Here is a 288,358-nt window from a genome sequence, read left to right as displayed (position 1 = left end):
AGAGACACGCTTGATAGAATATATGAATATATATATTAGCAATCATTGAACATGGAAGGAATCATCGAACAGGTATTTATCAAGAGTTCTATTTCCAGTATAGGCAAGTATAAAGGCAAGGAAGGTTGAAGATCCAAGATCAAATATATATTTCAAGCAATCGAACCTCAAAAATAACTCTAGCAAGGGGCAAAGATCATATTGTCAGAATTGAAACTATTGACTACATCATTGTTGAAAGTGGTGTAGACACCGGTAAGGATGGACCTCAAAGAGATCAATCCATACTGGTCAACAAGAGTAAACACAACAAAAACACAAAGATATGATGGAGGTGATGCAAAATAGATTGAATTATATCATGAAAATTGATTATAATTAACCGGTAACAACTAGGTTACAGAAATTGGCTCACATGCCTGCTAAAAATGCTCAAAATACAAAATAGATCACAACCGAGACCTAAAAACTATAGATCTATATTCTATGTTTTGTCTAACTTCCTTAATATATTTTAATTCTCAATTTCAATGATTTATACGATCTAGGGGATCCGGTTGGCCCAAAAAGGGATCAAAATCCAAAGGACAAGACCTAACATGTAAAACCAACAAGGTTGGCCTTCACCAAATAAATCCTTCCAGAAAATCCAAAGGATGAAGTGAGAATCAAAGGGAAGGTCGACAACATGCCAAGGAACATTGAAATTAACGCTCAAGAATCCACAAGCTACGGAAGGGATCCGGTAGATCAAATAGGTCTAAGCAACCGGTAACAAAAAACTGTCATGGAAACCGGTAGCGATAACTTGTCCGAAAATTATCTAAATTCTCCATGGTTTGGGAATAAGGAAGATGATCAAGTCTTCAACCAAAATCCAACTATATAGGTTCCAGTGAGCCAAATCTGGGAACTATAGAAATAAATGTTGAAACTGCAAAACAGAAAATAAAAACATAAAGAAATATTTTTGGTTGATGCAAGATTGCCAAGAACTGAGGATGCTCCTGCATCAGACATCCGAGGTTGTTGAAAAAGTGAGTCTCTCACTTTGCTGGGGTCAGAGGAAAACCAAGGCGATCTACCTCTGTCGGAGAAATCCAAGATGAATCTTCAACTGGTTTGTCCTTCCACTTCACAAGATATTCCTTATATTGACTTCCTTGTCCTTGTTCTTATCTGTATAGGTTCCTCTTCCTCTGGTATATCTTCTTCCTCCTTGAAATCTTCCTTTGGTAAATCTTCCACCTCTACCTCTTTGTCTCTTCTCATGTCTTTTGTTCAGCTTCTCTTATGCTTTCAGGGCATACTGGTAAGCTTCTTCAACACTCTGCAACTTGATCACACTGAGTTCATCTTGTATAGACATCCACAATCCATTCAAATATCTAGAAACTTGTTCAACTTCATCATCAACATGTCTGGATCTGATATTCAACTTGTAAAATGCTTCGGTGTACTCCTTCACACTAGATTCCTTCTGCTTCAAATTCTACAACTTTCGGAACAGATTCACTTGATAATCAACTGGAATAAACTTTGATTTTAACTTAGCAACCATCTGATCCCATGTCTTAATCTTCTCTTTACCTCTTCTCTGTCTATCAACCTGCAAATATTCCCACCAAAGAGATGCATGACCTTTTAACCAGGTACAAGTGTACTTCACCTTTCTATCCTCTGTAGTGTTCTTAAAATCAAAATACTTCTCCATCTCAGAAATCCAATCTATCTCGTCTGAATCCAACTTCCCATCATATTCTGGTGGAGTCAAAATCCTCAAAAACCTCTCTTCATCTGGATCAACCGCCGGTGGGTTTCCTTGTTATACTAGGGCTTCTTCTGCTTCATCTTCACTCACATCTTCAATATGTGGGCCTCTTCTCTAGGTTGTCTCAACGGCTTCCAACTGGGTTGAAATTCCTCGCAACAGCTCCACCACACCTGGGTCTACATTCTCACGCGCTCCACCATTCCTATATCCTCCTCGTGCCATCTTTATGCCAATCTTCTGCAGTTGTAGGTCGGATCCTTAGTCTGCCATCCCACAACAAAATTCTCAGGACAACACAATCTCTGGAATGAAACTCGCTATGATACCACTTGGTGCAGACACCAGTAAGGAGGGACCTCAAAGAGATCAGTCCAAACTGGTCAACAAAAGTAAACACAATGGAAACACAAAGATATGATGGAGGCGATGCAAATAAATTGAATTATATCATGAAAAATAATTACAATCAACTTGTAACAACCGGGTTACAGAAACCGGCTCACAAGCCTACTAAACATGCTCAAAATACAAAACAAGTCACAACCGGGACCTCAAAACTATAAATCTATCTTCTATTTTCTATCTAACTTCATTAATACATTCTAATTCTCAATTATAATGATTTATACGATCCAGGGGATCCGGTCGGACCAAAAAGGGATCAAAACTTGAAGAACAAGACTTAACGTGTAAAACCAACAAGGTCGGCCTTCGCCAAAGAAATCCTTTCAAAAAATCCAAAGGATGAAGTGAGAATCAAAGGGAAGGTCGACCACATTCCAAGGAACATCAAAATAAACGTTTAGGAAACCGCAAGCTACGGAAGGGATCCAGTAGATCAAATAGGTCCAAGCAACTAGTAACAAAACAAGCAACCGGTAACAGAAAATTGTCATGGAAATCGGTAGCGATAACTTGTCGGAAAATGATCCAAATGCTCCACAATTTGGGAATAAGGAAGATGATCAAGTCTTCAAGCAAAATCTAACTCCATAGGTTTCGGTGAGCCAAATCTGGGAATTACAGAAAGAAATGCTGAAACTGCAAAATAGAAAAGAAAAACATAAAGAAATATTTTTGGTTGATGCAAGATTGCCAAGAACTGGGGATGCTCCTGCATAAAAAAGTTAATATATCTAAATCATAATACTGTGGTCAGATCATCTCAGTAGTAATATAAATTAGGCATTGCAGGGTTTAAGCCATTGTAAGGAGACACAAGTTTGGATTGTCAATAGCGAGATCAATTCAATATATATTTACTTGTTAATATTAATTTAATATCCCTATTCTCAATTGCACAAGTTTATTGTAAAAGTCAGATCTTGTATAATTCTGAAAACTACCCCAAAGACATATTAATAAAAAAGGGGACATCACAGTGGTATCAAATCAGACTATCATGTCAACCTATGGAAATTTAGTGAATGCAAACATATCAACGAAGGATGGGTCAAGAAGCCATGGCAGAGCAGTTGGCAAAGGAAATGAAGTCATTCATGGAGAAAACAAATGACAAGTTTGACAAGACAAACCAATTAATCCTCTGAGCCATTCAAAACATGAGCAATAACATTACTAGGGTCAATCCCAACTCGGGAAGAGACACGCACTCCAACCAATCTGAAAATGAACATTCATCCCAAGGATCCTTAGACCCACTATGCCCTCATTCTTATCAAGAGAAGAGCCCATGATAGAAGTGGAGGAATCAATAACTAAAAACATTGATGAGATAGAAGCAATGTATGCAAGACTAGACCCCGCAGTACAAGAACACATTCCTTTTAAAGAATATTACGAGGTTAAGGCTCAAGCTAACCTGAATAGGAGGAAGAAGCATGTTGAAAAAGATCTCAAATCTAGGTTGAGTAAAATGACACTACCATACTTTGATGGGACCAAAAAAACTTTAGCACAATCATGTGTTCAAAAATTAGATACATATTTATCACTCAGTCCAATGATGAAGGAAAATGCCATCAATTTTTCTACCCTCCATTTAATAGGGATAGCACACAATTGGTGACATCATGGTCTTATCACTCAAGATCACCGAAACATTACTACATATGGAAAATTCACTCAAAGGCTTATCTCAAGATTCAATCAAAGACATCCAGAGTGGTACTTCAAAGAACTAATGTTACTTACACAACAAGGAATAGTGGGAGAAGATGCAAATAAATTTCAGAATTTGGTAGTCATGGTCCCCAATATCTCTCAAGGAAGGCTCACCTACTTGTTTGTAGAAGGACTCAAAGAATCCATCAAGAAGATTGTCAACCCATTGGAAGCTCAAAGTTTAAGTGAGGCAATAGAAAGGGCCATCAAGGTTGAAGATAATGTTTCAAATAAATGACCAAGATACATGACCTCCAAGACGTATTCTAGAAGTGATCGTAGGGATGAACCTCATAAGGAGAAGGGAGCACCATTCCATTTCCACAAAGAGACATGGAAACCAGGACATAGGTGTCAAAGTAAGGAAGGAATTGGGAAAAGGGAAGAATTTAGAAGAAAGAACCTATGTTTTAGATGCAAAGAACCATGGAGACCTGATCATCAATGTAAAAGGGGATAATTACATCAAGTGGAAGAGTTAAAAGATGAAGAGGAAGGGAACTAATATACAAGACCAAGATTGGAAGAGGAAGGACATGGAACATTAGTTGCAATCTCAAACGAATGTGAAGATAGACCATTCAAACTCAAAGGAACCCTCAAGGGACAAAAGGTAATCTCCTTGGTTGATAGTGGGGCTTCCCACAACTTCATTAGCATAAATTTGGTAGTAAGAAGGAAGCTAAAGGCTGAAGAGTTTGAGGGGTTTAAGGTGGCCTTAGTGGATGGAGCCATCAATCATTGCACCAAGGTTATGACTCAACTAGAAATCAAGGTGGGAGAACATATTATTAAAGGAGACTTCTATTCGATTTCCTTAGAGAATGATATAATATTATGGAGACCTTGGATCCACTCATTAGGTTGCTTCACTATGGACCTTCCAAATCTTGAGATTTGTTTCCAACAAGATGGACAAGAAGTAATATTAAAAGGCTCGCCTAATGGAGATCCAAAATTAGTTTCTTGCAAAAATATAGAAAGGATCATCTGACATGGGCAAGGAGAATGGATTTCTCAATGCTTGGTCTTAGACAAATCTAGTCAAATTCACCTTTGGTTCATATAGACATGCAACCCATCTTGAATAGACCTAAGGGAGTTTTCAAAGATATACCACCTGGGATTTCATCAAGAAGAGGATTTGAACACTCCATTGAACTTGAAGAAGGGGCCAAACCAGTAATTACAACTCCATATATACATCCATGAAGATTCAAAGAGGAGTTTGAAAAAACCATCAACGATATCCTTAAAATGGGACACATTCAACCGAGTTGCAACCCCTTTGCATCTTTCATTGTCTTAGCCAATAAAAAAGATGGAACCATGAGAATGTGCATAGACTACCACGCCCTCAATAAAAGAACCATCAAGAACAGGTACCCTATATGAAAAATTGATGAATTGATCAATGAGCTTCATGGAGCAAAATATTTCTCCAAAATTGATCTACGAACAGGTTATCACCAAATAATAATGAGGAAGGAAGATGTACCCAAGACAACCTTCTGATGCCACTATGGGCACTTTGATTTTTTTGTCATGCCCTTTGGCCTTACGAATGCACCGGCTACTTTACAATCATGTATGAACCATGTTTTCCATCAACAACTAAGGAAATTATTACTTGTATTCTTTGACGACGTCCTCATTTAAAACAAAACTTGGGAAGAGCACCTTCAACATGTGGAGTAAGTCCTAAGTATCCTAGAAAAATAATCCTTGTGCGCCAAAATGTCAAAATGCAAATTTGGTATGAAAGAGATACTCTACTTGGGTCATAAGATCAATGAAGAAGGGGTGAGTGTAAATGAGGAGAAGATCAAAGCTATTAAGGAGTGGCCTACGCCCAAAACATTGACCCAACTCAGGGGGTTTATTGGTTTATGTAGCTATTATAGAAATTTTGTCAAAGGATTTTCCAAAATGGCTGCACCTCTCGTGGACTTAACCAAGAAAGGAGCCTTCTCATGGAATGTTACAATGCAACAATAATTTGATCAATTGAAGGAAGCTATGAGTTCATGTTCGGTTCTAGCTATTTCGGATTTCACACTCCCATTTGAATTACAATGTGATGCATTGGGAGAAGGGATTGGAGTAGTCCTCATGCAAAGAAGACACCCAATAGCTTTTGAAAGTAGAAAGTTGACTGAACTAGAAAGGCACTATTCAATTTATGACAAAGAGATGTTAGCTATTATGAATGCCTTAGCTAAATTATGACAATATCTTGTATGTGGAAGATTTCATGTTAAAACTAACTACAATAGTCTACGCTACTTTATGAATCAAAGGGATTTAAATGACCGAGAACAAACATAGATAAGTAGGATACAAGCCTATGACTTTGACATTGAATATATCAAAGGCACCCAAAATGTAGAAGCAGATGCATTATCAAGACAACCATGTTTGAATACCATTACAAGTATCATGAAAGAGTGGAAGAATGACATCCTCATAGAATATGCCAAAGGCCCCCTTGCCAATGAAATCCTAGAGAGAAAAATGTCAAATGATGGATACAAGGTAAATCAAGACATTGACCTATATAAGAATAGGGTATACCTACCAACTAATTGATGGATGAAGGAGAAGATTTTGAGGGAGTACCATGATAACCCCCTAGTAGGACATCAAGGTTACTACAAAATGTATAAGCAGATTAGTGAAAGATACTCATGGAAAGGACTTAAAAGGGATTTCCTCAAATATGTGCAAGAATTTATAACTTGCCAACAAAACAAGGTAGAGCAAGGATACCCAGCCGACCTCCTACAACCACTACCCATTCCCAACCAAAAGTGGAAAAGTATCTCCATGGATTTTATAACCGAACTAACAAAGGTGCAAGGAAAGGATTGTATTTATGTTATAGTAGACAGACTTACAAAATATGATCACTTATTTTCCATCTCTACCAGCTACAGTAAAGTTCAAACAACATAAGTGTTCTTTAAAGAAGTTTTTAGACTTCATGGTTTGCAAAGGAATATAGTGAGTGATAGGGACAACTGATTTCTTAGCCAATTTTGGCATGAAATTTTTAGAGTGGCAAGCATAGAACTTACACCTAGTACCAACTATCACCCACAAACGGATGGTCAAACTGATATCGTCAATAAATGGATAGAAGGGTATCTAAGGAACTACATCACATGACAACAAAAAGCATGGCCTAAGTGGCTGGATCTTGGGGAATATTGCTATAACTATACACATCACATGTCCACGGAAATGAGTCCCTTCAAAGAATTGTACGGATATGAAGCCACATCATTTGGTGACCTTGTCCAAGATAGTAGAGTACCCGGAGCTAAATACTTTGAGCAACAGAATATTGACATCATCAAGACCCTGAAGGAGAACATCTAGCAAGCACAAAATTAGCAAAAACTATACGCTGATAAGAGTCGCGTGGAAAGAAAATTCAAAGTAGGGGACATGGTGTTTTTGAGGTTACAACCATACAAACAATCACCAATTAAGCCAAGTGGAGCGGAAAAATTCAAACCAAGATTCTATGGTCCTTACAAAGTCTTGAGAAGGATAGGGGAAGTAGCTTATGAAGTAGAACTCCCCAAAGGTAGCAAGATCCATAATATATTTCATGTATCCCATTTGAAGAAGGTCCCGAGGAAACAAGTTGTCCCATGTACACAACTACCACTATTGGATGATGAAGGAAAACTCATGCTAGAACCAAAGAATATCTTGGATACCAGAGAGAGAAGGCTATGAAATAGAACCATCACTGAATTCCTAATTCATTGGAAGGGCCTACCGATGGAAGATGCCACATGGGAAAGGAAAGAATATGTTGAGGCCCTCCAGAAGGAGAGCCACACTCATATGTAAAATTTATACCATTGTATTTCAAGTGTAAATATTAGAAAGATGTATAAATCAATTTTTTTGCAATCAAATTATTAGAATAGGTATGGAAAAGGGTATGGCTCAAGGAAGCCATCATTCTAGAAGAGTAGGATGACACAAAAAGGTAAATCCTCTCTAAGTGTAATGGCTCAAGGAAGCCAATGAGGATAGCTAGGGTCAAGGAAGTCAGCACCTCTTTAGATACAAGGACTCAAGGAAGTCAACACCCTAAGAAGAATAAGGGCTCAAGGAAGCCAAAGATGGGCAGCTTGACTCAATGAAGTCAACACCCTAAGTAAGAGTAAGGGCTCAAGGAAGCCAAAGATGGGTTGAATCAAGGAAGTCAACACCCTAAGTAAGAATAAGGGCTCAAGGAAGCCAAATGTGGGCAACTTGGCTCAAGGAAGTCAACACCCTTAGTAAAAAGGATCACTCAAAGGAAGTTAGTCCATTTCAGTTAGACAAAGATGGCTCAAGGAAGCCATCCCTCTTAAGTTGGGTAATGGCTCAAGGAAGCTAACCCCTCTAAGTTGCAATATATGCAATATAAACTAAGTAGTAATTTTTCTAACATTATCATTACTTTGATCTATATGATTAATATTATATGTTTAACACTACTAATCTAAGTGCAGGTTCGTCAAAAGACAAGAAAGAATTGCTTGAGGACAAGAAAATTCAAGAGGGGGAGACTATCATGTCCCCATTCAGACCTTCAAGAATATGGGTAAGACATTGTCAATCCATACAATGACGATAAAGGAAATCTCATTTAAGGAATGAAATTATGATAAGGTAAATTGACTTCTTATGCGAAAGGAATATAGAGGTTGATATTCCCTACTATGATGGAGAAATAGATACGCAAAGGGATTGTCATGAATAGTTAAATAAATGGAAACTATGGTACTGTGGGTACGAAGAACTATAAAGTAGTGATTTAACTAATCACGTAATTACTAAGGGGCACGATTATACAAATAGATATGTCTCTGTCCTCCAAGGGACACACCTGATGGAATATATGAATATATATGTAGACATATAAAAATGACCATATTCCTAAAGGAATATTTTATGTTCATTCCTCTATTTTAGTTAAAATCTAATTTAACTAAATCACCCACATTCTTCTATTTAATTAAGTAAATTATTCAATTTATTTAATTAAATTCACTAGAGCCTTTTGCATCATTTAGTTAATTAAATCATTTTATTTAATTAAACCCCATCTTCTTACCTTTTAATTAATTTTACATTTAATTAATAGTTTACCCCAAAATGAATAAATCTAATTTATTCAATTTCCCAAATTGCAACCAATTGAAATAAATAAATTTTATTTTAATTAGTTCTATTTTCTCTCATCCACTTGTATTTTCCTACATCTCCCACTTTCCTTCTAAACCCCATTCGTAAATTCTTCTAGATTCTTCTAATCACTTCTAAATTAGCCTAACCCATCTCCTAAATATTGTCACATCCCTAAGCAAAGGGAAGTCACTTCTCAAACCCTCAAAGTCTTCAAAAGGCATTAAATCCTTTATCCATTCAACAAGCTAACTTGTTGAAGGCCCCCAAATTTGGAAGGACTCTTACAAATTTTTCCCCAAAGTCTTCAAACCATTAATGGTTAACTAACCCTTAGTGGCATGGTTAGAGACTTTTTGCCTAACTTAACCTCCATCTAACCCAAGGGTCTCACCAAACATTTATTGCTTTGACCATGGTTATTCCTTTAACCTTTGCACAAGAGTTTACCCCTTGGGTAAAAGCTTTATCCATTGGATAACCCTAACCTAACCTTAACCCTTACCTCCTAAGGTAACCATGAGGTCTTCTCAAGCATTTAATGCTTCTTACCTCTCCTCTCAACCAACCTTATGTTGACAATTATCACCAATTCATTGGTGAAAATTAAAAACAAGGATTGACAACTTTCAAATCTTGACCCTTGATTAACTCTTTCAATCCTGACCATCCATTGCCCTCTTTTCACTATAAATAGAGCTCCCATTCGTCCATTTCAAGGATCCCATCCATGCAAGCTTTTAGTATCTCATTTATGCTCAATTTTATCAATAAATTTAGTCTCTCTTTGCAATAGGAATTATTCTAATAAGCATTTTAGACTATTTCCTTTATCATTAGCTTAAATCATTAACTAGTATATCATGTTAGGATAGTATTTATACTAACCTTGTCATCTTATAATCTAGTTTAACTCATTTGTAGAATCATGCATAGATAGGATGCATTCATGTTAAAATCAATCAAAAGCATCCCTCGTTCTTGCATTAGTCATCCCTAAGTCACTTTGCTCAATGATCTGAGAGCAAAGGCATTGGCTTGAGGGACCTTGTGAGATAGAGAACCATGGAACCAACCTTGGGAAGTTGAGTCATTCTTCATGACTCCATAACTTGCACCAAGAATTCCTATGGGTGTGTGAGCAAGCCTCTTTGAGCTTCATTTTTTACATTTCGAGTTTCATTGACCTGCTTTCCCCACATACAATATATATTAGCAATCATTGAACATGGAAGGGATCATCGAAAAAGTTTTTATCAAGAATTCCATTTCTAGTCTAGGCAAGTGTAAATGCAAGGAAGGTCGAAGATCCAAGATCAAATATATATTTCAAGCAATTGAACCTCAAAAATAACTCTAGCAAGGGGCAAAGATCATATTGTCAGAACTGAAACCCTTGACTACACCATTGTTGAAAGTTAATATATCTAAATCATAATATGGTGGTCAGATCATCTCAGTAGTAATATAAATTAGACGTTGCAGGGTTTAAGCCATTGTAAGGAGATACAAGTTTAGACTGTCAATAGCGAGAACAATTCAGTATATATTTACTTGTTATTATTAATTTAATATCCCTATTCTCAATTGTACAAGTTTATTGTAAAATTCAGATCTCGTATAATTTTGAAAATTGCCCCAAAGACATATTAATAAAAAAGGGGACATCACATTTAGTCTTTGAATGTTGCACCAAATTCTTTGACATGTTAATGGCACTGGAATTATCACAATATATGATAGTAGGATCATCATAGATAACTCTGATATCCTTCAACATTTGCTTCATCCAAACTACTTGAGTGCAATTACTAGCAACAATAATGTACTCAACTTCAGCAGTAGATAAAGATACTTAATCTTGTTTCTTACTAGCCCATGAAACCAACTTCTTACCTAAAAACAATGCTCCACCGGTAGTGCTCTTCCGGTCATCTGTATCACTAGACTGATCAACATCAATGTAAGCACATATCATGAAATCATCATTCCCCGGATACCACAAACCATAGTCCACAATTCCCTTCAAGTATTTGAATATCCTCTTAACAACAGTGACATGACTCTCTTTCGGATCAACTTGATATCTAGCAGCCATGCACACAACATACATAACGTCATGTCTAGTCTAAGTAAGATATAACAGCCCACCAACCATAGATCTGCACAAACTTTGATTAGCTTTCAGAGATTAATCATTCTTAGACAATTTACAACTACTCACCATAGGATTTCCAATAGGTTTGGAGTCATCTAACCCAAACTTCTTTAACAATTCCTTCATATATTTAGTTTGAGATATAAATATACCTTTTTAGTCTGTGAAATTTGCAAACCTAAGAAAAAATTCATTTTTCCAATCATAGACATCGTAAATTCTTTTTGCATATCACCGACAAACTCCATGCTCAAGTTATCATCTCCTCCAAAGATAATGTCATCAATAAAGACTTCAACAATCAAGATGTTATCATTCTTAATCTTAAAGTACAAATTACTATCAATAACACCTTTATTGAATCCCAATTTCAACAAATATTTATCTAATCTAGCATACCAGGCTCTAGGGGCTTGTTTCAATCCATAAAGAGCTTTCTTCAGCTTACATACCATGTCTCCATCGTCTGATAGTGAAAATACATCAAGTTGCTCAATGTAGACTTCTTCCTCAAGATCACCATTCAAAAAGGCAAGTTTGACATCCATATGATATACCTTGAAGTATTTATAAGCATCATATGCAAGCAACAATCTAATAGCTTCAAGTCTAGTCATCGGTCTAGTCATCGGAGCAAAAGTCTCCTCATAATCAATTCCTTCTTTCTATGAATATCCTTTGCAAACAAGTCTAGCTTTATTTCTGACAACTTCACTGACTTCATTCAATTTTCTCCTGAATACCCATTTAGTACCAATAACTTTCTTATCCTTAGGTCTAGGCACAATCTCCCATGTGTTGTTCTTTTCAATATGATCTAATTCTTCTTCCATAGCTCTCATCCAATTTTCATCTTTGCAAGATTCAACAACATCTTTAGGTTCAACTTTAGAAATCAAACATACTTCTTCTTCAGTAGCTAACCTTCTTCTAGTCATCACACCTTTATTTTTATAACTAATAATTTGATTTTTATAATGATTAAATATTATGTACCTTAGAGTCTTCTGATTTTTTTAACTTTTCAAGTTCCTACACCTCTTCACTAGCAACAACAACATCCGGATTAATAGTCTCTATCGGATCATTCTGCTTTGACTCTTCAATCTGAATAGGGTTTAAAATAATATACTGACCATCATCATATCTGCATGCCCTAATCTCTTTCCCAAGGTTCTCATCCACCTTCACATTTGCACTTTCTACTATCTTTCTCAGTCTCTTATTGTAGCACCAATAGGCTTTACTCTTTGTTGAATATCCCAAGAAAATTACTTCATCACTTCTAGCATCAAACTTTCCTATATCCTCATCTCTCTTGATATAACATTTGCTGCCAAATACTCTAAAATATCTCACAGTAGGAACATGACCAAACCATAACTCATAAGAAGTCTTATCAGTATCACCTTTAATATGAACTCTGTTGAATGTGTAAACATTAGTGCTAATAGCTTCTCTCCAATAGATCTTTGAAACATTCCCTTCAATTAGCATAGTCCTTGCAACATCCAAGACAATTTTGTTCTTCCTTTCAACAACTCCATTTTCCTGAGGGGTTCTGGGGGTAGATAGTTGTCTTCTAATCCTATGCTTCTCACATAATGAATTAAATTCACTAGAACAAAATTGTCCACCTCTATTAGATCTAAGACATTTCACCTTCAATCCAAACTCAGTCTCAAGCTTTGCTTTGAATATTTTGAATTTGTTCAATGCTTCTGATTTTTCCTTAAAAAAGACAACCCACATCATCCTAGAATAATCATCAATTAGCAACATAAAATATCTGTCACCCTACACACTTCTAACATTTGTAGGTCCACACGGGTCAGTATGCACAATATCTAGCAATCCATCAGATGTATACTACTTGCTCTTGAAAGAAATTCTTGTTTGCTTACCCAACTGACATTCTTTACATATCGAATTAGCAGGCTTAATAATCTTAGGCAGATCTCTACTAGCTTTTGTAGAACTGATCTTAATCATTGAATCAAAATTTACATGACACATTTTGTAGAACTGATCTTAATCATTGATCTTTAGTCTTAGTTCTAGCTACAATCTCTATACCAAAGGCAATTTAGGATTTTGCATTTTCCATTCTTGAATTGTAGATCATAACCTTTATCAATCATCTATCCAACACTCAAAATATTATGCTTCAAACCTTCAACATACAAGACATCTTCAATATTATGCTTACCATCAAAGGATATAGAACCTCTCCCATGGATCAGACATGCTTCAAAATCTCCAAATATTACTATTCCACAGTCATACCTTTCCATTCTCACAAATTTTCCTTTATCACCAGTCATATGATGTGAACAACCGCTGTTAATCACCCATTCATCTCTTTCTTCAACTTTAGCAGCTAAAGCTTTCTCCTCAACAACACAGCTAGTGGAATCAACAAGTACCAATCCATCTTCTTTAATGGTAATAAATACAACTTCATTTCCTTCTGATTCTTCATCTGTAACACCTTCATCAGTAGCATAATAATAATTCTCCTGATTCCTATACTTCTGGTTAGACTTGTAAGGCTTATCATACTTCTCATGCTTCTCATATCTATCATTCCTATCATGCTTATCAAACTTATCATGCTTGTCATATTTAGCCATTCTCTCCAGGCATCTAGAAGAAAAATGTCCTATCTTATTACAAGAGAAACATTTAAAAGGCAATTTTCCATCATGCTTACCGACTCCCTTAGGCAATCTCTGAGAAATCAATGCTTCAAGCTCATCCATCTCTTTTCCTTGCTCTTCCATCTCTCTTCTCTCTCTTTCATATCTAGATATTCTACACTCATCAGGATCATACTTCTTCTTTCTAGATACAGATGTTGATGCTCTAAATGTTGTCTCAGACTTTCCATGTGATTCTCCAAACCTACTCAGCTCAAAAGAAGCAATCTTTCCAACCAACATATCTCTTGTCACTATAGTCACACTTTGGATCTCATCGACAACAACTACCTTGTGTTTGTAAGAAGGAGGCAATGATCTCAATACCTTAGCAACAATTTCATCTTCTTCAAGGGTTCCATCGACACATTTGATACCTAGGACAAGGTCATTCACCTTAGCCATGAAAGAGTGTATGTTCTCATCTTCTCCCATCTTCAGCATCTCATACTTTCCTTTCAAACTTTGCAACTTAGCAAATTTAACCTATTTGTCTCCTTCATATAGGGTCTCAAGCTTCTCCTAGATCTCATGTGTGGTCTAAAGTCCCATTAATTTTTTCATCTCATAATCAGTCAAGGCACTAAGCAATATTTCCTTCACTTTGATGTTACATTCAACATCCTTGATTTCAATAGTAGTAACCAGTCTATTCTGAGGAACATAATAGACATCCTTTGTAATCTTCCAATGATCTTCTCCAAGACATCTCAAGTGCACCTCCATCTAGTTCTTCCATATAGCATAGTTACTTCCATCAAATCTCAGACTGTCCTTCTTAAAAATAGTTTCCATCCCAAATCTCGTCAAATGATTAAGCTTCTTCAGGAGGATAAAGCTTTGATACCAATTGTTGGCAACAACAATGAAGGAAGACTGAGAAGGAGGGGGGGTGAATCAGTCTTCACCAGATCAACAACCTTAATCACAAATACAAATTTGATAAACTACAATAAATAACAAAGATAAGCAAATTGAAAGCACAACACACAACACCAAGATTTTTGACGTGGAAAACCCAGTTAAGGGAAAAACCACGGTGGGAACCTACCAATAGTAAGATGATACTCTAAAACAATATGTGAAAATATTACAATGGGGAATGCACGTGCATTCAGGTACATTGCCTAGAGTTCACTGCTCAAAAGATAATGACCCGAAAGGCTACAACCCTCAAGGAAGTCTCATTGACTTACCAAAAGATTCGAGCTACAATCTAGAAGGAATGAACTGAAAGAATATCATCTCCAAATGCCTAATGATAGTTCTGGTTAAGCACAAATGTCTTCTCTGCCACACCAATATCTACTCAATCATAATTTCGAAGGATGAATCACTTGCTCACACATACACCACTCTCTGATAATGCAGACACAACCTCAATCACTAAACTACATAAATATATCACCTATATATACAAATCATCAACCTTGACAACAAGGTCGACTAAACCCTCAACTCACAATTACAAAATTACATCACACAATACAAAGATTGACCACCAAACCAATATAATGATTTACATGACATAACATGGACCTAATTGAAATATCCAAATTCTCAACTCCATCAAAAATCACGCCAAGCTCAACCGCACCACGCTACACCACTAGAAATACTGCATAACACAAAAAACATCACCGGTTCATGAAAACCACCAATAACTCGCACAATGATCAATGCAGCTCATCAAAATAAATAGGACACAATTAGGAAACACCAACAAGCATGTTAGAATCGTCAGTAACAACTACACCAACACCACTTATCAAATCTTCATCAATCAACATTTGAAACTCAAGAACATAACCATCAACAATTGTCATGAAGAACGATAATATGTGAGCACCGAATCACAATCCATCTGAAATGAAGATACACAAGACCATCCCAAACAATATCCCAAAAAACTCAACTCAAGATCTGATCACACCGGAATATACTAGAGGAAATACTGAACTTTGCAAAGCACCAATACAACAAAACAAAACTATAAACGGGATCATAAGATCTTCCCAATCTGCAAACACCGGAGCAAATCACAGGAATATGTTGACATTAATGACAACAACATATCCTAGCAACAACAATGTCCAACAATCTCCAACAAATCCATCCTACTCTTTCAAATCTTATTTGTGGGAGATAATCAACAATGATGAATTCTTGAAATTCCTCATCTCTCAAGACAAGCCTTTAAAGGTGCTTATGATAGCGCCTTATCTAAAAATTAATATTTTTTTGTAGGTGGTAAAGAGTTGTAGAAGACAAGTCTATAGTTGTACAAACATTATTATATTTGAATTATAAATGTCAACGTAATTCAAGAAGATCAATAGAATGATACAAACACTCTTATACCAAAAAGAACAAAATCATATTTGATCATGCCCCAATGTTATACAAGGAATAAACAAAATTACAAAAACAAAAAAAACCAAATCCCTAAACTTAACACAAAAACCCAAAATAATTTTTAAACAAATCAAATAACAAATTGATTTTAACCATCAAATCAAATGAATTTTCTCATTCTGTCATTCCCTTATCTTATTTCTTAAGAGACCTTGCTTTATATAAAACCTAATTTAATAGCTTTACAATCAAATATCTACCACTCATTCTCATTTTAATATTTTAAAATAATTAAACCAATGCTCATATATATAAAGAATAAAAGGCACTTAAACCCTTCCAAAAAGTATTTCATTGGCTACTTTAAAGGGTAGGAAGAGAGCATATTAATATAAAATAAATGCACCAAAACAAAAGTGCAACTTTTTCAAGTACATGATTTGTTCTTGGTATGATTTTTATAGCCCTGAATTCTATGTCATTATGTTGTCCTCCACCAAGAAATGCATGTTTGCAACTAAATTCCAAACCCTTTTTGTCCATATCGACAATGCCTTAAATTTATCCATTATTTTTATTACAAAGTTTTGAAAATGACTTATAAAAGTATTATAGAGATGATGATGTTTCAAAGACTTTCAAGCCCATGTTTCTCTTTTGAAGACATTTTGAGATACAATCTCATCCAAATGATATCTACATTATTAAATAATTGAAAGTTGTCTTCTAGAAACCCATTTTAATAAAAAAAAAAAAAATTGATAATATGCTAGACATATAAATCAAAATAATCACCTTTTGAATTATGAGCTATGGAGTGACTATTATTAATATAATATAAATATAAAAAAAATCATTAGATTGATGACTTTAGTAAAGAAGTGAATCGAAGATTTTAATTGCATTCAGTAAAGCTTGGAGTGCACGCATACATTAAACTATAATAATAAACATATATTAAGGGATGGCTATGTTTATTAAGGAGGAATTTCCTTTTACTTCAAGATCAAGGTGCTCATGTCATATCAAGATGATTTTGTGATTTGGATTTTATGTAATGTTTAGTGTATAAGTTATTGAATTTTTGTGAAAGTTGGTAAATAATATTATCTTATTGTTATCTCATCGTCGTTTTTTTTAAGAAATTGATTCTCATCTTTAACTTTTCAATTTGTTATCCTACTTTAGATTTGCAAATTCAAAGCTCATCTAAATAATTCATGTCCCTACATATCAAAATCAAAATCTTATGCTCAAGATGCTCATGTCATTGGTACTTACCTCAACACCTGTAGTACATGGCTATACATGACATCCCTCATCTTAGCGTAATAATTTATATTATTTTAATAATAAAATAGTATTTCATGTTATTGCATGACAAGGATGGTATATTTATGTCTTTTTTTATGTTTTGGATTTTATGATTTGTTTGTTTTTAATGTATCATCTAGTGTATTTTTTGTGAGTTGGCAAATGATATTATCGTACCCTTATCCTATCGTCACTTTTCTCAAGAAATTGATTTGCATCCATAATTTTCTCATTTGTTATCCTACTTTAGATTTGAAAGTACAAAATTCATTTAGGTCATTTACCTATCTACATATCAAAATCAAAATCAAAATCTTCTAGATTTTTTCATTAGTCATTATGAATCAACTAAATGTAAATTATTCTAAATTATGTAACAATACATTGTATTTAAAGACTATCCCTCATTCAAAAATAATTATCTAATAGTTCAAAAAAATATTAAACACATATATAATTTAATTATTGCAAAGAAATTCTCTTCAGACATGTAGTGTCGCAGTTAAAACACTTCGTTGGTGAAGCGACCACCAAGGTTCAAACTCCTGCTAGGCCATTGTGCTCACCGGCCTTGTTTCTTTGTTGGGTCGTTGTGCTCACGGGTTTGAACAAGTGAAGTGTGGGGATGAGGTCCCCCGGTTGTGGCCTCACCGGTTCATAGCTCTGGATAAAAAACACCCACATGGAGTCGGAGGGCGTGTCATGCCAGCTTCGTCGGTCACATTAAAAAGTTTACCAGGTATTATTTTATATAAAAAAATTATTGCAAAGGAATTAAAAGGTTTACATCAACATTATATCATCATCCTAAAATCATACTATAAAAGGTTTACATCAACATGATATCATCATCGTAAAAGCATACTACACACTTGCCTAATTGACAACATAAAGGTGTCTCGTCTTTTTATGCAAGTGAACCACATAAATTGTCGAATCAAAAAAAATCTTTTTTTAAAAAATTATTTAAAAAACATACAAAATTTGAAGATAATATAAACTATATGATATATATTTTCTCTCATATTTTAAATATGTATCAACCAAGTGTTTTGTACACTTATGAGTATTTTTCTAGTAAGCAATTTTATCTTTAAAACATAATTGGAGTTAAAAATAAAATATTTCTATTATTTAAAAAAAAAAATTATTAGTATTAATATTTATGACATGCATTTTAAAAAAAAAATTGGTTTTAAGTTTTACTTATTATTAATTTTCAAATGGGAACAACTAATAATTTAGGCACTTATTTTTTCAGTGTAAAATTCTTTATTTTTTATTTTTTATTTTAGTAAATTAATTATTTTTTCTTTATTGAAATAAAACTCTTAATATGAAGGACAATCTTATTTTTTTTAAAATCGGTTTTGTTACTTTTTTCATATGCATCAAACAAAATCTTTATTTTTCAATACTTATTTGATGAAAAAATAAAAAATTAAAACTAAAATATCAAAATCTATATATTTCGCAAATCTCAATATGAAAGCAACATTCTTACAAAAATTTATGTCATGATGACTTATTTTGACCTTGAAGAAAGTGGTCTAAATTAAATTTGTTTGTCTAATTTAATCCTTCCATGTCATGATGACTTATGATTCTTTATTTCAAGACATAAGTTAAGGGTGACGTGACCATAAGACTAGAACCTATATGAAATTAGGTAAACAAGCAAGGGGCTCTCATGAACTTTTTAACTTTATGAGCTTCCCAATGTGGGTAGAAACCACAAAGAAATTGCCTAGGACAATTATCCTAGAAAGGGTTGCATGCCTACTATACAATTTACATCAAACCTAGTTAGAAAATTAAATTAAATTTGGAAGCGGTGTATGTAGGCAATTTAGGGATGGAATGTGTCCCTAGTACGTAGGCAATTGAGAATGGAGTTTTAGGAAGGTGATGTGCTAATAAAGATTAATAAACCAAGATAATTAATTTAGGATTTCATATGACTTGTTAATAAACACATCACGAAACAAGTCTCCTTTTTTTAAATTTTTTTTTTTTTTGTTATGCTAGGGGTATCCCCACGACCCAGTCCAGTGGCCCAACCTTCCTTACCTTCAGCTTACTTTTATTGAGGATTTATATGGTAGTGAAACAAGATTGTTCATTTGTAGTCTTGGGAGTTCACTTGAAGATAATTGGTTTTGGTGGCCATGCTAGGGTTAAGACAATCACTCCTTGGTGTAAGATTATGATGATTTGAATTTTGTGGAAAATTCAATTAAGAATACTAAGTATACAAAAACTAGCAAGTATTGTTGAGAAAATGGACAACATAATTTGTAAGAGAGTCGTTGCATTAAAAAGTTCTTTTTCTTATCCAAAATGAGTCTTATAAAATTGTCTAGAATTCAAATAGTCTCACAATTCTTATGAATTCAAAATGAAGAGTTTTTTCTAAATAAAACAAAAAACAAAATTACAATTTTAAAAAAAACTAGGAATTTAGATACCCCAACTTGGTGGGGTCATAACTTTCAGCTTGGTGCATGAAATCTAAAATCACTTTCACCATTGGAAAGGTCTCCAAGAGCTCTAACAATCCTTAAAACAAATGCCTTTGGCTATTCAATTTAATGGATCGGTGATAGTTTCAACCCCAAATTCTGCTTTGAAGGTCTCTGAAAATGCAAATTACTAGAACATAAAAAATACCAAAAAGTTGGTTTTTTGTTTTTTCTCACCACTCATTTTGTCACCTTTGGATGACTTTTGAACATCCTAGACTGCTCCAGACCACTCTTGACATGCTCTCGATCACAAGATATTGAGTAACTAATGGTAGAAACAAAAGGTCAATATATAAAGCTCAAATGTTGAGTTCTGGATTGGAAATTATATATATATATAGCTTGAAAATGAAACCCTTATGTAGTTGTCAAGGGTGGGTGAAAAAGATGTTACAATAAAGCTCAAAAAAGTCAGGAGAAAAATGTTTAACAAAAATAAATAGAAAATGACATAGATATGTAAATTTCATCATTACAACTATGTTTATTAATTTTTTTATTTTTTTAAAAATAAAAGTGGAATATCCACTAAACATATATATTAATGATAAAGAGTTTACATCGGGTTTAGACAAGGCATACCGACAGGAAAGAACCCGCAAGAAAACCTCTGGTTGTAGCCTTTTAAAACTGATACAAGTATATAATACCCTTACAACATATATGCCGACCAACCCCCCACCCTCCTATATCTACATTTTTACAAGAGTCCCATAGGACTATTCAAAAGCCAGAGTTACCCCATCAGGAAAATAGATGTACATGAAGAACGACGAAGCGGATAATTGAGAAAAACTTCTCTGTTAGGACCATGGCTAACCAACCAAATAAAAATGAAGCCATGTAGCCTTCAAGCCTGCAAAAAAACCATACCATCAGCTACAAAAAAGAACTTTGTTAGATATCCAAAAACCAAGAGCTAGAACTCTCTTCCGAAGGTTCATGAGATGAGGACGAAGGCGGAATCACCCTCAGAGGGAATGAACTATGTTTATTAAATTACTTACGTATAATCAATACCTTATCATTTAATTAGACATTTACTAAAAAAATCAAATAATCAAATAATATAAAGTATCATGTGTATAAAATGTAAAATACAATACATTTTAAAAGAGCTTGGAATTCATACACATAATCCCATACAATAATTTACAATAATTATTTATTCTATTTAATTTTTTTTAATTGAATAAAACATAATTTTTCAATATGAAATGCAAACAAAGAAAAATATAGATAGAATCATTTAAGTTCATAGTACTAAATAATTGAAGTTGTACTTAATTACATGTATGGTTAGTGACATGTAAAATCATGTGCAATGAATTATACTTATAAGTTATGGTAATGCTAAAAGTCAAATATCAACAAATGATGAATTTTACATAATGATTTGTGTGTAATTTGTGATTGATTATTTTTTCAACTTGTGATAATTTATGACTATCAAATTAAATTAATTTCAACATTTTGTTTTTTATATTGAATAATTTCAACTTTCCTTTTATAAAGGATGACATTATTAAAGTCATACTCGTGGAACAAAGCATAACACTTCTTATTAGAAATGTCAAAGTCTATTAAGTCCCTTACGTGCCATTCATAAGTCCCATTTTTAACATAAATGCATTCAAGTAATAAAAAAATGGGTTCAAAGAACATACTAACAAGTAAAGGAAATGTAAACACACATAAAGAGGAAATGATGAAGAAATAAACATGTGTATTTTTAAGTGAGAGAATAACCGTGAAATTTGATATAGAAGAAGGAATGAGCATAATGAATAAGGTGTCATTGGCATGCTTCTATCAATATTTATCTATCTTCTTCTTCTTCTTCTTCTTCTTTTTTTTTGTTGTCATTGTAGGCTTTTCAACCTGAGTTTCTTTACGTTTTAGAAGAATCTTCCCACAATTCTATTTTTTTAATTTTTTCTTGTTGTTTGAAAAAGTTTGATTAAAGTACATCATGAAGATCTCCTTCACTTTCATATGGAAGTTCCTTAAGAGTAAAAATGTAAGTGTCTAAAAGTAAACTAACTAAATTTTTGAAAAGATCGGTATGAATTTCTATTAATCTTAACTACTTTGAGTTTGAGGATGTCAAGGACCCACAAAGAGTCCGGTTGGCACATACCAAGTTGAAAGGGCATGTTGCCTTGTGGTGGAAAGAGTTGCAGAAAGACAAAGTGGAGAATGGTGAATTGAAGATCACCCGGTGGAGACAGATGGTTGCAAGGTTGAAGGCCAAGTTCATACCGGGAGACTATGAATTGGAGTTGTTTAAGAAATTGCAGAACCTGAAATAGAGAAACATGACTGTGAAGGAGTATATTGAGGAATTCTACAAGGTAGTAATTAGATTTGGACATAGAGAGATGGACAGAGAAAAGGTGGTGAGGCACATCAATGGACTTGGTTTTAACATTCATGAGTATGTTGAAGGTTTCAACAGTTGAAGAAGCTTACCAATATGCTTTGAAGGCTGAGGAGAAGGTGAGAAGAAGACAACCGAATAAGGGAAAGGATAAATTCAAGATGAATGATAGTATGAAGAAACCGGTTGAAGAAGAGGAGTCAAAACCTAAGTGGAGTAAAGAACCGGAACCAAAGACACCAAGGAAGGGTAGCAACAGTATTGGTAGAGAATTTCTTGGCAAATGTTTCAAGTGTGGAGAAACCAGACATAGATCTTATGAATGTAAGCAAGGAATGACAATGTAAGCAAGGAATGACAAGAAGTTGTGTGGCAAGTGAAGAACCAAATGGTATCGGATTTGAATGTGCACTGGAGCAAGGGGAATCCCTTATGTTCAGAAGAAAGGATACCAGATCTACTTAGAGGAAGAGTTTTTTCCAGACAGTATGCAAATCAGGTGGTAAGTGTTGCAAGGTGATTGTAGATAGTGGAAGTACTGATAATTGAGTATCTGAGGAGATGGTTGAGAAGCTTGGGCTGAAGAGGCTTGAGCATCCTTGTCCTTATGAGGTAAGTTGGTTACAAGATGATCAAAAGATAGAGATAAAGGAGTAGTGTTGGGTGAGTTTCAATATTGGGCCTTTCAGAGATGAAGTTTTATGTGATATTGTGTCAATGAATGTTTGTCATGTCTTATTGGGAAAACCTTGGTAGTATGATAGAGGAGCTATTTATGACTATAGAAGAAACCTAGTTACCATTGAAAATGATGGGCGGAAGTTCACCTTGACTTATTTGAAGGAGAAAGAGAAGGAGGTGAAGAATCTGAATCATGAGAAAAGTTGCAGGAAATCGGTGGTAGAGGTTTTACCGGAAGGTTTGATAGAGCCGGTTGCAGAGATTATACTGGAGGAATTAAAGAAAGATCTCATAGAACTAGTTGCAGAAGTTATACCAGAGGAATTGAAGAAAGAACTAATAGAAACAGTTGCATAGATTATACCAAAGGGCGACATGAGTTTGCAGAAGGATCTGACAAATGAGTCTGCTGGAAAGATGGAACCGGTCGACAAAGAGCTGATGGTGATAAACCAGATGAAGTCTTGTGGCAGAACCAAATCAGAGTTGCAGAAACAGGGACAATGTGCTAATCATAAGAAAATAAAGAGAAACAAAGAGGGTCAGAGTTTAGAGAAGCCGGTTGAGGCACTAGAGGAGCTAAAACAGAGGTTGGCAGGTAAAGAAGATGTTTGGATCAGAAAGGAGCATGGGATCTTCATTCCAAATACTTTTATATTTTGATGAGTTGCCTCTCATGGAACATATTTTTATACCTGGGTTGTCTGATGCAAGAGCATCCCTGGTCAATGAGAAATCTTGCATCAACCAAAAATATTTCCTTTCAGTTTTGTTATTGTTTAGTTCCTTGTGCAGTTTTTTGTATTCTTACCGCTATGTAGCGGTAGTTGCTTGTTCTTCATGGCAGATATTGTTTGCAGTTTCCTAGTGGTTACATATGGTTGATTCCAGATTTCTAGTTCATTTGGGTTCTTCTCTGGTTAGTTATTGCTTCCGGTTGGCTGCTTCTGGGTTCCCGAGATAGTTCTTGTGCTTACTAGTTGGTTTTCCTTCATTACCGACGTGATTCTTGGCGTGTGGATCCAACTTGGATCTTGTTTGATGTTCTTTGGCGTGTGGCCGACCTTCCTACTAAACCACATCACTTGGTTGTTATTTTCTGGAAAGATTTCTTAAATCTTAGGGCCAACCTAATTACACGTTTCATTTTCCTGCATTGGTGAATGTAATCTTTTGAGGCCGACCCAGATATGTTCCTGTGGGTATAAATATGTTGTTATGTAATCATTTGTAGGGGCAAATGAAGAATAAGTATTGATATTCACATGTTGTGATCCTGTTGATTCTTAGAGTCCCTGTTGGATTGTATCTCGCTTGAAGCTTGCATGTAACCGGTTAACTACCAAATGTTCTTTGTTGATAATATGAAGATTTATGGATGATTTCCGGAAGTTCTAAGGTTGTAATCTGATCTGTTTATGTGAATTTGATATGTTTCCTCACTGCTTTCATTGTGTCTCTCTTGTTGCATAAGCTAGATGACTCTTTTGAGGGTTCTTACCGGTTATGGCCGCATCAGGTTACAACATGACATAACATAATAAATTATTTATGCCCAATTGATTTTGGTAACATGAAACAACCCAAAGTCTTTTGCTTTCCTTTTGCTATCTATTCTGAGTTTTATGTAATGATGTTTTAAGTTGTGCCCTTCCGGTGGGTTCATTTTGACTTTTTGACATGATCAAGCACTTTTTAAAGCTTTTCTGTTCTCCTGGCTTGTAAAAGGTTCGGGTACCTTTCAAATACCTATTTTTACTTAATCAAAACATAAACAACCCAAAGTATGAATCTCATTAGTCATTTTTAATGATACTCTGTAATGTGCGTATAATGTTAGTTGAAATAATTCAATACCAAAAAGTCTTTCATTCATATGTTGTGTTGATTTTGAGATCTATGGGTATGATCAATTATTACCTAGATTCTTTATCTTCCTATCTATATAAAATGGACCATAATATTTTTTTTTTGGATCTCCTCATTAAAAAATGTAATTAACAAAATAGGAGGAAAATATGTAACCTTAATTTTTATCCCTCCTGTAAAGCATTTGTCTATGATGTATCTTGATATTTGTCATAACAATCATTCATAGTGATAGTATCCTTACATATATAATCCATAACAATCATTCCAGTATTCCTTGTAAGAATTCACTTCCCACTTACACTTAGGTAAATAAGAAATGTAATAACATATTGATTTAATGTCCTTTTAAATAAATTAAACTTAATCAAAATATTAAAGTTTATATGATGTTCATTGAATACAACTGCCAATTAAAGAAATGAAATTACAATGTCTATTTTTATCTATAAGAGTTGAATGTAACGAAAATAAAATTAGAAAAAATAGGTCTGTATGAATGTTTTGTAGATTGCACAAGCTCTCTGCCTCAGATGCTAGCACCACACGCAAACTACAAGGCAGTGTGTTGTCAACCGACATGAATAGACAACACATGTCCACAAAATAATGCAACCAGATTTCAAAATAATAGTACAAAACATGACATAACACAATAACTTCTTTATGCCCAAATGAATCTGTAACATGAAACAACCCAAAGTATGAATCTCATTAGCCATTTTTAATGATACTCTGTAATGTGTGTAGAATGTTAGTTGAAATAATTTGATACCAAAAAGTCTTTCATTCATATGTTGTGTTGATTTTGGGATCTATGGGTATGATCAATTATTATCTAGATTCTTTATCTTCCTATCTATATACAATGGACTATGATGTTTGTTTTTGGATCTCCTCATTAAAAAATGTAATTAATAAAGTAGGAGGAAAATATCTAAACTTAATTTTTATCTCTCTCGTAAAGCATGTGTCTATGATGTATTTTGATATTTGTCATAACAATCATTCATAGTGATAGTATCCTTACATGTATAATCCATAATAATCATTTCACGTGTCTCAATAATATTTGTATGAGTGGGGAATAGATTGGTATATGTTTATGTAAATGTAGAAAATAGTATTCCTTGTAAGAATTCACTTCCCACTTACACTTAGGTAAATAAGAAACGTAATAACATCTTGATTTAACCTTTTAAATAAATTAAACTTAATTGAAATATTAAAGTTTATATGATGTTCACTGAATACAACTTCCAATTATAGAAATGAAATTGCAATGTCTATTTTTGTCTATAAGTGTCAAATGTAATGAAGATAAAATAAGAAAAAAATAGATCTGTATGAATGTTTGTAGATTGTACAAGCTCTCTGCCTCAAATGCTAGCACCACACACAAACTAAAAGGCAGTGTGTTGTCAACATGTATGAATAGACAACACGTGCTCACAAGATAATGCAACCTCGATTCTACACAGATTTCAAAATAATAGTACAAAACACAATGAGATATAATGATAATGAAATAACAAGTATTAAAATAATAATAATTTATAATATCAATTATAATATTATATTAATATTGTTATATTAAATTAATTATAATATATTAAAGATTATATTATAATAAATTAAAGAAAAATAAAAAATAATAACAAATATCAAATGACAAATAACAAATTAAAACTTCTTTTAAACAAATAATATTAAAATAAAAAATATATTTTTTAAAGATACTTTAGATAGATTTATTAAAGATTTCTTAAAAAATTAGCATAGTGAATTTGAGTCACAACATGGCTTTGATTGGGGACATGTGCTTCTCGTAGGTACAACGTGAATCCCAAATCTATGGGAAAACCAAAACTTTAACAAGATCACAAGAAAACACTATCTTGACTAAATTGAGATCATGACTACTTGAAGACATGGGTGAAACATAGAAGATTTATCAATCAATCTACCAATCAAAATTCCTTGAGTTGCATTGTTTGTGAGAAGTAAATCTTAAGATGTTCTCAGTGCATCGGAAAATCCATCAACTCTCCCTCAATATCATTGAGATGGTATCATGAAACTCATACCTCTCAACTATTCCTTAAGAACCAAGCCATAAGGGGTCAGATTTTTCATGCTTTCCTTTATCTTTAACCTTGGAATTTCGTAGAAGGACCAAATCACCGATTTGGAATTCCCTTGGTGATGCTTTCTTACCATGAAATGGCTTCATCATTTGCTTATGTTGGATACCTTTTTCTTGGGTATCCCTCTAATGTTCATCTAGCTCATATGATGGCATGACATGAGGAGAAATTGCACCAAACTAATTCTCATTTGCATCCTACAATAATCGATAAATAGGAAGCCATAAACTAACAAGCATTCTTTTTTTCACTCTATAAACCAACTCAAATGGGCTACATCCAAAAGCCTTCTTGATAGTAACTCTATTAGTCCAAAGGACACACTTGAGTTTGTCATCCCATCTCTTCTTAGTATGATCTAACCTAGTAGTTTTGATTATTGTAGATATAAATTGCGGTTCCAAGGTTAAGAATAATTGATAAGATTTAATAGCCAATTCAGCTTGCTCCAAATGTCAATCTGGGGTCGTAGACTAATGAAAGGTCTAGTGGTTATCTATTCAAGGGATGAAGATAGCAAGCCAAGTGGAGATGAATGCAACTAGAAAACATTGTTGGCAATTGACACTCATCTGATTGGTTTCATATGTTGTCATTAATGGCAACATGTTCCAGCTTTCATTCTTTGGTTTGGTTGTTCACCGACATACACTTCACTGGTAGGAAGGATTCTATGGGTACTGACATTGAAGGCCAACATGACTTACATTCAGGATATCGACATAGGAGGCCAACATCATTGGGAGATCCGGCAATCGACAATTGATTTTGATATTTATGTATATATGTAATTGAGTCGACATGTATATTCATTTTGTAATTATCTATGTAAGCCAACATGAGTCATGAAGGATTTTAAGGGTACATAGGTCAGTTGATTAGATCATTTTGTGGTGTGTGAAATATAGGAGAATGTGATTATGTTTTGTAATGCAAAAATCATGTAAATGAGGACATTTATGTAAGAGGTTATTCCGATAAGGGTTTAGGGTTTCAGAACCGGAGCAGTCAAAGCTTAACCAAAACTGTATTCAAGCATAGGAGATGCTATCATTCCAGTTCATTCATTCTTCCAGATTGTAGTTTGGATTTGTCTATAGTTAGTGAGACTCCTTTTGTGTTGAGCAGTGTGCTCTAGGTTGTAAGCCTTCCTGCAAGTGCAGGCCCCCATATTATGTAATATCTTTTCATATGGTCAGTGGATTGATATTGTGGGTCACAAATCCCACCATGGCTTTTCCTCTTTGAGATTTTCCATGTATAATTCTCTGTGTTATGGTATTCATTTATGTTATTGGCTTATTGATTGCTTTAATTCTTTCAATCTTATATGTACCGGTTTACGGGTTGGTGAATGCATGTTATAATAAGGTTAAATCTGAACATTCTGGTAGAACACTGATTCACCCCCCCTCTCAATGTTCTTGGATTCCAACAATTTGTATCAGAGCCTTGTGCCTCAGAGGAATTCTAACAGCTTGAGGGAGATCCTGAATCCAGAATCCATGGATATGAGTATGGAAAGACAACTTGAGGTAGCACTTGAAGATTATGATGTTGAAAGGATGAATAACTTGAAGTTACAAGATGAATTGAATTCTTCCAAGGAATTCATTCTTATCCTATAGGAGAGGCTATCATCTGTTCAAGCTAGGAGGAAGGAACTTTTGCAAAATCGAGATAATGATGAGAAAGATGCCCTTAATGAAAGATGTCAGAAGCTGAGTCAGGAGAAAATGGTCATGAGGAATGAAATGCAAGCCCTAACTATGAGGATGTCAAAGGAGATTGAATACTAGAAGATGAATGAAGAAAATATTGGGAGATCTTTGAAAGATAGATCTGAAGAATGCATCCGGTTGGCTCATGAAAATGATATGTTGAGAACAGATTTAGTGCAATCCCAAAGCAATGAACAAGAACTTGAAAGACAAATGATAATTCTAAGAGATGATCTAGCTATTGCAAGTGAGTATAAGGACAAATTCAAGGTTAGTTCAGCACAACTTGATGAATTATTGAAAAGTCAAAGATAGAATGGAGACTCCAGTGGACTTGGATTTTAACAAGGTCAATGCTCCGATATTGCAAATGAAGATCAAAACTAGAAGACACCGGTAAGGAAGCTTAATACTTACAAATTTAATGGTAGATGCTTTGTTTGTAATAAATTTGGTCACATGGTTAGGAAATGTAGAAATAGAGAAAATCATAACTATAATTCTACTCCCGGTCTGTTAATATTAACCGGTGACTGAGAGGGGGGGTGAATCAGCACTATACCAGTTTATTAAAGATTTAACCTTAATCAAAACTCTTATTCAAACTTTAACATTTATCAGCATAAGCAACATTAATAAGAAACATGCACACACAAAATTAAACACTCATGACAATCAAGATTTATCACGTGGAAACCCAAATGGGAGAAAACCACAGTGTGAGTAGAAACTCACAAAATCTGCACTATTCTTAAGAATGCCCAGTGAAGAGCCATCTCTGTTAGGAGATTACAAAGACACTATTAGGTGCCACCCGATTAAGGGATTTCCTTCAAGGCCTGTTAGAACATTTACCTTGTTAGAGGTAGCCTTGTTAAAGGACTAAGGATCATCATTTAGGATGTCACCCAGTTAAGGGATTTTACAAAGGGACCTATTAAAGTCCACCCGGTTAAGGGATTTTACTGTGCTACAATTATTAAAGAGAAGCAAGTCATTGATTTGATGATGACACTTTTATGTCGTATAGATCTGTTCTATATCTTCTTCAATCTCTGGTAGGTGATGGCTTCACCGATTCATGAGGAACCCTTCTGCACTTCGCTTATTCTGCACCTTTGCTCAAACTTACAACCTCAATCCACTCACCATTCCATCAACCAAAAAATTCAAAATGAAAAACATGTATATGGCTGTCTTCAATCTTGGCACTCACTTTCCCTTCAAAACATGAACTCAAAAAATCATACTATTCACCAATTTGTTCGTTCCTCAAATCTCGCCGATTATACCGGTGGGACTAGCTGTTCATGCCACAAATATCATCGGTTCTCTAACAAGCACTCCAAATTCAACTGGCACTTTCTAATTTGAACAGATCTACATTTCACCATTGTGATCTACTGCCAATTGTTTTCTTTATATCGGTGAACCTTCTTTACTCAACTTAATCTACTGGTTGCTTCCTATAAACCGGTCTCTGCTCACTAGTGGAAGTCTTTAGTCCCGTGTTCCTTACCAATCCACTATAACCCTTTTCCAATCGGTTATGATGACATCTAAACCGGTATTGCCATCAATGACAAATTCTCAAGTACTCCAAACTTCATGATGCCAACACGGTCAATGTTCTAAATGCAATAAGCATGGTCATAAGACAAAAGATTGCAGAATGAATGTAAAATGTTATGCATGTGGAAAATTTGGACATATGGCTAATCAATGTAGGTCAAGCAATTATACCGGTTATAGAAAAGCAATTCAAAAGAATAATGTTACATGTTATGCATGCAACAAGACTGGACACATATCTAAGTTCTATAGAAGCAAAAATCCATTAGTTAACAATGATGGATCAAATGATAAAGGGATAGAAAAGGTCAATGAAATCTGACAAGATCATATCAAGAAATGGGTCAGGAAGTCAGATGATCAATCAACAGATGGGAATGCTCTGGTTACTAAATCGACAGAGGAGGTTGCTCCTGCACTGGCAAGAAGCTCGTTTGATAACTGAGGCAAATGCCTTAGGGGTAGGAAAAAATCATGATAATACTTCTTAAGCCCCAGAAAGAGGTTTTGGAAGATGTTCCAGACATTGGAAATTTTTATCCGGCATGGAGATGTTCAACCAAGATCTGGTATGCTCCACTGAAAGTCATTCATATCAATGACGGATTAGGGTTTCTTGAAGGTTAAAAGGTTGAATCCACTTCATTTCTGATCACCTTGCATTTAGAGCGATTAAGAGCAAGTCTAAGGCGATTCGATGCGATTAGATATCTTCTTCAACGATTCCACCAGCGATCAAAAGAGTTCTTTAGGGTTTCACCAGCAACCATTTCTCAGGTACTTATTGAATTTATCTTTCATCATGGAAGCAGGATCATCCTCTGCACCTACTTTCATTTCAAATCCTACTGTTGTTGAGGTTAAGGACCGTCCCAGGCCTATTTTCAAGCAATGCCCATATATTGCCACCTTGGATGATTCGGTTGGCGCATTTTCCCATGTTCTGGAAGGAGTTGTATATGTGGAAGATATCTGAGGATACATTCACTGCCACATTGAGGATTTGGGTACCAATGACATCAAGAACATGTATATGAACTAGTTGATGGGAGACTCTGGAAAGATCAAGCCCGAGTATAAGCACATTGAGGATCTAGGGTTTACTGGCATTCTGGATATCCCAGAATTTGAAGATGAGATCATCAAAATGTATTGAGCAGAGTGCATGGAGAGTTCATTTGGCTAGACACACCTTATAAAATCACGAAGGAGGCCATTAGGGCCATCACCGATTTGTCGTAGATTGGTCAGCATCTAGAGAAAAAGATTTCAAATGATCAGGTTAACAAACTCATCGACGCAACTTCGGACCAACGATCGATAAGGGTCAACACAATTATTGATAGAGACATCATATTTGGCAGTATGATCATTGGATACAAGGATAATCAATCTAATCATCTCAATTCTGTTTCTAGCTCCTCCATTTATGCATCACATAAGATCATGAGAGAAAATGAAAAGTTAGATCTATGTGGATGGATGTTAGATAAGTTGTCAATCAACCTTGGGAAGATCAAAGTAGAGAAAAATGGGACATTTTGATATGGAAATCTTATTGTCTGTTTGATGCTATTTTTCATTAATGAAACTCCAGTTTTGGGAAGAGACAATGGGCATTTGATATTCTGGTAGGAAGACAACTGAAACAATATATTGCTAGTTTGGGTAGTCAGCAAGATGATAAGGTTTGGAGTTATTTCAAGGCATTCCAGAAGACAATGATATCTAGAGAGAGGGTTCCAAAACAAATTGTTGAGAAATACTCAATCGAGATCTGCTTTATGGTTAAAAAGGATGAAACCTTGATGGAAGCAGTTAAACCTCGAAAGATATGGATAGAGGAAATGGGATATGAGGTTGATGCTGAGATTTTGGATGCTTATGCAAAAATTTTGATAGATGCACCTATTGATGAGGCTGAAAAGTCCTTTGGTATTGCAAAGCAGAAGAAGCAAGAGGTTCAAACTGAATTTAATTGGAAGAAGAGGGAGAAATAGCAAGGCAAGGCCAACAAATTTTTTGAACAAGTATCTTAGGACATCAAAGCATTAATGGATGTTGTTTCAGAAAAAGGAAGGAAGAGGAAAGAGCCTGAAGTATTCATTGAGCCTATTCCCTCAGACTCTGGAACTGAAGATGACACACCTTTAGCATTCAAGAGGGTATTGAGGAAGAAAGATGAGGAATTTAAGGAGGAAGCAAGGAAGCAACCGGTAAGGAAGGTCACAATCAAGGTACCGGCAAAGAAAAGATCCCCAAAGGAAACACCTTTTGCTCCATCCGATATTGGAAGAAGAAAGAAGATGGATGACACAAATCTTGAAATTGTATCCGATAATGTAACTATTATTCCACCAAAGACTTGTGTAGAATTAATAGATAAAATGACCAAGGATGGTATGTTGAAAAATGTACAATTCTCTAATGAGCATTTAGATGATGATGCTCATAGAGAAATTGAGGAAGCGGTTTTGTTATATCTGGATATATATAAGAAAGCTTTGTTGGAAATTGAGAATCAAATACCGACACAACTATATGACAACCTAGATGCTAGGAGATTATCGTCTATGGAGGAGGACAAACACATAAAGACTCAAGAGTTATTGACTACTTGTGGATGTATTAATCCAAATGAGTTGGATATGACACTTGAAGTTGGAGACAGAATAATATTTCAAAGCAAGCACAAGATAGTTAGTCTTGTGTTAGGAAGGGTTAATGAGATAATCAGTGAGACCCACAAAGAATGGGTTCAATTCTTTGCTGCAAACCCTGGTTTCTACACTTTACCAAAAGCTAAAACAGATACTACTGACATCCCGATTGAATGAAAGGCAAAGGTATAGTGGGTACCTCATCTACAATTTTGAAAGATAATAAGGCATTGGATATAGAGCCCTTAGTAGAATCTAATGTACAGGACACAAAGGTGATACCGACAAATGTAGAGATACTGGCAGATTCACAGATTGAATAGGTTACAAATGTTGAGGATAAATAGTCCTCCAGATCAAAATGTACAGGTTGAGGATACAATTCATCAGGAGGAACCGGTAGTAACTGATACTGCACCAAGTGGCGAAGCCAACGGTGCAAAAGAGGAAGTTATTAAAGTTAATCAACCATCAGAGGAGAAGGAAGAGGAATCCAACAGGGAACCGGTAGCGAGCACATCATTGTTGTCAATTGACACCTCACATGTAGAGAAGAAGAGCATAATTGAGATGAGTTCTACTAAGCTCATGATGATGGCTACTCAGAAGATGATGAAGGAAGGATCAGTGGACAAAGGAATTATTGATCAATCAATCCCAATTTTGCATAGACTTGTCCCAGAGTGCCATTTTGACAAAGGAGAAAGCCCATCCGGCAAACTCAAAATAATTATTGAGCACATTTCTAAGGATTTTCAATCTTTACAAGAGGATATCAAACTGACAGGCATTGGAGAGATTCACACAAGCTAAGAGAGCTACTTTTGATCAGATGATTGAATCAGAGAAGAAATAGATTACTAATAAACTGAAGTTAATTGATAATTATTTAAGGCAATTTACTAATATTTACAGAGTATGTTGTAACACAGGTTTACTTACAACAGAGATAGATAAAGGGATTAAGGATTCTTAGGAGAAAATTGTAGGTATAGTCAATTCTTTGACTACATCTATTGATGGACAAATCTTGGTATTGGAAGCTCAAGTTTCAGCTCTTGAATGGGAAAAAGACAATCATAACGAGAGCTAAAGGTCTCAGAGGATTGGTGAGTCCCATGTTGGACTCATTGAGTGTACATACGAAGGAATGCATTGATATGGTTGGTAGGCCCGCACCGACAGAGCTTAAGGATAAAGAGTCCTACGCTCACATGCTTAATGGACTTGTATCAATATCCAACACATTCAAATCGGGTTGGGATACCTATTTAGAGCTTTTGGAGAAAGCCTAGATCCAAAATTTTTCAAGTATATTCAGCTTCGGTAAGGTGTTTTGTGACATATTCTTTGTACAAAATTTCATTCTTCGTCTCGGTTTTTTGGTATTCTTTTTTTTGGCATTGATGTCAAAGGAGGAGGTATAGGTGAAAAATATATTCTTGACATAAGGAGATATTGAGTATTTTGTACAAATCATGATCATAGATGGATATTCAGCTCAGGGGGAGTAGTCTCAGGGTGAAACCGACAGATGAAAACCATTATCATTTTTCACATGAGTGTTGTCATCAATGACAAAGGGGGAGATTGTTGGCAATTGACACTCATCTGATTGGTTTCATATGTTGTCATTGATGGCAACATGTTTTGGCTTTCATTCTTTGGTTTGGTTGTTCACTGACAGACACTTCACCGACATCGACAGGTATCTTCAATGGTAGGAAGGATTCTATGGGTACCGGCATTGAAGGCCAACATGACTTACATTCAGGATACCAACATAGGAAGCCAACATCGTTGGGAGATCCGAAAATTGACAATAGATTTTGATATTTATGTATATATGTAATTGAGCCGACATGTATATTCATTTTGTAATTATCTATGTAAGCCAACATGAGTCATGAAGGATTGTAAGGGTATATAGGTCATTTGATTAGATCATTTTTTGGTGTGTGAAATATAGGAGAATGTGATGATGTTTTATAATACAAATATCATGTATATGAGGACATTTATGTAAGAGGTTATTCTGGTAAGGGTTTAGGGTTTCAAAATCAGAACAGTCAGAGCTTAACTGGAACTGTATTCAGGCATAGGAGATGTTATCATTGCAGTTCATTCATTCTTCCGAATTGTAGACGAGATTTGTATGTAGTCAGTGAGACTCCTTTTGTGTTGAGCAATGTGCTCTAGGCTGTAAGCCTTCCTGCAAGTGCAGGCCCCCATATTATGTAATATCTTTTCATATGGCCAGTGGATTGATATTGTAGGTCACAAATCCCACTGTGTTTTTTCCTCTTTGAGGTTTTCCACATATGATTCTTTGTATTATGGTATTCATTTGTGTGATTGGATTATTGATTACTTTAATTCTTTTAATCTTATATGTATCGGTTTACCGGTTGGTGAATGCATGTTATAATAAGGTTAAATTTGAACATTCTGGTAGAACAATGATTCACCCCCCCTCTCAGCGTTCTTGGATTCCAACAAACACTTACAACAAACCAAAGTAGTTCTGGCGACAAGAACTATCACTTCCTGGCGATAGGAACAACAATAACTTCTAAGAATTATCGAATTAAATAAAAGATAAACCACACTTTGCAAATAACACAAAACAATGGCAAATAAATAACAAAAATAAACACTCATTATTGCAACTATGAAAGCTGAAAATCACCAGATATTCCAAGAAGTGGGCCCCTCCCCAATTCGCCTGATGATGAAATACAAGAAACTCCTTTACACAGGACTAATCACGCAACACTAATTTATTTATCATTAAATAATACATTTTAAGTTCAAAGAAATCTGCTCACACTATTTCATGTATAATTTGTTCACATAATAATTTGCTCTAGTGTTGTTACAGTCGACCATATATATAGAGGTCGTGAAAGTATAGCAAACAATAACAAATTAATTTGAAATAGAATATGTTTGTTTTAGTTTGTGGCAAATAAATAATTCAGAGACTCGCGTGAAGCCTCAACCATAGGTTAAAACTAACATTGTTATAACTGCAGATAGAAATAGGAAATAATAGATCTGTAGGTTTCTCAATCACCAGACATGTGCATTTTCCAAACTAACAAAGTTCATCCTCCACATATTATTCTCCACGTGAACAAAACCAATGGTAATAGCAGAAAAATGTGGAGTCTTGGTTGGCCACAAATAATATTGTTTTAACTGTAGATGTGAATGGTTTTTATTTCCTTAACATGGTAAATCTTTATAAAAAAATCCACACTTGAAAAGGTAGTGTTGAGATGGTAATACGGCCAGCATAACAGTAGAAGATAGCACCAAATTTACTGTAGAATCTTAGCCACTAGCCATGAACTAGTTTGCTATAATTAGCAGGCATAAACTTTTAAGATTTTCTATTCTTTCGTCAACCACATTATTTCTTTGAATCTCGTGCATAGTCAGTAGCAACGCCACCATGGATGATGCTATCATCTGCTGAAAAGATGATAGAAATAACTTGCTGATAAAAAAGATACACAAGAGTTCCTGACCAAAACGTAACAGGAAGGTTTTCTGCATGGAATGTGAGAGGAAGATCAACACCCTTAAATCTGCATGTTAGAAAATATATTTTCTAAGACATAAAATAACAATACTCGTTAGTAAAAATAATCAATAATTAATTTCCATATTTTACTTCAATTCTAAATTAAATATTACTTATTAATATTTAATCATACGTAGCAAAGGGTTGTAATAATGTATGAAAATGGAATACGAAAAATGGATATGTAGGTGCATGAAATAGAATGAAATGTGGCATAAATTGGGACGTAAACAACTCTCATCAATTATCTTTGCCAAGCTCTTCAACTACTAGAATCGAATTGTCCATCACTTTGTGGATGGTAAGGGGAGGAATCCATCTAGTTGAAACCAAACTCGTAACTCATATCTTATATATAATGTTGGCCCAAAATGCACAACAATACTACCAACAATTCTATTGAAAAATCTAGACTTGTTTATAATGTTGTTGGTTAGGAAATCAATTACCACCTTAGAAGTGGCATTTCAGGTTGAGATAGATTCAATCCACTGAGTGAAAAAAATTATGGCCATTAAAATCCTCTTGTATCCTAGTATAAAATGAAGCAAAACAAAATAGTTGGAGGGGTCTAGTGTAGTGCCCCTCCCTGATTCATCTTGTCTATTTTGCATTAGTAGATCATATTAATATAGCTTAGCTTGCTTTATGATGATTTGATGGTATCTAGCCATGTACTAACCCTGATTCACGATTATATTGGATATGATGATGATTATGATATTGCTTGGTTGTTTGCGAGTGTCTTCTACTGTCTTCATAATAGGGATGATGTCACATCACTCATTGCAAGCGAGATGTGTCATTGTGATTCTCTATCACTTGCTTGTACTATATATTGTATATGTTGTATCATGGATTTATGGATGTAGGAATTACAGGTACCAGACATCGACTCCACCTGGCTTCATAGGTCTGAGCATGTCTTATCCCAATGGCAAGTTGATCGGAGATGACATGAAAACTCATTCTACACTCTAGGTTTAAAATTGATTACCCTTGTCAGTCTTTGCGTGAGTTGTTGTTCAATGTTAAGTGATCTCTTGATTTGTCTCTTGTTGGTATGCTCAAAGTGTTGTATGTATTGATTGGTTTAATTTTTAATTAATTAAGTAATTTATATAGTTTAATAATGTTAAATTAAAATAAAATATTAATATAGTTTATAATAATAAATAAATAAATATATAGTTGGCAATAATAAAATAAATAAATATTTGGTTATAATATTTAATATAGTTGGGAAAGTAATGTTGGTAAATGATTTTATAATTATTGGATGTCTATGTATTATTCATGGGCTTTTAGAATTATTATTGATATTATTATTATTATTGCTTTGTAATGAAAGGCTTTGATATTTAATTAATTAATAGCCTTTGATTTATTATTATGGCTTTAATTTAATATAACCTTGGTTTATGTATTTATTTTTTATTGGGCTTTCATAATTATTTGTGCCCATGATTTTATGAGTTGTTTATATTATTACCATTATTCTCTTTTTACGCTTTTGGGTTGCTTGGTAGATTCTTTCTACCTACCCCATTATTCTATTGGTTATATTTTTGAGTAAGTAAAGTAAATAATATTTTATTATTCTTACCTTGGTTTTTGAGATGGTTGGTAAGAAATATATTATTTTGTAATATTTTGGCTGGCTAGGATTTTCTATAGTTTTAGTTTGATTTTCTATTTATTTGGCTTCCTGAGTATGTTGGATTTTCTCTTGCAAGGTTGGATTTTTTAATGCATTTTTGCTAGAGTTGGATTTTGGATCTTTGAAGGAATTTGGATTGCTTGGCTTGTGGATTTTCTTCATCAAATTCTTGTTTCTGCGTATTACCAGGTTGGAGGTTCTTACTTCAGCATTTTCAATTTGGAAAAGATTCTCTTCTTCATGTATTCTCAGGAATTTGGGGAAAATAATTTATTAATATAGTTTTGTATAGTTGGCTTATGAAATATTTCCTTACATAAAACTTAACCTATTATTTAACTTTAGAAAATGGGAAAAATAATTTGGGAATATCACTATTGTCGTGAATATACGACTCTGTATTTTTGTCTGTGATGGAGTCTTGCTCTTTTCTTTCAATTATTGGTTGAAATGTGTTTAGTTGTGGTTTTGATGGAGTATTGTCTTGTTTTGGGTTCTTTATGGGCTGTAAGAGGCTTTCTGTGACTCTATTTTTGTGAAGTTTGGGTATTTGTTGTGTAGTTTTGGAATGGATAATTCTTCCTATTTATCCTATGTTATTTTGATTTGTTTACGCCTTTCTTTTGGTACTGGCTGGGTGTCACTTTTCAGTTTGATTTCGGGACTTATATCTTTTTCCCTGATTTTTAATTTGAAGTCGTAACTTAGCCTTTTTCGACAATTTTTTTCCATTCCGTGTCATATGCGCTAAAACAGTAATCATATGCGCTACTTAATTTGTCATATGCGCTAAACTGTTTTCCATATGCACTAAACTGGAGATCACATGCGCTAAAACATATGTTGAATGCATTATAACAATTATTGTATGCATTGAAGGATCAATCATATGCACTGAAGAAATAGTTATATGCGCTATTATGCTTAACATATACACTATTCTGCTTAACATATGCATTATTTTGTGTTGTCTGGGTTATTTTTGTCTTCTGGAGGTTCAATTTGATCTTTTGGATTTTCACTCTATTAGGAGGTCTACCCAGAAGTTGTGTTGTGTTTTATGAATACTCTTGGATGTCTGGAGTAAGATTTTGATGCGTTGATTGATCATTTGTATTGTTGTAAGAGGAGTGATGCCTTGCTATGGATTCTTTTCTCTATGATGTTGTGTGGCCTATGTGACCTATGTGGTATACGATATTGATTCTTGTACATTTATGATGTTTTATCTTGGTTAGCCAGATTTGGTTTTGTGAGCTTTATTGTTTGAGTAGGGGGAGTGGGCTTCCACGAGTCTGCCGAGGTCGCGAGGAATAGACTGCTAGGATTCTTGAAATAGGAGAGTCGGGGTCTAGACTATTTGGATAGCTCATTGGAGTTTTTCCTTTAATTAATAAGTGATAACATAATAATTAATCTTAGGTAGTAGTAACTCATTTAAGAAAGATAATAAATGTGTTTTGTGGTGCCTATCTCATGGCTTGGATATTAGAGTGAGGTAGAAGATCTGGTAACCGGGTAAACAGAACTCCCTTGATTTCCTTAAAGGTTGAGATGGTTCTGCATGTTTATCATGGATGTCGGGCTGGGTTCTAGGATGTCCCTCTGATAGCATGTGATGGCACTCTTTCCCTACATGTTGATCTTAGTTCCTTATGACTTGTTGTTGAGTTGCCTCTGGGGGTTCTCTTGGTTGTTTGGTATGTTTTTCCTTGGTTGTATTAGAGTTGTTTCCTCTTTGGTAGATAGGCATCAACTTAGATCTAGAGTGTGTGTGGGATTTTGTTTCATCTCCTAGCATGGGGGGTGGTTCCTTTGGTTCCACATAGTCGGGTGGTTGGTGCCTTTCTTCCATTGGGATGTTCTTCAGTGGATGCTTTTCTTGGATGCTTGAGTGGATGTGGATCTCTTATCTCTTCTGTTAGTGGATGGATATTTGTAGCAGCTTATTGATCATTATTCATTAAACATGTATATGCAATTGTATATGAGAACTATGCTCATTGTTGTAAAAGACATTATACTCATGTAACTAGAAGATATTATTAGGAAAAGATGTATTAGATGTATCTTGAGAATGATTCATTAATTGGAAATATTGACATTGAAAAACGGATGTGTACTTGCATTTAGATGATGTAATTAGTTCATATTGCTATGGTTAAATGAAGGGGTAATTGGTATTGATATGTGTATGTGATGCTTAAGGAAATGATTGGTTGGGTTTAGGAACATTTGGTATTGGTGCTTTAAAATGAACTTAATGGGGAGGTTAGAATAAACATAGATCATTCTAGGATAAAGTAATGAATTCATGTATGGTTGTGTGAAAGGAATCAATGATAGTAGGTTAGATTGCATTTGGATTATGGAAGTAAATATGTTATTATGTTTAGAAATGTATAAGTGGTTAGTTTAAGTAATGGCGTTGAGATACCCTAGAGAAGGAAGATGATTATTGTATTTTATTTCCGCTTGCATATTATGGTTTGTATATTATGTCTATGATGTGTAATTGTATGTTGAGTTTTAATGATTGTTAAATGCATATGAGTAGTTGATTATATATGTTGCATTAGTTTATATGATGTTAAAAAAAAATTGTTATCTCTAATTTGCATGTTAGTGTATTTTCTCTAGGGTATTTTGGCGGGCATTACATCTAGAATAATCTAGTCTTACCAAAATAGGGGCCTCAAACATTTATTGGTTTATGTCTGTAAATGATCTAACTGGTTATGCACTCCATTCAATTAAGTGCCCCTTCTTGAGCATTTTAATATGGTTTTGGTCTTATTGGAAATGTGAGGAACAAATCTCCTAAAAATAGTTGGTTTACCTAATTTCTTTGATTGATTTTGGTTGAGGGATAAGATTTATTGCTTAAAATATTTCATGTTCTATCCTTAGAAATTTTCCTTCCTCAACACCAAACTATTTCAAAACCATTGAGCCACTTCCTAGAACCAAGTTTCACTCTTAAGGCTAGGGGTATTATAAATGGATGAAATCAATTCATCAACAAAACAATGGATGATTTAGAGCTAACTCAACAAGAGGAGATTTTATCTTCTATTCTTTTAGCTCATCTTAATCTTGAGAGGGTATTCCTATGGGTATACCCAAATAGGTATTGTAATCACATATGATGAACAATGATGGATCAAAATGATAACCAAACTCATCTTGTTTACGTAGACCCAAAGCCTATCATTAAACTAATTGAAACTGCTTATCCTTAAACCCCTATATAATTTATATAACACCTTGGATACATGTGCAAGGTGCGGTAAGTTCCATGATTCATGGAAAATAGTTTTCTTTACTCCCTGCAAATAGTGATATCATGAAAACATAAACTTTAAACTTGAATCGATATAAATTAATGTTATCATTTTACTTTAATGTGGATGACTAGAAGAGTTACAAGTTATTGGTCCTATCTATTGGTATTAGAGTTGAAGTTAACAAGGAGGAAATGGGAAAAAAAAGCAACAAACTAAATGTGTTCTACTTATTAAGCATCAACAAATATCACTAGCAATTTCATCTAGTTCGTAATCCATCATTGAAAATTCAAACTTAAATGCAAGAAAAAAAGAGCTATCACATGTAATAGATACCAAACCTTGTCAAAATCTCTAATATCACTTGCATTCACAACAACAAGTGTTCTAAAGAAACATTCCAATATGATATATATTTAAAGTTTGTATATATAACAATGGTGGCACAAAATCAGAATTGATTTAACAATATTCCTTCTTACAATTTGAAACATTATTTGCAATCCTACAAATACCTCTATAATTGATTCTACAACACTAAACCCTTCTAAATGTTCTCCTACTTTTTCTATACTATCCCATTGCAATGTTGTATCTTCTGATATCAAATTCATCAATTTTAATATCCCTTCTTTTGACAAGTTGGTCTACTAAATCATATGAGGTGTAGTGGTATTGATCCCTTAGGTCATCAAAAGTGTCACCTCTACTTGAGGTGCAAATATTTCTTGCATCATAATGTCTAGATGAACTGTTGAAATCATCCATTGATTTCTACCTATCATGTGACTTCTTATATTACCTTTGTTATTACTCTATGCAAGTTGATCATCTCTGTGTCTTCTTCTATCAATGGTAAAAATATTAAATTGAACTAGGTTCTTACAACAAAGTCACCACTCCCTAAGGGAGATATTATTTTCTCAAAATTGTACTTATTGATGCAACCCAAAAAAATAAATACAAAACACTTTTCAAACTTTGACTTTTGCAAATGAGATAGAATGATTTTAACAACTAAGTCATCCCAACAACGATGCCAATTTGTTAGGTATGATTTGGAGGGCAATCAAGCTCACCTTAACAAAAATTATAACCGCAAACTTATGTTGCTAAGGTGCTTAAAATATTTCTAATTTCATAAGACCTAAAAATGGCTAAATATTATCCAACATGGTGTCAATCTATTAGGTCTCAAAATCACTACTCCATTTCCTATAACCAAGTTTTACCCTCAATTTAAAGGGTGTTCACAAATGGATGAAATCAATTCATCAACAAAATAATAGAGGATTCAGATGTAACTCAACAAGAGAGGGTTTTATCCTCTATGCTTTGAGGTAAACTTCAACTCAAGAGAGTATTCCCAGGGGTATATCTAAAGAGTTATTGTAATCACATATGATGAACAATGATGGATCAAAATGATAACCAAACCCAACTTGTTTACCTAGTCCCAACGACTACCACTAGACTAAGTGAAGTTGGTTATCCTTAAACCCTTATATATATCATATAACACCTTATATGCATGACATCAAATTCAAAGTTAACAAGGATGAAATGGAGAAATAGAAGCAATAAACTAAATGTGATCTACTTATTAAGAATCAATAGATATCATTAACAACTTCATCTACTTGGTAAACCACCCTTGAAACATTCAAACATACATGAAAGAAAAAAAAAAGAGCTATTGTTGCACATGTAATAGATTTCAAACCCTATAAAAATATCGAATACAATTTGCATTCGCAATAACAAGTGTGTTAAGAAACATTACAATATTTGTAGAGTTTGCATATACAACAATAGACACGTAAAATTGAAAATGATATAACAATATTCTTTCTTACAATTTGAAAGAAACTTTGTAATCCTACAAATGCCTCTATAATTGATTTTCTACAAGGCTAAACCCTTTTGAATGTTCTCCTCCTCTACCTATACTATCTCATTTCATTATTGTTTCTTCTAATGTTAAATTCATCAACACTAGTATCTCTTTTTTGATAATTTAGTCTACTAAATCATTTATGGTGTACTAGTATCAATCTCTTAGGTAATAAAAAGTGTCACCACTATGTGATGTACCAACTTTTCTTGCATCATTATGTCTAGGTGAACTGCTTTCATCCCTTTCTTTTCACCTATCATGCCGACTTCGTACATTATCTCTCTTATTCCTCTATATAAGTTGGTCATCTCTCTGTCTTCTTTGATCCATGGTAAATGAAATTTAAATTGAACTGGGTTCTTACAATAGAAAAGCCACTGCTTGAGGGAGATATTTTTTTTTGCAAAACTATATTTGTTGATGCAACCCAAAACAATAACTACAAAACACTTTTCAAACTTTGACTTCTGCAAACGAGGCTAAATGATTTTAACAATTAACCCATTCCTAGCAACAATTCCAATCTATTAGGCATGAGTTGGAGCACTATCAAGCTCACCCAAACAAAAATAATAATTGCAAACTTATGTTGCTAAGTTGATTAAAATATCTCCAATTTCCTTAGACCCAAAAATAGTTAAATCTCATATGATGTAGGGACTTCTAGAGGTCATAACTTTGACTTGGTTGTCCATTTGGGTTGAAATTTGACGTGGAGATGTATCATGAGGAGTTTTTTGGATTCCCTTGGACCTCAACTCGATCAACTTTTCAATGCCTAATTCCTTCATCTTGGACCTCAAAACAAACTTTTTTTGCTTTTTTCCGAGTTTTTAGAAAGTTGTTTTTTTAAAGTTTTTTTCAAACTCGTAATGGTTATCAGTTTAGAAAGTTGACAATTTGTTCCGTAGTTATGTTTTCTAGATTCTCAAAAGTTTTGGTGATTTTTAGATAGATTTGGAAATAACCTAAAATGGCAAATTTCGGATTTTGTAAAATTTTGCTAAAAAGGGAATTTTTTAGTTTGTAATTAAATATTATATTTTTCCTTTGTAACAGTAGAGTGGTTGGAGAATAATGAAGAACAATGATTTCAACTTTGGTCTTTTCTAGTTTCTTCTTTCATACTGTTAATGGTGAGTGATTGGTTCTAACTCAATTACATCATCCTCTGACAACGATGCCAAACTATTAGGTCTCAATTTCACTATTCCATTTCCTATAAAAACAATTACCTTCAATTTTTAGAGGCTCCTTTGTAATAGGGGCCAGTCCATAAGCCCTTAAAAAAAATCCACTATGACCATAAAACTTATCCAACAACCATGAGATTAAGATTGTATATTGATAATTGTTGGTGTAAATAATTATTCATCTTGGATATTATTACACTTACTTAATTTTACTTAGGAAATGCATTTCATAGTAGTTTGGATATGAGACACTTGGGTGTTTGTGCCACATTGGGATAGTGTGTGTAGGAGAAATTCCACCTTTTATGGTGTTGATCTTGTTGTTACACTCCACATTCAGTGGGTAACCCACCTCATGTGGACTATTATATTATTTCTCCTACCTACCCACACCTATTTCCTACCTACCCTTGTTTCTTATTGAGCCACATGTCATGTTTGTGTGCTCACATATCCCTAGCCTTGCCTATATAAGCAGGCTCATCTACATTGTATGTAATAGATATTATTGATCATTTTCTATTGATGAGAATACAGTTTATTCTTGTCTTATATTGTGTCTCTATTTTGTACATTTCATTGAGCTCTTGATCTTGGCAAAATCTTACATGGTATCAGAGCCATTGGGGCTTCATTGATTCGTCTTGAAGAAGCATTATTGCGACGTCAAGAGGCAGATCTGAGGAGCAGCATCTTTTGGAGGCGTCCTAGACCAGATCCGACCTCGTCATTGCATTCAAGTGGTCGTTTCCATGAATTTTGGTTATAAATTCGGCCTATTTTGGTGAGAAAATTTTTTTCACCAATTTTGCTATTATTGTACGGATTTCCAAATTTTTTATTAATTTTTCGAAAAAAAAAAATTTATTCTCTAAAATTTTTTTTCAAAAAATCAATAAATAAAAAAAAAAAAAAAAAAAAATCATCAAATTTTTTTTTTAAAAAAACAAAAAGTGCTTTTTGGGGGGTCCGCAAAACCCCCCCGTGATTCCCGTACTTGCAGGTCTGCGGAGAACTGTACCTGTACCTGCGTCGCGTACCTGTCTGCCGTTCGTCGGTCATTGTCTCCGCCGGCGTCCTTGGTCCTCCGCTGTCTGGCGACCACCTCCCCAGCATCTCCCCGGCTCCTGGCGACTTCCCGACCCACCGTCCGGGCTCCGCTGTCAACGAACCCTGCCTGTGAACCCTGCTCGGCTGCCACTGCCTTTCCCCGGGCCACTCGTCAGCTCCCCTGGTGCCGTATTTTGCTCGGCCTCCGTGCCACCGCCGCAGACCGCCGAGCTCCGTGCCGCTGGTCTTCGCCCTCCGTGTCGGCCGCTACCTCTTCGCCGGCGACTGCAACCGACTCCGTCGGCAGAGACCTCTGACAACCGTCTAGTCACCTCCAACTGCCACACAGGAGCCCAGTCGGCTTCCAGGACCTCGCCACGTGGCTCTCAAATAGTCGTCAGTACGCCATGTCACCCACACCACGCAGGCCCTCCATACACACAGTCACTGCGCCACGTCATCCGTACGGTCTGCACAGTCATCTACCACATTAGCCTGTCTGTACAGTACGGATGCCCAGTTAGCAGGGAGGTGAAGTTTTCGCGATGGTCATACAGCCGTCAAATTTAACACAGTGACTTGCTGACATCAGCACCACATTAGCATTTTTCAAAAATTTTGCAGGCCCCTCTCATTTGCATTTCTGATTTTGCAGTTCAACTTCAGATGATGATATCTTGCTCATTTTTGCTCCTTTTTTCGAGCAATTTTTTTTGAAATGGGCCAGAATTTCGTGCTCTCCATAGTGGTGAAGAAATTTTTTGATTTTGATGCATGGTTTTTTCAGAAAATGCAGTTTTTGGTGACTGTACCTGAGTAATCCCAGTTTTTGCAACTTCAAAGGCTTCATTCGGGCTCATACGAACTCCTTTTCAAGTGCCATTTTTTTTGAAAGTGCGTATTTTTTAGTCTACTTTCACATGATGCTATCAAATTGATGCCATTGTAAGTAGAAATTGTACTTTCAGATTTTGGCCATTTTTGGCTCTCTTGGTACTTGTATATTTGCTTCAATCTCAGTTAGATTCATTGCACTATTGGTTGAAGTCTCTTGTATCTCATTTGATAAGTTGTAAAATTTGCATCATAAGCCCACTTTGCCTTGTTTTGCAAGTGGCTCATTGTAATCGCACTAAGTATAAAGTGCCAAAATCATCACTTTGGGGGGGGGTACTTTGATTGAGTGAATTTGGGGGGGTGTCTCTTGTGCTTTTGTGCTCTTGTGTTCCTTCCTTTTTGCTGCTATGGGTTCTTCTAAGTTTCCTCTCTTAACTCCTCATAATTATGCTACTTGGAAAATTGATGCATGGAGTAAACTTATGGAAAAAGGACTCACTCATTACATTGATGGAACTATTGTTGCTCCCACTGATCCTAAGGTTGATCCAGTTGGTCACTTGGATTGGCTTACTAAAAATATCATGGCAATTTGTACCTTAAGAAAGTATGTATCAAAGGATCTCATTTTTCATATTGAGAAGTGTACTCTAATCAAGGATGCTTGGCAAAAGTTTCAAGACTTGTATGGTCAAGCTGATGAGATTAGGGGATATCAAATTGATAGTGATCTCACCATGTTAGATCCCAAGAACTTTGATACTATACAAGATTATGTCACTAAGGCAAATGAGTTGAGGGCACAACTCAAAGATTGTGGCATTGATAAGAAGGATACTCAATTGATATTCAACTTGATAGGCAAGCTTCCACAAGAATATGCAGCATTTGTTTCTAGTTTCCAAACCCATAGGATGACAATGGGTTCAAGCTACAAAATGCCTACATTTGATGCTTTCAATGAAATGTTGATGATGGAACAAACTAAGTTGATAAGCATGGGCATTCTTAAGGCTTCTAAGTCTCAAGCATTAGTGGCAAATCAAGGGAACAAAGGAAATCAAGGAAAGGACAACTCAAACAAGAAGAAATGGCAATCAAAGCCTAAAGAAAAAGCACCATCTTCTCCACAACAAGGAGATTCATCCTCTTCCAAGAGAGATAATTCACCAAAGAGGGAGAGACCTACTTGTGCTTATCGTAAAAAGATTGGTCATGAGGAGCATCGTTGCCATTCTAAGAAGATTGATGAGCTCACACATATCATCAAAAAGCATAACATTGATTTGCCTAAAGTCTACAAGAAGGATGATTCATCAACTTCCACTTCCTCACATTCAAAAGGAAAAGGGAAAGCATTCATGGCTTCTACAAGTGGAAAGACTCACTCTTTTGGAACAAGAAAAGGAAAAGCTCTATGTGCTACTATCAATCATGATTCAGAGAGATGGCTTCTAGATTCAGGGGCTTCTCATCATATGGCATCTTCGCAGTCTATGTTCTCTACATTTGAGCCTTGCACCATGCCACAAATTTTGATGGGAAATCATACATACATGGATGTGATTGGGAAAGGATCTATTGACATTGGGGATAACTCCTTCAATGATGTGTTGTGTGTACCCCACTTGACAAACAATCTCCTTTCTATCTATCAAATCACACATGGCGCAACTAAGAGGGTTGTGGAGTTCACACCTGAGTTAGTTTTCATTAGAGACTTGGAGACTAGAGCTATCATTGCGACCGGGGTGGTTGATCGTGCATCTTGGTTATACTCCTTTTCAGATTTTGTTGATGATGATGATTTCACATTTGATGATTCTACACATGTTGATCACACTTCTTGTGATGGTTCAGATTTTGAGGAGAACTTTGGGCACTTGAACATGGGGATTCTCACATGTGACCCCATTCTTGAGCCTTGTATTTCATCTCCTCATATTGATATCACATCACTTATTGCACCTGATGATGCAGATAGTGCGACAATTTTGCCTTCATGTGATTCAGTGCAGCAGGATATTCATTGTCTTCCAGCTTCAGATTCATGGGATGATTACTTGACAGATATTATAGGTTTGTTTGTGGTATCCTACATTGCAGACTTGGGAGACATCATTGATGACATTCATCTTCTCTTTGATGAAGGTGATCCTTCTTCGATTGTTGCGAGGGAACACTCTGACCCTCTTGTTCATTCTCTACATGATCATTCTTTCGAGGTTGACATGATTGTGGATACTTATGTACAGCAGTTGGAGGAGGTCTCTTTATTTTTTGAGGAGACATGTGAGTCTTTGGGACATGTTCTACATCCATCTCCACTAGATCTTGGAGTGCCTTTTTCAGCAGTGTGGCACAGTTTACCACCTTTGGAGGGGGTATCTTTTAGCATCGACATGGGGACACTTGAGCATTTTTCAGAGATTCCTTTCATCATGAGTTTTCTTCACACATCTTCCCTTCATGATTGGGGAGACTTCATGGACACACCTTTGGTTTTGTTTCTTCCTAAGGGGAGGAATGTTGTTCGTCGTTCATGGAGCAGTTTCTTCATACATCGAGCTTCTATCATTGGTGCAGATTCCACATTGAGGGGGGCTTCCTAGCTTCTCTTCTTCTCTCATATGGGGGGGACTTTTTCCTCACATGGGGTTTTGTTCTTCACATTCTTCTATGAGAGTTCTCTTGTATGTTTTCATCTCTCTTTTGGGGGAGGGTTTTTTCCTATTTGGTTTTTCTCTCTTTCCCCACTTTGTGAGAGTTTTCATTGCATTGGTTTGCATGCATTTGCATTTGTACATGGGTACCTAACATGGCCTCATAGCCGGGACCCATCTTGCATTGCTTAGTTGCATTGTAGACTTAAGTGCATTCCCCTAAGTTGCACTTAAGGGGGGTGGTTGGTGTAAATAATTATTCATCTTGGATATTATTACACTTACTTAAGTTTACTTAGGAAATGCATTTCATAGTAGTTTGGATATGAGACACTTGGGTGTTTGTGCCACATTGGGATAGTGTGTGTAGGAGAAATTCCACCTTTTATGGTGTTGATCTTGTTGTTACACTCCACATTCAGTGGGTAATCCACCTCATGTGGACTATTATATTATTTCTCCTACCTACCCACACCTATTTCCTACCTACCCTTGTTTCTTATTGAGCCACATGTCATGTTTGTGTGCTCACATATCCCTAGCCTTGCCTATATAAGCAGGCTCATCTACATTGTATGTAATAGATATTATTGATCATTTTCTATTGATGAGAATACAGTTTATTCTTATCCTATATTGTGTCTCTATTTTGTACATTTCATTGAGCCCTTGATCTTGGCAAAATCTCACAATAATAGTTATTAACACCCATTCCATTACCAATTTTTTTTTAAAAATATTATTTTAATGATGCTCTATTGGTTCACCCATAAATATTGGAATATTAAGATTAGGCCCAAAACTTGTCCAATCATCTTGAAAATAGAGATGGAGGTTTGCTTTGAATTACCAAAAAATATTTACTAAAAAGATTCTAGATACAAGCTCTTGATCTTAAGATTTTCACTATCCTACCATCCCAAGGCCTAGAAAAAGATTTCTCTACCAAACTAAGGGTATATTTGTCTATGAAATGAGGCACAAAAATAAGTTCCAATAAATACTATATTGAAGCAACCAAGATCAACTTGCAAGATCAAATCATTCTCAATAAAAATCAAAATATATAAAATAACAATATTATCATGCAAGTCTTATAATTAAGGTAATGTACAAAAGAGCCCTACCTATAAAGATAAGGATGAGGAGCTGAGAAGGTAGGACTGAAAGTCTAACTACCCCTCTAAAAGTGAGATACGTGTGGGAAACTTGAGATAAATGTGGATACATATGTAGAGATAAAAGGTAAAAAGTTTATTTAAATGAGCACAAATTTAATTTGAAAGAAAACCAAGTAAGATAAGAACTACTTAGGTATAACGAATTTTCACACTAACACTTTTTAGGTATGGCACATTTCCTAGATACACTTATACATTTGGTGTGTGATAAAAAACTAATAGTGTTTCTTGTTGGCATATCAAACCAATGATTGAAAATAGTCTTTAAAACTCAAATCGATTTTCTTCTATATGTTAAACAATGGGAGTTGGGGGAGGGATTCATGGAAATCGGTCACCATTACAAGGTTAATTCAAATATTTCATTGATTCATAGTTGTTTTTTTTGGATCTCAATTAAGCTAAGGAAATGGTAAAGAAAATGGAAAAAGAGTTGTTTGAGAGCCAATTCTTGGCGATGTCTATCCAACAGACAAAATGGACAAGGTTGGATAGACATTAGCACTGCTAATAAGTGGGGCCTTGTCCATTTTGTCAGCTAGTTAGCCACCGACCCTATTCCTAGGGGTTTGAATGAAGTCGTTGCATATGTGGTACAAGGTGCTAGATTACCTCCCTTAAACATGATTTTCTGGTAAATAATGGACCTCTCATCAAAATTTCCACATAAGGAGGAGCGAAGGTAAAAAAAGGCAATTAAAGGTGTAAAGTTCCTAAAGCAAGCATTGTGCGTAGTAACAACTAATGGTTTTTTTTGCTTAATAAACTTATTTTTAATACTATAATGATGAAGATATTATGTAGTTTGAAATGAAAAATGTGATCACAATATAGATCGCAATTATAATACTAGAAAAAATATGAGAGGTCAAAAGATTATAGTATATAAGTTATTACAATTTTTTTGTAAAGTTGCTTTATTTTCCTTTACTATGAGGTTTTGTCAAAATCCAAAACTATTGTAAAAACTAAAGCATGTATTTTTTTTGTATATATAATAGAAAAGGAAAGGTCACAAAGACCATAATTTACTAGTAATTTGTATACAAAGAATTTGTTTTATTTAAAAATAATAAAATATAAGTAAAATTTATCACTCTTTTTCATTTAATTTATAATATAAATATAATAGATATTTGAAAATTGATATCTCTATCTTTTAACATAAATTTATCTAAGATAAATCTTTTATTAATAATAACATATACTTGTGTGCAATAATTAATGCCGATAAACATTCTATAATGGGGGGTGGAGTGCAATGGTTGAGTGTGTTAATGGTAACTTTTACCTTTAATGTTAAATTTGACAACCATTCACATGTCAAAATATTAATATTGATTATAAACATAATACTTTTAAAATAAAGACCATATAAATAAAATATACTCTTATTAATATTATAAGTTTTAAATAGATATATAAATATAAAATAAAAAAAGATATTTAAAAACAATTAACCAATTTCATAAAAATTAATTTTTAATGATTTTTTGGATTATGAGAAAAAAATCAAAATAAAAAAATTGTTTTAGAAAAAAAAAATCAATTATTTTTGTTTGTAGTAAAAAATTAAAGTAAAATAAAATAAAATACAATATTTATAATAGTTCCAATAGTTCCATTTGATATCTCTCCATATTTTTTTAGATAAATGTATTTAAAATATCTATACTAATATTTATTATAATCCAAATATAACAACTCAAAAATTAATTTAATTATTTAATACCTACCTACTTGATTTAGTTAATTGACCTAAATTCAGTCAAAACTTCTAGAGACTCAATTAAGATAAAATAATAATAAAATATGATATTATAAATGCATTTGCTAATATCCGTCAAAACACGTGAGATATTTGAGACAAGCAAAATTTATTTACGAGTAAAATACTATACCCTTTTGCTTATTTATTAATTCGGCCACAATATTTTTCAATTGTATTTAAGGATTTTGTCTCTTTGACCTGACTTTAACTTAATAATTACATTTTAAAATAAGCATTATATAACAACATAATATTTATCTTTTAAATATTAATAATAATTTATTATTTTGATTTGCGGTGTTATAATATTTGTAAAATTTCTATTGTGTTATATATTATGTCAATTAATTAGTATAAATATTTTAAGTATATATTTAAAAATAAGTAATTAAAATTTTGTTTAAAAAATATTTACTTTTAATTAAAATTGGGGCCGAAGCCGATAAGGTGTACATATCCTACCCCTTGTGATATTTGAACTTGTGACCTCTCTTTCAAGAGTACAAGTTCTTTACCACTAGGCCAACTCAAACTATACTATATTATAATAGTGTAATTAATAATTAATTATTATTAAGATACGACTATATTATTATGTTCTAATATATTCTTATTTTAGGTAGGGACACTTTCAATCTCTCATATTTAATAATATTAGATTGAAATAGTTACAAAGTTAAAATATAAGAGAACAGATTGATAGTTAAACTCAGAGTGACTGGTAGTTGAGAGGTGGAAGTGAGGATATAATTAGCATTAAATAATAATAAATAATAATAAAATATGTGAATATAATGCGCTCACCATAATTACAATTTTTTTTTCACACTTTTATATTATAAGAGAGGGACTCTTCTTATTTATTGTACCCAATTTTAAACTATTTAATTCTTCAATAAGTTATTATTATTAAATTTTTTTTTTTTAATGAATTCTTGAGTAGTTCAATTGTTTTCCACATTTATTTTATCTGATAATCAATTTTCTTTTTTGCATTATCTTTTCAATAGTGATTGTTTCCACTAAGGCAAGAATATGTTCTTGAGTGACATTTTTCACATTGTTTTGAGTTGTAGGCATAAGCATTTTCGATGCACTTTCTTTCCTAACATTTGGTGCTATACAAGCTTTGGAAAACTTTTGATGTTTTATAAAGGTTTTATTTATTGTTTTTGATTAAGGCAAAAACAAGTTTGAAGGGACCCGACACCCTTTACAACCAAATTTTGAATGGATCTGGAATCCTCGACCAAAATGTTGTCATAAAAAAAGAAACATGAAAACACTAGACAACCATGAGATTTTTTGGCTCCCATAGCCATATACATGGGTTTTACAAATATGCTCCCACAACCAAAACAAAAGTTGCTAGAAGCACAACCAACAACTAGCCTAAATCTAGAAAAAGTTTATGCGTAAGCTCCCTCAACCAAAAACCATCAAGATTTGCATATAGCACTACTCTTATAAGAGCGGAGAGTCATATCAAAAGAGGGCTTAGAAAACTTAGCTTTCTTACTCTTAACAGTAATCCAACCCTCTTCCACTTGCACAGCCTTACCATGCCAAGCTTTTTTATTTATTGTTAAGCACTATATACTTAGTATTTATGAACATAATAATGAATTCATGCACTCCTCAAATATTTTATTTGCATTGTGAAGTTGGTATGTTTGTTCATTTCTTTTTTTCACTTTGTTTTTTGTTGGATACATATGCATTTGAAATTTGTTGTAGAATTCTCATGGATTGTTTGCTTGTTGTTTTTTGATATTTGATAGAATCCAACAAATACAATTCAAACCTCTCAATGTTTTTTTTGGATAGTGATATATTTTAGTTTATGTAAAATGTGTCTTTATTTGATGTTGAGTGTTATCTTTAGGTCAAGAGTAATAAGCACAAGTATCATTACCTAATTTGGCAACATTCGAATACATTTTCTTATGCTGGTGAATTTTCTAGTTTGTTCTTTGTTTTTCAATTGGATGGTTCAAGGGAAACATTTGTAGTTTGGTATTGTAATACAAGTGTGCTTGGCTCTATGGTTTACTTCAATAAATAAAGTCAACTTGTTGGTGCTGGAAATCCTTCATCATGTGTGTTACTGATTAGTGCATCTTGGTGTTGGAAATTATTCATCATATGGTTTTGATGTGTGTTGTTGATTGATGAATATGCATTAGGGGACAATATTATATTGCTTTTACAAGTCTCGAGGATTTTTTATTATATAACAACTTGACTTTTTTGGAACATGAAACCCATTATTGTATGGTTCTATAATGTGTTGTTCATTTGTGAGGATGCATTAACAACTTGTATTCTAGTGCTTTATTGAGTTTTGAGGAATTTTTTGGTTTATCTTGTAATTTGAATGGATGGTTCTAGGTAACTACCAGACCTGCATGCAATGTGTATCCCTAGTTTTAAGATATTGATAGTTGTGACGCCATGTCCTATAATGCCTATGCCTTATTGATAATTTGAAATTTGACCATTGGAATTTGACATGTCTTATCCAATATCCAAGCACAAATGTATCATTTGTTTTTTATCCTATATAGTTGGTTGGCGTTGCAAAAATTGCATATTTTCTTTTGAAGTATGTGATTTATTAAGTGAATTGTAGTTGTATCTATGGTTATGGTTGAACCATTATAGAATTAGTTATTTCATCTTATTTTGGTTTGAAACTTTAATTATTTAACTTTTAAATTAGTGTCGTTGTTGCATAAAGCGTCAGACTCTATACATTACAAGTTTTCATGGAGGTTTTCCAAGATAAATTACAAGTTTAGGAATAAGTAGAATGCTTCACGTGGAATATTAGTTCAATATTTATTATCAATGAAGTGACATTTATCATAATCTTGAAAGGAAAAAGTTTCTTAAATGCATCATTTCATGTTTTTTTATCACGAGCAGGCATTGTTTTCCTATTGCTTGCTATTTGACTACATATTACTAACATCCATAAAAGAATACAAGATTAAGTCTAATCTCAAATTTAGATAAGCCACAATCATAATGCAAGGATAAAATAAACATTGATCACATGGTTATTTCTTTTACCTTACAGATATGAATTTAGCTACTGGATTAGACTAGATTGTGGCTATGGACTCATTAAATCAGAGAGTCATTTATTTTGCATTTCTAATATGAGATTAGCTACCATATCATACTATAATTTGACTATGAGCTTGTAGTGAGATTGATTTTTGTTTCATTCTTTTTGAAAAAAACCTATTTTTGCATCCTACTTATTTTAGGGAAAAATATTCCATCCTCACCCTTCATGGTCTATATCTTTTCACCTGTTTCCACATTCACTTCAAATTAAGGTTGTTGTTGTTGAGGTTGGAACAAATCCATATTGCCCTTCCCCCCTCCACTAATCTTTTCACTATTCCAACACGGGGTTAAATGCCCTCATAATGCTAAATAACGTCACCAAGTATCTTCTCATCCACACCAAAAAATAAAATTATGAAAAAAGAATTTTTTATTGATGAAATGGGGGTTGGAAAAGAATCCATATCCTTTAAAGTGATAATTTGGTTGGATAAGCTTCACAAAAAAACATGATGCCAAACATTTCCAAGTTTAATAGGTGAGGAAAGAGAATTGTTGGTTAATTCTATCTTTAGTGAAGTACTACAAAAGATAGCCCTCTCATGAAACACATTGGATACCTTACCCATGATTGCAAGTTCTTAGTCAAATGTATATTTTTGAACAAAAGATGCTAAAACAAAATTCTACTCCATCCTAACCTCACTTTTGGCACTTAAAATCAAACCCAACAAAATTGGACCAATGAAATTCTACAAAGATTTTATTCAAGGAGCACAAACAATAAGCATTATACTAATTTCTCTTATAATTCAAGCCTCTGCTGGGGAAGGACAATTGCTAACATCTTCATTTTGAACTTTAACATATTCAAAATTGTATATTAGATAGAACATTTCCCAGATGACCATTGGGATTAGAAAGTAGGTTTGGTAATAAAAATGACACAAATATTTTCGGAGAAAAGAGGAGAAATTTTATAGTTCAAAACATCAGCCATGCATTTCTCCAAAGATTATGCTAAAGTACTCAACATCTCATTTTTTCCTTTGCTATCATGAAATCTTAAAAAAAGAATTTTTTTTAGGAATTACAAAAGTAGAACACATTAACTAAATTGTATCCTTAATGTCTATAGGCTATACATTAGTAATTGCAGTCTATCTCTAACATAATGGAGAGCATGGACCAACCTAGACTTGAACCTAGGCCCTTCCAAGTGCATCGCTAGGTGCTCTTGCATTTGAGCTACCGACCTGATATGGTTTGAGGATTCTAGAGCGTGAACTAAACTTCCATTACTAAATTTAAAATACAAATGGTTCAGTTCACTTTGTTTGGATTTGATGCCATGTCAAAAAGTACAATACCAATAAAGATTCTATCCTAAAATCTCTTTGTTGCACCTTTGGTTGCTTTGCCATTTGGACTATTAGCTCAATATAATTGGAGATTATATAGAATGTACTTTTGCCACTGAGTTCAATTTCATCAGTTCACCTTACTCTAAGTCTTTTTTAATGAAAACAAATCAAACAAAACCAGAACAATTCTTTCAGTCTTTGTCTACCCTACACTCCTTGTTTTATTTACTTATGAGTTAATTTTATTTAAGTGAATATATACTTCTTTTTTACTTTAATATAATTGTTTATGCTGAATTTGAATCCTATTTGTAAACCCCAAAGAGATCCAACCAAATCGTAATTCTACAAACTAATTCAACATAACATCAATAGAGATCTACCATGCATGTAAATAACAATGAAATAATAATGATTATACCATTCACGCACAAAGTAGGCTTTCTCCATTGTTTTCCTATACTCCATGATCTTGTATTTGATGTTGTTGCTCTTAGATTTGTGTTGCACTTGCACACAAGCTCAAGGAAGAACAAATATGGTTGTGATGATGTAAAGATATGATGAAAAGATGATGTGATGATGTATGCTAGAATGCTTTTGATAAAATATAAGTATGCTCCAAGTATGCTATATGGAAAGAGAGAGGAAGAAGCTCTTTTATAGAGAATATCCTAAAAACAAAGGGTTAGGATTAAGAGGTTAAAAGATGAAATGAAGGGCTAGGATTAAGGAGTAGGTATTAAGGGAGACATGTCATCGTGTGGATAAGAAGAAAAGGCTACATGAATTAAATAAATAAATAATTTAAACATTTAATTAGTTAATAGAAAGGTTACATACATTAAATAAATAAATAATTTGGAAAAGAGGGAATGGGATTAAATAAATATTAAATATTTATTTAAATTATAAAGAAGAGGCTTAGTGAATTAATTAAATAAAATAAAATATTTATTTAATTAATAAAAGAAATTAAGATAAAATTTATAACTAACTAAATAATAAATATTAATTTAATTAAAGGACAATTTTAGATGTCTACATTTTGCCCCTCTTTGAGACAACGTAGTTTATCATGTTGTTTCAAAGAATAAAAGTTAACTGATACATGCCCCAGTAAGGAAGGTGATATGCCCCTTGAGAGATTGGGTGAAAATTCGGCAAAATGTTTGGGCAATCTCTCAACAGAAAGAGAGGATATGGCAAACAAAGTTTAGGTGCCCAAAAATCTTTTTGGCATTTAATTTAGAACCTTGACAACGCTTGGATCCAATATAATTAAAAAAATCCTAAATAACTCTTATATGGCTATATTAATCAAAGATATTAAAATAAGTCAACATTAAGATTACTTGTGAGTTGGGATTCTCTTATATCATTTTCTTAGTGCCATTGTCCATATTACCAATATGAGCACATATTTTGTAGAAATCGCCCATATACTCATATATAGATGTATCTCTATAGCACAGGTTCTGGATATTATTGTGCAAATCCATCACAGAATTGGTCAACATGAACTTCCCCTTGAGTTTAGTCATCATGTGATCCTACTATGAGGTCTTACATTTCTCATTTTGCACATATTTTTTTAATTAATTCCCACCACAAGTAGATGTTCCCTTTCAACTTCATGATACTATTATTGATTTTAAATGGGTCCTTAATTTATTAAAATTTGAGGTGTTTATCCATCTCATCCATCCAATCAATCTTATAAATTTAAGTTCTAGATTATCTTGGGAATCAAACCTTATCTTGCACTATTCATTTAACAAGGTTATTGTTGATATTTCCTTTCCCTAATTTTCTCAGCATTTTTTGAATGCATAACACCACCTTGTGGGTCATGACCTTCTCCTTTGTCATAATTTAAACCTACGTCACAACTAGACCTCTTCTCTATGTAGTTTTATCGACCTTAATTTATGCTTGAATGGAGCTCAATGCATCAAACAAATTTGGAATGTAGGTAACTTGTTGGTTTCTTACACCTCACATTCCTACTTTATGAGTCATCCCTCTGGTGCACTCCTAGTGACAACACTTGAAACAAATGCTTGGTGAGTAAAACTCTCACAAGATTACCTATAACACTTAGTACACATAGTTGGGTGCTAGATTGGTGCAGTGACAATCCACAAGCTGAATAAAAAATCATCTCATAGGAACATAAAGTAAATAATAGAAGCTAAAACAAAGAAGAAAATAATGGAAATTAGACAATATGAAGCAAATAAAATAATAGAAAATAAAAAGAATTACATAAATACATCAATTTTTGAAACCCTAATGCCTATGCTACTCAACTACCTGCAAAAATATGCAAACTCTACATTTACAATAATCCCTAAGCTCTCCATACATCCAATCTACAATCCAAATTTGTTAAATTAATTCACCAAAAGAACTAAACCATTTGAACAACTTTGAATTCTTATATAGTAATAGGAACCTACACCACCATATAGGATTGAAAAAGGTCACTAAAACAAATGCATCATTAAAAAATACCCATTTAGCAAAGTTCCATATGACATTGTAACAAATGGCCATTCCTTAATAAATCTGAACCTAATATTTTTGTTACCTTCCACAACTAACACACAATTAGAAGATCTAATCGTTATTATCCAAAAAATTTGCTCTAGTGAAAAGACCTTCCCAACATCTAACTCCAACCGATTTCTCAAAGGCATGCACAAACAATAGATTATGCAATGAGATAAGAAAACATGAAATCAATGATATGTGACAATCTGTTATAGGGTTCAAGAGTAATGATTATGTGTTCTAAATAGAGATATACAGGGATGCACCATAACAATAAAGTGTGTAGGATATTTTCCAACAACAAAATAACACAAGTGCATGGTATGTGTGTGTGTGTGTGTGTGTGTGTGTGTGTGTGTGTGTGTGTGTGTGTGCGTGCGCGTGTGTGCGTGTGTGTGTGTGTGTGTGTGTGTGTGCGCGTGCGTGCGTGCGTGTGTGTGTGTGTGTGTGTGTGTGTGTGTGTGTGTGTGTGTGTGTGTGTGTGTGTGTGTGTGTGTGTGTGTGTGTGTGTGTGTGTGTGTGTGTGTGTGTGTGTGTGTGTGTGTGTGTGAGACAGAGAATCACATTGGCATGAGGATTCTCTTACATTAAAATGGAAGAATAGTGGGATATTTATTTTTTCAAAGAATAGTTTTACAATTTGTTCTTCATTAAAATAAATTCACAATCATACAATAATGGTATAGATTGAATGGATAATGCTTGACAAAATTTTAAAAAAATTGGATATCAAGAGTGTGAGAATGAATAAGATATTATTCAAGAATGTGAAAAATGAATTTATATAAAGATTCATAATAATTAACTTTTGAAAAAATAGAAATAATTAGGGTTCTAATGATCACCAAGATCCAAATTAAAAAATTAAACAAAGACACAAGGACTTAAGCATACTAGTGTCCATGTTGAATCAAGTTGCCAACTTAAAGGTAGGAGTATAAGATAACATTCTAATGAATTTCGTATTTCCACTATATATTTTTTATGGGTAATTTGGTTTTAAAAGTTCTAATGATACCCTAACATATCCATGAGAATTCAAACCAAAATGAGTGCATATATGTAAGATAAACATTACAAAGCATGTAAATTTTTATCTTACATTTTGTCCCCATTTTAACAAGTTAATGGAGGAAAAGTGGGTCCACATTTGGTGGAAAGATCATATGGATTTAAAAGGAAGAAATATTTGTTTTAGAAGAATTTTATTTTTTTTAAAGCCCAAACATATATATGGATATTTGTTTGGGTTCCATGACTCTTTATTAATGGACATCCATTTGTAATGAATATGATTTTTTTTAAATATAGACTTTTTTCGTATCCTTGACCCCATTTTTTTTTCAATGACAAAAAATGGCTTGATAGAGGAAAGTATAACAAGTATTCCCACTTGGAATGCTTGATAGCATCTCAATTTGACATCCTCACTCCACAAGAGCTAGGTTATAGGGTCTTGAGGTAAGCATCTATCTAGTACAAGCACTTTTATGTTTTTTTAGTTCTTCCCTATTTTATAATGTAAATGCATTTTTGGAACCCTAAAACCTTAGACTAAAATATAAACCATATAACCAAAACCCTTAGTCTAAACCTTAAGTCCTAGCTCCTTTGTACATTTAGGCCTCATTTTTCCCATCACTAATAACCAACTCAAGAGATCTTCAAGTTGGCCCCCTTTTGTCAAAATTTCCGAAGTGTTTTTATCCTCCTCTCCATGTTTCTAACATATGTTGGAAGTTGTGAAATCTTAATAAGATTCTAATTTTAGGTTATATTTGGTCATTTTCAAGTGTTTCTACAAAATTCAAGACTTTTAGCAAACTATTAAATATTTTCTACTAGTCATAGTATTCAGTTCTAGTGTCTAGTCTTGCTTAAAAGTTTCATATAACTGGTCTATCACTTCCCTCATTTCTTCCATCTCCATTCCTATTATTTATTTACTGTATTTTGAGGCGAAACAAGATATTTGTCTCATCCATTAACTTTATCCACTTTCATATCAAATGTTTGAATGTTCATAGCCTATCCTCTTGTATAGAATTTTATGTGGAACTAGGCTTCTTCCTTTTCCCTTCCACTTCATCCAATTAACATGTCTAATTTTCACTCACATTTTCTATGTTCCTTCTAGTTTGTATTTATGGAATTTATCACACATTAAGACATATGCAACTCCATCCTAATGTCCACCTCCATCATCCACTTTTGTATTGAGTTATTGCAAAGGTCTAGATAAAATCTTTTGCTACTTATTTCTTCCTATGTGGACCTTAACCTAACTTTTGGATATTGCTCCTTTAACTCAAACATACCATCCTGATATCTAGTCTGACACCTTTTTCCCGTATCTTCACTTATACATTTCATTCTCTTTTCACGAATTTTGTCGAGTTTCAATGTTCATATAGGCCTCTATTACAGCCCGATTCCAAATATTTTTTACAAGAAAGTCTCACATCTCTCTTTTCACTTGTAGTTCTTCATCAAGTTTTTGTATATTTCCCATATCACACTTATTTAGTCCAACCACCCCCAAACCATTCCAAAAGTTACCATAAATTCCTTATTTGAATTATACAACGAACAAGTTGGTCTTTATTGCCCAGAAAACCTTGCTTACCCAAGTGTGCAAATCTAAGTTTAAATTCAATTATGGATGATTAAGATTACCAATTCACTATTAATTCTATTGATTTTTTGACATGGATGATATCTATGTAAGCTCTAGGCCACCATTTCTTTTGATTTCATGAGATTTTGATTTTTCTACATGGAGTCAATGACCAAGCATAGTGCTATAAATATGAATTCATTTGATAAAACAAAGGTTGGTCATTTCATAATTTCACACAAGTACAAGTGATAAAGAGATTCTATAATTCTAGATCTTTCACATCCAATTGTTTATTCATCGACTCATTTTACAGATCATACAGATGTAGCAAATATTTTATGTAATGCCCCCCCATCCATCCTTTGTGATTGGATGTGTAAGATATTTATGAGTTGTCGTGCTCTTGATATTCCTTGTGTCTTGTTGTATTCTTCATCTTGATACTCTCTTTATCATTGGTAGATTCATTATGATTACTTTGAGGACGTTGGATTCTATGTTCTGGAATAATTATTGAAGTTAGATATATGCCATGAGTAATATTCATATGGGTTAGTGATTATGTTTCTTTATGAATTAGTTATGTTACGTGATGCATCTCATGATATGATTACTAACCCATGTACTAATGGATCTAGTTACACTATGAGATGTGATTGATTATGATGATTGCAGTGTATGAAGATTTGATTTATGCATTATCTGTTTGTTCTTGATTGTGGTGTGAGGGGATGATATCTTATCACTCTATTAGGAGAGACATGTGATGTCACGACTTCCCTTCTCTGGTGTGGGTGTATTTATTATATATGTTATATTTGTATATGCGTTCATCTATAATGCAGGGTTGTAGGTACAAGGCATTGACCCCGCTTGGTTCTACAAGTTTGAGCATGCCTAAACAATCTCGATGGTGGTTGTGGGAGATAGCATATTGGCCCAATTGACCTAACCTTTAACATTTTCTCTACACCAGGGCAATGATCAGTGTCATGTGTTTACTAAATCGGAATGCCATCAAGGCAACATTCGATAACCCTAGTTGTGTATGTGTAGTATAAGTTAAGTCGGTCGAGTGTGATCCCTGATTTGTTTTGCGTCATGGTTAAATTAAAAAATTATAATTATTATTGGTAATTAAATAAAGAGGTTTAATTAAATAAACAGTTAAAATCGACTATAAAGATAAAGTTATATTTATATTGTAGCATCGAATAAAGGAATGTATTGATATGTATATTTACAATGTTGTTATATAGAGCCTAATAAGACTCAGAGGTTAAATTTTCCCTTTTATCGGTGTAGTTTCCTCCCTGATTATTTGATGGGGGTTTAGGGGCAGTGCCCCTTGCGGGGCTCAAATGAATTTTATTATTTTAGAAAGGCATCAAGTGTTATTTTTCTATTGGCTAACATATTGTAACCCTAATTTTTGAAACCAGCATAAGTCTTGTTACAACGAATAAGGTTTAGGGTTTTTGTAGAGAATTTTGTACCATTTTTGCAACGGTATTGAGTTGCAAGGGATTGCTAGTTGTAATCAGTTTGATTTACTAGATAATAATATTGGACTCTCTGTTTGGTGGATGTAGCTCGAGTTTGGATGAACCGCGTTAAATATTGTCTCTTCATTGTTATTATTTCTATATTTTTCATTCCTCTATTTAATATATATCTGCATATAATTGGTTTTTTCTGCATGTAATTCCTAACATACAAAACCATATTAATATAGTTAATTAACTATTATAGTTAATTAATTAAGTTATTAAATTAATTCTATATTATTAAATGGTTCAAAATTAAATGTTATTAATTAATTAAGTTATTAAATAAATCCTATTTTATAAAAAACTAATAGTTTAAAGTTTAAGGTGGAATTAATATTTCAATTGCTTATTTGTTAGTAATGGTTGGTTTGGCCGGTTTTGGGAAATTTATATCTCTTGAACTCTTTCTGAGGAGGGGGGTTCTTCAGGTGGTTTGAAAAAAAAAAAAAGATTAGCAATTGGGACTTGTTTTGGTGGAGAGGATCGTATAGAGGATATTTGGGCTAATTTGGTAGATTGCAAAACATTTTTTTGATTAAGGTAAAAACAGGTTTTGAAGGGACCTGAAACCCTTTAACAATAAAGCATGGAGTAGTTTAGACTTAACAAGATATTAAGCCAAAAAGAGACCACAAAAGACCATACTGCCCCATAAGATATTCAATAAGCCTCAAAACAGAGAGGGGGAAAAAAAATGACATACCAAAATAACAGAAACTACAAAACAACAAAGAAAACTAGACAACAAAAAAGCCAACAGTAACAGACCTAGAGAAGAGGTAGTAGAGCACCAGCACTAGTCCAGTAGATTCATTGATTGTGCCATCTCTATTTCAATATTGATCATTGTATTGGTGATCTTCTTTAACTTCTGGAAATCAGGAGGAGATCCCACTACCTTTCTCTTCAAGGCGCCTCTCATTCTTTTGTTGGGGCCCGAGGAGATGTCCTGATCATTTTTGGTGTCCACATCCATAATATCTTTAATTGGAATTGTTCTTCAATAGCCCCAAACTGGAAGAGACCACAAAGGAACTCCAAGTGCACCCAAAATACGTGCGAAGAGAAGCCTCTAGAATGAAAATTAATGCATGGTGCCCATGACGTGTTCATAACACAACAAGCTCAAAAAACACTCATGGCAAATTAAATTCTCTACGGGTTAGGCTATCTAGCCTTAATAGCCCCCTCACTTCATCATCCAATGAGTCCCCTTTTCGCCATATAATTTTATCATAAGCTTAAACTCCAAAGTTGGAGAAATAGTCCACAACTTTATTACCTTCCCTATATATGTGGGAGATGTGATGACTTTTGAGAGAGTCAATTATTTTATGGGATGAGCCAATCCAGCTAGCAATATTCCATGAGGGATTGACTTCTTTTTTGAGACACTGAATAATGTTTTTAGAATCCCTTCAATCCACACCTTAGTACAATCTGTTTGTTTAGCAAGCAAGAGAGCCTGGTAGGCGCCAATGGCTTCAGCATCGTGGTTTGACTGGCTACCCAAGGGGAGAACCACTGCCCAAATACAAGTGCCATTATAAACCCTAATCACTCCCCCACACTCAGCAGGACCTAAATTTCCCTTCGCTACCCCATCAAAATTAATTTTAACCCAACTCGAAGGAGGCACATACCAAGAAGTTTCATCACGGGTTTTTTTGATAGTCTCGGAGACTCTAGCAATATCCAACTGAATTTACCAAGCCTTTGCAATCCTGTAATCATAGTCAGTGCAACTTTGACCCTCACTTCTCAACTGGAAACTTTTAAGGCAATTAAAGTTTTCCTTCATAGTTATGTAGATTTTTTGGAAAACAATTTCAGCATAAAAGGTAGAGTCTCTAAAGATCTTGTTGCTCATATCTTTCCATATACCCTGAACAAGATGAGGAAGGGTATAAAGCCAAAGTCTTTTGATTACTTGATTTTTACTAGGAGCTTTCCATTCAAGGAACAAATCGGACATAGAGGAAGGAAAAACCCAACAAAGATTCCAGAGTTGAAACATTCTCCCCAAAATTTCCTGAGCAAAGGGGCACCCAATAAAAATATGGTAAATAGACTTTGCATTATCCATACAGAGAAGACAAATGTTGGGAAGAAAAAAACCCCTTTTGCATAAATTTTCAGTGGTAAGGATCTTGTTTTGGAGAAGAATCTAGGTGAAGATATTAACTTTTGGGGTAAGATTTTTAATCCAGGCCTTAGCCCAAACAAGGCTAGAGGAATTATGATTCCAAGAGAGAATAGAAAAAGTAGAGGAGACTAAATACAAACCATTTGGATCAACTTTCCACACCATCTTGTCCTCCGACTAGTTCACACAGACCAAATTTAGAAGAATTTGAAGAGGGTGTAAATCCAAACTAATCTAGACCAGATTAACCTAGCAACCATTCCTCTAGTAATCCACGACCATGTGGCCAAAATATTCCGATGCACTTATCTCTGAAGGGATTGAAAGAAATGTTAAGACTAAGAGGCTCATTTCCAATCCAAAAGTCATCCCAAAAGTTAATACTAGAACCATTACCCAACTTCCATCCAACACCTTTCGTAGCAAGACTTCTGACCTTAATAATGTTGTTCCAAAGATAGGATCCTCGGGGCAAGCAATCTGAGGTGATGAAATGCTTGAAAGAGGTAACTTGACCGAAGTATTTACTATGCAATATCGAATTCCATTCCATTCTACTAGAAAAAATTCTCCACACCTGCTTCGCAAGCAACGCCTCATTAAAAGATCTTGTCTCGTAATCCAAGGCCTCCTAACTTCTTAGGCTTACACACCTCATTCCAGGCTATCAAATGAATTCTCTTTCTATTCTCAACACCAAACAACAAGAACCTCTTTTGAATGCCATTAATTAAATCAGCAATTTAGCTGGAATTTTGAAGAGACTCAAAGCATAGAGAGGGAGGTTCTGCAAAGTAGACTTCAATAATTGAATTTCCCCAACCTAACTGAGAAGAGAACCCTTCCAGCCAGCGATCTTCTTATTAAATTTGTCTACAAGAGACAACCAAAAATAGTCTAGCGGTGAAGTTCCCAAAAGAAGACCAAGGTAAATTGAAGGGAAATCCCGAATACAACACCTCGAGATATTAGCTATTCTTTGTTGTCTTTCAGCTGGAGTATTGAGAAAAAGAGAAAACATTTACCTTTATTAATAAACTACCCTAATGCTTCTTCATAAGTAACAATAACCGTTTTGATAGTTCTGGCCTCTCCAACCACTGAAGTTCCCAGAAGAATTATATCGTCAGCAAACTGTTGATGAGAGAAAATAGTGTCAACACCTAAAACTTGCACAATGAATTTAGTGAATTTTGTTCATTTAATTATCCCTATTTCTTCCAATTAATTAAATTAAGATTTAATTAATATCCCTATTCTTCTAATTAGCCTATTAATCAAATTAAAGATTTGATTAAATCAATTACCTCTAGCCTAACCTATTAATTGAACTAAGGTTTGATTAAGTACCCTTAGCCATTTAATTGAATAAATCTTATTTATTTAATTAAAATCCCCCCACTTGCAAAATCCTACAAATGCGAGTTGCATCCCCTTTTTGGCTAAATTAAATCAATTTTAATTTTCCAAAATTCCCAATTTCCCTCACCCACTTGCAAAATCCTACATCCCCCTAATCATTCTTCTAGAATCCTTCTAATCCCATCCTAATCATGTCCTAATCTCCTAATCATGTCCCATCCCTAAATTTGGGGGAGTCACTTCTCCAAATTTGGGGACAGTCTTCAAAATGTGTTGAAGACTCTACCTTCTTCAACAAGCTAACTTGTTGAGTTCCCCAAATTTGTAAGGCTCTTACAAATTAGCCCCCAAATTCTTCTAAGGCATTTAATGCCTCATACAAGCCCACACCCCTTAGCTACGATGGTTGTCCCTTTACCATTTTTCCATGTTGCACAAGAGTTTACCCCTTGGGTAATAGCATGCCTCCCTGGTTAATGACATTATCCAATGATATCACTCCTTGAGGTTATCCTTGATTGCTTGTTTAGCATCCTCTCAAGCCCACTCAAGGTGACATTTGTCAACTTGGGATTGGATTGAATCTCTCCCATGGATTCATAACTTCCTATCCTAGCCCTTCTTGAGATTACTTCATAACCATCCATTTCTCTATTTTGCCTATAAATAGAGCCCATTCCTTCTTCAAATGATATGCAATCCTCTTGTGCATCCAAATTATAGTCATTTTTCAGGTTAAGGGGCTCATTCAAGTCATCTTCAAGCATCCATCTCATAGCATTTAGATTCATTTTAGCTCATTTTTTTAGCTTAATTCCACATCTTTTCTAGCATTGCATAATCACGTAGCTCAATTAACGCATCTAGCATCATCTTAGCTTTCAATTTGGAACTCATCTAGCACCTTAATCATCTATTTTTACATTTCATCGTCATCATCTCATCTTAGCATTTCACTAGGATCCTAGTTGCATACATTTTGATCCTAGAATCATTCTCATAAATCTTGTTCTCGAGGTTGACATGCAACAGATCAAGTGCTCTTCCAAGTGGGGCCACCTTGAATCTTAAGGATCTTTAGAGATAGAGGAGCATGGAATGATTTTGAGAGTTTTTAGTTCACTAACAATGTTTCATTTGTGTGTTTGAGGTGTTCTCTTGCAATGCAGATTGATCCCGCATTTCCAGCACACAAATTGTAGTATCGGATGAAGGGTGGAGCCCCTTTAAACAACCATCTCTAACCATCTTTTGCAAGTACCTACCAATACTTTCAACCATTATGGTGAAGAGGACTTGAGATATGGGGTCCCCTTGTCTTATCCTCTTAGAGGATTGGAAGAAATGACAAGGCAAACCATTAACTAGAATAGCAGTATTAGTTGTAGAAATCAATTGCTAGATAAGCTCCAAGTGTTAGAATGATTGAAATGTGAATCCCACAAGCCCAGTTATCTTCTGCAAGAATACATGTCACACATAAAGAGAGAATTGAACAACAAAATAATTTAAAGATAATAACAATGAAATTGATTGAATTTCTTTGAAATTGCTTGAGTTACAATGAAGGATATGAAATCCTTATAAAAAAATCTAACTCTAAAGATAGAATCCCTAAATGGTGGAGTTTACAAGATAGACTGAGAGATTAAAACACAATGCATGAATCAATCATGTATGCACAAATAGCATAATAGACTAATTAATGCACGAAACTCTCAAAAATATAAACATAGTTTGTTTTTCCTAGTTTGCATTATGCATGGAGATAAACATTTATTAATTATTTGTAATTAATTAATTAACTAAATAATAAATTATTTAGTGAATTAATGCAATTAAGTGAATAATTAATATATAAATTATTTATTCCAACACCAAGACCTTGTTATCAAAACCAAAAGTCACCAAAACCTTGAGAAGAACATTTCAGTTCGCTCTATCGTATGCTTTGGATAAATCAAGCTTCAACAAAAAGCCATGTTTTCTAGATTCCACTAGGGAGTGAATATTTTCATGCACCATTACAATTGAATCAACGATTTGTCTCCTAGGGACAAAGCCATTTGTTGGGATGAAATGAGAAGAGGAAGAATAGTCAACAGCCTAGAAGTGATAACTTTAGAAATAATATTGTAAAAGGAGTTACAAAGGCTGATAGGACAGAATGCATCAAAAGAATCTGCTCTAGGAATTTTGGGAATAAGAATGATGAAGGTAGCATTAATCTCTTTTAAAATTCTCCTAGCTCCAAAAAACTCGTTCACATCATTACAAACATCATCAACAACAATATCCCAAAAATTTCAAAAGGAGAACATTGGGAAACCATCAGGACCGAGAGCCTTATTGCCTTAAAAAGAAAAAACAACTTTTTTAATTTCTTGGCTGGAAGGAATAGCTGAAAGTATTTTATTATGCTCTTCACTAAGAATGCAAAGAATGGCATCAATGAGGCACTTTTGAGCATCAGGATTCAATCTCAGATCAACAGATAACTGGTCACTAAAGTATTGAACCACTTCATATCTAATCTCTTCCTCGGACTCAAATTTGATGTCATTTCTCAAAATATCATTAATTCTATTGGATGCCTAATGTTTCATAGCAGAGAGGTGGAAAAACTTGGTATTCCTATCACCAAAAGATAACCAAGTAACTCTCGACCTTTGCTTCTGAAACTGCTCTTCCTTGATAATAATGTCATGGTATTTAGAAAGAACATCATTTTTTTTGGCTAGATAACCATCCTTATAACCTTCTTCCTAGATTTTGTCTTGGATCTCTTTAAACTCCATCTGGATAGCAGTCTTGTTGATGAATATGTGCCCAAAAGAATCCTTGTTCCATTTTTTGATATTCTTCTTTACCATTTTGAGCTTCTTCGCAATTCTAAACATGGCAAAACTATTGATTCCAATATTCCAACAATGTTTAACTTTATCATGAAGCGAAGGATGAGAAAGCCACATTTTCTCAAATCTAAATGGGAAGTTTCTTTTCTTTGAAAAGGAGTCAACAAAAAAACTGGTTGGATAGTGGTCAAAACCAATTCTTGAAAGCGTCGAAAGAGAACACAAATAATTACACAACCAATCATTAGAAACCATTACTCGATCAAGTTTGACCTGTATAAGATCCTTACTAACTCTTTGGTTAGTCCAGGTGAAGGATGCACCTTTGAGATCCATGTCAATCAAGCCATGTTTGTTTATAAATTCTAAGAGGTCAAATATACTATCCAACTGCAAAAGGGATCCACCAATTTTTTTTGAATCATTGATCGGGGTGTTGAAATCACCCATAACAATCCAATTTTCATTAGGGTATTTGGCTCTGAATTCAACTAAAGACTTCCAAAATTTTCTTCTTACAGATTTGCAATTTGGGGCATAGATATTTGAAAGAATCCAGCTAAAATTATCTTTGACATGATGAAATTTCATTGCAACATGATTAGAATCTTCCCAAATAGGGATACCACTAATAATATTAAGATTCCAGAATTAGGCAACTCCTCCAGAAGCCCCCTTAGAGCTGTTACCTTGAACACCATTGTAGGTGAAAAAATTTAATCTTTCCACTCTATCCTTTGGCATTTTTGACTCTTGGACTAGAACAATATCTGGTTTGTGAACTTTGATTAGATTGCACAATTTTTTTTGTTTATGAGAGCTATTTATCCCTTGCATATTCCAAGACATTATCTTCATTTCTTACCTGGAGTTAAGTTCTTACAAATCTCAAAGATAGTGCGTTGTATCCCATCTGCAATATCTTGGCTACTGTCTTTCTCTCTATGCCATCTTGAAGATTTTCTCCCAACACTTCCTCTCGGCCCCACATCAGTTCTAGTTCTATTCCTAGTGGTCATACCAGGAGCTGGCGCTTTCTTATTCCTTTTCTTCTTGATGATTGTAGTGAACCCACTATCCTCTTCGTAATTTGTTTCTTCTACACTAAAGTTCTCTTTGCTCGAATCATAATTTCTCTCTTTAGACTTTCCATATTTTTCCTTTTCTGGCATTGAACTCTGGATGTGCTCCTCAAATATAGGATGAGTAGCATTCCCCAAAAAATCTTGACCATCATGAGGGAATTTAGATTTGACATAACTGACAGTTTCATTTGAGTCGTGAGATGCATTCTCACTCTAACTATTCAAAGCTTCCTTTGAAGATGGGATGGGAAAATCGAGGATCGCCTCATGGAAAGTCTCTTTATTATATGTAATTAAAATTGAACGTAAACTGACACCTTCATCCTCCAAGTAGCATAAGACTAGCAAGTTAGCACCTATATGTGGTGTGAATAAACTGGTGCCTCCATCTAAGCCCAAACCTACAGTATCATCTAGTGGAGTGGAGAAGAGAAGAAAAGAGAAGTCTTTTAGATAGTATGCAGTTACTGAGGAAGAAACTAAATATGATGAGGAAGTTAGAGAGATTAAGAAGACTGCTACCTATTCTCAGGTAGAAAAGAAGACATTCGGTGATGCCCCTCCATCCAAGAAATCCAAGAGCCAAAGTGAGCCATCAGGAAGGACCAGAGGAAGCAAGAAGCAAAAATAAGAGATTGATGCAGCCTTGGAATCCAGTAATGTCAAGGTAGTTGCTCCTAAGTCCTTAGAAGAGGTAAATAATGGAATTATTAAAGATGGTAACTTAAAAGATCTTGCTTTATATTATGAGAATGTGGATGATGGTGAAAGAAGAGAATTGGAAGAGGCAGTTGTTCATTACATGAATAACTTCAGAAAAGCATTACTTGAGCTATCATTTGAATTACCAAAGGGCTTGTATAAAATTTTGGATGCTAGGAGATATACTACCTACCAGAAGGATGAGGAGGTGCAGGAGTATGCTCTAGTTAATTCATGTTCAATTATTTCTAGATCTAAGATCAGTAGATTGTTGAAGCTTGCTAAGGAAAGATTCTGAAGTAAGAAAAGGATAAGAAGAATTATGTTAGGTAAAATTGATGAAGTTGCTCAGAAAACTGAGTAGATAATTAGGGAATTTTTGACTAAACTAAGCTATGAGGTGAATCAACTGAGCTCCACCCATCTGAAAGAGAACTTACCTGAAGACACTTCCATTCCGGAAGTACATGCTGAGGTTTTTGGGGGTCTAAGAGATCAGTCTGAGCAGGGTGAGAAAAATATTGATGCACCTAAAGTTGATATAGCAAGAATAGTCTATGGTGAAGCTACTCAGGACCCTCCTAAAATTGAAGTGATTGAAGAGATGCTAGCTAAGGAGATGGCTGAAGGAGAAAAAGGTTGAGGGAAAAGGTAGAGAAGGAAAAGAATGAAGAACCTTCAAAGGATCCTCCAGTAACCATGACTGCAACCAATGTCATAGACAAAGGTAAGCACATTGTCATTGAAGATGATTTCTCACATGGTCCTATTTTCTCACATGGTCCGGTTGACTTGAGCATTCTTTCCCCTCTCCAAGCACTCAAACTTGCCACCCAAGCACAAATCAAGGCAAGTGAAGACCTACTGAAGTCTCAGGCCGAGGAGAAGGAAGTAATAGTTTTTTCTACTGAGGTCTTGGAGAAGATTCTTCCCAATTTTGCTCAGGATTTTGGTGCTTCTCCCTCTGGTAAACTCAAAATTTTGTTGAATGTTGTTCAAACCAATTTTGTCTCTCTAGAAAAAGTTGTCGATGAGCATGTACAAACAGAAGAAATTTAATAAAGTTAGATTGCAAAATATTTTGAAGGATGTAGAGCAAGATAGAGCTACCCTTAAGATGGTTATGAAGAGTGTAGAGGAAGCACTAGATGAAGGTGGAAAAGTTTTTAAGTCATTTTTTTTTGCCCAAATTCATTGTAGACATTGACTAGAAGATTAGAGATGATGAGGGTACGCTTGCTACTATAGGACATTCTTTTGCACCCCAATCAGTTTATCCAAGCACTTTTGAGGAATAGATTTTGGGGTTGATTGATGAAATAAAGGGTCCATATCATGACAAGGACAAGATGTTGTGTAGGGTTGGAGAGTTGAGGAGTTTAATCACTCCTCGGTTGGATACCCTGCTTGGTACATAGAATGACGCAATCAGTGTTATGAGAAAACCCATTCCATCCGATCTTGCTAGTCTTGAGATTTATGCTTTCATGTACAATGCTCTTATCAATGTTTTTTATTGCTTTTTGAAGGGTTAGACGCAGTATTTTGATTCATTCAAGGTGACTTATTTGGACATCTTCAAGTTTATGTAGACATGTGCATTCATTCATTCATTATTTTGTACATATAGATTGGTGGTTTCCCACCCTTTGCCATTGATGTCAAAGGGGGAGAGAGAGTAGTGAAAAATGGTGTTATTATCTTACGGGGAGTTTTGCAGACTAAGTCTTATCAACTCAAGGGGAGTTTTGCAGATTGAGTGTATAGATTCAGTTTTCAAATTTTTGGATTCTTATCATTTTTCACCAGTGCTGCCATCAATGTCAAAGGGGGAGATTGTTGGCATTTGATGCTTCGGTGGGTCTCCGATGAAGATTGGTGATGCTCACTGTTTGCATATTCTTAGGAGTTGTCATTGATGGAAACTTAGTCAGTTATATTGATCTGATATGAAGATTTGGCCAACCAGTGATCTGAAATTTATCAGTGTTCTCAGTAACACTTTGTTTTCAGGTCTTATGGATGATCTTATTTCTAGTGAAGTATTTTTTGTGTTCGGTGATCAAGATTGATTGGTAATATATCTGGAGATGATAATCATGCAAATTAGCCCTCTGGTCTTAATTATGGTACATGTTTGGAGATCTGATATCCGATAGTATAATAAAGAAAGATATTCTTTAGAATTGTTGGTGTAGCATGTGACCAGATTCTTTTAGTTATTTTCAGTGATTCTAAATGTGTTTAGGAGTTATTTGTGACCTATAAGAAGTGTGTGTTCTTATGTTTTGGGTCCGGTGCAATGTTTTGATAAAGATTGAAGCCAACTTGCAGCTACATGTTACATATTTTCATATCTCACGAAGCCGACTTGAAGAAGACTGATTTTTGTGAGATTTTGCCAAGATCAAGAGCTCAATAAAATGTACAAAATAGAGACACAATATAGGACAAGAATAAAATGTATTCTCATCAATAGAAAATGATCAATTGTTCAATTACATACAATGTAGATGAGTCTGCTTATATAGGCAAGGCTTATGGATATGTGAGCACACAAACATGACATGTGGCTCAATAAGAAACAAGGGTAGGTAGGAAATAGGTGTGGGTAGGTAGGAGAAACAATATAATAGTCCACATGAGGTGGATCACCCACTAAATGTGGAGTGTAACAAAAAGATCAACACCATAAAATGTGGAAATTCTCCTACACACTATCCCAATGTGGCACAAACACCCAATTGTCTCATACCCAAACTACTATGAAATGCATTTCCTAAGTAAACTTAAGTAAGTGTAATAATATCCAAGATGAATAATTATTTACACAAACACCCCCCCTTAAGTGCAACTTAGGGGAATGCACTTAATTCTACAATGCAACTAAGCAATGCAAGATGGGTCTCGGCTACTAGGCCATGTTAGGTACCCATGTACAAATGCAAATGCATGAAAACCAATGCAATGAAATCTCTCACAAAGTGGGGAAAGAGAGAAAAACCCTCCCCCAAAAGAGAGATGAAAACTAGATACAAAGAACTCTCTTAGAAGTATGTGAAGGACAAAACCCCATGTGAGGAAAAAGTCCCCCCCATATGAGAGAAGAGAAGCTAGGAAGCCCCCCTCAATGTGGAATCTGCACCAATGATAGAAGCTCGATGTATGAAGAAACTTCTCCACGGACGTTGAACAACATTCCTCCCCTTAGGAAAAAACAAAACCAAAGGTGTATCCATGAAGTATCCCCAATCATGAAGGGAAGATGTATGAAGAAAACTCATGATGAATGGAATCTTTGAAAACTCTGCAAGTGTCCCCATGTCGATGTTGAAAGATACCCCTTCCAAAGGTGGTAAACTGTGCCACACTGCTGAAAAAGGCACTACAAGATCTAGTGGAGATGGATGTAGAACATGTCCCAAAGACTCACATGTCTCCTCAAAAGATAAAGAGACCTCCTCCAACTGTTGTACATAAGTATCTACAGTCATGTCAACCTCGAAAGAATGATCATGTAGAGAATGAACAAGAGGGTCAGAGTGTTCCCTCGCAACAATCAAAGAAGGATCATCTTCAGCAAAGAGAAGATGAATGTCATAAATGATGTCTCCCAAATCTGCAATGTAGGATTCCACAAACAAACCTGCAATGTCTGTCAAGTAATCATCCCATGAATCTGAAGCTGGAAGACAATGAATATCTTGCTGCACTAAATCACATGAAGGCAAAACTGTCGCACTATCTGCATCATTAGGTGCAATAGGTGATGTGATATCAATATGAGGAGATGAAATACAAGGCTCAAGAATGGGGTCACATGTGAGAATCCCCATGTTCAAGTGCCCAAAGTTCTCCTCAAAATCTGAACCATCACAAGAAGTGTGATCAACATGTGTAGAATCATCAAATGTGAAATCATCATCATCAACAAAATTTGAAAAGGAGTATAACCGAGATGCATGATCAACCACCCCAGTTGCAATGATAGCTCTAGTCTCCAAGTCTCTAATGAAAACTGACTCAGGTGTGAACTCCACAACTCTCTTAGTTGCGCCATGTGTGATTTGATATATAGAAAGGAGATTGTTTGTCAAGTGGGGTACACACAACACATCATTGAAGGAGTTATCCCCAATGTCAATAGATCCTTTCCCCATCACATCCATGTATGTATGATTGCCCATCCAAATCTGTGGCATGGTGCAAGGCTCAAATGTAGAGAACATAGACTACGAAGATGCCATATGATGAGAAGCCCCTGAATCTAGAAGCCATCTCTCTGAATCATGACTGATAGTAGCACATAGAGCTTTTCCTTTTCCTGTCCCAAAAGAGTGAGTCTTCCCACTTGTAGAAGCCATGAATGCTTGCCCTTTTCCTTTTGAATGTGAGGAAGTGGAAGTTGATGAATCATCCTTCTTGTAGACATTAGACAAATCAATGTTATGCTTTTTGATGATATGTGTGAGCTCATCAATCTTCTTAGAATGGCAACGATGCTTCTCATGACCAAACTTTCTACAATAAGCACAAGTAGGTTTCTCCCTCTTTGGTGAATTATCCCTCTTGGAAGAGGATGTATCTCCTTTTTGTGGAGAGGATGATGCTTTGTCCTTAGGCTTTGATTGCCATTTCTTCTTGTTTGAGTTGTCCTTTCCTTGATTTCCTTTGTTCCCTTGATTTGCCAGTAATGCTTGAGATAGACTTAGAAGCCTTAAGAATGCCCATGCTTATCAACTTAGTTTGTTCCATCATCAACATTTCATTGAACGCATCAAATGTAGGCATTGTGTAGCTTGAACCCATTGTCATCCTATGGGTTTGGAAACTAGAAACAAATGTTGCATATTCTTGTGGAAGCTTTCCTATCAAGTTGAAGATCAATTGAGTATCCTTCTTATCAATGTCACAATCTTTGAGTTGTGCCCTCAACTCATTTGCCTTAGTGACATAATCCTGTACAGTATCAAAGTTCTTGGGATCTAACATGGTGAGATCACTATCAATTTGATATCCCCTAATCTCATCAACTTGACCATACAAGTCTTGAAAATTTTGCCAAGCATCCTTGATTAGAGTACACTTCTCAATATGAAAAATGAGATCCTTTGATACATACTTTCTTAAGGTACCAATTGCCATGATATTTTTAGTGAGTCAATCCAAGTGACCAACTGGATCAACCTTAGGATCAGCGGGAGAAACAATAGTTCCATCAATGTAATGATTGAGTCCTTTTTCCATAAGTTTACTCCATGCATCAATTGTCCAAGTAGCATAATTATGAGGAGTTAAGAGAGGAAACTTAGAAGAACCCATAGAAGAAAAAAGGAAGGAACACAAGAGCACAAAAGCACAAGAGACACAACCCCCCCCCCCCCCAAAAAAAAAGATGATTTTGGCACTTTATATGTAGTGCGTGTACAATAGGCCACTTGCAAACAATGGCAAGGTGGACTTCTGATTTTGTTTTACAAATTCCCCAATAGGCCGAGAACTACAAAGAAAAAGATCATAAAGATAGATCTATGCAATACAAATGCCAAATTGGCCAAATAAGACCATATGATGAAAGTACAATTTATACCCACAATTGCTGCAAACTGATAGCATATTTTGAGAGTAGACAAAAAATAATACACTTTAAAAAAAAACAACACCTAAAAAGGAGTTCGTATGAGCCCAAACGGAGTCCTGGAAGTTGCAGAAACAGGGATTGGACAGGTATAGTCACCAAAAACTGATAATTATGAAAAATATGTCCATAAAAATCAGAAAATAATTCCAGCACGTGAAAGTAAACAAAATTCCAGCCCATGTCAAAAAAAATTGCACCAAAAAAGAAGCAAAAATGAGCAAGATATGGCCATTTGAAGTTGAACTGCAAAATCACAAAGCTCAATGAGAGGGGCCCGCAAAAAAAAAATTTAAATGATGATGTCAGCGAACTACAGGGTTAAATTTGACGACCGTATGACCGTCGTGAAAACTTCACCTCCCTACTAACTGGGCGTCCGTACAGTACAAACTGCTGACGTGGTGCGATCTGACTGGCCAAAAAAAAATGATGAGATAGTAAGATCGGGCAACCAACTGGACTGCTGACTGGGCGCTCAGGCGAGCCCTGCTGGTAGTCTTTGGCGTTCCGGTGAGAGGTCACCAAAAGCGAACGGCGGGAAGCAGGGAGGTGCAGCGCGACAGCGGAGGCACTGGGGCACGACAGCAAAGGGGTTGGCGAGGGCAGGGCAGGGCAGAAGGCACGCGAGAGGCTACGACGGGCACGATAGAAGGCGCGCGACAATGAAGGGGTGGTGCGGAGGGAGCTGAGGCTGCAGCGGAGGGAGCTGAGGAACGCGAGAGGTCTGCTACGAGCGCGGGGGTGCTGTCGGTGGGTGGTGAAGCCGCCAGAGGAGCCGCCGAGGGTCGGTGTCGGAGGAGTTGTCGGAACCTGCACGGTGATGGGACCTACAGACAATTAACACATGGTACGGGGATCACAGGGGGGGGAGGGGGGCGATCTGTGGACCCCCAAAACAATTTTTATTTTTCGTAAAATATTTTTTTTAAAATTTTGAAATCCGTACAATAATAGCAAAATTGGCGAAAAAAAATTTTCTCACCAAAATAGGCCAACTTTATAACCAAAATTCATGGAAACGGCCACCTGGACGCAATGACGGGGTCAGATCTTGTCTAGGATGTCTCCAAAAGATGCTGCTCCTCAGATCTACCTCTTGATGTTGCAATAATGCCTCTTCAAGACGAATCAATGACGCTCTAATGGCTCTGATACCATGTGAGATTTTGCCAAGATCAAGAGCTCAATGAAATGTACAAAATAGAGACACAATATAGGACAAGAATAAATTGCATTCTCATCAATAGAAAATAATCAATTGTTCAATTACATACAATGTAGATGAGCCTGCTTATATAGGCAAGGCTTATGGATATGTGAGCACACAAACATGACATGTGGCTCAATAAGAAACAAGGGTAGGTAGGAAATAGGTGTGGGTAGGTAGGAGAAACAATATAATAGTCCACATGAGGTGGATCACCCATTGAATGTGGAGTGTAACAACAATATCAACACCATAAAAGGTGGAAATTCTCCTACACACACTATCCCAATGTGGCACAAACATCCAAGTGTCTCATACCCAAACTACTATGAAATACATTTCCTAAGTAAACTTAAGTAAGTGTAATAATATCCAAGATGAATAATTATTTACACCAACAATTTTGGTGTGTGCATGCATGACATAATCATCTTCAATCATCATTTGACCATAGATCAACACAACCGATTCACCAAGCTCCATCGGTTAGGGTTTGACATATCAACATTAGGGTTACTGGTTGATCTCACTGCTACAATACTAATACCGATTACCTTCACTTACTCAACTACGGGTTGCATTTCTGCATCACTACCGGTTGTAATACAACTCCATTACCGGTTACAATTGACATCAATGACAACACTATAGTTCATCAATGCAATCTTCATGCAAATGCCAACATTCTGAGCACCAACCCCTGCACCAAGCACCCACTCAATGAAATACAATGAGATATAAAATTAATACAATGATAAACACCTTGTTACATATGAGTTTTGTATCCGCTACAACCAATTCTCTCTTTCGGTTGAACTCTTTTCTATCACACTGCTTCTTCTCTACCGGATCTCAGTTCTTTATGTCTGAATCCTTTACGAGTCAACTTTTGCCTTGTTGGATCTCCTCTCACACTTTTGTTGACATTAGGTTGTCATTGGTGTCAACCGATATGGAATGGTCACTGTTGAGTAAGTAGTGGTGACTGGTATGGGTGAAGTAAGTAATGATGCCATCCAGTATGAAGGAAGGAGTCTGTAAGTTGTCAAAAAAGGTATGTTACTGGTACACATGAAGTGCAACATCTAACGGTAAAACAAGACCACCGGCAACCAAGCAAAGAAGAACATAGAGATGTGATCACCAGTAGACAAAGAGAAGTATAATGCAATCAATAAATGGACTCAGTCGATGGACTAACATGTTTGATGCAAGGGAAAGTTGATCCACCGACAAAGAAGAGGTCAGCAGGTATGAAGGTCCACCAGTGAAGTTAGGTTATACTGGTAAGGTGAGTTGTAGCGGTAGTAAGTCTTGGTTGGTGAAGGATGTCAAACCAACTTTACAGTTTGAGCATAGGTGAGTGTTGACAAGGATGAAAGGTGAACACTAGGTGGCAAGCACACAGAGGTCGGTGAAGTGTTCATCGACATGGTAGTTTGACGAGAAGGTTGGTATTAATGAAGAACTTGCTAATCATGGAACGATGGCAAGATGTTGTGGCTCGAGGAAGACAAAGAGGCAAGATGATTGATCTGATCCTACAGGACAATCCAATCCTTGTGGTCACTGGTCGAAGGAAATAATTGAAGCATTGATTGTGATGTATAGAGAAAGGCCGAAATGCATGCTGCAAACATCTAAAAATAGAAAACATGCATTGGAAGGCAAGGATATGGTGGTGCTAATTGATATGATGCAGATCATCATTCCAGAAAAGCAGATCCAATCAGACCTGATATGGATTGAGTTGGTAGAGGAAAACCCTAGCACGCCACTGTTTGAATGTTGCTTTTGGTGGGAACCCTTAAATATAAATATGTGAAATCGAAGATTGAAGATGATGATGTTGGAAGTGAGTTGTGAGAGAAAAGAGAGCTTGAGAAAGAAGAGAGACTATCTATCTGAGAGTTCCTTTCATAGAGTGTCAAAGTGTGAAGTTAGCAGGTTGAACCGATGAGAGGTTCTAATCGGCAAAGATAGAGTAACTGGTGAACTATTATAGTCTTAACAGTCAAGTATACCGGTAGAGATTGAATGGTTACAAAGGCATCCAAGCGTGGTACTGTGTAGGGTGAGGTTTTGAGAAAGAGAAGGAAGAGAGTAACCGATAAGTGATTAGAGAGAGCAATCTGATAACCGACAGTAGAAGGACCGTGAAACAAAGGAAGGTGGTAACCGACAGACATCAGCTGATCAGGTGTTATAGAACTCATTTACAACTAGGTGTTATCATTGCATTAAAATTGTATTTCATTGTATTACACTGAGTTGGTGCTTGGTGCAGGGGTTGATGCTCCTTGGGTTGGTGTCCTAAATCATTGTAATTCCCATTTTTCAATAGGACAAGGGACCTTATCTTCATTTTGAAAAGAATCGCTACTGTTCTTTTCCCGTTTTTCACAAGAGATCATATCAGAATGTTTTCCTTCAAGCTGAGCATTTTTATCTACCTCCATTGGATGCCCCCCGCCATCAAGGGTAGAGCAATTTCCAGCCAACACTTCCTTGGCACCATGAGTATCCTTAGGGGTATTTCTTTCTGTGGAGGATCACTCTTAGCTTTCCAGACTTTTTTTGCCTTGCTTTTTGGTTTCAGAGCATTATTTAGATAATTTTTTGCCTAGTGACCCGATTTATTACAGTTGAAATAAACAAAAGGAAGGGTCTCGAATTCAATCAGTTGAATGCATTTCCCTAGCTTAAAGAGAATCTCAATCAAAGAAGGGAGATCAATGGATTGAACAATACTTACACAGATCCTAGCGAAGACTAACCTCTTCCTAGCAGCAATCACTTGATCTATCGATAATAGCTCCCCAAAAGAGCTTGTGATTCCTTTAAACACGTATTCATTCCAGAATTTCATGGGGAGCCCAGGAAGCCTGACGTAGACCGCGACAACTTCATAAAAAATTTCAGAGTCAAGACCATTAGGCATCCATTTTTTTAAAGCCAGTGATGACTTGCTAATAACCCAAGGCCCTCCACAACAGACAACTGAATATCCTCTTCACATGAAAATGAGAAAAAACCTTTAGGCAAGGCAACAACCTCCACTTTCCCTTTCAAGCACCATTTCTTTCTCACAAATTCTCTAATAGCTTTGATATTTGGCCTAGGACCCATAAACTTCCCCACCACAGATAAAGCCATCAGGGAAATGTTGTGGTCAATCACCGAATCTAGGACCAAAAGTGAAACACAACCACAGCTGGGTCTGAGGAAAACTTAATAGGTGGAAATGAGGATTTACCATTTGGTTTAACTCCAAAGAGAGAAACCCAAGATTTTCTTTCCCCAACATCTTTCTCGCCCAAATTCAAATTTGAATTTTGAGATATTTTGTTGGAAACAGTCACACTGGGCCCCAAAGAAGAGCCATCTTGTGCATTGTTAACAGGGCCCTTGGCAGCACACGAATCCCCCTAGGGAAAGTTCAAACAATTGTTAGAAGTCATCTTCTTACTTGGGTCCACCTAAGGCGATGGGTCATGAGAAAAAGGAACCTCGCTCCCGTAACAGCTTTAGCAAAGGGCGGAAAACCAACTATCTTTCTGGGATCATTCATTCCATCTCCATCACCTTAAGTTCCACCATCTTTCTACAACCCGCTACCATCTCCACTACCCTCACCCGCCACCATCTCCGCTAGATTGCAAAACATGTTGTCAGACTGGATATTTACGTTTTTCAAGTTGATCAAGCCTCTTAGCATGCTTGGTTGGATCTGTTTGATGTGGTTATGTCATTATGATTATTATTTTAATTTTCAAACTAATCCTCTGAATTAAACAAAGCATCTTCTGGGCTAAATGTAATAACAATAATATTAAATCAAACTAGACTACTACTATCTTAAACATTATTTCATTTCTAAAAATAGGAATATTTAAACTTTTATTTCATCCCATAAATATGTGGCTTTTATATCTATATTTGTCCACATTGTCTTTCAATCTTTTCGTTGGACTTTAAGTTGTTCCATTCCATGCTTTTTGTGTTGGCGTTGGGGTGGTTGTGAGGTGGCATTACCATCTATGTGGGGTGTCCACGCAACGTGGCACCCACCCAGATAGCATGGGAAGCTTTCTCACCTGTGTGGGGAGGGTGTCCACACGACGTGGGCTCACCTCCCACACAACGTGGGAGCCCCCTCTTCCTCCTTGTGTACATTGGGGGTAAAGGGTGGGAGAAAGAACCCCACACCAAGTCTTAAGGCCATCACCCAAGCCTGGGTCCTAACGTCGAGGTTGTTATCATCTCGCCAACCTGTATCCTGTCGCTAGGCTATTCTGCAGTATGCTTAGGTTAGATGCAATACACCAGCCAAGCCTTCTCATTTTTAGTATAATGTATAGTTTTGGATGCTAGTAATTTGATTCTAGGTTTTCCTATGCATAGATGATACTATATGGTAAGTTTTTGGTATGCTTAATGTTATATTGGAGTTTAGTGTATTAGTCCGTAGTTGTTTTATTTTAATATTTGAATGTTGCTATGGATTTTAGGGATTATCTTGTGCAATTATCATTTCTTTATGATAAAGTTTTAGTAGGGTGTAATTAGATATTAGGATAAGTATATCTATATTGCATTTTCCCTTACTGCTCATTATCTCTTTATGCCATATAGTCTTGGAGGTTGTACTAGATTTAGGTTTATCTTGACCAGTAATCTTATAAGCTTAATGCTTTGTAGCGTGTATTAGATATTAAAAGATTAATTACAATTATTACTTTTTCTGGAGATTGATTTAGGTGGAAAATTGATGTAGTTAGTTACAATGCATATTAGGGTTCAAATTAGTCTCTTAGTTAATCCTGTTTGGTTAATGGTAAAGTAATATAATATTGCTCATTTTATAGGGGAAAGATATTATTAGTTTTAAGTTGATTAACATTGAAGAATAGAATTAAATATATTTAAGTAATTTTTAATTGGAATCTTTTATAGGTTGAAAGTGATTATTATTATTATTATCTTAATTGCTCATTATCATTTTTTGAAAATGTCAGTGTGAGTGTTGTTTAAAATTGTGTCTTTATTATTATTCAAAAATAAAACCCTTTGTCCAATAATGTTAATAGTAATCTGAACCAACAGGTGTCAGGGTTTTGTTCCTTTCAGTTGTTTTGGCTCGGGTATCTTTCGAATGCTCTAGAGATTTATTTTGGTTTTAGCCCATGTTTCTCAGTAAGATTGTGATCAAATTGTCGTATTGGCTTGTGTTATGGATGTCTATGGTGGCTCATCAGTCTCTTGGTGTTATCTCATTGCTCTCCTTCTGGGATTAAGCCATGTTGTGCTCATTGATGGAAGATATTATATTTGATGCTTTATGGGCGTAAATATGTTTTAGATCTCTGTTACGAGACTCAATGAAATCATATTATGATGTTCATTTGATGGTGATCCATGTTTCATCTTTTGCTTTGATTGGGTTTGGGTAGGCATATTGTCATAAGGGAGAGTGGCTCTCCATGGGGGTCAGGGTCTTAAGTGAATTGCCAGGACAACCCATCGGGAAAGTTGTTTTAATAAGTGATAACCTTAATTAATGAATATAGGGGGTCTGGATAGTATTTCACATTAATCAAGATAATGATGATGCCCCACTCATGTACTATAGTGCTTGGTTAAGCTTGGGATGAGTTTGGGAAGGCCTGGAATGGCAATATCAACTGCCTTGTCCTCATGAAAGGTATGTTGGTTCCACATGAGAGTTGGATGGGGGTCGGGAGTCTGGAGAGACTACCAAGACATTCGAGGATGGGGGCTGAGGTTTATGGAGACCTGTCAGGACAACCCATACTAAGCTATGTGATGACACGCTTCCCTTGTGAGCACTAGTGTCTCACCCTTGTGTTGTTGCTCATAAATCCTCTAGATTTGTCCTTGTTATAAGGTTGTTCATCTTTGTATTCCTTGCTTGTGGTTATTTCCTATGGATGTTAGTAAAGAGCTTGTTTTGTTTTATCCCTTGGTTGTGTGAATGTGGGGCATATGTCTATCTCCTAGCAAGGGGGTGGTCCTTCAAGTTCCACATGGTCGAATGGTAGTTACCTTCTTCCATCAGGTACTTTGGACCTGTTCGTCGTGTGGATTGGCTTTGCTTCTTACTCAAGATGTTTCTCTTGGATATGGTTTACTTTGAGGTTCAGAGATAGTTTCATGCATTCATTATATTGTTGTTATGTTATCAATTGTAATTGTATTATTAAACACGCCTACTAGGCGGATGGTGTATACAATGATGTAATTGTGATGTTATTCAAGTGAAATGATCTTTGTAGGATTTATGATAGAAATTTGCAATGTTGATAATATGTAGTTTGAATTAAGTTTATGTTAGTCACTTATCATTTTAAGAATTGTAGGAACATTTGGATCTGGGTCCTAAAATAAATCTAATCTTAAAGGTTAAATGAATGTAGTTAGAATCACATTTTAGTGAAAACTCAATGGGAATGAAACTTCTAGTTTATGTTAGTTTCTCATTAATATTCATATCTTAATGAATGGTTAAATTGATAATTAAGATTAGATACAGTTTCTTTCATGTTTTGTGAGTTGTTAAGTAACATCATTAAGGAACCTTAGAGGAAAGATTAGTATTATTTATTCTGCTTGTGCATATGAGTTCATAATATTATCTTTAATAGAGCTTTGTATTAAATTATGCATTAGGATGTTTTTAAAAAAAAATAAAAAATCACATCTTAGTTGAGTTAGTTTGGTTAAATCCTCTAGGGTTCCTTGGCAAGGCGTTACATTTTCATTAAATATCTCCTTGGTCAATTGCATATTTTTGGGGAATTGCAAAATGATTAAGTGTGACAAATTCTTCTCAGCTTGTGGTATTCTCTTCTCCCATTTACTGGTATCATGTTAATAGAGATTCTAGATGGATTTTGTAACATTCTAAAGAATTTTTTTCATGGTTTTATGAATATTCCATATGAATTTCTAAAATTTTGAAAAGGTATTATTAAGCAAATACAATTATTGATGTCATATATATATTTTTCATTTTTGTGTTGTGTCTTCTAGTAACTATAACTCTATAACCAATATAAGACATTAGTATAGGAAATAATGATCCATTGTACACCTAAAATCAAAAAACAAATTTAACCAATGGTTTAGGAGTAAGCTAATTTGTGTGCATTTCAATGATTCAACATTATTCCCAAAGAATCATCTCTATTGAGCCTTAATAGTTTTTATCCTTAGAGAATCACATCTTGCATATCTTTATTAATTTAATAGAGATTATATGTGTAGTAGGTTAGTCCTTGGTTTGGAGATAAATTTTGTGGTTATGCATACATTGACTACTATTACAAGTTTGTCTGTTTTTCTATCTTTAATTGTGATGAATCCTATTTCAAATACCTCTAAGAAAACCCTCTTAGGTCTAGTTGAGCCCAAAGTGAAGGAAAGATTATCCCCTCATAGTAATTAGCCTATCATCACTAACTCATTATTGTTGATCTAATCCATCAACCTTTAGGAATGATATTTCACTATCCTTGTAGTGGATTGATCCCTCTAGAAGTGAGAGAAATAATTTTGAGACCTAACATAGCCTAAAATAACTTAGCCCAAAAATATTATTTAAACTCTATTAATCACATATTTAACACAAAAATGATATCTAAACCTAATTAAAAACATGATATTACTATAGCAATATTTTGCCACTATTAAAAATTTAGCCCAAAAACATTATTTAAATTTAAGTGCTATATCCACATGATTTCTTATCCCCACCTTTCTACAATGACTATCATAGTGGCTAACCTTCTTTTGATTAGAATTTTTCTCTCACTAGAGCTAAATTTTTATACATTAATGACTATTAAAATAAATTATCTTTTACTATGAATTATCTACCTTGTGATAAGAGTGTGTTTTACTGCATGGTTAGCACATATGGTTTATTCTTCTCCTTGTTTTATATATCATCCTAAGCCTAATTTTCATGCTTTGACTACTTACACTTAATTATATGTGATATGGTTCTCACAATCACTCTTGTAATACCCCTATATCCTTTTTATGTTATTATTTACCTTCTCCCCATGATATTTATGAGCATAAACACTATATTCTTATTATATATTAAGATATTATATTCAAGTGTGCATCAGTTGACAATAGATATGGACTAAATGTGTGTAATGCACACTTTATACATGTGATTCAAGCTAGATTCTCCAATCTTTCAAAACCTAATCTAAATATTAGAAGATTTAACAATGTCATATGGTAATCCCTTAGTTATTTAAACGTTTCCTACCATATGAAGACCAATTAACTTGAAACTGATTTCCATGTCATGCATGAGAAAAAGAAAATCCACATTCTAGACTTGAGAATAAAAAGAACATCAAGCATATGATGCAATTTTCTAAAGCACACATTAGGATCTACATGCTTGTGTGTGATGTCTTTGAATCTTTACTAAGAGCAATAAAGCTACTCAATATAGAAGTTTGATAAAATCTAACTTGAACCTAGCAATGCGATAGAATTCTCTAAAGTATTTACAAGTATCATGGTGCTTACAAGATTATTAGACATTAAATATCATAGTGAGAATGTTCCATAAGCATGTTTTCAACTACTTCATATCTATATGTGAGAGTTAAAATCTATGATGATCAAGATTCAACTTGCAATGTACAAGATTGAACCTTCATTTTTTTTACAATTATTTAAAATTCAAGATATTCATTAGGTAGAGGCCATAAATTTTAAAATGGTGTTAAATCAATTGTATGTATAATCAACAACATTTCACATTATTAGTTTTTGAGCTAAGCCCTTGTATCTTTCTTTTTTTTTCTAATTTTTGCATATTACACATTTTTATCGACTTAGCTCTTATTAATCTAGGTTAATTTTTTTCTGATTGATTGCATTTTTTTAGTTAGTCTAGATCAATGTAGAAAATATTTCATTCCCTTGCAAGTATACGTGAATCTATGATAAGTTCATATATCCGCTTAATTGCTTGTGGAATTTGTATTCAACTTATTTGATGATTATTTTATAAAAACATTAGAGTAATATTCAAGCAAAAATTATGGTGAATTTGATGACTATAAGTAGTATCAATTTTACTATGTAATATGTTTGTGGCATTCCTGGATTTGTACAATAGTTTCCGTACCATCTACATTGCATCACATGCTAAAACATATTCATCAAAATATGAAATATATGACAAAAGTTGATATGACCTTGAAGACATGTAAAAATGTCACTTTCACCTTATCATTAAACCACTAGTCATTCATTTTATCTAATCTCTTGATTCATCCATCCATCCATCTTTTAGATCCTCTTATCATCCATTTAATTGTGTCATCACCTAATCATCTGTGTCTTGGTTCCATCCAATCATCATCTAATTTATTCATTTATCACCTAGTACAAACATGTCATCACCTTATCACCTAGGACTCCTAACTTATAATTTAATTCAATAATTCTTAAGTTATTTAAGTCATATTATTCATCCATTCAATAGCTATTACTTATACACATATTTATCAACTTATTTAATAAATTATCAACACATTATCTACTACTAATTAGTTTAATATTAATTTCCAACTTTTAGAAATTAGTATCTTAGGATACTAATCATTATAAATAAAATATAGAATAAATGAAATGAGAATCATACATGCATAAATATAACATTACACAAGATATACATGGGGAAAACCTTTTCGGGGTAAAAAATCTCATGAATCATCATTTTACGAGAACACTTAAAATATAGTCGATAACAAAATAGACTTGAACTTGGGGACACTCCTCCAATACTTCCACGTGATCAATAATACCTCTTGTGCATAGTGATACAACTCACTAGTCACACCTTTTTAATAACCCCCATTCACAAATAATTAATAATCTACTAGTTGTTAGATTATAATTATTTGAAATGCAATATGCTTATAAAGCATATAATATATAAGGTTTGATAACCTTATATTAGAACATTATATATAAATGTTATAAGGATGTGACCCCTAATAACATTATGTTCAAACACCACCTCATGTGCATAAATAATCCAATGCATCAATGATTAAATAATTAATTCCACCTCATAAGGTTTGAGAGATTTTAATGCTTCAATTTCTCATTGGATAATCTACAAAAACAATTAGATCAAAGATTCTATACAATTTAAAAGAGCATCCATAAAAACATAAAGGAATGAGGAATTTTGTTAAATGATTGTGTTTACAGTTGCTATGTTGGTCATGCCTACAAAATGTGAAGTATACACTTGGCATATGGAATATTTGACGAGATGCTTCAAGGAATGTATTCTCATGGAATGCAATGAAATGGTAAAATTGATATTAAACCACTAAAGCGAAGCAAATACATATAGGCAATTTACAGTACGATGTTTCTAAATGAAACAATCATCAACTGAGAACTAACTTAGAAACTATCTAAGAAATCTAAAGACGACTAAATAAACTAAATGGCCATTAAATAATTAATTAATTACTCTAATACCCTCAACAAGCTCACCAATGAAATGACAATGAAACTAAACATGTTTGGTTCACTCGTGGAAGACTAGATTCTTGGCAAGTTTCAACACCCCCTAATTGTCACAATACAAGGGTGAAGTCCATGCCTCACATGTTGCCATCCCTTGAAATCAAACTGCCTCACATGTTGCCATCTTTTGAAGCCAAACTTCCTCACATGTTGCCTTTATAGTTCCCCAATACTCTGCTTTTGTCAAGGAAAGAGCTACTACTTGCTACTTCTTATTGGTCCATGTGACTGCAACCGTGCCAAGACAAAAGACACACCCAGAAGTAGACTTCTTGTCATCAACAGATTTTGCCCAATCTGAGTCTATAAAACCAATTAGGTAAGGATATTTGCTTCTACTATAGAGAATGCCAAAGTCAAGTGTCCCTTTCATATATCTCAATATACGATTTGTTGCAACACAATGTACTTCTTTTGGGGTTGTCATGAAACGAGATATGTAGCTCACACATAACTAAGATCGGTTCTAATGGTCGTAAGGTAGATTTAAGGTTGCCAACTAGTTGCTTGAATGTTGACTCATTCACCACAAGTGAATCTGATTTGGCTAGTAGTTTCAGCCCTTTCTCGATAAGTGTAGATGAAGGTTTGCAATCTTGCATTATGAACTTCTCTAGCAAACTCCGGACATACTTCGACCGAGAGATAAAAATGTTGCCACTTGTCTGCCAAAACCTCTACACCGAGACAATAATGGAGGAGTCACAAATCTAGCATATCAAATGCTTGAACACAAGTTCTGTTTAATTTGCACAAGCACATGTGTGCCACTATGAGTAACAATGATATCATCAACATATATGACAAGAAAAATGGTGACATTACCAGCACACTTGACATACAAATTGGGATCAGAAATATTTCTCTAAAATCCCTGTTCAACCAAGTACTAATCGATCTTTATGTGTCATTCCCCTAGGGACTTGTTTTAGGCCATAGAGAACCTTTACTAATTTGCACACCTCGTACTCTTTGTCTGCAACTGTGAAACCTTGAGGCTACGCCACGTAAACCTCTTTCTCCAACTCACCATTGAGGAAGGCACTCTTCACATCCATTTGATGGACTCTCTAGTCAAATTGTGTTGCAATGGCTAGAACTAGTCGGATGGTGCTCATCTTTGTTGGGGGAGCAAAGGTTTCCTTGTAATCAACACCTTCTTGCTATAGAAACCTTTAGCTACCAATAGAGCTTTGTACTTGTCAAGTGTTACATTCTCTTTGTATTTCACTTTGTAGACCCATTTGCAGCCAATGTATTTCTTCCCAGGTGAAAGATCTAACAAAACCCAAGTGTTATTTTTCAAAAGACTATGATCTTCAGCTTCCATAGCCTTTTCCCATTCAAGTATTCCTTTTGCCTCTAAATAATTCGGGGGCTCATAAACACTCTGAATGTTAGCCATAAGAGAAAATTTAACTGTGTTCTTCTTCTTGCTCTTGGCTCTAGAAGATCTACCCTCAACAAGCTCATCATCTCGCACATCACCGATAAGCTTTTCTCAACACTTAGGATGGAGAACGAAACCATCTACTTTCAAATCATGTGTAGCAAAATGACTTGGGTTGCTTGAAATAAAATCATTTGGATGTTGATCCAGGTTTTCCTGAGGGAACTTTTGTGGAGTAATAGCATGCCTTGGTGATTCCACTACTTTAGGTTTAGACTCATCAAAATCCCTCCCTTCAAGTGAAGCTAATGGAAGCCTAAAACCTATATTTGTTTTCTACAGAGGCTAATATTCAAGACATTGGATAGAAGTGAGCTGAAAAGGCCCACTATCTCCGTTGAAAACCACATCTCTACTAAATGTGAGACCACTATCTCCATTGAAAATCACATCTCCACCAAATGTGAGATGGTCGATGTCCACATCAATCAGCCCAAAGGCCTTATGATTGTCATTGTAGCCTGTAAGCATCAACTTCTAACTCTTTGAATCTAGCTTTGTTCTCTTCACACCAAGAATCCAAGTATATGCAGTCAAACCAAAAACCCTAAGGTGGCTAATTTTTTGTTTCCTCCCAAACCATGCTTCTTCAAAAGTCGTATTCTTAACAGTTTGTGTGGGAAACAGATTTAGAAGGTATACAAGAGTGTAGACTGCTTTAACCAAAAATTTCTTAGGCACATTCTTGTTTTCAATCATACACTGAGCCATCTCTGTTATGGTTTGGTTCCTCCGCTCAACAATACCATTTTGCTGAGGGGTATAGGGTGTGGTAAATTGACACTTAATGACGTGTGTTGCACAAAAGTTTGTGAATTTAGTGGAACAAAATTCACCCCCATTATCTGACCTAAGAGTTGCAAGCTCTTGACTAGACTCTTTTTCAACTAATGCCTTAAACTTTTGAAATTCATTAAAGACACGATTTTGTTTTTAGAAAAAAATATCCACATTTTTCTAATAAAATCATCTATTAACAAAAGAAAATGCTTGGCACCAGTGATTGATGTTGTATTCATTAGTCCACAAACATCTGCATTGGGTGCTCTCCAAGCTTGTCAATCTGAGAATGGAGTTCGATGTTTCTTCCTTGCTTGGCAAGTTCCACACACACCATGTGTCTGCTATTGAATCTTAGGTAAGCCTTCTACCAAATTCTCCCGAGCCAACTAAGATAGATATGATATGTTTAGGTGCCCATACCATTAATGTCAAAGCATACTTATGGAAGAACTCTTTGTAGCCATTACAACCTCCTGAGACTAGCCAATATCAATCAGCTTGTACAATCCATGATCCTCGAGGCCAACAACAATTGTCTTTTTGGACTCCTTATCAATAATGTGGCACTTATGTGCACTAAAGATGACATCCAACTTCGGACAATGCTGCATCATCTGACTAATAGAAGAAAATAAATCGCCTCCATACCCGAAACATTGTATACGTTGAGGAATATGAGACTCCTCCCAACATATGTTATTTGAACATTGCCCTTGTCGACAACCATATACTCTTCACCTCCTCCAAAGATCACTGAATCAAAGCAAGACATGTACTCCGTGAACCAATCTCTTTTGTGCGTGAGATGACAAGAAGTTCCAAAATCAATGTACCAGGCAAATGATTTCACCTGGTATGTTGGTCTTTTGGCCATAAAAGTGTAATAAATCGCCTCCATACCCGAAACATAGTATACGTTGAGGAATATGAGACTCCTCCCAACATATGTTATTTGAACATTGCCCTTGTCGACAACCATATACTCTTCACCTCCTCCAAAGATCACTGAATCAAAGCAAGACGTGTACTCCATGAACCAATCTCTTTTGTGCGTGAGATGACAAGAAGTTCCAAAATCAATGTACCAGGCAAATGATTTCACCTGGTATGTTGGTCTTTTGGCCATAAAAGTGCAAAAATAAGACTCCTACTAGATGTGCTCTACAACATGGGCCTTTTGTTGAGACCCTCCCTAGTTGGATTTCTTGTTAGCCAACCGTTTGCGACACTACTTCATGTGGCCAAGATTTCCACAATAGTAACATGTAATAACCTTCTTGGAGTTGCTCTCAAGTTTGCTCTATCTTTTTTGCTGAAAGGACTTGTCGTTACCTTTGCCTTTGCCCTTGGCTTTGGTAGTGAAGCCTTATTCTGTCGATGACAATTCACTGCTACTCCCAAACTGTAGTTTCCACCTTTCTTCCTGTAGAGATTTGTTGCATAGTGTAGGAAATTTGAGGTCAACATTTGTGGGTGTAATGTTGAGCATCTCAATAAAATGTTCATATGAGCGTGGTAAACTCTTGAGAGTGATCATCACCATGTCTTCCTCCTCAATCTTGCAACCAATAGCTTCCAACTGATCACAGATAAGAATATTAGAGATTGTGGAAGGAATACTCCCACTGGGCACATAAGCTTTTCAAAAATGATGGCAAAGGAGATATGGATAGGAAGTTACCCACAACCCTTGTGCACATTGACTTATAGCTTGCATGGAAATGGAAGCGTCCTACTAGTGAATAACATTCATTGAAAACAAAGGGCAAATATAATATGCTTTGACCATTTTATTGAAGTTAATAACTCGTACATTTAAATTGATTAAAATTGACAACCAAGTTGTTGCACATAAGAGGAAATAATTGAGGTGATCATCCTTTTGTCCTCACCTCACAAACCCCCCGTCCACACCAAAGAAGAGTTGGCAAGCTATACCATCTTGCCAATCAAAGAAAATGAAGAAGATTTTGATAGTTAGATGTTGTTTGGAAACTCATGCAAATTGCACCAAAGAGGAGAAGAGAGGATATTATCAATGTTTGTTTTAAAGTTAATAACTCTTCTCCAACCATCGACAGGTTAAGGATTATGTATGGGATAATGATATCGGCAAATTCATACAACCTAGTAACTACCGATTGGCAATAATAAACAATTTCGTAACCATTCTTGAATCATCAATAGGGGTCATGTGTTGCATTGGAAAAGTCAGTGAAGACTCAAAGAAAATTAAAAAATATCGATTATTCTCCTTCACTTAATAATTCATTCATAACCGTCAATTAGAAGTTGGAAATCCCTCTCAAAGCACCGTTGGGAAGTTAGAGCAAGGACGTAACTGTTTTTCCTAAGTTATAAATTTTAAAATGCCAATACCTATGTGGAGAAAGATAAACACAAATAGTTATAACCAAGTAAGCTCTCATGCATATCAAATAAAGAAAACATGATTTTATTATAGAAAGTGGGATGCATAAGAGGACAGACTTTTAGGAAGAATGCCTCAAAGAAACACTATCTCATCAATGCACATTTGTCCCATATGCACATAATAGATTTGATGAACAAGCTTTGGAAACCCTCAAGGAAAGGAAAAGATTGGTGGGGTCTATATGCAAAATATGGAAACAACTACAAAGAACATTTATTGTTTGACATAATACCTCACAAATATGCCCTCTCATGGCATGCTACGATTGCAAGATATTCACAAAATAGATCTGTTGGAAAGGCTTCAAAAAATTTCAAGCAAATGTTTTGGAAGGACTTAAGGAAAAATTCCACAACGTTTCTCAACGTCCTCCTTGCTCCATGCAAAATTGGATAAACTAATGTAGCCAATGAAAGCAACACAGTATTCCTAAATTCAAGACATTCACTTATTGTTGTGGAAGCAAGGGAAAACGAATTATTTATCTATTGCCATAGTAAAAAGTTAGCAATCACATTTGGTTTGTTAGACACCACCCTTGGAGAGCCATTAGAGTTGTTAAGAAGCTTTGAGTATGTTTCCATCAAAGTTTAACAGAACAATAAGTTTTGTTGAATGTTGCAGTTGCAAATTTCCACACATGCAAAATGTGGAACCATGGACAAAGCACCTAAATTGTTTAACAAAATGCCTCAAAGTAATTGTTTCTAACCTCGACGATTGAAGAAAGATTTGCAAAATATGGAAGCACAAACAAAGTGCTGAATTGTTTGATTGAATGCCTCAGAAATGTGATCTCATGTGATGCAATGATAACAAGACTTGCACAAAATGGATCTGTTAAAAATGCTTTCCAACTTTCAAAAAAAAACAATTGGAAGATGCATAAGCTGAAATCTGCAATCTTTTCTCAGCATACGTGTTACCTGTGCCAAAATAAAGGCTCCAGATCAGGATTACGGACACTGCAAAAAGTGGAGGCATAAACTAGGCATTTGAATCGCTTGATGAAATGCTCCAAAGGGACGTATTCTTATGGAATGCAAGGATAGTTTGACATGCACAAAATGGATTTGTTGATAAGACTTTATTAACTTTCAAGCAGAAGCAATTGGCAGGTATGAAGTTGATTCAACAACCTTTTGCCAGCATTCTTCCTACCACACCAAAACTAAGACCTTTTGTACTACACTCTGCAAATAGCTTATCAATAGCCTCATATGTCTAACCCACACCCTAACATCTCCTATGTCATTGATATGGTCTCACTTTATGCAAGAATTCCATGAACTTCATTGGAAAGTTGCCAAACATGTTCTACACTATGCCAAGGGCACACTCCCACTTCAACACCTTAATTGGAGGCGAGGACTGAGGAGGTGTGTTTCTTTTTTGGTTAGAGTCATCTTTTTCGTAAGTGGTTCCTAAATAGAGAGGATGTTTAAAAGCATGAATGCTCATCTTTACTTCTTATTGTTACTCCCTTCCACCCTCGAAACAATAGTCCATGCATATTAGTTCTTGGAGATTTTACTTTTTGCACTTTACTAGATGAGAGAAACAAGTGTTGGTCTTCCTAATCAACTTCTCACGGTTATCTCTTTGCAGCTTTAATATGGATGCTTCATCTATTTTGGCATCCTCTTCAATTACAAAAGGTCAGGTTGTCCTAATCTAAGCAAGAGGTAAATCATGCATCATGCTATCAAATGAAACAAGTCCACATCGCATCAATTGAACCTTTAATTAAGTATTACATGTTGCTATTATTAATTAACTTCAATTTTGGGCTAGGTTGGAAATGCCTCACCTTAATAATCTGTAATTTTTTTATCAGTTCGGTTTTACAATGATAACTTTTTCGTTCCTTCATTGCTTAGTCCATCACTTATATCACACATTCTAATTGGATTATCAATACCAAAGAAGTGTTCGTGTAAATAAGATATTTTACCTAAACTAGTTCACTAGTGAGTCCTATTCACATGTTTAGTTAGGTCCTAGAAAATATTTCTAGAAGTCTTAGTTGTCATGTGATCTTATCTTGGCATTTACTTCTTGTCCTAGGTCTTAAAAATTGTCACTTAATTTGTCTCATAACAAAGAGTAAGACACACGTCACAATCTTGTCTAATTCTACCTATCAACCGTGTCTTTGTAAGCAAGGTATCCTATGTACATTTCATATTCAATCAATTTGATCTTGATTAGATCCATAATCAAGCAGCTATTATTGTCATTCTCTTGTGGAAGGTTATTTTTGTTTTGCTGGTAATCCTGTGGGGAGTTAGCAATCAACTCCTACAAAAGAGTCATTTCTAATATGTTAAAATTTTGTTTGCGATTTTAATGGACATTTATTGATTTGCTTTGTCATCTCAAGAAGACTCCAAATAAATGTGCACATTTCCATAAAACCAATCTGTTCTCCTCAAGTGTGAATAGGATAGCAACATTGGAATTTTGATTTGTTGCAGAAGGGTGGGGAAAAAGCACAAAAGTGAATAACTCATGTTATGAAGTTTTTATCAGTAAATACAACAAATTCTTTTGAAGACTTAAAACCAAGGTCGCCAGGAGACTGGTACTGCTACAGGAGACTTGTTATCGGTACGGGTACATCTATTTTTGAAAACTAGGAGATCAGGGTACTTGGAGATGCCTCTCTTTTAATATCATTTATTAATTTATTAATTTTCTAACAATAAAACTGAAAATATTATTATCATAAATAGAATCACATATATTATTAATTCCCAGAGATTCTAAGACATCTCCGGTTCGGGAGATGTGTCCCAGGGGATCAGAGATGTGTCTCCCTGCAACTATGCTGAAAACTAAAGAGCTGAGGGTGGAAAGTAAAAGCATTTAGTTATAGCAATGGTTAAGGAATCCATTATCCATATGAAGCAAACAAACAGAATTTTGTAAACATATATGTGAAAATTCGTGTCCAGTCCTTATTTTCAGTTGAATACTAATAAATTTCTGTTCGATGACCCAATTACATACAACTTTATTTTCATGCAGTAATAAAAAAAAATCAGAGCATTTCTGATATGAAATTATCATTGCCTCCCAACAGGCACTAAATCAGATATATAGGAGAAAAAATGAAGTTAAACATCATGAATTAGTTCACAAAGAAGAGGAAAGATGATTAACCACCACAGCACCTGACAAGACAACTTTTTGTCTTTCCTTTACTCTAGTTTGGTATATTATCCTGCCAAAAGAAACATATCAGACTCACTGCAAACCAAACAAATAAAATTTAGTTTACAAAATACATGGAAATATAATAAGAAGAAATCTGCATCAATATGACATTGTCCTACACTTATTGTATATAATTTTGTTTTTGATCTTACCTTGAATCGGTTTTCCACATCTCTGTGATTAGTGTTTCCCCAGGGTAGACATGTAATATAAATCGACCTAAAACACTTTTCACTAGGGCTGGCTTCCCGTTGCAGCAACATTTAATGATGGCCCTCACTGCATATCCAAGTGTGCATAATCCATGTAGTATTGGACGAGAAAACCTGTTAAATTAAATATAAAAAACATGACTCAAATAAGTAGTTATGATAATAATCTAGGTAACCCAATCTAAGAATCTGGATACTGAAGTCTTCCCCCTCAAGAGGCACAAAGATCTCAGCTCATTTTTAAATTTATGAAGAAACAATTATCAAGCCATAATGTGAGTAAACACAGTAGAACCCAAAGTCACCTGGTGAGCATGGGTTATGAAGACACCCTGAAAGGAGTAAAATTGTCAATGAACATGGGTACAAGTTACAACTAAATTACATGTACGTATTGTCACCATGAGATGTTGGTACAAGAATGAGGATAGAGATTACACACACATTGTTAAAAAGTGTTGTATACTATGCATGTTTTATAGGTGAGGGGTAATCTCATCTAGTGTCTCAATTGGAAAATTGCATTAGCATTTTTAGGAAATGATTTGAGTTCTCAAAAAAAATTGCATACTATTTTTGAGTTTTTCTATTTTCACCGACATTTTAAAGCACTCGAGTTTATCTTTTGCATGACTCATGCAATCTGTAAAACTACTTTTGATACGCCTATTTATATCTGCACATGCTTAAGGGTGAAGTAAGAGACTCATCACTGTATTGGAGAACAACTGAAATTTTGTAATAGAGAAGAATTTACTATGCTGGGTCTTTTTACCCAAAAGGGTTTTCTCAAGTGAAAATACTCTGTATCATCTTTGCTTTCTATTTATTCTGTAATTGTTTTAGATTGCATATGTGCTGCTCTATTGTACAGACTTATCAAGCTTTTCTCTTGACATACAAGAAAGCACCATGCACATGTGTGAATCTAAGTGCGTCCGCACGTGCATGTGTGTTTGTGTCATGTATGCATGCATGCTATGTGCATGTGCATGAGTGCACTTTTTGTGCATATACGTTCATGTGTGTGATTATCTATTTGTGTGTATTTTTTGAGTATTGATGTTTGCACACACGTCTGTGTCTATGAATGTGTGTGTATGTGCTTGCACATGTTTGTTTCTGCACAGATGATTGTGTTTCTATCGGTGTCTTGGTATGTATGTACCTATATGTATGCCTTGCCATATTTCATCTGCAGGTACATCCTGCCTTGAATGTTTCCTCCCTTCCATACTAGGGCAAATAGCTTGGAAGTTTGAACTCTGCCACAGTTTTATCTCACGAGAAAGGTATTCCTCATTCTAGAATGGAGGGTGAAGATATTTCCACTGGACTTGGTAAGATGCCAAGAGGACAACGCTGTGCTTCCAGAAATTATATTCTTTATTGGAATGGATCCTTGTAAATGGTGAAAAGCTAGTTGTTAGGAGAGTGGTAATAGACATCAGGTTTACTTGAGATGCAATTTGACTTTACTACTCCTTTGTAGGCATGTTTCTTCCTTACACAGATGGAATAACAATTTGTATGTTCTGTGTCAATTAAAACTAATTTAGGTAGTTTCAGGACTTATGAGGCTTGTGTGGCTTTTAGATTCCAAGTCACTCAATTAACTAGAATAAGTAGGAATAATAGTTGCTTGTGTCCATACACAAATGCATTTAATTTTTCTAGTTTACCTTATTTCTGAAGCACGGTTTCTCATCTTGCCAAGAAGTAACCTTCCATATGAAATACGGATGCATTTAAAGCAGGAAAATATAAACAAAGAGGTCAAGATTAGAAACTTACAAAGGGTTGGTTTTATATTATCAATTAGGGTTGGTTCAGTATGAATATTGTCGCAGTATCTATCAATGCTAAAATCACAATCACATTATATTTTGAGAAATGAATAAACATAAATTCATCATAGATTACCTCGAAGGTGAATTTCAGTCTCAGTAGAGCAGCCACAGAGTTATTATATTGAAATTAAATAGCTTAAAGTAGTAAATTTGGAATACAGAAGCTATCCAAGGCTTAATATAGATTAAGCTACTAACAAGGTCCAGCAATATGAAGTACTGATATTACTTTGAAATCGAAAACACTAACCCTGCAATATTTGCAACCATGGGATCAGAATGCAAAGGGTTGTAGTCTCCTGATAGTCGATATAGTAAAGCCTGTAAAAGAAGCAAACAAATTTAGAAAAAACTTAAAACAAAGTAATTTTTAACAAGAATATTTTTTCTTAGTAGTTTTAAAGTATCCAAGACATGGTTAGAAACTTAGAGTTGAAGGAGAGAGCAGAGTATGCGTTATGGCCCTGAACTAACTAACCATATTAAGCATAAAGATAAAAATATGACAAATAAATACTGGATAGTAAACTTCATAATATATAACTTACTGAGGATAAAAAACATTATAAAATCTATGCTAGATCACTTACAACAAAATTACCATAAATGAATATCAAACCTTCCAAGATTGATTCCAGTATGGATTACAAATAAGAAAAAGTAGTTCTGCAAGACAGGAAAGTACTGGAGGCAAATAGTAATGTAAAAACATTATAATATCTCTGCTAGCTCACTTCACAACAAAATTAGCAATGAAAATTTTACAAGTATCAAATCTTCCCGGATTGAATCCTGTATGGATCACAGATAAAAATAAAATAAAAGATAGATCTGCAAGATGGTGACAGACTGGATGAAAACTATAACATGCTATGCTAGTTTACTTAACAATAAGCTTACCAATGTAACGTAAAACTATTACTATAGATTAATACCAAACCTTAAAGAAATAGATCCTGAATGAATTAAAAATGAAGGAAAGAAAAAGATTAAAAATCTGCAAGACCGGGAGGGATTGGAGTGACATGATGAGTAAGAACTGTAATGTAGGAAGGAAATCTTCCTCACCCCACTCAAAATACTATGATAAAATACAATTATTTTTCAATTTTTGACCAACCCCTCATACCTCAGCATTAAGGTTTAGTACAAACAATATTATATGGTTTTTGGACAGATGTTCTCCTTAAAAATACTTTCATGTTCAACCCATGTTGATATCTAGTGGTCAGAGCTCCTGGATTTTTTTTTTGTGGTAATAATGTTCACATGAATCGTATCTTATATGGTCAAAGGAAGCAAAGCATCCAAATTCATATTAATTGTGGCAGTCCTATGTTCCATTGGGGCACGTACCCAGCTCTGAAACTGGTGTCCTTGTCCTCCATTTATTTTTTGAGATGGTACAATGGCAGAGATGTCCCCTAGCCATCCCATATTTTTTCCAAAACTTTAAAACATCACTGAAAAAGTACAGACTATTAGGAAATGCCAGATGTTTGGCCATCCCAGGGACAGCCAGGTATGTCTGAGAAGTCCCTCAATCACCCCAGCAATGTCGAGGCATACCAGATGGAAAAGGGACATTTTGCATGTTTTTTATATGAAAAAATACAGTTTTGTGTCCTAGGCAAGCAGCTCTAGCAGATGATAACTGTAAATATTTCAATTCTCCAAGCGATTTTTATTCTAGCATGCATGTAGTTAATCAATACACATGTTCAGTTCATTTATGCTTACTTGAAACTAGCTATATGTCAGCTGCAAATTCCTAAACTAAATTAGTATTTCCTATTCTGGTTTGCCTACAATAAAACATTATATATACACAGTTGGCCTTTTAGACCATGCCTATTTTGAGTGAAACCTGATCTAGATGTGTTTGCTTTGTGATTTTAGTTCACATGAAAATATAGGGTGAGGAAAATTTTTAGCAACATCCCTTTTTCAAGTTAGAATGAAGTCTATAAACTGGTACACACTTTCTGTTGAGGAGGCAGTTCATGCAGAAATATAGGTCTACATGATATACACTGTTGTCGCCGTCTTAATTTTCACCATCAAACCAAGGTTACAAGGAAAGCCCATGAGGCCTGTCAAGAAAAACACAGAAGAAAAGTTGGGAAGGCAGATGTTGTGCCTCACATGAGATCATTGTATAATCCCTTTCAGCAATCGTCGATGATTGCTCATACGACCCCCATTGTGATCAAGCTCCATGAGCAAATGAAGCCGAAGGATTACTCAGTACACGCCCACAGACCTGAACCTGAGCTAGGCAAGGTCACAAGATAAGGTGTAATGTCCCCACTTTTAAAATTTAATAATAAATAATAATAATAAAATTAAAATATAAAAAAATATAATTAAATATAATTTAAATTTAATCAAGTCAATGAATTGTCAAAAAACATAAAATGAAAAGTTGCAGACTCCCTCAAACATGAGATATAAAAACATGAGATATAAAAGGGAGAAGAGAACCTCATTTGACGGGGGAAAATTTGGGAATCAGAAGTGCGGATCTGATTTAAATAAGAAGTGCAGATTTGATTGTGAACGGTTGTGTCCCTTTCAAAGGGAAGAAACAATGAAGAGTTGCACTCTTTCAAAGGGTGCTAATGGTGAAAGGGTGTGTCTCTTGCCAAAGGGCCTCCATAATGAAGAGGTGTGACCTCAACCTCACATTGAGAGATATAAAGGAAAGGAATCAAAAGCATCCAATGACATGACAATCGATCAGATCAGATCAGAACTGTTATTACGTTACAGGCAGTAACATCCTTGTTCTTGATGGTAAGCATGGGATGTGCTTAATATATGCAGCCTGATAATGTTCTTATGCAGAATTTAGTAGTAATATTAATATAAACTGCACTATGAATGACAGTCATACTTAATTTTATATACATTCATAATAATTGAAAGACAAATATATTCACAGTCTAAGGACTTAATCAATTCTAATTCTATTACCCAATGGAGATGGGTGCTGTTAGGGAGAGGCAGAGTAAATCCACTCCAAGATAAAAGGGCCCCAAGGATGAAAGGACTGATGTTCCTGATGTCTTGCCTGAATTAGGGAGGTGGTGTCATAGCACCCTAGACAAGCCAATGCCCTCTTCTGGGATTAAGAATGAGAAGGGCTTAGGAATTAGGACTGGAGTAATGACAATATTAAGTTGAATTATGGACAAACTTTAATTATCTACTCTAAATTAATGTAATATACTAGGTAGTAATATGTAATGCTCTTTGGGAATTGACAGCCTCCTAATAGGGGGCATTACAAATGGTATCAGAGTTTTGATCCTGCCATCCTGCAGGGTAAACATGAATCAATGAGTCATTCTATTCAATAAGGAGGAATCCAACAATACATGTATTTGAGTGTATGCTCTGTGTTTGCATATATCCATGTGTATGCTCTGTGTTTTTTTGTGTATGCACTATGTTTGGTTCCTGCCTAATATGTTTCCAGTATGTTTATTCCATGTGTGTTTCCAAGGCCATTTCATATTGGAAGTATTTTTTAACACTCCATGATCATTGCTTATCTTGGTTGGGGCAGACTGTAATGTCCCCACTTTAAAATAGAATTTAATAATAAATAATAATAAAATTAAAATATTAAAAATTAAATTAAAATATAAAAAAATGTAATTAAATATAATTAAATTAAATTAAGTTAATGAATGGTCAAAAGACATAAAATGAAAAGTTGTGACTCCCTCAAGCATGAGATATAAAAGGGAGAAGACAACCTCATTTGAGGGGGGATAATTTGGCAATCAGAAGTGCAGATCTGATTTAAATAAGAAGTGCAGATTTGATTGTGAACGGTTGTGCCCCTTTCAAAGGGAAGAAATAATGAATAGTCGCCCCCTTTCAAAGGGTGCTAATGGTGAAAGGGTGTCTCTTGCCAAAGGGCATCCGTAATGAAGAGGTGTGACCTCTCCCTCACATTGAGAGATATAAAGGAAAGGAATCAAAAGCATCCAGTGACATGACCATCGATCAGATCAGATCACAACTGTTATTAAATTACAGGCAGTCACATCCTTGTTCTTGATGGTATGCATGGGATGTGCTTAATATGTATGCTTAATATATGCAGCGTGACAATATTCTTATGCAGAATTTAGTAGTAATATTAATAATGTTAATATAGACTGCAATATATATGACAGCCATACATAATTTCATATATATTCATAATAATTGAAAGACAAATATATTCAGTCTAAGTACTTAATCAATTCTAATTCTATTCCCCAAGGGAGACAGATTATGTTAGGGAGAGGCAGAGTAAATCCACTCCAAGATGAAAGAGCCTCAAGAATGAAAGGACTGATGTTCCTAACATCTGGGCTGAATTAGAGAGGTGGTGTCATAGTGCCCTAGACAAGCCAATGCCCTCTTCTCGGATTAAGAATGAAAAGAGATTAGAAATTAGGACTGGAGTAATGACAACATCAAGTTGAATTATGGACAACTTTAATTGTCTACTCCGAATTAATGTAATATACTAGGTTGTTTCCTTTGGGAATTGACAGCCTATAAATAGGGGACATTACATAAGGTGGAGCTTATGGAGGAGATGTAGAAGTTTGTCACCACAGACTATCTCAAAGCTAGTCATTGCCTAGACAAGAAAGAGCAAGAGCTCACAAGGGTCAAGAATACCCTGGACCGCATAACCGCAGAAAGCAAGACCAAGGATATAGAGCTTGCCAAGCTAAAGGCTGATCTGTAGAGCTGGGTCACTCAGGAGACCTTTAAGATTGAATCGGAACAAAAGGCAAAGCTCCAGACTGAGGTGGAAGAGGTAAAAGCTCAAATTGAGAGCTTGAAAAAGGAAAAAGAGGTTGTAAACCAAAAGGAGAGAGTAGCTGAGCTCACTTAGGCGCATAAAAGCCTTACAGAGGCTAAGGACCAAGGACCAGCAACAGCAATTACAATAGACTTTGCAGGCTACGAACTAGGATACCACACAGTTGAAACTAGATTTGGCACAAAGCTCTTAGGCCCCAAACTTTATTTTCATGTTGCAACAGCTTTACTCCTTTTGGGAGCATATCAAACAAGCGGTGACCAATTTAAAGCCTGCCCTCAGGTTTATCTTGGACTCTCAGCCCTTGAGTACAGAGGTCAGTGTGGCTATGGATCAGATCCTTTCTTTTGTTGAACCAAAGGTTAGTGACACCGAGTCACTTGTTCAAAGGTTATACAGTGCTTCCGAGAAAACATTGCAAGCAACCAGAATGAACGATAGACGACAAGTGACATAAAGGTCAATCCCTGAATTGAAATAAGGCGGCCTTGAAATGTAAGGCCCATTTAGATGGACTAGAACAAGTCACTAAGGCGATCAGGGGACACATTGAACAACTAGTCCAGTTGGGACCCCCTTCGCCCTTCTTGCTAGATAATAGTGTGCTCTCAAAAAGCCAGATCAGGGAGTTATTGGAAAATAAGCAGGAGGATCAGAGTACATTCAAAGCATTGAGCGAAGCACCCACCGTTCATGAGGTCAAGGCAATCCTTTAGTCGCTTGCACAGCTAGAATATGAAATGCAGGCTGCAATCCAAAGCCTAAGCTGCTTCTCCTTCAAGGAGATTATTGACTTGGATAGGGTTTTTGGAGCCCTGAAGAAGAAGGCGCGTCCTTCAGAATTGGAGTGGACATCCCTTTAGTCCCACTTGAAAGTCTCCTTGGACAGTGGTTGTGACAGCAGATTTCTCCTTCTAATAGCAAATGACTCTTAGGACACAATTTGAAGGTGACTAGGCAGACATCCTTCAATAGTATCCTCCTCTCCTGTAATGTACCGTACACGTACGGCAGCACAAAACTCCCCGTACAGTCAATAGCCTCCACCCCGTACGGTCAACACACTCCACCGTACAGTCCACCCCGCACAGACAACACACTCCACCCTCCGGTCAATTGCTCCCTCCACCGTACGGCCAACCCACCGTACAGCCAACTCAATCCCCATACACCCTGCGCCGTACAACCTCCACCATACGGCCCACACTCCGTATGCTCCTTCAGTCAGTTGATTCTCCTGTGCGGAACTAATAATCTCAGCCCCGGAAAGTGAGATGTAAAGACAAGCAATGATGTTACGAACAATCACTGGAATCCTGGAATGCTCGGATTATGGATATTATTTAGAGCACAATATCAAATATCGCTGTCTAATACAGATTTGTCTTCGAATGAAGACTTCACAAATTTGTAGCATAATATGAAATATCGGAATGATATTTCCAATGGCAGACTAGGGTGGCTGTGAACCATCGAAACTGCGATCACAGAATAGGGAGGATCTTGCACCTTCGAAACTGCACAGTGCCAAACTCCAACTGGAATTCACAGATACAAAGAAAATATAAAATTCACCATCCTACCTACAACTATGCCAAACTCGGCCTTATAAATGGGCTCCGGGAAGTTTCCCGAAGGGTTACAAGCAGGCCGACAATTATTTTATTAATTTGGGCCCTTTATTTAATAATTAAATCAATTAATTAAATCAGTCCTTATGATATTATTTAAAATTTAGGACCACTTAATCAATTAACTTAATTAGTTACTTTCTTAAAATCGGGGACATTACAGTCTCCCTTCAATCTTCTTTTCTATCAGCATACACTCTCCAAGGACTTCCTCGCTTTGGATTAGTGTACCCTTCCTAAGGCATCCTCGCTTTTATACAAAATGTCGGAAGAATAAATGTACAGAGTTTGAGAAAATTGGATGTTGTAGTCAGTAAGCAATATCAATTATTATGTTTTGATAAGATTGGTTATCCAACTATGTATTAATTTGTTTGTCATTCTCGGGTAGTTATAAGCATCGGTTGGTTGACAGTTATGTTCCTCTTGGCAACTGTTGGGATCTTTAACTAAGCTGTATATTGTTGACGGGAATAATCATTATGTTATGTTGGTATATTATGTTTATGTTGTCGTCGGTAATAATGAGTTACGGCGGTCAGTTAGTTAGCCGACGGGTAGGTAGTTGGAGTCGCGACGGTTGTGTCGCACCCCTTCGGCTGTCATATATTGTACCACCTCCGGGTGTTGGAGGACATGTAATATTGACGACAGATTATAATATGAACATCTTTTGACATTAATGGCAAGCTCATCCTGGTACTTCTTTTGTATTTGCATTGTGCATTGCTATTCGATTTCTGTATTCTTCCTGTTTACCCAGTGAGGTAAACATTTGGCGCCGTTGCCGAAATTATTTCGGGAGGGACAGGAATATACTACATGGCACAGGGATAATGGGACAACCATTGCCCGAGGGGACGAGCAGTAACCCTGATGAGGATCACCAAGAACTGTTCGAAGGAGAACGAGCACTCACAAAAGATTTCTCTTGCATCCTTCAAGCGGCCATCGAAACACACGTACGGAGGGAAGCCACCATTGAGGCTGTTCCAGAGGATGCTGTGTGGAGCGCGCTTGGTGTAAGCCCGGCGGTGAATCGGTTAATGAGCAGTTTGCCTAACCTTCTGGCTCAAGCATTTTTGGCTCTTCAAAACCGCAGAGAAGACACCTACCGTGAGAACCGACGACAGCAAATCTTACGAGAATTTCATGAGCGCCAGGATGACAGACGTAGGGAAGACCGACGAAGGACAAATAATCCTTAAATTGTGAAGGGAGAGAAATAAAGAACACTGTTAGAAGCAGAAGAATTATGTTGATTGTATACAAAAGAATGAATTAATAAAGACGTGTGGTGTTTTGGTTTATGTGTTGTGAAACATGAAATTGTACCACAATTAATGCCCAATTTATTGAATAAAGCAGAAATAAGAAATTAGAAACCGACGAGTGGGAGGCTGCACAGAAGGCTTTGATTCTGGAACAACGTGTAGAACGTAGACGGAGGCTGAGGCAACTTGGCGAAGGACGACCTGCCGAAGGGAACCAAGGAGGTGTCACGGAAGGTGCAGAAGCCGAGGGGAATTTCTACGCGTCGCCAGACTACTGTAGAGTGAGAAGCCTCGAAGAGTTTCTGGAGGAAACTAGGTTACAGAGAGAACTAGTTGAAGAGACTCGAGATCGGTTCAAAAACTTATCTCTCACGCCACAAAGGGAGGATCACCGAAGGGAGCCGGGCACGGGTGACGGCGAAGGGGGAGCTAACCGCACGATAGTCGCTCTCATGCCACAAAGGGAGGATCACCGAAGGGAGCCGGGCACCGGCAAAGGGGAAGCTAACCGCACAGTAGTCGCTCTCATGCCACAAAGGGAGGATCACCGAAGGGAGCCGGGCACGGGTGACGACGGCGAAGGGGAAGCTAACCGCACGGTAGGTACAAGGCAGAACACCGTACCTTTGGTCACCACCACTAAAGACATCAGCGGCATCGGAGGGAGCAGCGTCGGAGGGCAGACACGGCCACAACCACCTCCAAGTGGACGACTTCCATCAATGGCGACCAAACAGAAGTTGCCCAAATTCAACGGGGATAGCAAAGATGATCCCGTACGGCATTGCCGTACCTGCGAAACCATCTGGACAGCCAACGGGGTGACTGACCAGGATGAATGGATGAAGCAGTTCCCCGCCACACTGAGAGGAGTGGCTATTGACTGGTATTCAGACTTGGATAAAACCGGGGTAACTACGTGGGATGAATTGAAGAAAGCATTCGAGAAGGAATTTCGGCTTCTCCGAGATGATAATGAGATAGTCTCGGAAATCTATGGAACAAAGCAAGGAAAGAAGGAGACCGTACGGGCATATGGCCGCCGGCTGAAGGAATTAGTCGGAAAGATGGAAAGCCAACCGGCTGATGGCTTGAAGAAGCGGTGGTTTGTCGAGGGTCTGAACCCTAAGCTACGACGAAAGATGAAAATTGTGCCTCCGACATCCTACGATGATGCATACAATCGGGCCATGGACTTGGAAAGTGAAAATAAGACGGCCAAAAAGAAGAAGAATAGATCTTCGTCATCCTCTGAAGATGATACGTGGGAAGAAGAGAGTAGCAGTGATGAGAAGCCGAAGAAGAAAGTCACGGCCCTTCAGAAGGATATGGAACGAATGTTAAAAGAGTTTAAGACAATGAAGGGGACCACAGGCAAGGATGATGAATTGTGGTGCACGGATTGTAAGGAGAGCGGCCACACAAAGGGTGTCTGTCCCAAGAAGGCATTCTGTGACATCTGCCAGATCATGGGACATTCTACGAAGGAATGCCCATACAATCTGAAGGCACGTAACCAGCAAGTGCTCTTTGCCCAGGAGCAGCCCTCCACATCGGATTCAAACAATAATGCATCTTCCGGAGGCTACCGAGGAAACCGACAAGGCGGACGGGGGAATAATAATAATTCCACTAGAAACAGGGTCCAATACGATGCGAAGGGACGCCCGATTATCCAATGTAGGGCCTGTAATCAGTGGGGGCACTTCGCCCGTGATTGCACGAAGGAAGCCACCCCTCAGCGCCTCTGCCGTTGGTGTGGGCCAGGCGACCATGAGGACGCAAATTGCCCGCAGGCAGGGGTTAATCTCCTCAACATTGAGAAGGCTGAGAAGACTGGTGAGAAAGAAGTACTGGCGATCACCCGCGCCCAGACGAAAAAAGCCACTTATCCTAACCCCCGTACGGAGGAGGAGCGATTACGGGAGGCAAAGGTCAATATTGAACGTGAGATGACGACCGAACGACGAGACAACGAGGTGGCGAGTACATCATCCCGTACAGAAGCGGAAAATAACATCATTGAGCAAATCTTGCAAATAGAGGTGCCGATAAAGGTAAAAGACCTTCTAGACTCTATGCCACAATTGAGGACTGCCATCCTCACCAATGTGCAAAGCACCGCATCGTCGAGTGCACCACAGGTAGGGGTTCCCGCCACCGCTACGAAGAGTATACCACAGGTGGAGGTTTCCGTCAGCCCTTCGACTAACCCGATGTTACTAGCCGTGAGCAGTGGTAGACACCCAGCTGTGGTAGAAATGGGTATCCGTGGGACCATTCTAAAGGACACCATTGTGGACGGTGGATCTGGGGTGAATGTACTACCAGAAGAAACATGGAAGCGGCTGGGGAAGCCCACCCTATGGCCACCCACATTCAACCTGGTGGGAGCGGACCAACACGGCATTAAGCCACTCGGCCTGTTGATGGCCCAGCAAGTGACAATTGGTACGCAACCATTCTTGTTAGATTTCGTGGTCATTCCCTCGAAGAAGAAAGGCTATGACGCCATCCTGGGGAGAGTGTGGTTGATCAACGCAAGGGTAAACCACAACTGGAAGAAAAATACACTTTCCATGGAGAAGGGAGGGCGAAAATATACCATTGACCTGCACACCCAAGATGTCGGCGAAGAGCTCACCTCTTCCGACTCGAACTCAGAGGACTCTAATAAAGGGGAAGGGGGTCCCGATGAAAGCAAGGGCAAGAACGCGATGGAGCCGAACAGTGAAGGGGTGCTTGAATTGGAGGGATGTTCTGAAGATGAGAGATGCTCACTTAACGGGCTCTTCCACTGGCAGATGGAAGATTACGAAATGTTCCAAAGCTACAGGCTAGAAGTAGAGGAACCAGAGCAACCAACAAAGGTGTACCTGTCGGAATACAAAGAATATTGGAAGGGAGACGCCCCAAACCTTGGCGACGTAGATAATCCGAAGAGTGTTGGCAACAATTGGAACCTTGTGTGGAAGACCGCAGTCTTCAAAATATTTATTATTCTTCTTCTTCTTATGTACGGGAAGGAGACCATGGTCCCTGTAGAATTTGTGGTTCCAGGTCTTTCAATGACCAGTGAAAATAGATTGGCCACCAACGGGTACAAATTGAAACCTTGCCACGCGAAGCGCGCAGGGGACCCGAGAGGCCAGACAGACACTCGAGAGCCCGGAGGGGGACCCGAGAGGATGGAAGGGGACCTAAGAGGCCGGGCAAGCAACTCGAGAGGCACGGGACAAAAGCAGGAGACTTTTGGGCGAGAAAAACCGAGAAGGATGAAGGGCGATCCCAGAGACAGGGGACTCGAGCCGAAGACTCTCTAGACAACTTTAAAAAAATAAAAATAAAAATCGCACGGTCGTACGATATCCCGACCGTACGGTCAAAAAAAAAAAAGAAAAAAAGAAAAAAAAAGAAGGGGAAAATGGCCACCGTACGGTGGGGCCAAGGTGACAAGGTGACACCACCGTGCGGTGGAATCACCGTGTGGTGACACCACCGTGCGGTGGACGGTGCACCACCGTGCGGTGGAATCACCGACGGTGACACCATCGTGCGGTGGAACCACCGACGGTGGAACCATTGTGCGGTGGGACCACCGTGCGGTGGAACCATCGTGCAGTGGGAGCCACCGAAGGCCGCGCAAGGATATAAAACGCCGCACACCGCTGAGGAAAGGAAGAAGCGACCACACCGCACAGCCGACCTTGGCAATAAAACCCCGCGAAGGAAGAAGACACCGAACACGGCCGAAGGCACATCACCGCACAGCCAGGGAAAGGGACGCACCGCACGGCCGGATCAATACACACAGCCCACGAGCTACCGCAGGGAGTGAAGCGGATGGATGGGGTCGAGGGTTCTTACAGATTGATCTGCCGCTTAGGGAGAGCGGGATTTCGCACAATTCCACACAGCCACGTAAGGGCAAAACGATCGCCACAGGTAGACCAAGCAGCCACACGATTGGAGGTGGTATGGCGGGACATTACAGTGCCTAAAAAAAAAAAAACGACGACGGATTGAAAAATGATTCGATGACATCTGGAGCCTAGACACTGAAAATATTGGAGTGTAGAAGAAGGGTTTTGACATCATAAAATATCACAGAAATGATGCGCGCCATGGACTTTCGTGGGGTTCTGAAGGTTGTAAATTGGTGTTGGCGGCGGGGGCGCTGCCCCTCGACCCCACGGGGGCGCTGCCCCTCGACCCCGCTAGGGCGCTGCCCCAAACCCCGCGAGGGGCGCTGCCCCTCGACCCCGCTGGGGGCGTTGCCCCCAGACCCCCAGTTTATTTTGAGCTACAGAAGACCACGGGAAGTGTTGTGCCTACAGCTAAGCATTGGCAGGGAAGCCATAAGCCGTAGAGGGAGACGGATTTGGAGGTTGGGAACAAACAGAGTTTGACGGAAGGCATTGCAAGTCTGTGCAGTTGTATGACACCAGGGAGTTATTCAGTTCAGTTTTTAGCCTTTGGGGAGTGTGATGGAGGATTTGAGGTGGCTCCTAGCATTTGTGCCAACGGATTGTGGCCACCTCCAGGCATGACTGGTACGCTTTGAGGAACTCGGAGTATGTCTCGGCTGGACGTGAGGTTTCCTTGGTGGATGCACAGAGGGCTCGGGAGGAGCTGACCACCAGGTTGGAGGCACTAGTCGCGTGAGACTTAGTTCAGCGTACCCAGGAGTTGGATGCCGGGAGAGCAGCATGGGTGGCTATCGAGGACAAATTGGCTAGGGAGACAATATCAATTGAGTAGCAGTTGGTGGAAGCTGAGACTGAAAAACGTGTTTTGTAGACAAGTTTGGGTTAGGCACAGGAGGACTGTGATGGCAAAGGAAGCAATATTGGTGAAATCCGCACTTGAGCATCGGCTGGTAGCAGAAAAGGTTTTCAGGCGAGGACGCAGCAAGTGTATAAGATCCGGGCCCGACTGGCGTTAGTAGTTCCTGCCATTCATCTCTATTTTATATTAAGTCGTCGGAGTCGACTTCTTTTCTTGGGGGGGATGATGTTGACGGGAATAATCATTATGTTATGTTGGTATATTATGTTTATGTTGTCGTCGGTAATAATGAGTTACGGCGGTCAGTTAGTTAGCCGACGGGTAGGTAGTTGGAGTCGCGACGGTTGTGTCGCACCCCTTCGGCTGTCATATATTGTACCAGCTCCGGGTGTTGGAGGACATGTAATATTGACGACAGATTATAATATGAACATCTTTTGACATTAATGGCAAGCTCATCCTGGTACTTCTTTTGTATTTGCATTGTGCATTGCTGTTCGATTTCTGTATTCTTCCTGTTTACCCAGTGAGGTAAACATATATCACCAAGGAAAGGGAATATAATGGAGTCGGATCAACTGTAATCCTTGCCCGACCATCTTTGGTCTTCTTCTCTATGATAATCTCATTTGCAAATAAAGACATATTTTACTCCTGTATCTGGTATGCATTGTCATTTCTATTATTAATCCATGTATTTAATTAATGAGATATAGCAGTAAATAGATGGCAAACACTTCAATGACTCTGGCTTATTTTCATTATCAAATGAAGAAGTTACAAGGTGGTTGTAACTTAGTTGTAACTTACTTTTTAGACATAACTAATGTGGTGTTATTACATCATTAACATTGACAATAAATACATGCGTACAAAGTGTAGTCTGATATTATATATTGACATTATATTATATCTAGTATTAACAATGGCATCTAATCATTTCCCTTCTTGCAAAGCCACAAAAATAAATCTTACTTGGGATTGCTGTGTCTTGTCTTCATAGACAGCAAAAGGAGTACCCTTTGGAATCACCACAGGAGTGACTTTGGGCATCAAACTTGGAGATGAGTATGAATATAGATCTGAAGTCTTTGAGAAACCACCTGTTCCACGGAGATAAACTGTATTCCTGAAAATTTTTAAAAAGCACCAAAGAACAAATATTTATCATTTTCTTAACAGATGAATTAGAGAGTAACATAGTCCAGGAAATTATTACAACAATTCAGTTCTAACCTGTTCCTGCAAAGCACTTCTCCTGTTTCTTTGTTAATGCTCGTACTTTCTATTTCCAGGATGGTTGCTTTACCTGTAGAAACATGGACAAACAGCCCCATTAGGAATTATTCTTTTTACTACTAAAAAACACCACAACCACTTCTCTAACAATACTCGAACAAAAAATTGTCTATTGTTAGAGAATTTTGTCATTAATGAAAGAGGATCATTTATATTTAATCCATTTCAAAGTCATTAATTTGTCCTTCATGGCCATTTTTAGCAGCCAAAGAGTTTATTTCAAATATGCTAAGTGTAGTTTTGTGTCATATTGTAGCCATCGCAACCAAGCAATGTACTTTAGTATTGCTGCTTTGCCGTATAAAATATTCATGGATTTCTATAACAGCAGAAAAAATCTCTGAAGTTGATATCACCTACATAGAGAATGTTAACAAAAGACATACAGATTTCTGGTGTTGCACAGAGATTTTCTGCAGCTAATTATATCTTCTGATATGCAACATGAGTTCCAGACCAATGGAGTACATACCTTTATCATGCAGTCCTGCAATGTGTGCTCTATTTTGGATCTGAAACAAAAATAAAATGAAGTGTCAGTTACTATAACAAGCAATTAGCAAATGACATGTAGTTCACACATGCAACATGAACATAAATTTGTTTCTGGTCTTTTAGAATGCTGTTTATGAACACTGATGATGTGAAAAAAAAAAAATTCATGGACGAATAATTTATGATTTAAATGAGGTAATGTGCCTCCTGAATTCTAACACAACCATGCAGCTTCCTCTAATCTACTGAATACTCATTATATATCACAGCTTTTGAGTTTTCTAACTCTTCCATACATATTTTATAAGTTCGTATAAGCTCCAATTTGTTGGAGCCAAGTATTGAAACTCTACATTAACAATACAAACATTTGCGATACAAAATAAGAATAACAGATCATACAAGGAATGACTGCACGAGAATACAACAATTGACATTTCATTTTAGAGATAGTATCCAATTACACGAAACGGTACAGGGAGGACCTTGTCTAAAATTTAAATCAGTACCCCTTCCCTAACCATGGAACTACTTAAAGGACCAACAATTGTTGGTTAGACCTTGACCGTTGGGTTTAACTGTTTACAACGATTTGATAATATACTACCTTCAGCCAACCAATAAATTAACAGAAGGCAGCCTCACATGTATTAAGATAACGTAAAATCATATTATCTCAATCTGTTTATCGCCAAATAACAACACTACCTATTGCAATGTAAACAAAATATAATAGAACATACCAAGAGATTGTAGACCAATATCTTTGATTGCTTTATTCACTTAGGTAGTGCTTGTACAAAATTTAGACGAAGGAGCATCTATTGAAATCATACAACTTTCCCTAACTACAAATAGCATATAAAAAGTTCCTGACAGTTGCCAAACAGAACACAACCCTCAGCAACTACATTTAACCAAATCCTAGCAACTAACCACAAGCCAACAAGTAATTAACATAAGAAGAAATGGAGCAATTCAAAATGAAAATGGCTAGTATTACTCAAGTGCATGATTAGGTACATAAGAAACTCATGGAAGATGCTCACATGGTCAAAATCTCCAAATAGTGTGAATCGTTATAATGTCCCAATTTTTATGCCATACTGTTATGCAAGCATTAGCCAATTTTCAGGGTTTTCCGTAGGTTTCCTAATTTGCTGTGAGGGTTTCAATGTTCTTGGTGAGCTCAGTTCACAGTTTCTGTGGGTTTCAATAGCAGTTGCTATTTATAGTAAGTGCTTGCATGACACCAATCTTCTGAGTTATTCTGAGTTTGTTCTCTTTGGTCCTCGGAGAACATTGCTATTTATGGTAAGTGCTTGCATGGCACCCATCTTTTTCGGTTTTTTGGGGTGTGTTCCCTTTGGAAAACCCAACAAACTGAATTGGGAAACATGTAGAGCAAAAAGAATTCAAGGAGGATGGAAAGCGCTTTATTCCTTACAAAATAGGTGGAGGAATGCAGAGTTATAGGATTGGAAAACCAAAAGAATACTTTTTGGTTTGTTGGTCACCTAATGATCCTTTACGGGTGTACAATTTGGGGCAGAAGCATGTCAGATCAGAAATGGAGGCAAGTAGATAAGATAAGATAAATTTATTAATGTCCAACAAAAGACCATAAAGCGGTTCTAAGGGACTGCCAAAAGCCAGAAAGGGGGCCAGCCCACACTAGCGACACCAAACGGTGCCCGAAGAAGAGCAACAAAACAATAGGAACACAAAAAGAAAACAACCAAAAGAGGGGAAACAGAGAGAAGAGGGTAGGAGAGTGCCACCTGAGACAACCCCAACCCCCAACCCCAACTACAAATTCTACTCCCCAGAGGAGAACCTCAAAACAGAAGTGTAATCCATAGAGCTAGTAGGAGGCCTGGACCGCTTCTAATGCTTCCTAGAGGGGGAGGAGCACCGCTACTAAAGGAAACACCTCCTGGAGATCACCGACCAATGATGGCTAGAGGGGGAACCAAGCTGGCGCTTGGTGCCACGCACTAAGTGACTCCTAGGGAAGGAGGTGATAAGGTGACGTGACTATATAGTGTCATGGTGTTGATGCAAAAATGAGAGGTCTCGGAGCCTGATGGCCTCCTAAATATAGAGAGCAAGGCACCTCTAGTTTGTGTATCTTAAAAATGTGGAGAGGGACTAAGCTCCCCTAAAAAGGCAGTAGAATCTGCCTCTGATCTCATAGTATATAGGTCAAGGGAAGATGAAATGCTCCTCAGTCTCAACCTCTCCCATACTGCATAACCGACAAATCCTACTCTCTCTGACTAATTGATGATCAGTCTCAATGTGAAGACGATGAGAACCTACTCTGAAGGAACCAAGGGGGATCCGAAGAGAATGCGTCTAGCGGTGGGATTAGTAAGGACGCACAATAAGTCAATCCTTCAGCTCTAGAAAGTGCTCAGCATAGAAGGCCATCTTTGGACGGAGACCCCCGTGGGGGTTGACCCAAGTAGCGTGGATGAACTACCTATAAATATATGTTCTAACACACCTATTTAGCTCCTGTCTAGACGGGAGGATATGGTGAGGAGCACCCAAGGAGTACTGGGAGGGAGACAATCCATCTCGATCCCAATAGACCCAAGAAGAGTCGAGACCTCAACAAACCAACCACGGGCCCGACCCAAGGACAGAGAAGCAACAATGGACTCAGAAGAGTAGTAAGCGAGGTAAGGGTACCTATGGAGCCCCTCCCTAGTGTTAGCAAAACCCTGCAAGCGATGCAAGAACCAAATAAGGTCGAAAATGGCCCCAAGTCTGAAGGGGTGAGCCCAAAACTCACAAGAATGATATTATGAGGGATGGTTTGCTTGCATCTAATGATGTGCCGAAGAAGAACCTAAACCCACTCCACTGAAGCCCAATCAGACTCCAAGAGGGACGTCCCCCAAACCATAGAGCCATACAGAATAGTAGGCCTAATCAAAGTGCCCATGAGTGTCATCTTGGACGTGGTGTCCTAGAAGTGGTGCCAAAAGCACTCTCTCAAGAAGAGCCAAAGAATCATAACCCTTGTTGATCCGAAGCTAGAGGGAAGGTCTCAAGCTAAAACGAGGAGCAAAGAACTTGACCCCAAGTAAGTATAGGAAGAAGAGATCTCAACTTCCACCCCTCTAAAGAAAAAGTGGAGGTGAGAGGTTTTAAGGCAACTGAAGACCATGACCTTCATTTTCCCCAAATTAACTGTCAACTGTCTAAGGTCACAAAAAGCCACAAGGCAATCCAGCTATCTCTGCAACCCCTCAAGGGAGGAAGCCAAGAGAACCACATCATCGGCAAAGAGCAAAATAGAGATTAGAACCTGGTGGAGGTAGAAACCATCCATCGAAAGGGAGTGCTCCAAAAGAAATCCCTCCAACTCATCAATGTAAATACCAAACAGGGTGGGGGAAAGGGGGCAGCCCTGCTTAACACCAATGTTGCTCCTAACGAAGTCAAAGAATCCAAGGGGAGTCCCAAGACAACCCAGGACCCTCTCATAAACTCTCATAATGGTAGTCAGGAGAATCTCAGAAATACCAATGTCCCGAAGTCTCTAGAAAAGGGTCGTCCTCGACCCAGAATCAAAGGCTTTGCGAAAGTCCACAAAGCAGTAGTAAACCTTCGAGGAACGGTGGCGAGCCTCCTCAATAATAGCTCTAAGGGTCAAGATATGATCTTGTTTATGTGTGTTTTATGCACATAACATTTCAGAATAAAATACCAAAGTAATTTACCCTCTCTTGAACGAAATCGCCTCAGATGCTAAGGCTAAGATCAACTAAAATGATTCCAGGGTTTCTACATGTCAAGTCTTGACAAATGGGTAACTCAATGGTCGATGTGAATTGTTGTTTTCACTTGGGGACTTACACAAATGTTCGAATCAATTTCTCTTATCATGAAATATGGAATGGGTATGCTGACAACTTAGGATATGGCAATGTAGCTCTGGACTCAATTCTTACTAGACTTACTTAAAAAAGGGGGCAAAAGGAATAGGGTTCAGGAAATCTATTCTAAGCCTAGGAATGTTGGAAATGATGAATAAACTAAGTGGAATCAAACTAGGCAAGGTCTCACCATCAAATCAAACAAATCTTGACACGAGCTTAGTGCAATCATCTAGGGTATACCTCATAGACTTTCAAATTACTATCATCAAACATTGAGACCATCCAAGTTGATGCATATCAATGGACGTATAATAATTGAAGTTAAGCAAGAGGCTAGTGGTATGGATTTAGGATTCCACACAAATATACTCAACAAATCTTCCACTCAATCTAATAAACATGAAAACAAATTCTAATCTAACTTGGAGGAATTGAGAACCATGAATGCAAGACAACATTTGAAAGACAAAATCACCATCAAGTCGAACAATGATTTATATTCAAATAGCTGCAACATATACCAACAATTCTACAAAAACTCTCTTACAAATGAGAGACAATGAGGTATATATAGAGTCTAATACAAAATAGATGGCCAAGATTAAAACTAAATCAAGGGCCAAGATCATGCCAACAAAACCCTAGAATTGTCTTAATTAGGGTTTACATCAAAAACGGTGCCACCAACATATGGCCCAATAGAAAGATACCTAGTCATCAAATAGAGAATATTCTAGAAGATTCCTCCCTGCATCTCTCTCTCTCCTAGCATAGTCCAAGAATCTAGCCAATACAGAATCTAACTCCTCCGTGGAAATGCTAGGTAAGGTATCCTGTTGTAAATCAATCACGTCCAATGCATCCAAGCAAGCATCCAAAGTGTTCTCCCAATCTGGCATGAGCTTCTACGAACTATGAACATGAATCAACAAAGAGACCAAATCATCTATCTAACTCTTCTTCAAAGAGTTCAACTGACAAAAATACATAAGTTTCATTTTGTCTCTTAATTCTACTAAGTGTAAACCACTAGCCTCACTGACATCAACACTCAATAACTCCTCAATTGAGGCAAGGATCTTAAACTAAATATCATGAATTGATCCTTCCATCTCTGTACAACTCAGTTGGGCGCTCTCATAAGTTGATTTGTTCATGGCTAATGAACAATACGAGCCATGGAAATCGTATCTATCTCCACTGTGCACGATCTTCTCCTTGATCAATGTGGGCTTAGGAATCTTCTTCAAATCTCTAAGGCGTGGAATAGTCTTCTCCTGAATAGGTCTGAATTCTTCCCAAACTCCCTCCAAATATTGGATTATGAATATGAGCCATGTTGTCGTGTCAAATGCCTGGACAAACTGAGTAAGGAAATCATCCGCATGTTTCTTCGCACTTTCAATCCATTTCTCCACCTTCGAGAGTGTATCTCTCGCTGCCTCATAGTGTGAATGTAGTCCACGATAAACTGCAATAGGGGAAATAAGGGTGGGATTCTCACGCCTTATCCCTGCAATGTACTCTCTAAGTCTAATATTCTCTTCTTTGTACTTCTCCTTCTCTTCAATCTCTCTATCCAATCTTGTAGTAATTACCCTAACGTTATCACCAACCTCCTGAAATTCCTGCTCTCTTGTAGTACGGCCAAGGGCAACTGAAGTAATCTAGAAATCCATAGGAATAGCAATGTCTGCTGTCACACCTACAATTGGAACAGCCACCTGCGCAATCCGCATTCATGTCTCATCTCTAGCTATGTGTGACAAAATCTCAGCTTTCTTAGGTTCTGGCTCCTTATTGTTCCTAGCTAAGCAGTTATCTATGATAACCCCCTACCGTATCACCTGATGTAAATCTATAAATATCCCAATAAGGATAATAGCACATATAAAATGAAGAGGTTAATTATAAAAGAAATCAATTATTAAAATAATGTATTAAAAGAGGAAATGAATTATTAATTAATGTTAAGCAATTAAATATATGAATGATCAAATAATATTAATGTTTATTTAATATTAAAGGATGTTAAATATTAAATGGGAGTGAGAATTGCATAAAGTAAAATTAATATATTAAATATATTAAAAGGTATAACCCCCGTGGAAAGCTATACCATGGTGTGCCCCCCCCGCCGCGGGAAGTGGTGGGACGGGGGTCACAGCCTGGATAAAATAATATTAATGTTTATTTAATATTAAAGGATGTTAAATATTAAATGGGAGTGAGAATTGCATAAAGTAAAATTAATATATTAAATATATTAAAAGGTATAACCCCCGTGGAAAGCTAATACCACGGTGCGCCCCCCCCACCGTGGGAAGTGGTGGGACGGGGGTCGCAGCCTGGGCTGCAACCACCGTCCCACCACTTCCTGCGGAAGGGACCCCGTGGTGGGATGCGACCGTCCCACCACTTCCTACGGAAGGGACCCCGTGGTGGGATGCAAGCCTTACCCTCCACAGGGTATAAAGGAAGCCCTCCACAGCATTAAGGGAGCACGAAGAGAGGGAGACGTGAGGACTACAGACAGCCCCCGCGGATTACGAACTGCACTACAGGCTGCAGATCACGAACAGGTAAGAGGCGTTTAATGGTCATAGGATATATATGTGTGTGGACGTGTGTGCCACACACACATATATTAAATGAATATTTCTAAATACATATTAAATGAATATTTATGAATACATATTAATGAATATTTCTGAATACATATTATTGAATATTTCTGAACCTATATTACTGGATATTATCTTATGTGTATGTAGCAATGAATATAGGTATGTCATGCAGAATATTTATATATATCTAGGATCAACAAAGTGAATTAGGGAATATGTAAATTTAGACGTAAATTATGGAATTAAAAATGATAATGAATTGTAGAATGTAATATGAATAATGTGGCTATATGATGGAGGCTATTGGGAGGAAATTCCCTTAGCCTAATGCAAGGATTATGGTAATCCCTGGTAGGCAGTATATATTGAGTATCTATATGTATATATGTTATGGCTTGGGTGACGAAAGTCATCCAAGAAGAGACGGATCTGGCCAGTCCTCTCTGGTAGACTTGGATGATGAGATGCATCATCCAAGGCAAGGAATTGATCATATATGATGGTCTTCCTTGGTAGGCTTGGAGACAGGAATTAAGTTATCCTTCGATTTTCTGGTATGGCTTGGAACCAAGATTGGTTCCAAGAAGGCGAGCTTCACAGCCGCCTAAGGACATGTCCCAGTACTACACCCGTATCCTTTTTCTTAAATAATAATTGAGATTAGCTTTAATTAAATAATTGAAGTTTAATTGCAAAGTAGATTAGTTACATATATATATATATATATATATTTGTTGCATTCTAACAGTCAGTTTTGCAGAACAGTGATCCCTAACTAGTAGGGACATTATATTATCAATGTCATCAATAGGTTGTACCTCTATCATTTTCTTACTTTTCTCCATACTTTTCATCAGCCAATTAGGAATAGCGGCCATCTCCATACCATCATCGAGGCACATCTCTCGATCAAGCCCTCTCAATGCCGAGATAACATCATCATCATCAGGATTATTCCTGGTCAAATCATATACATCTTTTCCCAAACTAACCTCCAAAAGGAAAGTAGGGGATCCCGACTGATCATTATCCTCATTAGGTGGAGCAGATGTCGCTGTGGCATGTAAATCCTGAATATTCTCTGGTAGTATCACTGTGTTGGCACATTGCTCAGTCTCCTTATTTTGTTCTGCCATTTCAACTTCCTTGATTGATGAGACACTGAGAGGTGGTGAAGGAATGATAGGCAAACGAATGGTAGTCTTTTGTTTCTTCTTCTTGACCTCCTCAATCTTCTTCCCTCTAGCCTTGACTCCTCCTAGTGTGTTCTTCCTTCTCTTGGGGGCTTGACTCTCCTCATCCGCACGAATACTGATATCACTGATAGTTCTCTAATCATCTTCGAAAGCGGATTCCTCTTGTTTCATCTTTTCATAAGTGAAGGTGACACCCATATCAACTAACTTGTTTATCTGAATATCCACCCATGCTCGAGAGAAACTCAAGACCTCTTCCATCAATACATTCAAATCTATTTCTTCTTACTCTGACCAATTAGGCAATAGAATTGCCTTCTGCATTTCATTTTCATACTGTGGATGCGTATGATCCCTGTCATCTAACACTTGGTCAGGAATGAGGAAAAGTCCACACTTCCTCATGAAATCCACTGACGTTCTGGACCACATTCGTCTCTTCATTGCCTGCTCGTCCATTAGGTTGGCCCAATAATCTTCTATGTCTACCTTGTGGATGAACTTTTCTCCCCTGATCGTTCCAACTTTCTTATCTGGATCAAACCTTTCTCTTTTCTTATATGCTGCAAACCGATAGAATGCAAGTTCCTCACTCGCAGTGCTAGCTGCTAAGGTGGACTGGCAAACCTCCCATGTTTTCCCAACTGAAATAGGGAATGTCATGCCCATCCTGTGCTTTTCCTTCTAGATAGAATCAAACTCCAGGAGTTGTCTCACCACTTCCAACAAGATCATTATGTCAGAAGGATACCTAGGAAGCCTGTAGGGTTCGGATTGAAATCCATAAATCCTAAGGTATGTGAAAGTGGGGAACTATATATACCACGATCCATATTTCTCTATCAGCTCCCTTGTTTCCTTGGACAACCTCCTGTGGACTCCGCCTTGCAGCATATGCGTGATGTACACTATGAATACATCATTCACTCTCTTATAATCTTCAATTTGATACATGTTCAGCTGTCACTCATAACTTCTGAATTGTCCTTGTCCATTCCCGACTTCACCCCTGCATATTAGTCCCTTGTATGTAACAAATAGTGCAAGCAGGTACACCAAATAGGAAGTCATGGCAAATGACTTGGACCGCTCCACATTCCTCAGCTGAAAATCCAAATTGTCACTTATGATTGTAGACCAATTTATCAGTGTTCCTTCTACACAATCCTAGATGAAATAGAACATCCATCCATCGTATATTGCACCCTGCGGCATCCCCATCACTCGGTTAAGCAGGAATACTAAATCATAGTTGAAAATCTCGGACTCGCCTCGGACTCGGCAAACCAAAATTTTGGACTCGGACTCGAACTCGTGAAAGACTCGCGAAAGACTCGGCAAAGACTCGGCAAAAAAAAAAAACCGTAGTTTTACAAAAAAACATAAAGAAATTAATGCATTTAGAGAACATAAGTGCCATAATTGAAACATTACACATGTCATATGATCTACAAAGTACAAACACGCAATATTTGAAATTTCATCATTCATGGCAGCATATTCAAGTTTCAAGTTTCAACTCTAAAATGTATAATACTATAATGGCAGCATAAGTAATAAATGTTCACAAAATTACATATAATGATATGTCCAAGTCCAACTGCAAATGTGAAAAACAGCAATGTGAATGAACAAACCAAAGAGAAGACTACATCTTCCTCTTTGTATTTTTCCTAATATAGCTCAATTTTTCAGGCCTTGAGCTAGAAGTAGTAGCAGTGGGTGTTGTGGTATCTAAATGGTGAGATGATTCTTCTTCAAAGTCATAGTCCTCATCATCATCCTCATCTTCGTCCTCATCTTCATCCAATCTTGCTCCTTCTGCATCTTGTGCTGCTCCTCTCTCTATTTCTGCAATTTCTTCTTCGGTAAGGAGGACATCATCACCATCATTTTGTTCATTCATGGTCCAATCACCATATGGATCAATTTCATCCAAGTCAATGGCCTCATGTGAAACACCCTCCACCTGTCTAACTCGAAGGCGAAGGTTGTACCGAACAAATACTAGATCATTGAGCCGCTTTTGTGACAATCTATTTCTCTTCTTTGTGTGAATGCTTTCAAAGACACTCCAATTTCGTTCACACCCAGAAGCACTGCATGGCTGAGACAAAACACGGATAGCTATCTTTTGAAGATTAGGCGTGCCGGCACCATAATTCTCCCACCATAAATCTACAAAAAACATTTAGAAATATTAGAATTGAGAAAAAAATGTAACAATCAAGTTTGTAGATTTTTTCTTGCACTATTGAACTAAGTTACTAAATGTTTTACCTGGTTGTTGTTTTCCTCTCCTATCAATTGCTAGTTGTGATGAGAAGAGTCTCCCCTCTGCACTTTTGTAGATCTTGAACAATGGAATGAACATTTCCAAATTCAGAAATAGATACTAGATAGTCAAAGTGTCAAACTCAAATTCAATAATGAACATTTCCGAATTCATAAATAAAGATAGAGCAATTGCAAATGTCAAATCTCACCTCCAACTCATCAAGAACCTTGTCTCTCAACTCAGGATCAGGTGTCATCTTATCAATGCATGTAATAACACCTGCCATGACCTCCTCATCAGCCCTAAATGAATCAGAGAAGTAGAATTTCGGGTTCAAAAAGTAGGCGAAGGCATGTATCGGTTGGTGGAGTTGGTTTGTCCACCTACGATCAATGATGCGCCAAAAGATTTCACATTTTCTTGCATTTCCACGATAGTAATGTGAAATGGCCTCTTTGGCCCTATCCATGGCCTCATAAATGAAACCCATTGGCATGCCCTCTCCATCCACCATACGAAGAACCCTCACCAAAGGTTCTGTCACCTAAAAAAATTAAAACAAATTTTAAATTAATACAAAATCAACCCCTAAAAAATAAAATCAGCAAATAGACAAGATTGTATAAACTTTACTTTTGTGTTTGTTACTTACCGCAGTCAACTCCTCTCCACTTTTATTGAACCCATCATCAAAAACAATGGTCACAATCTTCTCTGCTTCAAGTCTTTTGGAGTATGCAGACCCCAACCAAGCATCTGACACAAACATCTGCTTAAGATGAGGAATGGCACTAAGAATGCTCTGCAAAGTGATGAAGTGGCTAGCAAATCGTGTCACTCCAGGTCGCACAAGGTCCTTGCCATTTGTGTATTTTCTCATCAAAGCAAGCACCCAAGTATGGTTGTAGATGAATTTGGTGACACTTTTTGCATCTTCAACCACCTTCTTCACCCATCCAATCTTCCCAATGTCCTCTAGCACCAAGTCCAAGCAATGTGCAGCACAAGGACTCCATGTAATCGAAGGATGCCTCTGCATAAGCATTCTACCTGCAGATACATATGCAGCTGCGTTGTCCATGATAATTTGGACAACATTCTCAACTCCAACTTCCTGAACCACACCATCCAACAGATTACACAAAGTCTCTGCATTTTTTATTTCATTTGAGGCATCAACAGACTTTATGAATACCATTGCACCATTTGAAGCCACCAAGAAGTTGAGAAGAGTCCTATTCCGTCCATCTGTCCATCCATCAGATAAAATGCTGCATCCTTTTCTCTTCCAATACCTTTTCTGATCATCAACCACACCTTCTGTATTTTTCACAGCTTTCTCTAGCAATGGCCCACTGAAGTCATGACCTGTTGGGGCCTTAAACCCCTTACCCGCCACTGTACATGCATTAACAAAACTTTCCCAATACACATTGTTTGCTGCATTGAAAGATAGATTATTGTAAAACCAAAAGTTTGAAGCTGCTATCCGTGCTTGTTCATGCTTCTCTTTATTCCATCCTGTACCTTCAAGTGAAGGTTGTGCACTTGGAACATTGCGTGGTACAAAAAAATTAGGGTCTGATCTAACAGGAGTGCCACTAGCCTCACCCTCATTGTCACCAAAAGATGAAAGTGACTGACGACCCCGACTATGACCAATGGGACCCGAAGTGGACAATGTGGGATTCATTGCAGCTGCTATGGCTTCTCTTGTTTTTTGCCTTTCTTCCTTATGCATATCATTCTCAGCAAGAATGGCCTTCATCTCTCTAATAATTTCAGGAGTTGATTTGGGGCATGCCTCCACACCATATCCAGGTATTTGTGCAAGGTGGTATTTTAATCTATTGATTCCACCAGTCATCCATCTTGTGCATTCGGTGCAAGTGACCTCCCCCTTTTTGCTTCCTGCAATCCCATATTTCCAAGCTTTATCTCTTTGTCTTCCTGACCTTGGGGTTGCCCTTGGAGTTGAACTTGCCATTGCTGATTTAACATGAAAAAAAAAAATCAGCAGGGTTTTATGGAAAATCAACAAAAAAAATGACAATGAATCATTTGGGAAAAATAGCATTCAAAAACAAGAAAAAAAAAAGAGGAAATAACTTAGGAAAGAAAATAGAAAAAAATTTGGCAGCATATCCCATTGTTTTTCAAGATTTTTTTCAGTTTCAAAACAATGAAATGATTCAAATGAAAAAAAAAAAAAAGAGAAAAATCCTTACCTAGATCTCTCTTGCTGATTTTTCCTTCTTCCCTCTACTCCTCCAAACCCTTCTAACCTGCTCCAGCCAAAAAAAACCCAAATTGAAGTCAAAAAATGAAAAAAAAAAGTGGTTTTAACCCCCACGGGCGCATTTTTTCTGGGCCCGCGAGTCCCTGTGAAAGACTCGCGCGTCCGAGCGAAAGACTCGCGAGTCTTTCGCAGGGACTCGCCTGGACTCGCCACGCGAGTCCTAGGCGAGTCGACTCGGCTCGCCAAAGGACTCGCGAGTCTGTGGCGAGTCCGAGGCGAGTCAAAGAGTTTTAAAACTATGTACTAAATCACTATATTCCTCTTTGAAGTTTGTGCACATGAGTGTCTTGGGAGCCTTGAATGATGAGTCCTAGGATCGATCATCCACTCCTTGTTTACCAAAGTCTTGCACGCATCCATCTTCTTCTTATATCGGTCTTCATAGTCATCCTTGGTTATATCTTTTATGTCTGCTCCTTTTCAAATTCCAAACACCTCAGCAATCGCATCCTCAACAAGGTAGGCAATGATGGCACCCTTAGGAGTCTTGATCATTCCGGAGAGAGGATCATAACATCGTGCACACTCCAGGATAAGCTCACTGCACTGTATGGATTGCGGAAATCCAGTGGCCTGAAAAATGCCACTCTTCATAATGTTCACATAGGCTGGGGAAGGAATCTGGCTTCCAATTCCAAACATCCGTTGTCGCATCTGGTTCATGTTCAGGAAATGCATGATCGTGTCTGTAATCTCCTTCCATTTGGATGACATCTTGGATTCCGGATAGAATCCAATCTCAATTGTCTTTTGTTGTTCTCTCATTTCCTTGAGTCCAGACTTCGACATCACACTTGTACGAAGCTAGAAGTTATAACCTAGGAAAATATTATATTCTTGATAAAATTTCTGATTTCTTAATGATTTAGATTAATTTGGGTATGGAAATCAGGAAAATAATCCACTTTTAATAGATTTCAACAATTGAATACAAAATGTGACAAGGTTAGGGCATAAAACCCTCATGAAATTCATTAAAATCAATAATTTTCAGACCAAAGTCTGTAAACACCTCCTTATACTTAGAAATTATGTTCAAATTAGAGTGCAAAGGAGTATACTGGATCAACAATGACTAAGGAAAGGTGTGAAGGGTTGTGTTTTCACACAAAACTGTCTGAAGACACCTTCCGAAGTCAACAATGGCTGCCAGCAAATTTGAAGACAACCCGCAACTTCACAAATTAATCTCTAAAAACATGTTGCAATTACCCCAAATGTGAACAAACTTGATGAAAATCAATTCTGATGATGAAAGCAATTGTTTTCAAGAATGTACATATGGCTGGTAAAAGTAAAGTTTTCTGAGGACAAGTCTGAAAATGGATTGCTTCAGACTTACCAGCATCTTGCAAAGTGGTAAAATCCCTGAAAATTATCAAGAAAATGACAACAGAATGAGCTCCAAGCAAAATTGCCAAAGTGGATAGGTGGCTGGAAATGAAGTTTTCTGAGGACAGCCACCAACCAATGAAGTTTTCAGACCTGCAACAGCCTTCAAATGGTTTGAAAATTGACTGAGAATCACTACAATCTACCATTTAGACAAAATCGCCTTAGGCACAAATGAGCTGGGAATACAATGTAGGTCTGAAAATCGATTTTCCAGCCATCTATGGAGTCACACAAGTCTGAAAATGTTGCGTTTCAGGTACGAGAACAAAACATCAGCAAGCTACATCAATGGCGGCATCACCCAAGGGAAAGAAATCGCCAAAAATGGAGACAAAACTCATCAAACATGAAATCGCCCTCCTCCCAAAATGGCGCCACCTCTCTAGGAAAATCAAAAATCTGAAAGTGCAGCTCCAATGGCAGCCAATGACAGCCCAAACAAATCGCCTTGCTGGAAATGAGGAAAAAATGATGATAAAATCAATCTTCAACCCCAATGTATCACTTGAACACTTCTCCAAAAATCGCCAACTAGAGGAAAAATCGCCCTTTCAATCACACACTTGCCAAATATAATAATAAGATAATGGTGGGATCTCTCCTTTTAAACTTGCTTTCACCATCAACTTTCACCACACAAGCAATGTGGGATTAAAAAATTTGTTCTTATACTTGCCTGGCAAAAATCAATTTGCTTCTAGAAGGTTGAAATCATTAAATGCTTATTGCAAATCATTTATTAATTGTTTTTTTATTTTTAAAATAATCTTTGCTTTTCAAAAAAAACAATTAAATAAGGCTCACTTATTAAAATATTTCAAAATTTAAATTAAAATGGCCAATTGGGGAAAATCAATTTAAGTAGGGATAAAAATCCCATTGAAAAAAAAAAAAATCATCAAAATACCCCCTTAGGGGAAAATCGATCCCAGTAGGGATAAAAATCCCTATCAAAATTCATCAACGTGCACAAAATTTGGGTCCAGGGGAAAATTGATTTGAGTTTGGAATGAAAATTCCAATTAAAACTTCGTCATTTAACACAAAAATGCCCCTAGTGGAAAATCGACCCTAGTCTGGACATTCGTCCGGACACAAAAATATCAAAATTACACTCAGTGGAAAATTGCCTAGGGTCTGGAATGAATATCCACACAAAAATCCTCAAAATCTTGTCACAAAAGGCCTAGTGGAAAATCGATCTAGGTATGGAATCATCACAAACGTCATCCGCAATCCCATCCATACTCCGAGTGGAAAAACGAGGGTAGTCGGGATAAAATCCCAACACTTAGTCAAAATTATAGCATCCTGGGGAAAATCGACCCTAGTATGGATTCTCAATGGTGGAAAAATGGGCCAAGTCTGTATTTCAAGGGAAATCCATGTCCAGTCTGGATTTTGAGTGGGGGAAAATCATGGGTAGTCGGGAATATGAGGAGAAAAGCACCTCTAGTGTGGAATTTTGACCCTTTAACCCTTACAATATGGATTTTCATCCGGAAAATGATGATTTTTCCACTCAAAATCACTAGGAAACTCAATAAAACTCATCTGGACTTGGGCAAATTTACCAAAAATTTGAGGGAATCAAAGGAAACCTATCGGGATAAAGTGCAAAATCAACTTGAATAATTTCCTAGGAGCGAGAAAACAACTCCAAAAGGTCTGAAAAACACCTTAGCACTTTAAAATCACCAACGCAGACGCTCAAAAACACGTTAACGCTCAAAAGGTCTACACTGAAACAAAATTAGGATCATTTAAAATCTCAACTTTACATGCTTGATCCTATAACTTCAAAAACCCTAAACAACAATAGGCATGATCAAAATTCCGAGACTCGGGCACAGGAAACTCAAAATTGCCCACTAAGCTGCCAAAACCCTAGACTAACCAACGCAGAAAGCAGGAAGACGGGGGGTCCCCGTTATCAATGGGGCGATGTGTGAAAAGGTCACAACAGATCTATGGTCTAATAATTGGGTTTGAAACCTGCCTATCCCCGAGCATGGATACAACGTTGATCTAACTCTCTTTAAAGAATAGCATGAAGAACTGTGGCATAGAGTTTGGAAAAAGTGTGGCCAACCATAATGGTCTTGTAATTGTTGGGAACGGAAGTCAGGCCCGCCTTGTGGATTGGGTGGATGATGTGATGCGACCAAGGAGGAAATCCAGTGCGAACCACATAATTGAATAAGTCAGCTAAATAAGAGCCCAGGACAGCACTACCATGCTTAAAGAACTCGGCCTAAAATCCCTCCTCATCAACCGCTCTGCTACTGTTCATAGTTCTAATAGCTTCCCTGATGTTCATGTAGGTGAAAAGATGGCAATGAGGGGGTAAGGTGACATGGATGAGGGGCTGGTCGGGGATATCATATAGCGCGGAAGTATGGGAAACCAAAGAGTCGTGGTTCTAATCAGTGGGAAGGGGGGAGCGACAAGGGAAAAGGGTGCACCAAAAGGATTTGGAGGAGTTAATGAGAGAGGCCCAAAGGGCTAATCTGTGCTAGGAAATGAAGAGGCGTTTCTTGCGGCGGAGGAGATGGCAGTAGGAGGTTTTAAGCCATATGAAAAGAGGATGGTGGTTGATGAATGCTTCACACGGGACATGATGGTGGGTTTTGCAGTCCTCATCATACCATTTGTTCATAGGACATGTGTTTTAACTCCTAGAAGGGGGTAACAGGGGGGGGGGGTGCTGAAATGGGGAAAGGACAAGAGGGCGGCCCTGACTCGAAAAGACGCTCAAACTTGGTGGTTGCGCACTCAAGAGGGAAAAAGAGGGAGTCTGGAGGGAGGAGTTGCCTAAGGTGATGGGTAAAAAGGTCATGGTCGCCATCGTCAAAGCAAAAGGACGTATGAGTGGGGAGGGCCAACTGGGTAGGCAGGGGGGGTGGGGTGAGGGGAGATGGTTCGAACAGAGAGGCTAAGGAGAGCATGATCGGCTAGAGGGATGGTAGTGACTAAGAAGTGGCCAATGGAAGGAATTAAGGATTAGTTGGAAAGAGCATAATCCACCACACTCACCCCACCACAGTGAAGCCTGCAAGTAAAGAAGCGTGACCTCGAGAAGCAAGGTAAGCCATTAAGGACCACAAGGTCAAAGGACTCACAGATCTGAATAAGGTGCCGAAAGTACTTCATAAAAGGTCCTTAAGCCTCATCAAAAGATCTTTGGAGCCCCAAAGTAACATGATCTGTATCCTCAATGCACACAGTGTTCGCCTCTCGGCCATGGAGGGGGGGTTGAGCAACCTGAGTCCGTGGATTAAAATCACCCAGAAAGAGAACGTCTCCGGTTGCAAAGCACTGAGAAATGCTATCATAGAGATCTATGTAAGGGTCACTATCGAGGAAATTATAAACCGCATACAGAGGAAAGGAAGGAGGGAAGTAGCAACCCCCAATAAAGATGTCTCTGAGGTGGGGGACAACCCGACAAATCCGGACCCACAAAAATCTAGCTGACTCATCTGAGAGGACAACAGAAGTTTGAAATTGAAAACGGGCCAGCCTTAAACCACACACACTAAGCAACATATTAAGCCTAGAGGATGTTAGTCAACTCTGAGTGTTTAACACTTTTAAGCCTAGAAGTGTATTCATAGTGTGACAATATACATTAAGCAACATATTAAGCCTAGAAAATGTCAATCAACTTTGAGTATTTAACACTTTTAAGCCTAAAATTATAAGCTTAGTGTGTGTGATTTAAGCCATTCCCTAAAGGCAGTTGCTAACAAGGCAAGCAACACCCCCAGATCCACGGACCCCACCAAAGCACCGAGTATCATGTCTAAAAGCAGATAACCAATGAAATCCTGTAACACCTGAAAGAGGACAAGTGGAGCTTGAGTCTCCGTGAGGAATACGAAGTCGGAAGAGCCACGAGCATCTCGCAATAAGCCTGGTAAAGACCAAAAGGTCCCATTACCATTCTAGTAATTGATTTGCAAAGTCATTCCTATAACATTTTTATCACTCGCAACAGGACAGGCCCGTAGGCCTCATTTAGTGGCTGCAATGGTATTCTTGGGTTCCCACCCCAGGGGAAAGGAATCCCTAATAACTGCTTTCAAGTTCCTAATGACAGCCCATTTACCATTTTGTCCTATTGCAGCAACAAGTTCTCTGGACTGTTTCAACTCTGTAACCTGTGATTTAGTGAGATCTTTGTCAAGAAAGATCTTCATGGGTAATAGGACAAGCTTCCTCCTAGCCTTGAGAATATGTAGCCTATCAACACCCAATACAAAACGAAGGAAAAGCGTGGAATCATACCTAATCCAAGCCCTATCGAGGTGACATCATTAATGTCGAGCTACTCGTGGAGGAAGGAGTATCCAACAGTCAACGGGTCTGGGGAAATGGAAGGGAGACCACGCACTTTAAGGTTTAGTTCGCGAGCTCTTCTTGTGCATTCTTCCATGAGCTTCGACTAAACCATTTTCTTGATTTCGGCCAAAGGAGGAGCACTATCACAAACCAAGGCCCACGTTTTGATCTGTTTTTCTATTTTAGTTATGAGAACTTCATGTTTGCTGTCTACATCAGACTACTTGGCCTTCAGCTCGGAGATTTTTGTATCTTTCCCAGTAACATTTGCAATGTTCACATTCAGCAACTTCCTGAGTTCGTCATTATCCCCCATTACTGAGGAAATTTTACCGTAAAATTTCCTCAGTAATGGGCAGCGAAACGAAAATCGCCATGACTCGCCTAAACTTGGCGAGTACGAGTCCAAGCCATGCTCGCCGAGTCTCTAGGACTCGGACGAGTCCGAGTCTGGCGGGCGAGCAAACTCGCCAGACTCGCCGAATTGGCGAGTTTGGCTTAAACTCGCCAAACTCGGCGAGTCCCGAGCCCCAAACTCGGTCGGCGTCTACCTTCAAAAAAGACCCATAAAAAATAGTTTTAAATGCTTTTTCAAATCCGTTTTTTTTTGTTAATTATCTCCTATCCCTAAAAGTGAACTTCATTTCATTCACTTGCAAAAATAGGAGTAAAGTGAGATGGGAAGAAAAACAAGGGTGCACAGAAGAAAAACCAGCAAGGAGGAAGCTCAAGTTTTCTTCAATTTGTCACATTGGAGCTGCATTGTGTTTGGATTTGGTGCATCAAGAGTTGGATAGGAAGAGTTTGCAGCTCATTTCAAGCTTGTTGTAAAAGGTAAGATTGTTTTTTTGAAGATTATTTTGTTTCTTGTATGCAAAAATTCCATTTTCTATTCATTTATTTTGAAAGTTTTACATTTTCTTCCAAAATCTTTTGTATGTTTGTATGTAGCATGTAGTATGTAGTTGTACTATGTAGGGTTTGTAAATTTCTTTTTTTTTAAAGTAGGGTTTGACAAACCCTACTTTAGTTTTTTTGAATGTATGTATTAATTTTATTTTGTATTTGTAATGTTTTATTGCAGCAAACTTCACTTTATTATTTGCCTCCACTTCAAGTTTCACAAAACTATCCTAAAATGTCTACTTCAGCTTCTAGACCCAACTAGAAAGGACCCTGCCTGGAAATATCATGAGGATTTTCCAGGGCAAGGAAAGGGGCAAACAAAATGTACATTTTGCAAAACAATATTCCATGGAGGTATATATAGACTGAAATACCATATTGCTGGTGTGCGTGGACATGATGCCGAACCATGCCTAAAAGCACTCCCTGAGGTCGTACGTGAATGTTATGTAATGGTTGGGGAAATTGAAAGGAAAAAGAAACAAATGGAGGATCGAGCGGCCATTGGGAGAGAGGCAAATTTAGGAAGAGGGACACAGTTAGGTTGTGTTGGAGGCCCTTCTTCCTTACCTTCATATCGTCCCACTCAGTTTGCTACTGCTGGTGCTTCCACTTCTACTTCTATAAGTGGCAATGCCACCGCCACTTCTCTAATCCTAGCACTAGTAGTTGTAGTGGGAGTGTTAGCATTGGACCTAGGATTCGTAAATCTACGTTGGATTCCTTCTTTGTGCCTCGCACTACTCCTGGGTCCCAACAGTCGCTTGAGGGCATGGGTTGGAACAAGGAGGTCCATGATGCTGCTAAAATGGCAGTTGGCAGGTTTTGGACCTACAGCAGTATTCCATTCTTTGCAACCAAGTGAATGTTTTATAACTTTTATATTTGATTGTTTTAATTTTTATACTTAACTTATCTCATTGAGTTTATTTGCGACAGGTCTCCTTATTGGCAATAAATGGTTGATGCCCTTACCATATGCGGGGCAGGGTCCAAAGCCCCTAGTGAGAGTGATTTGAGCGGACCCATTTTGTCTCAAATGGTGGATGATGTGAAGAAGGATTTAGATGAACGACGCCAGATATGGAGCACTAAAGGTTGCACCATCATGACTGATGGTTGGACGGATAGGAGAAATAGAACTCTCCTTAATTTTCTTGTTTCTTCCGCGGGTGATTGATTAATTTTAGTTTCATATAGTCTTTAATTTTTTATTTTTTATCTAATGGTTTATTGAATGATCATTGACCTAGCTTTATTTTTTTATTTCTGGGGGCACCGTTTTCATCAAGTCCATTGATGCCTCCGCCCATTGCAAGAATGCCACCTACCTATGTGAGCAGATAGAGGAGGTGATTGATGAGGTGGGTGAGGAGAACGTGGTACAGGTGGTGACCGACAATGCAGCAAATTATGTTGCTGCGGGTAAACTTTTGATTACAAACTAATTTTGTTTGCAAATTAATTACTATCTTGTAGTTTGTACCTCCATTAATTACAATTTACAATGCAACAAATTATGTTGCTGCAAGTAGACTATTGATGGAGAGGCACCCATCTATAGTTTGGACTCCATGTGTTGCTCATTGCATTGACCTCATGTTGAAGGATATTGGAAAAATCCCATGGGTCAAGAGATGTGTAGAAAGGGCAAAAAATGTGTGCAAATTTGTATATAATCATTCGTGGGTGTTGGCTCTTATGAGACAATACACAGAGCAGAAGGGGTTAGCTCGTCTAGGAATCACAAGATTTGCCACAAACTTCCTCACATTGCAGTCCATGCTTAGGTCTAAGTCTACCTTGAGACGTATGATTGTTGGTGAGGAGTGGTCTTCCTCATCCTATGCTACCACCCCTGCAGGGAAAGATATGGCAAACTGCATTTTTGATGAGCAAGACTTTTGGGTCCCTTGTGATGAGATAGTGAAGGTAATTTTTTTATAAATTCTACAATTTAACTTCATGTTTTATAACTTATTATATGTATTCTCTTATTTGCTCATTTTTCTAAATTACACAATATTTTCAATTTTGCAGTTTGTTAAGCCCTTGGTGGTTTTGTTGCGAGTTGCAGATGGAGAAAAGCCCGCAATGGGCTATATATATGAGGGCATGGATAGGGCGAAGGAGGGCATCAAATTCGTCTATGGAGGAGATGAGAGCAAGTATGGTCCCATTTGGGAGATCATTGATAGGAGATGGCATCATCAGCTTCATAGGCCCATCCATGCAGCAACCTATTATCTGAATCCGGCATTCCGTTTTATCCCTTCTTTCAAGGCTGATGTGGAGGTCCTTAGTGGGCTATACTCAATCATGGAGAAGATGGGACCTGCTAGTACTACTCAGATAAAGCTTATTCGAGAGCTACAGTTGTTCTCAGAAGCACAAGGGGAGACCTTCTCTCGTCCTATCGCCAAAGACGGTTGGACAACTATGATGCTAGGTAAAAATAAATTGTAAGGCTTAATTTTAGTTTTATTGTATATTGTAACTTGTTAAATGAGTTCATGAGTGAGACTGATTTTATTTATTTTTCTCATTTCAAACTCAGATCATTGGTGGAGCTTTTTTGGCCCAACGACACCAAATATTCAGAAGTTGGCCATTTGCATCTTGAGCCAACCATGCAACGCATCAGGTTGTGAGCGCAATTGGAGTATGTTTGAGCAAATACACTCCAAGAGGCGCAATAGATTATCTATAGAGAAGATGAATGATCTCGTCTTTGTTCACTACAACCTCTGCTTGAGAATGAGAAAGAATGCATTAGTTGACATCTCTCCTATCATTCTAGATGAGGTTGGTTGATCTTGAAGCAGAGTGGGCCAATGAGAGTCAGACAGATTCTGAGATTCCTGCCGCTGTCTTTAGTGATGTTGACACTGATTGGATCGACCAGGTAGATATAGAAGCTGAGGCTATAGCCATGGCAGAGGAGGAGTAGTGAGCACGAGCAAAGACAAGAAATACTGAGAGTGACACAGTTGTTCCTAATGTTGGTGAGCATGGCATGGTGTCACGAGGAGCGACTATGGTTGTTGAATCATCCAAGACCTACCATAAACGCCTTTGCAGGGGCCAGGGCGAGAGAGTGCACGCTCCTCTGAGCCATAGGCTTGTAGTTGTATTTACCTTTGGTATTTGTATGAAACATTTGATGATGATCATATGATGACATGGATTTTTTATTCCATGGGTTTTGTAATATTGTATACATTTGACAATATTTATGTATCTATGTTTGTTATTTTCTTCAGCTACAATTTGCGTTTATGCTTATGTGATTGAAATTTGATGTATACTTGTGTATGTAATCAAATGAGCCAAGTTTGATGATGTTATTGCGTCTTTAAGGTGTATTCAATAAAGGGTGCCTGAAACAAATTTTAAATCTTTAAAAATCTCTAAATTTCTTGAGTTTTTCACTTTCCCGAGTCCAGCCGAGTCTGACACCGAGTCCCGAGTCCGAGTCCGATTCGGCCTTGCCAAGTCCATCCGAGTCCGAGCCGAGTCCGAGTCCTGTTTCTTTGATTTTACCAGACATCTCGAGCAAGGATTGCTTGAGTGAATGGTTGTCCATTTCAAGTTTCCCGACCCTATCAAGCAAATCCACGAGTGTGGAGCCATTGGAGATTTTCCTCTGATAAGTGTGTAATGGCGTTGTTGGGAGAGGGGCAGGGAGGGGATCCTTTGTAAGTTCCATGTCTGAGGCCGCAGAGTAAATCAAAAGATATCAATATAGCAAACAAAGATATCATGTAGAGAGAATTCAAAAACATTCAATCATAAGCAATCTCAAAATTAAAACCACTGACCCTTATAAGATTTTATTAGCAGAAACTGGCACCTTCCCTTTAGAAGCATTATCGATGGTCTCTTTGTTAAGTTACCTAAAGAAGACTCAAAATATGGAAAAATACCGTTGACTTAAGATGGTTTCGGAGGAAAAACTAAATAGAAGGACGAACACATGGACGAAACAAAACTACAAATGGATGAAGAAATGGGACGTTAATACGCAGGAGTGCCCGGATACTAATGAAGAAATAAAAAAGTTTGTGAGGGAAAAATTAAGGAGCAGCATATGGTCAAAACAAAATGGACATAAAAGTCTAATATATCAAAGAATCAATCCCACGGATGATCGTGAGGAAAAAGCCTACATAGGAGCAAATATTAAATGGAAAGAAAAAATGCTAATAGCTCAATTGAGAACTAGTTCTCATCACCTCAAGTATAAAACAGGTAGATAGGCAATACCTAAAGAAGAATGGGAAAAGAGAATATGCCTATTTTGAAACATGGGAGTGGTAGAGATAGAACGACATTTTGTCATGGAGTGCCCAATGTATAGTGACATTTGGACCAGCTATGAGGACATTTAACAAATGGATAATTTAAGCACTTTGTTTGAGGAAACAAAGTTCGACAAAACAGCAAACTTATTGATCAAAATTCACTATCGAAGGGCAGATCTAAAGAGGAAGTTGAAAATTGTTTAAGACTTTGGTGCTTTGTTTTGGGGGTGTGTGCTATTCTTGGATCCCATAGGCTGCTTTGGCCTCATCGATGTTATTATAATCTTTCATTTCATTTGGTCCTCGGAGAACACTACTATTTATAGTAAGTGGTTACATGGCACCAACCATTTTGGGTTTTTCTAAGTTTGTTCCCTTTGGTTTTTGGAGAGAACTACTATTAATACTATGTGCTCGTGTCGGCATCAGTTACCGTCTGTCAGCTTCAGTTGGTTCTACCATGTCCAATTCTTTGCTTTCAATGCCTTGGTGATTTTCCATATGGTGATAGAAATTATTTTAAAATTTTCACTTCAGTGTTTTAAAAGTGACTTTTCATATTTAATTACAGTGAATTAATATTTTGAAAAGTGTGTCTCCAATTGGGATGCCTAGGCTATGGGAGACATAAGTTGTTTTTAAAAGTTATATTGGGGCCTTTTCTGAGGGAATATTATATTCGAATAATTTGAATTTGCCCTTATTTCTCCCTCCAAGTCTATATAATGGGAATTAAAACAAATGCAGAAGCATATGGATTTCAAAGAATTGATTGAATAACAGAATGAGCAAGATGCTCATAAATAGTACAGAAGTATTTACAAGAATAGCAAGTTTCTAATAAGAAGATCTTACTAAAAAAGAATATACACTATTGAGCATTAATACTAAAATTAACAATATTTTAATATTCTAATACCCTCCCTTAATGCTCAATCTATTAACTACACCTATAGACCCCCTGAATTTTACAAATTTATCAAGACCAAGGGGCTTGGTGAAGATGTCTGTTGGCTGCTCCGAGGTAGGAACATACAGCAACTGGATGGATCCGTCTTCAACCAGCTGTCGAATATAGTGACAATGAGTTTCCACATGCTTGGTTCTTTCATGGAAGACTGGATTCTTGGCGAGTTTGAGCACTCCCTGATTATCACAAAACAAGGGAGTAGGACCTGGCTGGGAGACATGCATATCCGCAAGCATTCGTCGAAGCCAAACCGCCTCACAAGATGCCTTAACTGCTCCCCAATACTCTGCTTCTGTCGAGGAGAGAGCCACTGCCTGCTACTTCTTACTAGTCCATGTGACAGCACCAGATCCCAAACTAAACACATACCCTGTTGTAGACTTACGGTCATCAACCGAACCTACCCAGTCAGAATCTGTGTAGCCACTGAGTATAGGATCAGAACTCCGAGTGTACAGAAGTCCATAATCAGGAGTGCCACTCACATAACGCAGCACACGCTTCGCTGCTATCCAATGATCAGCCTTGGGAGCTGTCATGAAGCGTGAAATGTAGCTTACTGCAAAACTGATGTCAGGTCTAGTGGCAGTAAGATAGATGAGACTGCCCACTAGTTGCCTGAACAAAGATTCATCCACAACTAGTGAAGATGACTGAGCTGAAAGTTTGAGCCCGGGTTCCATAGGAGTAGAGGCAGGTTTGCAATCCTACATTCTGAACCTGTCCACAAGACTTCTGGCATACTTGGACTGAGAGAGAAAGATACTGTTCTCAGTCTGCCAAACTTCAACTCCTAAGCAATAAAGTAGAAGTCCCAAATCTATCATATCAAAGGTGCGGCACAAATCCTATTTGATCCCAGTGATCAAATGTGCTGAACTGCCAGTAATGATTAAGTCATCCACATAGACAATGTAATGTCCCCTTTTTAGCGCAACATGATATGGGGTGTCGTTAGCCTATTCTGACATGGTCCCGAAGGCTAACAAGGACATTGATGGGATCCTGAGGTGTTTTGGCCTAGGTGTTTTCGATTTCAGGCCAATCGGTGCTGCTTTGACAGGGTTTCTAGACACTTACTATTTATAGTAAGTTAGTCTCCAAGCAGTGACTTGAAATTTTTAGTGTTTCCCTGGTTGGCATAACTATCAGTAAAAATATTTGAAGGCGACAATGATTTAAAGGGATTATCAACAATGTTTTAATATTTAACGATAAAGTGTAAAGTTAAATTAAATATTTAACTTTATCGTTATTTTATAAGGTTGCGAATATAAAGTAATGTTTAAAATATTAAAAGTTCCCTTTAATGGTACATTGTGGGAAATAATATTTTATTCTAATTGTATTATCCCACATTGAGGAAATGAAGTGTTTGCATCCAGGGAGAAGATATAAATGGAGGTTGAGAGCTCTCTTTTGGGGGAGGCTGGGGATGAATTAATGTTATGTTGTTGGATTTCGTAGAAATCTGATTATTGGGCTTGGAGGACGGAATCCCTCTTTGCTAGCATTCTCTTCGCTGTTGAAAGACACAGTCAGGAGGATTAATGGTGTTTTCATTCAGGAAACACATTGGGCTTCATTTGGTGCTCTCGCATGATGTTTTTACAGGGGTTTGAAAGTGCAGATTTGAAAATAGTGTTTTTGCTACAGTACCGCGTGAACAGTGATTTGCTACAGTACCGCGTGAACAGTGTTTTTGCTACAGTACCGCGTGAACAGTGTTTTGCTACAGTGCTGCGTGAATAGTAAAAATGCTACAGTGCCGTGAATAGTGCAGCTACAGTGCATGAACAGTGTTTTCAGCAGGTTCTATACTTGTGGAGTCCAGGTTTGAATTTGTTTATTATCATATGGTCTGTAATATTCTTCAAATCTGATTTGTATGCTTGGAGTTGGAATTAAATAAATACCATCAGCATTAATCCTCTTGTTTTTGGTATTTGATATGTCTGGTTATTTTTATATTGAATAAACTTTGAAAGCTTTACAATAAATATCAGTTTACCAAATTTATCCTATAGCAAATCAAGAACCAAAAAAATCTAGTAGTCAGCTTGCACGCCAACTGTTTGACAAAATTACACTAAGTAAAAAGGACATAAATTTAGTACCGAACAGGGGGTGTCCATTACAGACAACCACAAACAGAACATCATTACTAGTATGCTTGATATACAGGTTTGCATCAGATGAACTCCGCTGAAAACCATGATCTGTCAGGTACTTATCAATTTTCATGTACCAAGCCCGAGGAGCTTGTTTCAGACCATAGAGTGCTTTGACTAGTCTACAGACCTTCTGTTCTTGACCAGCAACCTTGAATCCTGGGGGTTGCCTCATGTAGACTTCTTCCTGTAAGTCACCATTCAAAAAAGCACTCTTGACGTCCATCTGATGGACTTTCCAACTGAACTGGGCTGCCAAGGCAAGAACGAGCCGTATGGTACTCATTTTGGCTATAGGAGCAAAAGTCTCCTCATAGTCAATGCCTTCTTTCTGTGAGAACCCACGAGCAACAAGACGAGCCTTATACTTGTCTAGGGTTCCATCAGCTTTGTATTTTACTTTGTACACCCATTTGCAGCTAATGGGCTTCTTCCCTAAAGGAAGATCAGAAAGGGCCCAAGTGTGATTCTTCTGAAGACTCTGGAACTCAGCTTCCATAGCCTGTTCCCACTCAGGTATACCTTTAGCCTCTGAATATGTCTGAGGCTCAAAAACACTGTCTATGTTAGCCATGAGAGCAAAATTGACTGTATGCTGCTGTTTGCTCTTATTACGGGAGGTTCTACCCTCAATGAGCTCAGTATCCCTGAGATCATCAATGGTCTTGGCCCACCATTTAGGCCGGAGAGTAGAAGTCCTAAAATCTAGAGGAGCTGGAAGAGGCTCAAGATCAGGAACAGGAGCAGCAGGAGGAGGATTATTCTCCGGAGGGAACTCAGGTAGTGCATCATCGAAAATAGATTCTGCATCATCCCTCCCATTAGGCGAACCTAATGGAATAAGAACACTGTGAAGCTGATCCTCAGAACACGGCTCAGAAGAAGGGGACTGAAATAATCCTCTGTCTTCATCAAATACAACATCACGACTGAAGATAAGACGTTCAGTGTCTATATCGATCAGTCTGTAGGCCTTATGGTGATCACTATATCCTGTCATCATGAGTTTCTAACTTTTGGAATCCAACTTGGAGCGCTTAGCATCTGGAATCCAAACATAGTCAACAAAGCCAAAAACCTTCAGGTGGCTGATCTTAGGCTTCCAACCAGACCAAACCTCTTCTGGAGTCTTCCCCTTAATAGCCTGAGTAGGGGAACGGTTAAGGAGGTAGACAGCAGTAAACACTGCTTCAGCCCAATACTTATTCGAAACACTCCTGGGTTGTAACATAGAGCGCGCCATCTCAACAATCGTACGATTGCGACACTCGACAACACTGTTTTGCTGAGGAGTGTAGGGTGTAGTCAATTGGCGTTTGATGCCATGGGTATCACAGAAGTTGGAGAATGCAGAAGAACAAAATTCCCCCCCGTTATCTGTCCTAAGAGTAATGATGCTATATCCAGACTCTTTTTCAACAAAGGACTTAAACTTCTGAAAGATACTAAATACATCTGATTTGTGTTTAAGAAAGTACACCCACATCTTTCTACTAAAATCATCTACAATAAGCAAAAAGTATTTGCAACCAGTAACAGAAGATGTATTCATAGGACCACAAATATCAGCATGAAGTAATTGAAGTACCTTAGATGCGCGCCAAGACTTTCCATGTGTGAATGAAGTCCGATGCTGTTTGCCAGCTTGACAGGCGCCACATACTCCAAGATGCTGAGTCTGAATATCAGGTAACCCTGAAACAAGTCCCTCCCGAGATAGCTGAGAGAGATACTGAATGTTGAGATGTCCATATCTCTGATGCCACAAAGTGCTGAGAGGAGAAACACGAGCTGCCAGAGCCACTTCAAGAGAATCACCAGTGTCAAGAAGCCTATATAGGCCATGATCCTCTAGACCAACAGCAACAGTAAGACGAGTCTCCCGATCAATGATGGAACACTTGTGAGCACTGAACACCACATCTAGCTGAGGAGAATTCCTCATAATCTGACTGACAGAGAACAGATTAAGTTCCATACCAGGAACATAGTACACATTCAGGAAAATGAGAGTCCTGCCACCAGACTGTATCTGAACAGTGCCTCTGCCAACAACTGTATACTCCTCACCTCCGCCAAATACAACGGAATCACTGAAAGATGAGAAGTCTGTAAACCAGTCACGCCGATGAGAAAAGTGACGTGATGCACCAGAGTCGATGTACCAAGCAGAAGACCTGGCATGATCTGAAGACCTCTTAGCCATAAAGGCATAAAAGGCAGACTCCTTCTGCTCGGAATGTTCAGCAACATGCGCCTTCTGGTGTGACCCTCCCTGCTTCTTTTGTTCAGAAGCAAGCCTCTGACGGCAATCTTTCTTCATATGGCTGTACTTGTGACAGTAATTGCACTGCACATTCTTCTTCTTAGCACCATCCTGTGTCTGAGAAGAGCCTTTCTGCTGAGAAGACTGAGAGGACTGAAATTTGCCTTTATCCTTGTGAAAGGATTGGGCTGTGAAGGCATTTTCCGAGGAGGCTGACGTAGTACCACTACCAAACTATTCTTTCCAGCGATCCTGCTGTAAAAGTTTGGTGCACAATTCTGAAAACTTCATATCAAAATTAGTGGAAGTAATATTGAGGGTCTCAATGAAGTGTTCATACGATTTCGGAAGACTTTTCAGAGTGATTACTACCATGTCTTCTTCCTCCATAGTCCGACCAATAGCTTCGAGCTGATCTCGAATGTCCTTAATCCTCGTGAGGTGTTCCTATAAGGACATACGTTCGTCCATCATAATGGAGAACAGCTGATTCTTTAGAAAGAATTCTTGGCTCTTGTCGGATGTCCCATGCAATTCCTTCAGATGCTTCCAGATGTCAGAAGCTGTCTTGCCGGAAGGAATCTGCGGTAACTGATCATCAGTCACTGAGAGTTTGAGAAGCATAACTGCCTCCCGATTGCGTTCATCAAACTTATCTTGATCTACACCAGGTGTACCAGGACTGAGCTCTTTTCCAAAAACAAGCTGGTCAAGACGCCTATATTCAAAAATGGTCAACATACGCTGTTTCCAGATGTTGTAATTGTGGCCATTAAAGCGTTGACTGCCTTCTAACATCAGATTGGTGAGAGAAGCCATTTGCACGTTTCCCAATGTACTGAAAGATGAGAGAAAACCTAGAAGGAATCTGAAAACCAAATTCAAATCCGTTGGCTCGAAAATTGAGGCACGAAAAACGATGCACCTAGAAAAATCGGGCAACTACCCAGATTAGGTTTCGAAAAACCCACCAAGAATTTGCAAGAAAAATTTATTTTCGATAAAAACTTGAAGGTAAACACCTTAATCGAAAAAACAGAGGATCGTGGAAGCCATGATATGCTCAAAAAATTTGACGCGCAGAAAAAAAAAACTGCAGATCGCGACGAGGGTGCAGGTCGCGTCGCCGAGGGTGCAGGTCGCGTCGCCTTGGGTGCAGGTCGCGTCGCGTCGCCTTGGGTGCAGGTCGCGTCGCGTCGCCTTGGGTGCAGGTTGCGTCGCCGAGGGTGCAGGTCGCGTCGCCGTGAGTGTGCAGGTCGCGTCGCGGTTGCAGGTCGCGTCGCGGCGAGCCAAGGGTGCAGGCACAAAGCCACAAACGGTGGCACGATTAGTCTTGCAGGTCGCGTACAGAGCCACGACCGCCGCCGAACAGAAGACAATCTTGCTTTAAAAAATTCACAGGAGCTTAAAAAAAAACTTAGATGAGTTTTTTTTTTTAACTGGAATAATTTTCAAAAATTTCCACTAATTGGAAATTAGAATTAAAAAATTTCCGAAAAAAATTCTCCTAAAGCTCTGATACCATAAAACAAATGCAGAAGCATATGGATTTCAAAGAATTGATTGAATAACAGAATGAGCAGGATGCTCATAAATAGTACAGGAGTATTTACAAGAATAGCAAGTTTCTAATAAGAAACTGCTGATAAGATCGTAGAAGATCTTACTAAAAAAGAATATACACTATTGAGCATTAATACTAAAATTAACAATATTTTAATATTCTAATAGGAATTTGGCTCTCATTCTGCTTGTGCACACATATTTGTTGAACACTACCACATGTTGAGAGGGGGGGGGAGGAGTGAATCAGCTTACACTTAAAAACTTGATCTACCATATGCATGAATTTAAATAACTGAAATCACAAAAGCAAACATACATAACAACAAGATTTATACATGGAAAACCCAAAGAGGGGAAAAGCACAGTGAGGATCAAACTCACAATATATACAAAAATTGTTTACTATGTTTAAGCTAACTGCCAAGGAGCTCACTGCCCCTAAGAGGACTTGCTAAACTAAGGCGCACAACCTTAGGGAAAGATACAAGGACTTGCACAGCTGAAGATCACTTCTTCAACGCAAGATACATAAACTCATTCAACTACAATGACGTCAAAAGATTGAACTATAAGAGTATTGCATCAAAATGCAGATTGCAATTCAACACTCATCTGAAACAGCCTTGACTATTGCTCTGTAATACATTTGAATCTCTGAGCCGCTTCAATTGAGATTCACATCACTTATTTCTCATTCCAATATTTACACAATGATTCTAACATACATATATCAATCGCAACACCTAGAATGTTCATTAGGTTGGCCAAAATAAATGTAGCGTGTGTAAGTACTAAGCATAACTGCCGACCTCAAAAACAATCTTCAATGCAAATGTGGAGGGCAAGTGAAATGTGTGAAGGTTCACACCATGTCGGCATACCTTCCATATATCTCCAAAGCTCTACACCATCCACACGAAACCACTTGGACCAAGAACACATAAGTCATCTCCAAAGGATAAAAAAGTTAACTTATTCTAAAATACTTAACTTCAATTTTCAATTTGGATCAAAACCAGAGCTTGGAATGACCACAGAAGGATCATAAACCATAGGGAATCACAAAAGAATCATCCGCAACATCCTACCAACTAGCAATCCGAGGAATGCATATCACTTCTCAAAAAGTGCACTATCAGCAACCCAAACAAAAATATCTTCAGCTATAGATAACCTAGTCTTTTGAGAGCATGATATATAATGAGAGTGTACAACCCTTATCCCAAAACCACATAACCATCTGATGTATATCCGCCACATACCGGACCAAAATGTACCAGTCAAGTATAATAGAAACACTATACCAGTATATACACAACATCAATCAAAGCTCCAAAAACATCACAATAAAATACCTTCCAACTTTACATATGTTTATCAACATAACAGCCACGCATCACTGCACCACATAGAAAACATCATTCGGACCACAAGTTTGGCATCAATGACAACATGAAAGCCATATTTACAACAATAAAAAGATGTTGAAATGAACTTGGAGAGTTCTTCTTTGGATTGTTGAGGACGAAAACCCTCTTCAGTTAGCCTAGTTTCGGTGGTGCAAGATCCCCCCTAGCTGGTTGTTGCTTTTTAGATAGAGTTTTTAGTGTTTGCTCAAAATCTGGTGATAAGGGTTTGATGAAGATGATGATTTCTAAGGTATTTTGAATTAGGTTTCCTGTTTTTGGTTTAATTTATGGTTTCTTTCAGTGTCGTTTGAGTTTCAAGAGTTTTCGGAGACATTTCCCAATGCTGGCTATAGCATTCCAGCTACCTTAAGATCACATTTTTGCTCATATCTCCAAAAATTAGACATGTAGTCGAATGGGTAACTGACCTTCTACAAGCCATACCACAATTAAAAATGGCCATCACTAATATAGTTGGTGACGACACAGTCGGCCAGGAGCAACACAAGACACAGAAGGAACTGACGGTGAAGTCACTTGGCAACCTAGCCATTGATCCCATGTTGTTGAAGGTGAGCATTGGAAGAAAGTCAGTTGTCATCAAGATGGAAATAATGGGAAGGAAGCTGACAAACACCATTGTTTATGGAGGCTCGGGCATCAATATGTTGCTGGAAGAAACATGGAAATGTCTAGGCCACCAACCTTCCATCTGGTAGGTGCCGACCAACATGGCATCAAGCCCCTCGAGACATTGATGGCATAGAAGGTGACAATTGGCACACTATTTCTTTTTGGACATCGTAGTGATTCCACTGGAAAATAAGGCATACAACAATCTCCTCAGAAGGGGTTGTCTGATCATTGCCAAGGCCAATCACAACTGGAAGTAGAACACACTCTCCATCAAGAGCAAAGGGAGGAAGTACGTCATCGACCTAAGGAATCAAGCGATGAGAAAAGAACTAGCATCCTCTGACTCAGGTTCTGAGGGTGGAGATTCGAGATGGATGAAGGGCAAAAGGCAATGTAACCAACAACAAAGGGATACTTGAACTGGTAGGCTACTCGACGGATGAGACAAGTTCCCTGAATAGGTGGTTTCATTGGCAGATGGAGGGCTATGAAGTCTTCCACCCCAAGTGTAACATGCTACAAATCTCAGAGATTGAGGAAGTTGATAAAGGTACGAAGAGTACCACATTTCCTTCGGAATACAAGAATATGAGGGAGTGGCACAAGTAGACAACCCACCCGCACACCACTTTGAAAGGGGCAAAATCATAAATATGAAGAACCAAATGTGAAAAAGGTGAACCTTGGCGATGAAGACAAGCCGAAGATGATATTGGCTAGTGATGATTGGAAACCCATATTGAAGGCAATTGCATTCAAAATCTTTATAGACTACAAGGATGTCTTCGCATGGACATACAAAGATCTAAAAGGGATACCGCCAAAGTTATGCATGCATATAATCCCTCTCGTACCTGGTGGACAACCCATACGAAAGAGGTTGTACCAGATGAATGAGAACTACGCTGCCAAGATACACGAAGAAATTGAAAAAATGTTGGAGGCAAGAATAATTTTCAAAGTGGAGACGAGTGAGTGGGTCTCTCCAATCGTCATCTCTCAAGAAGGAAGCAAACCAGGTAAGGATCTATGTGGACTTCAGGTATCTTAATGCAATAACCATCAAGGACCCTTCCTGATTTTGTTCACCGACACCATACTAGAAGAGGTTGCAAGCCACAAGATTTACTCCTTTATGGATGGATTCTCTAGGTACAATCAGATAAGCATTGTTGAGGAAGACAAGCTCAAGACTACCTTTGTGGTTGAGGACGGGGTATATGCGTACAACAGGATACTATTCAACTTGTGCAACATCCCTGCCACCTTCCAAAGGATAATATTACACGTCTTTAATAAAATGTCAATGGGTATTCAAAGCTTTCTTGGGTGATTGTTCAATATGGAATGGGCAAGAGAACCACCTCACCGCAATCTAGGAATGTATGTAAAGGTGTCGAAGGGCACAATTAGCCTTAAACCCGGAAAAGTGCAGATTTATGCTACCACAGGGGAAATTGCTTGGCCACATAGTATGCAAGGAGGGACTGAAGACAGGCCCTAACAAGGTAGGGGTCATTATTCAGATGGAAGCCCTAGAGAATGTAACAGGAGTAAATTCATTTCTCGAGCACATAGGCTACTATCGGCGGTTCATAAAGAACTCTGAACAAAATTTTGTACCCATTGGATATGCTGACGCGAAAGGGAGAACCGTTCATGTGGGGAGATGAGCAGGAGGAGGCGTTCAATGATTTCAAGTCCAGACAAGTGAGTGCACCGATCCTAGTATACCCAGATTGGGACAAAGAATTTCATGTGCATATGGATGCCTCTAATTATGCAATTGGGGCCTCACTGGCACAAGTGGGTTTACAGGAATTGGACCATCCAATTTTCTTTGCAAGCTTCCTACTTTCCAAGGCCGAAAGGAATTACAATACGACGAAGAGGAATGCACTTGGTATAGTGTACTTCGTACAAAATTTTCGCCCCTACCTACTAGCGACACCCTTCACGTTTTACGTGGACCATCAGGCATTGATGTACCTTGTAAACAAGCCCATCATCCAAGGGAGGATGAGCACGAGGTTGCTCCTGCTGCAAGAACTCACTTTTACCATCATCGAGAGGCCAAGGAAGAGTCATGTCATTGCTGACCATTTGTCGTGGATTAAGTTGGGAGAACCACCTGATGGGGTGAAGAGGACTTTCCCTGTGCTCACCTGTTCCAAATTACTGTATTGCGGCCATGGTACAAGAATATCAAGTACTTGTCCACTTGCACCTTCCCAAGGGGCATGTTGTCGAGTGAAAGAAGGAAACTAGCCCTTAAGAGTAAAACTTTCCAACTCATTAATGGGTTGTTGTATAAGATGGGTCAAGACCAAGTACTCTGGAGGTGTGTGATGCAGGAGGAAATCCCAGGAGTGTTGAAGGAGCCTCATGAGGGATTGGCAAGAGGCCACATGGGACCTGACGGCAGAACACGTAAAGTACTATTGGCAGGACTGTAGTAACCGAAACTACACAGACACCCACGAGTGGGTAGTGGGGTGCAACACATGTCAGAGCTGGCAAGCCACTAAAGCAAGACTTCATACCGCTATTCCCCTCGTAGCCCCAGGAGTTGTTCGAAAGGTGGGGTCTTGACTTCGTCAGACCACTGAAGGTGAGCCACATGCGTTGGTGTAAATACAGTGTATTGACAACGGAGTACCTCACCAAATGGGTAGAGGCTAGAGCACTCCCAAACAATACCACCATCAATACGACAAGGTTTATCTACAAACAAATTGTGATACAATTGGGAATTCTTGTCCACATTACCAGTGATCGAGTGCATTTTGTGAACAATGTCATTCAAGCCATGATGACAGAGTTCAAAATATTTCACAACCTCTCCAGCCCGTACTACCCCTGAACCAATGGTTAAGCCGAGTAAACAAATAAAGTCCTTGTTTCTATCATATATAAATCATGTAGTGTTGAGGAAGACTAGGAAGAAAGACTCCTGGCGGTGTTGTGAGCGTACCGCACCATATACAAGGTGACCACAACACACACTCCATTCCAACTCATGTACAAGCAAAAGGCGGTAGATCTGACGAAATACATGGTACCGAGTTTGCGGATTGTTGTGGAAAACCATCTTGGAGACACCGAGAGCCTGAAGGAACATCTCCTGAATCTCACTAAGCTGGATGAGCGATAGGTATGGCACAATGGGCGACGGAGGTTGTCCAACGTCAGCGGAAACTCTGGCATGATAAATAGCTCCAACAAATGAACTTCCAGCTAGGACAGTCAGTACTGAAATATAATGGTCGCAACAAACTCAAACTGGAGAAGTTTAGAGTTTGTTGGTTGGGACACTATAAAGTGAGGGAAGTTGGTCATAATGGGGTCATTAAACTAGCAACACTTGATGATTACCCCATTTGGGACCCAATGAACAGCTCAAAACTCAAGATTTACCAAGAAAGAAAAGGACCCACCATAGAAGTCAACATGCTTGGATATGTCACTCAAGAAGATTGGACAATCGGAAGGGAGGTCTTTAAGGAAGATCTAGTGATCAAGGAGCAAATGTATAGGCTAGATAAGTCTTGGACGAAACGTGTAACATCACGGGAGGAGAGGATGGTAAGAAAGCACATGGATGGCATTGCCATAGCACACATACACAAACACCTAACAAATGCCTACTTTGGCACACTCGCACTATGGGTAAGACTTGGAGGATATCGGTAACCAAAGGCACCATATGAAGGGCCACACCGAGGATACTTGGCCTATGAGATCAATGAGGAAAACAAGAAGAAAAGGAGGAACAAGCAACAAAGGAAGAGGACCAAGCGAAGGAATTCAAAGAAGAAATTGACCTTGAAAAATATGGAGAAACCCTTGGACCGCATCTGAAGGTGTTAATCAAAGTTGAAGACTGCTTCATCGCAGAAATGCATTTAGGTAATACGGAAAATGCATCCAACTCAGTATGGCGAGTGATCCCGAACCTAGCAGGACCACCCCAAGTGAATGCAGAGGAAGTAATGTAGAACCAACAGTACATAGGGCAATACATTGACGAACGATACAAAAGTATTGGGCCGGCACCCCTGCTCGACAAAATTTTTGACTTAGAATAAGTAGGAAAATGATGTGAGCAAGTGTTATAAATGTCCCCCATTTACCTGTTGGTGGCGATATGATTCAAAGATTAAGATGACACCACGCAATGAGCCAAGAGGGATGAAGGGACAAACAACTAATGAAGGTGACACAAGGACGAAAAGGTAGAGGGCAGACAACGAAAAAAGTAAAGATGGCGAGATTAAGAAATCCAGAAGGAAAAATCATTACGGTGTCCTGAAAATTAAAAAATTTAAAGGAAAAAGGTCAAGGAAAATAAAAAAGCGAAGAGGTGGAGGTGAGCAAAAGTTGCTTGCACTTCAAGAAATTTAAATGCTAAAGGTTCAAAAATTTAAAATAAAAAGGAGGAAAATGTTATTTATGAAAAAATTAAACGTGGTATAAGTGTTAAGGGATTTAACAAAGACAATAAAAAGTATGGAGTTAAAGGAAAAAATTAAACAAAGGGAAAAAATAAAAGGGAGTCAAATCAAAAAAGTAAATAAGGCAAGGAATAGATTATATTTCATAAACTTAATAAAGGGGTTGATTAAAAACCTAAACCTAAGTAAAAGAGATCATTATAAATCAATTCAATCAAGCCACTTAACCATTTCAGCCCACCTCAATCAAACAAAGAGCAACATTCTTGAGGAAGACAACAAGGGAAAAACCCTACCGCGCTTGGTCGTACGAAGCAAGGAAGGAGCAACAAAGGGCACCATACGGAAGTCAGTTCGAAGGGAGGAAAGGATCGTATGGACATAGATAAGGAAGATGGCATAAGCCATACGCAGGATTGCACACAACTCTATACGAACAAGAAGGCCGAACAGAGTGGAATCCATACGTCATATGGAAAAGAACAACTAGCCAGGCAAGCAAGTCGTATGGGTTTAGGCTATGTGGGTTCAGGTCGTATGGTTCAGGTTGTACAGTTTCAGGGTGTGGACCATATGGTTTGGGTTATACGCCGTACAGGAATTATCACAACCATATGCCAAACGAGAGGTAGTTGAGCTTCCGACATTGCCATATGGATGATTTACCTAAAGAACGGGCTAATGAATGGGAAGGTGTCTAATTGGGCATTGATAGTGTCAAAGAGGATTCAAGAATTCTTGAGTCTAGAGCACAAGACATTCTACATGTCTCACCACGCCATTGGCCTTTTTTTTTTAAGCACTCAAAATGCAGGTCCCTACAAAGAAATGGGGACACTTCTAGCCCCTTAGTCGGGTGAACCCATCCAAACCTGCCTTGTTTTACAGGGTGCACCTGGATGTAAAGACCCCAAGTCCTCTGTGTCGGTTATTTCAGTTTGTTTGCAATTGAGGGTTTTATTTGTTTTGTATTTCTGATTTTTAGGCTTTTAATTGGGGTTTTGATAAATATTATGAATGCAAGTTTGAACCAATAGCAAATGACTAATAATCTTAATTGTAATGTAATTCAAATTACATGGCATTGAATTGAACAAAAACTAGAAGTTCTCATTGAAATATGACTAAAAAGCAATGGCAATAACAATTAGAGAACCTGATAACAGTTGCAGCAATCATGATCTTCAACGTTTCTCCTGGATGGACTTTTATTTAACATCCTAAGTGCTGCATATGTCCTCCAGTGTTGAAACCCCCCCGCCCTCTAGGATTCAATTCAAAATTAATTCAGCCTTTTTACACAAAATCGCACCACATACAAGTGCGCCCAACTTGGTGCAGTCTGTGGCTGATAGAAAATGATGTTGGTGGTCTCCAAATTGTTTAATAGCTCCTCTGTGAACCAGCTCTCTAAATCTCATTGAAACAATGAATTTACGTCCTCCAATTTGCTCAGTATTGACCTCTGAGTGAAGCCAATCAACTCTGCAATCTTCAATTGATATTTCACAACCTCAACATGCCGATCAATGGAGAGTGAACGTTCTCCAAAGTCTTGAAATCCTTGACAATCTGCAGAAACCCTCGGTCTCTTGCAAACTCCAAAGCTCTGTGAAAGACAAGTTAAAATGTATCCAACAATAATGATTTCGATTTCCCATTACAAGCTGATATATTTCTCCCATGAAGTCGACCCTCCCAAAAAAGCACATTCAATGCTCTTTTGAATGATAAAACATTTCCTTATAATATTTATTATTTCTTACCTTGGGATAGGCGTTCAAAATAATTAAATAATTTGGCCCCCTTCAATGATGACTTGACCCTTAATTATAAAGTTAAGTTATAACTTTATAATTACTCTTTTTAATGTTTTAATATCATTTTGGCCACTTAAACTTTAATAACTCCCAAAATACTTATTATTTTACTAGGTCGTCTGAAAAAGAAGTCAACAATGCTTATCCCCATGTGACCAAATGCTCTGCTAAAAATAGAATGGGTCCTTCTCAAACAACCCAAGACTTACTATAAATCGTAAGTATGAAGCATGAAGCTCTAAAACCCAAACAAATGCCAAGTCCATAACCACTGAGCTCTGGAGAAGGAAGATAACTCATCCACTGACTAAGTCTCTGCACCAAATGACCCTCTATCCAATCCCTATTTAGCTTATGAGGGTCAACTGATACGCTAATCCAATCATAAGACAAGTGACCAAAAGGGAAACATCACTAGATACCCTCACAAGTGGCGATGAGCCTACTAGGAAGAAACGACGACAAGAGTTGCAAAATTGCATGGAGCAGAGTGATAGCAGCCTGAAGGAGGAAACAGTAGAGGTGTCGTCCTCTGAAAGCGAGAGAGTCGAGGACACCTTCAAGATGGCGGCACGTTGAAGTGTGGTGCCTACAACAAACTTGATGGTGGAGGATGTGCAAGTTGAGAAGGATATGCCTGCAGAAGAAGAGGTGTTTGTGGAGGATGTGCTTGCGAAAGATGTGTTTGTGGAAGATGTGTGAGTTACAAAGGAGAAACCTGTTGAGGGTGTGCGGGATGCAATTATTCCAGATGATGTATCTTTGGGCACATTGGATACCATTAGGAACTATAATGATGAGGATGAGGTGGCAACCCAGACAAATAGTGATGAGGTCGCCATAGTTGGGGTAATCGTGACAGGGTCAAGTCTGCCAACACCCTCCACAGTGACACCCTTGGCACCCTCGGTAGTAACTGTTGATGTGCTTTTTATGCACCTCAAACATAGAATAGAATACAGAGTATTCTAACCTCTCTAATAAAGAAACCTCATATGCTATAAAAACGTGATCAAATGAGATGACTCCAAGGTTTACATTGCTAACTATGCAACTTAATTGCTTGGATAGACTCGGTGCATATGATGTGATATTGTTGGTAATCACAAAGGGACTTACGCTTATGAACACTTCTAGAACGTGGGATCTATACTAACTCATTCAACTTGAAAAATAAAAGGTAAAAGGGATAAAGGGTCAAGAGAGCCTATGCTAATCCTAAAAATGTAGGAAATGACTGTTCACTAGATGCAACCAAACCAAGCTTTTCTTTGTCATGAGGAAACAACTATACAAAGATGGTGCAATTTCCTAATGATAGGCGAATGATTTTCATATTTCCTTATGCACACCAGCTTTATGAACAATGAGTATTAAGTAATTGAAGTTAAGCTTTTTGATAAAGTTCAATCTAACCACACATTGCAATTTGCAATCAACAAATTCCAAGTGCTATGAACATAAAGTCACCATTCATCAACAATAAAGTCTTCCATTCATCAAACAAACATTTACGCTATAACAAGTAGAGACCATGCAACAAGTTGAAATACCACACCAAAATCCACCATCTCTTCAATGAAAATAGTATGTCTATTACAACAACCCTTGGCAACAATCTCCTTTCCTCCTCTACTGCTACTTGTTATCTAACTATCCAACTACTAACTATTAACCCTTACAAATCAGAGGATTAGCCTTATATAGATGACTCATTACATTTCAATGACTCAAATCAATTCAAGATCAATGGCCAGGATTTAACAAAAAAACCCTAATTAGGGTTAGTTACAACTAACTCTATTCGACCAATGAAAAAATTAATCTTGATGGAGACGTCCTTTCAATTCTAACCAATTAGTGATGAGGTTAGGTACATAAAACAATTTCCCATGTAGTGCCATGTGTCGCTCCTTCATTAGATGAGTCAAGTACTTTGAACTTAGACATGCAGACTTGTCACAACTTGAGTGGTTGGTGATGACTGGATGCCACCTCAACATGCACAACTTAGAGATCATCACGGAGTGTGTATGATGAGGCAATATCTCCTGATATTCAGCATTATCCAAGCCCAGTGTGATGAAGATAGTGGAACATATTCCCAAATCATCTTCGAGCGATTAAACAAACTTTCTAACTTTCTTTAACTCTTATGAAACTCTGCTTCCTTGATCACACTTGCACAATTTCACCTTCTTGCTTGTGAATATCATCCTTGTGATGTCTTGAACTCGATTTTGCATTGATTGAGCTCTTGACATGTGGAACATGTTGTTGCCTTGGAGTGCAGACTTTATCTTTGGTCTTATTGTAGAGTCCTTTGATCTTCATTTGAACTCTCCTTGATGATGTTTGATCACTTTCAACTCTGGAATATTGAATTACTTCCTTACTTGGGCATTTTTCATGTTGCAATGTCTTGTGTACATTGTTGGGTTCCATTCCTTGACCTTGTTGTAGAATCCTTGTGTGATACTTGCTTTAATCTCGAACATTCTAACTTACTCCAAACAATCTTTGGTTTTGTAATGTGAAACACACCCCTAAAGTAGCATGTAACCTCCTTAGTCTCTGACTTTGACCTCCTTAATGTTGTCATGTTCCCCAACCAAAATCGCCTCATCACACTGACCACTATTCTTGGATTTCCGAAGGAAATTCAAGATTGTTGCAAAATCTCCTTCATCCTTAATGTTGAAATTGCAAAATGTATGAGTTGACCTCCCTTGCAACTCTTGTGTTTGTTGATGAAATCTTCTTCTATCCGCTGGTTGAATCATACTTGAACCTTGATTTATCCTCATGTTTGCATTTGCTCCACCTTGGTGTTCACCTTGCACGCCTTCTCCAAGTGCTCCTCATTGCTCGCCTCCACCCTGAAAACAAATACATTTGATCAGAGAATAATGTTTTTTCAATTCTGAAAATGTATTTCAAGTCTGATATATTAATTAGGATCTAATTTTCACTTGCTTTAACGTCTAAGCCTATCATCTTAGCGAACTTAGTAGAGGTTTTGCATTGTGTCACACCAAGAACCAATAGTGGCGGACTTTAGTTCTACTTTACATTCTTGGATCGAAGTTCATGAGAGTTTTGCAATCTTTCACAAGGCTAGCGGACTCTATCATGCTTTGACATTTTTTGTATTAGCAACATGCCCACAATGGCGAAGTTAAGAGGATTTCTGCATTTTGTGAAGCGGAGTTTTAAGAAGTTATACACTTTATCAAGGTTAGGGGCATTTCAACATTTTCTTTTACCTTAATGCAACATTGTTGGACCTTCTTGAAGTTTTACATTTTTCATCAGTTTGCATGGTCAGAGTTTACATGAATTTGACATTTTTGTAGATCGTACTTTGAAAGAATTCCACATTATTCCGTAGGCTGGTTGGAGTTTGCAATGTATCCCCACTTTCCCTTGGGATGGAATTTCGTCTAATTTTGCATTTTTTTGCCCATTCTTTAGTGGCGGAGTTTGTACTTGATCAACAATTTTTACACACCAGCAATGAGGGCGGAGTTTCAATCATTTTGACATTTTTCTCACCAACAATGGCGGAGTTTGTTACATTTTAGCATTTTCCCTTGGCTGGCGGACTTCTATGAGGTTTTGCAATTTGCATGAAACACAATGCATGGTGGACTTAGCATCAATTCAACATTTTTGTCACACACCTTGGTAGAGTTTGCGTAAGTTTTGCACTATTGACTTGATCGGAATTTAGAACATTTCTACATTCTCACTCAAAGGGTGGTGAACTTCAAGAAATTTTGGCATTTTTGCTCAACTTGAATAATTGTGGAGTTTAGGAGATTTTGCATAGCTCCAATACTTACAAATTTTCAACATTTCGCTCACGTGAAACACTCATTGGTATAAATCAGAAGTATTTTGACACAAAAATGCAACATTTTCAAATTTCCCTTAGCAACATCCTCAAAGTTTTGACAACTTTGATGTTTCAACAACATTTTGCACTTTGACAATTTCATTTGTTGCACTTGACAATTCCAGTGATCGTTTTTGACATTGTAGAGCAAGACTTGCATGAAATACTTGCAATTCCTGGCAAAATCACAAGTAAATTTTCCATTCCAACATTTTTTCAACTTTTCTTGCATCTTTGACAACTTTGACGGGTTCTACAACATTTGACAATCTCCCACCATATTGACAACTTTTGACAACTTTGCAATATCAAAAAGATTTTGCAACTTCACCATCAAACAACACTGTTTGACCCAATTGTACCCTAAAGATGAATTTTGCACTCTTACGACTTACTCCATCTCAAACTGACAAAACCATACCCTCTCGTAAGCAAAGGCTAAATTTTACGAAACTACTCCTAAGCTAAACAAACTAAGCAAAACAACTACCCTAAAAAAACAAAAAGTGGGGTTCCCCATTTGCAATGGGACGATGTGTGAAAACCTCACAACAATAACACCTTCGGCACCCTTGACAATGACACCCTCGACAATGACACCCTTAGCAGCAATGACAAATGACACAATTGGTGGCAGTGGTACCATTGATAGTGACACCATCGGTAGCAATGACACTCTCGATAGCAGTGACACCATCGGCAACAATGACACCATCGGAAGGGGGGCCAACTCCACATCCGGAACACATCCGAGTTGGCCATAAAAGATTACATTCTCCAAGATAGCAAAATGAAACGTGTAAAATAGGTCGGACCCAAAACGTGAAGATCTCCTCCGCCAAAGACAATAACGAAGTGCGGACCACTAGGGAAGGTCGGCCAAGGACCTAGGAACATTGAACGTGGTACCAATCATATCTGCAAGCCAAGAAATCGCTTCGCAAGAGAAGGAATCTCCAACTAGCCGTTAAGCTCAAAACTGCTCCGGGAACCAAGAAACAGACAATCCGGAAGCGATAATTGCCAGAAAAGAATCCAAATGAACTGAAAATCTGGAATAAAGAATAAGAACACGTCTGAAAGCCAAGAATTTGATCCACAACAGAAAAGGAACAACTACCGGAAAATGCTAAAAGAAACACTAAACTGAACAGGAACAAAACTAAAATAAATATTTTTGGTTGATGCAAGATTGCTCATCGACCGGGGATACTCTTGCATCACTTGAGGCACCAACCTTGAGGATTTACAATCTTATGCGAATTACAACTTTCTTTTACAAAACATCTCACTTCATAAAGACGCTTATTTGCAGAAGTATTGTACACATAACAGAAACTTTCAAAACAAAACGTTGACTGTAATGAATCTCTTGTTGTTCAATATTTCAGAAACTTCTCAAAACTTCATTATCATATTCTCTTCATTGTTTTTACAATCTTTTCAATACACTATGTATGTTCAGCCTCTTTTGCACTTTGTATCAGCAAATATCCACACTCTCAGTAAAATATGTTGCTGCAGTCTTCAAATAATGAAATCCATTAACCGCTCAGGTTTCTCCCAATGGTGGAGATACTTTTCAGCATAAACGAAATTCTCAATACATTCTGAGTGCAAACAAATGATATGTCTCTACCATTTACCAACGATACATGCTCAACACATCTTATTCTTCATTTGAGCGATCCTACACATAACTACCACACTTTTCATGGAGCCTTTGTTCCACTTAAATACAAGTGGCTTTCTTTTCTGTCTAAAACGTAGCTTACAGATGGTTACTTAAGACAGTTAAAAAATGCTTACAGATGGTTACAACTGCCTTTGGTTACAACTGTAAAAGGTCATTTGCTGTAAAAGGTATTTTGCTGTTAGTTACAACTGACTGCAGTTATGTCCAAATTCAATATAACCAAAGTCTTAATCATTTCTTTGTACAAGACGTAAGTAATGAGTTCGCTGACATAACAAGTTTGCTGAAAACAAAAAATGATTCCAATCAAAATAACAGACATATATATATTGATCTGACTGTAAACATGTTCATAAACACTATTTCAATCTCCATGATGTATTCACAGGCATCTGCAATATCACGAGATACGAGAACACAATCTGAAACCTGAATGCATAACACACAGATTCCGCAAAGTTTATTGAAGATCAAAGGTTTTTGTTTGTCCTTTATTGCCAATTCAATCTGCATATATCAAACTAGTGTTTCTGTAGAATTCATTGAACCTATCAGATTTGTTAATTCATCTTGACATCAATGACAGATTGGCTAACATAAACGTCTATGAAGCCATTTACTCTTTTTCTAAGCCAAAAGAGTTTATAGGTAAGTTTTTCAAGAAATCAAAAAACACACTATGCCATTTGCTTTTAAATTGTTGTGCCAAATATTTTCATAAACTAGTTTAATAAATTAAAAATAAATAAATATAGTCATACAAGACAGCGCAACTTACATGGCAATTAGTTGGAAATGGCTTATAAACCTCTAAGTACTGTTGGCCATGCAACAAAAGACTTGGCTCAAAGCTGAAACCATTATGTGCACAGACAATTCCATATATCACTTATAATTGCAGCTAAAATATAAGAGAAGAACTAATGTTCAAAGCTAAAAGGAATGAGATTTCACCCATTCCCTTGTAATCTCATACAATAAACTAAGATCTTGCAACATACTCACTAGAGGCCAGGAACCTCCATCAAGTTGAATGTCAACCCAAATGGAAACAGAACTGCAAAAGTTGGCAGAACCTACAACAAAGCAGAATAATTCATTTAGAATACCCATGTATGTTCAAGATACAAAGGGATAAACGCAGACTTGTAATAGATTTTAGTAATTAAAGCCACACTACAAATTCATTATTAGCTTTCATACATGAATCTTTCCTTGGCGAACTACAGTTGTTCCACATGCATAATTCTTGTAAACAAAAAAATATATCCATGAGACTAGAAACAGCAAAATAAATGCCCCAGCAGAAAACATAAACCTTCATTTCCATGAGGAGGCGTTAATCAAGAGATGGATCTCAAAAGCAAGAGTAACCTGTTTAAATAGAGCAGAGGAAAAATACAAGACAAAACATGTCATGCCCCACCTTAATAACATTTTTACACCGTTCTTAGGAGGAATTCCGATATATACGTAGTCAGAAAATCGTCTTATCAATAAGACTCGTGATTTTCTCGAAGGCTGGACGACGGCGGATAGTGACTTAAGCATTCACAGTATTCTTTTCCTTATGATCAGCAATGTGTCTGAGCATGAGAATGTTAATCTTAAATGCACCATAAACAAACAAATGATTAATTGCATCAGTTCCAGGCAGCCACGTGATATGAAGGGGCAGCAAACTGTGTAAGAGACACATCTTATGAAGAAGGATGCCCATCGCAAAGGTTGTGACCCTACGCCTTCTCTTGAAGGCTATATAGGGTTATCATTTGGAAGAGGGCATCGTGGAGAATCGGATCAGATTGTCTAAAAACAGAAATAGCAGATCAAAGGGAATTAGAAGTTATCCTACATATAGAATCTACATTCATCGAACCAGAGCAGAAGTTCTTATATATAAAACCTGCATTCATCAAGGAATTGGATCATATCAGTTATAAATAATCTGCAACAGCAGACTTGGATCTAATAGCCTGCAAATGGCATACTTTTGGTCTAGCAAGTAATTGGTATGCAATATGAGGTCTTGCTTAGCATAAAATCTCATATGTAGTAATAAGATAATTAAGAATGTGAATTGCTAATCCATCTTATAATTATTTATTTAATCAATTTATTCTCCTACGAAAAATCATGTAGGGGTTGGCAGGATAATATGATTGGAAAAGCAGATACCGGTTCCCCCTCTAAGTCGGCCACCCCAAGTTGGATGGAATTGTTTTGGTTGGATGTTCCTACCACTTTTGGGCCAAGAGATCTATCTAATTGTCTTGTTTGAATGCTCCGTGCCCTTGGGCTTAGTTGTGGCAAATGATTCCGGGCACCCTTTGTGTTATCCTCTCCAATCCCCATGATGGTTGGTTGTAATCATGTATGGGTTAGTAAGGAGACACGGTTGAGAAATCAGATACAGGTTCCCCCTCTAAGTAGACCACCCCAAGTTGGATGGACTAGAGGTCCTGCCTCTTATGGGCCAAGGGGTCAAGTTGTCTTCGTTGGATGCTCCATGCCCTTGGGCTTAGTTGTGGCCAATGCTTCCAGGCACTCAATCGAGTTTTCCTCACAATTCCCTACAATGGTTGATTCTTGGAAATACAATTATAGATTAGAACCCAATGAGGGATGTTATTTAACTTAAATATCTATTTGATTGTTCGTGTGATTGATTATATATGCATTATATGTTATTGGATTCCTAACCCTTATGGAAATAATTGACCTTATGAATTATATTTCAAATGTTGACTAACATTATTGTAGTTGATAAACCAAAGTTTATGTTGGAAAGGAGTTTGTTAATTGGTAAGTTATATCTTAGTGATCTATATTTCTTATTTTAATTGAACTTGTGTTTTTAGGGCAAGATTTAGGAACATTCCCAAAAGGGGACATTAGAAAAAGTGTGCAGCATTTATGAATAAGAACAAAAGAAAAATACTACATACAAATAATCTGGGCAGAATATTGACACCTATAAATGCATTTGATAATATGAGCATTGTAGGATTGAATATCATATCTTTGGAAGGTAAAATTTCGCTGCTTTGATTATAAAACAATAAAATGACACTAGTTTTCAATAAAACAATGATAATAAAACTGTAAATAATCATCATAAACGAGTTCTCTTATTAGCCTTAGAGGAACATTCTTCTCCAACAACAAAGTCGGTTTGTATTGAAGAAGCTAGATTAATTGCCTCAGAGAATAACCTCTTAAAGTACAATCTCAGGTAAATTGTAGAGACGGCTAAAGTCTAAATAACCAAATAACATGGCAGGGATGAAGGTCTTGGGTTGGTGTCTTCTTGGAGACCATTATACAGCAATTTAGGGATTCACTGTTGCCCTTAAATTTATTTTTTATTATTCAATCATTTCTTTCCAAGAATGTAATAAATAATCACTTAATTTTTCAGTCATTTGAGTATGTGAACTGACATTTATTATATCTACAACTTTATTTGGGTAGGTGTCATTTATTAGTATTTGGTTTCCTGTATAGAGGTTTTGGGCAGTAATGACTTTAATTATTTTTTTCATACAAGGTATTTCCCACCATCATGCAAATATAACAAAATTATCTACAAGAAGCCTTCGATCAGTAATATTTTACCATTCTCACCCTGATTGTGGATTTCAAAGCAGATCCAAAATGTTGATGGTGTTTCTTAACATACACAATTGTAGCCAAAATATCTTTTTATAAACATTATAGATTGTGGAATCTCAAACATCTAATAATCAAACTCTTAAGTAGCACAAATCTTATACAACTAATCATTGAAGAGGAGTGTATTTTCCACTTTTCCACCATTAAAACCAAGAGTCCATTTGCTACCTAATTCAATGTGCCTTGAATGTAACTGAGTAACTATAATAGATTCACACCAGCAATTTGCATGAAGATATATCAATACATTTATTCACATACACTTATATGATTTCAATTCAGGGAATGCCCATACATGCAGTCTTGTGATATTTATCTCCTCATAGATTTCCTCCATATGTGCTCCTTGATGAATATATCCCACAAATTTACGAGATCCTATGTGAGGCCGTCTTCTCTTTCTTCTTTAGATTGTACTAGTTCTTCAACTGGCTGCCTCATTTATATAGCCATATTTACAGACCTCACTTTGTACTCAACCCGACTTCTCCTCAGCAACAGCACCAAATGTTTAATTACCCAACTCAATGTGCATTGAATGTAACTGAGTAAACAAATTTGATAAAATCATTAACCATTTACTATGAAAGATTACACAAGCAATTTCCATGAAGATATCCCACAAATTTACGAGATCCTATGTGAGGTCATCTTCTCTTTCTTCGTTAGATTGTACACTTTGTAGTTTATACTCAACCCAACTTCTCCTTGGCAACAGTGCCAAATGTTTTACTACCCAATTCAATGTGCATGAATGTAGCCGAGTAAACAAATTAGATAAACTATTTACTATTAAATATTCACACCAGAAATTTCCATAAAGATATATCAATATATTTATTCATATGCATTTATATAAGTTCCATTCAAGGAATGCCCATACATGAGGTCCTGTGGTTTTTGTCTCCTCACAATGGCCTTCCCAATTCGATTCACACCAGCTATTGTTGCAATAAGTTCAATTTTGTTTAGATGAAAATAGGAAATGGATTTGTGAGAAAAAGGGGCAAAGTTCATAAAATTTAAACTAAAGATTTTATACACGGAAATATATTATGCTTCTATGTATTTTTCGTTCAATATTACATATTACATATATATAGGAGTTGCATCTCCTATATTATATGAAACCTCCTGTACAACTCCTTAAATATAAACAACTCAAACAAAAAAGGACTCCTCAACAAATAATCATTCTATGACACACTAACAAACCTATGGGAATAATGTAATATTCCCAACCTCCCCCCATATTACAACATTCTCTAAATGGGTATAGGTGGACTAATAATGCTTGATGACCATGTTCAATCTTCATCACAAGGTAAGAGAAGGGACATACACATCTACTCGTGACAAGCAATAGAGGAACTTATGTTGCAAACATACACGCCCCAATGCAAATGGGGACCCCCATTTTGTTTCACTTTAGCTTAGGTGTTTTAGTTAGATTGTCTTCAAGCTTGGTGATGGTCGTAGTTGTTAGCCTTTGCTAGTGAGAGAGGGTATGTTTCGTGAGTGTCAAGATTGAAAGATGTTGCTAAGTTGCTAAGTTGTCAACGATGTCAAAATTGCAAATGTTGTCAAATGTTGCAAAAAAATTCAAAGCTGTCGATGTTGTCAAGATGCATGATGTCATAAGGGATGGATGATAGAGCATGGAGTGGTAAGTTTTCTTGAAGTTCCATCAGGAACTGCAAGCACATCACCTTGGGGTCATGAATTACAAGCTTATATTTGTGTAAGACCTAGGCTGGAGAGGTGTAAAATTTGGCTAAGGGTTGAACCCCCTCATTTCACGTATAAATTTATGCAAGACCAAGGGGGATAAGTTTTGTATGGTGTCAAATCCTACCACAAGTTAATCACTCAAACTTTGTCTGACTTCAAGTGGTTTCAATCAACATTTTGTGCATGCTTACCCTCTATATGTGCTCTGACCTTAGCACCTACCTCTCTTGTGCACAAGGTCATTTTAGTGCAAGTTAACTTGACAAGTTCGTTCTACAAACTTGTACACACAGGGGTTCACTAGCGCCCAAGAAAGAAAAAAAAATATAAAAATTTGGCTAAGTAAAGGACCAACCCCCTCCAAGCATGTATAAAGTTGTGCAAGGGTAAGGGGGTAAATTGTGCAAACCCCTACCTCATATGCGCCCTAGTATCTCATCTTATGCAAAGCTGCTTGTCAAATCCTCTCTACATTATGACATCAAATGCTCTCAAGGAGCTTAAGTTTGTGCAAGCAAAGCTCTCAGTTCCAACTACACGATGCATGCCACTACTCAAAGTTTGTCTAAGTATGTTTTAAAGGAGGACTTTAACATTCGCAAATTTGTGCAAGCAAGCTACTAAATCCCGCCCAAGTGAGGATATTGTGCATTGCAACCCCTTGAATGCACTCACCTTCCTCTTTGTGCATGTATGACTTCAAACTCCGCCCTTGCTTTTGTGCAAATTAAGATGCCAAATGCGCTCTAGCAATCAAGATTGTGCAATGCTACCCTCAAAACCCGATCATCAAGTGAGCACATTAAGTTCATCTTGCATTTGTGCAAGGTACACTTACATATGTGCTCAAAGGAAGAGGGAGGATAGGAAATTATCTGTCTAAATTTTGTGCATAACAACACCCTAATCCCGCCCTACATTGCTTTGTGCAAGCTGGACCCTGAAATCTGCCCATGTATCATGGCTTGTGCAGAGACCTATGTCATGTGCACTCTACCTTCAATGTGTGATCTTGTGCAAGGCAACATGTTGTTTGCGCTTTAATTTGTGCAAAGGACCCCATAAAAACCCGCTCAGCATTTTGTGCAGTCTACCTTCCTAAAACAAAACCACTCTACCTTGTATTTGTGCAAACATACACTAAAAATGCACTCTCCTTTTGTGCAAAGGTGGCCTTCAAACACACTCTAGGAGGAAATTGTGCAGATCCACATCTAAAATGCGCTCAAGGGGAGGCAAAATTTGTTGATGGCAAGGGTTAACCCCACCTTGGTGCGTACAAATCTGTGCAAGGCCACCTCTGAAATGCACTCTACATCGAACACTAGTGCATGGTAACCCTAGAATCCTGCTCCCTCTTGTGCATGTTAAATCCTCAAGTGCGCTCGCACACATATTCTTTTGCATCTCCTATGCTAAGAACATGCAACTATCAAATTTTACACCATTCTTTACCACTTGATACCCCACATATGCTGCAATAATGTAATATCCTTGCCTATTCTGACTTTATATTGCTTCAAGGAATATTGTCAAATGCCAAGTTATATGCTGCTGTCATAAATTTCTGATTTGCTGTTTGTTTGATTTTGGAAACAAAGTGTTTGAAATTGCTCTTCAACAATGCAATAATGCTTAGCAATGAATATAGGAAAGGGCATGAACAACTCATAGCAATTTTGAATACACAATCAAGCCTATAAATGAATGAGACATAAACAGTTGGCATGAAACCACCAATGTTTACTTCAGACTTATTTCCAAATAACAGGTTCAATCAGATTATGCATTCAGACTTTAAACATTCAATTTCATCCAAAAATTCAGACTTTGACTTCAGACTTTACATACAAATATATAATGAAACACGAGGGAACCTGGTAAAAATTGTCTGGAATAGATCTGCGAATGTGACAGGAGCAAGAACTGATTTTTTATTGAATTTTTTGAGCCTCCTTGCTGGAAATCGCCTCCTCCCAGCAGTGCCGCCTCTGCCCTAACCTGGAACCCACTCCAATAAATAAATGCTGCAACTTGAGTCCTCCAAACTGCCCTTGAATCAAATGCCAGGATGAGGGGAGAAGATTTATCAAAAACCCATGAGGAATAAATGCTTTAATGAGTCTACTACAATGAATATGTGAGTACACCTTTGGTCACCCTTGTTTTGATCACGAATGGCAAAATAAATAATTTACAGCCTCCGAGTCTCCAATCAAACATCAAACATCATCATGCTGCCCTCACAGATTGAGCGCTCCAGCTAGAGAATAAAATCATGAGGCATATGGATCTGCATGACTCAAAACATGTCCTCCAAGGACAATTCGTGGCCCCTCAAAATGTTAATAATGAATTGTGAATTTATATCTGACTGCTGCAATTCTCCCAAGGCTCCCAAATGAATGAATCAATGCAATCATCAAGCTAGGAATGAACACAACTCTGAACTGAAAATTGCCTTTAGCAAATTTGGCCTTTGGCCACCAAATTGGCACAATGAAGAGACAGAAGTATCTCCTCCAATCGCTGCAATAATCTCAGCTGATAGTTTCACAGCCACAAAATTGCTTAACCTATGAGAGTTTCCATTCCCAAAGGCTCAATAATGGCAGAAACCCAAACTGGTACCTTCTCCATACAAGAACTCCAAATCAAATATCAAATCCTAGATGATCAAATGTCTAGCTGACCCTTTTGTTTATACTTTTTCACTCAGTTGAGGTCGGCCTTCTAGAAGTTTTATTATAATATTATTTTATATTTGCATTTTATTATAATATTAAAATATAACCCCCACTCATAAAGTGCAAACATAATGATAAAATATTATTTAAGTGACTTTTAGATTATTTATTTAGTCACTTTATTAATTTAATAAGATATAAAGTCATGTTTAAGATATTAAATAATGAAATAACTCTATATAGTATTAAATTAATTATTATCTCCCTTATTTCTCCAATCCAACTGAATCCAGGAAATCATCCAATGACTAGATATTTGCCACCATCGACCCCATAACCATGCTCATTAGCCTACAAGGGCCAGGAATAGACTGAATGTCCGGAAGCAATCATTAGCTAAAAAGGGGACATTACAAATAATGGATATGTGGTCTCCACATGCAACGATACATGTGCATGCCAATTTTGTTTGAGAGTCGATGATGCCTTCCACAATTGTTCCTCTCAAGCCCCTATGGCTCACAACCAAGAAATGAGACATGCTACACTAACTCAAAAAGCTACAGTTAAGTGCCAATACTGTAATGTCCCCCTTTTGGGACTTACCTAATTTCTGAGGGAACCATTCCAACTCAAAGTGATAATCGTAATCTGTTAATAAATATAATTTTATCAAAACTGAAGATATTTTATTCAAATAATTAACTTAAGATTCTAAGACTAGTTGGAAGATGGAACTTATCTTGATAGCTATCTCTGATTTGACTATGGGAGATATACTACAAGTGACTTCTTAAATGTTTATAGCCTCTTCTGATATGGCAATGTTGATTTGCTGTAAGTCTTCCCTTTCTACTGCTTAAGCTGTTCCAGATAATATGCTATATGTCTCTTCTTAATCGCTTATAGCAATGATGTAGTTTGTTGTTTCTGATTTGGCTTTAGAAGTATGCAAGGTATGGGCCGTTTCTAATTACAATCTCTAACTGTATGCCACCATTTCTATGCCAATAAGGCAACTGCTTTTGAAGAGAGAACCAATATGGATAAAGAAATAAAATAAAAATGATACGATGCCCTCCTTGAGACTTCACGATTTGCCTCATATATCAATTCAAGGGGCATGATGTGAGGAGTTGTATCTCCCACAATCATGACCTTTGCAAACATTAACTAACTATGTCCTTGATCGGTTTGCCCTCTTAATTAATGATCATGGTTAATGTAACTAATCATTCATTTGTTTAATCTAGCGATACTCCCTTGATTCCTTGGCAAGCAATAATATAGAGATTATTGTTAGGGTTTCAAGCAGATCCGAAGCAAATATGAACTAACAATTATATGCAGATTTAAATACAAAAGATAAAGAAATAAAAACAGGACACAGATAACACAGATATTTAACGTGGTTCACCCAGAATGGGTTACGTCCACCATACACAGCCATCCAATCTTTCTTATTATCCAGCAAAAACAGTACATCAACCTTACAATGCCTTAAGCATCCCAGCCGCTTATAACATGCGTTTTTAGGGCAACAAACAAAGTCGGCCTTTTTTAGGGTTTTATTACAATGTCGGTTTTCATCAACAAAAAACGGCAAAAAAAAATTTCTCGGTTTTCATCAACAAAAAACGGCAAAAAAAAATTTGCGAGGATACGTGCTGAGTGTACAGTACTTTGCTGATCAGTCGCCACATTTCAACAATTATTTCTGGAAGGGAATCGATCTTAAATGCTTTTTGATCCACGATTTGGTTTGGAGATTTTGAGTCTTTGTTTCAACGATCTATAGTTCCTCCTAGGGACAGCGATGAGGTGGAAATGTTCTCTGTTTTGAAGGTTCTGCTTTCTTTAATCACTGCTTTCCCTGTAATAGCTGCATAACGGTTATATGTCATTCTTCTTCAAATCTGCCTATGAATTCTTCCTTAAATATACTATAAGTTACTTATAGATCTGCCACAATATGTCTACAGTCACTTCTTTATATTCCCCAAGAGACTCTTATATATTTAAATCTAACTATATAATCTGTATTCTCTCCTTCGTGTACGCACTCCACTATCTTCTTTTTTATTCCACACCTTTGCTTTGAATCTTTCAATATATATCTTCATGTTTATTGAAGGGACATATCCCTAATCAAAGACATCTCTTTTAAATGAAACATGTCTTTAAGGACACACCTCTTTGAAACAAATCAAAGTACATTTAATATCCTTTCTTACAAATAATATCTTTAATCGCACATCTTCGTATTATGATAATTGCCATTAACTTTATATCAATCTTTTAATATTTTAATCACTGTTCATTTCTTTTGTAATCACTGCTTGTTTTAAATGCTTCTTTTTTTGTCTTATTAATGACTCTTTATACAATGTGTAAAAGATATGCATATAAGACTGAAAAACTTCTAGTGAAAAAATTTTGTGAGGATATGAGGAACACTGCTGTTTTTTTGTCTTATGTGTATCTAATACATATTCGCAGCCCTTAAGGTTAATCCCATTCTTCAATAATGAATCGCTGCATCTTTTTGTCCTATTTTATTTTGTCTTTATATACTTTTGGCTTATTCTATTTTTTGTCTTATTCCCATTTTGTCTTCATTAATTAACTTCCATTACTTACTGAAATGTAAGTGTAATTGCTGCCTTAACAGAAACAGAATCTGAATCGTATTGCTGCATTTACTAACTTCCATCTTTCACTCTTTAATCTGAATCATATCTTTTTATTGCATCAACATAAACGTTGTATTAGGAATGAAGTTGCTATCTTAATGAATCGCTGTCTTAGAATATTAAATACTATTTCTTTTCTTGATTGATTTCAGAGATAGGATGGAGACATCACAAATACAAACATCAAATCAGACATGCTACACTAACTAAAAATGGGGAAAAGATACTTAGGGAATCTGTTACCTATGGTACATAAGAAAGCTGCAAAGTTTCTTTCATCATAAGACAAAATATTTTTTTTGTGAACAATTGAGGAATTCTAACTCTAGATCACAAGTCCACATTCCAAACACAACCCTATGTACCTATTACATTGTGGACCACTTATTAAGTTCCACTTGTATAAGCCACTCTAGTTCAAGAGCATCTAACTACTCTTTTTTTGACACAATGAGCTTCCTAAGTTCAAACCATAGTTGAAAAACTTGGACTTGGCAAAAAATCAGCAAAAAAATTGACAACTTGAAAGACATTTTTTTGCAAAATTCAATGAGGAGATGCATCCAATGGGTACGTAAAAGAAACAAGATAAATCTAGTTATATTTGATTAATTTAAATGCAACTTGGGTACAAAATGGCACCCTCATGTAGAATGTTTTTTATTAGATAAGCAAGGTTTTGAAAGGACCCTGAAACCTATTACAAAAAGATAGGAGTGAAAAGCAACGCAGGACAACATCTCAAAAGACAGCAACAAAACCATCACAAAACAGCAGAACAACCAACCAACAATACCACCAAACAGCAACAAAACAATACAAGACAGAAATTCAAGTGGTTTAAAGAACTGATTCAGGGATTTTTGATTGATAGCCTCCCTGTTTTCCATGTTTTGATGATTTGAATCTCGCAGGCATCTTTTCTTATAATTATTCTTTTGCAGATTCACAGCTTCAAGAGGAGGAGAAATCTCCCTTCTATCCACCTGAAATATCCCCTGTTGGTATTGACTGAAAATACAAGGAATATTTTGCTAATAGTTTCTGATTTTGGTTTATATGTGCTGCTGATATGTTTGTCTCAGATTTGGAACAAGGGTTAACAGCTACTTATGAACAATTATAAATGTCTTTAAATGATTGGAGGATAATCTAGGATGCACACACAACTTGAAGAGTTCCATACCAAACTAGACTCATCAACAACACTTTCAGCTAACTGACATCTTGACAAACACTAGGTATGCATCCTCAGACAATTCATACAACAAAATGTAGACCAAATGCAATCTTCTATCTTTCTTATTCAGATTAAAGGTCTTATTACAATGTAACAATAATAGCCATGACTCTTAATTATCACTTTATAACTTTCAGCAAGTCTGAGTACATATGGCAGCCATGGACACAAACACATAACCAAGAAACTAGTACATGAAATGTGGATAGAGGAACCTGGAAATAAATCGCCTTCTTTGGTAGATGATGTAGAGTGCAATATTGACAATTTTGGAGCCTTCAATGTCCAATTACCACCCCTCAATCAGATCGCCCCTGCTGCTGTTGGAAAGGTTTTGAGAATCATCTATTTTCAGCTTCTAAGCCTCCATTCTTTCTCCAAGAATGATCGCCCCTCTCCTCCAATCAGGATGCCAATCTTTGATGACCAAATTGATGCTTCAATGGGAGTCTATGGACAAATATGTGAAATGTCTTCAGACTGGTTCGATTTTTCCAGAATTTATTTGAGTTTTGATTTCCACTTAATTCTTCCTCAACTTGCTCTTTAATGAATCGCCCCTCCTCCTAGTAATAGGCGCTAATCTCTTTGCTGTGATTTAAAGCTCCAAAGATGGAATAAGGATGAAATCTTGGGTTATGGAGGTCTGCTGCAACTTGTCTTCAGAATCTGGTTTTGTCTGATTAACTCCTTCAAATCACCTCCGCAATACCTCAAAGAGTTCGCCTAGCCTCCGCAAACAATTCGATGCACCCTGGTATCAAACAAGATGAGCTGAAAGTAATGCCCCTAAAAATTCTAAGGAAATCCTCAATAAGCACAATGTGAAGGACTGAGTTATCCTCCACTCTCAGCTGCAACCCCTCGGAAGATCTTTCACTCCCTCAGTTATGCTTGCCAATGGGAGTTTCCGTTACCAAAGACCGTAGTCTGCAGACACCTCTCGGTTCTACAAAACCAATTCAATCAACAATTCAAATTCCAAGCCTGCCTTGAAGCTTCATCTTGATCCTCCTTTATACTTTTTAACTCCAACATCCAGAAGCTTCTAGAAGTGACTTTATGAAATAATATTTTAATTAGTCACTTTTATTAAATTAATTAAATATAAAGTCATCTTTTAATTTTAATTTATTTGATAACTTTATAAATAATTAACTTAATATTATTAATTTAATTAATTAATCAAGCTATCCATAAAATATATCATTAATTTGGACAAATTAATTAATTCTTCTTCAAGATGGGGACATTACACCACTGTCTGATCAGTATCTCCAGAAGTAGAGGACTGCATGAAACTAGTCTCCTTGTTACCTTGCTCTGTTGATCCAAATCCCCCAAAACACTTTTCTTGTAATCCTTTTGAATAATCTCAGGCACAGCTTTAGGAGGAAAGATCTTATTTCTATCAATCATTTGATCAATCTTTCTAGAAGGAGAGGACAACAAACTAGACTGGTCCTTTCTCCTCCAAACAAACTAAACATTCCTATTTTTCATGCAAGCCTTGTGAGAATGATCCACCTGTCTACAATAATGACAAACAATCGAAGAGTTTTCATAAACAATTTCCTAAGCCCATTTACCCAACATAGAAGAAAGGGTTAAATGAGAAGAAAGCACCACATTCTTTGCTACAAGCACACAAAAATCTCACATGCAACAACCATTTTTTAAGCTTGGTGACAAGGTCAATAACAAAAAATCTTCCCAACGAATTAGCCATAGACACGAATATCTTTTCATGCCAGAATTCAATAGGCAGACCCAATAAACGAACCCACATTGGAAATAGGAAATCAATCTGAGGGTTGAAAACAGGGGTCCATTTTGACAAACAAAGGCCATTTAGGCCCAGGAACCAGGGTCCCTCACCAAGAATCTTTAAACAGTCCTCAATATCAGAAAAAGAGAAAAGAATACAAGCAGCCATCATTGTCATTACCTTAACATGTCCTTGTAGCTTCCAAACACGATTAATTCATCTTCTGATAGTGTCTATATGAGGAGTATCACCACAAAACCTACCCACAAGTGAGCATCTTAGCCAATGTGATTCAAACAATGAATCGGGAATATCCACTTTAAGCACATGCCCAAAAGGAGAACAATCTGTCGAAGGAGGCAAAGGAGGCTCGTCCATCTTCAACCTAGAAGCCTGATGAGAAACGGGGCTCTCATTTTGAACATCACCATCACAACAACTAGCCTCAGAATCCACTAGGCGATCATTAACAGAGACCAAACCAAAACCAAGCCAGACCCCACAGGAAGTAGAGTCTTCGGAGAAGCTGACATCCATCTCATCACCAACCTTTGCACTTATGCAAGGGCCAACAGAACCATTACCAATAGCAGTAAGGGCTCCTTCCCTAGAAGGAGAGCCGCCTTACTTAGGCAAATACAAATCATCCACAAAAGAACCAACAAGGGCATCAAACGCCACACTTGTAGGCACAACATTGCCCCCCGAAACAACAAGAGATATGGATAGGAAACCCCTCCTCAACCCACTGATAGAGGGAGTTGTTGAATTAGTATAAGCCCCATGAATAGCTACAGCATTCTTTGAAGCAGCTGAAACCGACAGATCCAGCCAGAAACCCTCCTCAAATACCGAAGAAGCAAGAGCCCCTCATTGGAAGAGGCACACATTGGGATATTAACTTGTGCAAAAGCATCACCAATAGGGGCCTTCATATTTGCCACTGCCTTATCCTCATGAGCAGCAGCAAGAGAAGCAGCGAGAAAACCACTTCGTAGGCCTAGAATAGAGGGGGAGGAAGGAACAGAGTCCGCATGACTCTCCCAACCCAACACCTCTACCAACGCATCCTCAGTGCAAAACTCATCCACGGACCAACATTCTTGAATGCCATTAGAGCCATTATCAGACTCCAAATTTGCACGCAGGCAAGCCTCCAGAAGGATGTCGAGGAGCTCGTCGTCCTTTTCATCAAGGTCATTGTCATCTTCCTCGAGGTCATCATCTTCGTCTTCAACTTCTCCATCGCAGGCAACAGAAGCAGAAGTACTAGCACAGGCGGCTAGGGTTTTTGCCCTAGCTCTCACTCTAGTCTCCATCGCTCCTGTCCTCATGTGGAATGTTGATGGCTAATAGTCTGAAAGAAAATAAAAATAGAAAATTGCTTTTGTAAAACTAAAAGTAAATACTACATCAAAACATTTTACATTATCCTCTTACTAGCTCTAATGAAAACTAGGGGAGAGGTAGAACTAGAGGGTCTAGTCCTAGGACTCCATTGTAGCTCCTCCACCTCGCCAAAACGAGGTTGAGGGTAGCACCCCTCATGGGGGTCTAATGGTAAGAGAGAGAGAGGTAGAGAGATAGATCTAGATCTTGGGGGAGACAGGAGAGACTGAGATAGAGAGCGATAGAGAGAGAGGATAGAGAAAGAGTGTTAGGGAGAGACATAGGTCTAGAATTCATGGCAAATAAAGTGAGTGAGATAGAAAGAGCGAGAGAATGCTAATAGGAGCCTATTAATTACTGAAATTTGGCTAAAGTATGAAAATTTATAGGATCTTCTAAAACTTAGAATTTGCATTATAACTCCTAGAGATTTGAAACTACTCTCAAACATCCTACCAATATATACGTGAACTATAACTTAAAGTATAAGTCACAATAACAAAGGAAAAAGACATATTGAAATGTGACTTATACTTAAATGTTATATTTCATGTATATATTCTAATGAAGAGAATAAAACTGACTTGGAGAAAAAAATAAACAAATAATTTTTTGACACGTTTGGGCCTCTCTTTTTTATGCAGCTGAGCTTTTTGCGAGAGACTCGCCAAGATTTTGTTAAAAACTCGACGAGTTTTCTTTGTGAGTTTTTAGCTAAACAACTCATAGAGCAAAAAAACTCAACTCGCCAAGTACTCTGCGAGCCTTGCATCTATGGTCTAAACTATTAAATTATTTGAGTCTCAACCATAGTTGCAGCACTACACTGATACACACACACCTCATTTATGAAGTTGTTCTTGCACCCAGATGTTGTTTTCTCTACAAAGCAATAAAGCCTTGGCTAGAAGCCAATGCACAGCTCATAAATAATTTACACAAACTACTCAACATAACCAAAATGTTTAAGACAATTGTCTGTTATATTTATTGCTTGTGTAACATTCCAAATGTCAGGTACTATAGTTAAAACCAATGTTACCCGGAATCACGTTTCCAGCCTTAAGGCACACGTTTCAGAAACAGAAACTGTTTCAGAGACTTGGGGACGGGCGAAAATATTTCCAAGCCGCCCCAGATCCCCAAAAATTTCGGAAACTGTCCCAGAAACTCGTAAACGGTCAACACTTTTTTCAAGGACTGTTGACTGTCCCCGGGACAGCTGGGAACGCCCAAGCCGTCCCCTAACCGTCCCAGGGACGGATAGCTGTTTCCGGCGGTAGGGACAATTAAAAACAATTTTTTTTATAAAGAATATTTTTCAGTTTTCAGATGCTACCATTAAAAAAATTTATTAAAGAAAGCAATTAAATTTTTTTTAAGAAAATCCCTAATCGCAGCGAGTAAATTTTTTTTTGATTAATAAATAATAATATTACAATAATTTACAAACTGTCAAACTCAATAAGCGATTAATTTTTTAATTTTTTTTACATAGTTTTGTTTCCGTTTCACTGTATTTCAATATAATATAATATCGATATAGTATTATATCGATATCATATATCGATAAAGTATATACTATATCTATCATAATGCTTTCCCAAACAAAAAAAAATAAGCACATTGCTTGGCGGATGGGAGGAGTTCATGGTAGCACTCAGGAAAATCAAAAAAATACTAGTGAAAACGTGAAGTTAGAGGCTCAGAAGTGAAAGGGTTATTAGAATTAGAATCAAGACTCTAAATAAAAAATGTTATCATGTTGCTATGATGAATGTTTACTGTGTTACAATGTTATATAAATTTCAGATCTATATATATATATAGCCGTCCCCTGCCATCCCCTGTTCCGAGAAAAAAAAAAGGTCCTAGAAACCCGTTTCCCCAATCCCCACCCCCCCCCCCCTATCCTGGAAACTCAGGGTAACATAGGTTAAAACCAATAGTTCGCAGAGAATTCAACATGGTTTGCATCAATGTTACCCAAAGAATCATCCTAAAATCCATGATTGATATTAGTGTAATCATTCAAGACTATATAGCTTTGGTTACCAACAACTCAATTACTAGCAGGAATTTCTCTCACCATTGCTAAGAAAAATAAAAACCCATTGATCACTCTTAATCAATCTTACATATTATTTTATACATCAATAATAATTTTCAGAGCATTATGTTGTTGATCTCATTGATGTTGTTTACTTACATCAATGAGGTCAACATCAACAAGTTCACATCAAAACTAACATGTTACACCGCGTATTACTTGCATACATCAAAATGTTACTTATAGTTCTGAAAACCGAAGACTTGTTCATCATAGCCTCCCAGCCAAGAGAGCTGGAGGCCGGACCAAATTCATTGTACCGGGTGATACCTAACCCCGCAGGACCCCCGGAGGTGAACGGAGAGGGTAATGTGGTACCAGCAGTATGGAGGCCGGTACATCGATGGACAGTACAAGGGAGTGGGACCCACTCCATTGGTGGATAAGATATGGGATCTGGAGTAAGTGGGGACGTGTTGTGCAGAAGAATGCTACAGAAGGATGCTGCACCTATGTATGTGGTTGCATGATTCGGAGATTAAGTTCAGGCCTCGAGACGATCCTTCAGGAGTAAAAAGGAACATAAAGGGTGAGAATGCAAACCAAGGACTAAATAAAAGATGCAAGGAAATCAGAATGGATGAAAAGGGAAAAGCGAAGAGAAAATCAAGTATCCGTACGTCGAAGAGGAAGCCAAGGGAGCAAAAATGTTATGCAAAAGTCTCTGAAGAGGAGAGAAGCTATCTTGAAGATCAAAGAGCGAAAGCAGAACGACAAAAGCGGGCCCTGGAATATCTTAGTAAGTTGAAGGTTCAAAAAATTGAATTTAAAAAACATTGTAGAGTGAAGATTTTTTTTAAAATTCTAAGGAAGGGGGTAATAAAAATTGAAAAAGAGAAATACATGGGAAAATAAAAAGGACAGGGTTAGCGAGTATTAAAAAATTAAAATATAAGGTAAAAGTGATGGAAGTAAATAAAGGAAAAATACATTTAATAAAAAGGAGATAATTTTATAAAAAATTAATAAAATATCTATGCCTAACCCTAACCCTGGAAAGTGCAAGTGGTTATAAAAATCCCCAAAGAGCCCATTTTTACACATCACACAGGAGGAATCGCAGTGGTAGAAGCGGAATTTGCAAAGGAAAAAAAACGGGTGAAGAGAGTAGTCGAAGTACAGGATCGTACGGATCCGTACATCGCAGAGTAGCCCGAGCACAGATCGTACGGACCAATTTGGAGGGTATAGAGGGCGAGCAGATCCAGCCGTACGTTCCTATACGAGCACCACGAGTAGGAGGAACTAACTCATCCGTACATACGACATGTATGGGCCGGATAGAAGGAGTCGTGCGCGAAGTGCAGCAGTATAATCCGTACGATGTACGGCCAGCAAGCCAGGGAGTTCGTACGTCGTACACATACGAACTCGTGAGGGTCATACCATACAGCAGAACAGTTGATCTGACACCACGGCAGGAAAAAAAAGCAATCCGTACGGACACCAGCGGAGAAGAGGCAAGACCGTACGGCCAGCAGAAGGGGGCGTGCACATCGTACGGATTGCATCAGTACAATCCTTTCCACAGTGGCATTCGTACACGCTGGGAGCAGTTGCAGAAAAGAATTGAAAGCATCTGTGCAGGAATTTGAGCCATCCGTACGGAGCTGTGGATAGAGTTTGTACAAGTTGAAGAAGTCGTACGGACTGGAAGTACCATGTACAGGCATTACAGCGGGCTTGGCAAGGAATTTGATATGATGGTTCGTACTAGCTGGGGGGACTCAATCGCACAACAAATTCGGACCATTATAATAACGGCCAGGGAGCAGGAAATGACAAAGGGAAAAATCAGCACGACAACCATAGTGCCACCATGACAGCTATGGAGCCTGGCAGTAGCAGTAAGAAGGTGAAGATCAGGCCAAAAATTTAGGAGGACCCGGACGGAATCACTGCAGAAAATGTGGCTTTTGAGAGTGTGACCGGCAGTGAATGTCATACTTGGTGGGAGGAAACCCCTTCCAACCATATGATAAAAGATTCTCTCTAGAAGGCACAGGTGGACCATGCCATCTAGATACCGACATTTAACATTAAGGATTTTGAACCTGTGCTTCGTACTATGGTGTCTGGATACAACCACCACGAGAGAGCCTCCATTATTCAGTTCCAGGGCTGCACAGTAAGGGTTTCCTTCAAAGTTGAGGACTTCAAGAGGGTATTTGGTATACCTGATAAAGGGGCATCTGCAACAAAACCAGCCAAGAAGCTCACCAGGGAAAAAAAGAAATGGTTGTTGGACTTGGTGTGCAAAGATGATTTGATGGAAGAATAATGGAAGAGTGTCTGGTCTGCAAATAATAGTAGAGGACTGAAGTGCTTTCATTGCACCCGGGGAGTGGAGGATGGTGATGGACTTGGTGAAAAGTCGACTCACAGGGGCCAGCCGAGCATCTAACATAGCCATCTGGATGATAGGACTGATGAATGGCATCAAGTGTGGTAAGGTTTATAACTAGGTGCTGCTCTTATCTGAGAGGATTCATGATTTCCTCAACTTGGTGCATAAAACATTCTATATGTGCCACCATGCCATTAGTCTGTTTCTGGATGCAATACAAACACAGGTACCTTCAGAGATGTGGGGTACTTTTGAGCCACGCGGTAGAGTGGAACCCAACAAACCCTCCATGTACTATTATGTTCACCTAGACACCCTTGGAGATGCCATACAGCCAGCGAAGAGGAGGAAGTTGGACGTAGCAGTAGAGGTGGAAGAAGATAGCGTCATGGAAGACTCAGATGAGGAAGCAGAGGAAACGGAGGAACAGGAGAGTGGAGATGAAGGATTCCGCATGGCACCATACAATGCCGGAGAGGAAGAAGAAGAAGCGGAGTCACAACAACAGGAAGGGGAGGAGGAAGAAGAGCATCCGGAGCATGGAGGGTTGCGAGCACTCGGGTGAAATTTACACCCCCCAAATTACCTCCTTCCGCGCACCTGGTACCTAAGGAAGCACTCACAGTGGCTAGCCTGGTAGGTGACGTGAGACCAGTAGGAGTGTTGTTCAGGAAAGTTGACGAAGGGGCGCCTCCAGCACAAAGGCGGGTGTCACTGCCACAAATAGGCTTGGTCGTACTAGAACCACAAGTCGTACCAACAGCAGCAAACCGTACGAGTGGAGACTTAGGCGGCACAGTAGTGGTGGACCATACGGTGGCAGGGGTGGATGTGCAACATGCAAGGGAAGCGGACACCGTGCAGAGTAATGAGAGTCAGGAGGTGGTCGTACAAGAGGTAGTCGTACAGAGGGTAGGTACTAGTACGGCATGTACTAGTACGAAGGAGGTGACCGTAACAGTTGAGGACAATACGGCATCCCCAGGAGGGAAGGAGTTCATGGACGTACTAATGGCAAACACGGAAGGAGGGGACGGCCAGGAAGAGTTGGCGGTGTTGGGCACACGAGTTGGCGGTGTTGGGCACACTGGTTGACGATGATATAGATGCATCCTTGGACAGGTGGCTCGAGCAGTTTGCACTTGCACCTAACCTCCCCACTTCGCCTTCACCCCACGACATGGCAGTTGGCCAAGGCGAGACATAGCACAGGGCCTCTCCTATCATAGATCAAGTTCAAGACGAGATGATGTCCGCAGAGGAGCGGGACAGGGAGACTAGGGGAAGTGGACATGATCAGAAAATCATTGATGTAGAGGAAAGCAGGTCTGGAGGACCACTGGCAAGGCTCCATATTACACCGCCAGACCCTAGAGATCCAGCAGGCTCCCTCCAGCTGTTACTTGGGGAGTTACAAAGGATATCGGACATAGCCCGAGGTATGGCACAGTTGGCTGGACAGATGGATGGCAGCAACTCAGCTGACGCTAAGAAGCTATTGCACTTCATGGCTTCGGGGTGTTAGGAGGAGTTTGCACACCACTTTGAGCAGTGGGGGTGGCCCGACAGTGGTACGTCGAAGATGGCGCAGGAGTGGAAGCACATGCGACTGGTGGAGGGAGTTGGCACCTTGGGAGCCACCTTGCGCAGTATGGAGGGGTTGTTCTGAGATGTCTACTTGTAGATGAGACAAAGTAAGATGGAGCAACAGACACAACAGTTGTACGCCAAGAAATTGGAGAAAGAGGTGGAACAGCATGAGCAGTTGGCCACAGTGGAGAAGAACTTGAGAGTTGAGTTGGAGGTGAAGGTGGCCACTTATGACACACGTTGCAACAAGCAAGAGGCGGAGTTAAAGGCACTTGCAGCAAAGGTGGCCGACCTGACTCTGCAGGTGGAGCAGAAGGACAAGAAATTATTGGAGGCTGCACACATGGTCAAGAAGGCACGCAAGCAACAGCTGACTGCTGAGAAGAACCTCCAACTCCACATAGGACGGCAGCCTTCTTCTTCGACCACGACAGGGACGCCTCCTCCCCCTCATAAGTCTTAGTATCTTTTGTTTTGTCATTCCAGCTCTTGTTTGTTCTAGTCGTCTAGAAGACGACTACTTTTGGGGGGGGCTGATGTTAGGGGCTAATAACACATGTTAGTTTATAATTGTTTGGGGTGTTTATGTTTTGTTATGTATGGGTTGCCAAGAGGTTCCCGTGGGGTAGTTGGTAGTTGGTAGGTGGTGACGGTTGGCAGCCTGGCCAACCATCGGATCTATATAGTGTGTGGATGGAACCTCGACAAGTTAGCATTGTACTAGCATATTTGGAATGAAATAAAGATACCATACATCTACCATATTTGTTTCTAGCAATTGTTATCTATGCTTTGATATACATGAATGTTCTTGTTACATGTAGTTGTTGGTACGTGTGGAATATTTATGTTTATCCGTGAGTTTACCAACCTCACCGTAGGGACTAAACAGATCCCAATGCATCGTATGGGTCAAGTCTGGACATCCTAATGGTCTACCTCCTATATCCCTAACTCGGCACCAACCATCCCCTTTTCTCCTAGTTCGATACTTTCATCTTCAATGTCTATGATCATGTTATCCCTATGGCTCTCCTCCTTGCTGCCATGCTACTTTACCCTTGTGGACACCTCTCCCCCAACCTGTCCACCCACAACTATTTGTGGTGAAGGGGGTGGGGGTGCGTTCGCTGCCTCGGCAAATCTACCCAGCCAACTATCCAAAGAGGCATCCACATCCTTTCCTGGTAATGCTCCTTCTACTATTGCAACCTCCTCCACGACCAGCAATATTCTCCCGTACCACTCCCTCGGCCGTAGGGGTATTCTCTTGTACCACTCCCTCGATCATAAGGGTATCCTCCTGTACAACTCCCTCAGCCATAGGGGTATCCTCCCGTAGCACTCCCTCGGCCGTAGGGACATCCTCCCGTACCACTCCCTCGACCGTAGGGACATTCTCGTACCACTCCCTCAGCCATAGGGACATTCTTCCGTGCCACTCCCTTGGCCATAGGGACATTCTTTCGTGCCACTCCCTCAGCCATAGGGGTATTCTCTTGCACTACCCTCTCTACTACTAGTGTAACCTTATGCGGAAAAGACAACACATGGTGTCCTGCTTGTACAGTTGCCTCAAGTCTCCTCTGTTGGAACAAAACACCTTTGGGAGTAGCTTCTTCGAGAGGTGTGGTTATCTGAAGTGATTCGGCCAATACCAAGTGTGTTGTGGGGGATTGGCACTTGTCTATTTTATTACTATAACTGGTATCACCGTTATGACCGTTATTATAATGGTCTCCTCTCTTAGCTGGGTTGCCAACACTTGTCCGTACCATCTTAAGATTGAGGCTCCCTTCATGATTACCTCCTACATGTATGGTATGGTCATACGAAATTATCCCTTTGTCCAATTCCCTCTTCTACTGAATACTGAGGTGATCTATGTCATACTGATGCAATTCTTCAGGCCACCCTTCAGATGGAGCTCCCATGCGTACAAACTCCCTATAGTCTTGTACGGGTGATTTTCGTACAGGATTCACCACCTTACCCATAAGACTTGCCACTCCACCCGTACGGTCTGCTAATTCACCCGTACTATTTTCCTGTGTGTTTCATAATTCTTCTCCATCGTACCGTGTATAGCCTTTCGGTGGAGTATAGACGTGATTCATGTCGTAGGGGAACAATTTCATACAATTACTGCTAAAGACTCCCTTTGCCATACATATTCCCAACCCCTTCATGTACAACCTTTGTCCATACATCATACGGATTCCTGTGCTCTTGTTCGTACAGACTTCCACTATTCAATCGTAGGGATCCCTTACTAGCTCTTCTTCACTTGCCTTCGACTTATCCTCGAGATGCCTGGTTATGGTGAAATGACTTGGTAGACTTGCTTTATAACAAGTTTTGCCTTTTAGGGTTAGGGTTACAAACAAATATTTTATCAACTTTTGGATCAAGGTTAGGGTTACGGAAAGTTCCAAAGGGATCCACTTCAAGTCCTTGTACATCCAGGCGAACACATCCTTGCACTCCATGAAAATTTTGAAGGCTACCACCTTTAGTACGGGGTTCCAATCATCTCCGACTAGAATAACCTTTAGGTTATCTTCGTCGCCAAGGTTTCACTTTTTTTATGTCCAGATCCTCATTTTATTGCTCTGTCCCTTTCAAACTAGCGGGCTAGCGTGTCATCCACCCATGCCACTCCCTCTCGGTACTCTTCATACTCCAGGGGGAAAGTAGATCTCTCCGTACCTTCCCTAACCTCTTCGATCTCCCTAATTTCTAACATGTTGCAGCTCGGGTGGAAGACCTCATAGTCCTTCATCTACCAGTGAAATAGCTCATTCAGAGAGCTAGTTTCGTCCTTCGAGCAACCTTCCAATTCCAGCACCCCTTCATCATTGGGTTCCATCTACCTCTTTCCATCCTTCGAACCCCATTCATGGTCATGAGAGTCGTCAGAGTTTGAGTCGGAGGATGCCAATTCTTCATTTACGGCCTGATTCTTCAAATCAATGATGTACTTCCGCCATTTGCTCTTGATGGAGAGTGTGTTTTTCTTCCAGTTATGATCCGCCTTGGCTGCAATCAACCAACCCCTTCCAAGGAGAGCATTGGATGCCTTCTTTTCCAGTGGGATGACCACGAAGTCCGGGAGGAAGGATTGAGTACCAATAATGACATCCTATGCCATGAGAGTCACAAGAGGTTTGATGTCGTGCTGGTCGACACCTATCAGTTGAAAGGTTGGCGACCAAAGTGTTGGCTTGCCAAGGCCCTTCCAGGTCTCTTCAGGCAATACATTCACTCCGGAGCCTCCGTCAACAATGGTGTCAGTCAACCTCCGTCCCATGATTTCCATTTCCACCACTACCAGCTTCCTTCTAGCCCCTACCATGAGTAGCATGGGATCAATAGCCAGGTTGCCAGTTGATTTTGTCGTCGGTTTACTTAGTTCCTGACTGACTAGTTCAACCTCAACTACATTGTTGAGGACTACTTTCAATTGCAACATTGTTTGTAGAAGGTATGCCACTCATACAGGTACCGTAGCTTGCAACATCTGCCGCATTATGGTTTTTTCAAACTCCAGCCATAGTGGATTACTAGCGGCTTCATGTGAGACTCCTCTTTCTTCTACCATCGCCCATTCAACATCCGCCTTTGCCTCTCGAAGCCTCTCCTCCGTACGTAGATCAAGGTACAATGCTTTCTTTGTTTGGAGCCTAGTGATTGCCAGTACTTCCTCGCCTGGCTCTTTGATGCATATTCACTCCTTTCTACTTTGGGCAGTCTACATCCTCATGGTTTCTCGGTCCACACAACTTACACAGCAAACTCCCATTGTTGTTACTACTTTGGCATTCACAAGCGAAGTGACCCCACTCGTTGCACTTTTGACACTGGATCATGGGTCTCGCTTTGGCATCGTACTAGATTTTGCATCTCAATGTGTTGTTAGAACAATTGTTCCCTTGCCAATTGTTACGGCACCCTCCTGGCGAGGCATTTGAGTTTGCTAGTGGTTTGGGTGGTGTGGTTGGTAGGGTAGCCTATTCCCCTTGGGCATAGAGCACTTGTATGCTCCTTGTTTTCAAGTTGTACGAACATTCCTTGGTGGAATGGCCCAGTACTTGACAGATGTCAAAGAATGATTTTTTCAAACAGGTGCCCTTGGTATGACCTTCTACCTTGCACTGGGTACACCATACCTCTTTCCTTTCCCTGGCACTCTCCTTCCCTGCCTTCAACTCCTTCATTATCCACAGCATATCCCTACGTAGGGATTGTATGGTCTTTGACTCTCCATCGCTACTTCCATCCATACTATCATCATCACTAGTCCTTTTCTTCTCTTTGGATGTTTTATTTTTGCTCTCAATGTCCATTGCTCGGTTATAGGCTTCATCGTACAATGGTGGAGGGACCACTTTCATTTTCCTTCTGAGGAACGAGACAAGTCCCTCCACAAACCACCTCTTCTTCAACCCATCAGCCGGCTTGTTTTCCATTTTGTTCAACAATTCTTTCAGCCTACAATTGTAAGCTCAAAAACTTTCACTTCCCCCTTGCTTGGTATTGTAGATTTCAGCGACAATCTCGTTGTCATCCCTCAGGAGTTTAATTCCTCCTCAAACGCCTTCTTTACATTAGTCCATCCCACCTTATGCTGGGCATTGAGGTTTGTGTACCAGTCAATGGCAATCCCCCGAAGCGTGGCCGGAAACGCCTTTAGCTAGTAGTCCTAGTCATCTTGGCCATTTGCCTCCCATATCGTTATACATGTTTTACAATGTCGTACAGGGTCTTCCAATCCATCACCTGTGAACCTTGGAAGTTTCTGCCTCTCTGGGTTATTTTGATTTTGCAAAATTGTCCTTACTTAGGGTGCCTGGAAGATACTGTGTGTTGCCTGAAAGGTATCGTGTGCGTTCAACCAGATTGGATCGTCTTGCTCTTCACGTTCTGGTGCCTCTCTTGCACTCTTGGCCACGCACGAGCCCTCTACGCATCCACCTTTTGTGTCTTCCACGCCTTGTTCACCTTTGTTTCTATAGTCTTTTCTTCCCAGAGTCTTCATCTTAAACCCTTCTATTCTCGATTGCTTCACCAAGGACATATTCCCAATTCGATACAGGTTTGTTTCAAAAATCTCGGCAACCTTTGCTTCAAGGTTTCATACTTCCTCTTCATCACGTTCGGAGTGTTCACACGGATTGTTCTCAAACTCGATTTCAAACTCTTCACTCGATGTCAAGTGTGCGGCCTAGTCGGCAAGAGCTTCCTCCACTGTGTCTGGAAGTGGTAGGTTTCTAGCAAATTCTACCAACTGGTTCCACGTACAAGGTTTCTACCTCTCCCGACTACGGCTCCGACTCACACTCCGACTCTTACTTCTCTTTTCTGGACTCTCTGAGCCTTCAGCAATCTCCTGTAGTCGTCGTCTTTACTCACTTTGTTCTCTTATACGGAGAAATCTCCATACTAATCCCTCCCCTACCTCTCGGATGGTTCTAGTATGTTGTCGGTCTTTGTTTGGTCATAGGGGCATTAATTGCCAGGGGTACGGCATCTTCTCATATCCCTCTCCTCCTCCCTATAGTTTCGTTCTTTGTACCATTGCAGTATCTGCTGCCGACGACGTTCACGATTGCTTTCCTCCCTTCATTCTTGTAGTTCAATGAGATTTCGCGCCAATAGCCTCAAAAGACTCCCGAGAAGATCAAAGACAGCAATGTTGACCGTGAGTTCGCCACACATTGTGCCTTCGGGGACAACTCTCACCCAAGCTTCCCTCTGCACGTACTAGGTGACCGAAACCTCCCACAGGTCTACCAAGTCTACCATTAGTTGATCCTTTCATGCTTCCGCCTACATCACTTCCTCTTGTGTATCACTTTCAATTACTATCAATTGTTGATCGAATGGTCGACCCATTATACATGCCTACCACCTGCCGCTATATTGATCTCCAACTTCGTATCAGCAATGGAGCCAAAATGTTGACTCCCTATAGTGCGAGTTCTCAAATTTACCAGAAGTAAACAAAATGTAGCAAGTACATGAACACAAACAACATATATCATTTACAGAATAATTCACAGAACATATATGATAGAAAGATATAGCTTTATTTCATCATGTAAACTAGATACAACAATAATATTCCCATTCCCGTTACAATATAGCATATATACTACTTAGTAGTTGGCGAAGATACCAACCATCGCCAACCACCAACTAATCCCTACGGGAACATTACATGGCCGATTATTAACTAAACATAACAAGTATTATTCTTATGTCGGCAAATTACCACCAACAAGGGTCTTCAACATTGTTAGATCAAATGCTGCATTTGCCCCAAACACATTTGCGGACTTGGAGGGCTGGGATGCATAACATGCTCAACAGGGTAAAATTTGCCTTAGACAATTTTCATCATTCTCTCCTCTTGAGCAGCATTTCTTGGGTTGCTTTAAATTTTGCCTTGCATTATCAAGCCTTGATCCTTATTCAAGTAGCCTTGCGTGCACTTTAGACTCTGGCTTGCACAACCCTATACATGAATCAAAGGTACTTAGACAAAATTTATCACTCCATCATCCACCTAGGCCCTAGTCAATCAATACACAACTTACCCCCCTAAACTACGCATAAACCTATACGTGTCGGTAAGGGGTTGAATTTTACTTAGCCACATTTTGATGATTTTTACCTCCTTAGTCCAACATAGTGTAAACTTGCAATCCAAGACTCCTAGTGCTACATTTGCAATTCCTAATGAAACTACAAGCACATTTGCCTCTACTTACTCAATCATAGACTCCCAATGACATCTCATTCTCCGAGCCACTCGACAACACTTGGCAACATTAGCAACTTGACCGCCTTGGCAACATTAGCAACTTAACCACCTCTCGCAAGCAAAGGCTAACAACTACTAGACTTACCAAGCTAAGACAACCTAACAAAACACCTAAGCCTACACAAAAAAGTGGGGGTCCGTTGACGTGTTTAAAGTCGCATTGCTGCAAACTCTATACGGCCAACACAGAATAGAATAAAGTTGTTGAGTATCCTATCCTCTCTTGAGATAAGGAAATCCCTAATGCTATTTCTGACGTTTGATCAAAGGGGACAACCTCAAGGTTTCGTTTGTCAGGTCTTGACAGTGGGATTACTCAATGGTTTGATGTGTTTTGCTGGAAACACAAGGGGACTTACAGTAAAATAGGCAATTGCTGAGTTCCCTGGAACTTTAATGGTCTCGCTTATCGGATGGTTTAAGTTGGATTAATACTATCTTCAACAAGACTGTGGATTCTTCTTGATAAAAAAGGGAAAAAGCAGGGATAGAGAGATAGGTACAGAAAATCTAAATTGCTTAACTAGATAGCAGATTCGGTAAACATATAGACACCTCCAAATAACCAAATTAAGCATTACCAGCCATTTAAGCACAATACTTGCATCAATCCAGTGCGATCTTCAAGGGAAAATTGAGTTTTCATGCTATCAAATACAACATCAGAACTTCTACATTCATTCAGTGAGCATTCAATAACCGAACTAAGCATATGAAAGGTTCAGATTAACCATACAGAAGGAAAGACAGTCAGCCATTCCCTAATGGTATGAACAGCGAGGATTCTATCAGATGTTTACTTAGAAAATGCTATATAAAGGAAGGAAACATAACTGAAAATTCTAAATTAATGAAGGAAGAGACCATGCACTCACAAGGAAACTTGAAACGGTCTTAATTTTGCATTAAATCCTGTAAATTTTGCCAGATCTTCAGCAACAATCCAAGAACTTCTTACAAAATGTGGGAAAACCAGTCCCTTAAATAGGCTTCAAAAATGGATGAATGGCCAAGATCTAATCTAAACTAAAGGCCCAGATTCATTCTTACAAAAGAGTAGCCATACCCATAAATGGGAGGCAAATATCAGCAACTACCCTAAAGGGAGTAATAACTACCCAAAAAGGTAATTAGAACTTATCCAAAATAATCCAAAAGGTGCATACACATAAAGTTTTACATTTAGTTGACTTGGAAGTCAAACATGACCCTTTGGCCAAAAAGTGCACTTTTTCTTTTTCAGCTTCACGCCCCTTTTCTAGGAATTCATCTTCGTCGTGCAAATATTCTTGCCAAAGGTCCCGACCTGCCGTATGTTCCTCACGAACATATTCTTGGAACCTAAGGCACAATTGGAATAGCAAACTGAATGGAGGCATAGGATGATGACGAACTTTATACTGCATGCCTTCAAGGTATTGGTCTACGTGCTTCAAACCATCCTTCCAGCTGGAACGATTACACTCGAAGCACAACATGTCTGACTGGAATTGACCAGTAAAACTCAAGTCCTTAGCGGAATAGGTGATCCTATCCGTCCCTAGTCTTTCCTCCCAGTCCGGCTGTATCACTTCATCGGACAGGTCATTTTGCCATCCCGAGACCATTGATCGGAGGATCATTTTGCCGAGTTCTTGCATGGTGTTCAGAATTGTCTCGCATGCATCGTGTTCTTTATCAATGATTTCTCTTGTGTCATTCTTCATGGTGATAGTCCAGTACCATTCCTTAAGAGTGTTGATGTTATAAGGATCTAGGATGGTAGACAATGCAGGAATCTGTGCGTGGGTCCAGAAGAGAGCTCTCATGAGGAGAAGAGTAGTGGCAGCCACTTCATGCATTCTAAGGGATTCCCTCTTTACCTCTAATAGCCGGACCAGGGTGGTTTCTCGATGGTGAGCATCTCTTTTACTTCTTCGAGGATTCGTTCTCCCCTCCCTTTGATGCCTTGTATCCATTCTATGACGGCCCTCGCAGTATCCCGTACTCCTTCAAATTCTGTTGTGGTCCTCTGTGCCAAGGCCGTCGAGGGAATGTGGGATTCGGAAGCATTGTGCAATGGTCTCAGGAGTTGCTCGATACATGTCCTTTTCAGTTGTTATCTCTTCAAGTTGTCTGAGCATGTTCTGTACTGAATCCTTGAATTCCTCCTTTTCCTGTTCCTTAGTGGCTCATCCGATGGGGACAGTCGTGATGCTATAATCTACCAGTGTGATCTGATTTGCTGGCTTGTCTAAAGGCGGGGTGGTGATGTGAAGAGTACGGTTCCTTTGCTCATCTTTGGTCATCTTGGAATACGCCTTGGGCCTTTTCTTCCCCTTGGCTTTAGCTTGATCTATACGTGAGAACATGTCCTCCAAATCGATGGGTGGCTTTGTGGCAGCTTTGCGCTGAGCTCGAGCAATTAACCATTCTTGAGGTACAGTCTGGGCTGATGCTATGGTTAAATTTGCACTCTGTTCTTTGATGTTTTCAATTGCCTCATCACAAATTTGCAACTGTTCTGTTACGGGAGGAGTGGAGGAGGTGTCAAGCTCTTTGCTCGCAGCAGAGTTTTCTCCCACTTCACTGAACAATTGTCTGGTGCCTTCGTGTGATGGTAGCTCTTCAATCTTTTCGAGCTCACGGGTCTCCTCTGTCTTTTGCTCTCCTTCAACGGTAGAGTCATCTTTGGTAGCATTGTGGAGCAGCAATCCATGGCGGCTTTGTTGGGTGGGTTCATGCACTTCAATCCCCTAAATGGATGGAATTTCTCCTTCCTCAATTTGGTTACCTAGCTCGGCTGATTCAACAACTCTTAGCTCGACATCTAGCATGTCGGGTGCGAGAGGATCATCAACTCCAAATGCATCAATATCGCTCTGGGAAGGCGGAGCAAGTATATAATCTAGTTCTACTACATCGTCGGACGAACTGGGGTCCTTTGACGATGAAGTGACCTCTGGTCTCCTAATGGGAATCTTTTCCCTTCTTGTTCTCTTGGATGTCCGAATTCCTCTGCTGGCTTTAGCCTTCTTCCTTTTCTCAGGCTTTTCAATTTCTTCCCTAGGTGCACTGGAAGTTCTCTCATCTTCGGAGGACTGAGAATCAAGGCTACCCATTAAGTGGTAGGTGAACTGGACTCCTTCATGAATTAGTCGCTCAATCTGCTGATGCAACCAGTGGTCTGTATATCTTCCTGGGGCTGCCATGACTGCCTCAAAATCGGTGATTGGATCCTACGACCAATCGACACCTGGCAAAAGATGCCTTACTACCTCAAATTCTCGGACTTGCAGACAATTCCCTGAATCTGTGAGTTGATCTGGGACCCAACGGTATTCAAAGAGTTGCATTTGCTACACACTCAACCTAGAACATTCACACCTTCGGACCTCATAGTCATCAGAGCAGTTTTTCCAATAATCTTCAACTGACTCCTTTGCTCTATACCGCCTACCATAGGCTCTCTTTGCCAGATTGTCGTGATCAAAGCATTTCCTTGGAAAATGCTCTTGTAGGCCATAGGAGGCCAGCTCTGCGAAGGATTCTTCTGCCTAGGTGGGGGTTTTTAGATGGACATCCTGGTTGCCTATAATCATGGGGAATGTGAATCCAGCCTGCTTGTTGTCTCTGAGTAAGTTGTCGGCCGGACGTGACTGCCTTGCGACCTCCATAAGAACTATCTTGTCGATTGGGTACCGTGGAAGCCAGAGAGGGGCACCATCCAAGCCAGCTATCCGGATATAGGAGAACCTTGGGAACTGGATGAACCAGGCTCCGTATCTCTGTACTAGAATAGTAGCTTGCTCGGAGAGCCTTATGTGTAATCCTCCTTGCATTAGCTTGACCAGGCACATTGTGAAGGCATCATTGATGCACTCATACTGGCCAACTGCATTAGTCGGGCTGTTCTTTTCTCTCTGAGCTATATCCTGATAGTGAAGCTGTGGGTAACAATCGTATACCTTTACCTGATCAGGTCCATTCCCAATTTCACCTTTCATTATTAAACCTGGCAGTGGCTGGTTCCTGGCGAACATATAGACCAAATATGAGGTCATAGTGAAGTACTTCTTTGTCTGAGTTCGATTAGCTGGGTGTGGATGTTGTCGCTTATGATCTGGGCCAGTCAAACTTGGACTTCCCAGCGAAGACTTGCTCTGTGAAGTAAAACATCCATTCTTCAAAGTAGTTGGATTTGGGGAGTCCCATAACCCTGTTGAGTAATGTGACCATGTCCCCATGCTCATTGTGAAAGTCACTTCTTGGGGTCTTCTTCCCAATTCTGACGCTTGGAGGTCTTCTCTCCTTGTACCACTCTTCATTGATCAGTGTTCTGCATCTGGCAGGATTCATATCATACGCCCCCTACGCTTCATCTATAGTCGTGGCTGTGGGATTATTTGGGAAGGGAATGTCAAATGCGTCGCCAATGGCTTCAGGAGTGAAGTTAGCAAGGACCATGTCCTCGAGGAGGACCAATCTAGAACCTGGTTGGTAATGTCGGGCAGCGTCTACTACTAACTCATAGATTTGCACTGCTGGGGGAAATCCCGCCGCTTGGGCAATGCCACTTTCCACCATTTGTCTAGGTCTGCTATAGGCATTAGGGGAGAAGACTCAATTCCTGAAATCTTGGATATAAATATGGCCCAGGTCAGTATCATCGACACTGTCCCAGACACTCTGAACTTTTGACTCCCTTAGTCCCCCTCTTTGATACTGATACTTCATCCTTTCGACTCGGCGAGAGATATCTAATTTGGATGCTCGCGATGTCTCGGCTATAGCAGGTGTCATTGATGATTCTACCGCTGATTTAGGCATTTATCCTGCATAGCCGAACACGGATTACGAGACAATAAAAGGGAAGTAAAGCGGGTTAGATAGAGAATATGCCAGCATTCAAGGATTAATTCAAAAATTGAATTGGAAACAGCGTGATATTGTTAGCTAAAAGTTTGATTGATTTAAACATGAATAGTAATGAAGCTTTTGACTGCAAATTTATCCTTAGGCATTTTCAGGATCAATTTTCAAAACGGACAAAACCTAAGAAATTTTCCTAAGTTTGAAAATGCAATTTCTGGTTAAATCTTAGGAGTAAATTTTGATTTCGATTGCTTTGCATGACGCCTTACAAACGGAAAAAGATGCAACTTGAAGACTTAATTTTTTAAATCAATTTTTTCGCACACACATCTATCCAATTTGCAAATACTTCAGACAATTGAAAGAGGTAGAGCACACTTACCTGGTGAAAATGGATGGCGAGAATTTGCACGATTTGCCCTGCGAGAATTAATTCCAAATTTTGAATGGGAGGGTTTGCGATTATGAATTTCAACGGTCAACTTTCTAGTTCAAATTTTCGTGACTATGGTTTGAAAAGAATTTGCAATCTTTTATTTTGAATTTGGATTTGAGACTTAGCGATTTTAATTACCTTGGCGATATGGGTGATTTGCTCCTACGATTTCCAACCTTGGGCGATTTGTGAAAGCTCCTACCTCCACACTTCTGCGTTGTTGTTACTTAGTGAGATTTTCGCAAATGGAAAGGGGAGGTTTCCGCAATTTTGAATTTCAACGGTCAACTTCAATCTAAAAAAAATGTGACTCACACCCTATTGGAAAATTCGGGTTCTTTTAGAATCTTTGCAAGTTTACAAATTTACAACTTCATCATAGCCGCCAAACTTCGGGATTCCTGGAGGATTTGAAAACTTAGGAGCCCAAACATTTCGCAATAATCGCGATCCACGGAGCCTTCATACGATTTGCAAAGTTTACCTAAATCGCAACCTTTCCTTGGTATGCAAACTTCGAACCTCCAGTTACCTTTGCGAGCTTACATTTTGACCTATCTACCATCGTCTCCCCAAATTGCTCATTTTCGGACCCTCGGGGCGTTTTGTTAAACTTCGGCGTTTTTGACCAGTTTGCCAATTTTTAAAACTTCGACAATTTTCGCCCTTTTGGCGAATTTCGGGGATTGGAGAGGTTTTGAAAACTTATAAACTTATCGCAGCTTTTGCCGAATTTCAGCGTTGTAGAGCATTTCGCAAGGTTTTAGCTTTTCGCACTTTCTTGGTATATCGCCGAAGTTCGGCATTTTTAGTGGTTTTGCAAGTCTTTTACATTTTCCACGCTTTTTACCTTCATGCGATTTTCGATGCTTTTGGGGTTTTCACAAAGTTCGGACTTTTTGACGATTTTGTCAACTTCGGCGACTTCAAGCGCTTTGAAAATTTCACAATCTAAGTGCCTTTAGTGAATTTCGGACCTTTTGCGAGTTTTGCCAATTTTTAAAACTTTCGGACCTTTTGAGCTATTTGCAAACTTCCTTCATTTTGGCATTTCGGCCTAAAGGTCCGAAATTCGGCCCTTTGGCCATTTTGTCAACTTTTCTAATTTTCTCTCATTTCGGCCTTAAGGTCCGAATTTCGGCCCTTTTGGCCATTTTGTCAACTTTTTCATATTTTCACCATTTCGTCCTTAAGGTCCGAATTTCGGCCCTTTTGGCCATTTTGCAAGTTTTGGCACCTTGAGGCACTTTAAAGATTTCGCCCTTCCTTTGCCTTTCAGCTGGCGAGAATCTCGTGGATTTGTAAAAACAAACATCATGTAATCTCTCTCATCATTCCTATGAGACAAATCGGCAACTTTGGGTCCTCATGCAACCTTCAGACGCGCTGTTCTTTACTAGGCGGACTTCGTCAGTTTCTATCATCCCACACCTATTTAAGGCGTTTTGACGAGCTTGAACAATCTCTTGGAATTCGTGCTCGAGAGCCCGACTGACCATACGGATCACCGGCTCCTTCGCTCAACATTATCATCTCACGGACTGATCGCAGGCTCGCTTGAAAGGACGCGAGAGGCTCTACGCGGAACTCAACAGGGCGAAGATGGAAAGGCCCAAAAAAGGAAGGGGGACCCTGTCGCCGACAATGAGCGTGTGCAATGCACAACAGGGTCCCCATTTGCAATGGGGCGATGTGTGATTACGTCACAACAGGTTGCTTAAATTTTATTAAATGTTTTAAAAGCACCTTAGTGATATAGCTCATCGGAACCAAGATGAAAAGTTTTAATTGATGGACGCTTGTTAAAGTGCTTAAAGTGTCGTGAATGTTTAAATGATAAAATAAATCACTTTTTGGCGTAATAAAATTTATTTATTTTATAAAATGATTTTATATTATATTTTCCAAAAAGTTCCTAGAAAAAGTTATAAAAGAGCTTTGTGAGCTCATTTGGTATTATGCAAACTACTTGATTTCTCTCTAGTGAAACCCTTGTCATTTCAAGATTGCTCTTGGTTCACCTCACCCTTCTAGAGGACAAAAAACCCTCTAAGAGAAGATTAGCAACGGTGGTGAAAGATCATCCCTTGTTAATGTGGTGTGGCTCATTCAGAGTTGCAGAATGTGCATGAAAATGATTTTGCAAGTAGACGATTCGAGATTTGCAAGGCTGAACTGAAAATTATGGAAATTTGTTGTCTTGTAAACAAGACAAATTTCTGAGTTGTTATCCCTATTGAGGCGTGGAGATCAGTTTATTGTAACCTCAAATGAATGCTGGGCGTGAGAGAACTATAGTAGGTTCATTGGGTAAACAAGGTCCTTGTTGGTAGCCTTCATATTAACTGGATGCAAGAAAAGAGAAATCAGATCAAAGGGATTATGAGCAGATTATATTAAATTTGATTGGGCGTAAGCAATGTTAAGGAATAGACACCAAAGTTAATCATTCTCATGTGGCATGAGACAGCCTCTTGTTGTGGTGCGACTATTCTCTTTCCTTGGGTGTGGATTTTATTTGCTGGGCAAACAAGACTGACCAAAGGACTTTGCATATTGACTGGGTTAAATCTACCTTGCTGGACACATATGCCCTTCCTGGCAAGACATGAGAGCTGAATAAATATCTGAAATATGCTCTATCTTCCATAGCAGAGTGGGGTTGTATGAAGGTGGAACATAGAAAGATTGGGTGCTGCTGATGAAGCGTGGAACTGCGTAAAAGGTTGGGTCGACATGATGTGACATCTTCCAGGCGTGGAAACTCTGCTCATTATAGCCGCCATTTATGCAGGGGTTCCTTGGTCCAATATATCTCATACTGGCATAGAGTTGTAATAGCAGATGTGGGATTAAATACCTGACACATAGGGATCCTGTTTAATGCCTTGGCGTAAGAGGACAGTGTTTACAGTCCAAACACGTCTGCTACAGTTTTGAAATTTAAATGCTGCACCAAAAATGTAATATTATTGATAAACATCTGTGAAGAGGTTAGAAATGTATTTCATCATCTCTGTGAATTGTTGCAATAAATTTGTATTGGATCTGTGTAACAACAGTTCATTATTTTCTATTCCATCAGCATCATTATATTTCTGTGTCATTGTAAATGGAAGTTATCCTATAGCAGATCTAATGTAGTTTACCCTGGGTACTGTTAAGAATGAATGCATACCAAACTTATGAATATCTAGAAATAAAACTCTACAAATCTGCAATTTACCAAAAGACAACTAGAAAACTTTATCCGGGAATACATGTAAACTGGACAGTGGTAAAAGAATACAAAAATCTGGGTGAAAAATTGGACAGGGATGTTACAGAAAGAATATAACCTGAATGTAAGACTGCCCATATTGATGGTATACATATTTCAATTCTTCTTCATCCACAGCATTAGCTCCACATGCTCCAACACCAAGTGCGTAGAGTGCCACGTCCCTTAAATATCAACAAAATATGTAAGCAATGCACTGGAAGGTATTATAAGAAATATGAGATTCTAAGGTGTGAAATTTGAAAATACAGAGCTGCTACCTTAAACATTCTCATAGATGTAACAAAAACTAAATTTGCCTTGTTAAATATAACAATGAAGACACTAATAATGGTACTCCATACCTTTCTGTATAATCGAAAAAGGACTGAGTTTAAGCCAGCACCATCAACATAAAAAAGGAAGAGATTATCAGTTATAAACCACAAACTAGAATTTTTTGGCAACAAATAGTGTAAATGTGACAAGAATTCAAACATATGGGAACCATCAGATGAAATTTTAATGAAAAGCAGAGAGGATGTACGACATATGTATAACAATCCATACTTGGTAAAGAGAGAGTATGACAGATCCATGGGAGGCACAACAGTATGTACAAACAAGTTCTAGAAGTTATAGATAGAAAGGACATTTGACTAAAAAAGAGTAGTACAATGCATATTGGAATGCATTGTCACTTACATAGACAAACATAATTATGCTTATTCTAAGTTCTGAGGATCAAGAGATACACACAAATTCTTAGATTCTATAAAACTTTTGAAATGACAATTTTAAAGCCTGCTCAATTTCATCAATCTTTTTCACTTGTGTGTTCTGTAATAATCCCATTTGTTCACTAAGACAAAGCTTCAAGAAAAAAGGCCATCAATCTAGTCCAAGGATGAGTGAAATAAAGAAGAGATTTCAAAAGATTAAAGACTCATGTTTGACAATTTCAATCTTGGCTTGATAATTGTATATGAAGACAGCGACCAAAAATAAGTTGTTGGTGATAAACATGAAGACTACGACTATGCAAAGATATATGCATATGAGTTATGAGCATCTTAATATACAAAAATATTCATAAGACACCGATGATGATTCAAATTAAAATGGGAAGCTCGCAGATGCTTGTTTCCAAAGGTGGTGATGAACTCAAAAACTGTCTTGATCATTCAAAACTGCGGGATCACATCATTGATCAATATGTTGTTGGTCAAGAATGGCAGATACCTTTAAAGATAGATGTTATTGACAACTACAGAGACTCGGAATTTCTCAAGAAATTCTATGATAGCAATAACTTCTAAGCTGAATAATGGTTTACTTTCTACATCAACTTTCTCAAGACATTAAGAGAATTAAGAGCACTAGAGAGACAAACAATATGCTTCAGACTGGACTTCATTATATTTATGCTACTTGTAAACACAAATGCCCCATTGCAAATGGGTAACCCCACTTTTTGCTTGCTAAATTAGGTGTTTTGGCTTAGTTTTGTTTTAGCTTGGCAATAATTTTGATCTTTTAGCGTTTGGGGAAGGTGGTAATGTCTTGTCAGTCCAGGAAACTGCATTGACTAAACCTTGTTGATCCAATCACCTTAGAGTGCAAAGGTTCGTTCAAGTCAGGAATGGGTAGGTCAAGTCAGAAATTCCAAATCCTAAATAAGAACTGAATGTAAAATCCACCATCCGGCCTAGGAAAATTCCTTGCTTGAGATTAGAAATGTGCAATTGTTCCAGGTGATGAAAATGGAATTTGTCCAAATCCAAGACCAAGGGTAATCTCCAATTGGAAATCTAAGTACAGAATCCATAGATAGGCAACCTTCAAGATGAGGAAATATACTGTAAAATCATGAGGAAATTCACAAAGTACAAAATGTTCTCAAGAGTGTGAAATTTGAAAAAGTGTGGAAAAATAAGAAAAAAATCAAGGATGTGATATCTGGACAAGGAAAATTCCTTATCAAGGTCAGATTTTCTGACCTTGACAAGAGATTAAACAAGAAAATTGTGTAAAAAAATCCTTGGACAAAGTTGTAATTTTCATTGAAAATCCTTGTTTGAATGGCAAATTCCAAAATTCAAAGATTAAATCCTTGTTTGGAATATGGAATTCAACGTTGGAATGTTGAAATCCTAAGTTCAAATGGGGAATTCCAAAATTAAATGCAAAACCCAAGGTTGGAACATGGATTCACATTCAAGTCTGAATTTTTCCTTAGGCAATACATGGAAATTCCTTGGCAAATTCACCATAGCATTCACTTGTCCTTGCACAACTAGGAAATGCACTCACATTTGTATGCCATGCTTGGGGTGGATTAGCGCCCTCTAGTCCAGAATAAATCCTTGTCTACCCCTCAACAGCGCTTGGAAAAATCTTTGTCAATCCTTGTTTAGCACCCTCTAGTTCAGGACAAACAATGTTGATAGCACCCTCTAGTCCGAAACTACATCTCAAATGCACCTAAGAGTCTGGAACTACCCCTCAATCCTGCCCTCTTGTCCAGGAATAGGGTCTAAATGCACCCTAGTTGTCCATGGGTATGTATTAATCCCACAAGGGGTGAGTTAAGGCAAGCTTAGGAGGGGCAACTTGAATAGATGTTGACAATATGAAAATCCTTCGTTACCTTTGGAGATTGCATCAGTTTTGTGTAGTTGTTTCGTCATGGCAAAGCAAGGCTTGATTTGTGGAATCTGTCTATCTAAGCACTATCAATTATCTTCATTGTTCATAAGTCTCAGATTAAATTTCTCTAAACCTTATCCCTTTTTGTCTTTTATTTGAAATTCGAATCAGTTTAGTATTCCAATTCCAGTAAAGCATAAGTCCCTTTGTGATATCAGCAAATCACATATTTTCACTAAGTCTATCTATTGTAAAGTCGCATTGTTCACATTGTAAACCTTGGGGTTGCCTTATTTGATCACATAGTTTAGCATTTGAAGTTTCCTTGTTCAAGAGAGGATAGAATACTTGGTATTTCATTCTGTGTTGGCAAGTGTCACAAAACACTCAGCAACACTACCCAATTCAAGATCTAATAAATTACTTCCCAAAGTTAGTGATTAGCATTGTCAAGAAAGGTGGTGAGCCGAGTTGATTAAGTTACACATATGAAATAGCAAATGAAAGTTGACTGTTTGTGATATCCAAGAGGCTGAATCCCATGACAACAGCAATCTAAAGTTGATGTGACATTAACAAATACAGCGAGCAGGCAACTATAGCATACGGTTATATTAGTTTGTTTATGATTAATAAACAAACCGTGGGTTATCCAATTAGTGCGACTTGAACCAAAGGTGGCAGTTTAAAGAAATAACAAATGATTAATTAAAAAGCCCAAGTTGATAGTGAGATCTGTTAAGGGAGTCCAAACATAAACAGAAAACATATTCAACTTGTAACAGCAATTACTCAAAAGGTATGATTTTATGAAGGAGCCCAATCTAATATAATAAACAAAAAGTAACTCAGTCAAAACCAATGGAAAGGGAATAAGGAAATAAAGCCTTGAGATAAGTATGATTTGTTTGGAAGTAATTAAGTTTGACGAAGAGATGTGACTTAATTGAAAGGTTATGACTACATTATGCATCCTTTCATGAAAGGAAATAAGGAAAGGTATAAGAACAAGATAGTTTGAGGGATGGGGTGTGTGAAGACTTCTATTGATTATTAATTTCCAGATTTGGATCGCTCCAGTAGAGCAGAAGTTTATAACATTGAGGCATATGACTCAAGTAAATGAATCAGGCAAGGCTTCATAATCGAATTGCATGATTATAAGGATTTCAATTAGGTAAAGCATTCAAGTTTCAAGGCCTATAATAGGCAGACTTATACAAGGTTAATGCATGGTTTTAGAGTCATAAATCAGGAATAGCAGTATCTCAGATCTATACGAGTTTATGTATGGTTTTAAAAGACATTATTCAGCAACAGCAATCAGATATTGATACGGATCAATGTCATCTTGTACATACAAATCAGATTTTATATCAGAAATCCAAGAGAGTTATAATCATCCATAGTTATCTAATATTTTTAATTATCCATTTTTGTTCATTGTTAAATATATTGCAATTTAGTGGATGTATTTCATTGTTCCTAAATGGGGGCATTACATGTTAACTCTGGATCATAACTTTCAAAAAATAATGTTGTTAATTTTGTCCTCCAAATTAATTTCATAAAAGTGCAACTAACCAAAATGACTATCACAAGGTTGAAGGAACTACATTTAAGCTATTAAAATACCTAGAAGGTTAAAATATACCTCTAGTTGTATCAGACATGCTATTTCATGTTTGTTGTAAAAATGCAAATTTAATTTCATCAATATCATATGAGAGTGTAGTTATTATGCTATTCTTCTTTGGCAGTTTAAGATTTTTCTCACGTCTTTTGTCTAGTGACAAATAAGTAGCATCCCAAGAGCTCTCTAGCAACCTCTGTAGTTCAAAATTTGCAAATGGGTGGCATTGGAGCTATATGGGATCATTGGAGATGTCTCAAATGAACAAGGACTTCAATGCACCACATTGAAAATGAAGCCAGAAAAGATGTGAAATCTAATATAACTGTTGTATCCATACCAAAGCCACCTCATCCATCCTTGTCACTATTATCATTTTAACCCATTTTAGTCATTTAGGACATCACTGACATCATTTTTGGGATTCAAATATGCTTATATTAAAATATTATTGTATAATTTAGTTATAATGGTCAAATAAGTTGTTAGGATATACTTCAAGAATATTCTTTATTCTTTTAGTTTCTATATGCTTTTCTTAGTTGTTGATCTTATTGGATAAATCATTTGTAACTCTTATTTAAGGAAACTTCCACTCCTTTGTTAGTATCAAATATCTTGGTTATCATTCTTTGTGTCATTACTTCTCATAATATGGTATCAGAGCATGGGTTTTGAACAATTTTTTAGATCGGTGAGCATGAATTCCACGTACAATGATAGTGACGAATTGCACAAAAGACACAGAAGATCGCAAAGACAAGAGGATAGATATTTGAAAATGGTGAGAAATGAATTCAAGAAGAAGGATATAGGTGTACTATTAACATTTACCCCACTCTTGCATGCTAAAGATGATTGTTTACTTGTTCTTTAGTTATGCAATTAATAGAGTAAATAGAATTACACATGTATGATTGGATTATGTAAGAACATAATGGAATAACAAACTAATTGAGAAACTATAAAAGTTGTGTTTTATTTATCAATGCTCTTTATACCAAATTGAGATCAAGAACTCTTTCCAAGAATGCGGTCCCCTGTCCCAACTACAAAAAAGGTATTTTAACTTGCTAATGGTTGCTAAGGAATTCCAACCGTTGGCAATACCCAAAACAACTTTAACCAACCAACGAATCATAACTATACTTGCTCATTATTCAATATAACTTAAATAAACTAATATATGTTTTAGCTATCTACATCATCCCCCCAAAAGAAAACTCATTTTTTAGATGACAAAAAGTAGATAAAACATTATTATGACTGAGAAGCTAAGTGAGAAGACGTTCCTAGTTGTTGAGATATAGAAGACAACCGAGTGTTGAGAAGCAATATTACACAATTTGTAAACTTTCTCTGTTCATTTCTTCAGTTGATGAGCTGACAAGAATTCTCTTTCTCTAGAAATTTTACCATTTAAATAGCTTCCACAACTTGAGATTTGGCCATTTCATTAACAAGTTTCGATTCAGCAATTTCCCTATCTTTATTGACCATTTGCTTGTCTTTACCCACAATTTGCTTGTCTTTTGAGCAAGTTCCTTTTTGCCACCTCTGGTTTTTTCTTAGTGAGGGGAGTTTGTTGGGCAAGATGTGCGTAGAATCTCTGACTTTGATCATAGAGCTATTGTCTTAGCTATTGGGAGATAAGTGTGGACTCATCAATGTGTGCTTCAATATTTTGGTGGGTGGCTATTTATGTTGTAACATGAGGTATAATCAGCAAAATTTAGCCTCAATGGGGTGTAGAGCTTCTAAAACCAATCGTCCAAAGAGACTATCCATGTGGGATGCTAAGTGTGCTTCATTTCAAGTGTCTCAATAGTGGCCCACCAGTGAAAGATAAATTATGGCGAATTCACAGCACTCACCCTCAATAAAGTGTTGAATCCACCAAGATTCCCATAGGACCAAGGAAGAATTAGTATTGTCCAATTTTTCATGCCATAACAGCCACCTTGCTCATGATATATGCCATTGGCTGTATATCCTATATGTATCATTGAATGGTTAACAATGGATCACTCATCAAGTTTAAATAGTTGTACGGTAATTTCTTCATCACTATGATGGGTAGGGCTATGTGACTCCTATAACTATGAATCCTCACGCAATTGTGGTTCATCCTACAATTTTCGAAAACTTTCTTCTAGCAGTGATTGAATACTTTCCCCTGGCTGTGGTAGGCTTTCCTCTAGCTACAATAGACTTCCCTCTAGCTATTGTCCTATTTCCTATGGAGGACTCAAGGGGGGATACTCTATGACCTCAATGGGAGCCCCTAATAAACTCAGCCATGCATCTATGTGTTTTGATGCATCTTTTTAGATTTCAATTGATGTGGTGTTTGGAGTAAGTTCTACATGTGTGGTGTCAGAGGGAGATGTAGTTAATTCAATAATTATAATATACTCATCTTCTTCACTATTTCCTCTGTAGGTTCATCTTTAAAAGATGAATCGGTTTATCTCTTTTTTCTTTTTCATGTAATTTTCTTGGCTTCCTCTCCTTTTCATGCCATAACTTGTATTCCCAAGGTCTTCTATCGACAAATAGATGGCCAAAAGAGATCAAACTTTGTGTTTGGTTTGACTTTTCCCACTAAAACTAATGGTACCTGTGTGAGAAATGCATCCAAGCAATTGCTTGTTGTTCCATATAAAAGGTATTTTGTTTTAGAGATAAAAAATTCTTGAATGTGTGTTCATAATATCTCTACCAAGTTAAAAATTACTCCTTTAGTGAGCCCAACCATATATTCTATCATCCAAATCAGTAAGACTAATGCCTGTGGAGACCCATTAATCAACTCTTGATGATGTCCAAGATATACTTCCATTCATCATTTGTCGGGTAATCTTTGCACCAACCAGTATCACCCTTGCTCCAAATGTTTGCCTGTTCTTGTTCAGTAAGGTTATCTCTACATAGTAACTTAACAGCCACTTCTTTTTGGCTTTGGCTTATATTTGTTGAGGGTTTAGTTGAACATGGGCCACCCAATACTCAGTGAAAGTCCTCTAGGGTATATAATAGTTACTGTGGAATTCATGTACTATATAATAGATTTTTTCCAAACTATCATTATGAGCTGCCATGCTTGTTAAAAACTGCGCAAATTCTCAAAAATTGAAATAAGGAACTTGTATAACTTTATCTATTTGTACATCCCTTGGTGCATCCTTCAATGTATGATATTTGAGGTTATTTGCCCACCATAGTACATTCAATAGTTGTCGAACTCTCCCATGTGTGAGATCCTACTATGTTTGCTTCCTTAATTTGCTGTTCCCAATGACTCCTCTTTCATTTTGTTCTTGCTGATGTTAAAATCTTTGGTCTATACATTGAGGTACCTATGACTGCAATTTCTACAACTAGCTTTTCTCATTTCCCAGCCATGATCATTGAATTTTGAATCTCCTGGACTGTAGAGTATCAGGAAAAATAAGTTGTCAAATGAAAATTAATTTTGATTGTACCTAGTTTGAACAAGTAGTTATTCCAAATTGGTTTTTAATTCTTTCCTCTATTGTCACACGGCTAGAGTTGACTAAAAATAATGTACCCTGTAATGATTTATGAACAGCTCGTCAACATTCCAAAATCAACAACCATCAAATCATACAACAGCATGAATTAGTTTTATCTATACCAAGGAAGGACATCGTACTATGTTATACGCCAATCATATGAAGGAAAATTTGTTCTCAGTGTAAGGCATACAACGGATAAAAGTAGGGCAGAAGGGTTGTATGATGCAATAATCAAAAGGTCATAGATTGAGCCATATGGCAAACATGTGTGGAGGAAAAAATTTCCATATATCGATGTCTGAAAGTAAATCATGTGACATACAGGTGTACAAAATTAATACTCATATGGTGTACAATGGTTCTAATCGTCTATAGTTTTGATCCGTATAAGTGTAGAGATCAGGTGGTTAGGTTGTACAGTGGAGACAAGTAAGTTTTACATTGGAAACACGGGTAGGTTGTGTTGGAGTGAGTGAAGTTTTACCCATTTACATATGCTTAAGTTTCACTTAGGCAGCCGCCATGATAGTTATTAGATAATTAGTTGCATTTAGGTGCACATTATTTAATAACGTTTAGGATGCACTTTATATTAGTGCTAATAGTTGATTGTTGGTTATCTCTACTGGCTCACTCCTTGCCTTTATAAGCAAGGCATTTGTACATTATTTTTGCATCTCAATACAGTTATTTGCATTCTGGTTAAATAGACTTGTTGCTTCTCTCGTGTCTGTGAAGGCGGTTGTTTGCAGATTGTGCTTCTGGGAGGTGGTTACACCAACATGGTATTAGAGCTTCCTATTCCACCACGGGTGAATCATGTTTGTGAGAAGTTTAGTCTCTTCAATCTTGGCATTCTTGAGACTAGTATTGAGCTTCCTCCTCTACCACCTGGTTCTTCAGTTTTGAGTTCTACTCTTGAGCAGGTTGATCATAGTGTTCCAGATCTTGCTTTGTGGGATGAGTATTTGGCAAGCTTTTCAAACTTGTTTGTGAAGTCTCATCTTGCAGATTTGGGAGACAAACTTGAGGGGATTTCTCTCCTCGTTGATGACAATTTCAGCATGACTGTTGATTCATCTACATCTTCTTTGGAGATTGGCATTGATGAGTTTCCTCCTTCACTTGATTTGACACATTTCTTGGTTAAGTTTGATCGTGATTATGTGGTGACTTATTCGAGCTTGGAGACTCCTACTCATTTTTCAAAGAGTTCTATTTGGAGACTTCCCTCCTCCGTTCAGTTGGACATGGAGTGGCTTCTTCATCATTCGGTTGACTTGTTTCTTCTTAAGGGGAAAAGTGTTGCTTGTCGACATTGGATCAACTTTTGTTTCCAGGCGTACTTCATCAACATTGGAGCTTCTTCATTAGGGGGGGATATCTTTTTCCTTCCTATGGGGGGATTTCCTTGGGAGGTATAATTGAATCCTCCATGCATCATCTTGTTTGCTTCTTTTCTCTCTTTTGGAGAGGAGTTTTGTCTTACAAGGTTTTCTCCTTTTCTCTATTTGTGAGAGATTTCATTTGATTGCAATGCATTTGCATTGTACATGGGTACCTAATATGGCTTTGTTGCCGAGACCCATATTGCATCTTGCTCATATTGCATAATAATCTTCTCCCTAAGTTGCACTTAAGGGGGTTGTTCAAGTAAATGAGGTTTTACCCATTTAAATATACTTATAGTTCGTCTTTTGATGTTGATCATGCTTGTGGCTCTTCTTTTGATGATGCTTACTCTCCTTCTATATGTGATTGTCCTCTTCGTCCTCGCTACTTTCACTTTTATCTTGTGGACATTTGGAAGCAAAGTGTCCAATTTTACCACAATTAAAACATCTAAAAGGAAACTTTCCTTTATATTTCCCAGATCCTTTTTTTAGCTTTCTTGTAAAGAAAGCTTCTTCTTGTCTATTTCATTGCATGAACTCTCACTCAGTTCATATGTTTTGCTTTTTCCCTTTCTTGATGCTTTAAAGGCGGCCTCCTTTCGTGATGGTTTGTCTTCAATCCTCATTTCATAGGTAGTGAGAATCCCATGCAACTCATCCTTTGTCAATGTATCTAGATCTTTTATTTCTTCAATTGCTGAAACTTTGGAATCAAATCTTAAGGGCAAAGATCTTAGAATCTTTTGAACGACTATGGCTTCCTCAACTTCTTCACCGAGTCCTTTGATTGTATTAACGATCTCATCAACACGAAGCAAATAAGAGGCTATTTTCTCTTCTTTCATCTTGAGACTTTTAAATAGCTTTTGGTGGTATTTAAGCTTCGCCTTCTTCAATTTAACATCTCCTTCATAATCGTTCTCTAACTTATTCCATAAGTCCTTTGCTGATTTGCAATGCATAACCTTCACGAACTCAAATTCGGATAGCCCACATGTAATCGCATGATTGGCTTTTGCGTTGTTCTCACTTTTCTTCTTTCCAACTTGATCCGTTGGGGGAGTTGAAAGAGGTGTGTAGCCATCTACCATGGATTGCCAAACATCAAATCCTAGGGCATTCAAGTAGGTCTCCATCCTTATGCTCCAAAAGGCATAATTTGTCCCATCAAAGAATGGTTGATGAGAATCCATTTCCTTCTTGCCAAGCCATTAGTGCTCTTAATAAAGATATACCTTCAAGTGGTTAGGCTATATCCGAAGGAATCGTGTAATGTCCCCTACTAGAACTGAGCCTGTTTTAGCAATAATTATCTGTATCAATATACTAGTAATTGAAAAGCAATTTACTTAATTCAGGAGAAAAACTCTGATTAGACTTATCACAGTGAATCTGAACCAAATATTACCATATCATTCAATTAATTATTCTACATTCAATTCATAATTCTGTGAACTCGGGATAAGACTAGGATCTTACCTTATTCAGGAAGAGTTTATGACTTGATTTGAGAGAACCTACAACCACAATGAAGCATACACACCTACAAGCATATTTATTTCTGATTAGTATAACCTACTCTATCTGTGACACAGACAGAGAGAAAGTATAAGAGGCCTAGAGGGACAGCTGGGGTCCATTGTCTACCAAGTACCAAGACCAAGGGATGGTTGCTTCTAACCCCCTTGCTAGACTTGGCGGCTCTGTTTGCTATCCTTCCAAGCTTTATACCTTTAAACACTTTAAACACTTTACATCATGGTGAAACTGGCATGGGGAGGGTAACTGGTTCCTTGACTTCATGGGTCCTTATGATCAAATGGAAGCTCCTTCTCACCACTGGAAACTCTCTCCCATCCTCTCATACATGATGGTGACAATAAATAATTCTAATTACAAACTTATACTGATTGCATAACTGTTTATTGTAACAATTATAGAACAGTATTAATTCTGATATAGGTTAAAGGTAAATATCTACAGACAGTATTAATTCAGATATGATCAAATTATATGAATATTTCTTGGTGTGGTGTATATTTGCAGACAGCATTAAATCAGATATAATCGAACTATATAAATATTTTCCAGTACAGTACTGATTCTGATATAACCTTCAGAATATATTCCCAGCACTCTTGACAATACCGATGCTGTTCCTAATATGAAATAATAATATCTGAAAGAGATCTTATGTGACAATAAGTAGGTTAGGGGCTGAATTCCCTTACCTGTCCCTGGTGAAGAGAACCGGACTTGTTTACTGGTTTGCTGAGTTGTCAGATGACTGAAGATAATTTCCCTGTTTTTTATTTCCTTTCTCCTATCTTCATCCATGAGAAGTAATGGGCCCATATTTAAAGGTAGACCCGCAGCCTTTTGGGAGAGACCTGACTTATTGAGAGTCACGTCCTCTTCTTACTAATGCTTCTTTTGCACTAGAGTGACTCTTAGGAGACACGATTACTCTTTATAATTTAATACTTAATCAATATCTACTTATTAATTTAATTCATATTTACTTATTAACGGAATTCATATTTATTTATTAATTATCATTAGGCTAAAATTCAGTTATTAGTAACATAGGAATCTTATAAAAATACTTGCTTAATATTTAAATGTATAATATAATCAATTATTGATTATTAATCAATAAATATAATCAAAACAATTCTTTTTTTTAAATAATTTGTAACGATATCAACCAATAGGTAACATTGGTCATTATGACCATACATTTCATACATAAATGTGTATACAAAATGGATTATGGCTGGCACATGACAAACCAACTCTGATATCAATAGTAAAGCACACAGTTATTAGATAGTGAGCTCAATTGTGATGAGATTAAATGTTATTAGATGGAGAATGAAAAGTCGCTGATGTTTGATGGATTCTTTGCAAAGTTCTACAAGGATAATCTTGATTGGATTACCCAAGAATTATTGGGGGTGTACCAAGAAACCATGGATGTAGGTGATTTTGGGCTTAGAGATTGAAAGGGATATGATTAAGCTGTTCCACAAAGAGGGAGATAAGGTGTAAGTTAAGCCTGAAGACCAATTACTGTGCTGAATGTATCTATATTTTTTTTGCAAACCTCTCGGGCAATAGGGCCTTCTCGATATTGTTTATGAAACTCGGTCAAATTTTGTGGAGGGAAGATTATCTTGATAATTTGATCTCTACTTGAGAATGCACGGCCTGGGCCAAAATCTCAAGACAAAGTGTGAGTATGGCGTTAATTAATTTTAAAAATGCCTGTGATGGTATTAACTGGGGATTTAATGAAATGATGGGAAGATCTGTTAGAAATGAACGCGAAGGTTATAAGAACAGTCATGATCTTGTTTAAGGATGCCTCTACTCAGGTAGAAATAAATTGTGGATTGTCAGAATGCCCTTCAGAGATCTACGAATCATTTTCATTGTTCAACTCTATAATTGCAGCCTAAAAATCCAAACATTCTTTTTATTAATGGCCTCTTCATGAGTAATGCTTTTTTAATTTACAATAAATGGTTCACTGTAATGTCCTTATACCTCAATCTTGTATGAATAGAATATTAATGGAATCTCCCAGAAATTGTTGAAACCCTTCAATATTATAGACAAAAGCATGCTAAAATATAATCAAAAAACCTGCAAAAAAGTAAGAACTTCAAATTTTCCTTAGAGGTTACGGTTATGATTCTTGAATGCATCAGAATTAAAGGTGATTATGTGCATTTGATGCAGAATTCTGTAGTTTAACAGTAACCAAATTAAATATGTCACCATGCTACTCCAAGACTAGCCATTTGTTGAAATTGTCTCCAAATCCTTTGAAAAGAGAGTTTAAGTTGTGCCACAGAATAAGAAATTCATCAGATGATACTGAAAACAATGAGGAGCAAACTTTTTCTTCCTTTTTGAAAATGAATGAACATTTCTACAGACTTGCATTCAATTCTCGCAAAAGCCAAATCATGCTTGCACTTCAAGACTAGAAAATAAGTCTAGATGAATTTGAAATTTTAAGAAAATAAACCTAAACTAACAAATAAACAGGGAGAAATAAAGGAGGAGGAACGGTGTAGAAGAATTAAAAAAAATAAACAAAGCAGAATGTAGATCACTCACTAGTGAAGGTGCAATGGGACGAGAGGGAAATGTGGAAAAAATGGGACTAGATTTGGTTGGTATTCATGAAAAGAAATATATGGCAGAATATGAGTTCCATGGTCTCGCAGGAACTAGGGTCATCAAGCAAGCAACCAGAAGCTCGGCTATCAACCTCCATATTTTTGGAGATTTCATCAGCAATACTTTATGTTTCTCTTTGTTTTTGGTTTAGACTTGTCATCTATTGAACTGCAGTTGATTCTGCTTCAATTATCTGCAACCAATTATTGTCATATTTCTTTGTTTACAGAAAAGCGGGACGGAAAAAAGAAGAAATACTAGATTGGTTTGGGGTTCTGTTGTGACCATTTCACACATCGCCCCATCGCAAATGGGGACCCCCTCTTTTTGCTTGTTTTTGTTCGTTTTCGCTTTCGTTTTTAGGGTTTTGTTAGTCCGTTAGTTGTCTGGATTTAGGGCTAAGCCTTAGGGTTTTAAATCTTGCCTTTTCAAGCCAAAATCCAGTCATTTTTGAGAGCTTTTGAGCTTTCTTTTCTAGAATGCAAATTTTGAATGCAATGATTTCGCCAAAATGGTCTAATTTTCAATTGGAATGTTCATGCAGAGCTTAAACTTGTTTAAATGATGACCGTCAATGTGAATTTTTGTCTGACTGAATATTTTGACCAAATTTTGACTTTTTTGAAGTTTGATCCTGGGCATCGGAATTGATTTGTTGTTGCCTCGTGAAGTGTTAAAATGTGAAAAATCTTGTTATTTTGGCCTGTAGGAGCAAAATCGCTCCTGTCCCTCGGTGAAGGACGGGAGCTCAATTTCAAATATCTCATTGTCCTTGCAGAGCCCAGACAAATTTTACGTTTGAAGTGATGAAGAACGACGAGATCTTTTCATTGAATATAAATTGAAGATTTTCATGAGCACAGAAAGGTCTCCAGAAGGAAAATCGCTCCTGTCCCTCAGTGAAGGACCGGAGCTACAATTCAAATTTCGCCATGCCCATGCAAGATTTTGATAGCTCAGCAACTGGAGGACGTCCGAAGGAAGATACTTTGCCAAATGAATATAATTTGAGATGCAAAAAATGGAGAAAATGACCTATATTGACTAAATCGCTCCTGTCCCTCTCCAAGGGACCAGGGCGAGGTACCTAGTAGCTCTCGTCCCTCTCCCAGGGACCAGAGCGATTCCCTCCATTTTGCAAAAACCAGACAAGGGTCAAGACAAGTTTACGTTCAAAAACGAAGGAGAACATGGGATGAACGCATTGAATATAAATTGAAGATTTTTGGACGTCCATAACAGTGCTAAATGCCTAGTTCGCTCCTGTCCCTCAGGAAGGGACCAGAGCGATTTTTGATATAATTGCTCTTCTTGCAAAGTTACAAATGATGTCAAGGCATGAACGAATGGAGGGAAGAAGGACGAGTCCGTTGAATATAAACTTAGAGCATGGCAAAGTAAGATGAAAGCCACAGGGGAAAAATCGCTCCTGTCCCTCTCCAAGGGACCAGGGCGATACAAGGGTGAAGATACGTCCCTCTCAAGTTCAAGGTCGTCCCTCCAAGGTTCAAGACCGATCCAAGCCAGGACAAAAGGTGGCGAGGACATTTCAAGGCATTTCCACCAGGCGCAAACGTTACAAAGGTCATCACATGGAAGGATTTGTACTCTAAAGACCTAGATCGCTCCTGTCCTTTGGTAAGGGACCAGAGCGATATCTACATAATGGCGTAGATTTCAAAAGGCGAACAAAGTTTCGAGCAACCAAGAAGGTCGAAAGGACGTCATTTCACGCAATGAAGTTGATTGCAAGTTGGTACAAACAAGAACAAGCATATAATGATGAACTTCGCTCCTGTCCCTCAGGAAGGGACCAGGGCGATGTTAGATGCATTGCCCATTTTATGCAAAATTTACGTAAGGACAAAACATTGCAATGTTCTGGAGGGTCCATGGTATGACAACAAGGTGATAAACAAGAGAGTTGAACGTCCAAACATCGCCAAATGGTGTAAAGGCCCCACATCGCTCCTGTCCTTTGGACAAGGACCAGGGCGATCCTATCAAAAGCGCTCATATTCCTCCAAAATCGAAACAAGGCGAGGTTAAGCAAGACAAAGGAAGGCGTTTGGAAAACATCACAATGAAGGATCGAAGGTCAAAATGCATGTTGAACGTGAAAAAATCAAGATCGCTCCTGTCCTTTGGACAAGGACCAAGGCGATGCTATTAAAACACTCCCGTCCCTTCAAAGATCAAAGCGAAGCAAGGTTAGGTAAGGTGAAGGACGACGTTTGAAGGACATTACCATGAAGATCGAAGTACAAAGTTGACAAGGCCAAGGAAAACATGTGGATCGCTCCTGTCCCTCTTCAAGGGACAAGGGCGATGATCCTTATAACATCGAAAGTACCTTGCAAAAGCAAGTGGAAATAAGCGCAAAGGACACAAGCAATGATATTTCGAAGGTCAAAATGCATGTTGAACGTGAAAAAATCAAGATCGCTCCTGTCCTTTGGACAAGGACCAGGGCGATATGCACTTAAAGGACACCCATATGCGCACACAAGGCGATCAAATTCGAAGGACCATCAAGGTGGTCGATTTTTAACGTGGAGATGAAGGAGTTGGACGTAAGAAATGCAAGAATCATGCCAAAGATAGTGAATCGCTCCTGTCCCTCTCCAAGGGACCAGAGCGATGAGGTACGTCCCTTTGTTTTCCAATTTTGGCGCCAAACAAACAAATTTAAATTTCCTTAAATGCTAAATCGATTAAAAATTGAAAATCCATTTTTATTTAGCATTTAATATGGCGTTATCTTTTATTAATTATATTTTGCCTTTATTAAAAATCGAAATTCTCATTTAAAAAAAACGCAAGGCATTAATAATTAATTATTTAATTAATATAAAAATCGGTTTGAAGCGCCCAATTAGGCAAGTCGGCCTTGTTATTTTATTGCAAATCATTTAAAAAATGGTTTTATTTGTCAAAGTCGGCCTAAGAGGTGAAAGGGTATGAGCGCTATTTATAAGGGGAGTGAAACGTTCATTTTTACATAATCATTTTTACCTTCCTTCATGCGAATCAAGAAGAGGCGAATATAGTGCGAAGTGTGTTCAAAGGTGGTGCGATTTCAAACCAAAGGTGGCGCTAGTATCATCTTGTGTGGAGTGCGAATATTATCCAAGGTGGTGCGAGTTTCATTCATCCAAGGGTGGCGCGCTTAGCTATCAAAGGTGGTGCGATTCCAAACCAAAGGTGGTGCGAATTTGAAGATCACGCCTAAGGCGAATTTGCTAAAGACTTGGAGATTTATTTGTGCGAATTTGAAGACCACACCAAGGGCGAACTTGGAGATCCATCTAAGACCACACCGAGGGCGAATTTGAAGATCCATTTGAGACCACGTCCAAGGCGATAAGTGAAGATCACATTCTATCCAGAGGTGGCGAAGTATATTTTGAGGGAACCATATTGAAGATTATCTTATACCTCAAATTTTGCCTAGGCGAATTTTGTTTTTGCATTCTAGAGTTAGCTCTCTGTCGAGGTATGGCGATTTAATTATTATTGTTTTATTCATTCATCGTCATATTTCAAATTTTGAAATTTTGATTCTTTAAATCTCTTAGCTCAATCGTTGTATTTTAGGAAATGATAACTCTAGGGACTTATCATGAGGTTTCCTAAAATCTATCTCTCTTATCTACGTTATTTATTTCAAAAATCTATTTCTTATAATGAAATGTTGTGTAGGTATGGCGACCCCAAAGGCGGGAGCATCCACCAGTCGCTCGGCTCTCATGAAAGAAGATCAGAAGACTGAAGAGGTGGAGACCAAGATCGTGTCCAAGTGGAGCAACATTGGAGATACAAACTTGGGGAACTTTAACACGAAGAAGTTCCGAGAGGTCCCTTACATCGGCAAGCCATCACCTGTCGCCCGGAGAATAATAGAAAGTGGCATCATTAAGGCGGCCGGTTTTCCTCCAGCCATTCAGTGTCACGAGTTGATGATCGAGTGTGCCCGTCATTACAATCCACAGTCCAGGACCATTGTGTCCAATGAGGGAAATATTTTGGCGTACCTTTCAGAGGAGGCCATCAGTGAAGCCTTCCATCTTCCAGAGCACAGGGACATGATATACAAGAGCATTGAAGGAGCCAGATCAGTGTACGATGATGATCCAGATGCTTGTCTAAGCATAATCAACAAGAACTGGCTACTCAAGAGTCGTCCCCGTCTGAGCAAAGTACCGAACACACCGCACAGGATTGATTTCCAAGAGGAGTATAGAGATTTGATCACCATGCTCAACAGAGTCACAGGAGCACCTCATGCCTTCTATTTTGAGAAATGGATGTTTTATTTCATCCAGGTGATTGTTCAAGGGAAGGGTACAATACATTGGGCTAGGATAATTAGCCATTGCTTAGACGTACAGTTGAGAAGACTCAGGGCCACTAAGTCCTTCCACATGAGTTCATATGTCATCTATGCCTTAATCAGGAGCGTTGAGTACGCAGGACTACCTCACAGAGGAGTGATTGGAAGAGGACCCGGTGAGGTCAGAGTTTGTGAATCCTATACCTACTTGCATCATCCACCAGGGAAGAACTACAAGTTAATCAATGATACTTTCACGATGAATATCACCAGGACGTTGCAAGGAGGGATTCACAACAGATTATCTCAGGATGCCCAGGAGTTAATCAAGAGGTACGGTGCTTGGTTCATTCAGTTTCCTAAGTTCACTTACATTAGAGTGTATGGATGTCCTTTACCTCCATACATGTTGCCAAGATACCCGACAGACAGGATTGTGTTACTTGAAGTAACAAGGCAGTTGGCAGCATATGTGAAGGCATTCAGACACAAACATCAGAATGGAGTTCAGGTACCTATTATTTTGGGTAATTCAAGTGAGGTATGTCCCAATGTCTCAGCCATGGATGACGCAGAGAGGGAGTTAGCCTTGTATCCTTTTTCATCTTTTGCTTGGAGGAATAGTTTTGATCCACATGGACATTTAGAGGAGACAGTCGGTAGAAGATTTAGACATGAGTACCAAATTGAAGATTTTATGATGAATCTCCTAGATGATCTCGAAGTGAAACGAAAGATACATTCTAGATTACCTTTGGATTTCATCAGGAAATGTAAGATTTACAGAGTAGCCGACCAAGCTCAGGACAACGGCAGGCACATCCAATCTTCATATGATAGAGAGAGCAAAGCAATAAGTTTGAATTGGAATGAGCCCGAAGCCGTGGATTTAGATGATTTGATGGCACCAGTCTTGTCTTGTACTCGCAGATGGGTAGACATTCAACATCAGAAGTTGAGAGAACAAGGCATAGCCATGTCTTTTACTTTGGAAGAAAAGCCAGCTGAAGGTGGAGCCAGTGTTAGTGAAGGCAATCCTAATCCTAGGAATTCAGGTGAAGGTAACCTTCGATGTGCCAGTGAGGGCAATCTCCATTCGAGAGGTTCAAAGAGAAAGGAAAGATCAGAAAAGAAAGAACCTTCCAAGAAAAAGCAAGGTGCCAACAAAGATCAGACACCAGGTATTTCTTCCAGGCCAGAAGATAAAACAGTTCGAGTGGAAGAATCCATGGAATCGATGGTACAGAATGACAGACAGGAGGAAGAACAGGCACAGCATGTTTCATCCGATGGATCTCTCCAAGACTATGATTTAGATAATGATAATGAAGTAACATCTCCTCCCAGACAAGAAGAAGTAGTACACAAAGAAATTCAAGTTCAAGAGACAAGATCAAATATCCCAGATTGGTTGAAGGAAAGATTGACTAAGGTGATCGTAATTGAGGACGAGGACAGTGCAATCGATCTAGAGAGCCTTGTTGGACGCTCGCATATGACAACAGAGAAGAAGAAGGCTACAAAGATGTCCAAGATGATTCGAGATGAGACTGGATCTAGAAAACTGCAGATAGCTACACCGGCAGCAGACAAATATGAGGGTGAGATCCTAGCAGAAGACTATCATATACAGACTATTGAGTTAGGACCATCCACAGCAGAGCAGACTTTAGATGATGCCACCGACACATTTGAGGCATTGAAGGATAAGTTTAGAGAAGAAGTAGAAAAGAATAGAAAGCTTGAGAGAGAGGTTGGTGCATGGAGGACATATTTCAGTCACATCAATGAACCTTTGGGACGTCAGGATCCAGTTAGATCACCATTGCAGGCATTGCCCCTTCAATCAATCAATGAAGCAGAAAGATTCAGGAATATGGTTCAGCGTACATGTAATTGGATGGATAGATCTCACACGGTGGCCATTGAGTTTATTACAAGGATGTCGAAGATCACCCATCAGGCTATCCAAGTTCTTGAGATAATCCACAGATTGATGGCAACAGTAGCTGCATTTGCCCACACCAAGGACGTTGTCATTCCTGTCTTGAAAGTTATAAGACATACATCCAGAAGAATTTTAGCACAAGAGAAGATCTTGGAAGGCGATTCTCACAGTTTGTTTCAGTGGTCAACCTTACTCCATATAAAGAGTGTTCTCTTTGAGGACATCAGTGTTAGATGTGGTCAAGTTGAGGAAGTGATCAATCCGATCCAGGACAGAGTATTTGAGGTACTTCGTACCATTCTTGGCAGAAGGATCGAGGTCGAGACAGATGTGGATTTACAAGAATTTGAAGATAGAATCAAGATCATCTTTCGCAAGGACGCAGATGTTACAGATGAGCAGTATGATCAGATGTATGCCACCATGCTCCTAATTGATAGAACTAAGGAACTTGAACCTACCTGGGACACAGCTCTTCTAGATGCATTTGATCAGGTTATCCACTTAGAAGAGAGTATCAAGAATCTTCCCGAGATTCCAAGCACAGAAATCGAAGGAATTGTGACAAAATTCATTGCATATGCTAAAAAAGAAAATTGGAAGGGGAATAAGATTCTAGATGAAAGGTTGTTACAGATGACATGACATCTTAATTCTCATTGGCTGATACCTCCTAGATTTTTGTGCCAAATTTAATATTTGGCTATATATTTAATATTGTTCAGTAAAAAGGAGGTCATTTGTAACAAACCCTAATTAGGGTTTAGGTGTCATGATCTTGTCCATCGATTTACTTTCAATCTGGACCTTTCATTGTAACTGGGGATGCTATTTATACCCCCATTTTTCATTTCATTTGTATCAGAATAGTCAATAGAGAAATAGAGAATAGAGTTGTAAGCAATTTTTATGTTGTAGCAAGATTGAGTCTTGAAGAGAGAAGTTCAAGCAATTGTTGTATATGATGACTTGGAAATCAATAAAATATTGAAGTTATGGTGTTTTGTTGCAAGTTTCTTGAGTTATCTTCATGGTTGTTGGATGTACTTGAATCACGCTCAATCAAAGTAGTTTGTTTGAAAGACTAAGTGTGAGATTTGATATTTGGTAGGATTCGCAATCCAAACCACTAGCTTCTTGCTGATTGTAGGAACGCCTTGCGTGGTCGACTGGAAAACATTTTGAGTCCTTAACCTTCAAGCATTTTCGCATCTAGGATATGTACCTTCGTAGTAGTGTCCTTGACCTTTGATGCATTGAACACCATTATTACCTTAGAAGATCGCACTAATTTCAGTTGAGTTGTTATCTTATGGCAAAATTGAAATTGGTTGAGTCTTGCCAAATCTCATTCATGCTAAGTCGTTCATAGGGTTAGACTAGATTAGACCTCTCAAACCCTGTCCTTTTTCCTTTTTTTTGAAAGTTCCTTTTAGATTAGTAAAACCTTCGAACTATTGAATCCGTAAGAAGCCTTGAAGGAAACAGCAAATCACATCATACCACTAAAAAGCTTGTCCACACGTGGAGACCCCACTAAAAGAACCTTGGAGTCCACCTAACTGATCCTTTTTTGCAGATCTTCAGCAGTTAGAGACTATTTTCTCAAGAGAGGATAAGATGCCTAATGGTATTTTATTCTGTGTATGATCGTGTACAAAATACACGTCAACAGAATTGGCGCTAGAAGGAGGGCTCTTTAGTTTCAAAGTTCGAAGTCCGAAAATTTTGAAAAGAGAAAAATATTGCAAACATGATCATGAAGTACGATGGTGTTGCCGAATGAAGGACTGAATCAAGTGGTGCAACCCAATTTGCAAGTAGGCAATACCCAAGAAGACATCATTTCCCAATTGAATCAAGTAGCTTGGAACGCAAGGAGAAGCCAAGTCGAATATAACAGAGTCAGAATCATCTTAGAGCAAGAGGAAGATATAGCCGAAGAACATCAAAGGGTCATAGCTAGGAATCTTCGCAATCAAAGGAACGTACAATAATCCTTGCAAGACTTCACGCTGGATCGCATTGGTTCATTCTCGCCCGAGAAACATCAAAGGTTGTTGAGGTCCACACCAGGCATCAAAGATCTAAGTGAACTTCAGTTTACTTCCAAAGCAAAGCGAGCTAAGAGAGAGGACACTCCCAAAGAGTTCGAACTAAGATTGGAAGGATCTCCTGAGTCATCACAAGTTCTCCAAGAACAAGTCCAAGCGGCGATCCAATTTAGTATCCAAGCAATTTCACAAACAAAGAGCCAAGCTAGTTCATCAAGTTCAGTTTCAAGGAATACAATGGCTCATCGTGCTCCACCTCCACCTCCTCCTCCTCATGTACTTAATGGTGCGACATGGCTAGTCAACAATCCATCACCGTTGGAATTTGCAGTTTATCATGATATGCCGAAGAATCCAGAACACTTTTGTTCCAAGTTCAATGTTAGTGATTTCCATCGCACAGCAGAAGATCACATCAAGATGTTCGAGGACCTTCTTCGTAACAGACAAATTGAATATGGAGATGTGGCATGTAGGCTTTTTCCCTACTCATTGGGAGAAGAGGCATACTTTTGGTTTATTCATTTGCCTACAGGGTCCATCAGGACTTGGGACGCGATGAAAGACGCATTCATTGCCAAATTTGGCATCCCAACTACACCAGCAGAGTTATATAGACAGTTTGTTGAGGTTCGAAGGAGAGAGCATGAACCAATTACTTCCTTCAATGACAGATTTCACCGAGCATACACGATGCTACGTCCTCCTTATCTTATTGCAGATCCAAGGGAAATTTACTATGGAGCCTTAGATCATCTCACGGCCATGTTCGTAAGGACACACCCAGCTCCGAATGATCTAAATGCGGCATACACAAGAGCCATTGAAGTGAGTAAGCACATGGGACAAAACATCACTGGACCACTACTACACATGGGATCCGTCGCAGCACCTAACCAGATGCAAGCAGTTGGCACGGCTTTAGCCAACCAAACTCCAGTCATGAATCCAATCCCGCAAGCGACCTATCCAAGCGTACAGCCGGCGAATCAGTTGGTCCTTCACCCAGGAGCTCCAATTTCTCAAGCTCCACCCGCTCAACCTGTGTACCTGCAAAATGCTACAAATTCGTCAAGGACACAAGAAGAGAAAGATGAAATGAAAGAGCTGATTGAGCAAGTCAAGAAGTTATCAACTGAGGTCACCCACCTGAGGAACCAGAATAATCAACTCCAGAGCATGCAGAGGGCCAACCACGGCCAACACGCGAACAACCAGAATTTCCAAGGCAATAATAATCAAGGATTCAGAAACAATTATCAAGGAAATAACAATCAAGGTTTCCAAAGAAGACCATGGAACACGGCTCCAAACAATGGAAATGTGGTGACGCCTTTGGACAATCCACCAAATGCGCAAAGTCAAGAGAACCCCTCTTCGGGCAAAGTGTTTTTAGCCGAAGCAGCCTTATCTAGTTGGTGCAGACTCCACAACACGAACCAACATTCCGAGTTGCAGTGTCCTGAGTTTAAAATTGCGGCCGATATTTTCCAACAAGAGATGCGCACCACCAATCCACCTGAAAATCCTCCCACCACAGGGTACGAAATTGTTCCAACCACGCAGTATGGTCAAGCCATGATCGTTGAAACCTGCAGATATTCACAAGAAGAAATTAGTCCAGTACAAAATGAGAGATTTCCTCCAGAATCGGCCAATGGACCAATGGTGCCACCAGGATCTCAGTTTCCGCCAGCATCTGCAAACGGACCTGTAGAGGATTCAGAATACTATTTCCCACCATTGAACGACAGTGTTTTAGTAGAAGGAATCAAGGAAGTGTTCCACCAATCGTCAGGAGGTGCCAACCAAAAAGTTTATCACAGGAATCAGAGAAATCCCGAACCATTAACAACATCGATTCCTCCAAACAATTTTTCAACTCCACCGGATCCCCAAGCCAGCAATGTCCCTGAATATCCACAAAACACTCAAGAATACCGACAAAGAAGAAATATTTCACCTCCCGCGGGAAATGAAACGAAAAGATTGGCCGCCTTGGTGTTAGATGAACTTAAGAAGGTCAAGGTGAGTTTACCACTCTATGAGTTGCTCAAAGTGTCTGAAATTAAAGAGACAGTGATCAATAGTTTGAATGAACCTAGTGCAACGAGGTCAAATGTTCAAGCCACTATCAATGTGACTCAAGAGGAAGCCGATTCTCAAGAACAACCTGAGCAAAATGAGTGCATGGTTCAAACTATAACCTTCCCAGCTAAAAAGGAAGATATGTTAGAAGGAAAAGTATTACTCAAAAGAGGCGAAACCAAGAAAACTCAGCCTATAGTCAAAGAGAACCTCACTACTAACTTGGTTCTACCCGAGAAAGAAGTTACAATCAAGAAAGATGTGGTTAAAAAAGGAAAATCTGCAAACCAGGCCAGTCACTCAAAAGAGGAGAGCCCAGCAAAGGAAGATCACTCAAAGATCAATCAAATTAAACATCAAGAACCAAGTGAAGAAAATTCAGTGCCTTCTCAAGGAAAGGACGAACCGGCCCCGTTCCTACTATCAGTCAGAATATTTGGAAAATTATTACACAATTGCCTTTATGATTCCGGAGCCTCAAGCAATGTCATGCCCTTAGCCGTTTGTCAAAGACTGGGAATAACTCCCGCACCTACCAAGAGAAAAGTCACTCAGCTTGACAAGACAGAAGTTCCAGTCATGGGAGAATTGAACAACATTCACATGCAATTGGCCGCAGACCCAAGAGTCCAGAATTTTATAGATATATCAGTAGTGGATATTCCAGATTCATATGGAATGCTCCTGAGTCGAGATTGGTCCCGAAAATTGAATGGATATGTATCGACCGATTTCGCACACATGTGGCTACCATGGAGAGGAGTCCCGAACCAGATTAAAATTGATAGCACCCCAAGGTTGAGATTGATGATAACTGAATATGGAGAGGACAATGAAGTTCTATTTTTAGAATCTGACCTAGGAACATATAAACCCAAAGTAGAGGAGATCCTAATGATACAAGATATACAAGATAAAAATACCCAACAAGAGGTCATGGAGTCAACCGAGATCGTCATTGAAAGTGATCAAGGATCCGACCAAGAGGACGAAGGGATGTTTGAAAACTTCAGAAAGTTCGTACAAAGAAACATCCAGCAAAGTGTACAACTTGGCAATATAGCATCCGTCCGAGATCTGCTTCTTCCGAATTGGTGTAGAATCCACAATGCCGTCCACTCAGAATTATCTTGTGCTTTATGCCAGACCGCACTGGAACAAGTATACAAAAGGGTCCCACAGACACCAACTATAGAAGAAATTCAGGATTCAGAGAATGAAAGCTTTACAGACACCGAAAGTTCTGTGGAAGACGAAGTCTCGTCCAATACATCAAATGAAAATCATGAAAGTCCAGAAACAGACAATCAAGAAAATCAAATATGGACCCTAAGGTTCGACGGATCTAAGTCCAAACAAGGATCCGGAGCTGGATATGAATTAATTAGTCCTAAGGGAGAAACATACCTTGCCGCTCACAGATTGCAGTTCCCTTGCACCAACAACGTAGCAGAGTATGAATCTTTGGTTCATGGATTACTGTTAGCCATCCAAAAAGGGGCAAAGATACTGCAAGTATACGGAGACTCAGAAATCGCAATAAGACAAATCAGGAAGCAATATGTCTGCCATGACAAAAGGCTAACTAAGTATAGAAATCGAGTCTGGGATCTAATTGAAAGTTTCGATGCTTTCAATATCAATTCAATTTATAGACATCAGAATCAAGTGGCCAATTCACTTGCACAGGCCGCGAGCTCATTGATTCCATTAGCGATGGAAGGGTTAAAGAAGTTTACCATCGAGTTGATATCAGTTCCTTCAGTCCCAGATAACATCACCAATTTCCAGGTTTTCGAAGACGACAAGCACATTCTAGACTTCCTAACCAGCACGGACATCTTCTTAACGCAGATCATAGATGAAGACGAAGTGGGTGAAGCCGAGTTCGATGCCGAAGGAGTCCTGAACTTAAAAACAAACACTATTCCGAAAGGAATGGTCGAATTAGAAAGGATTTTTGATCCTGACAAGTTGAAAGAAAAGAAGAATCACAGTGTAGAAGGCAATATGTGCGACGCGATCAATCTAGGTGACGAGACACAAGTTAAAAATGTTTTCATTGGAAAGTCTTGCACAGCACTTGAAAAGGATGGAATCCTAAAGAACATGAGGGACTTCCCAGATGTCATTGCATGGAGCTATGAAGATCTCAAGACCTACGACACTGCGATTATCACTCACACAATCCCGTTGAAACCAGGAAGCAAGCCATTCAGGCAAAGACAAAGACCCGTCAATCCTTTGTTAGAACCGCTGATATACCAAGAAGTGAAGAAGTTACTCACTGCTAAAATCATCTTCCCAGTAAGACATTCGACGTGGGTCGCCAACCTGGTACCTGTTAGAAAGAAAAATGGAGAGATCAGATTGTGTGTTGATTTTAGAAATCTCAACAGAGCATCAGAGAAAGATAACTATCCGCTTCCATCATTAGATGAAGTACTGCAGATCGTCAATGGATCACAAATGATGTCCTTCCTAGACGGATATTCAGGATACAATCAAGTCATAGTCGAACCTGAAGATCGAATAAAGACTGCTTTCACCACCAAATGGGGAACATTTGCCTATAAGAGAATGCCTTTTGGACTCATAAACGCCGGAGCTACATTCCAGAGAGCTATGGATATCGCTTTCAGAGATTTAATTGGTAAAAGCATTATTATATATATGGATGATATCACAGTTTTCTCTAGGCAGAGAGAAGATCATGTGGACGATTTGAGAAGAGTCTTCCAAAGATGTAGAAGATACGGTGTCTCCCTTAATCCGAAGAAATGCATATTTGGAGTCACAGAAGGAAAGCTTTTAGGACATGTCATCTCAGAGAAAGGAATATCTATTGATCCTGAAAGGGTGAAGGCCATATCTACTATCAATTTGCCAGCAAGCAAGAAAGAGCTCAAATCATTTTTCGGCAAAATCAACTTCGTCCGAAAATTCATTACCGGATTTGCCGAGATTGTCAGACCATTGAATGAAATGTTAAAGAAAGATGCAAAGGTTGAGTGGACTCCACAAGCCAAAAGAGCATTTGAAGAAATAAAGACCGCAATCATGGAGGCACCAGTTTTGATTAGCCCTGATTATCTCAAACCATTTTATTTATATTCCTTCGCCTCCGAATACACTTGTGCCGCCATTCTCACCCAAAGAAGTGAAGAGAGGGATGAAAATCCCATTGCTTTCATGAGCACCCCGTTGAAAGACGCAGAATTAAGATATCCAAATGTTGAAAAGCAAGCATACGCATTAGTAAAGGCAGTTAAAAAATTCAGACATTACCTCCTGAGAGCCAAGATTTATGCAATAGTGCCTGATGCGGCAGTCAAGACTCTTCTCATGCAAAATGAATTAGGAGAGAGAAGAGGAAAGTGGGTCGCCATTATCCAAGAATTTGATATTGAGATACAACCCATGAAACTTGTCCGAGGACAAGCTTTGGCGCAGACATTGGCAATAGATGGGCCAGGATTAGTCCAACAAATTTATGAATTAGAGGATGTCACGCCTGATGAATGGTACAAAGACATTGTGACATATTTGCTTAATCACAGATGTCCTGCTCATATGACACCTACACAAAAGAGAGCATTAAGATTAAAGTGTCAACATTACATGCTTCAAGGATCTGTTTTATACCGCAAAAACTATGAAGGAGTGTACCTGAGATGTGTTGGCAAAGGCGAAGCAAAGCAGATAATTGAACATTTCCATTCTAAGTTTGGAACCGGACATGGAGCCAACCTCGCCACAGCTCACCAGATCCTAAGAGCAGGATATTACTGGCCTACGCTTTTTAAAGATACGTTCAATCACATTAAGACTTGCCACACATGTCAAGTCGCAGCTATAAGAGAGAGAAATCCTGCCATGCCACTGAATCCCGTGATTGAAGCCAGACCATTTGCGAAATGGGGAATGGACTTTATTGGTGTCATCAACCCCGCATCCTCAGCACAACACAAGTACATCATTACAGCTACAGATTATTGTACCAGATGGTCAGAGGCACAGGCACTTAAGGTTTGTTCTACTGAAGTTGTAATCAAGTTTCTAGAAGAGAACATAATCACAAGGTTTGGATGTCCCTATGCGTTGGTTTGCGATAATGGATCGGCATTCACATCATTGAGATTCTCAAATTGGGCTTTTGAGTACGGGATAACCCTCAAGTTTTCATCAAATTATTATCCTCAGGGTAATGGATTAGCAGAATCCACAAACAAAAATTTGCTCAGTGTTATCAAGAAATTATTAGAGAGAAGCCCCAGAGAATGGCACACCCAGTTGAGATTTGCTTTATGGGCAGACAGAATCAGAACAAAGAACGCATTAGGCATTTCGCCTTATTTTCTAGTCTATGGTCAGGACCCAGTCTTCCCCATGCAACTCAGGATTCCAACCTTGAGATTCATTCAGGAGTACATAGAAGACACTGATGCAGTGCAGGCCAGGTTGACACAGTTGATGAACCTAGAAGAGAAAAGAGATCAAGCACTAGATAACTTTGCTAAACACCAAGGAGTGGTGAAGAGATGGTTTGATCGACAAGCAAGAGTCAAGGCGTTCCGAATTTCGGATCTCGTCCTGTATTGGGACAAAGCTCATGAGAAAAGAGGAGAACATGATAAGTTTGATAAGCTTTGGAAAGGTCCTTATCAAATTTCAGAGATATTGGGAGAAAATGCATTTAGGTTGCAGACTTTAACTGGAGAGGACATTCCGTTGTCTGTCAACGGGAGATATCTCAAACATTATTTTCAATCCTAAAGTGCCAAGACCTTCCCTTGTACATAGTTAGTTTAGTTTGCTTTCGTTGTTTTGTTTTGTTTTGTTTTGTTTCCGTTTTGTTTTAGTTTAGGTGCTTTTGTTTCTAGGTTAGTTGTTTTTGTCCTGAGGGGTATCCATTTGACATTGGGTGATTCTGTTATATAACGCTCTGACTTCCTGCCGGATTGTTGGATGCATTTGGAAAATCATGAGGTCTTTTGGAATTACCAAGGGAGTTTCTTTTAATGAAGCTTTGAGTCAGGACATATTTGCATTAAAGTAGATTAGCTTATTGAACTCACGTATTTTTGTCCTCCAGTTATTATATTTTCACACACTTATAATCTCCGAGTCATTATGGTTTACAGGCAAAGCTGTGATCAGTGAAAAATCTAAAGTCTAGCTTCAGCGCCACCGCAATCCTCAAACCCTAGTGAGTTTCACTACTCACGAGCCAAAGAATTGACAGAACTGAAAAGCAGTATCAAAAGAAAAGATGAAAAAATGAGAAAAATCAAAAGAAAAGAAATGAGCTAAGAGGAAATATCAAATTGGCTAAAGGGAATATGCGAGTAACTCCATCGGGGCTATAGACGCCTGACTGGCAATGGAGCAATGTTCGTGAGCTTGCGGTGATAACCTCGTCGGGACTATGGACGTCTGACTGGCAGCGAGGCTCTATCCAGGATGCTTTTGGAGTTTAGACGAACCATGTAGCTTATCACAGGGGAACCTGAAGATCATGATTGTCTTGTCGAGGGGAATTAACACATTTGCACACACATGGGTAACTGTGGACTTGATACTTTGTCTCAATATGATGGTCTCTTCTTGTAAGTGTTTCTTAACTCCTGGTTTTGTTGAGGGAGGTTTTCTGAGTCTTCTTTTAGAAGGATTGATTCCCAAATGTTTTGCAACATTTCTCAGTGGTGTCGCCAGATGTTGTGACCATTTCACACATCGCCCCATCGCAAATGGGGACCCCCTCTTTTTGCTTGTTTTTGTTCGTTTTCGCTTTCGTTTTTAGGGTTTTGTTAGTCCGTTAGTTGTCTGGATTTAGGGCTAAGCCTTAGGGTTTTAAATCTTGCCTTTTCAAGCCAAAATCCAGTCATTTTTGAGAGCTTTTGAGCTTTCTTTTCTAGAATGCAAATTTTGAATGCAATGATTTCGCCAAAATGGTCTAATTTTCAATTGGAATGTTCATGCAGAGCTTAAACTTGTTTAAATGATGACCGTCAATGTGAATTTTTGTCTGACTGAATATTTTGACCAAATTTTGACTTTTTTGAAGTTTGATCCTGGGCATCGGAATTGATTTGTTGTTGCCTCGTGAAGTGTTAAAATGTGAAAAATCTTGTTATTTTGGCCTGTAGGAGCAAAATCGCTCCTGTCCCTCGGTGAAGGACGGGAGCTCAATTTCAAATATCTCATTGTCCTTGCAGAGCCCAGACAAATTTTACGTTTGAAGTGATGAAGAACGACGAGATCTTTTCATTGAATATAAATTGAAGATTTTCATGAGCACAGAAAGGTCTCCAGAAGGAAAATCGCTCCTGTCCCTCAGTGAAGGACCGGAGCTACAATTCAAATTTCGCCATGCCCATGCAAGATTTTGATAGCTCAGCAACTGGAGGACGTCCGAAGGAAGATACTTTGCCAAATGAATATAATTTGAGATGCAAAAAATGGAGAAAATGACCTATATTGACTAAATCGCTCCTGTCCCTCTCCAAGGGACCAGGGCGAGGTACCTAGTAGCTCTCGTCCCTCTCCCAGGGACCAGAGCGATTCCCTCCATTTTGCAAAAACCAGACAAGGGTCAAGACAAGTTTACGTTCAAAAACGAAGGAGAACATGGGATGAACGCATTGAATATAAATTGAAGATTTTTGGACGTCCATAACAGTGCTAAATGCCTAGTTCGCTCCTGTCCCTCAGGAAGGGACCAGAGCGATTTTTGATATAATTGCTCTTCTTGCAAAGTTACAAATGATGTCAAGGCATGAACGAATGGAGGGAAGAAGGACGAGTCCGTTGAATATAAACTTAGAGCATGGCAAAGTAAGATGAAAGCCACAGGGGAAAAATCGCTCCTGTCCCTCTCCAAGGGACCAGGGCGATACAAGGGTGAAGATACGTCCCTCTCAAGTTCAAGGTCGTCCCTCCAAGGTTCAAGACCGATCCAAGCCAGGACAAAAGGTGGCGAGGACATTTCAAGGCATTTCCACCAGGCGCAAACGTTACAAAGGTCATCACATGGAAGGATTTGTACTCTAAAGACCTAGATCGCTCCTGTCCTTTGGTAAGGGACCAGAGCGATATCTACATAATGGCGTAGATTTCAAAAGGCGAACAAAGTTTCGAGCAACCAAGAAGGTCGAAAGGACGTCATTTCACGCAATGAAGTTGATTGCAAGTTGGTACAAACAAGAACAAGCATATAATGATGAACTTCGCTCCTGTCCCTCAGGAAGGGACCAGGGCGATGTTAGATGCATTGCCCATTTTATGCAAAATTTACGTAAGGACAAAACATTGCAATGTTCTGGAGGGTCCATGGTATGACAACAAGGTGATAAACAAGAGAGTTGAACGTCCAAACATCGCCAAATGGTGTAAAGGCCCCACATCGCTCCTGTCCTTTGGACAAGGACCAGGGCGATCCTATCAAAAGCGCTCATATTCCTCCAAAATCGAAACAAGGCGAGGTTAAGCAAGACAAAGGAAGGCGTTTGGAAAACATCACAATGAAGGATCGAAGGTCAAAATGCATGTTGAACGTGAAAAAATCAAGATCGCTCCTGTCCTTTGGACAAGGACCAAGGCGATGCTATTAAAACACTCCCGTCCCTTCAAAGATCAAAGCGAAGCAAGGTTAGGTAAGGTGAAGGACGACGTTTGAAGGACATTACCATGAAGATCGAAGTACAAAGTTGACAAGGCCAAGGAAAACATGTGGATCGCTCCTGTCCCTCTTCAAGGGACAAGGGCGATGATCCTTATAACATCGAAAGTACCTTGCAAAAGCAAGTGGAAATAAGCGCAAAGGACACAAGCAATGATATTTCGAAGGTCAAAATGCATGTTGAACGTGAAAAAATCAAGATCGCTCCTGTCCTTTGGACAAGGACCAGGGCGATATGCACTTAAAGGACACCCATATGCGCACACAAGGCGATCAAATTCGAAGGACCATCAAGGTGGTCGATTTTTAACGTGGAGATGAAGGAGTTGGACGTAAGAAATGCAAGAATCATGCCAAAGATAGTGAATCGCTCCTGTCCCTCTCCAAGGGACCAGAGCGATGAGGTACGTCCCTTTGTTTTCCAATTTTGGCGCCAAACAAACAAATTTAAATTTCCTTAAATGCTAAATCGATTAAAAATTGAAAATCCATTTTTATTTAGCATTTAATATGGCGTTATCTTTTATTAATTATATTTTGCCTTTATTAAAAATCGAAATTCTCATTTAAAAAAAACGCAAGGCATTAATAATTAATTATTTAATTAATATAAAAATCGGTTTGAAGCGCCCAATTAGGCAAGTCGGCCTTGTTATTTTATTGCAAATCATTTAAAAAATGGTTTTATTTGTCAAAGTCGGCCTAAGAGGTGAAAGGGTATGAGCGCTATTTATAAGGGGAGTGAAACGTTCATTTTTACATAATCATTTTTACCTTCCTTCATGCGAATCAAGAAGAGGCGAATATAGTGCGAAGTGTGTTCAAAGGTGGTGCGATTTCAAACCAAAGGTGGCGCTAGTATCATCTTGTGTGGAGTGCGAATATTATCCAAGGTGGTGCGAGTTTCATTCATCCAAGGGTGGCGCGCTTAGCTATCAAAGGTGGTGCGATTCCAAACCAAAGGTGGTGCGAATTTGAAGATCACGCCTAAGGCGAATTTGCTAAAGACTTGGAGATTTATTTGTGCGAATTTGAAGACCACACCAAGGGCGAACTTGGAGATCCATCTAAGACCACACCGAGGGCGAATTTGAAGATCCATTTGAGACCACGTCCAAGGCGATAAGTGAAGATCACATTCTATCCAGAGGTGGCGAAGTATATTTTGAGGGAACCATATTGAAGATTATCTTATACCTCAAATTTTGCCTAGGCGAATTTTGTTTTTGCATTCTAGAGTTAGCTCTCTGTCGAGGTATGGCGATTTAATTATTATTGTTTTATTCATTCATCGTCATATTTCAAATTTTGAAATTTTGATTCTTTAAATCTCTTAGCTCAATCGTTGTATTTTAGGAAATGATAACTCTAGGGACTTATCATGAGGTTTCCTAAAATCTATCTCTCTTATCTACGTTATTTATTTCAAAAATCTATTTCTTATAATGAAATGTTGTGTAGGTATGGCGACCCCAAAGGCGGGAGCATCCACCAGTCGCTCGGCTCTCATGAAAGAAGATCAGAAGACTGAAGAGGTGGAGACCAAGATCGTGTCCAAGTGGAGCAACATTGGAGATACAAACTTGGGGAACTTTAACACGAAGAAGTTCCGAGAGGTCCCTTACATCGGCAAGCCATCACCTGTCGCCCGGAGAATAATAGAAAGTGGCATCATTAAGGCGGCCGGTTTTCCTCCAGCCATTCAGTGTCACGAGTTGATGATCGAGTGTGCCCGTCATTACAATCCACAGTCCAGGACCATTGTGTCCAATGAGGGAAATATTTTGGCGTACCTTTCAGAGGAGGCCATCAGTGAAGCCTTCCATCTTCCAGAGCACAGGGACATGATATACAAGAGCATTGAAGGAGCCAGATCAGTGTACGATGATGATCCAGATGCTTGTCTAAGCATAATCAACAAGAACTGGCTACTCAAGAGTCGTCCCCGTCTGAGCAAAGTACCGAACACACCGCACAGGATTGATTTCCAAGAGGAGTATAGAGATTTGATCACCATGCTCAACAGAGTCACAGGAGCACCTCATGCCTTCTATTTTGAGAAATGGATGTTTTATTTCATCCAGGTGATTGTTCAAGGGAAGGGTACAATACATTGGGCTAGGATAATTAGCCATTGCTTAGACGTACAGTTGAGAAGACTCAGGGCCACTAAGTCCTTCCACATGAGTTCATATGTCATCTATGCCTTAATCAGGAGCGTTGAGTACGCAGGACTACCTCACAGAGGAGTGATTGGAAGAGGACCCGGTGAGGTCAGAGTTTGTGAATCCTATACCTACTTGCATCATCCACCAGGGAAGAACTACAAGTTAATCAATGATACTTTCACGATGAATATCACCAGGACGTTGCAAGGAGGGATTCACAACAGATTATCTCAGGATGCCCAGGAGTTAATCAAGAGGTACGGTGCTTGGTTCATTCAGTTTCCTAAGTTCACTTACATTAGAGTGTATGGATGTCCTTTACCTCCATACATGTTGCCAAGATACCCGACAGACAGGATTGTGTTACTTGAAGTAACAAGGCAGTTGGCAGCATATGTGAAGGCATTCAGACACAAACATCAGAATGGAGTTCAGGTACCTATTATTTTGGGTAATTCAAGTGAGGTATGTCCCAATGTCTCAGCCATGGATGACGCAGAGAGGGAGTTAGCCTTGTATCCTTTTTCATCTTTTGCTTGGAGGAATAGTTTTGATCCACATGGACATTTAGAGGAGACAGTCGGTAGAAGATTTAGACATGAGTACCAAATTGAAGATTTTATGATGAATCTCCTAGATGATCTCGAAGTGAAACGAAAGATACATTCTAGATTACCTTTGGATTTCATCAGGAAATGTAAGATTTACAGAGTAGCCGACCAAGCTCAGGACAACGGCAGGCACATCCAATCTTCATATGATAGAGAGAGCAAAGCAATAAGTTTGAATTGGAATGAGCCCGAAGCCGTGGATTTAGATGATTTGATGGCACCAGTCTTGTCTTGTACTCGCAGATGGGTAGACATTCAACATCAGAAGTTGAGAGAACAAGGCATAGCCATGTCTTTTACTTTGGAAGAAAAGCCAGCTGAAGGTGGAGCCAGTGTTAGTGAAGGCAATCCTAATCCTAGGAATTCAGGTGAAGGTAACCTTCGATGTGCCAGTGAGGGCAATCTCCATTCGAGAGGTTCAAAGAGAAAGGAAAGATCAGAAAAGAAAGAACCTTCCAAGAAAAAGCAAGGTGCCAACAAAGATCAGACACCAGGTATTTCTTCCAGGCCAGAAGATAAAACAGTTCGAGTGGAAGAATCCATGGAATCGATGGTACAGAATGACAGACAGGAGGAAGAACAGGCACAGCATGTTTCATCCGATGGATCTCTCCAAGACTATGATTTAGATAATGATAATGAAGTAACATCTCCTCCCAGACAAGAAGAAGTAGTACACAAAGAAATTCAAGTTCAAGAGACAAGATCAAATATCCCAGATTGGTTGAAGGAAAGATTGACTAAGGTGATCGTAATTGAGGACGAGGACAGTGCAATCGATCTAGAGAGCCTTGTTGGACGCTCGCATATGACAACAGAGAAGAAGAAGGCTACAAAGATGTCCAAGATGATTCGAGATGAGACTGGATCTAGAAAACTGCAGATAGCTACACCGGCAGCAGACAAATATGAGGGTGAGATCCTAGCAGAAGACTATCATATACAGACTATTGAGTTAGGACCATCCACAGCAGAGCAGACTTTAGATGATGCCACCGACACATTTGAGGCATTGAAGGATAAGTTTAGAGAAGAAGTAGAAAAGAATAGAAAGCTTGAGAGAGAGGTTGGTGCATGGAGGACATATTTCAGTCACATCAATGAACCTTTGGGACGTCAGGATCCAGTTAGATCACCATTGCAGGCATTGCCCCTTCAATCAATCAATGAAGCAGAAAGATTCAGGAATATGGTTCAGCGTACATGTAATTGGATGGATAGATCTCACACGGTGGCCATTGAGTTTATTACAAGGATGTCGAAGATCACCCATCAGGCTATCCAAGTTCTTGAGATAATCCACAGATTGATGGCAACAGTAGCTGCATTTGCCCACACCAAGGACGTTGTCATTCCTGTCTTGAAAGTTATAAGACATACATCCAGAAGAATTTTAGCACAAGAGAAGATCTTGGAAGGCGATTCTCACAGTTTGTTTCAGTGGTCAACCTTACTCCATATAAAGAGTGTTCTCTTTGAGGACATCAGTGTTAGATGTGGTCAAGTTGAGGAAGTGATCAATCCGATCCAGGACAGAGTATTTGAGGTACTTCGTACCATTCTTGGCAGAAGGATCGAGGTCGAGACAGATGTGGATTTACAAGAATTTGAAGATAGAATCAAGATCATCTTTCGCAAGGACGCAGATGTTACAGATGAGCAGTATGATCAGATGTATGCCACCATGCTCCTAATTGATAGAACTAAGGAACTTGAACCTACCTGGGACACAGCTCTTCTAGATGCATTTGATCAGGTTATCCACTTAGAAGAGAGTATCAAGAATCTTCCCGAGATTCCAAGCACAGAAATCGAAGGAATTGTGACAAAATTCATTGCATATGCTAAAAAAGAAAATTGGAAGGGGAATAAGATTCTAGATGAAAGGTTGTTACAGATGACATGACATCTTAATTCTCATTGGCTGATACCTCCTAGATTTTTGTGCCAAATTTAATATTTGGCTATATATTTAATATTGTTCAGTAAAAAGGAGGTCATTTGTAACAAACCCTAATTAGGGTTTAGGTGTCATGATCTTGTCCATCGATTTACTTTCAATCTGGACCTTTCATTGTAACTGGGGATGCTATTTATACCCCCATTTTTCATTTCATTTGTATCAGAATAGTCAATAGAGAAATAGAGAATAGAGTTGTAAGCAATTTTTATGTTGTAGCAAGATTGAGTCTTGAAGAGAGAAGTTCAAGCAATTGTTGTATATGATGACTTGGAAATCAATAAAATATTGAAGTTATGGTGTTTTGTTGCAAGTTTCTTGAGTTATCTTCATGGTTGTTGGATGTACTTGAATCACGCTCAATCAAAGTAGTTTGTTTGAAAGACTAAGTGTGAGATTTGATATTTGGTAGGATTCGCAATCCAAACCACTAGCTTCTTGCTGATTGTAGGAACGCCTTGCGTGGTCGACTGGAAAACATTTTGAGTCCTTAACCTTCAAGCATTTTCGCATCTAGGATATGTACCTTCGTAGTAGTGTCCTTGACCTTTGATGCATTGAACACCATTATTACCTTAGAAGATCGCACTAATTTCAGTTGAGTTGTTATCTTATGGCAAAATTGAAATTGGTTGAGTCTTGCCAAATCTCATTCATGCTAAGTCGTTCATAGGGTTAGACTAGATTAGACCTCTCAAACCCTGTCCTTTTTCCTTTTTTTTGAAAGTTCCTTTTAGATTAGTAAAACCTTCGAACTATTGAATCCGTAAGAAGCCTTGAAGGAAACAGCAAATCACATCATACCACTAAAAAGCTTGTCCACACGTGGAGACCCCACTAAAAGAACCTTGGAGTCCACCTAACTGATCCTTTTTTGCAGATCTTCAGCAGTTAGAGACTATTTTCTCAAGAGAGGATAAGATGCCTAATGGTATTTTATTCTGTGTATGATCGTGTACAAAATACACGTCAACAGGTTCATGGCAGACTCTGAGATTGCATTAGCAGTGTATTCAGTTTTCTTTGTCTCTGTTTAGCCTTATTTCTATTGGTTTGGCATTCGTTCTGCTTCAACCATCTAGATCAAACAATTTCAGTTTTTTGTATTTTTTTTGTTTCATCTCATATTTCACTGGATTGGTGCTGGTTCTGCTCCCACTATTAGCATTCTTTGAATCGAAGTATTCAGTTTCTGTGTGCCCTTCTGTTTACAATCAACAATAAGGAGAATCTTATTAAGTAGAAGGGCAAGGAGAAGTTTTAAGCTTCTCCAAGGGATCATGATAAATATTAGAAGGAAATCCCGATGATAATTTTGGAAGTTCTGAATCACATCCAAACTTTGTACTAACAAGGATGATCTGTGTTTTATTAATCCAAGGATAATGAACCAGGTTGGACCATTCATGAAGCTAGGGGACAAATGGTTTGACCCAATAGAGGAACCCTTTGCTATTCCAGTGTCGGTTAGAATGTAAGCGCTCACTCTGAAAATTCAAAATTAGGATACCACTTGATAAATCAGAGATTCTCTTAGGAATTATATAAATTATATAATGGTATCTTATACTACTCCCAGTTTTACCAATCTCACATATTCTCAGATCTGTAGAAATGGCACTAAGAAATCCCATCCATACAACCATCAGTGGAAATTATGAATGGGATCAAAAGGTAGATCATGAGAATTTACCATTAAATATAGGCATGGCTCTGTGTATGGCTTCCCAGAATGTTTAGCCCCAAGAGAATAGTTATCTTAAAGCAAAAGCAACCTAAGGGGCTCGAGAAGAAGGGAAATTCCGAAATAGGAAAGCTAAGGAAGCTGCCAAGCATGCATAAGGATGGAAGGTAGATTGAAAAGAGGAAATTAAAGGAGGACAACTGCAAAGGATTGTTCACCTCACTGGGTAAACAGGAAGAATACAAGAATCGAACAGCAATGCACAATGCAACCACAAAAGAAGTAACAGAATAAGTCTGCCATTAAATGATGCGAAAGAATGCTCTCCTTGAACTGGTCATAAGAAGCCAACTGCGAAGCCGTCACAATCATAGCCCTCTGCACCGTCAAAGCCGAACCAGTCCAGAGCGAAGTGACGCCCTCCTGCCTGACCATTTGCGCCGCCGCATCAGCAACACTTTTGTAATTCCGCCTCTGCTCCAAAGGCAGCCGTCCGTCCGCCTGCATTCTCACCATCGCCACATCCGCAGGGTTTCCCACAGCGGCCCCAATGCCACCGGCGAGCAAACCCGCCGCGATCTTCTTAAACAGGGGAAGGTTAGAACTCCCCTTCTCCTTCCAATTTTCCTTAAAGATGTCATAAAGCCCCATCCTTGTAGTCGAATAAAGCAGTTGCCGCATCATAGTTGCAGAAACCCCAGAAAAGAGCGCCATGGAACCCTCGGTCTGAATCACACGGATCCCTACAGCCAGCGGCCCTCCCTTTGGAGCACCCACATTGAGCTCCCCTTGCAGTTGCATTCGCACTTTGATCAGATCCAGCGGGTGAGTGGAACACCCTGCTACTACTGAGGCTATGCCTCCTTCCACAAAGGCCTTCAACACCATTTTTCTCTGTAAAAAAAGGGGGTTTTACTGTTCTGTTGCCCAGAAAGTGGGTTTCATGACAGGTGAAAATAGGAGGAGATACAGAGGAATGTGAGTCAATGCATATATACATCCAAAACAAAGTCAAGGAGGGGGTTGAGGAAGCGTCCCTGAAGTCGAAGGCTGAGATGCGGGTGTCTGGGCCGCCAGGCGGGCGTGGAGCTCATAGACCTGCTGGGTGCGTGCTGCCACATCCCGCTCTGCCACCAACACCTTCTCTAAGGCCGTCTTCACCATAAGCGCAGCCTCCAGTAGCTCCTTCTCCTTGGTATCGGCGGACTCTGTCAGGCGAACCAACTGAGCCTGAACAACATCTAATACCTGCTGGACGAGACTCCGCGCACTCTGCTCCTCCGAAAGACGGGTGTCCACCGCAACCTTCTCTGCGCGGGCTGTCTCAAGCTGTGCTACCAACTGTGATCTCTCGGCTGCCCACGAGGCTTGTTGTCTGGCCATGTCCTGCTCTAACTCAACTCGAGCAGCCTCGCGAACCGCAGACTCATGCTGCGTCTGGCGTAAGGCATAGTAGGCCTCCCTGTAAACCTGCTCAATCTCCCGGACAAGAGTCGTCACCCTACTCTCCACAACGGGCTGAGGCACACTCCAAGCCTCCAACATCGCATCCGTCTCGATAACTGGCCACCCTCGTGCCTCAAAACATGTAGTGAAAGCTGCGGGACAGCCGTCTCGCATAAACTGGAGGACCTGCTCTAATTCCTCCACAGCCTGCTGCAGAGCTCGTGTCTGAGCCGCGGCCACCACTCGCCGACCCCTCATCACCATATCTGCCAAGTAAACCTCAATATCCTCCCCATCCAGCCCCGATGTAGGTACAGGAAACCCACATGGTAACTCAAAAGTCTCCTCAGGGACCACACCTGCTGCATCCTGCTGGCACAATGGTGTCTCCCCCGCCCCCTCAAGTGTAGCAGTGGCCTACTCTGGGCCGGTAGGAACACCCTCTCCAGTCACCTGTCCCTCTGCTGGTGCCTGCGTCTCCGCCGAGGAATCCTCCAGAGCCACCACCTCAGTGGGAGGCTCTCGCCGAGGTGAGAATACAGCTGCTCCTATGGGTGGCATCACTGTCATCTGGAATCTCCAGGTCAGCCAACTCCCCATAGCCGCCACCGATGGAGCTGCACTCAACACCTCCGACCCTCTCGCCCCCTCGGAACCATGTCCTGCGATGGGCTCCTCCAACAAGGAGGCAGCAACCGTCACCACTGCCTCAGATCCCACAACGTCCAGTCGCACCTGAGGCTCCGTCTCAACCATCTCCTCTGCCACGCCTCCCTGCGGTGGACCACACAACTCCGCCCTGCTGTCAGTACATGCCTCTGCCGGAGTTGGTCCCGCGGCTGGTGCACGAGCCTGCTGCGGTGGTATGGCGGAAGGTGATGCGGCCGGCTGCATGGGCCCGAGTGTAACGGGCGTGCGGCTCTGCCCAAATGCCGGAATCGAAGTACTGCCCGCCGACGACCCCACAAGTGTGCCAAGTGGGAGTGTGGGTGGTGCAAACAACACTCGCTCTCCGGCGGGCTCCATCCTCCCCTCGTCTGTGGCCCGACTGCTGCTGTCATCCTCATCCTCCGAATCCTCTGAATCCTCTGCACTGCTAGAAGTTTCTCGCCCACTATCAGGTTCTGCTGAGGTGGTCTCTAATATCCTTTTCCGCTTCGCGGAAGAGTGGCCAATGTCAAGGTGTCGCCAATGCATGATAGGAGGTTCACCCTCCGCCAAAGGTCCCTGTGGCCGTACCTCCAACTCAGCCTCTGGCACTGCTTCCCGCGTAGCCTCCAAGAACAGTCCAATGGCATAGTGGGGCATGTAAAAGGTGCGTTGCTCCATCATCAAGAATGCGCACATCCGCTCTGATAACAAGGTAGCCCAATCATATACGACGCCGTTCATCAACCCATTCATCAATACGATCTGTGGTAGAGCGATGTCTGATGCCCTACCAGACCCTGTCAACCTGCTTTTGATGACGTCCATAATGCACCGCCAATGACCCTCTGCGACAAAGGACCTACGCATCCCACGACCCTTCGTGGCGTCTACGATGCTCGCCAACTCTGCTGGGGTCAAGTCTCGGGACACTCGCGTAATCCAATGTTCCTTTTCTTCCCGTGTCATCTTCTTGGCCTTCAAGTCCACTTTCTTGCCATGTATGCCTGGGATGCCAAATACTCTCGTGAAATCTGCAGGTTTGAAGGATATGGTGATATCCTTCCCAAGGTACTCAAATGTGCTCGTCCGTGAGTGGCTATCAAAGGTATCAACCATATATCGCAATGCTCCCACGTACTCGCGAATGGCGAACACAGGGATCCGGATAGCCCATTCTACCCCTGCTTTGCGAAGACTTGTCTTCACCAAATCATCATCCGGCGTCTCTTGCCACCATTTCCGACATTCCGCCCCATTTAATCCCTCAAAGATGATACTCTGTGAAGTCAAGGTGTTCTTCCCTCGTGCAGCAGGCTGCTGTGGTGTCTTTTTTTTCTGCCTGGCATCTATTGTGCTCCCTGCTATTCGAACCCCCGAAGGAAGAATACGTGTATCTGGCTTCATATTGCTGCTATCTTGCAACTGTTTTTTCCAAGTCCTTTTTCCCGCAGACTCCATTACTACTACTTGGTAACCACTTCTTGATTTTGCCTTGTCGAACGGAAAGCACCTAAGTACCTCCTAACAGATAGGCCGTACGGCGGTGATTACAACTACCTCCAGCTAGCAAAAAAAAAGACCCCTGAGCCTAATTCCTCCGCCCACATCCCGCACTTTGTATCTGAAAATAGATTCCAGCAACCGCATTAAACTGTCAAAACAATGCCTCTAAGCCTGGAAAAAAAAAAAAAAAAATCATTTTTGTTTTCAAGTGACACGAGTATGAGGCAGAGATCGTCGAGCGCTTGTTGATGTTACAAACGATTCCCTCATTGCAGGCCTTGCCCTTGCAAATCTTGGGGAATGCTGTCCAGCGGCCTTCCCATCACCGCCCGCGCCATCATTGCTTCCGACCTGTTCTGCTCATTCCCCTCGCCCGCTCCGTCGCCTCCACCTTCCGCACCACCGTTATTTCCAATCCCCGCACCACCTCCTCCGCCTGTAGAAGCCGCTCTTAATGAAAGTCGTCTTCTCCTTGTATTCCTTGGCTGATGTGCTGAATACAATCTCCAACCACAAAGCTACCGTTGCTGATATATGCATCAACCGAGGCAAAATAGCAACGTATTTTCCGCCAAAACAAACTTTTAATGTGCCAAAAAAAATCCAGCGGTGGGACGCCCTTTAATTACGTCGTCCTGCAGAAAATATTCGAACCCTTGGCCGTCACACAAGCGGCCTACGCTATAGGCAAGTTCCTTTATGCAGAGCAAGAGAAGTATGTCTTGAAAGTTTCCCGCACAGACGAACCGAACGACAGTATGTTTTGAAAACGCAGTGTCTAAGGGTGCGGTGTTCTTTGTTTTTAACGTGCGGTGTCCTTTATTTTAACGTGCGGTGACTCGGTGATATGCCTGTGTGCGGTGCATTTTTATTGACCGCACGGTGTTCGCACAAAATTCAACTTCTTTCTTCCACCGCACGGTGCATCTCCTTCTTTCCCTTCCTTGCCGTGGTAGCTTCTACCTCTCCTCGGCGGTGTGCGGCGTTGCGTGGTGGCGTGGTGGTGCGGGGTTCGGCGGTTGTGTTTCTTCCCTTGGCACCGCGTGGTGGTGTGTGTTTTGTTTTTCCTCCGTTTGGGCGACTTTATGTTCACGCGGCTTTATGACTTCCACCGCACGGTGGCTTCCACCGTCGGTGGTGCCACCGCATGTCCACCGTACGGTGGTCTTTTTCTTCTTCGTTTTTCTTTTTTTTTTTGGTTTTTTTTTGTTTTTTTTTGTTTTTTTGTTTTTATTCTTTGTTCAATTTTTTTTCAATTTTTCTTTTATATATACTTTTTTTTTCAAATTTTCTAATTTTTAGCTACGACCGTCTGACTAGAGGTTCCCGGTTCCCTCCGTTCGTGATAGACCTTCAGTTTGGACCCGTTGACTGCGTCTGGTATCTCCTTCCCGTCCAGCGTCCATAACTTTATCGCCCCGTTCATGTTGACCTCACGTATCCGGAAGGGCCCTAACCATCGAACTTTGAATTTCCCCGGTTTAATTTCGTTTCGTCCATTATATTTCAAGACTAACTGCCCCGGGGTGAACCTCGCCCGCCGAATGTGTTGGTCGTGCCAATGTTTCCTTCGTTGCTGGGCCACGTCTGTCACCCATTGTGCCATTGTCCGTCTTTCATCCAACTTATTTAGGGCGTATAGTCTCTCTCGAAGGCTTTCCATGTCGCCTAGCCTGTTGTCAATAGCGATTCTGAGACTTGGCACCATGAATTCCACCGGTACCACAGCCTCCTGGCCGTACATCAATTGGAAAGGTGTCTGCCCGGTGGTTACTTTGTAAGTTGTTCGGTACGCCCAAAGTACCGACGGCAGACGCTCCTCCCAGTCTTCTTTTTCAACCCCACAGGACTTATAAATTACCGACACCATGATTTTGTTGGTCGCCTCAGCCTGACCGTTTGCCCTGGGATAGTACGGACTTCATAGGGAATGAAAAATTTTGAACTCGGTTGTCAGTAGTCGAATAATATGATTTACAAAGTCCCCTCTCTATCACTTGTCAGTTGAATAGGTATTCCGTACCGCGTGATAATCTGTTCATAAATGAATTTCGCTGTACTGACGGCGGAGTTGTCTGCCAAAGCCCTCGCTTCGACCCATTTGGTCAAATATTCTGTCGCCACGACAATGTATCTACATCGTCGGGCGCGACTCGGTTTCAATGGACCAACGAAGTCTAACCCCCATCTTTCGAACAACTCTTGAGCATGCGACGGGTTAAGTGGCATGAAATCTCTCTTTAACGGTCGCCCAGCACGCTGACATGTATCACAACTTGTCACCCATTCTCTGGCGTCATTATGCAGTGTCGGCCACCACAAGCCCGCTAGTAGGACCTTCCTTGCTGTCGTATCCGGTCCCATGTGTCCTCCAGCGGCCCCTTCATGGGCTTCTCTCAATACTCCTGGGATTTCCTCTTCCAAGACACATCGTCGTAGGATCTGGTCAGGTCCCATTTTGTAGAGAAGGCCATTTATAAGTTGGAATGTTCGGCTTCTTAATACAAGTTTCCGTCTTTCGCCTGCTGACATTTCCTTAGGAAATTTTGACGTTGACAGGATTCACCCACACTCGTGTACCAATGAGGAAGGATGGCAATGTGGAAAAGATGGGCGTCCGAAAAATCCTCACTAACGCCTTCGGCCGGCTCTCCAGACTTGATCCGTGATAGCTGGTCGGCTATGACATGGCTCCTGCCAGGTCTGACAATGATGTTGAACGTAAATTCTTGTAACAGTAACAGCCATCGACTAATCCGCCCCTGGATGATTGGCTTGTTCACCAAATACATCAACGCCTGGTGATCCACATAAAATGTGAATGGTGTCGCCAATAGGTAATGTCGGAATTTTTGGACGGAGTATACCATGCCGAGGGCTTCTCTCTCCGTCGTGCTGTAGTTCCTCTCTGCGTTTGACAAGAGTCGACTTGCAAAATACACTGGGTGGTCCAGCCCGTGGCTGCCAACCTGTGCCAGGGTGGCCCCTATGGCGAAGTTGGATGCGTCGACATGTACATGGAACTCCTTGTCCCAGTCCGGGTATGTCAAGATTGGCGCACCCACCAACCGTGACTTTAACTCTTGAAAAGCCTCTTCTTGGGCCATCCCCCAGACGTACGGTTCCCCCCTTCGTGTCAGCCTATCAAGTGGGTATGATACTTGGGCAAAGTTCTTAATAAACCGCCTATAATACCCGATGTGTCCAAGAAATGACTTGACGCCAGTGACATCGTCGAGCGCCTCCATCTCCACAATGACCCGTACTTTGTCAGGGTCCGTCTTCAGTCCAGCCTTGCAGACGATGTGCCCTAGTAACTTGCCCTGAGGCACCATGAATCTGCATTTCTTGGGATTTAGGGCGAGGCGGGCTCGTCGGCATCTCTCCATGCATTCGCCAAGTGCGGCCAGATGTGCCTCCTCCGTGCTGTAAATGGACCAATCATCCAAGAATGCTTTGAAGTTTCCTACGGACATTTTATCGAAAATATGGAGGATTATCCGTTGAAAGGTAGCTGGCGCGTTGAACAACCCGAATGGCATCCGGTTGTATGCATAGACGCCATCTTCTACGACAAAGGTGGTCTTCAATTTGTCCTCCTCTGCAATGGAAATTTGATTATATCCGGAGAATCCATCCATAAATGAATAGATTTCATGACCCGCGACTTCCTCGAGGATGGTGTTTGTGAATGGTATGGGAAATGGATCTTTAATTGTGACAGCATTCAAACACCTGAAGTCTACACAGATTCTTATCTGATCAGCCTCCTTTTTCAAGGATATCACAATGGGTGATACCCATTCACTCGTCTGGACCTTGAAGATAATCCCTGATTCAAGCATGCGGTCAATTTCGTTATTTACCCTGGCCGCATAATTTTTGTTCATCCTGTATGGCCGCTTCCGTACGAGCACGGCTCCGGGAACCAGAGGGATCCGATGTACACAAAGTTCTTGTGGTACCCCTTTGAGGTCCTTATACGTCCAAGCGAACACATCTTTGTATTCTGTGAAGATTTTGAACGCCGCCGTCTTCAAGACCGGATTCCAGTCGTCCCCGACTAGAATATTTTTCTGTTCTGAAGTTTCTCCAAGGTTTGTAACTTGAAGTGCGGATTCTTCGTATCTTATGGGCTTACTTTTGTCGAATTGGTGCGCTGGTGCATCATCCATAGGGACATCCCCTCCCTTGTATTGTCCGTATTCTGGCGGAAACTCGTTCATGTCAGGTCCTTCAATCCCCAACATATTGCACCCGTACAATAATTCATAGTCTTCCATTTGCCAATGGAAGAGCCCTTTCAAAGAATCCATCTCATCCTCAGAACAGGCTTGAATTCCTAAGATGCCTTCGTCATCTGGTTCCCTGCCATCTTTTCCTTCGTCGATGTCGTTGTCTCCGTCGGACTCTGACTCTAACGCCAACTCTTCACTGACCAGTTGAGTTTTGAGGTCAATGGTATACCTTCTGCCAGCCTTTTCCATGGACAAGGTGTTCTTCTTCCAATTGTGGTTTGCTTTGGCCGCCACCAACCAGCCTCTGCCGAGGATGGCATCATACCCCTTCTTCAATGGGATGACCACAAAATTCAAGACAAACCGCTGTGTTCCGATCGTCACTGATTGCGCCATGAGTGTGCCAAGCGGCTTGATGCCGTGTTGGTCTGCTCCCAATAAATTAAAGGTGGACGGCCAGAGAGTAGGTTTACCCAATTTTTTCCATGTTTCCTCTGGCAAGACATTTACTCCCGACCCGCCGTCGACAATTGTGTCGGTCAGGATGGTGCCCAATATACCCATTTCCACCACTGCTGGGTGTCTACCATTATTGATCGTTAGGTTTAATGGGTCTGCCGCTGTCTCGCCAAGGTTGTCCTTGCCATGTATTGGTTGGCCTACTGGGGTTATCATTGCGGATTGCAACAATGTCGCTCGCAAGTGCGGCATACTTTCCAGGAGGTCCTTCATTTTGACGGGTATCTCGACCTGTAACAGTTGGTTTATAATGTTTGTTTCTCCTTCAGAGCGAGAAGTACCCGCAAGCCCCTGTGCATCCTTGCTCGTTGACATCTCCTTCTCCAATTCCGCTCGTGCCTCCAGTGCCTTTCGTTTTTCCGTGTGGGGATCTGGATAAGTGGCTGCTTTCGTCTTGGACCTTGTTATGGCGAGTACATCCTCCGTTTCTACATTCAACAGGTTCACGCCAGATTTGGGACAATTGCCATCATCATGGTCCCCCGGACCGCACCACTTGCAAAGTTTTTGTGGTGCTTCCTCCACTGTACAGTCTCTGGCGAAATGCCCCCAGTGATTGCAAGCTCGGCATTGTATCATCGGCCGCCCTTTAGCGTCGTATTGGATTCGGCTTCTATTATTCGTATTGTTATTATTACCTCTTCCTCGCCTGTTGTTTCGATAGCCGCCAGATGAGGCGTTGTTGCTCGCAGGCTGGGACGTGCCGGCTGATGCAGATGGTTCTGTAAAGAGAACCTGTTGGTTACGTGTCCTCATATTGTACGGACACTCCTTGGTAAGGTGCCCGGCAATCTGGCAAATATCGCAAAATGCTTTTTTCGGACAAGACCCCTTGGTGTGTCCGTCGGTACGGCAGTCCATGCACCATAACTCCCCTTCGTCACCCTTGCTTGTGCTTCCTTTGGTTGCCTTTATCTCTCTCATCATTCGCTCCATATCTTTCTGGAGAGCCCGTACCTTCCGATTAGAGTCGTCATCACTGCTATCACTTTTGTCAGAAGAGGAATCATCCTCCGACGAGGATTTATTTTTCTTCTTCTTGGACGTCTTCTGTTCACTTTCTAAATCCATTGCCCTGTTATAGGCGTCAGAATATGAAGAGGGAGGTACTATCTTCATTTTTCGTCTAAGGGATTTCTTTAGACCTTCCACGAACCACCGTTTTTTCAGTCCGTCTGCCGGCTGGTTCTCCATCTTTCCTAGCAGCTCTTTGAGCCGCCGGCTGTAGGTTCGAACAGTCTCGTCCTTTCTCTGTTTCGTGCCGTAGATTTCGGCTACGATCTCATTATCGTCTCTTAGGAGACGAAACTCTGCTTGAAATTCCTTCTTCAAGTCTGCCCATGTGCTAATCTTAGCCTTATCCGTATCCGAAAACCAGTCGATGGCTACGCCCCTCAAGGTTGCGGGAAACTGTGTTACCCACTCGTCCTCATCGGTAACACCATTCGCTCCCCAAATTGTTTCACAAGTGCGACAGTGGCGGACAGGGTCTTCTTTCCCATCCCCATGGAACTTTGGAAGTTTTTGTTTTTGTGCCATGCCTTGTCTTTTTACTACTGGTGGCTGTTGTCCTACTCCGGATGGGTCAGATCCTATAAGGGGTGCTTGACCGCTGTGCCCCGGTGTCCCTCCGACACTCCTGGCAGCCCCGGTGTCTTCTCCCTCTCCTGCCTCCTCCCCACTCCTTGGAGTTTTCCTAGCCTCTGGTGTGTGTGGCAAGTCCCTCAAATCCCTCAACTGAGTTTTGGTACACTCTATCCTACGGCGGGTTTCCGCAAGTAACTCCTCCCGACTCCGTGGGTGGCCGCTGGCCTCACCGTCCCCTTCGGAGCGTTCCTCCTCTCTTCGCTTATACCTCTGTCGCCTTTCCGCTTGCTGTTCAAGGATCAAGGCACGTTGGGCTACTGCATGTTCATCTATATATTGTTGCTTATTTTTGTCTTTATTCAGTGTATTGGGCATTAATTCCCAGACAGCTTTCTATATACTTAAGGACATAAAAAGTAGAACACTTTTATTCATTCATAATGTGGAAGACAAGTTTATGCCAACAATATGACATAATTATTACAATAAGTGTTCTTTATTCAGCCCCGTATGGCTCACGGTTCAAATGCCCCTGACCTGGCGCCATCTCGTTTGCTTCCCGTTCCTCGTACTGTTGCAAAATTTGTTGGCGTCGCTCTTCCCGGGCAATCTCCTCCAGGCGAGCTTGTTGTGCCAACGATGCTTGTGCTAGCAATCGGGGGAGATGGTTCATCAACCGATTTACCTCCGGACTCACTTCTAACGCTGTCCACACTGCACTTGGTGGGACTTCCGCCCCCGCGGCCTCTCATCGAACGTAGGTCTGAATGGCTACTTGGAGTAGAATTGAAAATTCCCTCGTCGCGGTGTCTTCTCCTACGTAGAGTTCTGTTTGGGCATCGTCGACTTCTGGGTTTATTTCACCAACGGGTAGGCCCATTGGGTCTGTGCGCCATCCGTGTCTTCCGTTCCGAGTTCGTCTAGGCAACGGCGCCAAATGTTCACCTCACTGGGTAAACCGGAAGAATACAAGAATCGAACAGCAATGCACAATGCAACCACAAAAGAAGTACCAGAATAAGTCTGCCATTAATGTCCGAAGATGTTCATATTATAATCTGTCGCCAATATTACGTCCTCCAACACCCGGAGGTGGTACAATATATGACAGCCGAAGGGGTGCGACACAACCGTCGCGACTCCAACTACCTACCCGTCGGCTAACTAACTATCAATAATTAACATTACTAAACTATACACTTTTTCCCGATAACAAGGATTTTATAAATAGACTGATCCTTGCAAAGAAAACAAGGCAGAGGGCATTGACAATATTAGCAAGCCTTATCAGCCATTCAAACTAGATGAATCTGACTGAGTGGATGTTCTACAGAGCTAGCAAGTGCTGGACAAGAAGAATAAAAATCTGCCTCATTTTCCATCATCTCAATTTGAAGTTAAGCAGGAAGAGGAAGAAATGGCAAAGACAGATAAAATATAGAGTGCAGTGCTAGAAGCATTTGAGATCAAACAAATTTCCTACAAATCAATCCCTGAAGAAGTGATGGAAAAAATAGTGGCCCTCCAAAAGCATTGCCAGGATTTCAATCAAACTTGAAGCAAAACCCAAATTGCTGAAAATGGTTACCAAACGATAATGTTTTTCTCATCCTATTAAAAGGTTAACAGGGAAGAGCAATATTGAAAGAAGAAACAGCAAATGGATCTTGCCTAGGGAGGGCAATCTGATACTCAATTTTGATGGAACAGCAAGGGGAAATCCAGGGTTTGCAAGTGCAGGAGTGATTCTGAGAGATGAAAATGCAAAGGTTGTCGAGGGTGGCTGCTTCTTAAAGAACAAGATGAATAATAAAGCAGAATTTTTAGCTTTACTAGAAGGAATGCGGATGACCAAAGGGCTGGGATGTAAGATTTTAGAAGTAGAAGGCACTTCAAAAGTGGTGATAAATGGATGAATTAAAGGCAAGTTAACAATTGGAAGTTAAGTCGGGTTAACCCTGCAGTGCAATGGCAAGTTGCATCCCACTGTTGATAGTGGGTCTTTGGTTCAAATCTCTGCCCGATTTATGGTTTGATGTCCCCCGCACTGGTGTCCCCCTGTTCATGCCTTGGTGTGTGCTTGGACCGCCGTACTGCTTCGTTCCCCTGCGATTGGTGCTTCTCCTGCTGATGGCGTTAATGCCCCTTGTTGTTCACTGGCGACTACGGCGCTGACTCCAAGCTGACCAAACCCGTGACTGAAGGATGGCGGTCGTCCGGTGTGTGATTAACCTCCGTGCAGTTGCGTGGATGCCCCTGCCACAGCCTGTTTGAACCCGCTGATAGATGGAGTGATAAGGTGTTCAAGTAGAGAGATAAGGAGTATATGTGGAGTGATAAGGTGGAGTGTGGAGAGATAAGGAGCGGGAGATATAAGGTGAATGGAGAGATAAGCAGGGAGGCATAAGGAGTCTTGTGGAGTGATAAGGAGAAGGGAGATATAAGGAGTAACATGGATATGAAGGATTGATATAAGCTGCATGAGACAAATATTGGAAGAGTTAATGCCTCAACATGTTCATCACGGGGATGGGGTCCCCCATTGTGACCCCACTGGTTAATAGCTCCAGTCAAAAGCGATTACCGAACAAAACAAAAAAACAATTGGAAGTTAAGTCGTATCTTAGAAGAAGTGCAGAAATTGAAACTTGGTTTTCAGTTCTTATCATAAAGATTGTTTTAGGAAAAGGAATAAACTTGGAGATAGGTTAGCTAAGGAAGGGATAGAGTAACTCCCTTTCGTAGCCAGAGTTAGTTTGGTTCTCTTTAAATGACAAATAGAAGATTTGCTTCTACAATATTATAACTGACCTTTACCATCCACATAGCCATCATCTCACTCTTGGATTAATGATTATATATAAAGGCAAAGCTTACCATGTCATGAGCATGTGGAATGCACCAGGCAATGTAGCAGAGCAAATCAGCATGAGAGAATCTGGTTAGTCTTGTGATGGTTATTTGTCTTAAGCTTTGAAGATATTTTGTATGGTATTGAATATAATAGCAATTATTGTATAGCAGTATGAATATAGCAGTTGTAAGAGTTTTTAATATAAACGCGAGTGAGCCTCAACAGAATCCAGAGCTAAATTATCTGAAAAAACATAACGTTGTTCTCAATATTTTGCCTTGTGGCCTCTACAACTGCATTCTTTGACTTATTTTGACTTCATTTTAATTTGTTGTCATATCTTCAGTCAGACATAATACTAAAAAATTAAGATGCAGATATAGAATGAAAAGAATAAAGAACTATTAATGAAAAAAGGATGCATGCAAAAATAGATAATTTAAGAAAAAAAGCAAGCTTTAATTCAAAGATAACGGTGTGAAATTAAATAATTTGCATTCTTCCTTTTGTTCTAATAGAGAAAATTGCCAAATGCCACATTTTTATAATGATGAACATTGCAAATTTACCCCAAAATAAAGAAATCGAACGACATCTGTTTATAATTATTTCTCAATAATTAATGTTTAGACTCAACCATTTCTGTTGCTTTTTCTAAAAAGGGTTATTATCCTTTATTGCGAAGTTGAGCTAAATATGGAAAAGTTTTGAGGTTTAGTTGAAACAATGCACTTTTCCCAGCCTTTAATGAGCATCCTTATCGACAAGTAGAGTTCATATTTATTGCTAGCACTAAGTGTATATATATATATATGTAAGAACCAGTACTATGTAGAAGAAACAACCTCTGGAAATTTATGGGCTAGAACCAGTTCCGGCTCGATGGTAGGAATTGAGCTTGTCATAATAAGCCTATTACTGAGCAACAAAAACTGGTTGAGGAAAATCTTTCTCACTCTTTCGTATCAACACCTGACATAAAACCAAAGCTAAAAATGATTAGTACCTGTGCTTGAGAAATGCCAATTACCTGTGTTTTAGTTGCACGAGAATGAAAAGGAATAATGAAATAAATGAAATTATTATTGAAATCCACAAGTGAACAAAAATGGTCAACAGGGCTATTGGAAGTTATAAGCACAAAATAAATTGAAGGGATGTTAAAATCAAAATCATTTGTTAACTTAGGGGACAAATAAGCAATGCATATACAGCAGGGTAATTCAAAGCTTTTGCACTAATAGCTCAAACTTTCCACTATGAAACCACATATAAAATGCTAATCTATAAACCCTCATCCCAAGATGATCAATTACCACAACAACCTCCAAAATCAATTATCCTGAAGAAGTAAAAGTTGCTGTACTATTATCAACATTGCTAAAGTCGGATCTAATTACCATGATCCGCACTTAAACCCAATATGAAAGAAATCCCTAGTCCAGATCATGATATTCTGCAGAAACCTATTACATACAAGCATCCCAAACCTGCATTGCAGGCCACAGCTCCTGCAACACACATTCCACTGCATAGGCAAAATGCTATTACCCTTAATTTGAATACCCTTGACTCCTGAGTTCAATGAACCAGGTAACACATCACTAAGTTTCCTTTATCCTTCCTTTTCTGAAGTTTTTCCAATATCTCCGATAGCAAGACTACACAAATTTATATTAAACAAATCTAGCTTACCATATACAAAGCTTCTCCTGGTATGCAGATTTGTGCACCCTGTCTGCAGTTAGATAATTAGACTATCAGTCAATTTGCAGCTTTTTGATGCCATTAATGGACTTCAACATAACCTCCGTTTGTCAAAAGCTTTGACACATGGTTGGTTGAAAAACTTGTATAACTAACAGGGTCTGAATTCAAATATTGCTAAGTATTTAATTTTTCTGAAAATAGCTCCTAAACAGTGCTGCCCATGCAAAGTGTGCAGAACAGTAAAGGGTATCGACCCTCCCGGTTTGGGTCTTAATATGCATTACCTAAAAAATTTATTTAAAGGCTATGAAACTAAGGGCATGTGGACATAAATTAAACCAAGAAATTTCAAGAATATTTATGGCAGTGTGTGTAACACATTCAGTTCAAACAAATTCAACCAACATTAATAACTGAGTAAGATTTGCAATCATTCATGACTTGAAACAGTTTCATAACCAAAAAGATAAAAATCTAGATTGACTAACCCTGTGCAAGATTAAAACAAGTTAGTTAATAACAGTTCCAATAGAGTTCAATCAAATAACCAAGAAATTAGCAATTTGATTAACACTCTTAAACTGAACGAAATAAAAGAAACAAAATCCTGAGAAATTTGATATTCAGATATTCTTAAAAATTAATTTTGCAAGTAGATTGTGATTTGAGAGCACAGAAATGGCAGAAGCCAACGATTGCACACTTCAATAGAAAAGTACCCAGCACAAAACAAACTGTCTACAGGAAAGATTGCATAAAACAATAATTCCCCTGTTGAACTCTTTAAGTGTCTCATTCCAACCAAGCTTTCAAAAAGCAGTTACAGAAGTTCCAACTACATTTTGGATAAAGTTACAAATTTGATTTACATAAATATCATTCACAGATACAAAACTGTGAAACCTGGGATTTCCTAGCTTATTCATTAATAAAATGGCTTTTTCTTCTATACTTTTAACAAAGATGTCATTTTTTATATTCCTCTGGGCAGCGTAAAAAAACATGTTCTCCAAGTGCTCCAGAACTAATAGTTCGCATCCTTAACATTGTTTTTCACTTCGAAGATGTTGCCTCCATCATCACTCCTTTGAACTGGACCTCTAAAATAAAAGTCTTATCTAGATTCAATCGATCTAGGATGCCATCCTGATTCATACACGTCCTGGTTTTGGTACTCCATGGCATGTTGAAGAGGTTTTAGAATAGGAAGAAAACTTTGAAATGCTGGAAAATGTATCAAGACATCAAAATGCAAGTTTTTGGAAAGAGACAGAAATTCCAAAAAAGTATTTTCAATTTCAGTCGAAGAGGTGAATTCACTATTACAGTTTTTTGTGTCCCATGACTTTCTGATTTTCAGCAACTCTTCAATTTTGGCACTTCTTTTCAATCTTTTCAACTTCCTATAGATCTGGTTGTGAAAAAGATCTTGAGAACTCTTACACCAAAGTGGATGCATATTGTTATCACTTTAAAAAAGTCCAAAGTTTCAATTACTTTACAGATTGAAGAGCTGACTGGATCATCACTTGTCCAGAAACAGAAGGTAAAATGTATGGGTGGTCAAGATCAAATGATTATGCCAAAGGCAAAGCTAAGCAATAATCAAGCGGCAAGTACTAGTTTTCCTCAAGACAATGGGGGTGACAACCCATATCAAGGGTTCAGTTCTAACTTCAGAGAAAGAGAACAAAGTAAAAGTCACAGTTTCTCAAGGAATGGAGATAAATTTAATGCAGGAAGGTTGACAATGCAGTGTCACTATTGCAAGAAATTTGGTCATATTAAGATTACAAATTCAAGAATTCAAATGAAAAAAAAAAAAGTGTACTGTGCACAAGAATACACAAAGAATGCAAATGAAGATCCGGTGTGTTTGCCCTCTCGGGTAAACGGTTAAATGCAGAAAGTAAATGCACAGAACATAATGGAAATACATTAAATAACCAGTCTCTATATTAATTCAACAGTCCATGTACATCAAGTGCTTATAACATTACATTTGACACGACTATCATGATTCTACTTCGAAGAAAAGGTACACAATATATAATACCTGAAGGGGTACGACACAACCGTCGCGACTCCAACTACCTACCCGTCGGCTAACTAACTGACCGCCGTAACTCATTATTACCGACGACAACATAAACATAATATAACAACATAACATAATGATTATTCTCGGCAACATCATCCCCCCCAAGAAAAGAAGTCGACTCCGACGACTTAATACAAAATAGAGATGAACGGCAGGAACTACTGACGCCAGTCGAGCCCGGATCTTATACACTTGCTGCGTCCTCACTTGAAAACCCTTTTCTGCTACCATCCGATGCTCAAGTGCGGATTTCACCAATATTGCTTCCTTTGCCATCACAGTCCTCCTGTGCCTAACCCAAACTTGTCTGCAAAACACGTTTTTCAGTCTCAACTTCCACCAACTGCTACTCAAATGATACTGTCTCCCTAGCCAATTTGTCCTCGATAGCCACCCGTGCTACTCTCCCGGCATCCAACTCCTGGGTACGCTGAACTAACTCTCATGCAACTATTGCCTCCAACCTGGTGGTCAGCTCCTCCCGAGCCCTCTGTGCATCCACCAAGGCAACCTCACGTCCAGCCGAGACATACTCCGAGTTCCTCCAAGCATACCAGTCATGCCTGGAGGTGGCTACAATCCGCTGGCACAAATGCTAGGAGACACCTCAAATCCTCCATCACACTCCCCAAAGGCTAAAAACTGAACTGAATAACTCCCTGGTGTCATACAACTGCGCGGACCTGCAATGCCTTCCCTCAAACTCTGTTTGTTCCCAACCTCCAAATCCGTCTCCCTCTACGGCTTATGGCTTCCCCGCCAATGCTTAGCTGCAGGCTTATTTCTCACAGTACGGACAACCACAACACTTCCCGTGGTATTCTGTAGCTCAAAAATAAACTGGGGGTCTGGGGCAGCGCCCCCGCCGGGTCGAGGGGCAGTGCCCGTCGCGAGGTCCTGGGGTAGCACCCCAGGTGCGCTCCCTGCGGTCAACACCCTCCTTACCGTACAGACACACCTCCAGCGTACCAACAACATGCTCAACTGTGCACACCGTACGGTCCTCCTTCCGCACGCCCAACGCAGTTCAACCGTACAATGACCACTGATGACGAAGCGGCTACGTGTGTTTGTGCGGTTGCATGGCTGTGTGGCTTCGCGCTATGCGGCTGCGGGCTGTTCGGCGCGTGAGTATGCGGGTGGGTGAGTTGTGTGGCTACGGGCTGCGCGCTGTGCGGCTTTGTAGTTGCGGGTGCCACCGCCGGTGGCCCACCGCACGGTGGTCACCGTCAGTGTTACCACCGCACGGTGGTCACTACCGTACGGTGGTCCGTTCCTTTTTATATATATATATATATATATATATATATATATTTTACCGTACAGTCGCTGTCGTACGACCATACGGTTTTTTCATTTTTTTATAAATTTTTGACCGTACAGTCGCCTGTCATACGACCGTACTTTTTTTTTTTCCATCTCCTAATTTAGTTATCTTAGAGAGTCGTTTGCTCGGGCCCCCTGTCTCTGGGATTGCCCTTCATCCTTCTCAATTTTCCTCGCCCGAGAGTCGCCTGTTGTGGTCCTGTGCCTCTTGAGTCGCCTGCCTGGCCTCTCGAGTCCCCTTCCATCCTCTCGGGTGTCCGTCCAGCCTCTCAGGTTCCCTGCGCGCTTCGCGTGGTAGGGTTTCAATTTGGGACCGTTGGTGGCAAGTCTATTTTCAATGGCCATCGGAAGACCTGGAACCACAAATTCTACAAGGACCACGACCTCCTTCCCGTACATAAGAAGATGAAGAATAATAAAGATTTTGAAAGCTGCGGCCTTCCACACAAGGTTCCAATCGTTGCCGACACAATTGTTCTTCGGATTATCTATGTCACCAGGGTTTGGGGCATCTCCCTTCCAATATTCTTTGTATTCCGGTAGGTACACCTCTATTGGTTGCTCTGGTTCCTCTACTTCGAGCCTGTAGCTTTGGAACATTTCGTAATCCTCCATTTGCCAGTGGAAGAGCCCGTTAAGTGAGCATACCTCATCTTCAAAACATCCCTCCAATTCGAGCACCCCTTCACTGTTTGGCTCCATCGCGTTCTTGCCCTTGCTTTCATCAGGACCCCCTTCCCCTTTATTAGAGTCCTCTGAGTTCGAGTCGGAAGAGGCGAGCTCTTCACCGACATCTTGGGTGTGTAGGTCAATGGTATATTTCCACCCTCCCTTCTCCATGTAAAGTGTATTTTTCTTCCAGTTGTGGTTTACCCTCGCGTTGATCAACCACGCTCTCCCCAGGATGGCGTCATAGCCTTTCTTCTTCGAGGGAATAACCACGAAATCTAACAAGAATGGTTGCCTACCAATTGTCACTTGTTGGGCCATCAACAGGCCGAGTGGCTTAATGCCGTGTTGGTCCGCTCCCACCAGGATGGCGTCATAGCCTTTCTTCTTCGAGGGAATAACCACGAAATCTAACAAGAATGGTTGCCTACCAATTGTCACTTGTTGGGCCATCAACAGGCCGAGTGGCTTAATGCCGTGTAGGTCCGCTCCCACCAGGTTAAATGTGGGTGGCCACAGGGTGGGCTTCCCCAGCCGCTTCCATGTTTCTTCTGGTAGGACATTCACCCCAGATCCCCCGTCCACAATGGTGTCCTTCAGAATGGTTCCAGGAATACCCATTTCTACCACAGCTGGGTGTCTACCACTGCTCAAGGCTAGTAACATCGGGTCAGTCGAAGGGCTGACGGAAACCTCCACCTGTGGTGTACTCTTCGAAGCGATGCCGGGAACCCCTACCTGTGGTGCACTCGACGATGCGGTGGTGGGAACCCCTTCTGTGGTGCACTTGACGATGCGGTGCTTTGCACATTGGTGAGGATGGCAGTCCTCAATTGTGGCATAGAGTCTAGAAGGTCTTTTACCTTTATCGGCACCTCTATCTGCAAGATTTGCCCAATGATGTTATTTTCCGCTTCCGTACGGGATGATGTACTCGCCACCTCATTGTCCCATCGTTCGGTCGTCATCTCACGTTCAACATTGGCCTTTGCCTCCCGTAATCTCTCCTTCTCCGTACGGGGGTCGGGATAAGTGGCTTTTTTCGTCTGGGCGCGAGTGATCGCCAATACTTCTTTCTCACCAGTCTTCTTAGCCTTCTCAATGTTGAGGAGATTAACCCCTGCCTGCGGACAATTTGTGTCCTCATGGTCGCCTGGCCCACACCAACGGCAAAGGTGTTGAGGGGTGGCTTCCTTCGTGCAATCACAGGCGAAGTGCCCCCACTGATTACAGGCCCTACATTGGATAATTGGCTGGCCCTTGGCGTCATACTGGATACGGCTTCCGTTATTGTTATTGTTGCTATTCCTTCCGCCGCCGCGTCTGTTGTCCTGGTATCCTCCAGATGATGCCGTTGTGTTAGAATGTTGGCCGGTACCCGCTGGTGCGGATGTTGTGGCCTGCTCCGTGAACAGCACCTGGTTCATTTGCGTACTTCGGGTTTTCATGTTGTATGGGCACTCCTTGGTGGAGTGTCCCATCACTTGGCAAATCTCGCAGAATGCCTTCTTTTGGCAAGTACCCTTTGTGTGCCCTTCCTCTTTGCACTCAGTGCACCATATGTCCCCTTCGTTCCGACCAGTGCTTCTCATTATTTTGAATTCCTTTCTCATTCGCTCCATGTCTTTCTGGAGCGCTTGCACCCGTTTGCCAGCCTCGTCATCGCTGCTGCTTTCCTGTGAAGAGTCATCATCCTCGGATGAGGATTTATTACTTTTCTTCTTCTTTGATGTTTTGTGTTCGCTCTCCAGGTCCATTGCCCTATTATAAGCGTCGTCATATGACGTCGAGGGTACAATTTTCATCTTCCTCCGTAGGGAGGATTTCAACCCTTCAACGAACCATCATTTCTTCAATCCATCTGCGGGTTGGCTTTCCATTTTACCCAAGAGTTCTTTCAGCCTCCGACTGTATGCCCGTACTGTCTCCCTAGTACCTTGTTTGGTACTGTATATCTCCGTTACAATTTCATTGTCATCACGGAGCAACTGAAACTCCCCCGTGAATTCCTTCTGTAGATTGGCCCACGTGGCCACTTTTTGCTTGTCCACATCGGAGTACCAATCTATGGCAACTCCTCGCAACGTGGCTAGGAACTGCTGTACTCAGTCATCCTAGTCTGTTACTCCGTTGGCGGACCAAATGGTTTCACATGTACGGCAGTGCCATAAGGGGTCTTCCTTGCCCTCCCCTGTGAACTTTGGCAATTTTTGTTTACTCGCCATCCCACCGCTGGGTCTCGCTCCTCTAATTCCTTGTGTGCTTGTACCTGGCAATCCTCCGTCTCCTGCAACTGAACCTCCACTCGTGGGTCCTCCGGAAAAAGTTGCTGACACCGAACCAAACAAATTGCCTCTCGTACGGTACCCTTGTGCTCCCTCGGCACCTTCAGTCGTACCGTCACCTTCCGCTGTCTCCCTCCGGTTGTCCTCTGAAATGGACAAATTCTTTAGCAAGTCTCTGGTAGCGTCGATCAAGTTTAGACTTCGCCTTGTTTGTTCCACCAACTCTTCCTGACTTCTTACCCTACGGTGGTATTCTGGCGAACTGTAGAGTTCTCCTTTGGCACCCTCCGTGACTCCTTCTCCGTTCCCTTCGAGCAACCCCACAATAGTGTAATTCTCTCCGTCTATCTCTGCCTCCGCAACCTCCGTGACACCTCCTGGGTTCCCTTCGGGCAACCCCTCGACCGGTCGTCCCTCGGCAAGTTGCCTTAGCCTACGCCTTCGTTCTATCTGCTGTCTGAGATTCAACGCGGTTTGTGCCACTTCCCATTCATCACTCTGTATCTTTTTATTTTTGTCCTTATTTAGTCTATTGGGCATAAGTCACTTCCATACACAGCAAACACATGCCATGTACACAAAAAAACTTTTATTATTTTTATTTTTATTTTGCCTTTTGGCCACAATTTATATCAGCAGTGTGTCGGGATTATTACAAGGTTCAATTTCCCCTTCGCCTCTTGCCATCACACTCTGTGTCCCACGACGATTGTTCCCTTTGTGCGTCGTCGGCCTCTGGGTAAATCTCACCGACGGGTAGGCCGGTTGTGTCCGTGCGCCATCCATGTCTTCCGTTCCCGAGTTCATCTAGGCAACGGCACCAAATGTTTGCCCTCTCGGGTAAACGGTTAAATGCAAAAAGTAAATGCACAGAACATAATGGAAATACATTAAATAACCAGTCTCTATATTAATTCAACAGTCCATGTACATCAAGTGCTTATAACATTACATTTGACACGACTATCATGATTCTACTTCGAAGAAAAGGTACACAATATATAATACCCGAAGGGGTGCGACACAACCGTCGCGACTCCAACTACCTACCCGTCGGCTAACTAACTAACCGCCGTAACTCATTATTACCGACGACAACATAAACATAATATAACAACATAACATAATGATTATTCCCGGCAACACGGTGCACTACTCTCTTTCATGCACCAAAGTTGGGAACACAAGTAGTGAGGTATGATTTATAGATTCAGGTTGTTTTATATTATTTATATGATATGTTATAGAGAAGAATTTTGAAGATTGATGGAAATTCTAAAAGTACAGTAAGATTGGGTTATAATAAAGTACATGAAATCTGTAGAAAAGGAAAATTGGATACAAACACTACACAAGAAAAAGAAAAAATTGTTGATATATACATATCACTCACCCCAACTAAGGCATAATTTGATGGAGTAGGTTAGCTAGATGAGAAAGGACTTAAATTGTATTTACTGATAAATTTTGTACCATCTATGATTAGAAACAAGAAGGAAAAATGATTGCTACTATAGAGATAAAAAAGAACCGAGTATTCCCATTGAAAATAAAAGCAAGTGAATCAAATTTTTACTTTGCTACTATTCAAGATGCAAGTTGATTATAGCACCAAATGTATAGACACCTTAATTTCTGGGAATTGTATATGTTATATGGCACATGGGTTACTAAAGGTTCAAGCAAGAGGAAAGGAAGTGCCCAAGGGTTGTGCACTTGGAAAACACCACAGGAATAGGTTTTGCAGAAGTACATGGAGACAAAATCAGCCATTAGAGCTTATTCATTCAAATTTGTGTGGTCCTATGCTCAAGGCAATCATAGGTATGAACCACCACATGATTGCATTTATTGAGGATTTTACTCGATACATGTGGGTTTATTTTTTGAAGAATAAGAATGATGCTTTTGAAGTATTGAAAATGTTTGAGGTTATGGACCATGGTAGAAAAAGAAAGTTGAAGATACATACAGTGTTTTAAGAAAAGATAGAGGAAGTGAAATTTGTTCAGAAAATTTAATGAATTTTGGGCAAGAAATTGAATCAAGAGACATTTAACAACACCTTATACACCACAACAAATTAGAGTGGCACAAAGAAAGAACAGAACAATAATAGAATCAGCAAGAAGAATGGTGGAAACAAAGAGTATGAACATAATATTTTAGGTGGAAGCAGTAACTACTACTGTTTACATCATGAAAAGGAGCCCAACTATTGCAGTGAAAAATAGGACACCATACGAAAATTGGTACAAGAGAAAGCCTACAATGGGACACTTGAAACTATTTGGTAATTTAGCTTATGTTCACATAGATAATGAGAAATTAAAGAAATTGGATGTAAAACATGCACATTTACAAGTTATAGTGCAATAAGCAAAGCTATTCCCCTCAAGGTAGGAAGAGCATTATCTCAAGAGATGCTATATTTGTTGGAGTCTAAGCAAATTATTTGAAGAAAAAAAAGAAAGAGTAAGTCAAAGAATAGTTTGGGATCAAGAAGAAAAAATTGAAAGTTCAAGATCTACATCAAGTTCAAGCAATGTTACACAAGGTAAGATGGTAACTCAAACTCATCATCCAAATCTAATGTTAGATTCAAATTTGAAAAAAGATTAACAATAAGTCAATTTAAAGAAAGCAATGAAGATGATGAATCGATTAATTATGCTTTTTATTTAAATATTGAATTGATACCTAATCAGTTTGAAGAAGCAGTTGAAAAGAAAGAAACAATTAAAGCAATTGAAGAAGAGATTCATGTTATTGACAGGAACCAAAGTTGGGAGCTTATAAAGCCACCAAAAAACAAAGGCATGATAAGAACTAAATCGGTTTACACGACAACGTACAAGAGTGATGGTCACATAGAAAGATACAAAGCTGGAGTTGTTGCAAAAGGAAATGACCAAAGGTATGGTATAGATTATGAGAGACTTATGCATTCGTTGCAAGACATGACACTATAAGATTGATATTATCATTAGTAGCACAAAAAGGATGGAAAATACAACAAATAAATGTAAAGAGTCTATTTTTTAATGGATGCATTGAAGAGTAAGTATATGTGGATCAACCACACAGATTTAAAGAAGAAAGAAAATAAGGATATGTTTACAAGTTGAAGAAAGCACTCTATGGTTTGAAACAATCACCAAGAGCGCTGTATTCAAGAACTAATGCATGCTTTTCAGCAAAAGGTTATGTGAAAAGAAAATTTGAGTGTACAGTATATTTCAAGAAGGAATGTAATGAAAATCTCTATATGTTCACAACTTAATCCATACAGGAAACTCAAATAGAATGAAGAAATAATTCGATGAGGAAATGACAACAGAATTTGAAATGATTGGTTTAGGACTTATGCTATATTTTCTTGGCATGGAGATGTGCCAATCTCATGGCAAGGTCGTTATTTGTCAAGCTAAGTATGTGAAGATATGTTGACTAAGCTTAATATGTTTGATTAAGGCGTTGACCAATTGCACTTGAAGAAAAATTGATAAAAGTAGATGAAAGGAAATACAAAAGTATTCTTGGAAATTTAATGTATTTGACAACAAGGGTGGATATTTATGTTTGTAGTATCATTGATTTTCTGTACCCATATGAAAAATTTACTATTTTTTCAACCTTGTCATATGAAAACTTCGTTTATCTACCCTTGATATGTTTCGAAGTCTTATCTTCTATACATCAGTTTTTTGGTTCTTCTTGCTAACCTGTGATGTCCCCATCATAGTCAGGGCTTGAGAGTTGATGAGTTAGCTTATTTCCTGGACCCTCGGAGGCTAACAGGGTATGGACAAAGGGTCATGGAGACAGTGGATGGAGGATAGTGTTCTTCAGTTCAGTGTTGGGTTCAATTCAGGCTTCGTTTGAGCAGTTTCTGACTCCATTTGAAGGATTTGCTATTTATAGCATTTGGCTATTTATAGATGGGAAGTTGGCTATTTTTGGGCAGGCCCCTAGTCACATGGGTTTTGGGAGCTTTATCTCCAGCTTCTGACGATTCATCTTTTGGAGTCATATTGAGAGAGATATTAATTTTTCAGTGAATTACAGACTATATTTAATTAATGACGTTTATTATAAAGTCACATGACTTTTTAATAACATATTTCACTTAAATTTATTTAAGTGACTTTTTATTTTTCTCTATAGTTGGGCGCCCAAATTAAAAGTGTTTAACACTTATGAGATTTCCTATAACCCTAAAAGCAACCCTAAATAAAAATCGTGGGTTTTTGCATAAAGCCGTCCCCTTGAGAAATCAAATTCATTAATTGTTGATTACTTGACATCTCATTCCTCTCTGGGTTTTGGAGCTTGAGGGTTTCAGACTGGATTCTTCATTGGAGAGCGTTTATTCTTCAATGCATGGTAATGGTGAGACTGTGAAAGAACAGTTGAATTGTTGCAGCTGTGGCTCCATTCAGAAGTCAAATTGATTCAAATTGGGGCAGATTTGGCTTCTTACAGGGCAGATTTGTTGTAGGTTTCCTATTTGTTGTTTTGTTGTTAATTTTTTTGTGGTTTGGAGGCTTCTTTTACCAAACACACAGCTTGCTCATTTATGGGTGCCATCTTCCCACTATTTGGGCATCTTGGTATTAAATAAGAGCAGATCTGAATTGTTTTCAGAATAAAATATCAGAACTTTGTAAGTTGCTGATTGAATCCTTTTAATTCAATAAATTGGCTAAGGACCTACGGGTATGCTTCTAAATTCTCCAGTTTATTGTTTCCGCTGATTAATTTCATGTATTCTTTCAATATGTGTTGAGAATTAAAGAAACCCTTCTGCAACTTCTATCTATTTCTGAAAGACCGTCTCTAATAATCAAAACACAAAAAAAAAAGTAATAAATTACAGCAGGTTGAAATATTGAACCAGCAAGGGTTCTTCACATAGCCCCCCACAAGATCATTAATTCAAACAGCCGAAGAATAATCACACACACTAAAAGAGTTCAGGGATGCATTTGTGTCAAACCAAAGTGTTGCTGCATTGAAATTCTCCAATGCACCCCTTAACAAAAGATGTAAGTTTCCAAGATTCTTACAAACCTATGTATTGGCACCCTAGTTACCAGAAACGCGACGGGAAAGCCCCGTTTCGCGTTTCGACGGCAGAAACAGGTTTCCCGCCTGAAACGGCCGTTTCTAAGCCATCTAACCATTCCAGTCGGCTGTGAAGGAGTTTGTAGCAAAAATATCTGTCAGTTTTTGGTGCTTGCCACTGTCTGCTGCGTCCTTTTAGGCTATTAACTCACCACTTACATGAGTTAACCAGCAGTTTGTCATGCATATAGATTTAATATATTTTTAAGTAGCAGACGACGTGTTGATTTTCAACTAATCTAAGCAAACAAACACTGGTAGATTTTTACAGCAACCCTTCTTTGGTAGATTATGCAGAGCATTGGACAGACAGATGAGGTCCTCGCCCTAGGGTATTTTAGAGATTTATGAGTTTATTTCTATAAGTATTTAATATCTATTTAGCATTTGTTTGTATGTTGAATTTTTTAATTTTTATTTCTTTTTATATTTTGATTTTATAAAAGAATTATATATATAATACCATTTCTTATGCGCAACCTTTCTAAATTCCGTTTTTCGTTGCGTTGCCGTTGCCGTCACGTTTCACGTTTCTCGTTTCTGGTAACATAGATTGGCACACGCTTGGGATTCAGCACATAGGATGACATAAAGGCAGTGTCTAGGTGCATGAAAGTGATTGCAATTATACCAAAGCAAAGGAGAACAAATAAATTTTTAAGGATTTCAAAGTCAAAGTATTAGCACACACCAACGAGTTGGCGCTCGCCTTCACAAAGGCAATTGATATCAAGGGAATTTTTGTAGCGTAATGGCACACGCTAGGCAATTGACGTACGCCTCTCAAATGAAATGATTCCAGCAATTACTACTGCCTCACATTTAAGGCATGAGAGTAAGTGTAGACGCATGCCATTCCAAAGAGAGATTAAAAATTGTGTGATCAACGTGTAGTGATGCACACCAAACCAATAAAGTGCGTGGTAACTTGTATGAGCTATTTTTGGGTGGCTAATTATAAAATAACGATAATGAAGACTTTAAAATGGGATTTCTGTCAATGGAGTATTTTAGAAAAAATTCAAAAAGTAGCTTCGCTTATTATAAAGACGTTCCTACAAAATTTTAAGAATCATATTATTAGTTTGATAAATATGGCGCATACCATTTTACACAAGTAAAGCATTTCGCCACTTTTAAATTTCTCTGTAACAAAATATCTTTCATACAAAGTCATATCAGATATAATCTCATTGTATATTTTCCTCTACCTTATCTCTTAAATACATAATACTAAATGAACGCGTAGAAAAGAATCATCCGAACATCAAAATATTACATAAAATATATAAAAAACCGATTCAATTATTTCAATACAACTTCAATCTTGCACAGCATAACCTGAATAGGGTAGGGTAACAAAAATTATCAGAAAAAACGAAACAATCACTGCACATTGGCTTAGCATAACATGAATTAGGAACAGAAAATCATTTAAAAAACGGATATCACTTTGCAAATTTGGTAATAAAGTTAGGATACAAGTGTGTGTATAATGGAAACTGAATTATAAAATGTATAACTGACCTGTCCGAAAGAGAGTTTGATCCTACGATAACATTCAGAAGGGGCGTATATGTATGTTCATAACTATATTCTCTCTACTGGATTGTATACCATTTTTGGGTCCGGATAAGGAAAACCAAGGTTTAATTATACAATAATTTTGTCGTTTCGCTCGCTAGAGGTACTACCTACCCCGAAATATAGAGGTACTACCTACCCCGAATTATCGGGTGAGCTGTTAGTTCTGGATTTCTATTTAACTTTATGGTTAGATGAGGACGAAAAATATAGTCAGCTGTTAATCTCAACATAAAATGATAGTTAAAAAAATAATTAAATTTTAGTATATTTAGAAATTGTTTAATGTGAGAGGAGAGATGAGGATGGGGATGGAGAAGAGATGGAGGAGGAGAGGGATATGGAGAGAGAAAAATAAAGAAGAGAGGAGGTAGGGATAGATAGAGATACAAGAGATAAATATATAAAGAGGGAGAGAGAGAGAGTGAGGATCTTATATACATACAAAGGTAGAGAAAGAGGTTGATATAGAGATAGAGAGAGATGCATAGAAAATAAGATAGAGGAGGAGGGAGAGATGGAAGAAAATATAGAGATAGAGATAGAGAGGTAAAGAGATTTAGATGTAGAGGTATAGGAAGAAGGAGGGGAGGAGAGATGGATGGATAAAGAGAGGGAGACATGTGTAGAGATAGAGGGGGGGAGGAAGATATGGTAAGAGATAAAGATAGAGCGGGTGGAAGAGGGAGACAAATAGATAGAGGTAGGGGGAGAGAGAGAGGGGGAGATAGAGATATATAAAGGAAGAGGGGGAGGGAGAGATAAAGTGATAAAGAGATAGAGATGTAAGAAGATGTAAAGAGAGGGAGAGAGTGTAGTACCCCTGCCCTAATCAATTTCTAATCTCGGTTTAATCTTGTTCAGTTTATCTTAATATAATGTTATAGTCAGATGTTTGATTTAACGCATAGCTGTTGATGTGGTTTTCACACTAGTTGTATGCAAGTTGTTTAGTGTTCCTATTTCGTGGTATTAATATCGGGCTAACGCTTTCATTAAATTTTATATATGTATGCATGTATGACTCTTGGTTGCAGGAGATTTCAGGTACAATGCCGCATGAGTGCGAGGTTCGTCTTCACCTGGATTTACAGGTTTGAGTGTACCTCTTTAATCCTTAGAGTTGGATTAGGTGTTCGTAAGACCCTAGTTGACCATAGTCGTGCTCAAGTGAGCATCGTCAGTCGTCGTCGGTATTCCCTTGTTATTTGGGTTTGCGAGTCGTCTGTCTGATCGATTTTCTTGGTTTGCGTGCTTGGCGTGTATGGTTAAACTGATTAATTAATTAGTCCTTAATAATTATTTTGATCATATATGTGTTTGTGCATTGAAGATTAATGGACTAAATTAATCGGGTTTTCGTTATGCGATTATCGTTGATATTGGATTGCTCGTCTTAAATTGGGAGTAAGTTCAATTAAATGGGTGATTTGAATATTAAATGCATTTTGTATATGTTGTTGAAAAAGAAAGTTTTGTATTTAATTGCAATAGATTTAATTGTATTCTGTTGGCTTTTTAAATTAGAAAAGTTAAATTGAATTAAATGAGGAAATCAATTTGGAATTGAAAAAAGCAATTTAATTTGTTGATATAGTTAGAAAAGAATTATTTTTGAGAATTATTTTTAAATAAAAATTTTAATTCCAAAAATGGAATTTTAGTCAACTCTTCCTTATAACCTAAATTTTTGGGAAATTTTGGAGGATGGATGTTTTTGGAAAAAAAAATGTTGGTTGGAAAATATTTTGGAGATGAAATTTGGGGGTTTTGGGAGGAAGGAGTTTTTCTGGATCTGGCAGGTGGGCTCTCCTTCAGCTATTCCAGGAATGCGTATGGAGGTAGGAATTACCTCATTTGTCTTCCTTGTTGCCATGGAAATACTCTGTTGGTAGAAAACTAATGCTGGTTGTTAAAGATCCAATCTTTTAAAATTGAATTTTAGATTTAATTTTGGACTTATGGGTTTAGATCTATGCTTATTTGCTTGTGATCTTCAAGAAAACAATTTGGTTGCTTCATTGTGGTGAAAATGGTTCCTTTTGGTCCAATATGGGCTTTGCTGGAAATTGTTTTGGGGTTTTCTTTTTTTTTGTGTCTTTCCTCAATTTTTCCTTGGGTGTTTGAAACCCATTAGTGTTTGGAGAGATGAAAACCCATCATATATGTGATACCAAAACATATTTCTTTTAAACCGGAACCTATTATTAACCGAAATTTATAAACAAATTTGGATTTGTTTTTTTTAAAAAAAATCGAACCCGTGCAAATAAAAATAAAAATTTTGGGTTGGGGTTTGGAGGGTGGGGAGCGGAGCTCAACCCGCCTCCTCCTCCCCCTTTTCCCCTTCCTCCCCGCGCAGCCCGCAGCCGACGGAGGCCGCAACTCGCTACGACCCTCGCGGCGGCCGCAGACCCTGCGTCTCCGCCGCGGTGGCCGCAGGGAGCGGCGCGTCCCTGCGCGGGAGCCGCAGGTCCGGCGCCGCTGCAATTAGGGCATGGGCCCGATTCCCCACGTGCTATGGTGGCTTAGTTTTTTTTAAATGTTTTTTTTAATGTATTTTTTTTATTATTCAAAAAAAAAATACATACAATATTTTAATATTGTTTAATGTTAATTTTTAATGGAGTTTTAATTATAATTAATGTGGCGTAAATTATGAATAATGATTAATTTGATATTAATTAATGGTATGAGGGAATATATGCGTTAATCTAATATTCGATTTCATTTTATGATTAATGTACTGTTTTCTTATTAAATTCCAGAATTGTTAATTTCGCAATTAAATATTAATAGGTTATATTTTGATTAATCTCGGATTAATAAATATATACCTTAATTAAGAATTATTTGAGTCATGGTCTTTTATGCTCAAGGAAACCATCTGTTAATCTGGAAATGTTAGAAATGAATATTTAACACTTGGACATTATGAATTAAAACGATGTGCTTTTGAAAATTTAATTAAGTACCATTTGGGAAAATTGTTTAGTTACTGATATTCTCATTTAGTATGATGAATGGTTAATTTATATTTGTTCCTCGGTTTGAGAAATAGACAATGGTACGATTGCAGATTGTGATCTTGTATTCACCTTGCAATGATGATTTCCTGCTAGTGTATTTTGGAAACATAGATCATGTAGAAAACTTGATCGACCTTTATTGGTTTAAGCTATGGGAAAATATTGTCTTTTCTAGTTATTGCCTATGCGAGTTTAATTTCTGTATTCGCTTTTGTTTAAAGTAATGGCAAGTCATGCTTGTTTGATAGGACCCTATGGAATGGATTGATTTGGGGTACCTGTTTCAGTCCTCGGTTCCGAGTTGACTATTGTTTTGTGGTAGTGTCGTATTTGGTCATATCCTTTGTGTGGGTGTCAAATGTTGAATTGTGGTTGACCATTGTTGGTCGGGTCTCTAGTTAGAGTGCTGTCAGTAAGTGTACCTCTTTCGAGTCATGTTTGACCAGATGGTTGTTTCCTCCTTTTGAACTCCGTTCGTCTGACCATGTGTATTCCTTGGTTTTTGAGTTCGTCTGAGTTTAGTCTGGTGTCGTATGGGAAAGTGGCTTTCGATTGGGGGCCGCGCCCAAAGTGGCTGCTGGGTAACCCGTCGAAAGTGAGTCTAATAAGTGATAACCTAACAGTAGTTTAGAATGTAATCTATAAGTAATATATTGTGCCTCACATATGGTACGAGTGCTAACACAGACTCGACATGTTGTGAGAAGGCCTGAAATGGCAAACCATCATCCTTGTCTTCACGAGAGGATGTGTGGGTCCACATGAGGCTTGGATGGGCCGAAGGCTCAGATTAGGTTGCCAAGGTAACCCAATGTATGGGGTCGGGACCTATAAAGACCTGCCATGGTAACCATACCAGGTTGTGTGATGACACTTGTCCCTACGTTCGCTAGTGTGTTGTCGTTTGTCCTGTTAGGAGTACCTTTGTGGGTCGTCCTATTGTCTTTACCCTTGTGAGTATCGGTTTCATGTTAGACCTCGGGTGGTGATGACTCAGTTTGTGGATGCTCTCATGGACCTTTGTATTAGTTTTGATTATGTTCAGCTAGATCCTTTTCTTTTCAAGGATCGTTTATGTATTATTGACCATTGTGGTCGTTTGTATATTGTTTATGTTTCGCCTTGATGGCCGGATTGTAATGGTGTAACCTCTTGTATTCTTAACTTTATTAATTATCAGAGGGGTCTTGCAGTTGAGCAGACCCGGAGATGTAGCCCTTTAGGGGTGAACTCCGAGATCGTTATGGTGTTATGTGATGTTATTCTCTAATGTTTCCCTTATTCAACTTTATCATGTATGAATAGCTTTGTTAGAATGTATAAGTGGATAAGGTGGAATTAACTTTAAATGCTTTTATGCAGTTCTTTCTTGAATGCCTTTTTGATCGAATGCATAAGTGGTTTAGATGAGAATTATCGGAGATGCATGTATGAAATCGTCTTTTCTAATGCAATAAATTGGAATATGAAAGAATGTATCTTAGAGTAATGGAATATATTCAGTTGTTGTTAAGGAAATTAAGTATGCTTGAAAATATCTCATATGTTTATGATGAAATCATAGTGTGGTAGAATATTAGATGTATGGCTTGTATTTTTATGAAAAGCTTGAATGAAGATTATGAATAGATCTTAATGGATGAATCTTTGCTTGTGATTTATATTTCCATCTTCTGAAAGAAATTATCCTGATTAAGAATTATCTCGTTATTAAGATAATCAGCTTATTGGATTAATTGTGTGAGTTAAGTGAATTGTGAAATTTAAGTAATCTCGTTGGGAAACTCTTTAGGTGTTAGTTGATGTCTTCCGCTATGTAATTTTGAATCTTTGATATCTTGTTGTATCTTAATGTGGTGTAACTTTTTTTAAAAAAAATTATTGCACTCCATTTGTATGTTTTAGCTTTATCCCTTCGAGGTTTCCTGACGGGGCATTACAGAGAGGAAGATAAAGAGGGAGAGAGAAATAGGGGATATAGAGAGAGGGATAGAGAAAGAGGGAGAGATAGATGGAGAAATGGGGAGAAAATGAGAGAGATACATATAAATAGAGAGATAAATTAGGGATAGGGAGGAGGCATGGGGAGAGATAGAGAGGGAGGGAGTAAAATAGAGGTAGAGAAATATATGGGTAGAAAGAGATAGTGAGATGGGTGAGAGGGAGATAGGGAGAGAAAGAGTAGGAGAGGTGGACTGAATAAGAGAGAGACCAATTTATTGAGAGAGACAAGGGGAATGATATAGATAGAGGGAGATATAAAGACATAGATAGGAACAAAGATAGAGAGATAGGTATATAAAGCTATGAATTTATGGATAAAGAGAGAGAGAGGGGGGGGGCGGGGCGCAACAACGAGAGAAAAACATAGAGAGGGAGAAATGAGGAGTATGTGCATATATATATATATATATATATATATATATATATAGAGAGAGAGAGAGAGAGAGAGAGAGAGAGAGACGAGGAGTATGTATATATATATGTATACAAACATAGAGAGGGAGAAACGAGGAGTATGTGCATATTTATATATATACATACATATATATGTGTGTGTGTGTGTGTACATATATATATATACATACATACATGTACATATATATATACATAGATACATATGTATAAATATATATATATAGATATATACATATGTATATATATATATATAGATATATATATATGTATATATATATATATGCACATACTCCTCGTTTCTCCCTCTCTATGTTTTTCTCTCGTTGTTGCCCCCACTCCCCCCCCCCCCCCTCTCTCTATCCATAAATTTGTAGCTTTATGTATATATGTGTGTGTGTGTGTGTGTGTGTGTGCGCGCGCGTGTGTGGAGAGAGAGAGAGAGGGAGAGTGAAATAGAGAAATGAGAGAGAAGTAGAGATATTTGTAAAGAAAACGTAGAGGGAGAGATAGATGTGCACATATATATAGATATAGTAGTAATTTAAGATGGGAAATATAGAGAGATAGAGATAGAAATAGGGAGAGAGAAATGAGGAGTATGTGCATCTGAGAGAGAGAGATGTGCACATCTATATAGATATAGTGGGAGAGTGAAATAGAGAGATGAGAGAGAAGTGGAGAGATTTATAGAAAAAGAATGATGTTGATAGAGGAAGAGATTGTTATTTTAATTATATTTATATAATATTAATTACAACTCCTCATTTAATTTATTTTAAATACAATATTAAACTCATTAAAGAAATATGTGCAAGTATTATCTTTCAATTTTTTTGTTATTAAATATCCAAAATGAATTGAATAAATATTGTATAAATTAAAATAAAGATTTAAAATATAATTATTCAACTATAATTCAAAATTTAATACAACAAAAATGTATAGCTTGAGTTGGCCTAGTGGTGGAGAACGTGTGCTCTTGAAAGAGAAATCACAAGTTCTTATTACCGATCAAAAAAATTATAAGAATAGCTTTTATTTATTATTGTGCTTTCACAAAAGAGTCATAAGTAATTAAAATAATTTCAAATTTAAATCTAAATTAAATAGTAAAATAAAATAAAAAGGCAAAGTCAAAATATAAAAAAATATAAATGTTAGTTTTAAAAAAAAAATTAATAAATAACAATAATGTTAGTGTATAATAAGCTTATTAAGTCAATAAACAATTAAATAAAAATAATATTAGTGTTTCATTCATTAAAATTTATATATAAATAAAATATATATAAACAATATTAAACAATATTCATATTAATAAAATAAGTATAAAAAATATGACATACTTAATCTAGATATAATTTAATATAATTAAAATAATAAATAAATATCAATTTATATTAATCTAGTTAAAAATCTATATAAAATAAATAAACATAATTAAAGATTTCTTAAAATAACTATATATTTTAATTTAAATACATAAATTAATTTTAAAAAATATTTTATTATTTTTTAAAATATTTAAAATTTCATATATATCTATGTTTAAAAATCACCATAAATTTATAGAAATAAAAATATTCAATTGGAGAAAGATTTAAAAGTACAAAGGTGAGGAAAGGTTGAGCCCAACACATACAAAGCAACCTTAGGTTGAAGCTCAACTAACAGATAAGGGGGAAAATGATGAATATGATGTCGCAAGTTTATATAGCCCAACCTCAACACCATTAACGTGGTTTCCAGAGCTATACGTAAGGGAGCTATTGGACATGAAAGAGAGACTATGGCCTCTAGAAAAAAGGGGACATTTTGAAGATATTAAGATAAAGGAAATCACCAAAGTCAATTGGAAACTAACAAATGAGAACAAATCCCTTAGAGAGCAGATACGATATCTACAAAGTAACATGGAAAAAGGGGAACAAGAGTTGATTTCAATAAAGCAGACATTACAGCGAATGATAACAACAGATGAAGAGAAGGCAAAAATGAAAAAAGGGAGTAGTGACTCGCAAATTAAAGAGATTCAATCAGCAATGGAAAACATGGAGATAAAAGAAAACCAACTAAAAGAACAAATCAAAGAGGCCAAATCTTGGACTCAAGTGGTGAAGGGTCCAACAGGAGTGCAATGTGAAATCATAGAAAAGCAAGTCAGAAGGCAAATAAGAGAGGAAAAGGACAAAAGTGATAGAGCGGTGAATATCAACATTAAAGGGTTGAAAGATTATGGGGAAAAGGAAAACACAAAATAACTAACAAGGGACCTTTTTAAAGATCAATTACAATGGTCAGGAGTCATTAAACAAGCATAAAGGATCAAAAAATGGATGAGAGATAGCAAGGGCAGACATGTAAGGGTTACTTTAAAGGATATAGGAGATAAAAATATGATACTAAGGAACAAAAGGTTCCTTAAAGGGACACAAATATATCTCGATGACGACCTAACAATTATGCAACAAGAAGAAAGATGGAAAGAGTGGGAAAAAGTAAAGGCAACAAGAGACACCGAAAAATGGGCTTGGTTACAAAATGGAAAAGCTCAAATCAACAATAGGGTGAGACAAAAGAAATAGGAATTTGCGCGCCCCCCCCCCCCCCCCCCCCAAGAATACTTGACAATGGTAAGTTGGAAATGCAGAGGTTTCCCATGAACAAGAGGACCTAGTTTAGGGCCCATAGCAGCGAATAAGGGCATTATTGTCCTTACAAAGACACATGAACATGAAGGGTGTAAAGTTCCAGAGTTTGAGGGTTACAAAAAAGCTTCGGTGCAGAATGAACGAATAGACAATGGCAAAGGACATGGAGGAATTAACTATTCTAGTTAAAGAAACTTGGGGCAGATTTGTAAAGGTAGAAAAAGAAGACCCGAACAAGAAATATATATGGTTAAAAATTATGGAAAATCAAGTAACAATAAGGTTGGCAGCATGGTATTTTGCTCCAAAAGGCTCAAATCATATAAGAAAAAGAACTTGGATCATGAATATCCATATTCTTCACTAAAAAAAGACATTTATGTTTATAACACCATGGGGGGAGTCCTAATAATAAGAGACTTTAATGTTAGGACAACGAACAACCAAGCCCTTAATTTTAAAAGGAGTTGGAAAGGAAAAGGTGATCCACTATGGTTAGTAGAAGAGAGTGATCAAAGCTGGGAAAGAATTTTACAAGATAGTAACAACAATGTTACTCATTTTGGGGCATAATTGTTGATTTATGCAGCTTGTACAACATGGTCATATGCAATGGTATGAAGGCATGGCCAAAATCGGGAAACATCACTTGTAAAACTTACAATGGTCAAAATGTTGTAGACTATGTTATTTTCTCGCAAGATCACATCTCAAGGGTAATGGAGGTAAAGATAGGGGACTGTCCAATAGGGTTAAAGTCATATCATAACCCTATATACCTAAAAGTGGCAATTCACATAAGCATACAGCAGGAAGAACAAACATTCTCTAAACAAAAGAAAGAATTCGCACATGGGAGAATTCTCATGACTCAAGAGAATCAGAAACTCTTCGAGGCTGCCCTCAAACAGTCTATTAAGGAATCAAAAATAATATCAGATCATCTTGTGAGCAAGGATATGTTGGTCCCCTTGATTCACAAAACTTTAGTCAGGTGTAAGAGAGTTAGACCCAAAAGACAAGCTAAAAACAGTTTTTTGGCAAATCCTTGGTTTGATGATGAGTGCAAGTTAGCAAAAAGAAATCTGCGAGAAGGTGGGATGAACAAGGAAAGTACAAAAGAGTATGAAAGACTGCTAAGGTATAAAAAAGAAAAATATGTGAATATAAGAATGGTGGAACTGATTACTCTTAGAAAACAAAACCCCAAAAGGTTCTGGAAAGAGCTGCAACAAAAGAGAAAACAAATAAAGAACAGTATCACGAAATGCTAATGGCTTGAATATACAAAATTGTTATATGAGTGTGACCAAGATAAATAGGAACCCCCAGTAATCAATGTCAATTCTGAACTCTTTAGCATTGAAGATATCAAACAGGGCATAAGAAGGCTTGTAGGAGGAAAGGCACATGACATAGATGGGCTACAAGCAATATACCTAAAGTGGGGCATGTGCTTTGTGCCTATTCAGCTATATGTCTAAATATACATATAGATATGTTTATGTTTACATGCATATATATTTCTGAAAAAAATTGCATACCTACATATTTATGTAGATGTAAATAAACACATGATTTTATTTGTATGTATGTACATGTCTATAGATGTGTGTGTGTGTGTGTGTGTGTACATAATTAGTGGAGACGCGCAATGAGAACATAGACAATGAAAACCCTAAATTAATTAAGTGACAGAGTAACAGAGACACGAAATGAAAGTGAAAGCAATCAATATATGTTTGAATTTTCATGAACAAATATAGATGTATACATAGAAATATTTGCCCATGAAGATATCGAGAGTAAAAAAAATTAGACACACTGTAAAGTCTTCCAAAATAAATGGTCCGCATTTCAAATAATGGAAATTACAGGTACAATGGTGAAGGACAACAAACACGCTTAAGGAAAGTTAACTTTTTAGCCACATTTTATGCTCCATGTTCACAATGCCAGCCACTGCATTCGTGGAAAACGTGGTTGATGTCATTGGCCAGTATGTATGTGACTTTGTTGCCCTATCACTGCCCAACGCATAGGTGGATATGTGTTTATTGTCCTTGGCGATTATGCTCACCATCCATAAAAATACATCATTGCCTATGACATGGGCCTTGGTCATTGTGTGGTCAGGCACCCAATTGTTATCAGAACGCTAACACTCTAATTCAACTATGTGCATGCATAAATGCATATATGTCTATGTTTTTATAACTTTGCATATTTGATGATAAATGTATACGTACTTTCAAGTGTATAAATGTTTGGTAATATATATGGTCTTCCTATATATGGCCTTCTTGGGGTTGGCTTTGAGCATATACTAGTTGCCAAGAAGGTTGAGTATGGGTAGGTGGGTGGTAAGCATAATGAGCATGTTGTTTGCTTTTTATAGTAGGGCTATTTGGACTAAAACCAACATTGTGGTTGCTTGGATATGGCTGATAAGGATCCTCATGGATGATGTTTTCATAATGTGGTGGTGGATATACATACTGTCTATGAAAACTTAACATCTTTATTCATTAAAAGAGTTGAAAAATAGAATATAAAATAGTTTTAAAACATACCAGCATTTGTCTCTTCGAAACCAAAAGATATTCTTTGTAGAGCCGCTAGGTGTGTATGGATCTTGCCTCCAAAGGCTACAATTGCTCATAACACACCCAATACTAGAAAATTGATGCGAGGAATTGAACTAAAGTAGTTCAATCATGACCCATTGGGCGTGCCAAAAATTGTTGTCACGAAGGATTGCTCCCAATTGCTTAAGCTCGAAAGTTCAACAATCTCATGCAACATGGGATCATTCCTAAGCTTGTGGGTTGCGTAAAATTGGAAGGAACCTCCAGATAATGGGTTGGTTCCCTTCAGATTCCTCCTAAAACTGAACAAAATTTGGTGGAAAAAGGGCGAGAGAGATTTCTTTAAATAAAATTCTACAACTAATAGGAGGCGATATACAAATGGTTTAATTTTGAAACCATTGATTTGACTCATAATTATATTCACAACAACCTATATTTCTTCACAACTCGATCTAAATCATAGAGTACATGAATATTTCATATGGAGGTCCTATTTTTTCAATCTTCACTTGAAGGAAACAAAGTTTCACAACTTCAACTCGTTGAGAAAATGACTTAACACATACAATTAGCAGTACTGACGAAGCTTCTTGTTTTACTATTGCAAGAACAAGACAAAATTAAAGAATTTAAAAGAAAGTCACCATAATTAAATCATATCATTGATCAATAAAAAGAGAACAAAAAAGTCAAACCCTTACTATTATTGAATATGAAAGGAGTCTTTTTTCGTGCTCAAATGAAAATTTATTATAAATAGTAACCTAGTGTACATGCAAAGTTGATACACCATTTTCATAACACTAACTCCCGAAAATCATACATGGATGAATACCCCTATAGGGTATCCTCGTCTTGTTGATCAAGAGTCTTCTTTGACAATTCCGTTCAATCAAATTCAATCCATTGAGGAGAATCTAAGGGATTTTGAAGATTTCTTGAATCGCTAAAATGTCCTCCCTTAGGCTGGTTCTATCATCCTCTCAGATTGCAAGGAGCTAGAGTTGTTTGGGGAATTATCTATGATTGTGGAATCTCGTGTGCCCAATTTTGAACTTAAGCCTCAAGACACTCAATTTGATATCAATGGTCCTCATATTAGTATTTCTATGCTTGGGGTGTTGATTCATATGGTGGAGATATCTCCTAGAATTGTTCCTCTATTTGACGGTACTCTCAAATTCCCTTGGAGTATACTAGTCCCGCTTCTAGCTTTTTTGCCACCTCCACTACTTATGTTGCTTTTATCGGTGTTGGTACTGTGATGGCTCTGGCATTTCTCTTGGTGTTGATGCTAATATTGGTTCTAGCACTTGTGCTTCTATTGTATGGACAAAATCTACCTCCATCTCCTCCGACTATTAGCCCTGCCCTTGATACTATATCGTAGAACATGGGGTAGGATAAAAAGCAAAACTATTAAAAGTATAAATCACTCTAATATAGTATCAAGTGATTATCCTCATGTTAATATGCTCAATATCACTCTAAAGTGTCTCACAAGCTAGAGTACTAAAAGTATGGATACATAATTCACACCTTTGGACTTGTTGTGTAGTGGAGAGTATGTTCCTCTCTACATCCCTACAAAAATCAATGGTAACACTACTACAAGTATTATGGTTGACCCATCATGAAAAGTCAATGTAATTATAGAGGAATCCCTCTTTATTAATGATCTTCATTGGGCGAAATATGATGTGTCATGTTGTCATCCAACAACATGATGGAATTTTTGTTCCACTTATGGCGTGCACCACCTTGACAATCCTCATGGGACCCAAGGTGGTATCTAGTGCATCTATTATTATCCTTGAGTTCAAACTATTCCTTGTGAAGCTAGGTATTCCTTGTTTGGTTGCTATGGATGCAGTCCCCTCATTTGTACACAAGTGTCTCAAGTTTCCTCGCAAGGGTGGTGTGCATAATATATATAGGATACTAGGTATCGACCACTGGTGTCTTGTGAGGACTTTGCTCTTGATCATTTTTGGCCTGCTCTATTTGGACCTATGATTCCCCAAGGTGGTATGTTATATAAGGCTTATTGTAAGTATAAAATTGGGGAATTGGCATCGAGATTGGTTCAACTTGTCATCTCTTTGGCTCCCCCTTTATTTGTCTCTACTCCATCATTATTTTTTCATGTACTAAAACACGTTGTGTCTTTCACTCCATGTTCATCGAGGGTTAAAGATAAACTCATTCCTTGAGATAGAACTCCTCGTTCACCAAGGAGCATGTAGCCTTCGTTGGTGTCTTCTTTTCCTTTGACTTTTCCCAACACAAACAAGGGAAAGGGCACCCATGTTTTTTAAATCTAAGGCCTGCCCTCCATTTGAGTTGTTGATGTTTGTAGATATCCCTTGCCATGCTTTGTATGGCAAGGGTAAGCATTCACCTCATGTTTTCCCTTCTCCTTTGGCTCTTGCATCTCAGCCTCCAAGGGATCCTCTCGTTCCTTTGACCACTCCTAGGGCAAAATGAGGAAAGGTGTCTACAACTAAGCCTATAGTGCTTGCTATAGTGGTACCTCTTACTTCATCGGTTGGGCCTTCCTCTCAATTACCAACGACATCAATGACCTATCTTATGGAGCAAAATGTTACTGAGTTTTCTCGAGCTTCTCTTATCAATCGCCATCTATGTTAGAACCAACTTGCATGTGAGCGTAAGAATCGTTGATGGGAAATGGATAGGGAACATGACGTTGCTTTGAAGGATGAGGGAGAGTCTCTGGTGTTTACTTCTGCTCTTGCATCCATGCTTGCTTCCACTTTTGTTGCTCCTTCTACCAACTCTCCATCTATTTCCATTGCATCCTTCTTGCTACTTCAAGAACCATTGGTGTGGCTCACCCTAAACGGGTACACGTATTAATTTCCCCCTCCTTGGAGCTTCCGCTCATCACCTCTTTGCCAAATCTCCCTTTTTTCTAACAACTTATAGACATGTTGCATATAGGTTATGTCTAGTGCAACATTTTTTGGTCCTCATTCTTCTTCATTGCAACTTCCTTGATATCATTATACCTGATATAGTTGATGTGAAGCCATCACCTTAGTCACCTAAGCATAATTTTGAGTAGGGCCTTGTTACTAAGATTCATCATTGGAAATTAGTTCTTACAACCTCTTTGTCTGCATTTATGCTTGTTGAGGAGGCTTCGCCCTCTCCGGAGTTCATCATCATCCCTCTTTCGAAGGCTAGGGATGCAACTCCCATTTCGTAGCCTATAGCCAAGTCACCTACCTCTTCTTTAGAGAGGTTCATATTTGACTCTTTAGAGGAGATTCTAACATTGTTGACAATCTTAACATGTTTGTTGACTCTTGCCTCACAAGAGTTGTTGAATGAGGATGTTAAGGGAACCTCATCCTTGGCTCTTGTTGCTGGTGAGATGCCCAATACTACCTTGATAACTATCCCTCTTCAATATCATCCTCCCTCCCCTTGTGATCAATATTGGGAGGATGATGATTTTATGAGGGTGATTTCTAGAACAATACTTGTCTTTTAGATTAGAGTGTTGCCTATTTTACATTCACCCATGCTTGTCTTTATATATTGTGCTCTTTCGAAGGACCCAAGTCACTCCATAGGTACTTAGATATAGGGGATTATATTTTGTACACTTCCTCTATTGGTCTCATCCTCATTTTTTGTCGTATCTTGATTTTTGACATTTAGGGACGATGTAAAGTGTTGGCGGCATTTATGCCTTTTCTATGTTGACCCAATTTTTTATTTTATCTTTGTCTTTATGTGCCTTTTTGTAGATTCAAAAACTTCAAGACCACAATGAGTAACTCATATGCAACCATATTTATGATCTAATTTCACTACTACGAGTTCCATTGACACCGAATAATTAGATTCCCTTGTCTCTTTATGTGTTTTTATTGATGTTGTGGGTATCATGTGCTATTTATTGCAAGGTAGCATTCCATGGATACATGTCGTTATATTAACATGATGTAACATCCCTTCTCCTTATAATGACTTGCATTCCCTTCACGTAATGTATATCATTCTAAGGGGGGTTATCATATTTACATTTTATTATCATATCTACCTTAGATCTTGTATCTTATTTGTTGCCTTTATGGGGGCCAAACTACTATCTTATTCACCTTATATTTTTTATGTTGTCCTACAATGTAGTTTGTAGTAGTCACATGTTGTCAAATTGTATGGTATATAGCATAACACAACTTTCTACCCATACTGACACCATCTTGTATCTCAATGATCACTATCTTGTAATCTCTGTTTGATTAACAATCGTTTTTATATCCAAATTTTTGCTTGTCATACAACATGTTTGTTTGCAACTAGCATATTTATGGGGATACAACATATTGCTTTCTCCACAAAGGTTCTATTCAAGTTTTTTCCTTAGGGGCAACTCTACATGGATAGGAGACTCTACTTGTAGTGTCGTAAATTATCACTGGGCCAATTTAAACCTCATATTTGTGCCCTTGCTTTAGCGTGCCCTATCCTCATCACCTATCTAGCTCCATTTTATGCCTAATCTCCAATTCTGATGCCATGTAAACCCATTGATGAACTTTCTAGAGGGGTGTCCTTCTCCCTAGGGCCTAATCGTGGTCCTTTTTTTAGAAGGACCAGGGCACCCATGCCTTGGTCCTGGACAAGGGAACCCATGCTCTAGTCCTGGACCAGACCGCCTAGTGCCCTGGTCCCTCTTTGTTGGGCCCAATTTTGAAATGGGGCAATTCAATTTCATTGCTCTCCATGACCATTGGAGGTCATCCTAATCGATAAATGACCTAGACACCCCTATATAAAGACATTTAACCAATTCATTCTAATATAAGACTTCAAGCAATCAATTCCTAACATTCTTGCATCTGTGAAGCATTCATTATCAAGCATTTTTTAGAGATCTTCAAGGCTACATATTCTTCATTCAACCATTGTGGAGCAAATTACATCATTCATATGCAAGAATATGTTTGTGATTAGGGTTTTGTCATGTTCATGCTATTTTATATAGCATGTGTGATTACATTCAAGAAACAAAGCATCATCATCAACAATTATAGATCTGAGGTATCTCTTTCCATTATTCATTTTAGTATTTGCATTTATTCATTCAAGGTTAATTCCTAAATCGGGGTTTGACTTAGGCAAACCCCTATTCCCAACTGTTAGAGTAAATAAATAATCATCATGGATATTATTACACTTTACTTAAGTTAACTTGGGATAATGCATCTCTTCATAGTTTGGAATTGAGACACTTAGGGAAGTGTGCACATAGGGATATAACTTGTAGGAGAAATTCCACCTTTTGTGGTCTTATTTTGTTGTTACACTCCAACATTCGGTGGGTCATCCATCTCTTGTAGGAATATTATATTATTTTTCCTACCTACGCCTAGTATTTCTTACCTACCCTTGTTTCTCATTGAGCCACATGTCATGATTGTGTGCTCGTACATCCATATGGCCTTGCCTATATAAGCATGCCTATATTCATTGTATTGGTTAATCCAGTTGATCATTTGCATATTGATGAGAATATAGTTCGTTCTTGTCATTATTTTGTCTCTCTTTTATACTTTTTATTGTGCCCTTGATCTTGGCAAAATCTCACATGGTATCAGAGCCATTGGAGCTTCATTGATTGTTTTTTGGAGACATTTTGGAAGGCTTCTATTTTCGGATCTGAGGGACAAGCATTTTTTGGAGGCATCTTAGAGCGTTTTCAACCTCACCATTCCGTCCGGGAGGCAGTTTCCATAAAAATCAAGTATAAACTCGACCTGTTTTGGCGAAAATCGATTTTTGGGTGTGGAGGAATTTTTTGCCCAATTTGGGCGGTACAGTATGGAATTTTCGGATTTAAAAAAAAAAAAAAAAAAAAATTTCTGAAATTTTTTTCGTCTACCTTTATTTGAAAAAGAATTTTAAAAAATATATATATATAAAAAAAAAAAATCCAAAAAGGGGTTGTTTATTTATTTTTTTTAAAAAGAAATTTTATTTTTAATTTTTGGGGGTCCGTAGACCCCCCCTGCACCACCGTACTCCTCTGCAGGTTGCAGGTTGCACAACACTTATACCATTCCTGCCACCACCTTCCAACGTCCACTGCACCGCCTTTCGGCGACCCCTGCAACTCCCCGCACAGGCGCTCCGACAGCCCCGAAGACCACCGACTTTGGCAGCCCCGACATCATCGGCCACTGCTGCCCTCCGTCTCCGCCTCCCCTCTGTGCAATACCTGCCTTCCGGCTGCCGGTTGTTGCCACCGCGACCCTTTGGCAGCCTTCCCTGTGCCTCCCTCCCAGTGGCTCTACCCAGCCACCGCTCCGCCTGCGGTAGTCCACGTTGCCGCTGCGGCTCCGCCGCCGACGGCCCCGCCAACTGCCGCCCACCACCGTTGGCCCCAGCCGACCCCACCACTCTGTTCGACCTTCGACAACCGCTTTCTAACCGCCACTGATGGTTTTCCAACCACCTCCAACTGTTTTTCCGGCCGCTGCCTGTCAGTTTTTCGACGACCTCCAACTAGTCACCTGCCACATCAACAGATTTGCCCAATTAGCACCACCTGACAATTTTTGCACAGTCAACATTTTTTGCATAGTCAGCTCCCAGTCAACATTCTTTGGAAATTTTCAGACCCCTCTCTATTGAGCAGTTTGGTTTTTTGGGCCAACTTTGGAGGCTCATAACTTGCTCAATTTTGCTCCTTTTTGGGTGCAACTTTTTTTTATTTGGGCTAATTTTTTGTTCTATTTGCAGTGGTGTGGTTATTTTTTTATTTTGGTGCACAAGTTTTTCGGAAAATTTGGATTCTCTTAGTTGTACCTGTCCAATCCTCAATTTTGCAACTTCAAAGGCCTTGTTTGAGCTCATACGACCTCCTTTTCAGGTGCCGTTTTTTTCGAAAGTGCATTTTTTTGTCTACTTCCATAATATATGATCAAATTTCAGAGATTTTGAGTGGAAATTGTACTTTCAAATATTGGTCTTATTTGGCCTATTTGGTACTTGTAAATTGTTTGGATCTTAGTTTAGATCTCTTGCATTATTAGTTTGAGTCTCTTTTGGCCTTATTGAGGCAGTTGTAAAATTGAAATTAGAAGTCAACTTTGTAATTTTTTGCTAGTGGCCCATCGTACACGCACTAAAATATAAAGTGGCAAATCATCACTTTTGGGGGGGTTCTTTGATTGAGTGAATTTGGGGGGCGTCTTGTGTGATTGTGCCTCTCTTTCATTGTGCTCTTTCATTTTTGGTGCAATGAGTCCTCATAAATTTCCACCTTTAACTCCACATAATTATGCATCATGGAAAATTAAAGTATGGAGCAAATTAATGGAAAAAGGTCTCACGCATTACATCGATGGAAAAATAAAAGCACCACCTCATCCTAAGGCTGATCCTAAGGCTCAACTAGAATGGCTCACTAAGAATTGCATGGCTCTTGGAACTTTGTGTATGTATTAGATGACCTCATCTTTCGTATTGAAAAGTGTACTACAATCAAAGATGCTTGGGATATATTTCAGAAATTTTATGGTCAAGTTGATGAAATCAGAGGTTACAAGATTGACAATGAGCTCACCGACTTGGATCCCAAGAGTTTTGATACAATCCAAGATTATGTCACCAAAGCAAATGAGCTAAGAGAAAAGCTTAAGGATTGTGGAATTGACAAAAAGGATGCTCAGTTGATATTCAACTTGTTGGACAAGTTTGCACCAGAATATGCAACATTTGTGTCTAGCTTCCAAACTCATTGTTTGATAGTGGGGAGTTCCTATGTTATGCCTTCATTTGATGCTTTCATAGAAATATTGATATTGGAACAATCTAAGTTGTTGAACATGGGGCTTCTCAAGTCTTCAAAGTCCAAGGCTTTGGTGGCTAATCAAGGGAATCAAGGAGGTCAAGGCAAAGATTCCAACAAGAAGAAAAAGCACTCTAAGTCAAAGCCACACCAGGAAAAAGGGCAATCATCCTCTCCACCACAAGGCAATTTTCATCATCTTCCAAGAAGGGGACACCACCTGAGAAGGATAAACCAACTTGTGCATATTGCAAAAAGTATGGTCATGATGAGCATCGATGCCACACCAAGCAAGTTGATGAGTTAACAAATCTACTTAAGAAAAACAACATCCACTTGCCATCTGCCTACATAAAGAAGGATTCATCTCCTTCCTCTTCCTCATAGTCTAAGGGGAAAGGGCAAGCCTTTGTGGCTACAACAGGTTCTTCACAGCAGTGGATACTTGACTCAGGTGCCTCTTATCACATGGGTTCTACAAAGGAGTAGTTTTCTTCATTGGAGCCATCTAAGGTACCTCACATTTACATAGGTGATGATACACAAGTAGAGGTTGTAGGGAAAGGTTTAGTTGACATGGATGATGGAACATCTGATAATGTTCTTTATGTTCCTAACTTTTTTACCAACCTTCTCTCTATCTACCAAATCACTCACTGTGGGAATGGGAAAAAGGTTGAGTTTACACCTGACTCAGTTGTGGTAAAGGAACTTGATGATGATGCCTTGGTAGTAGTGGGACAAGTCAATGACAACTCAAGGCTTTATTCATTCTCCCACTTTGTGCCAAGTTCACCTTCTATGGCCTTGCTTACTCATTCAAATTCAGAAAGTAAGCTATGGCATGAGCGATTTGGTCACCTCAACTACCGCTATCTTCAGCAGCTCAACACGAAAGACATGGTCATAGGTCTACCTCGAATTAGTTTTTCAGAGGGTGTATGTTGAGGTTGTTCCATGGGCAAGCATCCCGAGGAGAAGTTTGTTAAGGGGAAAGCTTGGAGGACTTTAGAAGTTCTTCAACTTGTTCACAATGATGTAGCAGGTCCATTTCCAACACCTTCATTTAGCAAGGCCCGCTATGTCCTCGCCTTCATTGATGACTACTCCTGCTTCACTTGGGTCTACTTTCTCATTCATAAGAGTGAAGTATTTGATAGATTTCGGGACTTCAAGACTCGTGTGGAGAAGCAATTCAGGAAAGTGGTCAAGATTCTTCGTATAGATAATGGAAGGGAAATGTGAACAAAATACTTGAGGATTTTTGTACATTTGAGGGGATTGATCTTCGACATTATGTTGCATACACTCCACAACAGAACGGAGTTGTAGAATGCAAGAATATAACTCTCAAAGAAATGGCTAGCTGTATGATACATGCACGTTCTCTTGATCCCGCCTTTTGGGAAGAGGCTATCAATTGTGCCACACACATCTAGAATCGAGTTCCTCACAAAGCTTTACAAGGTATTACTCCTTTTGAGGCTTGAGCTAGTAGAAAATTGATTGTGAGACATTTCAGAGTCTTTGGGTGTCCAGCATGGGCTTGCATACCTCCGCAGAAATGCAAGGCATTGGAACCTCAAAGTTGGCCTTGCATATTTGTTGGATATCCTGAGGGTGTTAAGGCATATAGATTGATGGATCCTGAGACACATGAGGTGCTTATTGAGAGGAGTGTTCACTTTGAGGAAAGCTCTCCTAGCTTAGCCTCTCTACCTCCTCCACCTTCCTCCATTGTGGATAGTGATGCTAGTGATTCAAATGATGAGACTCCTTCAACTTCGACTCGTAAGGTTACACCTCTTCAGGGTCCACTTGCAGTTGAGGAGCCTCGTTCTCCACCTCCACCTAGACCTCATTGGGCTCGACATACACTTGAGTCAGTGGGTTCTCTTGTTGGGGATCCTTCAGATACTCGGAGAACTCGATCACAACATTAGAATCTTCCACATGCATTCATTGCTACCACTTCCAATGCACATAGATTTTAGGAAGCATCGGGGGTTTCTGAGTGGGACCAAGCTATGGAGGAAGAGTATAGTTCCTTGATGAGGAACAACACATGGGATTTAGTCCATCTCCCTAAGGGGATAAAGATGGTTTGATGTAAGTGGATCTATCGAACCAAGTTTTCAGCAGATGGTAGTGTGGATAAGTATAAGGCTCGACTTGTTGCGAAAGGTCTCTCTCAGGTTCCAGGTGTTGACTATACTGAGACATTTGCGCCCGTCGCCAAGATGAACTCCATTCGCTTGACACTTGCTATTGTTGCAGCTCATGGTTGGGTTGTACATCAAATGGATGTGAAGAGTGCTTTTCTTCATGGTGATCTTGATGAGGAGATTTATATGGAGCAGTTACAGGGTTTCATCCAAGATACTTCCTTGGTTTGCAGACTAAGGAAATCTCTCTATGGCCTTAAGCAGGCCCCCCGGGCTTGGTACACCAAGATGGATTCCTTTCTTCTCTCAGCAGGGTTCACCAGGTCTCATTTCGATCCGAATGTCTACATTTTGCGACAGGATGACTCTCACTTGATACTTGTGCTCCATGTTGATGATTTGATCATTACAGGGAGCACCACATCCATCATTAGCAGGGTCAAATCTGCTTTGCATGACATATTTGCTATGACTGACTTGGGTCTTTTGCACTACTTTCTCGGGATAGAGATTTCATAGTCACCTTTTGGGATTACACTATCGCAACCCAAGTATGCTCTTGATCTACTTGCACGCTTTCATATGGCTTATTGTAAGCCTGCACCGACTCCGTTTCTTTCAGGAGTCGAGCTTGAGGCTTAGTGTTCTTCTCCACTAGTTGATGCCACATTGTATCGTCAGCTTGTGGGTAGTCTCATCTACTTGACTCATACACGACCTGATATTTCATTTGTGGTTGGCATGGTTTCCTAATTCTTGTAGGAACCACATGAGCTTCATTGGAAAGCCGCCAAACACATCCTACATTACATCTAGGGTACACATCACTATGGGATTCACTATGCAATAAGCACAAGACTTCGCTTGGTTGGTTACACAGACTCCGATTGGGCTGGCGATCTTGATGATCATAAGTCTACTTCAGGTTATAGTTTTCACCTTGGTTCAGGCCCCATTTGTTGGCAAAGCAAGAAGCAACATGCTATTGCTCTCTCTTCGACTGAGGCTGAGTATCGAGGAGTTGTTAATGCAGCGACTGAGACCATTTGGCTTCAGCAGATTCTCACAAAGTTTGGGTTCACCACTCCACGACCGACAGTTCTACATTGCGACGATCAGAGTGCTATTGCAATCTCGAAGAACTCAGTCCAGCACCAGCGGACCAAACACATCGAGATTCATATGCAAAATATTCGAGAGTTGATTCAGAAGTAGGTCATTGATTTGCAGTATTGTCCTACGACAGAGCAGGTTGCAGACATATTCACCAAACCTTCCACCGAGAGTAAGTTCCAGCAATTGCGAGCTCTCTTGGGGGTGCAAGATGTGTCATTAGGGGGGATCAGCTGACTTCTCCTTCCTCTCTTATGGGGGGGACTTTTTCCTCTTTAAGGTTTTGTCCTTCTTCTTTGAGAGTCTTTTGTCCATTCATCTCTCTTTTGCGGGGGGGAGTTTTTTCCCGCCGGGTTTTCTCCCTTTCTCCATTTGTGAGAGATTGTATTGCATAGTTTTGCTTGCATTTGCATTTTGTACATGGGTACCTATCATGGCCTAGTAGCCGGGCCCCATCTTGCATTGTTGACTTGAGTCTTCATTCCCCTAAGTTGCACTTAAGGGGGGGTGTTAGTGTAAATAAATATTCATCATGGATATTATTACACTTTACTTAAGTTAACTTAGGATAATTCATCTCTTCGTAGTTTGGATTTGAGACACTTAGGGAAGTGTGCACATAAGGATATAGCTTGTATTAGAAATTCTACCTTTTGTGGTCTTATTTTGCTGTTACACTCCACATTCGGTGGGTCATCCACCTCTCGTAGGAATATTATATTATTTCTCCTACCTACCCCTAGTATTTCTTACCTACCCATGTTTCTCATTGAGCCACATGTAATGATTGTGTGTTTGTACATACATATGGCCTTGCCTATATAAGCAGTCCTCTATTCATTGTATTGGTTAATCCAGTTGATCATTTGCATATTGATGAGAATACAGTTTGTTCTTGTCATTCTTTTGTCTCTCTTTTATACTTTTCATTGTGCCCTTGATCTTGACAAAATCTCACACCAACCATTTTCCCTTCTCTATTGTGTACAGGAATAGGTACAAAGCTATAATTTTTAGGATGACAAAAAGTTCAGAGGACTAGAGCAATGGGCATTATGGTCTTGACGATTCAGGTTGACCTTCTGGGAACAAATCCGAACATTCACATATTGCTTAGATCTAGGTTCGTGTCTCTGATGATTGTAGCTCGTTGTTTATGTTCGATCTATTCAGCTTTCTCATACTTACCCTAATTTCAGCATTTTCACAATTTGAGTTAAAAAGAGGCAATTAAGTTCTATCTAGTGAATCTAATCAAATTTTTCAACCCTATCTTTGTTGGATTGAGGCTAATCTCTTGGATTCACCCCTCTTTAATGTAGTTGGTCCTTAAGCAAAATTAGTGGTTTTACTACACCCAATGGTGGAAACCCTGATTTTCACTACCTTACACTACTTACCCTTTGTGTCCAGGTAAAATTATTTCTTTCTCTCTACTTTAGCTTACATTTCCTTTTGATATACTCGCTAAAGTGGGGGCAAAATGTAGCATTGTAAATCACACCCTTTGCAATTCCACTTCACATAGTGCCTTTGTTTTTGTCAAATTAAAGATGATCAACATTCCATATCATTTACTTTCCCAAACTACTTTGACATATGTCTTTCCTAATTGCTTAATCATGTGGACTAAATTGTTTATGGACGCTTACACGTCGCAAAGACATTTGTGCACCACACATTCATCCCATAAATATTTAGATTGAAGGTGGTCGTCGAGACATTACAATTGTTAATTCTAACAATGTAAAGCCTACTTCTGCATCCACCTACATCAAGATATCTTGCATCCCTATTTATCTTGCCATTTGACCTCATTTTTTTTCCTCTAGTCAATATTTTAAACTTTTTTGTGCTCTCTGAGGTTTCACAACCATTTTTTTTTACATTTTACTTAGCACCTTTCACTCGATCATTGCATCAATGCCATTCTCGAAGCTTCATCCACCAAAGAGATTTATACTTGTCTTCATCCCAACGAGCTTTTGGTTTTTGGTGTTGAAGGAGAGTTCATCTTCTCTTACTCGTTACATTATTCATTTTGATCATCTCTATTATGGCATTATCAGTTGCATTATTCCTTTTATCATTTTTACATTATTGTTAATCTATCTTGGCTATTCGTGGAGATGGAAACACAAAAATAAGGGTTTGATTGTGGCAAACCTCTTATCAGAACCCCAACACTTTCGTCTTTGTTTGTTTGTGTGTAGGCTTGACAAGGAAAGGTAGCTTTGGCTAGAGGCTTCATTGTTGAACCTCTTGCGAATTTCCTCTCTCCTTCTTTGTCTTTCTATTATTTTATTCGAATCAGTACTTAGTCTCCTATTTTTCGTTTCTATTGCATTTAGTGTTCAAAACTAGAGTTTTAGTTTTCTAGTGCCTCCTGGTATGAGATTATGTACTTTATTCATACAAGACACTTTTGTGTTGCGCTATTGCCCTCAACCCGTGCATATGTCTCAGACAGAGAGTGCACTGGTTTTATTAGGTTGTCCTAATAATTTGCACTGTTTGTTCCTATAGTGAAAATATTTTTTTCTTTCAACATCACAAACTTTCAAACATTTATTCATCCCTAGTGAGAAAACTTAGAGGTTAGTGAACCCCAATGGTTTTCTTGGAGTGGAGAGAAGGTTAGTTATTCATTATGGGGTTTGACCACCCTTCGTAGTGGTTCATTTTTTATCCTTTACACAAGGTGAATAATTTGTAAGGTGGCTAAAGGACACTCACATAATATAGGGTTGTATATACCATTATCAATACCTGCATAACCATGTATAGATTTGAGCATGGATTTTGTATTGGGACTGCAAAAGAGCAATGAGGTAATGATTCCATTATTTTGGTTGTTGATAGATTATCTAAGATGGTTCGTTTCATTACTTGCAAGAAAACTAGCGATGCAATAAGGGTGGCTGAATTATTTTTTACAAAACTTGTTAGATTGCATGGTGTTCCGAAAACTATTACCTTTGATAGGGATACCAAGTTTTTGAATCATTTTTAGAGGACTTTAGGGAAAAATATGGAGACTAAGTTATAGTTCAACAATTCTCATCACCCTCAAATGAATGGGCAAACATATGTAGTCTTGGAGTTTGGGAAACCTATTAAGGTGTATTGTCGGAGAGAAGCTTAAATAGTAGGACTTGGCATTAGCCCAGGTAAATTTTGCTTACAATAGTTCAACAAATAGATCAATAGGTAAATCACCATTTAAAATTGTTTATAGTAGGAATCCTAAGGTGTTTTAAATTTGGTGCAACTACCAATTAGAGATAGAATTAGTGATGACGGGGAAGCATTTGTAGAACACCTTCAATCGTTGTAGAAAGATGAGAGACAAAAGTTGCAAGAAAGTAATGAGAGATACAAAACGATAAAAATTATTGGTCGACAACCTTAGGTATTCAATGAAGGCGATTTAGTGATGTTTCATTTGAGAGAAGAGAGGTTTCCTGCATGAATATCCCACAAAATGAAGTACATGAAAAATGGTCTTCGCAAGGTTACAAAAAAAGGCAATGACAATGCTTATGGGGTAGAGTTACTAGCTAATTTGGATATTTACCTTATGTTTAACGTTTCTAATTTATTTTCTTTCCATGGAGAGGGATATGATGAATTTTATTTTCTTTCCATGGAGAGGAATATGATGATGACAATGAGGAAGAAGTGGATTGGCAACAAACAATTTCAAGAAGGAAAAATGAGAAAATTGAACTAAATCCAGATAAGAAGACCATTCACACTTAGAAAAGGACAATATAATAGGTCTATTGTTTAGTGGGAATGATTAGAACAGATATAAAATACATGAACTATAGAGTGGAACTTGAAGAAGCTTGATCGAGACTAGTGGCATTAGTTTGAGGGCAACACTTGCAGGAGCTGTGTTCTTTTCAAGTAGAGGAGAATGATGCGAGGATTTTTGGAAGACATTGATTTTAGGTTGGGAGTCTGATTGGGCTAAAATTCTACATAGAGAAGCATCTTGAATAGTTGAATAAAATGCCATTAATTAGACCACACATTTTGACACTTTTATAGGGCCAAATTCCTTCATATGAGGCCATAAATTGGACTTTTAGTATCTTTTTAGGGTTTTCCCATTTTTTTTTTCACTAATCATTTAGTTTTTGCATGTAATTAGTATAATGAGTTGTCAAATAGTGCCACCTGAGTTAGCTTTCAATAATTAGCAACTTTCACAGTCATGCAAGTAAGCATGCAAAATTACCAAAAATGACAAATTACGAATCTTGCAAAAAATTTGCCAATAAAGGTAATTTTTAAAATATAACTATAAGGGGTTTATTTCTAGTTGTAGAAGTAGAATGGAAGGAGAATAACGAAGGACATTTAATCTGATTTCCTGAGTTTCCTGTATTTCTTCTTTTCTGACATTAATGGTAAATGCTATGTTGTGAATTGGCTACACTAGGCCTTCGACCCATTTACAAGTCATGCAGCTTCGTTAGTTTGACATCTTTTAGTGAATTTTTAATAAAACCTAACTTGATTTGAGCACTTGTGTTCATTTGTTGGATCTAACGATGAAAACCCTTGTGATCTAAATATTAGTGGACAAAACCCTATTAATTTCCTATAGATTAAAGGAAGAAAATACTTTGATTTCTTGGAGATTGAAGGATAAAAATCTTTGATTTTGTATGGGTAGCTTCATGCAAATCTATTATATTTGCACTTCAAGTTTGGATGATTTTAACACTTTAGATATTTGGGTATTTTGGGCATTTTAAAAATATATTTATAGTTATTACAGTCTTGTAATCAACAATTACTTCAACAAGCCCATGTTTGATCAATCCAAGTTACGATGTATTTAAGGAAATATATGAATGAATAAAAATCTCTATTTTAGCATTTTATATGTGTATATCTATTTATGTGTTGTGGGTTTTACATATCTAAGCATTTTGCATTTATATTTGTTATGGGTATTTTAGATCTAAGTATTGTCATATGAAAATTTAGATAAATGCCATTCCAGCTTGCACACATGACAAATTCCATGTGACCTAAGGTAGGTTCATCACTAGTGATTAGTACAAAAGTGAATAGGTCTGGAAGATGGCATGGACCACTAACAAGGGTTGACATAAATATTTTATAATGTTGCATACAAAGACCTTGTACATTGTTAGACAAGGTTGACATCTCATGATCATATGATATATGCTTGCTAATACTTCAATTTACATGCAATAACTTCACAAACATCATTAAAATTGCAAAATTTGAAGGGGAAGTCGATCGGTTGTGCCATAAATCACTAATAGCAAAATAACTAAGGTGGAAGAAGATTGTTATTGATAGAGAAGAATCCTCCATAACAACAAAGAAATATAGATGTGCTATGGATAATTTTACAAGTTTATGTGAGAAAAGACAACAACAAGAAAGAGGAAATATTATTTTGATGAATTTGAGCCTATGTATGATCATCACCAAAAGACCTATTATGTAGGAACAAATGTCACTTAAGAATAAATATATTCATAATCCAATAAAAAACTTTACACACTCTCTCTCTCTACATATTTATACAAAAATATTTATTGTTAAAGAAACAAAAGTATTCATCATGATATATATATATACTTTAATAGTAATTTCTAGAGAAGATTTATTGTTAAAGAAACAAAAGTATTCATCATGAACATCAAACCCTCTTTAGTTAAAGTATTTATTGAAATGAATGAATGAATGTTTTTAATAACGTCCACGAGACCAAACAACCTATGGGACCCACAGATAGCTAGCAAAGAATGCATGCAAAGCCCGAACAAATCCAAACTGTTAAACCTCTTTCTCCTTCTCCTTCTCCATCTTGGATCTTCTTCTGTGTAACTTGATTAGGAAATCAGCAACTCTTGGTATCTTTTCTTTGTCAAATAGACTACTTAAGGTGTTCACATTTAGTGTCTCAACATACTTACTTTGAATGTCACTGTAAGCTAGGCACTCCATGATGTAATGCCATTAAGTCTCCACCACCCCTTGCGTGCAAGAAGAAGAAGAAGAAAGAATTTTAACGTCCATGAGGCTAAGAATAGCCTATGGGACAATCTGATCAAGTAGAATCAGTTTTTTTTTAAGGTCTGATCTTTGTTTATTCAGGTTGATGATGAGAGCACCCATCTTCACGATATGCTCCTCGTTGAACAGGTTATACCATGTGTTGGCAGTTAGGAAATTGACAAACTTCTCCCGGCTAACTTTAAGTGCTTCACACTCCAAGATAAAATGTTTTTCAGTTTCCACACTCCCGCTGACGCAAAACGGGCAAACTCTTTCTTCCCAAATCTCTTTTGGCCTTTTCCACAGCCCGGTCTCACACCGAAGTTGGTGAGAGTTGGTTCTAAGCTATGCGATTAGAATTTTAGCCTTCCATGATATATTAGCCCCTATATAGACTTTTTGAAGATGATCATAATTGGGATTGAACTCATTAATATAGTATTGTTTCTTCCTTCCTAACCCAATACTCCAAATTTTCTTGTAAAACTTTTCCATAACGAAGACCTTTATCTCCTTGCTGTTTGTGGGGCATGAGTTCAAATAAATATCCCATTTTTTCAACCATTTGATGTTTTGTTTCATCCACGTCTTCTTCCTTTTGCACAAAGTGTCATTGACAACAACCTTAGGCCATCTATCTTCTCCCATTTGCTCGGTTCTTTTTAAATAGCTAATGAGACGCACCATAGCAGCTGCCTCAATAGGGGCAACACCTGTTTCACTTAACATGATATCATATGGCACTGTGCTTTTAATTTTGAACTTGCTTGTGATCAAACGTTTTTGAATTCTCTCAATTTGCTTCCATTGAGAATCTAAGCTACTGTTGGCCCAAACTTCACAACCATATAGAATAACCGGCAACACCAAAAGCCTAAAAAGTGTTTGGATGGTTTTCCAATCCCA

At 38.5% G+C, this 288,358-nt stretch overlaps 3 protein-coding genes across 6 annotated transcripts; all 3 read right to left on the bottom strand.

Moving 5' to 3' along the window:
- Positions 1 to 96,673: 96,673 nt before the first annotated feature.
- Positions 96,674 to 259,740, bottom strand: LOC131068206 (enoyl-CoA hydratase 2, peroxisomal). 3 transcript variants are annotated; one of them, XM_058003386.2, is made up of 12 exons: positions 259,547 to 259,737; positions 245,647 to 245,773; positions 194,436 to 194,458; positions 194,150 to 194,255; positions 158,471 to 158,541; positions 158,244 to 158,316; positions 113,315 to 113,354; positions 112,780 to 112,852; positions 112,519 to 112,672; positions 99,267 to 99,337; positions 97,107 to 97,280; positions 96,674 to 96,961 (listed from the first exon to the last, which is right to left on the bottom strand). In XM_058003386.2, the coding sequence occupies exons 2-12, from the start codon at positions 245,704 to 245,706 to the stop codon at positions 96,874 to 96,876; spliced, it is 933 nt and encodes a 310-aa protein (XP_057859369.1). In that variant the 5' UTR covers positions 245,707 to 245,773; positions 259,547 to 259,737; the 3' UTR covers positions 96,674 to 96,873. The 3 variants fall into 3 exon arrangements, with proteins under 3 accessions (XP_057859369.1, XP_057859370.1, XP_057859371.1); XM_058003387.2 differs by lacking the exon at positions 259,547 to 259,737 and adding an exon at positions 246,497 to 246,551; XM_058003388.2 differs by lacking the exons at positions 158,244 to 158,316; positions 158,471 to 158,541 and having other exon boundaries at positions 259,547 to 259,740.
- Positions 122,602 to 125,865, bottom strand: LOC131068205 (uncharacterized). 2 transcript variants are annotated; one of them, XM_059217302.1, is made up of 5 exons: positions 125,560 to 125,865; positions 123,984 to 125,320; positions 123,540 to 123,875; positions 123,334 to 123,406; positions 122,602 to 123,231 (listed from the first exon to the last, which is right to left on the bottom strand). In XM_059217302.1, exons 2-5 carry the CDS (start codon positions 125,316 to 125,318, stop codon positions 122,702 to 122,704), a joined length of 2,274 nt encoding a protein of 757 aa, XP_059073285.1. In that variant the 5' UTR covers positions 125,319 to 125,320; positions 125,560 to 125,865; the 3' UTR covers positions 122,602 to 122,701. The 2 variants fall into 2 exon arrangements, with proteins under 2 accessions (XP_059073285.1, XP_057859368.2); XM_058003385.2 differs by lacking the exon at positions 125,560 to 125,865 and having other exon boundaries at positions 123,984 to 125,452.
- On the bottom strand, positions 204,536 to 232,972 carry LOC131068200 (mitochondrial uncoupling protein 4-like). Its single transcript, XM_058003379.2, has 2 exons — positions 232,291 to 232,972; positions 204,536 to 204,579 (listed from the first exon to the last, which is right to left on the bottom strand). Exons 1-2 carry the CDS (start codon positions 232,889 to 232,891, stop codon positions 204,536 to 204,538), a joined length of 645 nt encoding a protein of 214 aa, XP_057859362.1. The 5' UTR covers positions 232,892 to 232,972.
- Positions 259,741 to 288,358: the final 28,618 nt, after the last annotated feature.

This window comes from Cryptomeria japonica, chromosome 1 (assembly GCF_030272615.1).
Source record: "Cryptomeria japonica chromosome 1, Sugi_1.0, whole genome shotgun sequence".
In the NCBI taxonomy this organism is placed as follows: Eukaryota; Viridiplantae; Streptophyta; class Pinopsida; order Cupressales; family Cupressaceae; genus Cryptomeria; species Cryptomeria japonica.
The sequence above is the reverse complement of the archived record's forward strand: the minus strand, read 5'-3'. Positions and strand labels throughout refer to the sequence as shown.

What these genes read in the sequence shown, in the direction of transcription:
- LOC131068205 (XM_058003385.2), bottom strand. Translation starts at nt 125,408, where the DNA reads ATGCTATTTTTCCCAAATGATTCATTGTCATTTTTTTTGTTGATTTTC. An exon ending in GTGGAGAGGAGTTGACTGCG is followed by an intron (nt 123,876 to 123,983) that starts GTAAGTAACAAA and finishes TAATTTTTTTAG; the next exon opens with GTGACAGAACCTTTGGTGAG. An exon ending in GAGAGGAAAACAACAACCAG is followed by an intron (nt 123,232 to 123,333) that starts GTAAAACATTTA and finishes TGTTTTTTGTAG; the next exon opens with ATTTATGGTGGGAGAATTAT.
- LOC131068200 (XM_058003379.2), bottom strand. Translation starts at nt 232,891, where the DNA reads ATGGTGTTGAAGGCCTTTGTGGAAGGAGGCATAGCCTCAGTAGTAGCA. An exon ending in TTTAATGGCAGACTTATTCT is followed by an intron (nt 204,580 to 232,290) that starts GTTACTTCTTTT and finishes TTGCTAAAACAG; the next exon opens with GCTCAGTTCTAGTAGGGGAC.
- LOC131068206 (XM_058003386.2), bottom strand. Translation starts at nt 245,706, where the DNA reads ATGACAAGCTCAATTCCTACCATCGAGCCGGAACTGGTTCTAGCCCAT. An exon ending in TGCAGGACTGCATGATAAAG is followed by an intron (nt 112,853 to 113,314) that starts GTATGTACTCCA and finishes ATGTTTCTACAG; the next exon opens with GTAAAGCAACCATCCTGGAA. An exon ending in ATGGTTGCAAATATTGCAGG is followed by an intron (nt 97,281 to 99,266) that starts GTTAGTGTTTTC and finishes TTAATTTAACAG; the next exon opens with GTTTTCTCGTCCAATACTAC.